General features: G+C 37.7%; 1 protein-coding gene, 1 non-coding gene and 1 pseudogene across 6 annotated transcripts; 2 read left to right on the plus strand and 1 right to left on the minus strand.

Annotated features, from left to right (window-relative positions):
* The first annotated feature begins 10542 nt into the window (after positions 1–10542).
* KCNT2 (potassium sodium-activated channel subfamily T member 2) lies at positions 10543–203989 on the plus strand. 5 transcript variants are annotated; one of them, XR_012764196.1, is made up of 31 exons: positions 10543–10723; positions 48255–48334; positions 55207–55306; positions 57371–57427; positions 58303–58351; positions 60176–60235; positions 64366–64440; positions 64946–65029; positions 65618–65712; positions 93302–93482; positions 95610–95774; positions 97322–97458; positions 101883–101946; positions 110526–110634; positions 118569–118677; positions 122790–122846; positions 123966–124115; positions 125302–125531; positions 126159–126375; positions 127671–127776; positions 128052–128224; positions 129629–129700; positions 132049–132183; positions 137333–137444; positions 143635–143736; positions 146726–146809; positions 148177–148305; positions 152103–152403; positions 153826–153910; positions 158361–158586; positions 203931–203989. XR_012764196.1 is itself a non-coding variant. In XM_075422338.1 (30 exons), the coding sequence occupies exons 1-30, from the start codon at positions 10629–10631 to the stop codon at positions 158470–158472; spliced, it is 3525 nt and encodes a 1174-aa protein (XP_075278453.1). In that variant the 5' UTR covers positions 10543–10628; the 3' UTR covers positions 158473–162432. The 5 variants fall into 5 exon arrangements, 4 of the variants coding, with proteins under 4 accessions (XP_075278453.1, XP_075278454.1, XP_075278457.1 ...); XM_075422338.1 differs by lacking the exon at positions 203931–203989 and having other exon boundaries at positions 158361–162432; XM_075422340.1 differs by lacking the exons at positions 10543–10723; positions 203931–203989 and adding an exon at positions 40911–40968 and having other exon boundaries at positions 158361–162432.
* Positions 171465–173192, minus strand: LOC142361699 (beta-1,3-galactosyltransferase 2-like; annotated as a pseudogene).
* Positions 203990–259454: 55465 nt separating the features above from the next.
* On the plus strand, positions 259455–259586 carry LOC142361827 (U11 spliceosomal RNA). Its single transcript, XR_012764445.1, has one exon. It is a non-coding gene; the product is annotated as a U11 spliceosomal RNA (small nuclear RNA).
* Positions 259587–288358: the final 28772 nt, after the last annotated feature.

Below are 288358 nucleotides of genomic sequence, written 5' to 3' on the forward strand. Positions count from 1 at the left end.
AGACAAGAAGTGCACTCCAGTGAAAATGTGGATCATACAAAGATAATTATCTGATACTGATTAGGGCAAAAAATGTAAGACTACAAACTGCTGCACACCAGAGCCCCCATAATGGTGATGTCTGACTGGCATGCAGTGTACACAGATTGATCTTGTATATGCTTCCAAAAGACCGCATAACATACCCTTTAAATCACTGGCTTAGTTTGCTGATGTAGGACAAAAAATAGTGTGTTTAGAGAACAGATCTCAAATCAAACCTTAATTCCAAAGCAGTTAAAACTTCTTTTCTTCTCAAAATGCAGCTGGAATTAGTGGGTTTTTTCTTTTTTTTTTTTTTTTTTTCTATTTTTTTTTAACCTGGGCTGTGTTTTCGGTTACCAATTCTAAGGAATGGTCTTGCCAAGCAACTCATATGTGGAGAAGAAACTCTCACTCTGCTCCATGATGCTGTGATGATCAGTCTGCATCCGTTTTGCAGTTAATGGTGCACACCTGATCAGTAGGAAGATTTTTTTTTTTTTTGCATCTGCCTAAGTTGAGCTCTAATAAACAGCTCCTCACAGAACTTCACTGTCCATATCCTTAACTCCTTTGGTTCTGTGGCAAAGAACCATGTGCTGCTACAGACCGCAGTGCTCTAACTGGACCAAGATAGTCCCACTTGCCTTCTCTGCACCAATCTTACTGCATTACCGTACGTGCACACATTTACATGCTTCTGTACCAGTGGACTGCGGGGTGCAAAAGCTAGTTTCCTTGCAGTGGTGAGGAACTCAGGCTGGTTTAACCTTCCCTGTCATAGCAGCAGTACTAACTGCTTTTTAGATGTAGCAGTGACACTGCTGCTTTCCAGTTCTTTGACCCCTGTGGGAAGCTCAGAGAGCGGGAAAAACATCAAGGCAGAGTGCTAGGAGGCACTCAGATCCCAACCAGAGACAGTGGCTCAAACCATTTAGCTGTAAAAATCCATGTTGCAGCCGTGGGTTCTATAATTTCTCCAATTTGAAGTGTTGTATCTTCTGATGTCATGAAGCTCAAAGTGGTCCAGGTTTTATCAAACTGCTTTTGGGTTATTAAACCATTTGCCAAATCATTACAGGCTTGAAACACAGTCAAAGATACTTTTGGCTACAGCTGAACCAAAACTGGAACTGAACTGAAAATTTACTGTAAATTTCCTGACTGCTCTCTATGAATACAGGCAATGTTAAAACTATTTAAACTAAAAGATAAGATCGGCACACAAAAGCAGACAGGTATAAACTTCCCATGACTAATTTTAAGCTGAAAATTAGAAGAGTCACCTAAGTAGTGAGGCTTTGAAGTAATCTTTGTATAGGCATAACGTAGGCCTACACACACACACACAAAAAAAAAATCTTTGATAACAAAACAAGGGACCAGACTCAGTCCTTTCCAGTCTTGTGTTCGCAGTCTTCTTAAGTCATTGATTAAAATTACCCCAACCAAATTGATACAAAATCAGGAACTTATCTTTCTTCCCTTCCTCGCCTCTTCCACGAGCTATCAATTGATTCAAAGATAATGTCTTTAATCAAGTTTACTTCCTTTGTCATCTCCAGCCCCTAACAAAACAGTGCATAGGCAAACCATGCCTCAGGACCTCTAAGGCAGGCAGAAGTCACCTCTAGAGTACCCTTACCTCCTATTGATAAGAAAGGCAGAATCATCTAAGTAGGTATGCAACCAAACGCAGCTGGATTTTACCTATGCAAGCAGAGTTATTACTTTGAGGACTGGTGTGACCACACTCAAATAGTGCTGTGGGCACAGCTAGACAGCCAAAATATCAACACATATTCCCTGTGCTAGCAAAACTGCATGTCAAGATACAGGACTGTAGGGAAGTTCAGATTGGAAGGGACCTCAGGAATTTATCTTGTCCAAAACTCTGGCACAAAGCAGAGTCAGTCATGAGGTTACTCAAGTTACTCAAGACTTTATTAATTCCCTACTCAACGTGGTGGCTTAACATCAACATTCAAAGTGTTTGTTCAAACCTGAGTAACTTTGGAAACAGCATTTAGAAGCTGTTTCGTGTTAGGAAGACAGATCTGAGGAAGTCAGTGTCTTCCAGTAAGGAACTAGTGCTGAGCAGTAACAGGAGCTTAGTCAGTCACTGCTGGAATAGCACCTCTGACCAGTATAATTTCAGCATGTTCTAACAGCATGCTTGTTGTCACACTTGAGTTTAATGATACCATTAGAGCCCACAGAGTTCTAGAACCAGTCACTGTTTTGCCCTAAAAACCTTCACAAAAGGGTCCTATCCCACTATATTAATAGTGAGATAATCTTTTCATTGTCAACAGTTGTCTCTCCTCCCACTGGCAGACAATTTCTCTAACTCACAATGACAATACACATCACGTAATATCTACAGTTACAACCTAATGGTATGACAGGGAAAAACTGCACAGTTCACTTAGTTTAAACCAAATCACAATCAAACTGGTTTATTGATTTATTAATAGCACATCATTAACTGGCAATCAGTGAACTACACATTCAGGTTCAGTATCAGCAATACAACAGACAAGACACTGTTAATGGACAAAACACTAATAAACACCTAACAAATTTCTGAACAACCTTTCTCCGCCAGTGTCCTGAAGTTCTAACCACGTACACAAAGTTGTGCACCCACTCACCCACGGTGATACACACAGCCGCCCTCTCACACATACCTTCTGCAGGAGATGTGGGTGCTTAACATGTGCCGCCGCTATGCCTTACAACCTGCTGACGCGCACGCTGGGAAGCCCACACCGCAGGAGGCACCCCCAGCCATGGGACCCTGCGTGTCACACCCTGCGCTGCTGTTGCCTGAGCTGGGTGCAGGCTGCTGGCAGTCGGAGAGGGAGGATGCCCTGCCTGGCCCTGACAGAGGTGCTGATGCCAGGGGTGAACACACCACAGTGCCAACCACCACTCAGGCCATTTTACCAAGGATGGGCCATGTAAGCACCCTTTCAAACAGAAAAACAATATTAGGAATTCTTCAAATATTCCTTCAGCTTTTTCTAATGCAAATTAGACAACAGCCTGTGTTCAGGCAGGGTTCTGTGGCAATGACAGGAGACATATCATGTCCAGTTCTAAAAGTATTTTGTACCACATTTCCGATTACTCTTGTTTAAGTACCATCTCATACTCCTGCCTTGCTGCTCTGTACTTAAAAGCTAAGTGAAAATTACTTGAACAGGTGTTCTTTGCAAAAAAAAAAAAAAAAATGCTCTCCCATATAAAAGCAGCTGTCAGTATCTCTGGTTTTACAGTCCTCCTACTTGGAGCCCAGTGGAGATTTACTGGAAGGCAGTTCAGAGGTTATCACCATTTCCCACCAGCTCTCTTCTCCCTGCTGCAGTGCTGCTATTCCTCTTGCTCCTACAGCAGCTTTCCAGGTCACCACAGACGTCAGAGGACTGTGGTGCACCAGGACCGTGGGTAGCCCTGAAGTGGATGCTGTTCCTTTTTGCATCTGTGCTATGATGGTTTAGCATATAAGAATACAAAGATCTGGTCGTACTGCACGCCCCGTGTCCGAAACAGCCTTTTAAGGATCATGTCTGCAGTAAAGTCACACTCACCAGGCCACGGCAAACATGCCCTCTACCTACCAAGACTTCAGTTTAATTACACACATGATGGAAAACCCAAAACCACCTACAATTTTTTTGAATCCTTTCAGAGGAATTATGAGATTGGAAATTCATGACATTTCTCCTCCTGCCCTAGCTTTGTAGCCTTACAGTGACCTTAACACTCTGTTCTCACTTTGGGCTATTTCAGTTTGTTACTATTTCTAACTCACCATCAAACCTTTTGCTGCTTCCAGAACAGTTTGCTACTGCACAGCCATTTGAAAACTAAGCACCAAGTGGAAAGATAGGAGGACTCTGAGAACATTTTTTTCCCTGAAGTTTAAATAATACGAAACATTGCAGCACTGTATTTTGGAGGGTGTATCAGACAGTAAAATGAAGAGATAGGCAAAATCAAAATGCATGATAAAAAGTAAATAGGATCATTAATGGTACGTAAGAATAGCAAGATGTGTTTAGAAATAAATACTTCTTTTGGAAAAAGCACATGGAGCTGTCTGGAGCTTGTGCTGCTGCTTGTAGAAAATTATGATTACCGTTTTTTTTAAAGTTTCATTATGTACTAGTAGTATTCCCCCAATGGCTGTGCTTCTTAAAGGACAGTTAAAGTTACCATCAACTATTCCTGTCACTACTTCAGCACACAAACCAGCTACTTAGCAAAGAGGTGACATAAGCATTTATTTCTGCAGAAACTTACCAAACAATATGGTAGATACTCAGACCCCACCACCCCCAGACTGTACTGTGAGATTCAGAATGAACTAAAAATGGTCCTCATCCCTAACAGCCCAATAACCTAGTAAGCTGTAACAAATGTACATTTAAACTAGCAAACGAAAAAAGGGACAAAACTGATGTGCTCGTGTTGACCTAACTCACCAGGAAGTTCTTCTTGAGAAAAGAATATGAAAGAGAAGAGTGGCATTGCAGTGGCCATTCCTTTACAACAAGGGAGAAGTAAAAAAATGATGACACTTTCAAACTACAATGTGTGGGAACAGAGAGTATTAGGGAGAGATGCAAGACAGAAGTAATCATTTGAATAAGAAATTATACAAAAGAATAAGGCAAAGTTCAGGCAGTCCTTGGAATTAAAATGGAGATAAGTAGCTGATCATTGATCTAACAGATATGGTGTTATGGTCACAAAAATGGGGAAGATAAAAAAGGCTGCTCTTACCCGAGCAGTAACTGACACATAAAATGATAGGTCTAAGAAGAAACGTGTGTCAGATTAGACAAAATGGATGTGCAGGAACTCGCTATTGTGGATGCAAGGATCTAAAATTACAGTCTCAAAGTACTGTGGGCCCTATAAAGGTTGCACTGCTCAGCAACATCCCTTTGCTTTCCATCAACCTCAAGAAGCACAAGTATTGAGTAAAAGTAAAGCGGAAGGCTATAACCAACACTTAAAGGTCATTTTGCCCTCTTGCAGCTCAGTAGGAACCCACTTAGGCATCCTGGCCTGAGCTATGTCCATTACTGAGTATTATTCATATACAGCAGTGATATATATGCTTTTTCAGACATCTATTTTAAGAAGTCAAAATTGCAGTCAACAAGCTTAAATGCTTAAATCCATCAATGCATCTTCTAGATAATCTTTTCACACTGGTATAGTTTTCCTCACAATACACCTCTCGCCGGCTTTTACTACTGGTTTGATTTAACCTCTTAGATCCACTCAAATTGCAGGATGCTGTGACTCTCCATCCAGCACCCCTAACTTTAGTCCTATAAGGCGTCTATGTTCTGCACTTTGGATTTGAGATTGCTTTTGGGGTTGATGGTCTGAAAGCCAGCCAAAAAAAACCCCAAAAAAAAACAACAACAAGATACTAACAGATTTCTTACAAAAAACTAAAAATGTTGTCTTCTAACTGAGGACTATACCTTTTTCAATGCTGAAACTCTACTTTCTGAGATCAACAGCAAGGACTCGTCATTTCAGAATTTCATCTAGGCACATTCTAACAGATAATGTCATTATGCTTTTTTTTTGTTTGTTTTTACAGGTGACTCCACCTTTGCAGACTATTTTGGAAGTGAAATTGCAGCTAAAGTTAATAAAATATTGTTTAAGAACAGTTTACTAATGTAAACCCCAAATGATTTTGTGAACTGTGAATGCTGAGTCCGTAAATATTCTATTCAGCTGGCAAACCTGCAGAACTTTTTTGTGTGCTTTCCAGTGCTGTCAGTACTCTACCCCCGAGTTCCAGTCTTAAACCCAAACCCACATAGACACACTCAATTGAGAACTGATCAACTTGGAGAAATGTGAGAGTTCCAAAAGTTCTCACTGGCAACATAAACATCCAGATACTTCTTTATTGGGGGGGGGGGGGGTGGGTGGGTTAAAAAGCGAGCACCTGGTAAAAAGCCTCAAAATGAGCTTGAGTTTTATTCATTTGTTTTTCAGTCAATCAGTTTTTCAGCCTGTCTAACCCTTTACTAGCACCGACAGACAAATAGCAGAAAGCATGTAAACTTCGCAAAGCAGGCATTTCCACTTACTGTTATTCACTGCAGCCTAGACTACTCCTTATGGTAAATGTCTTGTGTATGTCTGCTTAGTGAGTTAACCGAATCCCATTCAGCCAATACTAGACTCTCTTACTTGAAAGGACATTAAGTACAAGTTACTCACATTACAGAACTGTTTAAAAGGATTTAGTGTGCATTTGCTTCATAAATACCTCACCCTTCTTCACCTTCTGTTTTAACCATTTATCTTTACCAGTGTTCTTCCTTATCCCAGCCACAATCTCATAATATTATTTAGGAGAATAAAAATAACAGTTAGGATGCTAAGTTTATCAGCTGGGGAAGACAACTCTTCGAGTCATGGTATACAGTTGCAAAGCATTGGAGGGAACAGGAGTAAGAACTGTGTCTGGTAGGACCATTTCAACACCACAAGGCAGAGGGCCATCAACATGTCAAGAGGCTGAAATTCACCACTTCATCACGAGCGAGATTCTCCTCTAACTCCTTGCAGTCAGGTTTGGCTTTCATTTACCTGAATAATTTTATGTATCAATACCAACAGTAAAGAACGTCCCAGTGAGTGTCAAGAATTCAAATTATTAATAATAAAGGAAACCTTACAATCTTTTTGAGGAAAATACCAAAAACTAACCCCACAATCTGATTTACTTTATTAGAGTAGAATGCATAATTCAGATTTAGATAGAGGGGCAGAACATCTTGAATTAAGAATGGTATTAATAACCTATGTATACCTCCATATACACCGCAACTGTTCAAAAAGTCCAGAAGCCATCTACACTGTGCCAGCCTGTTTCACCTATATGCCATGAAAAACACAAGTAACCTAAAAAGGGAACCTAAGTACTTTTTTTTTGTTCTTTCTGTACCTCAGTGTAATCCAAGATTTATATCCAAACACCAGCAATAAACTCAGTAACACAGTTCTTAACCCTGCTCTCTCTCCCAACTGTCCGAGTTAAGTACTTGGAAAGAGTTACCCACCTGTACCTACCCAGTCTGAAAAATATAAAAAAAGAAAGAGAGATTCACCAAAATCTATTTTCAGTCCCCAGGTCAGGGTCACAGATGCTTCTGACACTTCTCAGGGCCAGAATCATCCTGAGAGTACAAACCCACATTTGTTCCTTGAAAGAATAGAGCGTAGCTCACAGCTTTTCTTTAACTCAGCAACACAGCAGAAGGGATGCCTAGCTTGAGCATAGTGACCCGGTATAATAGTTCATATATAACAGCATCTGTCTCCAAGCAGATGATTCACTGTCTCCTCAGCCTGAAGACACACATTTCCCAGGTGTTTGGAGCTGCTCATCAAAACATTAGATTTAGCTGACTAAAATCCAATCCCTGCCCAATTTTATATACTTAGAGCTTTCCAGAGTGACCAGGCCTCATACTGTCAGACATGTAAAAACACAGCTAATTTTATATTGCAAAGAGTTTATACTACTTAGGAGCACAAAATTAAGCTTCTGTATAAATCGCATGACTATAGTTTCAGTCATGAGTTTGCTTTCTATTACCTCTGCTCAACTATTTAGCAGGTTGCTAGTTTACCAGTCAGCTATTACCATTCTGAAACACATTTCCGTAGTAGAAAAAGTACAAAAGCTTCTACTGCTACTTAGCTCCTTAAGTATGAAAACAAACGTTAATCAATTAAGGTGGAAAAATTAATGAGGCTGCTAGAAGATATAGTAGAAACACCATTAATGTCCCAACCGATTTACGATTCATACACTTCAGAAACGGACTACAGTTAGCATAACTACTTTACTTTTATAACAAACCATTACAATATACATGCTCCACTCCACGTCAAGTTTTAGCAAGATGAAGATGCCCAAGCAGAGAGAGGAAACAATGTTTTCTTAGAAGAGACAGCCTGCTCAACTGAAGCAGCTGAGACAGAAAAAACTGGCTGCACATAACAAATAGTATAAAGCAGAAAGATGCTGGACTTTTTCTTTTTTTTTTTTTTTAATTAGACTTCTACCTTGCTGTGTCCTGAGGCCAGAGCTCTCTAAAACTGGCAAGAATGTGGCAGCAGGGTAATTCACTATTTTATTTATTTCCTGTGAGTTACCTTTGAACTCTTGCCACACACATGCATCTGTTTTGCTTCATCTAACAAGCCTTTCTGAGAAGCACATTGTAAATGCTGAATGCAGCAAGCTGTGATAAAGGGTAAGCATTGTACCCCAGTGATTCCAGCATTTTACAGGACCTGGGATACAACACTGCATTCTCAAAAGAAACAGCAACCAGAGAAAACTATGCTTAAGAATCCTGTACTAAAGAAGTAAGGAAAGATGCATTGTTTGTAACAACAACAGAGATAATCCAAGCCCTGAATTGGACTACCTGTTGGTGACCTGTAGAAGTCTTTCCATCACAGCATGAAGCTCAGAGCTGGATTCTCAGCAGGGCACATTATCATGTGGTACACTCCAGGCTGCCATACTTAAGCTGATACTGTATGTGCCATGCCAGCTTTTAACTAGCTTACCTTCTACACAGAAATCCAACTGAATGGAAAATGGAAGGTTTGCGCTTCAATACACAGTATGAATGCACAGAATTAAGTATGTGGTATTTAAACCATGTTTAGTAAGTAACTTCTCCTTTGTCACTTAGCCCCTGTTTCATCCAAACCTAAGAACGGCATCAGTGTTAAGACTGTGCATGACTTCATTCTAGGTAAGGAACGCTATGACTGCATAGTTTAGGTGAAGGCCTAATCCAGGAAGGCAAATCGTGACAGGCTGTGAAAACACAGTAATATCTGTGTTTGCCAGAACTGGGGCATTAGATGCTAAGTATGACAGTCACATAAGGGGGCCTACAGGAAGGATGGAGAGGGACTTTTCACAAGGGCGTGTAGTGATAGGACAAGCGGGAATGGCTCTAAGCAAAAAGAGGGCAGATTTAGATTACATATTAGGCAGAAATTCTTCACCATGAGGCTGGTGAAACACTGGCACAGGTTGTCCACAGAAGCTGTGGCTGCCCCCTCCCTTGCAGGGTCCAAGGCCAGGTTGGATGGAGCTCTGAGCAACCTGGGCTGGTGGAAGATGTCCCTGCTCATGGCAGGGGGGTTGGAACCAGATGGTCTTTAAGGTCCCTTCCAACCCAAACCATTCTGTGATTCTCCGAAATATTTTCTACAGTGTCTCCCATTTTCAGGCATTGCCTTCAAATTTAAATCATTGGAACAATCCCACTTCCCTGTATTTTTGCAGGGCCTCTGCCACCACCCCCGGTACGTGCAACAAACAAACCAACCCCCAGCTAACTAAAAGTGGAAATCGACAAATGCCTTACCCGGTTTGCACCGGAGATTTCAGAACTGTCCCACCCCGGGGCCAGCCGCACGTCACTAACCAGACACGCCCGACTGACTGCAGGTGGGCCGAAGGACGAAGTTACCGGAGACCCCGGTAAGCGCAGACGCGCCCCACCATCAACGCAGGGTCTGCGCGCAGGCTGCCTGCGGCGCGCCGAGGTAAAACACCTCATTCCTGCAGCTTCGGGGCCTCCCGAACGACACTTCCGAGGAAGCCCAAGGCGGTGCAGGGGGAGGCTGCAGGCTTGTGAGGGAGCCCCACGAACGCTCCCGAAGGAAGGGCTGGGCCCGAGCTGGTGCTCGGCGGCTCCGCCAGCCAAGCGTTGTCCTGCATGACCAAAACAGGTCGCTGCACAGCACCTCCTGCCCCGTCTCGGGCACCCGAGGCGAGGCGAGCCGCGCCGCGCCCCGGCAAGGCCCGCCGAGCCGCCACCCCACAGAGGGGACAGGCGCGCCGCCTCTGCCCGTCCTCCCGCCTCACTCAACCCGCCACTACGGCGGGCGCCGCGGAAGGAGCCGAGGTGCCCTCGGGTGGGGCGGGGCAGGGGCCCCGCTGCCGCAGGCCCCCGAGAAGCGAAAAGCCCCATGTCCTGCACGCTAATAAGGGGGCGTCCATTGGTCGGCGGGCGGAGGTTCCCGCGCCGTCACTGGAGTATGCTAATGACCGCCCATCCCATTGGTTCGCCCGTCGGCGGCGGCTCCAAACAGTATTTGCATGGCGGTGGACAGCTCTTTGTTGTCAACCGCGGCAGCCGGCGGGCGGTGCTCGCGCGGGGTGGGTGGGCGGTCGGGCGGTCGCGCGCCGCCGAGGCCGCCCGCCGGCACCTGCCACCCCCCCCCCCCCCCCCCCCCCCAGGGCGGGCCGCGCGGGGCCCCCCGCGGCGCGAGGCGGAACTTTCAACGTGGGGTCCGCGAGCCGCCACTCGCGGCCCGGGGGCGCGAGCTGGTCCCGCCACTCCCCTCAGCCGCCGGGCGACGGCCCTCCCGTCGCGCCCCTCGGCCGCCTCCGTGCGCGCAGCCCCCCCCGCCCCGCTCCGCGCCGCTGCCCGCCGCCGGCCCCCCCGCCGCGGGGGGCTTCTCCCCCCACCCGTCTCTGTGGGGGGGCGGGGGGGGCGCCTGCCCCTCCTCCGGGCAGGATGGTGGACCTGGACAGCGAGGTGCCCCCCCTCCCGCCGCGGTACCGGTTTCGGGACTTGCTGCTGGGCGACCAGGGCTGGCAGAGCGACGACAGGTGAGGGCGCGGTCCGCGGGGGCGGGGGGCCGCGGTGACAGCCCGAGGGGAGCCGGGGGGGGGGGGAGGCGGCGGAGCGCGGTGCCCGGGCACGGCTCGGCCCCGCTCCGCTGCTGGCAGGGCAGCGCGCACTAAGGCGCGCACCGCCCGCCGCAGGTAGGCCCCGGTGGGAAACTTTACCGCGAAAGGGATGCGGCGGCGGCCGCCGAGGGGCCGTGGTGCCCCGCCCCGCAGCCGGGGGCGAGTCGGGGCCGGCGCCCCTCACCGAGGCGCGGGGCTCCCCGCAGCCTTCGAGGCACCCCCGCCTCTGCGGAAGGGCAGCGCCTGCCTCTTCCCCGCGGCCGCGGCAGGAGGAGGAGCGGGACGGGTGCGGTATCTCCGTGCGCGGAGGGGAAACCCCGAGCAGAACACGCTTTTGCCGCCGGTCGACAGGGCAGCTGCCGGGTTCGCTGGGTGTTTTCATCGTCCGGTGTGCATGCTGCTTGACAGGCAGTCCCTTTCCACGCCGGGATCCTAGGCTGGGATGTACCTACCATTGATTTCTTCCTGTGTGAATTGTTTCAGGGACTGTCAGCATCTTTCATTACAAACCGAGAGAAAAAGGTATTTGCTTGTCTCAAGTCAAATAATGTCTTTAAAAGAAAAAAAAACACAAATCCGTATATTCAAACAAACAAACAAACCAGGAATGTGTGTTTTAAGTTCAAAATGCTGAATGAGCAGTGTTCATGAATACCAAACAGCATCATGCCACCCGGTTTGACCGTGCAGCCTGGTGTGCCGGTAGGCTATGACACGGTCCGGTCTTGCAAAATTATGTGTGAGATCCACTTTGTAGTAACAATTTACTGCGGTCAAATGACAGAAAAGCCAAATTGTCTGGTGATACATAATGGCATATTGGATTGATTTTAATTCAATATATTTACATTGTCAGAATAAGTCTTTTACTCCGCAGTCAGAAACTTTGATTTTAATGCTGGTCTACATTGTTTAGATTTTAGCTACTTTCCTAAAGAAAGATGGGTTCTCGTTGATTGGTAATCACGAGATCGTGCAGGTATGTAACTAATTATTACCTTTGTTTAGGAGAATATGCTATACATCTCAAGGTAGTGACAAAAAATGAATGCTGTTGGTTGGAAATGACAGCATTGTAACTACATAAGGGAGAGTTCAAGAGTATGTTTATCAATGCGTGGTTTTATGGTTCAAAAAATTAAACTGTAAATTCTGTATTCGTAACTTCTGATCGCAGTATTTTTTGAGATTTTAGAAAATGTAGATCTTAGCATCTTCTACCTATGTTTTATTTTCTACTGGAATAGAAAAAACCTGCAACCTTGCTTATTTTATGAACTTTATTTAGCTAGGGTTTTGATGGCTGAAATACACAAAATATTCTCTATACACCTTTTTGGACATGGCTATGGCTGAACGCTTTTGCCAGCTCTAGTTTAAACTTATGTCAAGTACTTCCCTGATACCAGTTGTTTGACTTGAACTTTATGAAAGTTACCTTCTATGGAAGAAGCATGATCTGGCCTCAAATAGGAAGGAGTGTATAAGCAACTGCACAAACCATAGCATCCATTTAGCTATAGAAATGTCTATTTCAAGTCTATGTGCACTTAACAAGATGAAAATAAATAATCCTTAAAAAAATATTGATAGCAGAATTGCAGCATAACAGTACTGTAAAGCATGATAGTTGTTGGAAAATTGTAACAAAGGACTAGTGGAAAATGAATAGTTACTTTTAATTATTTCTTAAATATTCATACAAGCATTACAAGAGTAAGATCTTTGGCACATCTGAAATATAAAATATGAATCCAGGACTGAAAATGGCTAGTGGAAATGGCTTTCTAGATATTCAGATATTGTGCTGTGCTGAGGCTGGGGACAGCTGCACTGTGGCAGGTAGGCTGTGTAGTTGTTTCCCCACAATGCAATCAGGATTGTGCTTTACAAGAGACTGTGATAGCAGCACTCTCTTCTCCAGCTCTGCAAGTTACCATAGCAGTCTGTTTTGATTCTAGCTTTCCATTAAATGAATAAAGTCCATTCTTAAAAAATCTTGAGTGTTGATGTTTGTCCACCTTACAACAGGGTCCTGTTCAGATTCTTGTTTTTCTGTACTGCAGGATATCACTTTTAATACTGAAATATTGGTCCAATCCCACGTTGCTGATATTTTGCTACTATCCATTACAGAAAAAGCATACATATTCTGCATAGAAATATTGTCAAATGGAATATTTAGAATATTAGACATACTTTCAGGAAATATTTAATGAGAAAGGCTGCAGACCTGTGAGGACCCTGAGATCAATTGCTTATTAGTTAGTAAAGATTAGTATTACACAAGTATCTCTTCTTTTTAATTGTTTGCTTTTTTGTCTTTTCTTTGCACCTTTACATAAGTGGTTCAAGTTTGTTTTTGGTGAAGCGCATCTTTTGTAGTCTGTTTTAATTAGTGTGCAATATAGATATTGCCAAAGATGTTGCTTGTACTCCCTTCAGTTAAATGGACATTGACTATGAATGGAATACCTAAACACTAAAATACAGTTGAAGTAGCCATGTAGTATGGCTAAATAATGGTAAATGATCAAGATAGTTCATTTTTGGAGGTTATTTGCCCTTGGCTGAGATGGTGGAAATAATTTTATGCGTATTTCCAGTTCACTGCAACTTCTTACTTCTGCTTGCTTTCAACTCTGGCAGTCTGATTTCTATCAAGGATTTTCCGTCTGTGTGGTCTGTGAACTTCAGGTCTGTTACCAGATGAACTATTTTTCTTCTGTCTTAGTCCCATTCCCTTTTTGATCCTCCTTGAGTTCATCCTTGAGTTTTCTCTTTTCTCCTTCCATTCTGCCCTTTCTGGAAAGATGCTCACTTTGTGCTGGCTGGGAGGCATATGTTCCATCTCTGTGTTTTCAGATGCTTGTTGATTCTTCAAAGAGGAGAGGAGATGGAAGTATTCCTCTCATCTGCTACAAACCACCCAGCATTCTGTGTCACCAAATCACAGTTTGATAGCATAGTTTGCCAGTAAGTCATATGATAGTATTTAATAGTAAATATGATTGAAATGATATAGACCTCTTCTCTTTTTTTTGCTGAAAGACATATTTTTGATACAAGCATAGTACCTAGTTTTGAAACCTTACTGGTTATGTTTCTTTAGGAGGAGAGTTTTATCAGCTATTTTGTTTAAATTATCCTGTTCATTTATAAAATGCACACATGCTGAAATGCTTAGCTGAATGTAATAGGACTCTGATTCTGAAATGTTGTTCTTAGATCTGTACCTGTTTGGAGACAGATTTCTAATCTTAATTTTTTCTTGAGGACATCTCCTATGGTGGAGCTTCGCTCAGGCTTCCTTTCTTTTTTTTTTGATGTCTAGCTCATGTTTCATTTCTTACCTATACTTCTCCAGTGCAGAAACATCCATCTCACTGCTTTTGCATTTCTCTCCTAGAAAAATAATTCTACTTGCATAGCTTAGGTTCCTAACCAACCTTGCAATTGACTTCAGTAACAGATGGGTTCTGGGCTGTCATATTCCACAGACCACCAAATTGGATTGTACATTGTTTTTCATAAAAGAAGTTGCTGTGTGCAGAAGAATATGGTGAATCTTTGGCAAATGCATTTGTTCAGTAAGTAAACGACTTAGAATAATTTATTAACGTTCCTGAATTTGCTGAATGTTTTTTCCTGAAGAAAATTGGATATTAAAATCAGATTTGGTTTTTGAGGGCTAGATTTTCAAAGGGTTCAGTTTGAAAACTGTGGAGATGAAGCTTGATGCTTATAGTGTACACATTTTATGTGGAATAGTTAAATATTCATTTACTCAGAGACATAACTGAGTAAAAACTCACCTGTTTTCCTGTCACTATATACAATATTTAAATATTGCCTGGGTCAATGTGAAAAGCTTCCACAGGAAACTGTAAAAGATCTGCCCAGTAGCTAGAGCATGCGTGTGAGTGTGTGAAGTGGGTGATTGTACCAGGTTTCTTCTGGCCATGTAAATATTCCAGTTGCTGAGGGTGAAGAGAAGATGGAGTCATGGACTTTTTCAAGAATTTTATAAATATCGCTAATATCCCTTTGTGAATGTCATATTTTACTTTCATTATTGAAAGTATCTGAAACTCAAATAAACTGTTTTGATTTGCTGCATATTCTGAGATGTTTCTTGACCATCGTAATGCAATTTGTCTTTCAGTTTGGCTGCTAGGGAAGGGAGCAGAAATAAAGGGGAACTCAGTGATCAACACAAGTTATTCACCTGGTAATTCAGCGAGGTTTTACTGAATTGTGATTGTAACAGTAAATGATGTAATAAAACATTTCATAAACCTACTGATCATCAGTCCTTAGTCTAACCAGCTGTGTTGAAAAGCAACATAAATAACAGCAGAAAATACCCTACCTAGTGAAGACTCGACATGCTTACAGCTGGTAAATAATTTGCTTCAGAGGAGGGGAGAAAGGAGGATATTTATTTTAGGTTCCTATGTAAACTTTGGAAAGATACAATGAAGAGGTTATTCACAAAAAAATGTTTTCTTGTGTACATATATAGTTACCATGTACTTCAAAATAGCCAAACCACAAGATACTAGAGAAGTAAAGAAAGAATTCTAAGTTAAAGAAGTATTTACATTCTGTCTATATCACTACTTTTTTAGTAAGGTCAGTCATATAAATCCAGTGCTTAAGTATCTTGCAGAGCACAATTTACCTCGCATTTCTTAAACCATTTATGTACAGGTGTCTAGTCGATTCTTTAGAAGCTTATAAAGATAAAAAAGCTGCGTTTGTTTTAGTAAATTCAAGCAAGGCAGGAAGATTTCCCACTATTGAAGCATGACTACTTATACTAGTGAACTGTTCAAGTTATCCTTTGCATGCTTCGGCTGTAGCCAGCTAGCCGAACCTGTCTTGAACACTGCAGTGCCCAGGAATGATTTGGCAGTTTGAGTGTCCAAGGAAACACTCTGAGCAGACAAGTTGCAGGGAGTCAGCCAATTTGGGAAGCTGAAATGGTTTTCTGTTTCGTATGTAGGCTGTTTTGTGCCATTTAATGCCAGTGCCTGGCAATATGCCTGGGCAAGTTTAACTTACATAAAGATGTACCTAGAGAGGGTCGAAGTCATTTTATGTTGCTTACATGTTGCTTCTCCCATTTGTGCTGCTACTTCCTGTCTTTCTGGTCTCCTGTATTTCCTGCAGTTACACATGCAGATCATGCATAGATGGTGGACTGTGTTGCAGAGACATCCATTTGTAAAGCACAGACCTGCTTATGGGTGGTGCCCTTCTTCCTGAAATATGCAGTGTAGCCCTTCTACACGGGCAGTAAGTGTGTTTTGTCCCAGAATCCTTAAAAAAGCAAAAAGAAATACTTGCTGTTAAAGATGATTTATTGGAATAAGTATTTTCCCACAACATTTTAGAGAAGGAAAAAGAGGCAGAAACATATGGATGTTTTTAAAATATGCAGAGCGAGATTCATTTTATTGACTCCATAAACACTTTAAGTTCCTTAGGGTTTAGGTAAGATTAAGCAGTATGCTGGGCTTTCTTTGGACTTTGCACACCAAGGTAAATTTTATCAATGCTGAATATTCCTAGCAATATTAATTAAGAGACCATGAAGTACACATTTCAGCGTTGAATTGCTGCATTAATACAGTCTGTCATATGAACAAGGCATTCGACAATCATAAATATCTATTTTATACTACTATTTCATTCTACTGCCTGTTGAAGTTTAGCGTTGTATACGGATAAAATCACTGTTATTATACCACTTCAAAATCACATACAACAAATAGAATGGAAAGAACAAAAAATGAACATAGAAACCCAATGTATTTTCCAACTCCCACCCTCAAAGCATCAGATTTCATAACTTTTCTATATGCTGTTCCAAAAAGTGTTTACAATTTCACAGTCATGGAACAAAAATAGACATTTTCCAATTCTGTATTTTTTTTATTTTCTGTATATATGTATACACATAACTGGTATTAAAACATACCAGTTCCAATGCCAATATAGACACATTAACTGCTACTGGAAGTACATTTCCAATCCCGCTTTTGTACTGAGATGAAAATTTGAGTCATTTTGCTGCAGTATATACTTGCATGATGAAACTACAGAGCTTAATTTTACCTTTGTGCAAGAACTGTTCTTACATTGGATACTTAAAGGATTAAATTAAAGTCAGCTTTCCCTTCTGATATGCCTACTGCGTAAAAGAACATTACCACCTATCTGGAAAGGAAAGAGATTCAGATAATACAGAACACCTCCACACATCAGTTGGACAATTGTATACTGCTGGCTGTCATGTTGACTAGTGACTTTCAAGGAACCACTCCCTACTGTAAATCTCAGAAGGCACTTTAACAGTCGTTTCTCACAGCGTGAATTAGTGAGTAAAGGCCCTCCCTTTGCCTTTCCTTTTAGAAATCACCTGAGACTGTTAAACTAAAATGGGATAAAAAGCCCACACATTTCTGAATCAAGTGATTTAAAATACCTGAGTCTAGATTCAACTTGCACAAAAATTCTATTATAATTTCCTCAAAAGAAAATTCTATTATTGTTTCTTCAAAATATTCATCTTCTTTTCTTCAAAGAATACTTTAGTTAGTTTGGCCTCCTCATCTTAGAAAATGTGTTAATTTTATGAGTTCTTTCCTTTTAACAGAGGCTACAAAAGAAAAGAACTTAAGCAAATATTGTCAAATTTATCGTGATTTGTCCTTGTAAGTAAACTTTCAAAATAAATAAAGTGATTTAGAAGCCTAAATTCTGTTTTAAAAGCTTGATGTTGATTGAAACTGCTCAAGATCTGAATGGTCTAATTCACTAAGAGAGTAAATGTTTTGACATCTGCAGGGAGACTGTGCACACTAGTAGCTGGAAAGTTTGAGTTGCCCTAAACCCTGAAAAAAATTGCTGCACGTACAGGACAAGCCCTTTCTTACTGTGCAAAACCATGTAAATTAAAAAAGCATTAAAGAAAAGTATTAACATTTTTAAAACTGTTATCTGAAATTGAAAATAACTCCCAAAACTAACAAGGTATGTTTAGAGAGGAGACATTGTTTTTATTCTGCACAGGGTGCAAGGTGGGAGATTTCCACAAATGAAGCACACCTACTGGGACTCATCATCGGATATTTATACACAAAAGTTGCAAAAAGCTCCAGTTGTTCCACCTATCTAATGCATATTCATTATGTTTGCACAAATAGGGTCATCTGTGCTTGCACAGGGATTGTACTGAGCCAGCAAAGTCACCTACGCCTGTGCAGGGGTCCCAGGAGGTCTCTGGTGGTTGTTTGGGAAGGAAGACCCCTACCCATTTTGTCCTTTCATGATCATGCATTGTCTGAGGACACCAGAATCCTTGTTTTTCTTGCCAACTCCTTGTTTCACAGTCTCACAGCAGATGTATGTCTTTGGTTGAGCAAGTCTGTAACCACGAGATGTTCCCTATCTGGAACACTAGCTGCTATTGAAATACTTTTTCAGGAATTAGTAGCTATCCTTGAATTATAACCGTATTCTTAACTGTTAGTAACTATCCTTGAACTATACCTTATTCTTAACTGTTAGTTTGCCTTATTAAAAAATATCTAAATGGTTGTCACCAAGGTAACAAAACCACTGCGTCAGCCACAGAGAGGTCTGAGTTTACACTTTTGTGGCAGGTTTAGGAGTACAGTCCCATGTAAGTAAACTGTTAATCTGTACTCACCTTCCTTCTAAATTTATCTTAGGATTGGGTCCCTATTATGGATAAAAGGAAATCAATTTACTTGTGTGGAAGGAAGAGGAAGTAATGCTTTGTAGAAGGCAGTTCTGTCAGCCTCGTGCTTATTTCTGGTTTAGCATCATTCTTGCAACAACAGTGGAAGCAAAAATGCATTGTTTTTATATTTCACTTAAACTAGGTCACACTGAAATTGGGGGAAGGATGTGAAAAGAGAAGACGAACACTTCAGGGCTGTTATAACTGTATCTGTCTGAGGAAGACTTTGGTGGTATGCTCCAGAAAAAGTTTTCTACTGCAGAAAAGGTTTAAGTATCTCACCTTAAAAACTCCCACAGATCAAGTAGTCTTCCTCCTCCGGGACAACATGACGCACAGTTTGTAAATGTGCTTGGTACTTCAATCATTACTTAATTATACACTTACTACTCTAAAGCTCTTATTTTTCCATCTGGAACTTGATACATGCTACTTTACATCTGGCAGACAGTATAATACTCCATGGGGAACCAAAGCAGTTCTTTCCCAAATGGTTTATCTCTTAATTTTATGATTATTATTATATCACAGCCAATTATTATGATTATTTGTTTTATAACGGTAAACTTCTGTGCTGCACTATGCACTCTCAGAATGACTCTTCTATGAGAAATCGTCACATTGATTCATATTGTCTCCCTTTTATCCTGTAACAAAGAAATAGACCACTTGGATCATCAGAAACGTCTGAAGCTTCCAAATACTTTCATTAACTTCACTTTAGTAGGCATGGTGGTGATGGGTTGATGATTGCACTTGATGATCTTAGGGGTCTTTTCCAACCTTAATGATTCTATGATTGTAAAAGAAATCTGCCAGCCACTTCAGTGCTACACATTCAGTTTCTAGACTTCACAATTAAGTATGCCCAGACTTGTACTAATCCACTAAATGCTTTAAAAGTGGGTTCTTCATATTTCTTCAAGTAAATGAGCAAGTTAAGTCCTTCCTGGATGCCTGCACACCATGGTCCCATAATCTGTGTGTCATTGGAGAGCATGCCATTCAAAAACTAAATGTTCTGCAGCACAGAAGATTTGGTACAGAATGCCTTAAAACAGCTGTTAAAGATTTCGGCCTCCCCCGTGCAATAATCTGCTAATTACGTTAGCAGTCAGCTTCCTGGTGGGAAGTAGCAGTAAAACAGAAACAGTCATTAAGAGACAAAGAACAGTGTTTATACTCACAGATAAAAACAGTGATATTATTATTTACTCAGAAGTATCTCTTGAGGGACAAATCCTGCCTCCACTTACAGCAGTATCTGTTAGGAGGTGCTGCAGTTTTGTGGTGGAAAGCACACTGACAGTCTGACATGGTCGTGCTTGACTTGCCGAATATTGAGCCATGGTAGGTGGGAAAGGAAGGCATTAGGTTAAGATCAGTGCAAATCATCGACTGAGTTAGCAAACAGAAGAAAACTTTGCTTACCCCTCTGCCTGGGTCTTACAAGTCTCCTGCTAGCTTTAGTCATTAATAACTGCGTATCTAACAGCTAGCACAAGGGTCATATGACTAGCAGGGGCAGTTACAAGGTTTGAGCAACAGGCCTCACTATGGATTAGCTCTGCCAGGCAAGTCCTGCCCTGCCTCCTAGATTCTGTGCCCTTCGTCAAACCACTCTGGATTTTTGCAGATAAAATAGTTTGCCCTTTAGCTTTTTATGATGTTTAATTTCATAGCATTTACTGTACTTGAAGTAGCTTTACGTTACAGAGCTCCTTCAAAGTATAGTGATTGTTAAAATATTTAGTAAGGAGTAAACACTGTAAAAAAGCCTCACTCTTATTGTTCTAAATACCCCAAAACCTTCTAGGGGTTTTATGTTTTTCCCACTTTGTTTTCTCTTCCCCTTGTGCCTAGAGAAAACTGCAGCACAGATAAAAGCAGTGTTACCCAACCAAATACAGATGGGAAAAACAAACCGAGTTGCAAATGGAAAACTGTGGTTATCTTTGTTCCTTTTGTGACAGCACCTGTTAGTACACAACTTTCCCTGACTCTGGAAGGGGATTTAGTTTCCCGTCTTCACACCAAATTCAAAAGAAGCTAAGGGCACTGGTCACTTATCACTATTGCCCTGTAATTCTCACCATCATGCACAGACACCTATAATGGAGATGGTCTAAAGACTAAGCTCTATATTTAGCTGAATGTACACTTTTCAAGAGTGAACAAGCTATGTTTTCACTGTGTGCAACAATCTAGTATTTGATCAGTTGTTCAGAGCGGTTAAATCAATTAAATAACTTTTTAAGAGGCATTTTTGTAGAATTGTCCAGTTCTTAATTACTGTTTTATTCTCTCAGTAGTCATTCAAAAAACATAATATAAACACAAAAAGTGGAACAAAATAAATCTGTAATGTGCAGATGTTGATTAGTCAACCAGATTTCATAAAGACTATAAAAATCTAAGTAGATTTTTCACCCACCTAAGAGTATCATAAAAGTGAAGCTTATCTCATAAGAGTAGTTCCAGATATCACGTAGCTCACTGATACTGAGGAACTGATTTAAAAACTGTATTCAAACAATGACCCACATGACCATTTTTTTTTTTTACTGAGACTGACCACAAATTGCAAGAAAATTACAATTTAGCTAAAATGATACAAACAACATTCAAAATGCACTGAATTAATTTTGAAGGCTTGATTAGTTTTTGCTTCCCATTTTTCGGCTTATTTGGCAGTTCACAGATCACAATCCAAGTCCAGGAAAAAACAACAAAGTTAGTTAGGCATTATGAATTCATTTAATACAATGAATTGTGGCAGTTACTGTTTATGGAAACTTAAGTGATGTTATTTTTATGTCTTTGTGACTAGCTCAACTGGTCATTCAGAATGTTGGGATTTTAGTGTGATATTGGCAGAGTATACTGCATGTGGTGGGAAGAACAAGGCTGGCTGCTAGAAATATTTCAGAGTATAAAGGAAGTACCTCTGACGGTGCAGGAGAGAGGGAAATTTGGTGAACCTCTGAAAGGCAGTCTTCTGACATATATCCTAGTCTGAGACTGTTGCGGAAGACCTCAGGTTTTGCTGTGAATTTCAGACAAAAATGGTCTTCTGATCACCATTATCAAAATTATAAGGTGAATGTCTTCCAAGGCAGAGATGAATGGGGATGTAGAGTTGTCTAGCAACCTGCTACTACTTGACTTTGGGCTAAGGTGAACTGAGTATTGAGAAATCCCTTTCCTTTCTAAGAAGTCAATGCTGCTTTGCAGTGATAGAAGTGGTCATAAGGAGAGAAGGAAGAGCTGGAAGTACTGCTGTGCCTTCTTATGTCGGCCCAGATATCTGACAATTGGTTATCAGACCTCCTAATATCAATACAGCTAGTCCAGTCCAGTTCACAAACACAGATCTCTCTTCATTGTGTCCATATATTCTACCTAAGTCTGATCAGTGTTAAGATCTATATCTAGAAGACTTCAGAACAAGATGACAGAACAATACCTGTCCTAACCTACCCACCAATACAGTTAACTAAAGAGATCTTAAATAATTTGACTCTTACCAAAGCCAGCAAACTCTGAAATTTCTGCACTCAGGAAGTCACATTTAAGGACGAAATGTAGTGTTTACATTAAACAAGCCAATTTTCTGAAGACACCCACGAAATGATTTTCTAAACACATTCAAGGCACATCACGAAAGTTTGAAGTTCTTATTTTGAAAAAATTAAATGCTGGGTGTACTATCCTGCCAGCCATGCTACTGATGAGCAGCATTTTAGTTCACAAAGTACAGAGATGTTAAGTGCTGTTTAACATGAATAAATAAAGATGACAGAATTAAACTTTTAAAATATTGTGCAAATTGATATTTTAAATTTTTAGTAATCTAATGCAAAGACAATTAAATCCATGCAATAGCTCACTCTGAGTAAGGAGACTGAGATTTATATGAAGTCCGTAATTATATGTACCCAGTTAGCTGTGGAGAGAACAGTATCAGACAGGTAACATTTCAGAGATAATAATGACTTTTAAAATAATTGTTCTGTTATGTGCTCAAAGTTCTTGAATCATTGCTGCTCCTTAATGAGACATTTGCAGTGTGTATTAAAATTGTGTAAATTTGTTTTTATGTAAAACAGTAATCATATACTATGGTTGTACTGTGCAGCAAGCTGAGTTTGAAAGGAAGAAAGCATTCCCACACCACTTTTAGATATATTACAGTATACACGTATTACAGTATACAGATGTTAAGCTGCAAATATTACTTCAGAAGTCCTATGTATTTTATTCTCCACCTGGATGACAACATCGGAGCCAAAGCACCTTTAAGTAGTAGAGAATGAAGATAGATATGTATCAATGCACAATTCTTTTGCATCAGCAGCCGGAAACCTCATCAGCACTCTTCTGTTGATTTCATAAATGGAGTCTCTGACACCATTCCTCTGTGGGAAACATCAGGTGAGACACTTACCATCAGTACTGAGCTTTTGTTTTATGCCTTCTTCTGAGTCTTTGGCTAAATACTCCTCCTCTTTGTATTTATCTGTTAAATATTCACCTTTGTGTAACTGTTAAACACGTGATCATGGGAGACTGAAAAAGTATACAGCTCCCATAATTTCAGGGAAGTTGTGATTATCTCAGATTCGGCTCTATATTTACTTTGCAGAGATGGCATGCTAATGGCAGCTTTGGGATATTGTATAAGTTTTTCCAGATTGCAAGTCTGGACTGTTTGAATATGTAACTTTAAAAAAAGAAAAAAAGACATGCTTTGTAAAGTTACCCTACTTATGGGCGTGTGTGAAAAGCATGTGCAGGATCACTTAATTCTGTTTTCTTTTTTACTATTTAGCACTTCAGCTATATATGAAATCTCAGAAAGGTTCTTTTCCAGGCTTATTAAAGTATCTTTTGGAAGTTCCTAACAAATTTAATTTGTCTTTTTACTATTTTTTGCCTTTGAGATCAGGCATGGTTCCTCTAATTTCTTACAGTGTAACAAAATCTAAGTAAAGCTGTAGACGAGTGGGGAAGTGAGCAGAGAAAAAATGAATGAAGCATTTAAGCTAACTTTATTGCTTTGGATGTCATATTCTTGCATCCTGTCTAATTTAATATCACTTCTATCAGTAGAAGGAAAAATGTAGCTTGCAGAAGAAATAAATGTTTGCACCAGAAAAATTGAAACAATCTGATGTAAATGTTATTCCATGCATCGGTGTGTTTTGTGACAATGCTAAGTACACATTTTTAGAATACAGTACAAAAGATAATGGCATGATATCTTTACTTACTAAAAATCTAAAAATAATAAATCTAGTATCATTATTCTTAAGAGTACTGTTGTAATATAGGGTGCATAATGTGATGTACGGGGGGGGTAACGTGATGTACGGGGGGGGGGGGGGGGGGTGGGTGGGGAAGGGGGTGTGTGTGACATGATGTACAGGGGGCGTATGTGATGCATGAGGATGATAGGGAATTCCACAAAGAAGAAGAAGAAAACAAAGGACTGACTATCAGAGGCCTCAGACAAGAATGTAACAAGCATATCCTAAAGAAGTGCAGATAAACCAGCAGACACCAAGATCCGGGGGAATCCACAAACTTCTCAGTGAGTCAACTCATGACCATATATGGGAGGAAAGACTCAGAAACAACACTAAGAAGTACCACTTCTGCAGCCAACAGGGACCACCAGAGACCATCCTGGAACCCGTGGAAGCCCCACAGAGACCCAGGCCGCATGCATAATGACTATGTAAATATGATCATTAGTTCCAGGAAATAGAATAAATATGTATGAACATTCCAGGAAATGTAATGCACATGCATGTAACAGAGTTATATAAGCTTGGGGTGAGGCAACATGCAGCATGCATGTTAGGATGAGCGATCCCCCGTGCATCCAGTGCTGTAATAAAGAATGCCTGCTTTTTGATGCTACATTGGCATTAAGAAGTTTCACTCCCGATTTCGGTGACAGTACTGTTATTAACTAGTGATATTTCTCCTTTGGGAATACTGCTGGCTATGACTAGAGTCAAGAAAGAGCTATAAAAACTAGACTTCATTGGTATTGTTGTGGGTGTTTTTTTTCCTCGTAAATAGAGTTCATATGAAGGTGAGGAGCAATCAGAATTAGCTAGATATTTATTTTAGATTAAAAGGAATATGCTTATTTAACACTCAGCTTGGTCAGTAAATTTGTGTAATGACTTTCAGCAACTCTGAAGAGGCTGCTTTAATTCTTCCCTCAATAAACTGAAGAAAGACTAAATTATTATGCTCAGTAGTGGTTTGATAAGAATAAGCGAAAAGCTTGATTTTCCCCTACATGTTACATTTGTTATATTCACAGGTGTCAGTAACTTGCAGAAAGATTTTCGTCTTTTTACTTTGAATACCACCTTCTACTGCAAGTAGTCCTGTATAGTTCAGTGGGAATACTTATGGGTCTTAGTCTGAGTAGAAGAGGTTATTTTCCGTTGCAGAGAAAGCATACCAGGCAATACAGTATTGAGCTTTATGAACAACTTTACTCATTGCACCTTGATCCAGTGTAACTTATTAAGGCACCAGATATAACTGCACAGATATTTGAATATATGGAAAACTGAAAGCTAGCTTCAATTCCCCTTGTCAATAGAATAAATATAGGCAAAGTAGGTAAAAAATGAACACAACTAATCTAAACAAATATCCTGTGAATTCACTTGCTGATTTTTCCATTATCAAATTTGAAAAAATAGTTTATTATTCTAAGTCTCAGTTTGAGAAATGACATGTATGTGTACATTTTCACCCTCCCCAAAGTTGGGATGCACGTTCAACTAATAATGACAGCCCTTCTGTGCTACTCTATATTGAGGTTTATGGAGCACTATGCCAGTGAAACCCTTTCTTTTGCATTACACAATACATTTTAAATGACGGTGCTGTCAAAACATACTATTAGGTCCTAAATAGAATATTTCAGGTGACATCTTAGTGACCAGTGTTTCACAATCTAAAAATATTCTAGAGGATTGAGAAGTTCACACATGAGTCATGTTTATCTGTCAAAATACTGAAAATAGTATGTTAATTTATTGTTATTCAGTATTTTAAGAATGGAAATGCTTTAGACACTTTTGAAAATTTAATTGCTCTACAAGTCCAATGCTGAACAACAAGGGGATGCGAAAACGATAATTGGATATTGTAGCACTTCATTTTCTTATAAACCTTAGCACCAGGTCCCATTTCAAGTATTCTTTCCACTTGTCTAAGAGAATATAAACTGGCTAATATGGAGTATCAGGAGTCTGGGAAATTTAGTTATATCATGAAACATTATAAAATTTAGTTATAAATTATATAATAAAATGAATTATGTAATAAAATTTAGTTATATCATGAAACAAAGCATGTCTCCCATAACATCCTCCTAGGGAAGCTCAGGAAGTGTGGGCTGGATGAGTGGTCAGTGAGATGGATTGAGAACTGTCTGAATGGCAGAGCTCAGAGGGTTATCATCAGCAGCGCTGAGTCTAGCTGGAGGCCTGTAACTAGTGGTGTCCCCCAGGGGTCAGTACTGGGCCCAGTCTTGTTCAACTTCTTCATCAGTGACCTGGATGAAGAGTTAGAATGTACCCTCAGCAAGTTTGCTGATGACACAAAACTGGGAGGAGTGGTGAATACACCAGAAGGCTGTGCTGCCCTTCAGCGAGACCTGGATAGGCTGCAAAGTTGGGCAGAGAGGAACCTGATGAGGTTCAACATGGGCAAGTGCAGGGTCCTGCACCTGGCGAGGAACAACCCCATGCATCAGTACAGGCTTGGGGCGGACCTGCTGGAGAGCAGCTCTGTGGAGTGGAATCTGGGAGTGCTGGTGGACGACAGTTTGACCATGAGCCAGCAGTGTGCCCTTGCTGCCAAGAAAGCCAATGGAATCCTGGGCTGCATTAGGAGGAGTGTGGCCAGCAGGTCGAGGGAGGTTCTCCTTCCCCTCTACACTGCCCTAGTGAGGCCCCATCTGGAGTACTGTGTCCAGTTCTGGGCTCCCCACTTCAAGAGAGATGAGGAGCTACTGGAGAGAGTCCAGCGGAGGGCTACGAGGATGGTGAGGGGACTGGAGCATCTCTCCTATGAGGAAAGGCTGAGGGAGCTGGGCTTGTTCAGCCTGAAGAAGAGAAGGCTGCAAGGGGACATAATAAATGTTTATAAATATCTGAAGGGTGGGTGTCAGGAGGATGAGGCCAAACTCTTTTCAGTGGTGGCCAGCGACAGGACAAGGGGCAACGGGAACAAATTGAAGCAAAGGAAGTTCCGTCTGAACAAGAGGAAGAACTTCTTCCCTCTGAGGGTGACAGAGCCCTGAAACAGACTGCCCAGGGAGGGTGTGGAGTCTCCTTCTCTGGAGATATTCAAGACCTGCCTGGACAAGGTCCTGTGCAGCCTGCTTTAGGTGACCCTGCTTTGGCAAGGGGGTTGGTCTAGATGACCCACAGAGGTCCCTTCCAACCCCGAACATTCTGCGATTCTGTGATTCTCTGTGATACGTCCAGTATTTCTTTTAATTTATATTAATTTGGAAAGTTCCACAGGCTGAAGATTAGTGTCAAATAACGAACTGAAACCCTTAACAATTATTTTGTGTGTAAAACTTTGTATCCTGATGGAAATATCTGGCATGAGAGATAAGCTAGCATCTAAAGTATGTGGCACTTAGCTAAGAGGAAGTTTTGGTCTCATTAACACTACAAGGAAAGCTCTCATAAATTGCTACATAGCTCTCTAAGCATATACAGAAGATCTAAATCTTACTCTGAAGTCTGAGATTCTGATAAGATGTTACATAGATAAGCATAAAAAAAATTGGAGGCTTAAGTTGATATTAAGAACAAAAAAAAAATTGTAGTCATATCTATTTAAAGTTAATTCAGTAAATTCTTTGATACTCTGATGATTTTCAAAGGCATCAAATACATGATACAGAGTGGTATAGAAAATTTCCCATTGGTATTTGATCATCTCCCCTAGAATCTGGTAGCATACGTAGGATCACAGAATCACAGAATTACAGAATAGTAGGGGTTGGAAGGGACCTCTGTGGGTCATCTAGTCCAACCCTCTTCCCGAAGCAGGGTCACCTACAGCAGGCTGCACAGGACCTTGTCCAGGCGGGTCTTGAATATCTCTAGAGAAGGAGACTCCACAACCTCCCTGGGCAGCCTGTTCCAGTGCTCCATCACCCTCAGAGGGAAGACGTTCTTCCTCTTGTTCAGACGGAACTTCCTGTGCCTCAGTTTGTGCCCATTGCCCCTTGTCCTGTCGCTGGCCACCACTGAAAAGAGTTTGGCCCCATCCTCCTGACACCCACCCTTCAGATATTTATAAGCATTTATTATGTCCCCTTGCAGCCTTCTCTTCTTCAGGCTGAACAGGCCCAGCTCCCTCAGCCTCTCCTCGTAGGGGAGATGTTCCAGTCCCCTCATCATCCTTGTAGCCCTCCGCTGGACTCCCTCCAGTAGCTCTTCATCTTTCTTGAACTGGGGAGCCCAGAACTGGACACAGTACTCCACATGAGGCCTCACCAGGGCAGTGTAGAGGGGAAGGAGAACCTCCCTCATCCTGCTGGCCACACTCTTCTTGATGCACCCCAGGATTCCATTGGCTTTTTTGGCAGCCAGGGCACACTGCTGGCTCATGGTTAACCTGTCGTCCACCAGGACACCCAGGTCCCTCTCCACAGAGCTGCTCTCCAGCAGGTCCACCCCAAGCCTGTACTGGTGCATGAGGTTGTTCCTCCCCAGGTGCAGGACCCTGCATTTGCCTTTGTTGAACCTCATCAGGTTCCTCTCTGCCCAGCTTTCCAGCCTATCCAGGTCACGCTGAATGGCAGCACAGCCTTCCGGTGTGTCTACCACAGACACACCAGACACACAGGATTGGTGGATAAATGCTAAAATACTGACAGAAATAGACTCTATGAATGTAGTAGGAACACTATTTAACAGTGTATTTGAATATATCTGAGATATACTTCTCCATTTTCAGTGGAGCAATAGTTTAACACAGTCAACTGGATAAAGTTATTCTGTTGATAAATTGTATTAGTTTTCTTTTCAGCTATGCAGAATTGCAAAAAAAAAAAAATTCTGAAAAAATCCAAACTGAAAAAGTCTGGGTAGACCAATGTGTTTAATCTCTGAGTCTAGACCAAATTCAGGCTACAGCTTTCTCAACAAATTTCATTATTTCACAGCTACACTAATGATAAGAATCTTTACCATTTCGAAGACAAGACAGTTTGCACTCGGTCATTTTAACGGAGATTGTTTCCTTCACATATTTCGCAACACTGAGGTATGAAAGCATGACTTTGTAACTTAGTAGTTTTTGTGGTAATATTTTAGAGTTGGAGTGCAGAGTGCTGAAATAACCAAGTGACCACAGACAATACAAGAAATCCAGGCTACAGAAGAGGTTTGAATCAGGACCTCAAAAACGTGCAACAGAAGGCCGTGTTTTCTCTTGCCTACCTGTCATTAGATGGGTAGATTAGATGATAGCATATTTAAAATGTAGGAAGTGAAATAATCATAGTCTTTCTGCTCTTCCAGTGCAGGTGGTAAACCAGAAGTCCTAAACTTTCAGTTGTCTTTCAGGTAATTTCTCAGACTTCCATCTGTAAAAATGCAGTTTCCAACCCTTCAATTCAGTCACAGAGGTACCAGGAGAGGAAGATGGATACATGCAGTTTGTCTGAGCTATTAGAAAAGGGGGAAAGAAAAGGCCTTGGAACTCTCTGGTTTTCTGAATCACACAAGCTTGGAAACTATTCATGTTTCTTTTCCCCTTCCTTATTAAAAAAATATACCTCCCTTTTTCATTACAAAAAAATCCTAGAAAAGAGCAAATGCAGTAGAATATTAGAAAACCAGAGAGTGAAATGTTACCAAAATAGACTAATATCCTTGTAATAAAAGGGTGAAGATAGAAAAGTAAGCACAAAGCAAAGTTGTTACATCTGCTCTTGCCTTATGAGATATGAAGATGGAATCTTAGCCCACAGTGAAATAAACAGCAAAAATCTCATTTAATGATGCAGGATGTATGTCTCCATATGGGGGAAATGTATATGGCTGTTTTATAGAGTAGTAATAATTGAATATTCATTTCCATTCATACCCTGCTTAATACTTACTATGCTAAGACTACTTTTTATTGTAACAGTTAAGGTCATGAAATTCTCTATTTACTTTTAGATACTTAGTCAGAAATTCTTAATAGAAAAGGCAGGTTTTTTTCTGTGTGTTTTGTATCAGTGCCTAGCAAAGCAATGTCCTATGTACTGCAATTCTTAATATTCTGATAAAAAAAAAGAAAGAAAAAAGAAAAAAAAGACAATATGCCAGTTTAGAAATATTTACAGGATCAGTGTCTTAAGAAGACTTTATTCAGATGAACTGAACAACTGATGTTTATAGCCTGTGCTTTTTTGTTTAACTGAAGTATTTATTTGGCAATCTGGTGATTGCTTTTACCTCCACCTATGAGCATATTGAGTACTTTGCTTGCCTTAGTGCTGATAAATAAATATAATTCATAAAGCAGACATGAGTATGTTTATATTATCACTTGCATGTCAGCTGTATATTATTTTACTAAAGCAATATAGATAGCAGAAAAAACAAGAGGTAATCATTAGCAATTTTATTCTGCAGCTACAGTATCTGAACACCTAATGTATGTACGTAGGAGTACGTAGTGTTCTGACAGCCTATTCCAACTGTTTTCCTTCCCCTTTGTCAAAGTAGCTTACTCTATGCCTGAAGCGTGTGTCCCATTTGACCACAAAGCATTTTTATCTCTCTGTGACCAGATGTACAGAAGTCAGAGTCTGGTTAATAAATGCTGAAGAACACGTTTTTACCTAAATGATCAATATATTCATACCGTAGGAAAAGAGTTAGAATCATAGAATGTTAAGGGTTGGAAGGGACCTTAAATCACAGAATCACAGAATAGTAGGGGTTGGAAGGGACCTCTGTGGGTCATCTAGTCCAACCCCCCTGCCACTAGACCACTCTTCCACTAGACCAGGTTGCTCAGAGCTCCATCCAGCCTGGCCTTGAACAATTCCAGGGAGGGGGCAGCCACAACTTCTCTGGGCAACCTGGGCCAGTGTTTCCCACCCTCATGGTGAAGAATTTCTTCCGAATATCTAATCTAAATCTGACCTCTTTTAGTTTAGAGCCGTTCCCCCTTGTCCTGTCACTACACACCCTTGTGAAAAGTACCTCTCCATCCTTCCTGTAGACCCCTTCAGGTACTGGAAGCTGCTCTAAGGTCACACCGGAGCCTTCTCTTCTTCAGGCTGAACAGCCCCAACTCCCTTAGCCTGTCCTCACAGGAGAGGTGCTCCAGGCCTTTGATCATTGTTGTGGCCCTCCTCTGGACCCACTCCAATACATACATGTCCTTCCTATGTTGGGGGCTCCAGAGCTGGACGCAGGACTCCAGGTGAGGTCTCATCAGAGCAGAGGGGCAGAATCACCTCCCTCGACCTGCTGGCCACGCTGCTCTTGATGCAGCCCGGGATACGGCTGGCTTTCTGGGCTGCAAACGCACATTGCTGGCTCATGTCGAGCTTCTCATCCACCAGTACCCCCAAGTCCTTCTCCTCAGGGCTCCTCTTGAGCCACTCTCTGCCCAGCCTGTACTTGTGTTTGGGATTGCCCCGGCTTTCAAGTTCGAGTGGTACGGTTGATAGACCAGAAGGACGGGATGCCATCCAGAGGGACCTGGACAAGCTGGAGAGATGGACCTGTGTGAACCTCATGAGGTTCAACAAGGCCAAGTGCAAGGTCCTACACCTGGGTCGGGGTAACCCCTGGTTTCAATACAGGCTGGGGGATGAAAGGATCGAGAGCAGCCCTGCTGAGAGGGACTTGGGGGTACTGATAGACGAAAGACTGGACATGAACCAGCAATGTGCGCTGGCAGCCCAGAGGGCCAACCGTGTCCTGGGCTGCATCAATAGAAGTGTGGCCAGCAGGTCGAGAGAAGTGATTCTGCCCGTCTACTCTCCTCAGGTGAGACCTCACCTGGAGTACTGCGTTCAGCTCTGGAGCACTCAGCACAAGAAGGACATGGAACTGTTGGAGCGGATTCAAAGGAGGGCTACAAAAATGATCCGAGGGCTGGAGCACCTCTCCTATGAGGACAGGCTGAGAGAGTTGGGCTTGTTCAGCCTGGAGAAGAGAAGGCTGTGGGGAGACCTTACTGCAGACTTTGAGTACTTAAAGGGAGCCTATAGGAAAGATGGGGACAATCTTTTTAGTAGAGACAGCAGTGACAGGACGAGGGGTAATGGTTTTAAACTAAAACAGGATAGGTTTAGGCTGGATATAAGGAAGAAATTCTTTAGAATGAGGGTGGTGAAACACTGGAACGGGTTGCCCAGAGAGGTAGTGGAGGCCCCATCCCTGGAAACATTCAAGACCAGGTTGGACAGGGCTCTGAGCAACCTGATCTAGTTAGCGGTGTCCCTGCTCGCTGCGGGGGGGTTGGACTAGATGACCTCTAGGGGTCCTTTCTGACCCAAAACTTTCTATGATTCTATGATTCTATATGGATTTATAGTTCCGTTGTGTTGCAGCTGAATATATGTATACATTGCAAAATATCTATTAATTGCTATTGGTTATTTTAGTGTTCCAGTTGTCTGGGTTCAAGGTCAATCAATAAAGATTAATTTTGTTTTGCTCAGTCTGCTTCTGCTTTATAGGTGCAACCAGCCTCTGCTTTAAAGTTACAAGATGTTACCTGGCTTATTCTATTAGAATTCTCTCTGTTCTATCTAAAGGAACATTGTACGTTCCTTTATGAAAAAGGATTTTGAACTATTTTATTTTTCAAGTTAAGTTACCTTCTTATTCAGTAGGTTCTTTTCCTCTTTGACTTTCAAGCTAATTTGTTTTATTAAAAATGTAAAAAAATATGATATGTTTCTGTAGCCATAATAGCATTTTTACTGTACATTTTTTCAAAAAGAAAATTTCTTCTGTGAGGATAGACACTCACTTTGTGTTATATCAACGCTGTTTATTTACTTCTTGCGTTGTTTACTTCCTATTGTAAGCATTTGATTTTTTTACCTTCGGTATCAATCTCCAGGGAACCTTTTCCAATGTCTTATAAAAATTTAAGTACATGATGTTCACTTCAGGCTTCCCCCTTATCTATCTCTTCCAATTATCTCATAATGGAGCAGAGTGCTACAGCTCATACTCTATTTGTATCTGTTATTTGCTACATTCTTAGTTTGTTCCCAGGCTATATCCAACTTGTAGGTCTTGGCATAGGTGCCATTTATTCTTTTTCATCTCTTTTCAACATTCTAACCAGTACTTACATTTTTATCATTCATAATGTACATTATAAGAATATTTTTGTTTGCCTTTTGCCATGATTTGATTTAGCTGCTATTTTTATCTCTTATCTCTAATACTGTGGTTACAAAATATGTCAATTCAGTATTTGGCATTGTAGACTTGTTTCTGTGCCTGGACACTCCTAACATTTTAGCAATGATCCGGATGTCATACTCCTAACATTAGGAGTTAGGAGTATGACATCCAGAATATATAAAACTAAGCAGAAATATGATATTCATTGAATGACATTAACCATATATCTCAGACTACTGTACCCATGCATGTTGTTCACATCCAGTTAGGAACTGTGTGAACATATTTGTGCTGAGAATGTGGTTTAAGCAACTTCACAGAAACTGAGATCACAGCACACTGAGCATGATCTCCTGTCCCTTTAAAATATTAAGGTGCTCTCCAACTTAAGTGGCTATAGAACTGGACCCTTTAGAATCTTATATATATTTTTTTTTTAAGACAAAGCATTCTGAGGAGTTCATAAAGAGAAAAATGTGGGGAACAAAAGAGCATTGGAAGGAAAGCATTATGATACACAAAAAAAAAATCTGGTTTTGAACTTCATACATTCTTGACTCGTTATTATTAATTGTATTTTGATATATTCCAGAGACCTTGAATCTAGGTCAGACCATTGTAGAAAAGGTAGGGAAACCAAGGGGCATATGATTCCCGTTTCAGAAAGAACGTGACAGAAGCCAAGCAATGTGCAGCAAGTAGATGGAGCACAGGACCATGATGTATACGTCAAATATAAATCAAAAAAATTAAGAATTTGGGGTACTGAACTACCGCTAGTCCTGAAGACATACAGAAGATTGATACTTGAGAGGCACTTTTAGAGAGAAGAACATCTGAATATAGTAGAGATGAAAACGGAAGAGTGACTGAAGGAAAAATAGACAAGGTTACAGCAGTAAATGGAACACAGCCTTCCTGTGGACAGAACAGTGGCTTGATGACCTTAGTGTGTAGATATGTATTTGTGCAACAGAGTAGGACAGGGGATTCAGCTCTTGACTGCAGGTAACTACCACTTGTCCAGAATCAGTTTAGCACCAAAAAGATAACCCATAAAGACCTCCTTTTGGGAAGCTTGTGTTTATGCATCTTCTTACTTGTACTTCTTTCAAACACAGTTCTGACTATGCCTGTAAAAGGATCAATTTTGACTTTGTGAACACTACAAATTGAAACAGGGAATTATATCATGCTTTATTTTAGTAAGCTAGTAGTGTATAATACTGTTTCAGTTGACTGTAAACTTACACAAATGAAAATTAAGATTGTAAGTGTTCTAACTCCTGTTGTTAAAAGAGTGAAAGCTCTTACAATATTAAATTTTGCCAGTCATATTTGTCTTTGCTCAGTTAGGTTTCTTTGAAAATGTAAGAGTGTCTGCACAGAGCAGACTATTCAGTCCCATCTGGAAATCACCGCTGTGTGAGGCTGGCATGAGCAGACACCCCGCTCGTGGTGATGGTGGGTTCTTACGCTGGTTGTAAAACAACATCTGATCTTGACTGTGTATCTGCTGCAGTCTGCCAGCAGTCAGCACCAGCCTGTTGTATATGGTTGGCAGATAAGTGATTTTGTGTTTACATATAATTCATACACATATCTGTACCACTGGTTTATCTGATAATAAGCAAATCAAGGGTTGGTTGGTCAGTACTGATAGATTTAATGATCGTTAGCAAGAAATTGCATTGTTGAGAGCAGTAGAGAGAGCAGTGAACCACGTGTGGATAAATAAACAACTATCTAGTTCCAAACATAAATCAAACAGCTACTTCATCTCTAAACTAAAAACTGCCTATATTACTTTCCTGAAAGCCAGTAGTAAGCCAATAAATACTAAATAGATGATGCAGTGAAGACATGCATCTGAATATTCCATAATGATTTTGCTGCTTCTGTTAAGAGATCCCAAATCTACACTATTAAAAGACTCCACACTGAACACATGTACGTATTTTCCATGTTGTGTATATACTTGACTGCAGATCTATCATTCGTACACCACAACATTGAAGAGTCCAGCTAGTTCAAACTGAAACTGGTAGACCTGGAAGTGCAGTCTAAGCATAGTCTCATGTCCGAAGCATCTCTGTACTGCCAGGCCTCTGGCAGCGACTCTTTCTCTGTAGTGCAAGTAATAGCAAGCTCAGATCAAAGCCCAGAGCGCAGGCCTCTCCTCCTTTCAGGGCTGCCGTTCCCTCCACTGCAGGCTGCAGAAGTAAGGGAACTAAAGACCCGCCTGTTCCATCGCTCTGAGGCCAACGACTTTGTAGGAAGTAGCCACTGCCCACATTATAATCCTGGACAGCTGCTTTTATTTGCCACGTTGTGTGCTTCTTTGTGAGGCTTTGCTACCGCTTCCTCCAGCCTGTGCTTAAGATTCATTGTGGCAGTTGCCATCTATGCCTCCTTTGTAACAGTTGTTTCTCGTGTTTTTCTGGGGCTTTTTTTTGGTTGTTGTTTGTTTGTTAAACACACAGCTGGAGAAACAATTTTTAACATTTTGCCTTCGTGGATTACTACTGCAGTAGTGATTTGGAGTGTTAGACTTTTATTTAAACTCTATCGCGCTATATGGCACCTGTCAAATAAAGGTTTCAGGTCATTTCTCTGAACATACAATATCTTAACTTACCATTTGTACCCAGATAATTATGTTTACGTTTCTAGGTAGATGTTTACATGGGTTTACCTTCCACATAGCATAAAACTCAGCCAGCCTTCTTTGTGCTGTGTAAACTGCTGTGAGCGAGTCTGCTGCACAGGGCCCTGGAGAGCAGTTTTGGCACACACTCCATGCTCATCATATCCTTCTCTGGAGGGGATTGGGAGGTGACAAAGCAAACTGTGGTGACAGCTGGGGGTGGCAAGAGGAAGTTGTGAGGATTAAGGATGGAAGGAAAGGAGTAAGTGGCAAGGGTGGTAACAGAAAGTGAAATTGAGTACTTTTCCTCCTTCACATCTTCCAGGCTGAAGAAACATTCTACAGTTTTGCTGAAGGAAACAGCCAAGACGTCAAATGAAGGGATCAAATATGTGTGTATCACAGATATATAGAGGAGTACAGACTACAGGTGATCTCACTGTTGACTAAAATTAGCAACAATTTCATTCTGGTGAAGTAAAGGTCTAACTATTTGAAGGTTATTGTCTCAAGGATTTTGCTGCTTGCTTTCCCATGACTTGGTAGTAAAGTCCCCTAGTTTCTGAAAATGTAGTTCATACCTGGATTGCCTTTGCAGAATAGGTACATGTGAATTGTAGACTGAGTGCCACACTTTTGTTGACTGGGCATGAATTTTACTTGCAAGTTTATTTCTGTAGCAGACAGAATATTTTTTGAGGGAATTGTGTGATTCAAGTTCCAAGGCATCATGTTGGTATCACATCACAGGAAATATAGAAGGTATTTTGCTGGTTTCATTTTGAAGCTGGATTTTTAGATCCAGCAACTGCAATATGTTCGATGTTATTTTCTCAAGGTTGATAGTTGTATACGCTTCAGGTTTATAATTGTTTTAGAGATATATGCTAAATTTCAGGCTTCGTTTCTCCTCTGGATATCCATAATGGGGAGATTTTGTTTGCCTTAAAGGAAGCAGCTTTAGGAGGTGGAAAAAAGAAAAAAAACAAAAACCAAAAAACGAAGCAGGTCAATCTGAATGGGGTCAGACAATTCAGGTTAATTAGGAGATCTCTGTTTGGTGGTCAATTAAACAAAACCCTGTAGGATCTTAAGTGTAAAATATACTCATTTTTAGCTGGACACTTGGGAAGAAAGTCTTCCATGTTTGAAGAACAAAGGCAATATTTTCTGAAACTGCAACGTATTCCAGTTCATCTGATGCTTCTTATAAAACTTTTCTCAGTATTTTCAGTGAAGATGGCCTTACTTTTGCCATTTTTACTGCTGGACTCTGTAGGAAGCTGTTAAACAACTAAGAATCATGTTATCATCCCCATATAGTTATTCAGAAAGCAATCATGACAGCTAAGTTAGGACAGAGCAATATGAGAATAATACCTCTCCCAAAAGGGAGGTCACAAAATATAGATCACATCCCACCAGGTCAATGTGATACAAAAGGCACTATAATGTCTCGCATAGTAACTGTAGACGTACAGGAAATAAATTTAAGGCTACAAAGACTTACAAAATTTGAGATGTTCCATTTTAATTGGGTTAGAAAACCCAAGCAATACCAAAATTCAAAGGAAAACAAATCTTCTTTGGCTTGATGAATGCATTTTTCTTGGGAAAATTAAATAGATTTTCTACTTAAAGAAAATTAAAAGAAATGTAAAATGTAGTTAGCTCCTTGAACAAAACAATTTTCAGAGAGAAAACAGGAATTTGTGATTTTGACATGACATGTTGACATTTCTATCTTAGAACTCAGAACATTCAATTTCTGAAACTTCTCTCCTTATGAAATGTTAATCAGTGAGTATGACTCCATACACAGATCATGTAAATTCATCTGTTTACACTTAATGCTGTAGTTTAAGACAATTTTTCATAGGCATCTATTTACCTTTGGGTAGGTGCAGCTAATACTTCCCTATAATTTACTATGCGTTTGGTAAAACTGTAGGTTGACTTACTGAATCCCAGAATATAATTTTGGGGAAAAAAGCCCCACCCTTCAAGATTTGTTTTTCTGACTTGATGTAATTATGCTGTGCATTTTTTTCCAGGAAACACTGAATAAATTGTTGGTTATAATTGAAGATTACCACATGTAACTAGCATAATACAGTAAAAGAACAAAAGCAGAAAAGCCAGCAAACAGAAGTAATAATACAGCAAGATAATAACAGTAAAAAGCTGTAGAATTGTATTAGGGAAGAATCAATATATATGCCCTTCTGAATCTCACAGTGACCTGACAGTTTTGTGTAAAATATATTGTGTAATTGAAATAGCAAGAAAATTTATTTGATTTTGGGAGAAAAATAATAATTAAATACCTAAAGGAATAGTGAAATATCTAGTTTGAATATTTTTACTATTTGATTATTTTACTCAACTCTAAGTGGATAGAATCTTTCCATTGATCTAAGTGGGCATTGGATCAGACCTACTAGGAAGCTGGCTCTGTGTTTCAAGTAACATATTAATAAGCCATATTTAAAATTATATTTTACACTTGGTCATGTGACACTTAAAAAATGACAGATTGGGATTCACCCACAAAGTTTTTTTGTTCCTTTTTAAGATATTTTTTCTATCCATCTGCTCTTTTTTTTCTTCTCCCTTCTGCTGCATTTTCAGAAAACTAAATCTTAATTTCTTATTTTTTAAAGTAAAAATAAAACTGAGATAAGTGATATAATCTGTGAGGATACCATGTACGAACAGCTCTCAGCTTTGTTCTGCTTGCTTTCAAATGATGCAATCTTGAAAAATAAGAAGGAAGAAAAAGATAACTTACAGAAGACCAGTAACAGAACAGTCAGATACATTTGTCTTACAGATGAGAAGTAGCGTTTAAGTGAACAGTGATTCGGATTTCTCTGGTAATCAGAGGCTAGCTCGAGTCACTTGCAAGGGATGAAAATTAAGAGTGTTTGCTCAGCGTTTACTTAAAGGCAGGACATGTTGGGCTTATCCTTTCTCTCATTAAACATGAGACCTATGCACATGCAGTGTTTTTTGCTGTTTTAAGCCTTGGACTACTACACCCACACAAAAAAAAAAAAAAAAAGGAAAAAAAATAAAACATGATAAGTAGCTTCTATGCCTAAACAAAGATGATGTGTTTCATTCACAGGTATTCGATTTTTTATATGTAAGAGAGATGTGTGTACCTGTAAACTACTATATCTAAAGTAAGCAATGAGTCTTTAAGATTTTTGTTTATTTAATATTCTAGAGATGACAAAATCTACCAGAACAGTTTAAGGCTCCTGTTTATTTGAACACCTGTTTCTGTCTTTATCTGGATAATCTCCATGACAATGTCCCTCACGGTGTTTAGCTGCTTTTTTTGTAAGAGAAAAGTGTTAAATGGAGAGCATGCAAACTGAATCCAAACTTAATAAAATAAAATCTGCAGAGAAATAACATTACATCTTAAGTGTTGGAGTAGGAGTGATACAACTCCATCACTGCCATCCATCTATTTTGAATATAGAGTGGATGTTTTCATAGATGGTCACCAAGAGGTTTCTGATGGGCCTGAGGAAGAAGTATCTTTTAAGGGCTGTATACCACCAACAGTAAGAGGGCCCATATGGCATTTATGCAGTGCTGCAGAGTTTATTTATTAAAGCCTTGATTATTTGTGGGCTATGCTAATGTGCAATAGTGGAAGTAGGCTGAAAATTGATGAAATAATTCAGAAGGAGAGGAAAGCCAAACATCTGAAAAGACTGAGATTTCTCAAGGTCATGACATGATAACTTTAAGAGTAGTGAAGTCCAGAGATACCTGTGGCACAGGCCAAGATTTTGAACACTAGGAATTCAGAAGGAAAGGAATGACATTTAGATTTACTATTAAGCTAAAAGATGAAGTGACTGGATGAGGTGGATTATGAAAAAGGAGAAGCTGTAAGAGGTAACACTAAATTAATGACACTTGGTGACAAAGAACTGTGAAATTGTTAACGGTGACTTGGGAGGCCTGGAGAGAAGGCTCTACAGGCTCTTTTGATTGTTGTTAGAGTTAGAGGAGGTGGTGTTATGGGAGGGAATGAGTTCTTCCCGCAAAATAAAAAGCAGAAGCAAAAATAAGAGAAGGAGACTTTGACCAGAAGGAGAGGAAGTTTCCAAAGGAGAACAGAAAAGGACTAATTACTAAGGAGAGGAAGAAAAACAGAGTCATGAGTTACAATTCCAGGCAGTGAGAGTGTAAAGAAGAATAGCTTATTGAAAGCAAAGGTCCACGTAGGAAATTCAAGTAAAGAAAAGAAATCATAGAGGGGATACTGTGCCATTTCCTCAATGCTTTGAAGTGAAATAGTGACATTCTGTAGTACATAGAGGAGGATGAAACACAGTGAATTCTGCAAGGAACTAGAGAAGAGGAACTGTTGAAGAAGAGATTGGAAATATTCTTAAAATTTGGATAGAAGAATAGAAAGAAGGAGGAGTTGGAGTGAGAGGATGGTGGAGAGTAGATTGTGAACTGAGCATGGAGTAGCACGAGAGAGGTCTCAGAGGACCAAAGAAAGAGGTTGGGAGCAAGAATGTAAATAGATGAAGGGCTACAAACAACTCCTAAAGCTATCCCTGACCCTGCAGACTGTCTTTAGTGTAGGCACAAGTGTGTCTGCTTGGGGAAATAGCTAAGGGTTTTTTTGAGAGAAAACAAGAGCCTTACTAAGGTAACAATTGGCATTGTTACAACAGACAGAAGTTTGGTAAGCATTCATAAAAAGCTTCAAACAGAAGGTTTGCAATGATTAACATTTAAATAGTAGAAAATACTGTTAAATTTTAAATCAACAATTTGAGACATGTTGTTATTCTAAGAACAGTAATTTGTAATTTGTGTGAGGCATGTTATTCTAAGAACAGTAATTTCTGATTCATTCATACAATGTATGCAGGGTACCCAGGCAAGCTGCTTGACCCTGCTTATGCCTCGCCTATCTCAGAGAGGGTCTTAGATTCAATCAGACTGCTGTAGCTGTAGAAAGATCTCTTATCTAACTTTTGTTTTAGAACATCGACAGGTGATAGGGACATGTAGTTGTGATACAGAGGAACAGAGCATGCATGTTAAGCACATGGATCGCTCTCCTCCTAAGGCAGTTTCATTACTCATGAATAACCAGCTGTCCTATTGCCTTTCACAGCAAAGCAACCTTCTCCTTGAAACAAGAATTAAATGTTTGTTGAATGGCAAAGAGAAAAGTTGGTACAGAAAAATAATTTCAGGAAAGCAACAAAGAAATTGTCCTGGTGAACAGAGAATAAAATTTGAGCAGAAAAAAATAAAGGTAATGGTAGCTTGTAATGGGTTACTGTGTCTTTTGCTCCTAACACTCTAATATATAGTTAATTCCAGACTGACAGTGACAGAAAGGTGTTATCACAGCATGCCTGATGTTCAACAGGTTTGTTTCAGGTCTCTTTTTGACAAGCAGTTGCCAACATTGTTTAAAAAAACCCAACGAACCTTCCTGCTATTCATGTATGTTTAACTGGCACAACTACATAAAACTGAACAGTGTCTGGAATCAAACTCATGCAGCATATCCCATTACTCAGAGTTCTCCGATATTCAGACTTGCGCAGTTAAAAATCCTTGCATAATGGATTTTCATTGCAGTGGCTCTGCACTGTATGTGTCCTACACGTGAAGTATTTTTGCCCAGAGGTTAAAAAGAGCTATTTCCACATGCAGTAAATTAACTTTAAAATACGCATGTTTTCCCCCCCTTGCATGCTTGGGAGGGGGAGCAGAAAAGTTTTACCAGACTTGTCCTTGTGTGCTTTTCTTGCAAAATTTAACTTAAAATGACATTATTTCTTAGTGCATCATTCACATTTGATTATTGAATTTCTAAATTTCGGCAACAGATTTGCAACAGGAAAGTATATTTGCAGTTAAAAGTCAAGTGTGTGGTATTTGCAGGGCCACTAAAATGGAGAGGGAGATTGCTCTCAGATTTCTTTTCCCCATAGTAAAACATCATAGTATTTTCTGGAGAAGTTTCTGATGACTAAGAATACAGATTTCAAATTCATTTTTTATTACTGCACTATAGCTAGAATGGTGAATTTGTCACTGGTTTTCATGGGTACAGGACTGAGATGATAATTTCCTTTTTGAATTTACAAGACTGATTGTGAATGGGGAATTTTTTAAAAAAAGTAGTATTATTTGATTGAAAACTATGCATACTGCCTGCCACTGAGTCTCAGTCACTTGCTATCAGTCTTCCCTTAAAAATATTTCCCTCAAATGAATGGAAAAAATGAAGGTATTTTGCACAGAAAAGTTTGAAAAATGAAGTCATTTGAAATCTCTATTGCTGTAATATTAAATTGCTGCCATGGACCTGTATAGGTTTCATGAAGATAGTTTTATGTAACTGAGGCCAGCTGTTTGTAAAAAGGAACATGAAGCTGGCTCACAATCAGATTTTAAAATATATTTGTATTTATATGCATAAAAATATAGATACAAGTATTTTGTTTAAATTGTAAGGAAGAAAATTTTAATTAGATTTTAAAGTGAAATTTTTAGCATTTTGGCTTTTGAACAATTAAGAAAAAGTTTGCTTTTACATAGAAAAATACTTTCTTGTGGTTGCAGGTGCAAATTTTTACTTTGTGCAACCTGAAAAATTTGGTTTGGCCTGTTTTCTGATGGTGTCCTGGATTTGTTTCAGTCGAAACAAGCAGCACTTATTGGAAAGATACAGTAAAAAGGGTTTGAGCACACATACAGTTCTAAGCTACAAAGTTTCTTCTGCATCGTTGATCCTTTATTCTGTAACTTGTGATTACGCTGAACTCGATGCTATTTCTGTCTTCATTAATATAGAGAATTTTTATGGTGACACTTGATAACACCTGATCTCTATAAATCCATTAGTTGTGGTGACATCCAATTATGTAATCAAGCAAATGTAGGTATGTCTGAAGAAACTTCACTAGGTAGATTAACTCTGATTCACTGAATTAACCTCTAAATAAATGTACCCGTAGAAGGAAAAAATAAACATAACACCCAGGTACAAATGTCATAGCATACACTGTAAGTATTAAGATGACTGAACATGTCTGTTACATGACAGGTCAAATTTAAAAAAGTTGTTCCAGAGGAGGACTGCGACAATTTAATTTGGAAAAATAAAGATAATAGGTAATAATGCATACCACAAGGAAATTTTTAGAAGGTGTAGAACCTGTGTTGTATCATGTACATTCACACTGTTAGATATTATAAAGAATCTACAAGGCAATATTACACGAACACAGTTCTGCAGAGATCTTGAAAATATTCATTGGTTTATTCATAATAAACAGATAAAATCCCCTATGAGAAAAAGACCTTATACCTGTCAGTTTTAATTATTCTACACTTGGTAGAAGTCATCTTTAAGAAAATGCAAGGCCATATTGCAAATGTTAGATTTCATCAGCATAGTGTATGGGAAACAGCTTCAGCAAGTATGTAGCTATGTCCTAAAGTACCCAGAGAAATACTGAGGACCTGATCTCCATGACTCTCTCACATCACGCTCACACTTGAAGAATGGACTACCAAATCAGGAGGCTGGAAAAGAAGTAGCATCTTTTCTATCTTTCCAGTAAGTGGGAGGAAACAAGCACCCTGCCTCCCCCAGTTACTACCATTTGTTTTGGGGTGCTGTTATTCAGCATGGAGAGGGAATGAAAAACTCAGAACGTTATCTGTTCAGTGTTCATCATGACCTATGCAACTGATGACCAATTTCGTACCAGAAACAAATAGAAAGCTTCCCCAAGTTAAGAAGCAGTAATGGAAAAGCAGTACTTTCACCAGCATTTATCAGTCTTACCACCATTTCCTTCAGCACAGGATGATGAGGTATCATTCAACAAGCAGTCGTGATCTGTCATATTGGTTCTTATGGAACAAGCAAGCCTGGAAAGTCAAGTGACCATTTCTCTGTGAAGCTCTAAACAAATCAAAATTCTGAGTATTTCAGAACTTGGAAAACTTCAAATAGAAGAGAGCTGCTACTGAAGATAGTCATCATTAAAATACCCTAATCTTTTATAGAAATCTATAAGAAAGAAATGCCCATTTTCTTTTTTTGCAGTACAATAAGCTCTGACAGTAGCAGTTCACTTTAGCACTTCAAATGCTTCATTTTTAAACATCTGTCTACACTCTACCTGAGAAACTTTCAGGTTTGATATCTGACAGGATTTCACAGATATTGGATTGGTAAATAAATCCCAATAAAAAACATATTGTGTCTATGTTTTTCCTACAAAAAGAGCCTTGTAATATGAAATGTCCCTTCCCGTAAAGATGGATTTAAACAAATTGATGTAGTTTTATTCAGAATGGCTCCATTTGTACAGTTAACACCTTTTCTTGATTACATAAACATTTACAGCTCTTAGCATGCGTGTGGTGATAAATCCAATTCATACTTTCATTTTTGAAGGGATGATTTGTGACAAACCTGCTATTTTCTAACACAAAAGAAAGAATTTGTAGATTTGAGGGTGCAAAGTAGTATTGTTACTGTAGTAAAGTGTGGCTATGGAGTCAGAAGGACACTGTAAAAAGCAGTGGCAAAATGCAGACAAAACAAGTTGAGTAACCGGCATGCAGACAGATTGGTTCCAGTGACTTACAGTCATGACAAGAAGTGCTTTGCATTAGTGTCCTTGACATGAATTAGCATTTTCCTGCTATACTTTGTATTACATTAAAACGTACTACTCAAATTACATCGTGACTGAATTATAAGAGTGCAATGTATACTTGTACTTTGGGTACTTCAAATGCTTGTTACAGTTTGAAAGATTCCACTGACATCACTGTTCTTTGGGTTCAAACTAGGGAAGACCACTATTAACAGTATTTAATTTAGACAAGAAGGTTAAAAAAACCCACACTGTTTTCAAGAGAATCACGTAACTTTGGTTCCTTTTGCCGCAGGTAGATCAGCCATGTATTTGTGCATTTTGAATAAAGGTGAAGCAAGAGTCAGTAAAGCAAACGACCTGTTCTTTAACTTCCAAAAGCAACTTTTCGTGGAATATTCAATGCCTAATGTACACACAGAAAAACTCAGAAGCGATTAACTGACTCCATACACAAAATACTTACGTTCAAACATTTCTGTCCCAGTAACCATCCTCAAGGAACAATGTTTTAATCCTGCAGCTTGAGTTCCTCTTAGTCAGGGTAGACCGAACTACAACTGTCTTTTACAGGAAGATAAAAAACATGAAGCACAAATTGTTTAAACTACTCTTTTAAATTACTTACACTAGAAATATAGAACAAAACCAAACCTGTTCTGTAGGCCAGATGATCTGTGTACACATATACTGTCACCCTGTACTGCACGTGTGCCATTTCATCAAGGCCATTTGCTTGGAATCAAATTCCAACTAGTATTTATTCTGCAACAGGATAATCAGGTTTTATGTAAGTATGTGGTAATGAATTTCACTCACTTGAAACATCTTTACTAAGCTGCACTTAATTAAGTCCAGAAAAAGTTGTTCAAGCCCTTCACTACTACTACTACTAAATGATCTTAATATTGCAGGCGAAGATCAAAATTTTTATGTCACGTTCCCAAAATACTCCTTTTCTAAGTTACGCTTCATGGTGGGAAAAAGACAGAAAAGAGCGAATACTTGAGGTAGAATTTTAATCATTAAAATATTACAACAAAGGTTCAAGTAGAATGAGTGTTCTCCCTAAAAATAAAGAGTATTGGGAAGGAACAGTATCTGGAGGTTTCTGTCATTATCCTTCCCAGTGGCACCTTCAGCCATTCATTCTTAGCTTTACTTTGTAAATAGTAACCTTTAAGAAAAAAAGTGAAATGTTCTTTGTCTGGTAGCCAGAGTATCATGAAAGTGTACATTGGTTATAGATGCATGATAATGTATTTCCTGTATTTCCTTCGGTAGAAGACCGATACAGTTTTTACTTAAGTTTAAAAAAAGTCAGGGGAAGAAAAAGGAGGAGTTGAGCCACAGAAGTGGTGTTAGCAGCATTCGTAATCCATTTTGCCATGGAAACTGTTGCACTGTGGAATCCCAGTCCGCTATGAGCACAGGTTGCTAAGGAAAGAGAAGTAGACAGCTGTTAGAAGGTTATCAGAGCAATTCATAATGGTAGTGATAGAAGGGTGATCAGCTCCCACATCCTCGTTCCTCATTATCATGAAATCATGGTTTACTGTTAACATGTTGTTCTTTCATGGTAAGTGACTACTGTAATTTTCTTATTGAAAAATCTGAGACATCAGTTTAAAATGTGTAAGAAAAATCACCGATACTGTGTGGCTTTTAAAGAACATCCCTTACTTCAGTAGTTTGTGCCACTTTGTTTACCTACTGAAATACGTCCTTGAAGATTAAGTATATGCACTTAGCATGTGGCAGCTGACAAATCATGGGAAATGTTTCCCACTAAAACTGTCACTGCATTAATGATAGTGAATACCTTGGGAAATGTGCAGCAAAGAACTGAAGTAGAGCTCAGGCCCCCACAAACCTGCTCACCTACTCATTAATCCCTGGACATGTTTCCCTAACTTGCGTTGAGGTTACCAACTATCTAAATTGTGCTTCTCTTAATGGCAGTGACTCTTGCAGTCTTGAACAGCACAACACTTAGTCTATATTGAAGCTCAATAAAAGGCCAGAAACAAGTTGCTCTTCGTCTGATGGGCTTTTCCTCTAGTTAGATGGCAGTTTCTAGGACATTCCTCTGGGACCAAGCTCTTTGAGATACGCAGCTGCAGCTGCTCTTCGTTTAAAAAGTAGAGGACAGGTGGGTTCTTCCTCTTTAATTCCAACTATTTAAAGATATTACCACAGAAGGGGTAGAGCCTGACAGGGCAAAAAGCTGGTCTAGGGTAGGGGTTGCTCTTACTGCTGTGTCAAACATGTCTTTGCACAGAAATAAATTCAAAATTCTGTAAGTTAATAGAGCTTAGTTCCAATATAGAGTCTTAAAAGTAAGGTTATGTTTTTGCTTCCTCTGAATAGGAAGCAGTGTAATTCTTCATTCTACAAGGAACACTACAATAAACCACACCAAAGCTAAGTGACTAGCTAAAATTAGCTGACCTCACTAAGTGAGTCATAGAAAGACTTCTGTTTATGATGTGCTGACCCTGTCCTACAAAGTGATATGCCTAAACTTCTGGTAAGAAGTAAGCAAGCATGAAAAATTCACATTACCTGAGATGCCATCCATTTGGACCCATAACTAAATAATCTTCCAATTCCATAAGTGTACAGAAGTATATGGTATTAGACAAGTATTTGAGGGGAAGAGCAAGACTATGGATAACATTAGATTATACCAAAATTGTTTCAGAAAAGGATTCACGTGCAAGGAGGGAAAAGCTGAAGTCAGGATCCTGCTTGAAAAACATGACAGTACATGGAAGAACAAGTAATTACAGTCATTTGATGAAAGAAAGACTGCTGAAAAGAAATGCTCAAATAAAGATAAGGTGTGCCTATGAACAGAAAAGGTACATGCAAATTTTCAACACATGGTGGTATGTAGAGAAAGTGAGAAGTAAGGAATTAACTCACTTTTGTGTTATCACTTTATTCTTTAGCAACAGTAGAACAGTTCTCAAACTGAGGACTGACTTCTCAAGAAGGCACAGAAATTGTGCTGGGTAAAGTGGTTCACTGGTGGAGGAGAACTGGAACAGGTGAGGGAGATCCTGTCAGTTGGGCAGAGCAGGGACTTCAGCAGAAGTAGAATTAATACTGCACTCATCCTACAGCAAGCAGCACAGTTCCACAACTCTGAAATGGCCTAAGTTTTTCTATACAGTTAATACACACCTTCTTTACTGCTTGCCATCCCCTGCAACAGTCTTCTCTCTTCAAGTCTGTAGAACTATTGCATGAGTTGTACTCAGACTGTATTGAGGGACAGAGGCATGAAATACATCCTGGCAAATGTGGGGGAAGGGAGGAAAAAAAGGTGTTACTGTTGCTTTAATATGATCAGGAAGGTCTGTACAATATTGTATGATTGCAATATTATTTTGCTTTCAGGTCTCAATGTTTCATTGTGAGAGGGTGGTTTGTTTGGTGCATGAGTATTTGATTAAAGGTGAACACTTAACAGAGATATGAACAAGATAGAAAAAAGAAGAATTCTTAATTTTTACAGGAAAGGGGTTAAACTGAAATGGAAGTTTTAACCTGAACATCAAGGAAACCATCCTTACAAAGTTGCAGATATGAGAATAGTCTTCCAATGAAAATACCAAAAACATAAATGCTTCTGATTTTGCATTGTAGAGTGTCCAAGTTGTATGAAAATAATTCTGCATGTGAAGGGGATAAACTAAGTTAAGTTTTTTTGTTTGTTTGTTGGGCTTTGTTTTGTATTTTAATCTTTTAACATTAGTCATTCAAATCCAAGTGAGCATTTGGCTGAAAATTATATGTTCCTCTAGTTACATATAAAGAACAGATGATTAGTGAAACAAAATATTTTGAAAAAATCATTTATTATCTTTCATAATTAATTCTAATACTTCCTTTTATATTTCAGGGTGCAAGTTGAATTCTATATGAATGAAAATACATTTAAAGAGAGACTAAAGCTCTTCTTCATCAAAAACCAAAGATCAAGTAAGCAGTTGGATTAATTTCTGTTAAGTGTAATTGTGATACTTTGAGTAGAATCCAATTCCATTGAAGGTAGCAGCAAAGTTCTCATTAATTTTCTTCTGAGCTAAATTTTTATCCCATAGAGTCAGTTTTACATAATATCCAAAATAAATTCAAAAAGTCTTATTGAAACTTAAAACTAACATACTTATTTTGTAGGATCAAATACTTAGCAATGTGGTTTTATTTCTGTATTATAATCAAGTTGAACTAATTTGTGTGGATCTGATATTTCAATGCTTATTGACAAGTCATGGCTTTATGTCTAGGAAAGCAAATAGTCTCCAAGATGGTAGGGGGAAAAAAGCTGCAGAAGTACCTAGATTTTTGAAGTATTCAATTTTATTAAGTATTCCTAAATAAATTTCAAACTTGATCTGTATAAAAAACCAACACAATTTGAAAGGATACTAGTGGGGAGGACCTCCTTCTCCTGTGTGTGGAACCTCAGAAATGTAGTCCTTATCTTTATTCCGATTTAACAATGTCTGCATTAACATATGTACTTGAATTCATAGGCCATCATAGAAGAGAATAATGTGGAGGAACAAAAATATTAATCTTTTTATATACATCCATGCAGCTGGTCCAAGGGGATGGAAGCATTTTATATTATCAAATCTTGATTAGACCAGCGGGATTCATAGCTGAGAAGAGCATAACTGACCTCAATTTTCCTCTATGTAGCAGGATGGAATTTACCTCCATTTGCCCTACACCTGTGAACAACTAAAATTATGATAACTTTGTACATAAAGCTTTTAGAATAGAAAGAATATATTTTGGCCTTTGTAATATAGTTAATATGGTTCCATGGCTTTTTGTCTGGGAAAGGACAGAAAGGAGAGAAGAATGAACTTTGCTTTTTTGGTGTCCCAATCTAAAAAAACCCAGACAAACAAAATTTCAGAGACTACATCGAGTTTTTAAATCTAAGACAGACCACAAGATCTTCTATCTGTAAGAGCTAGTATTAAACAAATGCTAGTGTTACTTCACAGAACATGATCGTTTTATTGGCTAAGCTTCTCTAACTTTCCAAGTGCGTGAAGCAAAATATTACCCTAAGCCAAAAAAGAAAAGAAAAAAGAGGCACTGGCACTGTACTGTGGGTAACTGATATTTTCAATTTGAGGTTTCAAATTATTTGCTAGTTTCCAGCTGGAGAATCAGGTTTAACAAAGCTGCTGGAGGTTCATCCATGGGGCAAGCTTTATCTATTACACTTACACAGACACACGGGGAAAAGCCATCTTAATTCAGGTGCCTAGATAGCATAGAAAGCAGAGGACTACCTCTTCTAGTAAATGATGTGGATAGCCTTCAGAGAATCTTCTCTTCCAAAATTCACATGGGACAAGTTTTTTCACATTATTATACATTTAACTAGATTTGGTTGGTAAGTTTATTTTCTAATGATTTTTATTTGAAATAAGTTTCTTATTCTGTATTAGCACACTTCAGAGCTCTTTTATTGCATTTTGGCCAATATGGAAAGAATGTGTAGAAAAACTCAGTATGCATAAAACAAGGAAGAGATATGTGAAGAACAACTTCATACTCCATTTTATGTTTACAGTTTAACTGTGTTGCAAAGAATGAATTTTTGCGCATACATTTTTGTATGTAGGTTGTGGAGTCTTTCTCCACAGAGATACTAAAAACCCATCTAGACACAGTCCTGGGCAACCAGCTCTAGGTGGCCCTACTTGAGCAGGGATGTTAGACAAAATGACATCCAGAGGTCTCTTCCAGCCTCAACTATTTTGTGATTTTCTTAGAGATAAATGAGTTGAACTAGGTTTACATTTTAAATGCAATTAATTTCACTACAGCTTTTCAAAAGGTTTTAGTTCTTTTCTCCCTGCAACTTTACATGTCTTTAAGCATTTTGTAGCTTTATAGCCTTTGACTTCTGACATTGTTGATATGGTGTGTGACGGAGTAAAAGACAAAACATAAAAAACCATCCTAAACTAGAAAAGAGCATTACTGCTGGCTAGAAAGGCAGTCTGGGAAGCTGCAAGCAATAAATAGCCTTTTTGTTCTATATCTATTCTACAAAACAGGGCTTTGATGCACTCTGCTTACTAGGAACATCTATAAAGTTATGACCTATTTCACTGTAAATCTCTTTTCACTGGTAAGATAGGAAGGTTCCGAATAGTACCTTTTTGCTTGACATAAGTGAAAGAGTTTTTTCCCTACCTAGAATGTAACAAGATTTAAAAAATACATACAGTTACATATTTTGATGGTAGAACTGCAGACTCTGTACATCGAAAAATAGATACGTTTATGATCATATGCACAAAATAAAACCAGAAGTTAATTAGTATGACTACTTGGCCATTCCTTTGTCAACTGCATACCCTGCTGGCTAAGCACATCGAGAGAATCATCACAAGTTACTATACTGGGACGTCTCTATTATGTGATAATTGAGTAAGTGTGATGTATGAGTCGAAAGGAAAGGAGTGACGTGGAAGTTTATTTGAAATAAACAAGAGAGTGGGAAGCAACTGTTAATTCATCCTATTGCAGATCAGTTCGTGATATGGACAAGTAACACAAGAATTTTTCTGCTTAGCTTTCTTGATGGTTGCTGGAAAAATCCAGATTCTTATGAATTCTCCTACACAGTGATGCCGTGCAAAGCTGAGGTACATTTTGTAGAAGCATACTGTGTTTTTGATTAACAAATGAAAACACAGTAATGAGTTCTTCCTGTAGACAGCTGGTAGAGACACAGTCATTATGGGCACCTTCTTTTCCTGACAGGTCCTCAGGAGAGGACTCCAAAGAAGACTCTTAAGAGATGAGGCATTATTTTATCTGTTGAATTATGCAGCCAGTGCGTGGAAAGTAAGTTGGAGAATGAGGGTGCTTATTGTATTTACAGCAGTAGATGGCATGGGCGTGCCATTTCCCACTAGAATCCCCAAGGTTACCCAAGCACTGCTACTGGTTCTTATAATACAAGAAGCTTAACCAACAATTAGACATTAAACAAGGCAATTTTCAGAAGAAACATACAGGAAATACAGCAAAATTATTACTATACTGAATGAAAGAAAATAGCCCCAACCAGTGTTCAGAATGAGTAAATTCAGTCAAATATTCCTTCTGCTTATGCAGATCTTGGTTCTTGTCCAAATACTCACAACCAGAATCCTATAAAACAGTCTCCAAAAACCTGCTGCTGAGATAGTACCTGCCACTAATTCAAGTGTACTGATTCAATCCTGCATTGAACTTGGAGGATTCCGTTGCCCAGAGATATCAGGGAGTTGATAAATAAAGATACTGCCCTTTAGATCTTAGTCGCTGTTCAGTGAGAGCACTGAAAACCTTCCTTAACATACTAAAAATACAGTGGCTGTCAGTGAGAAAGTAATTGTCAGTATCAGCAAATTTTCAGATACTATAACTAAATCAAACTACACAGGTTCACAAAATAGTTTTTGCTAATCCTTAAGACTTCACAAGTGAATTTAACATATCAGAGTGTACTATCATGTAGTTTTGTCAACTAGAGCAGTCAACTCTAGAATTTATATGAATTTTCTACAGAATACTATTCTGATCTAAATCACATACAGACCAGTAGCATGGAGTATCAACTATTTCATTCATTATTCTGGTTTTGGAAGTATTTCTATAAACTGATAAAACAAGCCTTTATCTGTGTCTAATGTCAACCTAGCTTCCCCTCAATCTTCTGCAAGCAGATATCTAATCAAGTTCAGCCAATGGATGAAAAGCATTTTACAAAGGTGTCAGCCAGCCCAGAGGGGGAGCAAAAAACCAAAAAAGAGAAAAAGATGACAAATTGATATGACTTTCTTCTACTTGCCAAGATCACACACTGCATTATCACAGCCTAAAATAAGCCTCAAAGGGAAAAAGTAAGTGAAGTTTCAATTCAGTGGAGAGGGAATAAAAGATAACCATCACCAGGATATAAATTATTAACAGTATATTTTGATCCAACTCCTAAAGCCAGCTGCTACTGAGAAGATTTTGCTAAAAAGCAAAAATATGTTAGAGACTTATGAGAAAGGAATAATGGAAGGTGATCGTAAAATCTTCAGGTGCTATCTCTGTCACTCACTTTGATTTAGATCACCTCTCTAAATTAGAGGATTAACGTCCAAAAATGCTTGTAAGGGAAGCATCAAGAATTTACAAAAAAAATTAAAGTCACAGTCCATATTAGTGAAATATAATATATCACTTTGTACTTAAAAATGCCTGCAAAAAATAGCAAATACTTGTTAAAACTGAGAAGGAATCATTAATGTTTGACATGGTTATATTTATTTCACAAAACAAACAGATTTTTGACTATTATTATCAATTTCTTCTTTTAAAGAAGACAAAGGATGTAACACCATGGTTACATGGACACAGTGTAATTACAATCTTATTAAACAATACATAACTGGGTAACAGTGTATGACTGATGTCACTGAATGCAAGTTTGAGGCACCAGTGTCAAAACATAGAAATATTATGTGCAAATGACCCTGCTACTTGATCAATCTGGCTGTGAGTGGAAAGAAATTAAGTGAAGGAGACGGTGTTGATCCACAGAGTGCATGTAAAATAGAGAACAAAAATAGCCAGAAAATACTAATCTGAAATGCTTTCTTAGTAACAGAGTAATAAATGAAAACCTATTTTAAATGCCTTCTCTAGCAACTGTCCCCTCCTTCCTGTGTTTGAAATCATAGATCTCCATGATAGTGGAATAAGTGCATTTCTTCCAACTCACAGGTGACATCCCCACCTATGAGGCTACAGAAGATTTCAACAAGAAGGAATACTTATTTGTTAGTCCTACATTAATTTTTTAAGCTTTAGCAGTGATGACTAAATATGCTCCTCCTGACAGCACATCCTATTTCTAAAGGCTAAGACTTACAGAACTAGGAGAGGTGACCTTCTGAAATAGGATACACTTGAAGTCTTTCTTCCGTATTTATATTGTAATAACTGACCCAATCACATAAGGTACAAGACCTATCCTGTTCTCTTACTTTATATATATAATCCAGTCTGTGATACACACTCTGTATCTATGCTAAATAGAATCCTTAGATGAAAGCATGTCTGGTGTGGAAATCCTGCCTTATATTCATTCTGGGGGAAACCCATTCCTCTGGAGATATCCAGAGCCTAAAGCACTTCTAGGCATAGCCTGGAATGGATCTGTGGAACTTAAGTATTTGAATACTGCAGTAGTTCCAGGACAAAGATTAGAGAGTTAAGAGTTGAAGGCAGCAGCTAGGAGCATGGATTCCTTGTATTGATGTAGTTTTTAATCAGAAAAGCACCATTTTCTTTTGACCCTTAAGCAAATATATAATTTCAATTGGTAATTAGAAATCAAGCCATTATCACACAGCAAAGAACCATTTCAGACCAAGATTAACATTTTCAGAGCTAAAAAACCAGAAGAAAACAACAGACTTCTGTACTTATATAAGAAAGTTAGACAGCATAAAACTGGTAAGGTTTTTTGGTGAGGTTTTTTGTTTGTTTGGGGTTAGATGCTTTTTTGGGTTTTTTGATTTGTTTGTTGTTGAGGGGTTTTTTTTAACATAATCTGCTCCTCTTGTTGTAATAGCCTAGTTGTTATGGCAACCATTCATACTCCAGCAGACTTCCACAAAAGGGTTATCACAGACAAACAACCCATGTTTTTTCAGCCACAGTTCAAAAAAGCTGCAAAAAAGCCATAGCATTGTCCAAGAAAAGTACTGGGGTTCTTCCTAGTCAAACAATAGCACAACAACATACTTACCTACCATCTGCAACCCCTCAATCCATTTACTACTTCAATCCCTTCCCTCATGTTGGGGAATAAATAGTCTGTGACTATTTACTCATGATAGGGTAGCAGGAATCACTAGGTTAATGTTCACAAACCTAATTGCCACTAACAGCTGTGGGACTTCTTGTGGTCAGGACCATGAGATTTTAACTCCTATTTTACAGATGACACGGTGCTGTAAAGGTTCATCCAGACATGTGATAGAAGCAAGTGTCCATATGGATCCCTTTGAAGGAATCCTCTCTTTGTGCAGTAGACCTATGTATGTGGGAAATACTGTAATATTTTGTGATAATATTTGTGATATATCCTTTCAGCTAGAACATTTCAATATTCATGTGATCTGTAGAACAAGCTGTTGATTCAGTTCAGTTTAGTTGTGCATTCAGCATGACTTTCAGTTGTCCTGAATCTTGGATGCATAATTACGCAACTTAACCATTAAATTACCACAATTTAATATTTTATAAGTTGGGATAGTATTCATATCTTCTGTATGAGAAGCTACTGCGTGAAGACTTTCAGATATTAATATTTAAATACTTACCATTGTATATCCTCTGCCTGTGGTTGAAACTATATCTTCTTCATGTCACTGTATCTTGTGTCTCAAAAACCATATGTAGTTCTAGTTCCCCTTTCAAGAAAGTGGACTTATAAAACTACACAAGATCCAAAGACTGGCATCAGGAGAGATGAATGGCATAGAATAGCTTTCAAATAAATGACTGAGTAGTTCTTTACATTTAAATAGATTTACTCTTAACCCAGAGATTGCTGGAAGCTGGAAAGGTGTATTATATCTGTATCTGACAGGCTTATTACATTCTGTATGATACGCCAGTTGCCCGTATCAGGGACAGGTTACTGGCTAGATTGACCTTTGCTCTGTTGCAGCAAGGCTATTCTAGTTCCTTTTAGTTTTACCTTAAAAGTGGATGAAACTGTAAAGAACCTGAATTTATTTCTGTATTTTCTTTTCTTTCTAAAATAGGTCTGAGAATACGATTATTCAATTTTTCTCTCAAGCTACTAAGCTGCTTCTTATACATAATTCGTGTGCTCCTGGATGATCCTACACAAGGACTTGGATGGTAGTGGCTTTTTTGTTGTTTTTATTTCTGCTCTCAAAGCATTATTTAGCTTACAAGAAATACATTAATTTAATGAATAAATATTTGATAACTTAATAAGGGTAATACCATAAAAAAGCTAGTGCACAGGAGAAATACTGTATTTTACAAGAACCAAATCCAAAGCAAAGTCAGTTAAAGAACATCGGCTTTACTCAGTAGTGCATGAGAGAACGATGTATGAATGGGAAGTACAGAAGATGCATCTGAGAATTTTTTTTTGACAAGATTTATTGTGAGAAATGAGACAATCTGAAAAAGTGCCAGAGAAAAATCTCACTGGAAAATCAAGAACTGCAAAGAACTATTTTTTGACTCCACATGTATCGTAGAATGTCTCTTCAAGGACAGGAAATGGGTATGGAGGAAACAAGCAGTAAAGATTTTGCAAAACCTTTAACAATGATGGAGAAGAGAAAATCCATCCACAGCAACTCAGGGACTTGAAATTTTACAGCTAATGATACTTTCTGGCATGAAGAAGCTGCTTATATGTTTTGTTACGAGAACTCCAGTGAGCCCAAATGAAGTGTATGATGCTGCAAGGTTATGTCTGGGTATGCAGAACAGATTAGAACATCAGCATTTCTGCTACAGGTGTACTTTGATATTTTTGTGTTCATATGCAAAGATTTTTCTGCATCTTGCCGAATGCTTAATTCCCCAGTTTGTTTGTTCATTCAATCTAAATGTTTTTAACAATTCACCAGCCAGAGAATGTATTTGTCTTTTCTGTATGTATTATTCCCTTATATCGTGTTGTGGCACATTTGAGAGACTAGTTAGTTGGTTCTGTCTCTATGTAACATTTTCCTGGCTGAGAAGTTTCAGATAAGTCTTTTCTGCGTGCTCACTGAGACCCCAGTCTTAGAAGCTGTGCCAGACAAACCAGGCCTGTGCCCAGATGGTCCCCCATTAATGTCAGTGGTTTTGCCCATAGAGATCCTGAGGGCTTGATACCTAAAATACTACCATAATGCATTCTTACAAATGCGGTATTAGGAAAAAAAATCCTTTCTGGATACTGTGTCACAGCCTGATGAAAGAAACTAAGTGTGCTGAGAACATAGCCATAGAAAACATTATCACCTGATTGTTTTTAAAGTGACAGTTCTGGGAGGAATGCTTTTCATCACAGACACCCCTTGCAGATTTATTTCCTGTTTTTCAGAAATGGCCGCACAAGTTAGCATCTTTCATTTGCTCCTTCAGGCACAGCAGGTGTACAGGGAATTCCTTAAGACGTAAAGCATCCTTATTAATGGATACCATTTAGCACCTGTCCCACTCATAGTAGATAAAAATACAGCTATTACTAATCTGTGGTCTGCATATCCGTTTCTCTTCCGCTGACCTTGCTTGCCAAGGATAAACAAGGTTATTTTTCATCATTTACACAAATATTCCTAGATCCATTCTAAACATTTGAAGGGAGGATTTGTGCCAGCAGTTCAAGGCAAGATATCATCACATGTGCATAGCAGCTATTTTTTTACATAGGCGTCACCAGTTTCTTATTTGAATTACTGCTGCATGAATCTCCAGCCCTCCTCACATCCTCACAAGAGGATATAAAGTGCAGTTTGATGCAGTCTTTACTGTTGAGAGTATGGCAGGCATATGTGCTCTTTCTATCCCAGCCTATCCATGTTACAGGATTCCTAGTATCTCTCAATCCTCAATATTTCTTGTTTACTTAGTTCAGCTTTTGAAAGTATAATTTCAGTTGTTTTGTTTTTAAATTGGGACATGTTTGAAAAGAAATCTTTATGAAATGTAATCTGAAATGCTTCATGGTTCTTTGTCTACAGATACAGAACACGTACAGAACTACTTTCTAAAAGTTATATTACTTTTTAAAATGTCTGTATCCATCCCCTAGGGTTTCAAACTATTGCATGCATTTTATAGAACACTTAATAATGTAATTAATATCCCTTTCCTCCTCTATGTTTTTATGATTGTGTTCCCATATACATTTGCTAATGACAATGGACTTTGCATGGATGGGATGACAACGATCAGTAAGGAATTAAACCGGAGTTGTTCCAATCACAACTACACACCTGGAACGATTGATTGGTGAGTTCCGAATTTAAAAAGGCAAACCAAAAGTCCATGCAATGGTGGGAAGGGGAGGGAAACAGGAAGACAAATCCATTTCTTTTGGGAATGATGACATTTTAACATGTAATAGTGATGTTTCCGTAACTCTCAAGCAATTACTTCCATGTTCCTGAATATTCAAAACTGCCTTTAATACTGTAATTGTTTCTCTGACTGCATAAGTGAACTGCTGGATTGAATGCGCCTGTAAGGTCTGAATTCCATTATACCTTGCCAAAAAAATATGGATGCCCGTATTTAAAAAACAATGATGACTGGTGCTGAATGACTAACAGTAGACTATGGTGTCACTGAGTGTGCCAGATTCCAGTAGTACTGTATCAAGTGCCTATTAACATTGAGTTTAGTAAATACTAAGGCAACATGAGATTCTTCCAAGATACAACAGCCCCTATGAGTTAGATACCATTTGTAGCAGAATGCAGATAGCAAAAAGTTCACACAAAAGAATTGTCAAGTTTCTTTTTCCTACCACAAATAATTATTCCTCAGCATCTCTAGAATCAAAAGCTCAAATTTATTTATTCTTTCTGGAATTATAGGGGATGAACTAGCAGCCACTGAAGCCAATAAATGATTGTGGTGTCACTGGGTGTTCGATTACTCCCGTGGGAACTCAGCGATTGGCTCTGGATTAGAAATGCAAGCAATGTCAGTGCTCAGTAGATAATTACTGATTTAAATTTTTCATTTCTGAAAATTTTTTTAAAAAATAAGGCCGCTTAAATTTTCATTTATATGTAGAAATATTTTTTCTCTGGTTGATTTTGTTTAAAACACTAACCAGATTTTTATTAATTTCATATTTATTTTCTTACTATAATGAACAGGTCTCCTATTATTTGGGTGAATCGAAGCTTGCCTTTGTGGGGATTACAGGTAATAAGTAAATGGCCAATTTAACTATTTCCATTTAATAACTAGACGATATTGTTTTATAGCATTTTAATGATGTTAAAGGATAGTTGGAAAAGTTGGTATGAACAAAGAAATTTACTTGATGACCAAGTGCTACAAAAACATGAAGTAATGTTAAGCTGATCTGAGCTAACTGATTTGAATTTTTAAGGCTTTATAATAGATTTATAAAGTATTAAATCTTATAACAAAACACTGTAGAATTAGATAGCTTTTTCTCTTAGAATTATCAAGTTCTGTGGAGTTGAGTAGTCACTCTGCTAATGATGAGTTTAACTTCATTGCTTATGATGAGCTTTTGACATGCTGTATGGGCTTTCTTGCTAAATATACTAGACAGCTAAAAGTTAATTTGTAATATAGAAGCCTACAAGTTTGGAGGAGTATGTCATAAAAGATGCACTACATCAGTGCTTTGTGGGTCTTGGAGATCTTTTGAAGTTTGTGGCTCAATCCTCAGTGTCCTGGAGGCTCCTCATTTTAGGAACAATTTTTCACTCATGGACAGTGCTGTGGGAGTTCTCGCTGTGAAATGTGTTTTTGTAGTAAGAATTCCTTAAGCTTCTGGAATTATTATACCATTATATTCTTGGACCATGCTTAGAGCAATGCCATTACAATGGTTTGTGCCTCTATGTAATACATAATTTTACTAAGGGAAGAAACCCTTGATGAAAATACTTTCTAATTCCTTGCTTGAACTATGCACAGTTTGAAAACATTTTGACCTCGACATTCAGAATACTGTATTCAATTTAATTAAAAAATACTGAGAGATTTATTTGCTAATGGTTGCAGTCTTATTCTAGTAAGTTATTTGATAAACATAGGAATTTATACATATGTGTATGCATGTGTATATACACATGCATTCACAGTAGGATAAATACAGTAGTTGTAAAGATACTTATTTGGAGAAACTGATACCGTATTTTGATTGCATATTTTAATAATTTTCCAATTCATAGCATCTTTTTTAATTCTAGATGATATAGCGAGTGCAAATAGTTTTCAGTAGTAGTGAGCATTAGTTTAAAATTGTTTGACTTCAGGTTCCAGCTGAATTTATACATATTCTTGATAGAATATTCCCACAATATACATTAAAATACAATTATTTGCTATGCAAAGGATTTAAGTAAGTTTAATACGTAGAAAGTTTGAAGTAATTTTTTTTACTATTTTGATATTTGACTGTTTAAATATTTTTGAATTACATAGTACGTACACTACATATAATCTAAGTGAAGGCTGATAAGCTGAGCTCAATTGCATTTAGATATTAAAATCAATAATGATTCATACGTATTTTTTTTTATGTTTTCAAATTTCTGAATTATACACAGTAAGAAAAGTGTTTGGTTTTCCACACATTTGTAACATCTTTACAGAAAAGACTAGCTTCCATTATTTACAGCTTCCTGCTTCTCTTTCCTTCTCTGTCTTGTGAAAAGATCTTGGTGCCTTTTAGGAACAGACAACTGTAACTTGAGAAACAATTTGGCAGACTGTGCATGGAGCTCTCTAAAAACCATGGAAAGGCCACCCTGCAGGCTCTCTGGAGTGTTATATTTGGAAAAGAGCAATGAGACTCAAGTCACAGCCTGTGCTTTAGTCAGAAGAATAACAATATTTAAGCTTCATGCTAAATGCTGTTAGCTGAGATGGTTTCAGAAGGTGCATAGAAAAGCTGGGTTTTGTTACCTTTTACTTTTCATTGTAATGCTTAATGCCATATGTTCTTTAGAAGCCAGTATTGATACAAATTTTATCACTTCACTGAAGGTTTCTGTGGCTGTAATAAGTCTCTTTGAAACTCTGCTGCTGAGTTATCTAAGCTACAAGGTAAGTACTTTTAGTTACTCTTAGGCATAATTCATCACAAAAAGTAACGGAATTAAATGTTTCAACATAAAATTCATGTGCCTGCATTTGTGCCCACACTGATGTATGGGCAGGAAGTTGAGAAAAACACACGTGTAGAGGACAGCATATTGTCACAGGCAGCCCTTTTCATGTTTCCCAAATGTATCAATAATGCAATGGACATTATTCTCATTGATGTCAAAGCTGTATCTACTCAGTATCTATAACTCAAGTTTCAGGCCTCTAAAACTTCACACCAAAAAAACAGGCCAAGACAATACATTTCTTTTTCTGTTTTTTAGTTACAGATACTGACATGCTTGTGTTGTCCATCTCTCTGATGCTATTGGAACAGCTTTGCAAAATGCCTTGAAATCACCTGATGTGAATACAGTATATTTTTGTCTTTGCATTCTCCTTCAAAAGTCGTATTTTCCTAGTATTTTTATTCCATTTGCTTCATTACGTTTTGTTATGTACTGTCCTAGTGAGTTTTAGGTACTCTTTGTTTTTAGTATCTTCAGGAGATAAATACTAAAATCATTTATCAAAGTAAGTATGGCAAGACTTTGTTTCTAAAACTGAATATATCTTGGAGCATAATCTTTTTTTTTTCTATTTTTGAGTTACTGACATTTAGTGACTGTCAGAGCCACCACTCAAGTTAGAGAGTTGTACTTTAGTGTTCTTTTCAAGTGATTATGACATAAACGTTTTCCTTAGTACCTGATAATGCTAAGAGGTTTAAAACTGTCGACCGCCTAAAAATTATTCTTCTTAATCCTTGTAGCATATACTATTTAGGTGTTAGGGGTTACAAATGCAAATCAAGTACAGGCAGAAAAAATCCAAAATTAACACATCTAGTGCTAAAACAGTAAAGAGCAATCACAATTTATACTGTTCCCAAGTTTATTGGGCAGCATTTTATCCCTATCCATTTTGCTTGTGGTCTGCATCAATTTCAGTGAGTACAGAAGATGAGAGAAACACTGGCATATCAGCTCCCATGAGAAGTGACTTATTAGCGTGCAATGGGTGTAAAACTGTACTACCCTGATTTGCTACCTATACCTGTCACAGAAGTTGAAGCAATTTTTTGATGGCTATACTTCCACTCCTGATAAGGGAAGAAGAGTAATGTAAGGAAGAATAGTAGCACTGAAATGCAATTTGGCAATCCACTTGATGCAAACACCTCCTTCCCTCTGGTCCTGTCCTCGTAGTTGCAGTCTGAAAATGTCATGATAGAGCCATTTAGCACAGTTTTACACCAGTCTCAGGAAACCAAGAACGCTGTTATTTCGCCCACTGTAAGGCCTTTCTGCACAGCCAGGATGACCAAAGGAGTATTGGGTCATGTAAATCTGTGACAGATTACTTATTTCATGCCAACATTTCCGAAGCTTCTACAATTTAGACACAAGTCAGAGGATGAGCCAGGAAGAAAACAACAAGAAAACAATTATTGTGTTTGCATTTGTGTGCACATTGCTAGGATTTCACAAATAACTGTAAATTAAACAAAGCTGTCATTTGAGAGAATAGTCCAAAGAATTTACCTTTCTGATACCTGGTTCATGACATATGGGAAATGATTCAACATGCAGCATAGTGTGGACATAGTAGTGTATCATGCTACTAGGATACAGTGAATTTGCATGTTTTATTGCTTTTTTATGGGGAGGAATGCAAAGAATGTAGCACTGTATTACACTGCTGATCACTTGAATCCAAGCATGAATGGTTTACAATTTGCATTCTCATAGCTTAACCCATTACATGAATATTTGCCCTTGACTAAAATTCTGACAGATGTCCATGTTAGTAATTTCCATTGCCAAAACTAGTCACAGATATCTGGAAATCCTACTATATCACTCGCACACAGGCAGTCTTAGCTGCTTTTATCAGTACCGTACGTTCTCACTGCAAAAGGCAGTTTTGCAGGAAACATGATGCATTTGTATGTGGAAGCCAGAATTTTACAGCTGCACGCATTGCTAAGTAGCTGGAGCACATCCACACAGGCATTTTACCTGCACAGGTAAATTATGTGACATTTCTTTTCTATAATGCCGAAAAGAAAGCTCTTAATGTTAAAAATTAGGAAATTAGTGAAAACACAGAGTGATTCAGTTGAGAAGATAAAATTTTCTTTTGATTTTATTATTCCTACAAATAAAACCACAACTTACAGTCTCATAATTTCGCTTTTGTTTATAGGGCTGCTTCTCACACGAAATATTTAAGATTATTCAAGTATGTCTAGCTCCCACCAATTACAATTACATGGAAGACCATAACTCCTGCCCCATAGGTACAATGGCTTCCAGATGTGAAAAGACAAAAATAGAAAAAGAATTTTATGTGCTGTGGAGCTTGTATTTAATTTTCAGTGGTTATTTCAGTGGTAACAGATAATTACTTTAACAGGAAAGATTAATATGTCATTGCAACTGAAAATATAATGCTGTACTGCAAATTCTTGTAATATTGGCATGACATACACTATGTTGTTATTGCATTACCTGTGATGGAGTCTTGATATGCAGATTTAGTAAAGCTGTAAGTCACTGAATTTTAAACACCTTCTTTTTTAACTGTATTTTACAACATTTAATCATTCACAGTCACTGCTCAGATGTAGAATAGAAATAGTATTATTCCCATCCTGTAGCTAGCAGTACGCTTTTATTGAAATATGTGGGAAGACCTCTAATTTTGTGTAAGCAAGATCAAATTCCAAAAAGCCCTGAAATGTATGGAAGTGTTTGTGGCAGAAATAGAGAACTTTGATCTTGTAGTCCTAATTCAAATATTAAACACTAGATTGTCTTCCTTACTTCTCTCTCCAAAACAGATGGGAGAGAGCAAAAAACAAAGTAAAGATAAAAGAAGATAAATGCAAAGGAAGGAAGGACTTACTACAGAATACCGCTATCTTTCCCTAACTTAACTTCATTCCTCTTTTTAACACTTATTTCTTAATAAATTAATAACTTAATAGCAGGATTAAAATTAATAAAGAAAAATATCTAGACCTCTGTGACTAACATGCAGAGGCTAATGAAGCAAGATTAAGAGAAAATGAGCTGGTATGTTTTCTTTGGAAAATACAACATATTTGCATTCCTCTTTTGCTTTATATTTTGCCGTGAAGTTCTATCCGAAAGATGTACAGAGAGTAGCTTATCATTCATAAAAATCATTAGTATGGACTATAGGGCAGTCACCTGTGCACAGGGGTAATCAAAACAGTTGATTCGATGGTAAAATCTTCTGAGTAGGGCATGTCCTTTGGCAACACTTATGCTGTGGTAGGGCTTTGTCTTTAGTTTTGATACAGTCTAAGACAATAAGCATTAAGGTAAGAAAAGCTTTGGCACAATCAAAAGCTAAAGCATTACAATGGAGGATTTTAAAGATTTAGAGGCTTCTAAGAAAAAGAAGTAGAAATAGTTGCAGATAAATTTTCCAGCAGGGTAGTCTATTACACTTATGAACAGTCACTGGAAAATGAGAACTATTAAAAAGATAAATTCCTTATGACAGGAACCTCACCTCTTTATCTGTGTGTAAGTGTGCATGTAAAAATAAAAGTAAACTAACCCTTGAAGAACAAAAAAGTAGAGACAAGATGTCTGTGTACAATTCCAAGGTACCTAAAAAATGCAATAGAAGAAAACAAGAGCATATTATGCTCTCAAAAAAGTGAAAACTAAATTTATTGAAGCTCTTCATTAGCTGAGAGAACGAGCTGACTAGTTACCGCAATTAGAATTCCTCATTTGAGCTGCCTTACTCGTAGCAAGGAAATGTAGGGTCATATGGAAACAGAGAACTGCTTTAGTAAAAATACAGATTCAAAAGCATTGACTTTTACCTGTGAGATGCATTGTGATAAACAGTAAGAAAAGTAGGCCAGAGCGGCCTACATTCTATATTCATTTTTGACATATGTGTTTAAATCTGAGATGAATGATCTTCCTGAAATTGAGCTAGTGGGAGAGACTCCATATGTGGCACTGAAATATCACATATATTTCTCATCAGATCTATATGTAAGCCTACTGTGACATGGTGTTTTTTTTTCCTTTTCTTTGAAGGGAAATATCTGGGAACAAATTCTGAGAATACCCTTTCTCCTGGAAGTAATTAATGCTGTCCCTTTCATCATCACGGTAAACGTATTTGAATTAATATATTTGCACACTGCACTTTTATAACTGCACAAATACTCTTAATTCTTATTGAAGCAAATTTGAATCTTATGTGGATGACAAATTTGTCCATGTGGGAACAGAAATTTGTCAACAACAAGAAGAATTTTTGCCACTTGAGTGAAGTAAGAATACAGATCACTTTCCCCTTCCTCCCCGATAGGGGACAAACATAACCAAAACCCTCTAACTCAAACTATAGCACAATCGATAAAATAAACAGCTAGACATAAAAATCTAAGAATCTCCGGTGTCTGCTTTGAAAACTGACTGTGCTTATTTTATCAAGTTATCTTACATGCAGTTAATCGCAAAGGAAGAAAAAAATGTTATTTTGAGCCATATCTCACACTAGAAACACATTAATAATAAGTGTTTTTCCCAAGGGTTTCATTTCTGCTTGAACAGAAAATCTCTTATTCTTGGACAGAAAAGTTTTTAATGAATTTGTTAATTTTTCTTTCAGATTTTCTGGCCAGTCCTAAGAAACCTGTTTATTCCTGTATTTTTAAATTGTTGGCTGGCAAAGCATGCTTTAGAGAATATGATTGTAAGTATAACAAAGGAAATTACTATTTTAGAATTTCAAATTTTTAGTATATTGTCTTTAGTGGAATTTTGGCAGTATAGTCCACTGTCCAACTTTAATAGGAAGCTAACCAGATCTGTATTTAGATTAGACAAATGGTCAAGCACTGCTAAACTGCTTTCTGCATCAAAATTAGAAAAAATTAAGACATCAAGTGAAATCTCAATTAGTATAAATTATTACTGTGCCAATATGTGAAAGTTGGAATGGCTGGTTCTTTTGCTGCTCTTCCATTCATACACAATTACAGGGCACTCAACTGCTATGCCTTAATTGGTCCTTGCAGCCTGTAATTTGTAAGCTAGACATGAGCAGACAGGCCTTAAGGCAGCTTGAAATAGTATCAGAATTGTGCCAGGATGGACAAAGAGCTAGTTAAATAATCACAGAATCACAGCTGGCTTTTTTGCATCCTTCTATATGATCAGAAAATTCTAAGTGTGTTTGAATGACTGCGTTTTATCAGGGCACTATATAATTCCTCTACAGAATCAGCTCATGCCTTATTAATTCAAAACCAAAAGTAACACCTATTTTCCATTAATATAGAATGATCTTCACAGAGCTATCCAACGCACACAGTCTGCAATGTTTAACCAAGTCCTCATTTTAATATCCACCTTACTATGTCTTATCTTCACTTGGTAAGTGGCCAAAACCCCTTTGTTATAATTATATATTGGCTTTTCTTCCTTTACTACATGGTGATAAAACAGGCATTGTGGAAATCATGCATTGAAATAAAGAGAGCAGTATATTGCAGTGAAAGTGTTAACTAGCACCTGGAATTACCAGGGTCCTGATACACTGAGCTTGGAAACAAAATGTACGTGCATCGGAAAGGGAATCATTCTCACTCTAAGGAAGGAAATACAGATGGTGCAAAAACACAGGAGAAAGGAATGGGGGAAAATTTATGTATGTACCAAGAGCACTGTCTCAGCAGAAAACTCACTCAAATTTGAAGACTACGAACAGAAGCACCCATACTAAGGTCACCTTCCTCTGACTGGTGGGACAGACAGAGAAAAATATGCAAGATCTCAGCCTTAACACTCTGATGACGAAGTCAGGTTTCTGTACAGAGTACATGGGACAACAGCTAATAGGTAACAGAAAGTGCAGATTTTATTGATGTAGATTACAGAAAGTAGTGGATGGTAGAGTCAAACAACCAAATGTGTTACTCGAAAGAATTTTTTGCTGCAAGGCTGTGAAAACTTAAATTTACAGGAGTTGGAGAAGCATGGGGAAAAAACTGTTGAGGACATTAAATACCAACATACTCGGTTAACAAAATTCATGAGCTGCAGATTATTGAAGGCTAGGAAAGGATCCACAGAAAACACCATTTGATTGCCCCATTTTTATACTCTGCCTTAGGGATCTGCTGTTGACCAGGGCTGGAGACAGATAAAGTAGACTACAGGAGTCTTTGGTCTTACCCAGAATGGTCATGCTTATGTTTTTATAAATGGATGGTGGTTATAATGTAGCTTGGTAGCTGACTTAACATACAGAATTTTCGCAGCAGTGGTGCCTGAGTAAGTGAGTATCGTATACAGGAAAAAAAAAAGTAGAGGAAGAATGTGTGTGTGTGTGTTACAAGATGGTGGACAAGGGGGCAGTGAACATGATTCTGTGTGGAAAGGCTAAATCACTTGTATTTATTTTGTCAGAGAGGGTACCTTTGGGTCAGCACACTGATAAAATTTGGTCTATCATTTTGGAGACAGTGATTTGATTTTCCCTTACTTAATTTCTCTAGCTTGTTTTTCTGATAGCCAATGTTATGTGCTGCCTAACACTTTTGGTAACAACAGTGTAAAATAACACATGGCCTTTTCCAGTCTTGTCCCTCTCTGTCCTTTTTTCAGGAAGATAAGTTTGTTCTAGATGGTGACTAAATGAATGGTCCAGTCTTACCCTTTGTCTTATGCCCACACAAATGCATAATGACAAATGCTGCCAGTTCTAAACAGTAACGAATTTTTGTGAGATTAAATTTCCTACTGAATATTATGGCCCCTTAGGAGGAAATTTTATATGAGTAAGGACTATGGTACTTGACCCACAATGCATAAAATTCTATCACTGTAGCACTTAGATATTTTTAGTTGGCTCTAATTTTGCTTTTTAATGTTTTCCAATACAAAGCGCTCTTGAGTAAATATGCCTTCATCTTTTTTACTAACCTACTTCAATATTTTACTGAACTGCAGAACATAATATCTATCCAGTTCTCACTGAAGTAAGCTAGTAACAAGAACGTTTCCTAAGAGCTCACTGTGATAATCCCTATAGACGCTGCAACTAAACAGAACATCATGCTCACCACCAGGCATTTGATAACTGACAGTAAAACATGCAGAAAACGGCAAGCTCACCTACAGTAATTATGTCTGGTCTCAACAGCTGCAGATACCAGCTCATTATAGATCTTTATATACTGACCTAGTATTGACCCTGCTAGACTGCAAAATAAGCTAAATAGGATGAAAATGGCCAGTAATGCAGTAACTAAGGAAATGAAGCACATTTGGAATGACTAAGAATAGTTGTTCAAACATCTACAGCTTGCCAGAGACTGGAGTTCTGTTTAGGCAATTGTCGCTTACATGAAAACACAGCATTCTTACACTGTTTTTTGCATCTGTGTATGATTTTGTATGACAGACTATATTTTAAAAATATTTTTAAAATTCTGTATAAAGAGTCTAAATTAACTAGCTTAATGTCTTTGATAAAGTTACATGTATGCTGCATTTGAGACTGTGTTTCATTTTAAGAGACATCATTTATAGCTTACATGAGTTTCTTCATAATGAAAGAGAAGCAAAGTCCATTTCTGGAATCTATCCACTTGAAGATGGCTTTCACCAGGCTGATCTTTCACATTTTCTGGAACAGCAAGCAGTAACCAAGTATATTTCCCCCAGACACATATGGGAGCCAGCACTAGACTTGTCCATACCTGTAATGGAGCACAACACAAAAAAATTTTGAGCTGCCACCAGTCTGTATTCCTGTTTTGCTTATATTGAGAGATACTGCCTTGGTCCGTGAAATACCATAGCTTCAGTAATGCAAAATTAATAAACCTAGATTAGTAGCTTGAATACAGCGCATACGGTTTCAGAGCACTTTCCCCTTAGAGTATTGTCATAGTTTAAAACAGCAGCCAGCAACTACACACTAAACAGCCACTTGCTCACCCCTCACCTTCCTCCCCAGGGGGATGGGAAGGAGAAATGACAAAAGGGAAAACTCATGGGTTGATATGAAGACAGTTTAATAGGACAACAAAGGAAATACTAACAATGATAATAATGATGATAATAATGAATATGCAAAACAAACCACATACAATTTTCTTACAGAATCACAGAATCACAGAATGTTCGGGGTTGGAAGGGACCTCTGTGGGTCATCTAGTCCAACCCCCCTGCTGAAGCAGGGTCACCTAGAGCAGGCTGCACAGGACCACGTCCAGGCGGGTCTTGAATATCTCCAGAGAAGGAGACTCCGCAACCTCACTGGGCAACCTGTTCCCGGGCTCCGTCACTCTCAGAGTGAAGTTCTTGCTCATGTTCAGCTGGAACTTCCTCTGCTTCAGTTTGCTCCCACTGCCTCTGTACTGTCGCTGGGCACCACTGAAAAGAGCCTGGCCCCATCCTCCTGACATCCACCCTTGAGATATTTATAAGCATTTATAAGGTCCCCTCTCATCCTTCTCTTCTTCAGGCTAAACAAGCGCAGCTCCCTCAGCCTTTCCTCATAGGAGAGATGCTCCTGTCCCCTCACCATCCTTGTAACCCTCTGCTGGACTCTCTCCAGTAGCTCCTCATCTCTCTTGAAGTGGGGAGCCCAGAACTGTATGCAGTACTCCAGATGGGGCCTCACTAGGGCAGTGTAGAGGGGAAGGAGAACCTCCCTCGACCTGCTGGCCACACTCTTCTTAATGCACCCCAGGACATCATTGGCCTTCTTGGCAACCAGAGCACACTGCTGGCTCATGGCTAACTTGTTGTCCATCAGGACATACAGGTCTCTCTCCACAGAGCTGTTCTGCAGCAGGTCCGCCCCAAGCCTATACTGGTGCATGGGGTTGTTCCTCCCCAGGTGCAGAACCCTTGCACTTGCCCTTGTTGAATTTCATCAGGTTCCTCTCTGCCCAACTCTCCAGCCTGTCCAGGTCTCGCTGAATGGCAGCACAGCCTTCTGGTGTATTCACCACTCCTCCCAGTTTTGTGTCATCAGCAAACTTGCTGAGGGTACACTCTAACTCTTCACCCAGGTCATTGATGAAGAAGTTGAACAAGACTGGGCCAAGTACTGACCCCTGGGGGACACCACTCGTTACCGGCCTCCAACTAGACTCAGTGCCACTGATGACAACCCTCTGAGTTCTGCCATTCAGCCATTTCTCAATCCACCTCACTGTCCACTCATCCAGCCCACACTTCCTGAGCTTTCCGAGGAGGATGTTATGGGAGACAGTGTCGAAAGCCTTACTGAAGTCGAGGTAGACAACATCCACGGCTCTCTCCTCATCTACGCAGCCAGTCATGCTATCGTAGAAAGCTATCAGATTGGTCAAGCATGATTTTTGACTACTCCTGATAACCTTCTTTTCCTCCACTTGCTTGATGATGACCTCTAGAATGAGCTGCTCCATCATCTTTCCCGGGATGGGGGTGAGGCTGACCGGCCTGTAGTTCCCTGGGTCCTCCTTCTTGCCCTTTTTGAAGATTGGAGTGACATTGGCCCTTCTCCAGTCCTCGGGTACCTCTCCTGTCCTCCAGGACCTCTCAGAGATGATGAAGAGTGGCGCAGCAACGACATCCGCCAGCTCCCTCAGCAGTCGTGGGTGCATTCCATCGGGGCCCATGGATTTGTGGGTATCCAGATTGCTTAAGTGATCCCTCACGCAGTCCTCCTCCACCAAGGGAAAGTCATCCTCTCTGTAGGCTTCCTCTCTTGCCTCCAGGGCCTGGGATTGCTGAGGGCCTGCCTTGGCACTGAAGACTGAAGACTTACCACTTGATGACTGATTTGTAGTCCGTCCCTGAGCAGTGATTGTGGAATGCCAAACTCAAGAATGTTTTAAATTTTGCGAAACTCCCAAAAAAGACTGATCTCCTGGAAAAATTTGAACTCCTGGACAGGAGAGAATTTAAACTCACAGAAGTGAAAGATTCCTGCCCTCTGGCCAATCCTGATCCCTAAACTGAGCATGATGTCTATGATATGGAATATATCCCTTGGCCAGCTTGGCTGGCTGCCTGGCTGTGCTCCCTCCCAGCTCCTGCACAGCTGCTCATTAGCTGAATATGAGAAACTGGAAAAAGTCCTTGATTTCACAGCAGCAACTGAAAACATCAGTGTTATCAACATTCTTCTCCTACTAAATCCAAAACACAGCAGCTACTGGGAGGAAAATTAACTCTACTCCAGCCAAAACCAGGACAAATATATTCAGTACCATGGAGCCATGCTCGTGGTGTGCTTTTGGTGATACTGATAACTGCCCTCACTGTGCCTCCCTACTGACCTTTAAGGTTAATGAGATAACGACTTTCATGCACTGTATGGATTAAATTGTAACACCACAGCCCTTCTTAGTTCCTGGTTGACAGGCTTGCTTTTACAGTACTCCTGAAGTCAATATAAATTTACAAGACAGGGTTCTGTTCAAGACCATGCATTTTTATCAGACAGACAGAAAGAGGCAGTATGGGGATTCTGCCATTTTATAAGAAGTACAAGATGGTGTGAAGCCCAGAAAGTCTTTTTCTACTTCTATTTTTTGCCAGTTAAGTTAGACTGGTGCTCTGAGAAAGCGCAGCAAAAGTGCTTTCTTACTGCTTCAAGTGAGACTGAAACCTTTTGTAAGTCTTTTGATGGTCATTTCATGTGCAAAAGTTTAAAACAAATAAATGCTGAAACATAACTGCTTTCCAGCCACTAGTTCATATCTAAACGATAAGCTCCTCAATCAATTTTTCAAAATTTTGGGTATATTTTTAATGTTTTTAAAAGTAGGTTTTTGCTGAGGTGCAGAAGAGATGCTTTCTTTACTTCCTTGTGTAATAACAGAAACCTGTAGTTATGTACAGAGTACAAAATAACTGAGTATGTACAAGCATATTGGAGCTGACCTGTCTCCACTGATAATTCTGAAAGTACAATTTTTCTGCAGAATGCATATTCTAGGATCTTGTCTGAAAGCTTGTGTATTGACAGAGTAAAAATATTTCTATCAGAAGAGACTTATGTCTGATCTTTGTATGGGTGCAAGTTCAGTGAGCAGGAACATGTTTCTGCCATCTATCTGTCTAGCCAGAACTGAAATTATGCTCTCTCAAAATATGAAGGAACTGTTCAGTCCCAGTCACTTCGAAGTAGGCATGGTGATTGTTGGGTAGATGGTTGAACTTGACGATCTTAGAGGTCTTTTCCAACCTATGATTCTATGATAAGTGTCTCAGCACACCCAGGATCCTGGGGAGGAACCTGGCTGGACCTCCTGGTCTCCTGATGGTTTACTATGGGGGGAGAAAATTTGGTATGTCTAAGCCCAGTACATTTTCACTTGTTCTTCTAGTACACAGACAACAGCATTGCATTTGTTACAGACTGGTCGTCTTTCTCAACAGAAATTTACTTTAGAGATCAGTTTGAGGGATCTATATTACATACAATAGCTGCAAGAAAATGGCGTATATATAGAAACATTTCAAAAAAATTATAAATGCATAAAAGGAGCTCTTCCTCATCAACTTTGCTCCTGTCTGCATATAATAAGTGTTTTCAAAATTACTTCTACCATAGCTAGCGGAAAACCCACAGAAAATTAATTAAATTCTGCCTCATGCATCATCAGCAAACCCATCAGTTACATCTCCACAATAGAATCTTGTAAGTGGTGGTTACACATGTAGACACATTCCAACTTATGTTTTATAACTCAGGTGTAACTTTTCAGATGAAAAGTTAAAAAAAATAAATAATCTAACATTTACAGCTAATTGGTTAATCTCGCAATTTTTATATATCATTATTCATGCTGTCATTTGCACTCAGAATATAGTGGGAAGAGGCTCCTTCTGTATTTTTGTATAGAGTTGACAATTTTCAGTGTTTCTGTTTTGCTTCAGTTTGCTTCAGTTCCACTCTTTGATTTTTGATGAGAAGTGTTTAGGGATCTGGGGATAGAACTCATCTGCAGATCAATAAATTCATAAGACCAACTCCATGTATCTGTAGTTTACAGATTACGTACAAGGAGTTTTTGTTCTCTTCTGATTTCAAAGACAGATTAGCTATCCAATAATTTTTCTTTCTTTAAATACCTCAGTGGCTTCCTAGCCAGAGCAACTATACATATACTAAAAGATGTGTACTGCTATATGTCAGACAGTTCAGCAGTTACTATTGATAGAGTTCTTCTGAAAGTTACAGACTTAGTCAAAGTATGTGTTGTGTCGTTTAGCTAATGGATGTTTGCACTTGTTTATCAAATGAAATACTAATTATTTCTGTAAACTGTACAAGAGGACAAGTAACAGTGAATGACTATTTCAGTCATCTTTCTGTGACACAGTGAATCATCTATTAATACTCATTTTACTTTTTAAATCAGTGTTAGTCATATATCACCATGGTAAAATTATTGGCTTGTGAAAAGGTGGTTACAAACCCTTTGAGATGGACATTTATTTTTTTCATACTGAAAACTAAGAATCCTGCACAAACTTTGCTTATGTCTTCACTGAAAGCTCGACAAGGTCAATCTTAACATTTTTTACACTTCAGTGTTTTCAAGATCAGAAAATTAGGATGTTTCCACACTAACTTACAGAATAAATGTAGTATGCCAATACCATAGGCTCAATGTCAATTACACAGTCAAAATTCTCATTTGGAGGAAACAACATGAATAAGTTGCTTCTAAGGACGAAAACAAATCCAGACAATGATGTGGTACAAACAAGACAAATCAAGACCTTCAGATTTGGAATACTATGCTACAGAAAAAAACCAACCAAACAAAAAAGGATTAATGCCTCGTAATGTTAGAGAATATAAGGCATCTCAATGCTCCAGTTCTCTTTATTAGCAACAAGTGAGACAGACACCTCAGAGGGCAATGCAGATCTGAAGGGAACTAAATCACCACATGGACATCTGTGCTTCTCTGCCCTTCTGTGTTGATTATAGCAGGAGCCTACAATGGCAGTTCTCCAAGAAAGATGCCTAGCATTAAGTAGGATGAACTAAAAGAGTGTCGCTGGGTTATGTAATGTAGAATAAAATGTGTTTTTTGGGGTCTACAGTTCTTTCTGTGATGTTATGTTTTGTTGTACAGCACTGTCAGTGCTCAGGCCCAATCTGAGGTTTATGATTCCGAGAGATTTTCTGTATTCAAAAACAGCACAAAATTAAACTGTAATTCTGTCATTTAGTTTGATCAAATCCAATGATTCTAAAGTGGTAAAGCACATGAAGTCTCAGGATCTAATGGACTAGACAGGAGTTGCAGAATTTAAATCCCAGAATATTATAGAACATTAATTGAAAGTTCTAAGTAACTGTAAATAATACAAAATAAATTATTCAACTATTACAAGAATCCCACAAAGTATTAAAATAATAGTGGTTGTGCTTTTCTTTCTCTGAAATAAAGCAGATCTGTTAGGAACTTGCTTGTTTCAAACAAAGGATTTCTGTTTTCTGTTTTGAAGTATTCCTATGCAGTGGTCTCCAAACATAAACAAATAGGTCTAGAAGTGGGCCAGGTAACACGTTGTATCTTCCAAATCCATTGTACCGGCTTCCACCCTACCCTTGTCCTGCTTCTCAATTGCTGGAATCAGGGCAATGTGTATGGGTAGTTTTCCTGTGAGTGTATACAATTAGAATTGAGGTCTACTTCAGACACTACCTTAACACTTCCTTAAGCGGTGGAACAATAGAAAGACAGCCTCTGGAAGGTCAATAACAAAACATTTCTTAAAATATCCACCTGTTATTTGCGAACAAATAACCTATAAATTGTTAGAGTTTATATCTATTTGAAAGATATTTCTTATATTTTTTAAATTTCTATATAGAAATTTATAAGGTGGGTTTGCTAAAATCTACTGTATAAGAAGCATGTGAAAACAGTGTTGCCACAAATAGTTGTCAATCTAGATTATTTAAATGGAACACAAATTCAGATAAAACTCTTACTGTTTCTAATGGAATATGAACTTAGGGGATGGGCCACACCTTTTTCACCTTTGCTAGCACTGGGGATTGTTTGCTTACATCCGTATTACTAGTACTTAACGGCCAAAGCCTTTGAGAAGGCTTGATGAGAAAATGTAATGAAAAATTACAATGACAAAATGTAATAAAAACTCGAACTTGTTTCTTGGATTAATGCCTTAGCTTATTTTTATACAACTATTCTATTGTGACAACGCAGAAGTATTACCATATATAAATTTATTCTGTCTTTTTTTATTTCTTTGGTTGATAGCATGGTATTTGTTGTAATATATTTTATAAAAATATTTTTACATGTTTAAGTTCAAGAGTTCGGATCTTAAAAAATCGTATGGGTGATCAGTACTGTTGAAGAGTGCAGCTTAAAGAGTGTAGGATAAGGACTTATGCTACTGAAAAACTCGTTAGTTGTTTGTGAAAGGCAGAAAAGAAATAATGTTTAATGGAGAGCAGAAGTATGGAAGCCCAATAAGAAGTCTTTTTGGCTACCCATCAAACATGGTTTCTATGGAAACCTAGATAATTATACTGTGATTTCTGTGCTATTTTAGTTATTAATTTGGTAGTGACATAATATTTCCTTTGTTAATCATTTTAGATGTTTCTACATAGTTATTTCCAAAATAATTAGGTCAGCATCTTTCCCATGCTACATGCAAGGAATCCTTTGTGCAACTGATGTAATGGACCATTTAAAACTAGGCACAGAGACCAGTAAAACTAATAATGACTTGAATAGCCTATTTACTGTGGTCTGTGGAACAAAATCATGAAGATTAGAGAGTTCAATCTAAATTATCTTCTGAGTGTGAGATATGCATCTCTAGTCATCTTGCCACCTTCTGAAAATAAAAAGTAGTTGGAAAGTTTAAATGGTAGCTCAGAAAACCGCCCTTCACAAAACCTCTGTAAAATGGAGTGACAACAACATTATTTATAAACAAATCCTCCTGTTTTTTTAATATGTAGAGAAAGATTAAAATAAGGAAATAAACAATATGATTGAGAGATTTCTGTTGTTTTATTGCACCCTGGAAGATGAGTCAGGGCTTCAGGTACTTGTGATTTTTTCAAGTTACAGTCAAAGCTTTGCTGATTTTCTGGCATAGGTTGCAGATCATTTATTAACCTGAAAATCAGTAGTTCCAAACTGAACTTAGATAAAGGTGGGCAATGTTAAATTTGAATACATTTGAAAGACAAATTTATCCACATTTTCTGTTCTCTATTGTATCACACAATATTTTAATTTTTTGTATGGTATGTAAGTCTACATTATAGGTCAGGTAAATCATCCTTTGACAATGCAATGGCGATTTCATAATCTAGTAGTATGTTGTTTAAATCAATATTTTTTTATTGACACTAGGAAGAATTTTCAGCATGGCTTGCAAGACTTTTACTCTTGGTGGGAGTTAGACATTAAATTACTTTCCATCCTGAAAGTTCCATCCTCTGTCCTGTGAATCATTTGTGATCATTCTCTTCACTAAGTTTTCTCTGCTATGTGAAGGTACTGAAAATTCAGTAATCAGAATATGCATATTCAAGTAAAGCGTACAAATAGATCCAAAACCAAACTCCTGCCCAAGAGGGAGATAAAATGACTCTCAGGTTCTTTTCCCATATTTCCCACAGTAAGTTTCACCTGATGTAAAAATGTTTCTCAGATAGTTATTGCTGCTAATATTTACAATAATCTTAACAACCTTTCATTAAAGATGCATTGAGAATATTTGGGAGGGATACACAGTATTCTGCAAAACATTATACACTCTGAATGTGCCATTGGGAGAACAATTTGTCAGCTTTTATTATCATCACATCTTGTAATATGGTAATAATATTACCGGATACCGTGATAAGCAAAGGTTGTTCTGGCAGCAAAGATTAATTACCGTTATGAAAGGAGGAAAAAAAGTAAATGATTTTGAGTCATATAACATTTGGACTGTTAAAAATACAATTCTAAAAGACTGCCTCTCCATAGTATCCTTTCTTTAGCAATCACATTTTGAATTTGTGGGAGATAAATAAAATCAAGCTGCTGCTAATATTAAACTTATTATGGTTTGCCAACACGTATAAAACAACACATAAAATTCCTCAAACTTAATCTAAATGCAAGCCTGTCCTTGTTTTTCTGCAGAAACATAGCGTAACATAGAATGACTGTAAGTAATATGTAAAGTCTTAGAAAAATTAAAAATTAAATTAGCAAAGCCTGCTTTAATTTTCTGTGTCACATTGATGTACATAAGGACAGAACTGGGGCCCCAACATATAATACAGTAATTGTCACGTGAACGCCGTGAAGTAATGAAGGGCGGTTTGGTGAAAATCTAGAAGTGATTATCCAAAAAACAAGGACAAACAAGGAACGTCAAAGAGAAGTAGAATGCCATATTCAGATACCAAAAATCAATTACCATATTTTAACGTGTGCAGTATACATTTGAGATATGTACATCTTCAAAGTATCAGCACTTGAAAAAGATTCACAGAAAAAATGCAGTCAGAGAAAAGGTTTTGGGGACTGAGGTACAGGGAGCTATGGAGGTACACTCAACAGTCATCCAAAAGTATGCAAATTGTTAGGATGAGGGTTCACTAGTAACCTTTCCATTGGTTTATAAACACACATGCACACATACACCTGCTGCTGGATCACAAGCTTGTAAGTAGATTCTTGTGCGAAAATGTAAATGCTGCATATGCAAAATATGCATGTTACCTTCAGAACAGGTGTGACAAATAACCTCGGTAAAACAAAATGCTAGAATAAAAATTGAAAATGCTAGAATAAAAATTGATCTGGAATACAACCGGTGTCTCTAGGTTGTGAAATACTGTATCATCATGTTGGTAAAATAAATCTTGGGTTTTGCTTTGGTTTTGGGAGAATGTCAACAAAACCAGGTAAAGTTCCCCTTAAAGGGGCAATTCGATACATAAAATAAGTGTTAAAAACCTCTGTCTGCCATCTCTTTTATTACATTTCACATGCTTCATTTTATCTTTGCGGCAAAAAGAAAAACCTGATACACATGCTGTCTTTGAGAATGTTACATCATTTCAGACAGTAGCAAATAGAATGCTAGGTGTACCAACGGATGACTAATTATGTTGAGGGTGTTACTTCACTATTTAAAATTCAACACCTGGCAGCAAACCATCATCTCTTACAATTCCTGGCACAAAAATGAACTTGTCATTAGCATGCAGACTTAAAAAAGATAATATATCTTTCATTGACTGATTCATTAGGCTGACAAACTATTTTATTTTACTAAAATTTAGTGTTTATGGTGGTTTACAGTAGTGCATTTAACTATTATTAGATGCCATCAGTTATTCTGGTTCTCTGATGAGCAGTAGCTTATTTGTGATCAGCATAACTCTTCAGTGATTTATTCACTGTTACTGTCTGTTTCATATTCCAACTGTATGTTATGAGTGTGAAGTTTAGCAAAGTTCATATTTCTCAAATCAGAAAGTGAAGAGTTAAAAAAGATGTTGATAACAACTTTGGCCATACTAACAGAAGTTGGCACCAGCCACCAGGAATTATTCACTCACACTTGTTTGTATTGGAAATCACTTTATGGAGTATTGAAAGGACATCTGAGAGTCTTTGGCAGAGCTAGGGATGTGATAGGAAATGATCTAAGAAGAAGATGAATTTTAGTGCATTTACAATGGATTTTAAAAGAAAAAGTTCTCATTTTTCTCTTCTGTATATTTGGTATTCCATTAGAAATTACTGTAGTGTTTAGACAGATGTTTTTTACACAGGTGAAGACTAGAGGCATAAACAGTCATCCAAACATAGTATCGCATTTGGGTGATAAATACATACATGTGAAAGATAAATGTCCATGGATTCCTCTGTCACCTGTGCGTGATATTTCCGTTAGCAACAGGGGCCTCATCCCCCATGCCAAAACTGTCACATGCCAAAATCACTTACTAAGCTTAAATAAAGGAAGTAGAGAACTAGAAGTATGATTCATTACAAAAATGTTACTTTTAAACTCAATCTCTGATAAGTGCTTGTGGACTTCCACAAAAGTCTTTAACAAAACATTCTGCCAGTCGTTTGACCCAGTCACAACAATTAAACGACAGCATGATGTCAGAGTGTTAAAGATTAATCTCTAAATGGTATCTTGGCTCCAATAAATTTGTATTTCTATCGCTGGTGGCAGATACTGCTTTCTATTCTCCCTCTCACCCACAAAATAGAAGTCTATAAATAAAGACCCTTTAGGGTGTAATCCAAATAAACAGCACTCTGATTAATGACTTCTGTACTTCTGTTGGAAATTAAAATCTTCTCCTAAAAAGGTTAAAAATAGTAAATTATATTGAGTTTCGTTATCTCTTGGATGGTTGGACTTGCTGATCTTAGAGGTCTTTTCCAACTTATGATTCTATGATTCTATTGGTTCTCTCAACCTCATTAAAATATATAAATATATATTTATAAAGGAACTCAAATGTAAGTGTAAAGTTGAATACATGCTCCCATTCTTTGCAAAAACACAGCTATATTTTTATGTTTATAGTTGTACATTTCTGCAATATAATATATGAAAAATTATATATACTGTATAATTATTAGAGTGGAAGTGCCTGAGTCACAGCAACAAGGAAGAAAAAATAATTGGTATTCATTTAGTAAACAAATACAAACCGTGGGTTGACTTTGCAGACTGAAAACTTAACAGGCATAAAATAAAATTGTCAATTCCTTTGGGCACAGAATACTATACGTAATTACATTCCACAGCAAAGCAGTATGTTTACTAATATATTACAAAAGGAGTAGAAGATCATATAAGGCGTGAGGCTTTTTAAAGGTATCCAATACATTATGGTCTCCTATAATCGCGTGCATTCTACTGCTTTACTTAACCCTAGCGTATAGGAACAAAATTCTTTATGGCATTTCAATAAACAGTATTGTCAGGACATCTATTGTGACTGGCTTACATTTATGACGAACCTTAGTCAACTGCTGAGAATGAGCACTTGTAGTTAATTTGCTTTTCAGTTTACAGTGTGTTGACATTAACAAATTAAATAGTCCTATACTGTGAAAATTTTGTATCATTAGTGCTGAGCAGTGAAAACAAAGTAAATGGAGATATTTTATGCAAAGAAGTTAAAAATAAAATTACTGATGAGAGGGCGCAGCTACATGGGGACATGTATGTACATTTACCAGAACTGGATAAATATGGCAAAAAGAATGATTGTGGGTCATGTTTTAACTGTACTCCTTCACTTGATCTCTTTTTGTTCACTTTGCTAACATGTGACAATTAAAAAAGAAAATAAATGCAGAAAATAAAGAGTCAGGTAACTTTAAGGCAAACATGAAATACTTCATGTTGAATATTCAGAGTGGAAGTCTAATTTTAGGGCTTTAGTGAGTATGTAGTAAGAATAAAATCTTACTGAATATTCTCCATGGGCTAAGCAATCAACGGGAAAATGTGCCAGACAGAACAGCAGAGACTAGCTATACAGCATGCTGTCAGTCCTGGTAGTTATGGTGATCTTCTTTCTTCTTCCTCCCCTGCCTTCATCTTTCCAGTATAATGATCATTAATCCCATATTATTTAACATTTGTCCCCTTTCTGTATTTTGGCAAACCTAAGCATTAATCCCAGTGCTTAATTATATCATGTTAATAGGCCAATGGTTTCCCTGGTCCTTGCCCAAACCAGTTCTCTCTGGTTAAGACAGTAGGTCAGCAAGGAGGCAACTTTGAAGTAAAAATACCTTTCCAGTAGGAAAACAAACAAAAAATTATTTGTGGCACACATTTTCACTTATGCTTTTGTTTTTTTAATAATAAATTATTATGAAATAAAGGAGCCGAAGCATGCCATATGAGTAGGGTTTGTTTTAAAAAAGGAAGGATATACGTGAAGTCACATTGTGATTTCCATACCACCACACTGGGTCTTGTCTCTGTCTCTTGCAGTGAACTTTCTACTCATCCTGAGCCTACAGATAATGTTCTAGATAGACAGAGACTTGACGTCAGTGCAATTGTCTTGAGACTGCCATACAGCCACCCGTTTAATCAGCTTGGTGGGCACTACCCTTGTAAAGCAGTACCATTGTATGCTTCCATTTTGCTCACTGCCTGTTGGAACAATCTTTCTCTGTCTTAAGAATGTCACAGAAAGTAGCAGCTAAATTGAGGACAAACTAATAGAAATGCACACGCACAGGATCTAATTCTGTTGCCCGGATCCAGCAAACCCCACTGGCAACCTGCAGAGGTATCTGTGAAATTATTGGTCGGATTTTTATCCACTGTTACTCAGACTGCAGTCATCCTCCCATTTAATAATCAGTCCATCCCTTGTCGTTATGCTGCACAATCTCAAGGGTTCTCCACAAAAATAAGGAAGATGATGACAGTACCCTAAGACTTGGAACGAGCTAGTAAGAGCTGAGAGGAATCAAAGAAATGATGCAAAACTTTCTGATGTTGGCAAGGAGCCTACAGCTTTGGCGGTAACTAGCGGCCTTTATTCTTTTCTATACAGATGACCTGAGTGACTGGGTTACCAACACTGACAACATCTATGCGTATGACAGAAATTTAAATGGTGCCATATTTGTGCACATAACAACAAAAAATATTGAAGGAAAACCCTTATAACAATAACAGGGAAAAGACCATCAATAAGTCAGTGATTTTGCAGTGCAGCTTGAAATGCGGGAAGCGTATACCACCATCCTGATGTGATCTGACTATAGCCATTTACCTTAAACACACTTCCTAAATTTAAGTTTTCCGGAAGAGAGGACAGTTGAAAGTTCCCCATTACCTAAACTCCTCCCCCATAAAGGTGTGTTTTATCCAACATCCAGACATGCAGAAAATAGATATGTCCCTCTACCTTGTGACTTGGAGAACAAACCTGTCTGCTTGCTTCGTTTTATAAACAGGGGGGTTGCTGCATTTTAAAACAGCACAACTTTATAATTTAAATAATATGCAGTGCTGTTATTTTCATTGATACTTTCAATTGCTATTAAAAATATTAGAGAATGTGCTTATATTCATTGTTCAGCATCTTGAACGATTATTTAAAATACCATCTTTAGTTCATAAAATACAGACGTACTTTAAAAGTCAATAATAGTTCAATAACAAAATCCAGAATGCAGCAGATTACATCGTCATTTAAGTTATCATAAAGCTTTGACATTCACTGATCTATAAATATTCATCTGCAGAATGAACTCCACGTTGTAAGTGTAAACATTGTGCAACAGAAGGAGCACAACAGATCTCTGTCTCTGTGTTCCTACAGAATTGTAGCATTTTGCAGTGGTCTTCATTGAGACTTCTCAAAATGTTTAAGTAAGTCCATCATGGTCCATCTGTCTCCATATCTACAAACCTCTCTACTTTGTTATGAGAAAGATTATATAAAGCACAGCAAGCAGCTGCCATGAGAAACAGATATTTCTCATCAGTTTCTAGGCTACATGTCTAGGTCTTCTATTTTTTCACCCTTAGTCTTCCAAATGCGTATCGTGTTGTTTTACTCAAGAAGTGCTTTTCTCCCTTTTGGGTGCCTAATAAAAATACGGTCCATAAACTCAGTAAACATGAAAAACTCTTTCTAGTAAATGATATTCCATTAGTTTTTCTTGCTTTGGTTATACATCACATACAAAAATACTGCTATATGGAATAATCACTCTACAAGCTAGACTTGCAGGACCTGGAATGAGAAGGGTAGAATTTGTGAGGTAGACTGTGCTTCAAGGGGGTCTCAGAGCCTACATTCTGGCTCAGGAGAAGTCAGCTTTGTAATATCACTCTTAGTTCTCCATGTCTTCTAATGATGAAGATTGTCATCATTAACATTATACTGTGCAGTCCTTTTAGATAATTGGTGGTGAAAACAAGTGTGAATGAAGATTACTGGGAAGAAGATGAGCTTAATGCAGACAGTGAGGATTGGCTGCAATAGCATATTAAAAGATATAAAGAAGGCAAGCAGACATCAGTTTCTTCCATGTCTACAAGTAAAATTCATTTCTGACACAGCTTGGGTATAACTCTGCAACAGAGTATATGTTTTATGGAAATTTACGCTGGAAAGGAAAATTTCACCTGTGACCTTTCCAAAGGGCTGCACCCCTCATGACTGTGGTTAAGGTGGATAAGACAAGTGGAATCTGCAGTGAATCACTTGCAAGTTTTAGACCACTCCAGCCTGTATTTACTATTGGTCTGAGTTTCACAGCAGGATAGCAGTTCAATATTCTTCCTGAATATTCCGTATCTGTGAATTTCTGATAAATTAATATTGTTTGTGGTATTATTAACAATAAAATTTTGCAACTGGAGGAACGTAATTTGGCTTGTCCTGAAGCAGTTGTTTCGTAGCAGCAACGAGAGCAGCAAAAAAGAGTTGCACTCAAAATGCAAATAAATGAGAGGCTGTCAAAAAGCTGTAAAAGTGGATAGAAGTGTAGGGAAGATCCATGAGAATCAAATGGAAAGGCAAAATCTGATAACGAGAGAATTTTAACCATCAGAACTGAAGGAAAACTTGGAGAAATATTCCAAAATCCTATTCCACAAAAAGCCTGTCCTAAAAGGAAGGAACTAAGAAAGGAGAAGCTGTCAGGTTTTGAGTCTAAGATAAATCAAAATGAATACTTAATAATAAAATTAAATCCATTTGTCATTAAAATATGCTATGACTTTAGTTAGGTTCAAAATGAACAAAATCATTTTATCAGTACAGACTATACCATAATGCTGTAACAGTTGTAAGGCTGTAAATCATCTAAGAAGGGTCCTGTCTCTAGTGTTTGTAAAATTATATTGAATCAACTCTTTTCCTAAACATTTATTTAATTCCATGGCTTAGCTTATATGGGAGTCAAAAATTTAGTAAACTAGATACATTGCAGACAAACTGTCTGAATAGACTGAAGCTAAGGTGTTGTACCACTACAGATGCACTCAAGGAGCTGCGTAAACCTAATAAGCTGCCATAATGGAATACTGGTATCTGGGATTTTCCAGGCATTGAAAGATACTACACGTTTCAAGGATGTCTGGAAATACTCTTGCCGTAGGCAGCTTTGGTACAGAATACATGTAGACATTAGAGAGGATACTTCAAGGTCAGGAACAGCAGGTTTCTTTACAACAAATAAATATTTGTAATGAGACTGAAATGTACCTAGGTTAGGATGGACACAGAGCTCATTCACCCTCCTTCGGAGAAAGTCTGCCCTTGGACCACAACTAAGGGATGCATACTGAATTATTAATACATGTTCTTTTAATGCAGGCAGAGTATTTCAAGGGAGAATATTTCCATACTGTTTTTGTTTATTCTTTCATTAAAAATCTGTTACTTCTCTCAGTAGAAGCAGGACACTGAATTAGAGGAGTCTTTTGCCTAATCCAGTATGGATGTTGGCCATTTTTTCCCGTGTCGGTCCTTTTGGAAACTTTACCCAACCAACTTGAGAATCTTTTTGCCTCTCTTTACCATCTCTCCCCCTCACTATAATAAAGGAAGGAAACAGGATGTGAGTTTGAATTCACAGTCATAGATGATGAATATAAAGCTGGATCTTCCATATCTCCAGTAGCAATCTAATCAATAATAATTACTTCCTTCAAAAAGGAGCAAATAATTAAAAAGATGAAAAATGGTGCTTCCACAGTAGATATAACATGACTCAGAGTTTTAAAAGATTGAGTTTCCATTTCTCAGTTACTGTTGGTTTCTCTTAGCCAACCTTCTATGAATCAAGAGCTTTTTTAAAACAATCTGATGATTAAAATCCAAGTTTAACATGTTTTAAATCTGTCAAGTACATAATTAAACAATTTCTATAGTGGCAGTGGTACAATAACAGCCTTTGGAAATTTAATAGCATTTTCCATGTGTTACCTCAAAACATACTTAGCTTCAGACAGGTATCCGAACACAGTCCTAGAGCTAGATTGCATTTTTTAGGTTTTCTTCATATTTATAAGGACTTTTATTACTTTTTAGTATTTATGGTAGAAGGATAATTGTGGGCTGTGTTCTGTCGCTAGGAAATGAAATGTAGGTATACCTGGTCATAATCGATACCTCTGTCTCCAATTCCTATCCTGATTCTACATGCTGGGTTAGCTGCTTCTCGCGCACATTTAACAAATATTTGAATAATGAATCTTTCAATTGTTAATTCAGTTTGATCGAGGGAGTGTGGGTGGTTTGCATAACAACTGTTACACCCTTAAAAGTGTTTCAAAACTATTGCAAGAAGCATGAAGAATGATGTTCCAAAGAATAGCATATTTGGTGTATTAAATTAGAAGTTTGCACTTGAATTTTCTAGCACAACACACATAATTTCTGAATATTATAAATAGATTACTTAATTATTCTTCCTGAGAAAGTATCGGTATGTAATATTAGCTAATTCTGTAACGCCCTGCAGGTGAAGAGTACCTGGCAGCTGAAGTACTCCCTGCACGATTCTGTTTCCTGACCAGTTGCTCACTCCTTGTGTGAGCAGTCCAAAACCTCAGACTCCAGCAGGCTCTTAGCTGCAACAGTATTGACGCACTGCAGCTGGCATGCCAAGGTTTACTTTGTTTACCATCAAAGCTCTGGGGCAGACGGAAGGCATACAAAAATACAGATAGTTCTTTAGACTTACAGACTGAAGGGTGCACAGAGCTTTTTATGGAAATGCACTGAGCTGAACGCTGCCCGCTGTGGGACTCTACTTGTGCAGTCTCAATGACCAGAGTTGTTTTACTGCAGCTCTACTTCTCATTTCACAAAATGCAGCAGCAGGAGTAGAAAGGCTCTCGGTTTCAACAAATATTTGTGTTGAGTTGGTCATTTCATAATATCCTTTTCTGCTTAACACAATGTTCTGCAGTTTCTGGAAGTCACATGGCTTACTAGTGGAAGTTTATTTTAATGAGTTGAGCTTTTGCAACCATTAGCTGCATATAATGTGCTGATATTTGGGGAAGGAAAATGCTTATATTAGACACTATGGGTAAGCAACAATGATATCATCAAACACCCTAATTTGGGATAAAGATACAATGGCAAAACAGAAAAAGGTGACCTTTCCAGCTGAAGACAATTTCAGAATTAATTTCTGACATGGTGGGATTGCTGTGTAGTGAAAGAAAAAGAGTTCTGCACCCCTACCTCAGCTTGTATTCAAAGTCCCACAGAACCAAAGAACTTGATTCAAGCCTATTGAAGTAATCTGAGTCTTTCCCTTCACTACTGTGATTCTGAGAAAATGGGAAAGTGTTGTCTGAAAACATATACTAGTCTCTGAAAAGAAAATATTTTGTAAAAATAGAAAGGCTTACATTGGACTGTCTGATGCAGTGGCACTAGAGCTGCAAAAATATCTGAGATACTTGTTGTAACATTAATTTTGTTCTTGAATATCAAAAAGCCATAATGTCCAGCAGTATCTTTTTTTTTTGGTCCAGTCGGTGAATACATTTCACCATGATCTACTGCATTCATAGGATCGTTTGCTAAAAATAATGATAGCAAGTATATTTCTCTACTGACTTACTTTAAAGACAGCATAACAACCTTCATCTTCTTTGCAATCAGCATTTGTCCCTCATTCCTTTCACTGACTTATATGCAATTAATCATTTCTGTGTCCTGGCATTCAGTTATTCCCACAGCTTTAAAGCATTCTATATGGAGCGAAAGGTGCAAATTGGAACTTCTTATAGTAATTCTTAAATTAGATATATTATACATGATATATTGTACCAGATTCTTTCATTTTAACATTGTGGAAATTGCACATCTACTTAAACTAGTCAATTTTTTTTCTATTTTAATGCTGTTTATGCAAAATTGCTTTTCAGAAAATTAATGTTTAGAACAAAACAGATTTTATAAAAGACCCTGAGAAAGCATCACAGGGCTTGGAAAAAAATGAAGCATTTTGTTTTAAGCAACTTAAAACCTCAGCTTCAAGGTGTTTGGACAGAACAGACATTCAGACTATTTTCTGATTTTCTCTTCACTCGTTTACTTGCTGTAGTTTCTGGTCATCCATTGCTCTTTTTCTTTGCCTCCTCTTCATTATTAACACAAGAATCAGAGGTTCTGTCAGAAAGCATTAGGTTTTTAGGTCATGGGGGAGGTGTTTAGCAACAACTTCACCTTTCATAGGACCAGAGTACACAGCTCATTAGTGTCACAGCAAAAAGATAATTAAAATGCAGACAACATGTATTATCATTCAGAAGTCAGCATATAATATTTCCATATGTATCTCATACAGTGAATGAAAAAATACCACTCCAGTTATATCAGTATTCAGCACAGAGTTTAATCAAGTGTAAATCAAACATTTAATGATTCTGTGTATATTGATTCTACAAGCACTGAGGACTGCCTTTCCAATAATGTCTAATTTTAAAATATATGACAAAACTTCATCTGGCTCTATATGAGTGCCCTAGAGAAGGCAGAACACCCCACAGAGACAACTTCCAGTGTGAAAAACTGCTTGCCTCTGTACAAAGCAGGCCATTCTCCAGATACAGCATTAGTCCTAACATCACTTTCATTTTGAGGACTTAAGACTGGCACCAGCTTAATGTTAACATCTTTGACAAGTAGTGAGGACCGTTTGCCAATTTCATTCAAAACTTCTATGCATTTATCAGACTTCTAAGAGATATTGCCTGCATCTCAGAGTGAGATTGAAGTATGAACTGTACTATAGCCACATTTTATTTTGGTGTAAAGATTGAGGAAGTTTCTTTAATCATCTTGGGTGAACTCTTCCAAATCTTCATTTCCTTAAGCAGATAGCTACAGCCACTATAGTGGTAAAATATGTCTCAAATGCCTGCTCGTTTATTTCCTGACGCGATCATCTCCTTCAGTATTTTGCTGTATTTGAATTTTACCCGTAGACATTTGCTACAGTTGATGGACTATCAACAATTTTGCTGACTGGTGGTTCATTCCAATTTTTCTCATAAAGAAAAAAACACTATCTTTGATAGTAGCATCAGAAAATTTTAAAATAATACAAGCAGCAGTAGGCAGTACAGAACAATCAAAGAATTGTAATTTAATTTGTAATTTGTTCTAACATTACCATTCTGCAGTAGGATATGTGGAAATTTTGAAGAGTTCTGGGTGTGAGAAACTACTGGGAAGAATTACTTAGTATGCAAAATTCCTATATTTCTGAGTTATTTCAGATTTAATTTCTGTAGTACATAAGCACTGAGCCTGTACCACAGAATCTCACTGAACCCAATAAAATTAATCCTGATTGATTTCAACATATTCATTTGCTAGGCCCTGTAGCTAGCTACTTAAAGCACAATGAAGTAATTATACAAATTTAAGCTTAAAGTTCAAAGAAAAGAGTGCTGTTAGTTTCTACCTAATCCTGAAGACACTTCAGCCTCTGGTGCATTATTTTGGACCTCAAGTGGCTGTACCTTTAAACAATAATTTTCTCTAAAAGTAAAAATAAAAATGTAGATATCAGACATATTTGGCAACACTGAGAAATGAAAATATAAACCAATATAAAATAGATTATAAACAATCATAAATAAGGATAGTTAGTGCACAGTACTTGTGAATTGCTATCCATATGGTTCTTGTTATGTCCATTTCTATTACATGCTACTGCAGCAGGACAAAAATCTGACAGTCTCAGGGGTTATTTTACTCTACAGTATTTATTTCTGTACTGCCTGTACAGACAGGTTATTTAAAAACAGTAGTTAGTTTTGGCACATAAAATACTGAAGCAAACAAAAATTCCTGGAATTAAAAAGAAAACTTCCAGTAAAAGAAGACTGAACTCTCAAAAGTTCAAATGACACCTAAACTAAACATGACTAATCTGCAGAGATTACATGTTACTGTTCTTACTTTTTGTTTTTCAAGTGCAGTGGTAGTAGAGTCTTCAAAACCACACTTCTGTTCTCCATAAGTTTGTAATAGTTTTTCTGATAGTTCTACTTTAGCAGACCCATGGTTTGGGTTTCTGTGGGATTTTTTAGTAATACTAAATCTCCTCTCCATAAAACCAATTTTGTTTTAAATGCTCACTTAGATCCATTACGAAAAGACAGTCTTGCTGAATTTACAGGAAACCTAAAATTGGTATACAAGGTGCTGACTCGGGCCATATGTTTTAATTATTACACTAGTTTTTTTTTCTCCACAAGAACAAGTTGGTGTGAGCATTGCCTTTGCTGAACATTCCTTTCCTGCTTGAATTAATTATACTTGTCCAGGGATGACCAAATAAATGACTGTTTCCTTATGGGATGAAAGGAGGAGGAAGCAAACAAGAACAAGGAGATAAAAATACCACCATAAAATATCGAAACAGCCAAAAGACGAAGCCCAAGTTACTGCATATTTCATTGTGTCAGGAAATATGAGAAAGCAGACAAGAACATATGCTGTATGTATTGGTACATGCAGTATTTATGCATATTTTAAAAATAAAGCTTAGCACTTAATTGACAAGAAAAAAAGAAGATGATACTACTATTCATATAAAGAACTACAGCCAGTAACTTTCCACTGCACTATTTATGCAGTGTCATCAGGTAGCCCAAGTAGATAGGAACATGCTATCGATGCTGAGTAGCATTTCTTTAGAGGCACTGGTGGTAGGGTTAATATATGATATTCTTGGGGAGGGAGTAAAAGAGGTAATATTTGGTTTGGTAATTAGACTTCCATAAAGTTTGCTGTTGAAAGTCAGGTTTTTCTGCAGTTTTGTGATTTCTGGCTCAAGTAGAAACAAAAGGCAGAGCAGCAAAACACCCAGAAAAATTAAGACTTGGTAACCTAATTTTGGATTTATCATTCCTTTGTTGTCAGAGTTAGGGCTTCAAATACAATTTTTAGAACCATGAGGTGTGTAATTTTGAGGAAAGAAATTAATTTGTTCAACAAGTTGTTAGAAAAGCTGAAATTCTGCTTCAGCAAAGAAGAAATAGCTCCCATGTCTTACTGACTTTAATATTCTTAACTAAATGTGAGAAGCTCTGGCTCATGCCCACTGAGTTCAACAAGAAGCAGCTTGAATCTGCAACATTTTGGATCAGGCACAAAATTATTTTGATGGCTTCAAGGAATAGGAGTATATAGGACTATAATGGAGTACAGCTGATAAAATGAGATCTTGGTCTCACTAAATTCAATGGGAATTTTACTGCTCACTTAGAAAAGGCTGGGTTAGTTCATGATATATTAACTTATTTCAGTTAAGCTACAGTATGATTGGGTGGGCTGGCTACAGAAAGTTCATGAAGAATAATAACAATAAAGAAAATTTCTGCAAGACTTGAGTTTTCCTACCAGCAAGCTATTAAAAATTGTTTTACAGTTTTACAAAAAGAACAAAAAGTGAAGAAACAATTCTCATTCTTTGATAATGTAAAAAACCCCTAGGGTACTAAATTTTTTTTACATTTTAATCCATCCTGTCAGATACAAAGCGTAAAATCGAACGTTTTGCATATGCAAACACCAAGCAGTTTCACAGGCACCAGTGGCAAAAATTACATTTCTACAAATGATAGGATCATGCATTATGCTTCAATATAAACCCATCTGCCAATATTTAACACCCTTAGTGGAGTGGTGTAATAGTCCTGTTATGTGGGAGCCATATCACTGGCTCAGTGTGATTGCTGCTTTCTGGGCTCTTGTGACCTTAATTCCTGAAGTCAAGGTTATGTGTTTTAGAGATGTACCCACAAAAGAGAACTAAAAGGAAGAAAATGCACCAAAATAATCAGGAATAATAACAGTGAAGAAATAAAAATCCATCACCATTCTGCTTTTAAAATTACATAGAACTTCTGTGAATAATGATATTAAAATAGCTTCTTTTCCATACTTGGATGCCTCTGCAGTATACTCCCTTATTTCAAATTAACACTGGAAAAGGATTTAGCTGAAACCCTTCTTTGTCTGTGGCCAAAAGAAAGCTTCATCAGTGTAATTCCTTACAGTCCTGTTAATATTTTCAGGGACAAAAATATTATTATCCTTTTTGTCAAAAAAAAGAAAAACAAAAGAAAAACTGGGAACATAGTAAAAATATGGGAGAACTAGATTACAACTCCAGTGAAAAATGTGGGACAAATTGGATAGGAATATAAAAGTATCAGTTCTGACTGAAGTATGAAACTTATGCAAACAACGGGGAAAAAAACCCCCACCCTTTTTAGAACATTTTGAGATGTGTGAAAACTACAAATGCTAGAACTGTGAAAAGGAAACTGGGAATTTGATCCATATGTTCTGGAAATGCCACTGCCCACAGCTAAATTATTTTTAGAGAACAGAACAGAGAACAGAAGAACAACTGCTAAAGCTGTTATAAACACAGGGTCTCCCTGGTGATGCGAAGATCTTACCATGGCAGATATTAATCAGTGACTATTACCATCTGGATACCATATATAAAGAAATCATCTTCAGTACGTTCTAGAATGTTTACTAAGGAATATGATATTGTTTATCAATTATCTCTCTGATTCTTTGAGGACAAATTATTCCACTAACTCCAAAGGGAAAAAAACACTATTCAGGGTGGTTCACACATTGATTTTCGTCATATAGGTGGATATAATTTAAAAGCCTGAACTGATCCAAGTAATTCTACTGCATTACGGTAGATCATACTCTAAGCTTGGGAAGCTCTTTATCATGCTATGTTTTTTCAAAGTGAAATATTTTTAAAGTCTGCAACATATGAAATAGCAGTAAGATCAGTGGGCAGATTCTGCTGCTGCTTCTCAAAATCAAAAGCACATCATGCTGATTACAAAAGAAATAATTACCAATTAACTTGTTATCAGGAGTAGTCAGCATGGATTCACCAAGGGGAAATCATGCCTGACCAATCTGATAGCTTTCTACGATGGCATGACTGGCTGGGTAGATGAGGGGGAGAGCCATGGATGTTGTCCACCTAGACTTCAGCAAGGCTTTTGACATGGTCTCCCATAACATCCTCCTAGGGAAGCTCAGGAAGTGTGGGCTGGATGAGTGGTCAGTGAGGTGGATTGAGAACTGGCTGAATGGCAGAACTCAGAGGGTTGTCATCAGTGGCACTGAGTCTAGTTGGAGGCCGGTGACAAGTGGTGTCCCCCAGGGGTCAGTACTGGGCCCAGTCTTGTTTAACTTCTTCATCAATGACCTGGATGAAGAGTTAGAGTGTATCCTCAGCAAGTTTGCTGATGACACAGAATCGGCAGGAGTGGTAGATACACCAGAAGACTGTGCTGCCATTCAGCGAGACCTGGACAGGCTGGAGAGTTGGGCAGAGAAGAACCTGATGAAATTCAACAAGGGCAAGTGCAGGATCCTGCACCTGGGGAGGAACAACCCCATGCACCAGTACAGGCTTGGCGCGAACCTGCTGAAGAGCAGCTCTGCAGAGAGGGACATGGGAGTGCTGGTGGACGACAGGTTAACCATGAGCCAGCAGTGTGCTGTGGCTGCCAAGAAAGCTAATGGGATCCTGGGATGCATCCAGGAGGAGTGTGGCCAGTAGGTCGAGGGAGGTTCTCCTTCCCCTCTACACTGCCCTAGTGAGGCCCCATCTGGAGTACTGTGTCCAGTTCTGGGCTCCCCACTTCAAGAGAGATGAGGAGCTACTGGAGGGAGTCCAGCGGAGGGCTACGAGGATGATGAGGGGACTGGAGCATCTCTCCTATGAGGAAAGGCTGAGGGAGCTGGGCTTGTTTAGCCTCAAGAAGAGAAGGCTGCAAGGGGACATAGTAAATGCTTATAAATATCTGAAGGGTGGGTGTCAGGAGGATTGGGCCAAGCTCTTTTCAGTGGTGCCCAGTGACAGGACAAGGGGCAATGGGCACAAACTGAAGCAGAGGAAGTTCCAGGTGAACATGAGGAAGAAATTCTTCCCTCTGAGGGTGACGGAGCCCTGGAACATGTTGTCCATGCAGGTTGTGGAGTCTCCTCTGGAGATATTCAAGACCCACCTGGACAAGGTCCTGTGCAGCCTGCTTTAGGTGACCCTGCTTTGGCAAGGGGGTTGGTCTAGATGACCCACAGAGGTCCCTTCCAACCCTGAACATTCTGTGATTCTGTGATTCTGCTACCATTTACTGTTTCACAGGAATGTGTGACTGAAAGGAATGAACTTCATTTTTTCTGCCATCAAAGACAATCAAGCTTTATATTTCTATTCTGTACTTTTAGCAAGCAGAATCTTCATACCAGTTGCATTCTTCCACTTTCTACCTGAAGGCTGACCCTGGACACTTACTCCTCTGACAATCTGATAGCCTGCAATTCTCACGTTCAATTTATTCTAGGTAGTCAGTACCCATTTGTATCAACATTATCTTTCTCGTATGCAACATGTACTCTCAGAACTAGTTCATGCTAGTAACTCTTGCCACAGAAAGAGATAGAGACCAGCATAAAGAGAGACAGATTTAAACAAAGCGGTAGCCAGCACACTCTCCCTAAGAAAGTTAAAAGATGTTTATAAAAAATTCTGAATGGTGGCAACCATATACCATCTCTTTTGTTCTGGTTTAGAAGGGAATTGCATCAATCCAGGATGTTCTATATACCACCTCTCCCTCACAACGGCCACTAAGCAAAACCTGGCAACAAAGTTGTGACTATCATATTGAAATAATAAAAAAATGAGTTTATTACAAATGACATTTGCAAATTATATTAATAACACAGTTCTGGTTTGATACTAATTTTTACCCTTGGATGAGAAAATGTCTTTGCTAAGCAGTTTATGAGTTCTGAAAATAAACAGTTCTCTGCACATATACTCATCAAATTTGAATTGACCCTAAGTACAGTTTTTATTTTTCGTGTCTCTATTCATTCTTTTCTGCATAGTATTTGTGGAATTCAGCATCTGGAACGAGCAGGAAACAGGTTGACTCTCTTTGACTCCCTTTATTTCTGCATAGTGACATTTTCCACTGTGGGCTTTGGGGATGTTACACCCAAGATATGGCCTTCAAAGCTGCTTGTTGTCATTATGATCTGTGTTGCTCTTGTGGTGTTGCCCATACAGGTAAATGTGGATTTTTCTTCTCTTTAGAACGGTTTTAAAATCAAAAGAATAATAACTGAAATAATTCATTGTTACTGTTATTATTGCATATACAATATCAGAAAACACCCATCATCTTCTACACCTCCTATTCTGTTTTGCTTTTCTTCCTTTTTCCTTTGTCTGTTCTCCTATAGTCTAGATTTTTTCTAAAAACCAGAGCACTAATAACAGTTTCCAAGTGCTGGTGAAAGCTTTCTGTTCCTGTCATGTATCAGAGAGCCCTTGCTTCATCCTGAGATGTTGGTTTGTTATTAATGGAGCAATTTAAAAAAAACAAACCAGTAGCCAGTACTTTCTTTATGAGTATTGCATTTCCTCTGCAGCCTGTGTCTCCTTCTAATCTTGGTTCTCTCCACTTCCTCTCTTACTCATACAGTTCAGTGCTAACTTGAAAAAAACCTCATTAAATCTGCAAGTCAAGCAAATTGGGTTCATAGCTGTGTGTTGGTACACACACACACACAGCCAACAGCACAGTTAGGAATTTTTGATGCCTACTTAAGTTTAGGACTTCTGAGAGCTTCAGCAAGAAAAGGCTGATTTATGAAAATCCAAGTATTTCAAGGACTCAGTCAGTTTCATTAAATTTGTACCAAACATTTCTCAGCTCATTAGGTGAGGCTTGATGACAGAAACCCTGAGATTACATGGGAAGCCCTGCCAAGATGTCAACTGTTCCACACTTGGTGATCACTCAGACCATGTGCCACAAAAAGGGGATGTGGGGAGATGATGTGCATGCTTGTCAACGCTTACAGTAGACCTGCTAGACCATGATGCTCCAGAATTTCTCACACAGCCATCGTTTCCAGACTCTGCTTCTTTGACAGTGAATTGAAGCTCACTGTGAGCAGACAACGCAGAAACCACAGGAGGCTGGAAGCTCAAGCTTTCAGCATTATTTTCCTTGAAATTATGTGAACATTTTAATTATACCTAAATATTTAATGTCTACATAGACAGACATATACACTAACACAATTATATTCCCACTCAGTGGAAATTTAGTAAAACACATATTCTATTGAAAACTAAAATATGCTTTGTTTAAGAAATTTGGAATTTCCTAGGAAGCAGGTAGTTCTGGTATACACTTCAGGCATAAGAGCTCTGCATTGCCAGTAAATAACCTTGAATCTACTGCCCTTTCACATAAATTTACCTATTATTAGCTACTTAATTTTGTATCTTTGTAGTGGTAACGGGGCTTCATATGGTTTTCCATACACAGAACATGGGAGGCTTTCTGTCCTGAGCTTTTGTGCCGCTAATGATATGATATTAATTATTCGTCATGATTCAGTCTCTCCATCAGTTGAATGTGAATGAGAAAAAGCAGCTGTCACACAGACACATAGTTAAATTGAGCTCAGCATTAAATGCATATTACTTACAAGAAGATTTGAAATCATGTTTGTATATTTTATTACAGATTGTTACAATATTCTGGTTAGTCTAAGGGATTCAGGCTAATAAAGCAATATTTAGTGTTAGCCTGCATATATTGTTCAGCTGGCAAAGGCAAATTTGCTGTATTAACAGCTGCTGTGTATTTAACTTGTAGCTAAATTTATAAGACAGATAAGAGAGCATACAGAAGGTTGCCTTCAGAACATTAGAAAATCTCTGAGAAGAGTTATTGCCCAAACCAAGTAAAATGGTGTTTCTATCCGAGTGTCTATATTCACAGTATACACTTAAGTGTGTGAAAATTTAACCTTTCATTTGAGGGAAGCATTTATGTCACATGGCACTGCAAAAAGAAAGCTCATAGGTATAAAATACATAAAGGAAATAAGGTACAGCCTTCATTCTTTTCTAAAATCTTGAGATTTACTGTAATCTCATGATATTTTAATGGATTTACCCTGCTATTTGTGTGTGATTGAGACTGGCTCTACTGCCATGTTTTTCAGTCACCCATCTCACTTATTTACTAGAGAACTTTTTGCAAACAAAAAGACAGTGTGGGCTAAGGGCATCTTTTCGTAGAGGCGTGATATGAACAATGCAATATTGTTAAGTCATGATACAGTTGTGCTGCATGTCTGCTTGCCTATATTTGACAACTGGCATCTCTTGCAGTTTGAACAACTGGCCTACTTGTGGATGGAGAGACAAAAGTCCGGTGGTAACTACAGTCGACACAGAGCTCAGACGGAAAAACATGTTGTGCTGTGTGTTAGCTCTCTGAAGATTGACTTACTTATGGATTTCTTAAATGAATTCTATGCTCACCCCAGACTGCAGGTACTTACAGTGAAAACAAAAAAAAATAATCAAAACACTGGTTTTTTGCAGACAGTCTTCTGAAATGGTCTTTAATTTGTAACACTGAATTTGGGAATAGCTGACTGAATTGGGAATCTGTAGCTGCAATAAGAAGCTGAGATACAGTATGGAGACATTCATTTTAAATAGAGGTACATAGACTAAATAGATAGAATTACTGTCTTGTAGAATTATGCAAGTCCTTTTAGAAACAGATATTTCCATGCAAATTCCTTATATTCTACCCTAAAATTGAAAATAAATGAAAAGTATTAAATTATTTTCTCCTGTTGTTCTGGGACTGGATCCAGAACTCACAAGTCAAAGCATCTTTTGGTTTTTGCATTTTGCTTTGTTTTTTGCCAGTGTTGGGAAAATTACATACTTTTGGAATTGTTGAATTAAGATATAAATACTTTAAAGGACAAAGACCTTGAAAGGTTACACACAGGAGATTTTCTTACTGTACACAAATTCCCTAGCTAATGCAAACAGATGTCATATGTCTTTTTTTGATCATATAAAAGCTTATTTATATGAGATAGCAATTTGGATTAATTATCATTAGCTTTGCTGCAGACCATTTCTTTTACTCAGTCTTCTCTCTGTCTTTTACTAAGCTACCTGTGATAACATGCTTCATTAACTAGTGCAAAAAATCATGAAAATACAATCCTCAAATTGCTGAGCAGCAATTTGACAAATCCCAAATTCAAAATATTCCCAAAATAATTAGCTAGTAAGAGGCATAAGGAAATGCACAAAGAAATCCAGTCCCTTACAGATACAAACACAAACTGAAATCCAAAATTTAGTGAACTAGCCTGAAGAATGAGTCAGAATGTGATACACTGGAGACAAAGAAGAAAAGTCATAATACTACTTAAGTAGCCTAAAAGAGTTTTTATATATTCCTGCCACAGTTGAAATGGGAAGCTGAAGGATACAGATAGTGCACTGGATCCAATGCACTAAGCTTTCTGCAAAAGTGCATGTGTGCTAAGGAAGACTTCTATGACAAGACTGTCCTAAACTCTCAGTCTGTCCTCTCATGTTCTGCATATCTCTCCTTCTCGTATGTACTCACATGTATACTTCAGAGCAGCCTTACTTTTCCTAACAAGGATTGTCTGTAGCACAGGAAACAGAGTTTAAATCTGCCTGTTAATGTAGAGGAAAAAATTTGGGGGAAGACAATTCTATTTCAATTGTTGAAAACTTCCTACATTTTCCAGCTGGAAAGACAGAAATGTAAATTGTCTCTAAAAAAAGTATGCTCATATGGAAACAAAAATGTTTCTAAAAGGACTTTACTTGCCACTTTGGAGTCTTTTGTGAGCAACTGACAACTGTCCAGCCATTTTTTTTAAAGAATTCAATATTTTAAACACGTGTATTAAATAACTTTTGTCAATTAAATTTGAGGATTATCAGACACGTTTTTGACATCCTGAGTCTCTGTTGACTCATTCTCTAGCAACAATAAATGGTGCCATAAATAATAACATGACTTATGTTTTTGACAGGACTATTATGTCGTTATTTTGTGTCCTACTGAGATGGATGCTCAGGTCCGAAGGGTGTTGCAAATCCCAATGTGGTCCCAAAGAGTTATCTATCTGCAAGGCTCGGCACTAAAAGATCAAGACCTGTTGAGAGCGAAGTAGGCAAATATTGACCAATATTGTTTTTTACTTTTGTTGCACTCATACTATTTGATATATGTTTGACAAACAGTAAGAGCTGTGCTGGAAAGAAAGCATGTATATTTAGAAAGCAAGGCTCTTTGATATAATTTGTTTTTCATAATATCTGAAATTTTTCAATGAACATATATTTGTAAGCTCTTTCATTTGACCAAATTTTTCTTCACTATCTTTTCTGTCTCAGTTTTTAAAGATATTGAAACAGAGTGCCTGTGATTTCTTTTGAAAAAGCAGCACAGAAAATTCCAAAACTGCCAGTAATGCTAGAATTTGTTTCTATTCCTTGAGCAATGATGGTAAATATGATGGTAGTTCTTCTGACCAACTGAAGGGGGGGAAAGTAAACAAAAATAATTATTACCCTTTGAACACATTGCAGAGTTTTGTTTTCTTCCTAAGTTCAGCCTGGTACTATAAGCAACTACTCTACCTCCATATACCCTTCTTTCAGGGCGTTCCTCTTACCATATACTTCCACCACTTCTAAAAAATCCTCTCTGCCAGTTAATAGTGAACGACATTAGTCAAAACACATCAGTCAAACACAGTTCCTCATCACCTCGCCCCCCCATTGCCCAATCATGTGAAGGTGCGAAGGAATTCACAGTGGAATTCATGTAGGAGGATCATGTCTTTAAACTCTTCAAAGAGAGAGAAAGGTGATTTTTAGCAAATAACTAATTTAACTTACATGCATTGCTCTTTTTAAGAACTTACTCAGCAATTAATATAGATATCTAAAATTAAGCGAATACCTGTCTGAGTATTTGTGTCATTCAACCTTCTTCGCCCCAGGGGAGTGATTTCCAGGAATCTAATCTGTGAGAAGTATAGTGAGCAGCATTATTTTCTCAGATTTCTGCCACTGAAAAAACAGCTACTTCTGTACCTGTTTGAAATGTGAAAATACAATAAATCTTTTTTCAGGATTAGGAATTTTCTTATAAAGACATGTTCCCTTTTTGACTTTCTTGCTGATTTCAAGAAGGAATTCATGTGGGGGTTTAGCTGGCGTTTGTTCTGCACATTAGGAGAAGAAAAATTAGGCTGTTCCCTGAAGATAGTCTTGAATTTCACTTATAATAACCTGGAGGTAGTCAACTGTGGAACTGTGCTTTTTCCTGCAGAACATGTAATTGAATGTACCTGTCATAGAATAATTTTCAACCTCTCCTGAGGGAAGAAGCATAGTGGGAATGTAATAGGACATTTAATATGAAATATAACCCAGTACCTAAGATGTTTACTGTATTTCTTTTTAATGAGAGCATAATGTACTGAGAAGATAACAAGGCACATGGTAAACTTCTTCTAATAAATGAAGTAATGGTTACCACCACTAGCAACAAAATAATCAAGAAGTGTCTCGTTATTAAAATTTATATATACATTATATGTGAAATGTAGTGTCAAAATAACATGATACAGGTCGCATCAAAAAGTAAAGGAATACCGAAAGTTGTCTGACTCCATAAGTAGTAAACAGTCAGTTAACTAAAGACTGTATTTTTCTTTATATGCCCTAGTACGCAATTCGACTTTACAAAAATTATATTCGTTCTTGCTCCCTACCTCTGAGAGCTTCACCTTGCAAATTTTTAGTGTTCTCTGAGCAGTGTTCATGTGCCCAGCTTTAACAAAAAACCAGAACTATTTCTGTCATGAGGTATCAAACTGATACTTAAATTGTTCATCAGCTTGACTGGAAACTTTATAGCTACTTCAGCATTTGAAACAACACAGTAACTACTCAAAACAGCTCTCCTTCTTCCTGCCGACTAGCACTAGAAAGTGAGTAGCACTGCCACCTTATACTTTTCCTTTCACGAATTTCTCTTCAGTACAGAAAGTCCCAATAATTTCTGCCATCTGCGAGCAGTGGAACTACTGGGCTTCTTTTGTCTCAGATTCATTTTTCTGGCACATAAAAATGGTATAATTGACAACCTTTTTCAGTTGTTAGGACATTAATAACACTTTTTTCATAACGACACCCTGGGTTCTAATAAATGTTTTTGACACAGATGCTATTAGTGTTTCTGTTCTCTAAACTCATGACATTCATAGATGTTAATATCAGGTTATTACCCTTGTCATCTGTGGCTGAAATGATTCAAGAAGTTACAAAAAACCTTGGGGAAAAATATGACTATGTTCACATGAGGTTTCATTTCCTTACAAAATCATCTATATATACACTTTCAATTTCAGTTACCTCATCAGGTCTCATCAAAATCTCATCTAATTTCACTGAATTTTCTTTCCTAAAACTGTGTTAAAGACCTTATCTTCGCAATTCATGCTTAGCTAAAACTACTTGTACAGGTCCCATGATCTATTCCTAATCAGTGCTCGGAAGTGGCCTCCTGTCCTCACTTCTCCACATCAACTGCAATTGACATTACTATTTTGAATATATCAATTTCCCTTTGTTACAAAGATTTTTCCATTTCAAATACTTTAATCTTTTGAGGCTTCCCCTGTTTTCCTACTGCTAGGTGCTTATGGGGAATCTACAATGACCTGACTTTCTCCTTCTTTTTTCTCTCTACTTTCTCTGAATGATTCATATGAAACACACAAATTTTATCGCTGTTCTGTAGTCAAAACCTAGAAGGCTGGCCAGGCTATCTGACATCTCATTATGGATAGCTATTAATCAACTTTAGTTTAGTTGCAGACAGTTGTAAATAGATCTTAATTTTCGCTACCAAAATGAAACCAGTATCCTACTGTGGATTGTAATCTTGGAATCATATTATAGAGCATCCTATGTAGACTGAGCCTGCATCTTGCAATCGTTTTCTCACACAAGCTTTCATTTTTGCCCCACTTAAAACTATATTTATGTTCTTGACATATATCATCTCAACTCCCTTAACCCTTATTTCAGAACACTCTGGAAATATTATTTACGTAGTACAACACTTTGCCTCATTACATTCCTTGCCTGGATTACCCTTTTTTATTGCATCAAGGAGTGACCCCTTATTCTCACTTAGCCTGTAACTCCCAGTTCTTACTGAGAGGTAACCTTCTGGTAAGTCTGTAATGCTATTCTCTTTCATGCATACAACTCCCATTGTGATTTCACTCATGCTGTCCCTTCAATCTAGGATGAATTTCTCAGAAACACCTGTAAATTAATCCCAGTATTCTCCATTGCATCCTTTCTTCAGGCGGTTCTCTGCTCTGATATCTAGCGAGACCAATTTCTACCATGATAATTTTTGTATTCAGGTATTGTCACACTTTTTCTTCCTGTTTCCCTTTGCACACACTTCTGTTGCCCTTTGTCATTTGACTCAGAGCTTACATGGCAAGGTCAGTCTTTTTATTCTGTGATGGTACAGTACCTAAAAGACTGGGCTCTCAGTCTAAGCCTAAGGTCCCAATGGCCTAAGCTGTTACTAAAACCCACCAATTCCATTTACTAGCAGCAGAGAAACCAAAGATTTAGGAATCTCAGGTCCTGTTCCAGACTCCAGAATGGAGTTGCTGTAACGAGCAGTGACTTGCATGTTCATTTTCGCCAGCTTCTGCCTCATTTTTCCCCTTCCCGGTTAACCCAAGCTAATCATCCTGTTTCTCTGCCCAGAAAGTCCTGTCTTCCCAAGGAGGTCGATCAAGTCCCTATTTCTTTACTTCCATGTACCAGTAAGTGAAGTAGGATTCACTGGAGAAGGATATCGAGATCTGAGGCAAGAGAGGAGAAGGAAACTTGGTTGAAACCTTCAGTCAGACAGTTTTTCTCCACACTTTCACCACCACTCCTTTTATCACATGACCAGTTGTGCCCACTAGAGAACAATTAGACATTAAAAGTTCTCAAAGAGACCATGAACTGAAAACAGTTAATTCATTTAATGCATACATACACAGAAATGTTTGTTATTTGCCCTAAACAGATTATTCTAGTAAATCTACCCATCTTTCTGCTATCACTAGGCAAGACAAATCTATATTGTCTGTCCCCTCTCTCTCATTCGTATCAATAATAACTTGTACATATCATCCCCTTACACACTATGCAGACTGGTGCTATTTGTTCGCTCTTTATACTCATGGCAGGTAAATACTTATTTTGCAAGTTAAGTGTGCTTAAGGCCAGTCTGCTTTTATTACTTTGGCACAGCTTATACTGGCACCAGGGAAAGAAAGTTTCCCAGAACCTGTTCGAGAAGTCAAGTACAGTCAAGTATACCATGAGTTAGTACACTCAGCAGGCGACTGCTGCTGACATTCAGATAATGCATGAGAACAGACAGACTAAACTTTCTCTGTAGTCTGTTTCCATAAGCATACAAGACTATAAACTGTGAAAGACAAGTCCACATAAGTATTTTGTTGGTATGTAACAGGCTTATCTCCCTTCTTCTAGAATGGATGATGCTGAAGCTTGTTTCATTCTGAGTAGCCGCTGTGAGGTAGACCGGACAGCAGCTGTAAGTGTTGAAATAACCAAGAATGAATGTACACGCTGTTTCTACTGTTACTGCCCTTATTCCAACTCAGGGACTGAGACTTCTTCTCTCAGCTGAAGATTAAAATTAGCTGATTTACATAGAGATTCTGCATGCGGTATGAAGTTTTTGTCTCAGTTAAGGTAATGAAAAGGTTTCTGTTGGATTCAATAAGGCCAGGATTTCACAAATTTATGAAATATGATCTAATGGCTCCTTTCACATAACATATCTACTTCTGCTTTTTCAGAAAATAACTTGCATGACCTATGTTCCAAAGAAGTTAGAATTTTACAGCACGTTTTAGTTGTACAATGAAATTAAAAAAAAAAAAAGTAAGAATTTATACATTCTTACAGGACTTAAAAAAAATTTAAAAGCTCCGTGTTGCGAATGAGCGGTTAGGTTGCTTAAATGATCACTCAGATTTTGCAAGAAAAGATTTTACTGAAAATTTAGAAAATGGAATCTTACAGAGTTTGTTGGCAAGGTTCACTCTGTTACTTATCAAATGAATGGAATAGAAAATCAAAAGTGGTTTGAGTGGAAAATGATTTATACAGAATAAAAGTGTGAGGGGTAAGGGAGACCCTCGCATTGAGTCACCAGGTTCGGACTAGACCGCCTTGCTTTCTAAACTCCTTCTCAGTGAGGAACTTAGGTGCAGCTGGATCCAGAACCGACCTTAGACCACAACGGTTTGTGTCTAAGGCATATGTTTGTGTGTTCGCAGTTTAGAGAGAGAGAAAGAGTTACAGGAAGTTATTAATCACTAGTTAACATTTACTAAATGATTAAGGAGAATTTGCTATTACAATCATAGTAATAGAATATTGTGTTGAATTGATTCACACACACACTCATACAAAAATTCCCCTCGAGTTCCGTGAAATACTTCACATCAAACGATTTCTCAACGGGTGAAGGTTGAGATCAGCCCAGGTACTGGGCACAGCCCACTGCGGACCAGAAGAGCTCAAAGGACCTTCCTTGTTACTGCTGTTTATAGGGTCTCAAGGTGATTGACTTTAGACATCAGTAATTTTCCATCCTGGTCACAATCCACGTGATGCAATATGGCTATTCTTGCAGTGCAAGCAAAAATACTGGTTCTGGGATTGCCAGGTGTGGGGAGAGGGTGCATCAGCACACTACTTTAAGAATACAGTACTTTCAAAAAACAATTTTCATGCTGAATAAAGTAAATTTTTATGAGTTCTCTCTTTTTTGTGGAACAGTGGCAGAATGCCATATAAGCACTATCATAGTAGCTTATAAATATATTGATGCTTGGTCATTGATCACTCCAAAGCACAGTACTCTGTCAAAAAAGTTTTATTCAAATTACCTGGACTAATATCAGTGTTTGCTCTAGATATCCAATTCAAAAAGTTGTATTTATTAAATCAAAAAAGAGATGTATATCATCTGACTGGTATTCCATTCCGAATATTGAAGTTTTTAAAGTTTACTACTAACAAAGTAAAGATTGAATTCAGCTTTGTAGATTAATTTGTGACTGGTACCAAATAACCAATGTATCCGGGAGTATTTGATCATTTTTCACATTGGCCAATTTAAAATGTGAAAAATGGCAAGATTCTTTAAATAAGTTACTATGGTTTTGCCCATGCTGTTTGATATTTACAGTCAGGTAAGTTACTGTCCACAAAGGAAAACTGCTAGTACAAGCCTCTTATTCAGTGTATCTGTGATAAAAGAATAAAACTAGTTTAATATGAACTAGAACTCTTCAAATTAATGAAATTACCTACAGATCACAAATATCTGGGAAAAAAGTCCACTGAGGAAGGATTTATGAACACCACTTTGAATTTTTCACCATGAGTTGCATGCTAAATTATTGCACACTTGCCTATATTCAGTTCGATCTTAAACTCCAAAGGAAGATCAACATAAGTCTGAATATTCACAAAGTTAAGTCAAAATGCTTACAAATTGCCTAACAAGATCAAACTAGTGTTTATAATTTGGTGATTATATTTTAAGCTAGCTCAATTAGAAAATACTGGTTTGCTGCTACATGATAAGAAATAGCAATTACTTTTCTGAATGTTAAAAAGAGACACAGTAAAACATGAGAAACAAGAGCTTTGCCTTATATATGTAGTATTTCTTAATATATTCTCTATCATTTGCTACAATTACTTCATCTGCCATCAGAACTTAGTTTTTTCCATACCTACATATATGGCTTATCAGAGAAGGAAGAACAAAAAAGCGACTGCAGCTAGCAAGAATAATGGAGTATTTCCTTGCTAGGCAAATGAGCCCTGGGAAGCAAATATTATCAAAATCAACTTAATTTTTTGTAGACTATCAGCATTCTGTAAAAAAATATTTTATTCAAAACTAAAGACCCTGTGCTGGACCCATCACTTGCAGAAAGCCACTGAACTCTCTGAGAAATAAATCTGTGCTTCTACTATAATACTCAAACTTACTGAACTGAGAGCTTTGAATTTGATTAATCAGCAATAGACACCTGAAAACATACTAGCGAAAGCCACTGAATTGGCAGCAAGTAATCCTGAAGTAGTCAAGGTGAGGCAAGCATAGTGTTTGGAAGTGACAGAGGTCCTAGGGTATTTAAGGATAAGAAAAAGCAACAGTTCTTGCAAATACCTGGGAAAATACCAGTAACTTCTGCGAGGCTGAAAAATATCAAAAAGACAAAACTGCCTTGCCTAAATTAGCCATGAAGTTCAGAATAAATCAGCTAGAACATCTCATTTCACAAAATATACTTGACAGTTGTGAAATGGTTAGAAATCAGAAATCCGGTACAAGCAGAGCAAGTGCTTTACATTGCACTTGTTAGGTTTACGCAGCTTTAAGGACAGCTGCACTAACACAGGATTCACTTAGAGGTAAGCTGTCCATCTCTGCTTATAACCTCTCCAGAATTTACACAAAGAAAGGACAGCTTTCAACTCTGCTGAACTCTCCTACAGGGCAGACAGTGGACTCTATGTGGAGCTCAGCTCTCTCCAGACAGCCTTTCTGCCCTCAGGGATGGTGTGCTCCAGGAAGTGCCAGAATGGTACCTGGCACATTTCAACTTCCAGTACAGACGACTATCAAATCTCATTCATCTGGAGATAAATCTGGAGCATAGAAACAGGCAAATCTTGCTGAAGACACAATAGTGTTACCTTCCTCTGGGACAGAATGTCCTGTTGGGTGACTGGCTGGCCAGTCAGAATGGTGCAGTGTCTCAACTTTAGCAGTGATACTCTGAGAGTCAATGTTATCAGAAGTTTTTAAACAAGATGTCACCTCTCTCTCTCTCTCTGTTTCTCTTGTAATTCAGATTTCCTTTTCACAGGGAATGCAATTATTTATACTGCAAGTAGAAAACAGGACAACTGTTTTTTCTTTTTTTTATTTTGTTTTTTTTTATGGCCCCCTAGAGCTTTGAAATGAAATAGATTTAATTTCCTACACTGTTCCAGCTCTAGTCACAACTAAGAACTTCAGTAGTGTAGTAACTAAGATAACAGGCTGTCACTGGGCTGAAGGAAGTTCAGTTGTCATCCCAGTATCAACCTTTATAACAACTGATTTTTCACTCTGCTTTGCTTCAGAAGCTGATAAACTGCTAGGAATGGCTTGGATCCTCTTCTACATCTGACGGGTGTCAAAAGTTAACAGATGCATTGAGGAGATTCCCAACCAGAACTGATGTTGTTACTCGTGTAGTTTTTCAAAGTCCATGAGGGTTTTTATCTCCTCAGCAGAGGATCTAATAATTTGCCATGGATACCACTGGCTGTTCATTGCTCACTATTTCATTACTTAAGTTTTAGTGCTGAAGTCTGTATTGCTTCTGATCCATGGATCTCAACTATAGCTCAGAAGAAAACTACAGTAACAGGTGACATGCAGTTACTTCACAAAAATTGTCGGTTGCTTCCTTTTCACTTGGAGGAGTAGGAATTTCAACAGTCAGACAAAGAATTTGTCAGCCTTCCAAAGTCTCCTGCCAGAAACTTTCTCTCCTCTGGCAAGACAAAGCTCTGTCTAATTTTATTCTATCAAATGCTATTTTGACATCTCAGACCAAGATGTAAGCTGCTCATCTGCTGCAGCAAGCAGGACAGACATCTGTTTTGCTTCTGGAGGATGTAACTCTGTAAGGAGTTCAAATTGTACTTAAGTCTGCATGAATTTGGTTTTTTTTTGAGTGGTGGGTCTAGAAGAGTAGCCCGTGCCACACCACGAAGTTAGCCAGTGATTTCAATGGGCTGCCTACATCAAAATGCTCCACAAAACTAAGGTGCCTGAAAACAGTGCAGCTGCTGTTTGAACTCAAGGATGGGTGAGAATAGATGTCTCTTTCGAATGATCCTATAGATAACTCATTAATAGGCTATATAAATATATAAAAGATCACTTCTACTGCTGACAGCTTTCTTCTGATGCTTTCTGAAAATTCAGAGATGGCCGAGTTCATACTTGCACCTTTTTTTTTTTCCCCTTCCATTAATCAAATTGCGTGACACTGCTATACTGATAATATAAGTTACACTGCCTTAACAGGGTCACAGGATGGATGCATTGCATAGGAAGACAGAACTAATTTATCAAGTTGTGTGTGCCACAAAAAAAATGAAATTAACAGAATTATTTTAAAATGTATTTTAAATCAAGGTCTTGCTCTGAGTTCTGATGATTTAAATTCCTGTTATGCCCACTTTAAAACTTACAGCTTTTGATACATGAACTTAAATATCACCTCTATATTAATCACCATCAGTATCAGTGGTAATTTTTGATCAATGACTGCAATTCATTGCATGGAAGAAGAGAATACATTTTTTCCCCTCATCTCCCAAAGAAGCATGTATTTTATAATGTGACTAGAAGCATAATTTTGTTTCAGTTATCTCGGTTTATAGTATGTACATTTATACATCTTTTTACTTGGAAGAAATATGAACATTTTTTAAAGTCACTGCAATATAGTATAGAAATTGCTACATATGTAAAACCAAGAGTCACCAATACTATGTGAAGATATTCAATCTACAAATCACTTAAAGTGCCTACCTGTATTTTCATTTTTCTCCCCTGGAGTGCTTCTCCAGAGTGGAATTTAGGAAAGTAACCGAGCAAAAAAAACCATGGGAAGCCAAATAAGCAGCTTTTGTGCACAAAGAGGAAACAAGCAAGGCTATTACATTAACCATACATACACACTGAGTTGATCTTAGGAAGCTATATAGAGCATTTAAGTAACCATTTTATATATGTTACATATTTGTAGACTGCTTCTTCAAAAAAGAGTTAGCAAATGGGAAGCAATACATATTTCACAGTGTTAAAACTGCAACTATACCAAAAAATCATCAAGAGATTTTAATTTTAAAGAGTCTTTCCCTTTCCTACGCAATTATCTATACAATATTTTACATTGAGATTTGTACTTCTAGTTTTACAACACTCACTTCTATGAGTCTAGGTTTGTTTGAATTTTTAATAAAATGGTGTCATTTGAATCATTTAATAAGCATTCTTCATTCTTATTTTTAACAATTCTTGCACCTTCTGACAAAACCAGGCTTTTTAGACAAAATAATAAAAAAAAAATGTTCAAAGAAAATATCTAACATTGAGAAGAGGGAGAGTAAACTTAGTCTGAAATGTACAACCAAAATTGTATTTACTGGTACAATTTTGGTTTATCACAGTAGATTTAATCTTAGCTCAAGTATGTAATAGTCAAGAAAGAAAAAATTAATTCACCTAAATTTCATTGAATATAAGCTATATTTCTATGCATGTGGCATACAGGAAACAGCCTTTTCTCACCACTTATACAAGCCAGTATGGTCTGTGAATAATTGTTATGGAAAGGAAGGGAGGAAACTGATAACGTCAAACACTGTGCAGTGAAGCCACACCATCACTGCAAGTGACTCTGAATGTGTTTCCCTGACACGCTTTGCATGAAAAGATTAGGTAACATCTTCAACAACATAGGTTTTTCAAATCTGTCCGAAATCCACTCCCAAACGTCTTAGTCCTTCTGCAGTGTATCTGTATGACCACCACCTATCCCATTACCCAGCCATTTCCTACTCCTAAGGTGTGTTGGCATTTCATTCCCTTAAGACCAAACAGCAAAAAAAACTTAAATAAAAAAAAAACCCTAAGGAGAGTAAGTTGCCATATGCTGAAGAAAAAGTGACTGCATACAAGGAAAGCTTACAGCAGGTACATCCAAGTTCTGAAATCTCCTAAAAGGGCATAGCAGCCCTACATCTATGAAACTGTTAATAAGAAAAAATGTGAAATGATGTATTTTACCATCCTCAAAAGGTCTTCCTCTTATGACTCCGTTCTAGTAGGAAAAGCACTTGCTAACATCTCAATTGACATTGAAATATTATGGTTTGAAAATGTCAATTACGCTCTGTTCCCGGCAGAGATTTTCCCTTGTGTTCATGAGTCTGAAAGCTTTTCGTATTGCTGATGCTGCAAACGTAATGCATCAATCTTTACATTTTATCTTTTAATACCACCAATTTCATGACTAGGCAAGCCATTTCAACCCAAGTATTGCTTCTTGCATGCAGCTCTCAAATACTCCTTTTTACTTCTGAAATAAATAAAAAATGATGGCTGTTATACTGAAATTAGCCATATTTCATGAAATTTAATATATGAATGTATTATCACATACTTTACTTTTATGGGACAGCAGTATTCATCCTGTGGTTAACTCACCCTTGACATGTGGTAACAAGTACAAAAACTAACATTCTGGGAAATCTATTGGAATCCTTTGGTCATTAGCTGGCTAAATTCTGATATCAGTTATGCAAATGTTTTAGCTGCACAAAAATGTAGATCTGTTTTTAATTGAGCTTATATTTTTTAGAATTATCCAGAATTTTAAACTCTTAATTTCTGATGTTCTCATTTAATGTTCTTTAAATTCTGAGTCTCTTTGGAAGGACACATCTTATACATTATTCTTGATTAATTAGACGTGACTCCTGACTGCCACCTAAGTTTGTACACAATTCTTCCACATCCAAATGCCACTCCTTCCAAATGATACCATCCCCAACACAACAACTCTCTTTTCAACTTGCATCCATTGTCTCTTGCCTTCCAAGTGTGCATCACTGTGCAGAGCCTGGCTCTGTCTGTTCAATAACCATCCTGTAGATCCTGGGGGCTGCAGTTAGGTCCCCCTGAAGCCATCTCTTCTGCAGGCTGAACAAGCTCGATCCCCTCAGCCCCTCTGCACAGGGCCTCTGCTTCTGCCCCTGGCCATCTTGGTAGCCCTCTCCTGAATTCAGTCCAGCTTATAAATGTCTTTGCTGTACTGAGGGCCTGCAGGCTGGATGCAATGTCTAGATTCAGTCTAACTTGTGCTGAGAAGAGGGGGATAATCATTGCCCTCTATCTACTCACTGTGCTTTTCTTAAAACAGCCCGGGATGCTGTCAGCCTCCTCTGCTGCCAGGGCATGCTGCCAGCCCACGCTCTGCCAGGACCCCCGGGTCTCTCCCAGCAGAGCCGGAGCTGCTGCCCAGCCCATCAGTCCCCAGGCTGTGCCAGTGCAGGTGGTTATTCAGTCCCAGAGCCAGGATTCTGCTTGTGCCCTTTGCTGGATTTCGTGAGGTTCTTGTCAGCCCATTCCTCCATCTTACCTTGTCCATCTGAACAGCAGTCCTGCCCTTAAGTGTTTTGACCGTTCCCTCCAGTTAGGTATTGGCTGCAAACCTGCTGAGCGTGCACTCTTTCACCTCCTCCAAGTCATGGATAAGTGCCTTCAACAGAACAGGTTCCAGGGCAGATCCCTGTGACAGTCCACTTGCCCCAGGTCTCCAAGTAGAGCGCCTGCCGTTTACCACTGCCCTAAGACTCCAGTCATCTAACCAACATTTTACCCGTGTAGTTTCCCACTCATACAGACGGTAATGTCTGAACATGGAAATGAGAATACTGCCTGAGACACAGCATTCAAGTGCCCAGAGGTATAGCTCTCCAGATCATCCTTTTGTCTGAAGATGGGTCAAACTATTAATTCTTCTGCTGTTGTTGGAGTCCTCCCCGAGTCTCCACAACCTTTCAAACATAAGAAAGAAACTGTACAAGGACATTGGCTGGCTCGCTCTGCACCCAGCTGATCGTGTGGGTCCGTATGGATTGAGTTCCCTGGAGCAATCCCTGTCTAAAGTCATCCACTGCTGGTGATTCTCTTCCTGGTTGAAGCCTGCCTCAAAGCAGAGGCCTGAGAGACCTTGTTGGTGAACACTGAGGGTACCTCGGCTGTGCCTATGTCTGCAGAATTACTGCACAGTCCATTTATGTGTGTATATATATATATGTATTTAAATATATGTGATATACAAAATATGTAATACTACTTATGTAACATATGTGTAAACATCCACACCAGCTGGTGTTATATAGTCTTCAAATGAGTGTTCTTCTATGGAGTCAGTCTGATAAGGGGTTCTTTTTCTAATGTAACATGGTTATTTGTATTGCACTGTCACCACCTCATACACTTTATTGTAGGATCATCAAACCATTTTAAGAGCCTGGGCAGTTAAAGACTTTGCTCCAAATTGTCCTTTGTATGTCCAGATACTGAAACCTGAGAACAAATTCCACATCAAGTTTGCAGGTAAGTGTAAGTTTTCAGCCATTTGAAACACTTGTATTTGGCAGTTTGTTTCATAAACACACAAGCAAAGTGAGATTCCCTAGGCATATTTACTGGTTAGAAGCAGATTAAAAGTGCAGTATAGTAAAATAATATAGGCTGTATATATCCTATCAATAGTAAAATGTAATGTTTAACATTAAAGTCTTATTTATAAGCACTTTTAAGGATTATCATTCTCATGTTACATAATATACAGAGGAGAATTATTTGGTATACAACATATTGTCACTCCTTAATTATAAATCCAGGTAGGTTTCCAACTTGTTATATCCGTGTCTTTAAATCATTTCTGTCTACTAAAACATACTGTTACTAAGGGGTGTATGAGAAAATCCACACAGAAAAGGCCAACTTTTATCCAACAAACAACTGGGGAGAAAAAAATCTTCCCACTGGACTGTGTTTTCCTAAGTGGTATGAAAAACACTATTTTATTTACTTTCAAATAATTTAGAAAGAGACATATAATTTAATTCTATATCCAGTAAAATGTGTGTCTTAAAAACTATGACATAAAATGCAAAATGATGTTAAGAAATCCAAACAAATCCTCTCTTACAAGAAGAGATTACCAGCTTTAATTTGACAAACTGTTTCTCTGCACTATGTAGGTATATACACACACATACATACATATATATGTACGTACAGGCATATATATGCTCATACGCAAAACTACCAAATACTTTTATAATGAACTGATTTTACCTATCTTTGGAAAAATATGTCTATGAAGTAGAAGCAAAGCTTTCCTTTTCAACTGTAATTTTGAAAATTCAGTCTTCCTGAAGGTTATTATAAGGAGGAAAAGATTGCTGATTCATGCAAAATTAAAAAAAACTCTATAGAAAAATATTAGGCTCCTCCATCATGCCAGGATGTCATGAAAAAGTAAATTTCAGTGAAGAACAATTCTAGAGCAACAGTTAAAGCTGTAATTTTAAAAGCTACTGAATTTACAACTAGGTTGGAAAGGAGGAAAAAAGCATCAATAGCAGTTCTGAAGTTATAAAAGTGTAATCTCAGACTATGAGATGGCACAGCAGGGAATAAGGCTCATGCTGTGACAAAAATGATGCTGCTTTTTCATCTCCCCCTTAAAACCACAGAGCACAAACATAATCTCTTCTCCCTAGCCATGGCCTCTTTTCTTTATCTGGAACTGTGTTAATTTGTTGGTCCTAATTGTATTTTTAGGAGAGTTCCATTATTCTTAATGGCTTGTCTCTGTAGGAGCTTATATATGACTAGGCTTGCAAAACAGAGGTAATTTTTTGTCTCTAAGTCTCAGCTTTTTTAAAAAGCCAACAACAAAAAAAAAAACCCAAAACCTCTTTTTGTAATATTTCCTTCAACTGAGCTTAACCAATCTGGTATCTTACGGCCTTCATTTATGGTCTGTAGTTCTTCAAGGGCTTGAGGAGACCTTATGTATTCTGTGCCTCATTAGTCCCCTTTAATATTGCTTAAAACTGTATTATAAGTCTGAATATTTATACAGCACCTTACATCACAAAAGAATTTCAGATGGATCATAGGGATCACTGCATCCATTTCCACACACTCTCTCTGCACAACAGTAAAAGCAGATAATTACAAGCCTTGCTTCAAGATTAACTTAATCTTACTCATATAAAGCACAGGAAATTTTCAATGCAGTTGTATGTTCATCAAGGTTGTGAACATGGTATAAACACCACTGGATGCTTACCTACTAAAAATGCTTAGACCACTGATAGAGTCATGAGAACATTTGTTTGCGTACTTTTCCTAAGAGGACTCTACTTTGGTTATTGATCTCATCCAACTCTTCATTCTGAAATACATACCCAGTGGGGGCTGCAGATTATAGCCCTGTCCAGAAGGCTTACGAATTGAATTTGTCATAACTATATGGAACATTTTTTTAAGTGCTTTTTCTGTTGTGATTCAGGACTGCTTTATTACTGCCAAAATGCAAAAGCCTCTTACAAATTTGATATTCCTTTAAAAGATGACTCCTTTCTTCTGGAGGTTTCCCACAACAATACTGTGCATTTTTATGAACCTGAAATATTCAGTAAAGGGGTGGTTTTTTTTTTTCTTTACACATAGGTTTAGTGACTATAACTGTCAAAAAAGAAGTTTCTGAATATAGAAAAAATACAACCAAAGAGTTCCAGAAAGTCCTCGTAACAAAAGTTTAACTTCTAACTACGTTGAAAATTTATAGAACACTAGAATTGCAGTTGATCAGCGGCTTATATTAGGTTGACCAGTTGTCCTAAATTGAATGAGACAGTCCTGAAATTTAGACCCTAACTGCGTTTTCCCGTAGCACAACATCCTGGAGATTTTCTGCCTCAGGCTTCAGAAACAGCATATAGGACAAGTAATTGTTATCATTTATTCTGGTAGACAAGACACTTACATTCTTCCTTTCTGTAATGAGAGTACGCAAACTTACTCTTGTCATCACAGCAAGAGAAGCGAGACATTTTGCACAGGGTAATACGGCCTGTCAGAAAGGCAGGTTTTCTGTCTTTCCACCCGATGCCAGATGCGCACCCTTGCATCCTGCATTTTCGCTGGTTTTTTTGCAGTGGAGTTTAAGTACTTTGCTTTAAATGATAACTTACGATTATATTAATACAGTGGAAATATTTCTCTGTGCTTGAATATGATTCTTCGGTGGAATCTGAAAAGCATAAGGCATAAGCATCCCAGCAAACTCCTTTGCAAGTTCAAGGTGCGAACACTTTATAAATATACAGTCACGCAAACATGACGCTTACCAGCTGGGCAAGAAAACACTGTATCGCCATTGTTAATTGTTAACCTTATGTCTTAAGCTGAAATGCTTTGATTACTCCTTAGTAACTTCTAATGTACAAATGCCTTGACATACCCAGTTTTTCTTTCAGTTATACTGTATTTTCCTTCACTGGCAGTTACATATGGTTTTCTCAATCTGCTTTTCCTTCAAACACATGGAGCTATAAGAGGCCATGTACCTGCAATGCATGCATCTGGCCTTGCATTTCAGCATAAACATGAAATAAAGTGAAGATTGTCCACAGCAAAGCAATATATTTGTGCAATTCAGAGACTGGAGCAAATTGCATATTTTCTGAGTTGAACTTACAACTTTTATATATTTGCTAGAAAATAAATTAATTGCCTTTACCTTGAATATTCAGAAATTATGTATAATCAGAATTCCGGGAACTGGGGATACATTCTGACATTATTTATTCAAAATGCACCAATGAATTAGCACAGATTGAGGAAGTCGGCTGTTAAACCTTCAGTAGTTTATTCAAAAGGAACATAGTCCAGATTCACCAAAATGGATGTTGAATGCATCTGATGGTTAATCTATCCAGTTATAGACAACAATAGTCTAAAGATAATGGGTGAGCATTCTTTTGCTGTCTGATCTGCTAGTGATCATGTTGACTCATCAAATTGACAAAAGTAAGGTTTCTCAGAATAATTGTGTCACGTCTAGGACATTATTACCACATGGCAGATGCTGCAGGCATAAATCAGTATTTTGAGTATCTTCAATTTTATCTTCAAGAACACTACAGAAGTCATAACTCACCGTGCTGCATTACTACATCTATTTGAGACAGACTTAGCAACAAATTTTCTGTCAAAATATATTTTCAACAGAAACTACAGCTTCTGGAAATTCTGAATGGAATATTTCTTTAGTATAAATGCAATCAAAATACTCCTGTTTGGTAAACTGATTTGACCTATTTAATATTCAATTAAACTGCAGTTTCCTCTGCAGCTTCACTGCCACATTGAATGAGTAATTTGCTGATTCTAGTATGCACTGTCACAGGACCTGACTGATGTCCATGACCTGAGGAGTGGGAGAGCTGTCACTCAGGTTCCTCCCTACTCGATTTAGAAAACATCAGATAAAGTTCTGTATAGCCCTCACAACAGCTCCACAAGAAGAGTGCTGAACCTAAATCATAAACATCGGAATTAAAGATCTTAGAAGTCTTTTTCAACCTGTCGTTCTAAATATAAAATGTTATAGGCAAGCTAGAATCTGACAAATAATTGGAGAAATGAGCAAATTATTTTTTACCTGATTTCTGTCTAATACAAGAACATAACTCCAGCCAAGAGGAGAAACCCATAGTACCTCTCTTCATGTTTCAAATGGCTACAGTATTTCTAATCGAATCTTTTAACTGTTGTTCTCAAAGTACGTTTGAGAATTCAAAAGCTTCAAAACACTTGTGAAGTAGGTAGGGTATTATTTTCATATACCCATTTTACAGATGCATAAAAAGTCATGAAGGACATAAATATCTCACACAAGGTCAAAGTCTACAACAGGAGTGGAAATAGTTCTGCGAGTCCTAGCTCTGTGGCTCCTGATGTAAAAAAACTTGACAACACCATGTGAATCTCTTACACATACAACATTAAGACGACTATTGTAGGACAGCAATCTCTGTTTGCTGAGTGCTATATTCTCTGTTAACATGATATTTTACATAAAATTCATCAAAAAGTCCACCATATATGTTAGAGAGTAGAGAACATTTAAGTCTGGATATAATGGATATAATCTGGAGGATTTAAGTCTCAGACATATTTTCATTTGCGTTGTGCCATCCACGATTTAGGTCAGCATGTACAATTTGGTTCAAGTACAAGATCTGAAATAACAGATAATGAAATAATTTTCCTTTATATTTTTTCTTGCTCTGATTTTCAAAAATATTAGCTATAACAGAACAACATTCTAAACAAAAAATGAGGGGAGGTTATTTGGCAAAACCCTATACAAATTCAGAAACATGGAGAATTCTCGTTCCTTCAAAGTCAGTAAGTCAATATTCACTTTCATAAATCTTTGCCATCTGACTAATGTTAATGGATTCACCAAGGGGAAATCATGCCTGACCAATCTGATAGCTTTCTACGATGACATGGCTGGCTGGGTAGATGAGGGGAGAGCCGTGGCTGTTGTCTACCTAGACTTCAGCAAGGCTTTCGACACAGTCTCCCATAATATCCTCCTAGCGAAGCTCAGGAAGTATGAACTGGATGAGTGGTCAGTGAAGTGGACTGAGAACTGGCTGAATGGCAGAGCTCAGAGGGTTGTCGTCAGCCGTGCTGAGTCTAATTGGAGGCCTGTAACTAGTGGTGTCCCTCAGAGGTCAGTACTGGGCCCAGCCTTGTTTAACTTCATCAGTGACCTGGATGAAGAGTTAGAATGTACCCTCAGCAAGTTTGCTGACGACACCAAACTGGGAGGTGTGGTAGATACACCAGAAGGCTGTGCTGCCATTCAGTGTGACCTGGATAGGCTGGAAAGTTGGGCAGATAGGAAGCTGATGAGGTTCAACAAAGGCAAATGCAGGGTCCTGCACCTGGGAATGAACAACCCCATGCATCAGTACAGGCTTGGGGTGGACTTGCTGGAGAGCAGCTCTGTGGAGAGGGACCTGGGTGTGCTGGTGGACGACAGGTTAACCATGAGCCAGCAGTGTGCCCTGGCTGCCAAGAAGGCCAATGGCATTCTGGGCTGCATTAGGAGGAGTGTGGCCAGTAGGTCGAGGGAGGTTCTCCTTCCCCTCTACACTGCCCTAGTGAGGCCCCATCTGGAGTACTGTGTCCAGTTCTGGGCTCCCCACTTCAAGAAAGATGAGGAGCTACTGGAGAGAGTCCAGCGGAGGGCTACAAGGATGGTGAGGGGACTGGAGCATCTCTCCTATGAGGAAAGGCTGAGGGAGCTGGGCTTGTTTAGCCTCAAGAAGAGAAGGCTGAGAGGGGACCTAATATATACTTACAAATATCTGAAGGGTGGGTGTCAGGAGGATGAGGCCAAGCTCTTTTCAGTGGTGGCCAGCGACAGGACAAGGGGCAATGGGCACAAACTGAAGCAGAGGAAGTTCCATCTGAACATGAGGAAGAACTTCTTCCCTCTGAGGGTGACGGAGCACTGGAACAGACTGCCCAGGGAGGTTGTGGAGTCTCCTTCTCTGGAGATATTCGAGACCCGCCTGGACAAGGTCCTCTACAGCGTACTGTGGGTGTCCCTGCTTCGGCAGGAGGGTTGGCCTAGATGACCCACAGAGGTCCCTTCCAACCCCTACCATTCTGTGATTCTGTGATTCTGTGAATGCAGATACTGCATCCGAGCAGTAGACTGTGCTTTACTCTCTCAAAAGCTCTAGTTTAAAATTCAAATAGAATTATTAATGGCACATGGTCAACTAAAATAACACATTTCCATCTGAAATATTTTCTGCAGGAAGTATTTAATTGCTACAACTGAAATATATTTAGTGGAGGGAAAATCTCCTTTTGTTCTGTATTTGACAGTGTCTTTATATAACTAAATTCATTCCTTCCCTGTGACATTTAAATAGGCCTTGATCTTCAGAAAATGAGAAAATTTCTTCTTTCAGTAGTCAATGATTCTGTTACTGAAAAGCTTCTAGAAATTTCAACAAAAGGAAGAGAGAAGGCATAGAAAGTATGCCCTTACTTTTGTTTTCAGTGATTGGCGTGCTTATAGCTGTACTCTAAATTCTGACTAGAAAGTAGCTTAGAGAGGCAAGGTAGTGCTAAGGATTTCAACGACATGTTAATGCAACTAGAAGTAGAGGTACATAGACAGCTCAGATCTAGGTGGGGAGATTATTTGCTTACTTCTACTCTGCAATTTTCAGATAGCTTATGTTTTGATCATCACCTGTACTACTTGTATTATTCTTTCTCACCAGAAGCAAATTCTGCTCTCACTGAAAGTGGTGTAGACTGAATCAAATAGTAAATGCAGAAGAAAAAAAATTTTCTTAGTTTGCAATAAATGCCTTCATGACCTTAGGGAACCTTTATGAGTTTAAGTTTCTACACTGACAAGAAGTTTAATTAGGTTGTAAGTTTTGTGCATATCCCTTCTTATATCTGTTTTAATACTGTCACAGGTATATATGAATGACATTAAAGAGTAATTTCTGTTTCCTTTTCATGCCATCACTAGCACTGGAGAGCATTTAACTGTGACTGGAATTTTAAGCACTAGCCATCCAAGTTGACTAGTAATTCATACAATACTGAAAGCACGTGCAGAAGATTTAGCAGTTTTAAGTATAAGTCAATATGGAGGACTAGATATAATACCTCTTGCTTTCTCTTCTCACTGCCCCTCCCCTGAATTCCATTAAAAGACAGAAAAAAATAGGTATGTCTACAGCACTTTCCATCACAGGAAGTACTGATGTGCAGACATACTTTCTTGTAAGGACTCTCAAAAACAAAGCACAATTTTGTGATTACAAAAGCCAGACAAGGACTGGGGTAAAAAGAATGCAAAGTTGTAAAAAACTGGAAAAGAAAAAACAACACCACCTCCCACCCCTCCTTGCTGTTAGCAGTTCCTGAGGGAGATATTAGTCAAAGCTACGTCACACACTGAAGTGCAGTGCAAAATCCTGGAGCTGCTGTCAAATAACTGGTCTGCAAGCCAGTACAGCTGATCTAACTGATCAGCACTCCTGCACTGCAGTATCCTAGGTATGCTGTTTCCTGAACACAGAATTTGATCTCTGTACAAAGCTTGATGTCTCTATACCAGTTTGTGCAAAAGATACAAACTAGACTATGCTACATGGCTTCCTCATACAAGAAGTGCAGGACCGAAAGTATGAACTGGATGCAAAATTAACTCTACTCATGCAACTTGAGAGATGGCATAGGTGGGGCAAATCATACACACCTGCTCTCCAGGTTCAAGTGGAAGATGAAGATCTGGAGGCAAATTTTGATTACCCTATCTTCACCATTTTCCTAGACAGGGAAATGAAGTGATAATTCTGTTCAATGGAAAGTATTTTTGTAAACAATTAATATATTCTTTTTTTCTGCAGATCATGTTGTGTGTGAAGAGGAATTCAAATATGCTATGCTAGCTCTAAATTGTATATGCCCAGCTACCTCTACATTAATCACACTGCTGGTTCATACATCTAGGGGACAGTAAGTATATGCTATCACAAAAAAAAACAAATGCAAAACAACCCAAACCTGCTAAAAATGATAGCTGATGTTCTTTGGAAAATATCTTAACCTGAACTCCCAGACAACTACAGTTTTTAAAAAGAAATTGGAGCTTTCTGCACAATAAAAGCACCAAGATGTTTTACTCAAGATATTATAATTTCAAAGAGAAACACCCCCCCCAATATTTGACAATTTGTTCCATGCTCTTGTGCCACTTCCACAATAGAAGATATGAAAAATTTGTATTTCCAATTTAGTAGATTGAATCGTGGATCTATCACACAGTTCTACTTAAGAACACAAACAAGACCCAAGAATACCTATTTTAATATGTTAATCTGAAGGCCTATTTTTGTACACATATAAAAATTCCTACTCATTGAGCTCAAAAAATGTTTTTCTGATAACATATAAAACATCAATTGCTATTCAGTGCCTGTATGTCAAGAAGCAAGCAAACATATGTGTCAAGAGGTAGTTTTTAACATATTAACCACAATGCTGGAAGGAATACAGAATTATGGTGTCTCTACAGACTGCATAGTCACAGTAGAACCTCTCTGTGTTTACCAAAATAATTTTATCACATCTAGTATATCTCTGTTATGCTATATTCTTAGAAAATAAGGTATTAATATTAACATGTTGTGGGCAGAGAGAAGCATTAAAGCGTAAATCTGCAAATATATCTGTAGAAATGGAATATGGTGCGCATAGACTGCACAAGAATACATTTGAGAGTCTAGTAAAAATGCATACGTTTTTTCAAGTAGTCATGGACCCAGTAATATCTTGATATTTACAAGCAGAGTTATTTAATCTTAGATATGGCATTTGTAGTATTACCCTGTGCCCAGGATGGGGAAAACTGAAATTATTGCTAGAACTTTTACTACCAATAGCAACAAATGTCAAGATTTTAATGGCACTGTCTGTACTAGAATCTGTTAATAAGAAGACAACAAAATACTGTTTCTGCACCTCCTGAAACTCATGGTGATATGCACTCTTCATCTGCCTAGCTTTCATTATCTGACATGCACAGAATACAGAGCCTTTTGTAGTTATTTCATATTCTATGTACATGAAAGAAGAGTAGTAATCTTAACAGCTAGCAGAGAATTTTCCATCAGCACAAAAACAGACATGTGAAATGGACTCTCTTTTCTGCTCTAGTTAAGAACTTTAGCATTTTGTTTTTAACACAGGCGTATAGATCATTTATATAGATTCCAAACTATGATGCAAAGTAACTATAGAAGAATGCAAAAGCACTTATTTGTTTTGCAGGTGGAATTAATTGATGTGATCAGGGTTGTCAAAGTAACTGATTTCTAATCTGGTCATTGTCTACTAGGAGCAAAAAGTAGTTTTTTGCACAAATAGTTGTCAGTGTTACTTTGAATCCTTCTTACAGAAATGTTCAAGCTTGATGTATAAATACAGAAAGATTGGAAAGTGAAAATGTCTAGTTGTCATTCTTCTACTTTAGTCAGCACTCACCAGAGTATTTAATCTCAGATGGGCTCCAAAATACTGAAAAATGGCAAACTTTGGACTTCTTAGATCATGTGTATTAATGCTGGACTAATTGGTTGAATAGATATGATTGTTCTTCAAAACCACACTGTAGCCGTGGAAGTCTGAGAGACATGTTAGAGTGAAGAAACTTCAAAAATATTTCAAATTTGAGTAGACTTGAATTCACAGTGCTAAAAATAACAAAATCAAAAAATCAAGTATTTCTCTTTCAAAATACCACGTGCTAAGCTTTCAAATATAATTATTTTTCTAATTCATTTCATTTTTTCTAAAAATTTACATAATTCCTGTATATAACAAGGTATATAATGGCCAAACTGGTGGGATTTTTCTTCGCCTTTTATTCTTTACAAGTTTTTTAATCCCTTGGAAATGCTGGAATATGTTCTCAAAAGTCTAATTTAACTGTGATTTTAATTTTTCATTAAGATTTGTACAAGTGCACAAATTGTTCAACGTATGAGAAAAGTCACCAAGTCAAAAGTTCAAAATTAGGAAATGACGACAAAGCTATTTTTTTGTTAAACTGCTCTGATTCTACTAAAGTACCCTACTGCATCGAAAACATTACGTAATTATGTACTTGAGCTTAGTTTTTACTTATAACTGAATGTTACATAGGCTGTGTTTCATTTGGAAGTATATTGTTGAACATTTAGTTAAGGTGATCTTTAACAACTAGAGATTTAACCATTGATTTTTAACAAGTATGTGCTTCTTGAATATAATATTCTAAATTTAAAGGACAAAAATCACACATAATTGAAAAAATAGTGTAAAATATTTAAAGATGCGAAAATAATTTCTCTTTGGTAAAACAAATGATTCTGCACTTCATCGTCTTCTGGGGGAAATCTGTTTTCAAAACAGTTGTCAGTTTTGAGCTTCATCTATAGGTTGTCATTGTATTGCAGATGTAAAACTGCTTTGGATTTGACTAATTCATTAATCAGAATAATTGGTCTGGCTTTTCTAGATGTTTTCTAATTTTGAACAATAGGTAACCGAACTGCTAATTGCTGAAATAGGCTAAAGTACCTTCATTCCGATGAAAGATGAAGTCCGATGAATATTTGAGTTTGGCTAAGTAAAAAGATTAAGTGAAAATAGATTATTTAAACAACAAAAACAAAAATTAATGCTACATGCATTTATATCCAAACTAAATAGGAACATAGATCTAAATAATGAAGAGTAGTTGTTAAGTAGAGTTCCAGTGTTAACAGTGAACTGCTTTCCTTTACATTGGTTCCTGTCTCATTATCCTTTCGTTATCTTGGTTACTACCAGCACCTGCATTAAAATTTATGTAGGACCTGAGTTTTAAATCCTTGTCAGCATTGACTTCCTTATATAAAAAGAACAGACTTGGATTATGGGGAGACTGCAATGAATCAACTGCTTCCAACCTTGGATAATAATTTTAAAGTCTATTCAAAATCATTGGGAGGATTTTCTTAATAATTAGTTCAGGTTTCCATTCACAGAAGCCCCATATCTGTTGACTTGCAAGTTTGGTAACTTAAGTACGGTGACTGAGAATGTTTGTTCAAGTTGTTATCACAGAGAACCAAGTTCAAATGAGGACCTATGCCTTTCCATTCCCCAAGGAATGGCTCGTCTTTTACACAGAATTTTAGGTGCATGTAACCAGAGGAGATTATCAAGGAACTGACCAGAACATTTCTTGCTTTTTTCTGTCATTTCCCTGGTGAAAAGTCATTCATTAGGGGAAAATATGACCACTTTCAATTTCTAGCTTCATAACATTTGTTAATTTAGTGAAGTTAGGATCTTAACCTCAGTGACTTACATTTTAATGGAATGAAAGAGGTCATAGATACAACATTGTCCCAGCTGCTTCTTGTGCTCTTACAAATGAAGTGCTACCTATTCCACAGGGAATCTATTACCTATATTTATTAAGAAATAGTGTGACGCTTGAATAATACAAGCTCATTTCTGATAATCATGAAGATAAGTACACTGGGAAATTACTGGAGATTGAAGGAACTATCTAGCAGAGCACAGGAAAAATTATTATTCTCTATTATCCTAATTAGAATGATAATACAATAAATCATAAACAAAAAGAAATACATGTTAAATGTGTTAATATTTAAATGTGTTAAATTAAAAACACCTTATCTTCTGGTATAATGTGTGAGGAGACTGGGGAGAATGTTCATTTTCTAAGCAAGTTTGGCCCGATCAACTTGCTATTAAAATTAAGGGGAAGTTTGCTGCTGTTTATGTGAACTGGTTTTAGTCTTTAATGCTACTTTTCAGATTAAACAAACGAGATGTAAATAATCCCATTGTCTTCATGGCTGTTTATGGAATTCAAAACCTCAGTCTGCATGATACCAATATTCCACCTTGAATCTTATTTATAATCTTATTATTGATCTTAAGTATTAATATTTTTCTTTGAATATTATCTAATTATTTAACCTAGTGATAGAACTTTATTAGGGTTTGTATAAAGATAAAAAATATTGCAGGAAAATAGCCTTTCTGACTTGAACTTAATGTCATCTTTACAGAACAGCACCATGGGAAGCTTTTAGACAACTAACTGGAACCAAGCAGACTTTAAACAGGTAAACAATTTATTTTAGGGGCAAAAGTGCAATATGGAAAAATTTTCTTCTGTAATTATATTTCTAGTTCTGCTATTCTACACCTAGTGCACTGTTTGTTAATACTGTTGCAATAAAAATGCTTTACTTATTTCCATCTTGAAACAAAATGTTTCTATGCTGAGGGTGGAGAAGAACAGTAAATTGAAGAAAAACAGAAACTGTGTTAAGATATTGAAAATGTATATATGAGCACAAAGGAACATATCCTAGTATCTTGACATCTTAGCTCCAAGTGGCAAAACACAGATCATATTTGTAATTTTTATGTCCTATCTGCATATATATATATATGCATCCATTATATCCAGTAAAACTCACGCAGACAGAACCTTGTTTCCACATGAAACTTCATAAAGTAAGAACTACACATAAGCCCCAAGTCTGCAAGTTTTGGTGTTAGCTGTTAACATTTCCACTAACAGTCCATTTAGATGAAGAATGCTAGCTGCATATAGTAAAGGATGATATGCTTAGTATGGTTAAAGTAATATTTGATTCTCTTGCACTAGAGAAAAAAAGATACATTTTTGTCATAGTGTACAAGGCACAATAACTAAAAATGTCCATATTGTAAATGCTGAGGATAACCGATAAGCAAATGCAGAAAAAAATCTTCCTTACCGACAAAGTGACTGAAGCCAAATGGGTCCTTCCTACAGAAGTTAGTTCTAATGATTCTTTATCTATTTCAAACAGGAACCAGACAATCTGTCATGAAGCAGCTGAAGAGACTTTCTTTACGAATAGAACAAGCATGCTGTTGGTTTCACCTGTCATCTTTAAATTGCAATGAATCTACTTATTATGGTGTGAATTTAAAGTAATTCAGCCATATCTCTCCTGATAATGAAGTACATCATCTTATACACCTATTACTTAGCAGAAAATGCTCTTTAATTCATTAAAATAATCTCTGTACTTACAGTATTACCAAACTTTGATTGCAAATATTTCTTTCAGATTAACCTATGGGACCTTTGTAAGAGATGTTTGTAGTTTCTATTGCCATGAAATACTGTTTTGATTAATAAGAATTTTACATTAAGTAATACATCTCTTTATCTGTACATGTTTCAGGGAGAGTCAGCAATCACCGGAACAATGGCAGAAAATGTATGGCAGATGCTCTGGTAATGAAGTGTATCATATTAACCTGGAAGAAAGTACTTTTTTTGCTGAGTATGAGGGGAAAAGCTTCACATATGCTTCTTTCCATGCACATAAAAAGTATGTTTATTTTCCTGTCAACAATTAGAAGTTTAAATAAATAATTACTTGTTTAGCCTGATACATAGCTCTGAATTCAAAGGTGCAGTATTACACATTACTCTGTTTCTGGGTTTAAGTATCTGGTCGCTAATGTATTTCATGGATATTTTCTGTAAGTTACAACTGGTCAGGTAAAACGCTCATGTTGGTTCCGTATAGGCCAGCTCAGTCTGACAGAACACAATATAAACAGAAATATATATATTTATTCTATAAACAGAATATATGATTCTATGGTAAAGGATATATAGGACAAGCTTGACAACCAGAAAATAATTGTACTTTAGAGAGGTTATATGAGAACACTAGTCCCTTTCTATGTCCAGACAATCTAGAAGAATGGAATTCAATGGTGGGAGTGTGCTAATGGAGTTTTTTTTTAATGATTTGTTTAGGAGACAGCTGGAAATCTGGCTTCCTTTTTGGTGTGTTCATTTTATGCAAAAAGTTCAATTTAAAGGTGGTACATGCTAAATTCTGGTGATTGTTTGAAATAAAACCATATTTTTTCCGTTAGATGCTAACATACCTTCTTTAGATTTCAGATCTTGCATCACTTATTCAGTGCTGCTGTGTGAGGTGAATGTACAAACTGAACACAAATCATGTATATTCATATATATGTCAACAAAATGACCATATATCAAACCCTGAACACTGAGTTTATTCTCATACTTAATAAGAGAAAGATTTTTTTTGCTTTAATTCCTTATTTTCTATCACAAATCAAGTACATTTCTAAGAGTGAATCGCAAAAATTAATTCTGAAAGTGGTTTCCATTACATGTGAATAATGGAACAATTTAACATGATGAATACATTTTCATATTATATATCCATTCTTCTACCAATATTTTCCCAGAAGGGATTATTCATCTGATAGAAAAAAATCAACTGGAGCAGCATTAGAAGAATATTATGGGGATTAATAAAAACACTGGATTCAAATGCCTAGGGATCCGTAAGCTCATAAAAAAAGCTTGATCAGAAGTATTCTATTTAGGAGACAACATTTTTCAAACATATTTGTTATCCAAAAATCTGCAAAATGTAAAAATATACTAGAGGTTCATTTTTGACAGTGGAAATTCTGGTATATACAGGACTATGCAAAATGAACCATGCCTTTCCTTTTCTAATTAAGGTTTGGAGTCTGTCTGATTGGTGTTAGAAAGGAAGATAACAAAAACATTTTGCTGAATCCAGGTCCTCGATATATCATGAGTTCTACAGATATATGCTTTTATATAAATATCACCAAAGAAGAGAATTCTGCTTTTAAGAAGCAAGAAAAGCATAAAAAACCCCATGAATCAAAATTATCTTATCATGGAGCTTCTAGGTTACCTGTACACAGTATAATAGCCAGCATGGGTAAGTAAAAAAAAAATTTTTAAAGCCTCACAACATATTCAATGAATAATGCATTTTAAAGCTTTTAACAGTGTAGTCCTAAAATTTTAAGAATTATAGTAGTGTGCAGAAAGAAAAAGTATTTGGTTACATTTTTCTTTGATTTGACGATATGGAATTAAACTGCGTAAGACTACTGTATAAAAAAGTAATAATAAAACGTATGCAAAGCAAAACAACTGGGAAAATCACATGGGCAATTTCTTTGTCATTTGTAACTGGTCATTTTTAATTAGTTTTCATAAGCTTCTTCAATTAAGAAAACACTCTTGCTCGATAAAAACCTACAGGTTTTTGATGCGTATAAATATGGAATAATTATATAACGTATGATTTTTGAAAGGTAGTTAACAAGAAAATATATATATTAATGGTCAGAAAATGTGCTACTTTGCTTGAAAAGGCTTCCTCAAATATTTGTTTAAATATTTGTTTAAATATTTGTTATATTTTCATGTAATAAACACAATCAATATAGTATTCCTTTCAGTCTTTGGATGTGTAGTCAGGTAATCCCCACTAAATATGGGAATCTCATTCAAATGTTTTGACATCCACACTGAGAAAATGCTTTCAACACTGCTTCAGGGACAGTGGCTATCGATTTGCAAGATACAGGATGCCGAACGTCCAGCGGACCTACGCTAGCTCTTCCTCCCGAGGGAGGTAAAGAGGGCAGGCGGCCCAGTATAGCACCTGTTCTGGAGGTTGCAGACTCATCCTCACTTCAGACATGTGACCTGCTAAGTGACCAGTCAGAAGATGAAACTACGCCATCAGATGATGAAGTCTCTGCAGGCTTAGAGTATGTATATTAAATATAAAATAAACAACATAATTTGAAAAGCTAATATTACGTAAACGGCATGGAAAATTTTTTGACGCGCAGAACAGTCCAAGCAGTTGTAGCAAGCAAGACCCATGAAGGCCAATTATGGAATTACTCCCTTTTACGAAATGCTGTTGTCTGTCAGCAGAATGCCATTATCTCTATTGTGAAATAAAAAACAGATTAACTCCTCCATTTGCTGGATGTTTTCTATACTCAGCTATAAAGATCTAGTTGTGTACTGCAGTTTTTTTACAGCATTTTTAACGACTGTTTTTCTTACATTCCATAGTTATAAAGACAGGATTCAAATAATCTGTAAACAGATAAATACTTCTGTCCTGAGAATGCAGTGATAATCACATCATTCAGTAGGCTTGTTGTGTGCTGGGGCTAGATGTCTTACTTCAAAATGTAGGAATGACAAAAGAAGCAGTATGAGACATCATTATTCCATCTAATTTCAAATGCTTGTTAGTGTGCTACTGAAAGTAATGATGCATTACTCGGATAACACCAACAGATTCAATCCTGTATCTGCCATGCAGATAAGCAATTATGTTTATTGGGATTACTGACAGGGATGTTAAAACTGAAATAAACAATTAAGCCAGTAGCTCACCTAGCACAGTTTCCCATCCCCAGCAGTGACAAGCATGCGAAGGCCCAGGGAAGATCATAAAGCTCCAATGAAAAAAATAATAGAACAAGTCATCTTAAATCTGTAGACTGACATACCAGAATTTAAAAAGCCTCTTACTAAAAACTAAGGCCAATTAGAAATTTCATCTCATCAGCAAGAGGATGTTGAAAGTATGTTATTAAAACAAAGAAGGTAATGACCTCACTCATTCTTGGTGTTCGAAAGAAAAATGGAGAAGGAAGAGCAGAAGTACCACAATTATTTGTTTGCTTTCCTTCCTTTTTTTCCTTCCTTAGAAGTTTCCAGTACATGCGTTCAAAGCACTAGGACAGCACACTCTGATAATCATCCCATTTCGAAAGATACCTACGCCAAAAAAACCCAAGCAATATTCCTTTAGTCCACAAAGGCATGATAGCTTTCACTAAATTGTATCGAGTTGGTCAAAGCTACAAAATACATTCCTTTGCTCCTTATTAAACATAGTTCATTTCATGTGCTTGACTCTGCTAGTCTACAGATAACTGCAAAACTTTGACATAAGTGTAAACATCCCATAAAATATATGCATAGTCTACTGTGTTTCTGTAATTTGCTATACTGAAAAATGTTTGTTCTATTCTCCTAGGTATGCCAAAGGCTATCCTCCTTACTCTCCGTATATCGGAAGCTCTCCCACATTTTGTCATCTGCTGCATGAAAAAGTACCCTTCTGTTGTCTAAGACTAGATAAGGTAAAGGGAGTTTTTGTTACTGGATAAAACTGTGTTCTCATTTGTCTCTTGCATCTCAACAGAGTTAAATTTTGGTTTCTGCTTAGAGAAGAGGTTTGTTCAGTGCTTACTAAGCTATAACATGTTTTGTCATCCTTTTCATCACCAAGCATTTGTTTATCTGATTTACAGCAGGTCGTCTGACAATTTTCTGTTTCTAATGGTAAAACCCTTTAATGTCACAGCTAAATCTCTTTATTCATACACACCGAACTTGTTTCTTGTTTTAATTTTAGGGATGCCAGCATAATTACTATGAAGACGCCAAAGCCTATGGATTCAAAAATAAATTGATTATAGTTGCAGCAGAAACTGCTGGAAATGGCTTATATAACTTTATTGTTCCACTCAGAGCTTATTACCGCCCAAAGAAAGAACTAAATCCCATAGTATTACTCCTGGATAACCCGTAAGTAGATTTTAATTTTTTTTTGTGATATGTTTTAAACTCATTTTCCCATTACTTCAATAGATGATCACTCTTCACGTGGTCAACTTAAAATCAAAAACATTATGGCACATTTATCTTTGAGAAAAGTTAGTGACAAAAATAATACCCTATGTTCACTATCATATACGAAATTGACTTTTTACTGACTGTAAATGTCCATAGTGAATTTAAATGCCCTTATTCTTCATGGCCAATGTTTCAGCTAAGTATTTCTTAAAAATACCTAAAATAATGTACATATTACTGCTGAAATTAAATAACTTCATAAACACTGTAAAACACAAGCTGTGCAATAGTTTCACAGGTACATGACAGCACTTCAGACAACACTAACCAACTTAACGCAGGGCACTTTCTCAAGATTGAAGATGTGAGCATACAGTGCCCTCTAGTGCTGCTTCTCTTTTCCAGCACAGTGCCCGAGTTCACATTAACGCTGCTGTGACATGTTATGGCTAACCCCACTTTTTATTAGCATAAAGCAAAAGCTATGGTTGCTAATTAAACTAATACCCTTAGCGTGGTATCTCCCTACACAGCATTTGCAGTGGCTCCTCTGACAGGCCAGCTTGCGCGGGACTACAGAAGTTGGCTGGAAAGCCAGCATGCTTTTCATACTAGCATGAGGTGGAATTCAGGCTGCCATTCAAGTCAGTTGGGATTCTGTAATTTGCTTCATTGGACTTGGGAATTCAGGTACCTTCGATGAAAATATCTATGCCTTGTTGTTATATTCATATCTTCTCTATTTATTGAGGCAATTTATTACAGTATGCTTGTTCTGATATCTACATGTCACATGTTTTAAGATTTCCAATGTTTCTTGGTATGTAAGAAGAAACACAGTAAAATTTATGATTAAAGAAAAAATGCAATGAAATACAGTATCTTAGTTTTTCACATTCCATTTGAAAAATAAGGTTTCTTTTAAGATTGTCGCATTGACTTGAATGGAGCTATTGGCACAAAAATGAATGATGGTTTCCACTTCACATTTTAATTAAAAATTCTCACTGCTAATTTTAAGTACTCCTAAGTCATGTGTTGGAGTATAACTTGGTAGTGCATCTTTGACATCAGTCATTTGTTGTTATATTTGGAATTGTACTGTGCCATAAAATTTCTGATTTAAGAGGTGCATTTATTAATACAGGCATGTTAATTCTGATCATTCTTTATGATTACAGAAAACTGTTGATTCACAGCTTTCTGCAAACCTATTTCATTTTTAAAGTGATATGATACTGCCAAAGTTTTAAAAAGTTATTTTTTTTTTTAAACTACCAGTTTATTGAAATATTTTAGAAGAGATGCTGCTGTTGTGATATTGTGTTTCATTTTGTAATCCCATCTGCTGCTTAGGCCAGATATGCATTTTCTGGATGCTATCTGTTGGTTTCCAATGGTTTACTACATGGTGGGCTCTATTGACAAGTAGGTGAAATAACTGTTAGAAAACTTTACATTGTAGTGTTCAGTGGTTTGTTGTGTGTATCGTCATTGCATGTTTAAGTGTGTGTTGTATTTGAAGATCTTTTTGCATGCATGGTTTGTGTCTGTGTGCTATAATTTGGGATTTCAAATTTCTGACTTACAAAGGATACCATTAGTGAAAAGTGTGGCAGGGAACACAGTTCAGAAGCATAAGACTTATTTAGTACATTAATATGTTTCTACAAATTGCCAGATTATAGCCCTGATTCTAGTGTCTTGCTATACTTAGTTATAATTAGTTTGGATTTACTGAGTGGGGTTTTGTAAGGGTATCTACAGAATGTAGACAGTCTTGAATGTGTCCAATAGTCTTCATCTTTCGCTACTTAAAATATCACCTATTCCCACATTTCTGTCTTCACCTCTACTAATATATATTTGCATATCTAGGTGTAGCAACGTAGATTTAATGTAAAAAAAGAGACAGAAACAAGGTAAGAGCAAGGGTTTATTAGCATTTTAGTAAACTCCTCTGTGTAGAGTGTCAATTTAAAGAAGAAAATGGTTTGCTTCACTACATAGCTAATATGGAGTTTGGGCTACAAGCCCATAATGCTCATTCCCGAGGTAGCAATCAAAAAAATTATTTCCTGCTCTGAATTAACAGAATCCAGTTTTTCAATGAGAATTCTGGAGATTCAGTGTTTCTGCATCTCAACTTGTTTTAACAAGGACTTTAAAACTACTTATAGTAGTGATACAGCTACAGGTTTACTTTGATGATGTCATCGTCGTGTGAGATTTGCAAAGAATCTATGGAAATTATTTTCACTTTCTACATTCTTCCTCTAAACCAAAAAAGTGTCACACATTGGTAATGTTTACTACTTTATTAACTCTTAATTCCACAACAATTATAAAATGAATTCATACCAGCAGATTAATTGAATTGACTCAAAATATCTAAAGTAATTAATAACCCAAGGTTGTTAACCTTTTTTTATTAACATGGAAAACTAAACTTCAATTAAATTTACTAAGTTTATTTAAAAAAGGAAATCACCAAATCTCTCTCTAAATGTGTTTTTAGAACTGAGTGGATAAAAGTGAAGTGTATAGTTTTTGAAATAAGTGATTATACAGAATTCTACAGTTTACAGCAATATTAGCTTCAAAAATAAAAACTAGTTTAAAAAATAATTATATTATGTATTTGTTTAGGAAGAATATGTAGAAGATGTAAAATAAATACCACAAATTTGTGGAGTTCTCCTTATCCAAAATTGTATAAAAATTTATTTTTGGTTACATAAACTTAGGAACATAAGAAGGTCATTAGTGAAAAGAAAAAATGCATCAGGACATTTAAGACTTAATTAATATTATAGATTGCCAAATGAGAAGCAATTATAATGACAAAACAGCATTTCATCTTGGAAGTAAACAGAATTATGCAAAAATTTAGTTTTCTAATTTCCCTTGGAAACCATGAAATTTACCCCTTCTTCGTATTTTCACTTACTTAAAAATCACTAGGTTCCTAGCAGTCTTTACCACTGCAGAAAAGTCCTTTCTAAACTTTTCAAAAAGTGCTTGGTTTCTGTGGAAAATATTTCTGTTAAAACTGAGATATGCTTCATTTTGGAAACAAAGCTATAAGGCATGATGAGAACTGTATTTCACTTGTCTGTGAGCGTTTTCTATCAGGCTTTACAGGAAACATTGTAAGTTTTACTGATGTATAGCTACTCCTAAAAGCATCATGAGAACACTCCAACTCATAAATTAACTTAAAAGAGGAATGTATTAGATGTCCTGATAGAATGTTTATTAGCATTTTGAAACTGAAATATAAGTGTGGGAAAGAGCAACCCAAAGCATTTTTTTGGGTCTGTTTCTTGCCAAAAGTAACTGCAATGAGGCAAGTTGTTGCAGAATGTAAGGACATACTGTCTTCCCAAGTAACTGTTACAGGCTTATTTTTAAAAGTTGAAATAAATTTGTCATTTTAGCAAAAGGAGAGGGACTCTAACAACTTACTGAAGTCCATATCCTGCTTTGGCAGGGGGGTTGGACTAGATGACCCACAGAGGTACCTTCCAACCCCTACCATTCTGTGATTCTGTGATTCTGCATGACTCCAAGGAAAATAATTATTCACATTCTATTCTATCAATTAATTGAGATTATATACTTGATATAGTTTATATTGGTAGTTATGATACGTACATGGAGATTAAGGGAACCAGCCACTCAGCCTGTGATCTGCAAATTTCAACCATCCCTAATCTTTAAGTGTTGCATATTTAAGTTCCTTGTTTCTTTCTCCCTCCCTCTCTTCACAAAAGCCTAGATGACCTACTAAGATGTGGGGTCACCTTTGCAGCTAATATGGTAGTGGTGGACAAAGAAAGTACAATGAGTGCCGAGGAAGACTACATGGCAGATGCTAAGACTATTGTAAATGTTCAAACACTCTTTAGGTAAGGCATTTTTGCAATCTATCTATACATCCTCATTAATTGCAAAATACTTAATGCCTTTTGTACTCAGATAAGAAACGATTTTTTTTTTTTTTCTTTCTTGTACATTAGTTTTCCCTTATATGAATTTGTGTCTTACATGGGCAACCTTTTTCCCACCTGGCTTAGCAACACACTCAGAATCCTGAGCTATTCTCCTGAAATCTCAGATGAAATTCTACGCATCCCAAAACTGGACGATCATTTAAAAAGTGAACGGTCAGGTTTGCAGGAAGGAAAAGAAAGCTACTCTTGAAGACTTAGGACCAAAGATAGTTGAGAAAAGAAATTTTTCCTCAGTGCAGCAGTCTTTCACAGTAATGTTAAAGCCAGTATGAAAAGCAGTTCCTTCTAACACTAAAAGGTAAGCAGTGCATCACTATGAAGTTAGCAGTAAGTGTTCACATTTTGAATATTTAGTCTTGAACAAAAATTAGGTTTTTAGGCACATACATGCAACATTACATATAACAACATATGAAGAGTCATGAAGCAATAACTGAATACAGGGTGAAAAAATGATCAGTCTAGTAAAGAGGCTGTGAAGGCAGTGCTGTGATGAAGAGCTAAACGCACTGAGATTTCCTGCTCATTTGAGAACTCTCCTGATTAAAGCTTCACTTCATGCTGAATACTTTGATTCAACAAGTGTCAAAAGATAAATGTCCCTTCAAACTGTGAATAAAGTTCCTATTTCCTTAAGAAAAACACCCAAGACTAAAAAACCACCAAAAAAGTGCCACACGAAACAAAACACACTACACAGTCAGGTATGAAATGCCTCCCTGATTTGGGGCTTAAGTCTAGTGCTTCCTGTTGTTAATTCTAATAAGACCTGGACAAAGTGAAGTCCTTCCCTAGAGGATTCAGTATCCTTCAATATTGCTGTCCTTTTCTGTGTCAAGCCTTCCACATAAGACTGGAGAGAAGTACACAGTAAAAGTCTTTTGAATCTGTCAGTGTTTTGGAAAACCAAGCTCATTAAAACACAAGTATTTCAGTTGAGAGGATTTTTTTTTAATGCAACCGTGTGTGCGAAGGCAGTTAAATGCCGTTAGCATTTTTGCATGTGCTCAAAAGAAGCGAAAGCTATGTTGCACGAGAAACTTTAGTACTGTCTTTTTCTAACTTTGACTTTCTGAATTTGTACCTGATACGAGCATAGGTGTGTGTCTTTCATAATCACACCTAAATTTAATTTAGAAAATATAACTGAATTTGATCTGTGCATCATTCAGCTCTACTCTTAACTATATTGTGCTAGGATATCTCACAGAGGTTTTGGCATACATCACTTAAATTTTTCAGAACTACCTTTTACCCCCAAATGTAAAATGGAAAAATGAGTTAAATAAAAAATAAAAATTACAGAGTACCAGCTTATTTTTTCCGTAGCTGTGTTCTACCTTGTCAAATACTTAAAAAAACCAAAGAAGATCATAGTAGTACACTACGTACCATAGTATCCAACTAGAGCTTACTATGTAATCATTCAGTTGTTTTGCACAGTGCTTACAACTAGATGGCAGCTTTACCTCATGGATGAGCTGTGTATCTAGTTCATTATAGTTTTAACACTGCCTGGTAATTTGTACAAATATCAAAAGAAATTGGAATAAATATTTTGGTTTAAGACATAATACTTTTTCAGCAAACTTAGTAAACAATTTTTTTTCCGAATTTTTTTCCCTAGAACACACACAATAATTTCACTGCATTTTCGTGTTATGTGAAAGTTGTAGAAATAAGTAAGCTTTGGGAAGAGGCCTAAGGCATTTACCTGTTCTACAGAATACACTATATTCACTGCACCAAGATAAACAGTTTTGTAAATGAACTTTAAAAATATGTTTAGAGGTTTTTCATTACTTAATAATAGCTAATAATATCAGAAATATATGAAGAAGAGCCTGGGCATGGCATAGAACAACAGCACTTAACACAAATGGTAGTGTTAAAGAAGGATTTTAAATTACTGAAGTGTTGCTAATATGTGCTGTTCTCAAAGATGTCACATCAACGAAGAAGATTCCACTGAAGTCTCACCAAGTGAGATCATTCAGAAGATACAGGCTAATCTAAACCTCACTGGTTTGACTGGGTCAGATCAGCTGGCTTCATTAAGGGCTGTGGACAGCCCTGCAAAGGTAATGTAAGTGTGCTGCAGTATTGTTTGGCCCAGGCTGCCAGTTCTCCTGTACCTGTTCTGACAGTATTCCCTGATTTACATAAATTAAGAATCTTGCTTTGCCAGAAGAGCGTCCCTCCCCACACCTTAGAAGGGGCTATTGACACCTTGAAGGCTAGAAATAAAAACTGTGACTCAACACTAGCTTATCTGACAATTGTAGTTAAAAGAAGTAGTGCGACTCAAATGATCACACTAAGAAAGGTAATCTTTATTCCTTTAAGAGGGAAGGAACGAGTTATTATAGTTTAAAAGTACAAGGAAAAATTACTAGTTGTGGACTGTGTCCTAGAGATGCTTTTCACTTTTTAACATGAAATATGAAGCCAACTGTTGAGTCTCTATTGACAGTTATAAGTCCACCTCAGAAAAACAGTGGGTTTCCTCAGGCAGTAGGTCTCTACTAGGAGGAGTGTTTGTATTTACTCTTGCTTTCTCTTAATTAACATATTTAAATGTTGGTGTTTGGGAGGCCCTGTTTTCAAGTTTTTGTTAGCTAACATCTTGGAGGCTGCATTTCAAATACTGCAGGAAGCCTATTGACAGCAGTACACCAAGTCAATAATCTGTCTGGTATCCAGCAGTCAGCACCAATATATAGATAGACTAACTGAGCTGTTATGATGGCATTACATTGTTTTCTTGGTTTACCTTTTGGGTTCAGTAAAGAACTGAATGTATCTCTTGTTTGTCCAATTCCCAAATACCAGTTCAACAGCAACCCATGTCTTCCATCAGGCTGATTAGGGCTTTCTCCACCCCATCTAGTCCTTTTTTTTACCAGAATGGGACAGAAAAGAGGGATCTTTACACAGAAGTAACCTGCTCCCAGTGCCAAAAGCTTGTGGGCAGTGGGCCTTATACCCAGCGCAAGAGGCAGTCTTGCCCTGACAACGCAGAAAGTCATTTTCCCTAATTCTGCTGAAAGGCACTCAGAAGTAAAACATGAATTTTACCAATACTAGGTTTGAAACCAATTCTCTAATATAAATCAGTTTTCATATCTTGGTGATAAAGTAAACCCATCTTTAATAGAAACTTCATAACCTGCATTTTTTTGTAAGTTGTGTATATTTTATCATTGGATCAACTTTTGATTTCCTGTTACTCTTAGGTCTGAATGTTATTTTGTTAGTTTTCAAATATGAGTGCCTGTCCTTTAATACAGTAATACAAGAAAATTTCCAGCCAGCAGAAGCTTAAGTAATTCTATGCTACATGATACAGAATTAACGCAGAGGAAATTTATTCTTCTTCCTCAGAACTTTAGCACGTTTGTTAAGCTACTTAGGAAGTACAAGTTAATACCTACAAATGTGATATTATCAGGATTTTTTTTTAATTTTCATGAGCACTTCACAGGTTTTTAGAACACGCAGCATACAAGTGAAGATACACCAAAGTTTCATCTCAAGGATGTGGTTATCACGTATCTAATCTATGTATGTAAAGTCTGTCCCTTAAATGCTTAATCTTTAGTAGGACATAAGTAAATTTTGTATAACAATAGTACACCACTCAGAGTTTGTATCTAAGTCTGATTGTAAGATAAAAAGGTACAGAAATTCCTGAGCATGCCCATGCCTTTCAAACTACAGGGCACAGAAATGGCCATTGTTAAGTGATTCACATTCTCACCCAGTTTGCCAACTCCATTTTTCCTTATATGACCACATTTAATATTTGGTTATTCACAGGGACATGGTAACTGCTAACATAAGAATGACCAGTATTTCTGCCGTCATACGATCATATGTTTGGGATCATGTGATCACTATCAGTCTACATTTTGACATCAACAAACCTAGGAAACTGTATTGCAGTAATACGGCATTAACACGTACTGACAGATAGTTTTGACATACGTTTCCCCACATTTAGGCTCTACTTGAAATGCCATTTCAGTGAAGTTCCTCCCCACAAAAATGAGGGAAAAAGACTAAAGACTTGCAAAAGGTACATCGGATTCCATTTGACACTAATTTACTAAATTCAGCTTTCAAGAAAATCACTGCAATTTTTATGTGAATGAAACAGAAGCCACATTAATGATATCATTAGTACTACAATTATCTATTATTACAAGTAGATAAGTACTTTCAGGATCAGCAGAACAGATTACAAATGCACATTTCATTTTCTGATGCTGATCTGTACAGGAAATAAAAAATAATCTGAGTTGTATTCCAAGTTGTTTAGTATTTGCATAGCATAAACTACAAATTTTTTTCTAGTTCTTAGAGCCCTGAGGGCTGGGGAGGGGCTCTTTAGTCTGCTTCATGAAAATCTGTGTAATTCAGCCAGATCAGAGTTAAAATTTCTTCACTGTTTTTTGTTACTGGAAGCCTGAATTAGTGTTAACTTGTAAATATTTCGCATATGTAAATATTTCAAAATGAGAACAGAAGTATACATAAGCATACATTTTCTCAGCAACTCCCAAGAAGTGTCAGGTTTCATCTATGTTGCTCATTCTGTGGACACAAAGCGTACAAACAGAACTCAACAAAAAAAATCAAGCAAAAAGAGTACATAAGCCAGTTCTAATAAAATGGTAGTTTACATGCAGCCAGGCATATATATAGTTTTGCTTTTTTTTTTTGTTTCCTATAGATTAGTGTCATTTTAGAAATTATTTAATAAAATCTGTGGTAACAAAATTAAGCAGTTCCTTTCCAGCATTAAAATACTTTCTAAGCTGAACTTTTGAATCTATGTTTGCTGCTTTGTGAGTTCTCCAGAGAATGTTTTGTAGTTTCCTCTGCTATTACACCAGCATTTCATTGTGCCAAAAAACACCACAGGTTTGAGACACTTGATTAAAAGCAGGGACATGAGCACAAGCTATAGCATTATGTAGACCCTTGCATTCATGAATTGTTGTCATTAGAGGTATAACTGTTACATTCTTTTAAAACACAGGTTGTTCTCAAGCCTAAGTATTATCACAGAACTAACTCACCCAGCCAACATGAGATTCATGCAGTTCAGAGCCAAAGACTGCTATTCTCTTGCTCTGTCCAAATTAGAAAAGGTAAGGAGATTTGCCTCCCCGCAGCCCCGCTCTCAATTTAAATGTTTTCATTTCAAACACTTTTTTTGATTTTATGACAATACTTTCAAAACAAGTGGAAACAGTGAAATAATGTTTTAGTTGCAGAGCAATGTGAAAGATTGTCTTTTTCCAAGTTCTACCCTCATTTAAGAAAGAAGTTGGATTTGAGTTCCGTCACTTCACAATATAGTGTAAATCCACCAAACCTCTGGACAGAGGTCAACACAAAATTTGCTCAAGGAAGATTGAATAGTTTTCAGTAACTGAATATTTACAGCTAGTATGGTTTCCCAAGAGGTTGCCACAGGCAATTAATGTGGAGAAATATTTGAATTGACTAAACACTTAAAACATAAACAACTTCTACTACAATGCATTTTTTTATTCTAATTCACATTAGAGGCACTATAATTATATGTTCTGTATACTTTTCTGTGTATCTGTATGCCCTATTTGTGTTACTGTGACAGTTTGAGAACAGCAGTTGTTCTCTGTCGAAGGGCAGTCCTAGTGACAATAAGGATAGTAACACTACTTAAATGCTAGATAAAACCTTCATATTCTCTTCATTCTAGTGCACATATTGACATTTTCAAGCTGTGGAACAGGAAGGCTTTATGGAGATTAAGTTTAATTTAATTAGCTTGTCCAAAATACTACTGCTAAAACATTAGAGGGAGCATACAAAGTAACACTGTGCATCTGTTTAACTTGATAAGTTCAAGGACAATCATCTTCACAGATCTTCACTGGTGAGCTGACCTACTTACCTCTGCAGTCCACAAAACGTACAGTATCACCTTCATGATCTTTCAGACCATTTTCTGAGTTTATGATATTAAGACAAATAATATCACTGTGCCAGTCTTCAAGAACAGAGATCTTTCACTCCACTCATCTCTTTTTCCTCTTGCTATCAATCTAGATATTATTGCTAGGTTCTCTCGTGCAGTCTTCCAATTGCTTCACATTAGATATCTTGCATTTCTTAGTAAATTTGAATTCTAAATGCTAAAATCATCATCATTATACAGAATTAGCATATAATTTCTATTTCCTAGCTGCACAGTAAATTTCCTAGATTTTGGGAATTTCAGATATTTCACTATTTACTGTATAATCTTCACATTGTTAATTTTAATAAGTATTTAACGGAAAACAGCCTCTTCATACAAACTTATCTTCACAGGCCAGCTCCCACTTTCTTACACAGGAGTCAATTTCTGCAAAAATTCAGCCTGTCTAGATGAGATAAAGAAGTATTAGAAATCAATCTTTTACTCAGGTGACTATCTTGCTTACATTTTGACCACAAGATATAAATATCTGGGTGATCTTTTGTGATTTGTTGACCTTTGCCTGAAATAGAACAAAGGCTCAATCTTAGTTATGTGGTATTCTGATAAGCACATAAAATGGAGATCTGTGAGGAAGCTACACAAAAGTTTATTGTGCAAACGTAAAGTTATGAATATAGGTTGGAAGCTGAACAGTTAATTAACTTCCTATCTAAACTATGCTATGCTGAAATAGAGGTAGATAAATTATCTTAGAGAAAGAACATTTTCTTCATTGCTTTTGAAGTTGCCTGCTGTTGATATTTCCCACTCATTTCATCTTAACATTTTCAGGGAACACTTCAAAGGTGGTGCTGTAGTTCATTTGATGTTTCAGAACTCCCTCATGTAAAATGAAAGGCAATTATAAACTCAAGTAAAAATTATCAAATGCAGTCAAATGTACAGTTGATTATTATTTCTGCATTAAGTACCTCATTTACAGAAAGACTTAAAAAGTCAGGCAACTTGCCTTCAGGTAGTGCTGAAACACGTGTGCGAAATTGACTTTCCATCCTGATGGGCTGCAGAAGGAACATATACAAATCAGATGTCCATCTGCTGTTGCAGCTGCAGCTTTCCTCTTTTTAGAGATAAATAAATCTGAATACCAAACTCAGCACTGACATAGGAGCAAGCAGTGACCCTTATACAACAGAGAAAATGAAAAACAAACCACCCATGGTCTACACTTAAAACTTACTTTCTCCATTTGCCTTAGATAAGAAAAAAATGAGGTAAACACTCCCTCTTTCTTGAGACAAGGGGTTTAGAATGTCTTGGATAAGAGTCACACTTTTCCAGGATTTTTTTTTAATTTTCCAATTAAATATTGCTCGTGTATAACTGCGAGCTAAAAATTCTAAATATTTAAGTGATTATTTTAAAATAAGTGCCAAATCCTGTCTCCTGTATCTTTTAGTCAAACCAATACTGTGATTTTGTATCAGCCCACAAGGATAAGCCCATGCATGTTAGGTGAGCAGAAATCTATCTGGGATGGCCCACAATATTTGCAGTGATATACAGAAAGCCAGGCTGCTTTCTTCACCTCCAGTTAAGGACGGGGCATGCCATCTCCATTTGCTTTTAATATTATTCAGGTTTTGAGCAGATCTGAAGTGACATTAAGTAAAAGAAGCAGCAATGATATACAGGTTATAAAAAATAGCTTGGTACCTCTTTAGTAGTGTAAGTCTTATTTTAGAAGTATCTCTAATGATTTACATCAGCTACAATTCTAAAACTGTATAAATAATTAGCACACACATTTGGCCATTGAACTGGCAGGTTTTTAGAAAGCTGTTCCAGATCAACAACAGAAGATGAATCTGTTCTTACCAAAAAGGTAAAAGTGATTAAGAACAGTCCAAAATACTGTAAACTGCTCTAGAGGTGAAGTGTTATTGTACTGATACCAGAGGCTGCCCTGACCCAGGTGCAGGACCTTGCACTTGGCCTTGTTGAACTTCATGAGGTTCAGACAGGCCCACCTCTCAAGCCTGTCCACGTCCCTCTGCATTGCATCTCTTCCCTCCAGCGTGCTGACTGCACCACACAGCTTAGTGTCATCAGCAAACTTGCTGAGGGTGCACTCAATCCCACTGTCCATGTCACTGGCAAAAAAGTTAAACAGCACCAGTCCCAGTACTGACACCTGAGGAACACCACTCATCACTGGTCTCCACTTGGACATCGAGCCATTGACTGCAACACTTTTGAGTGCGACCATCCAGCCAATTCCTTATCTGCCAAGTGGTCCATCCATCAAATCCATGTCTCTCCAATTTAGAGACAAAGATGTTGTGAGGGGCAGCGTCAAATGCTTTGCTCAAGTCCAGGTAGATGACGTCATTTGCTCTTGCCTTATCCACCAAGGCAGTAACTCCATTGTAGAAGGCCACCAAATTTGTCAGGCACGCTTTGTCCTTAGTGAAGCCATGTTGGCTGTCACCAATCACCTCCTTGTTTTCCATGTGCCTTATAATAGTTTCCAAGAGTATCTGTTCCATGATTTTGCTAGGCACAGAGGGGAGACTGACTGTCCTAGAATTCCCCATGTCTTCCTTTTTCCCTTTTTAAAAATGGGGGTTATGCTTTCCCTTTTCCAGTCACTGGGAACTTCACTGGACTGCCATGACTGCTCATATATGATGGATAGTGGCTTAGCAACTTCATCCACCAGTTCCCTCAAGACCCGTGGATGCACCTCATCAGGTCCCATGGACTTATGCAGCTTCAGATTCCTTAGATGGTCTCAAACCTCATCTTCTCCTACAGTGGGTGGTTCTTCATTCTCCCAGTCCCTGCTTGTGCCTCCTGCAACTTGGGTGGTGTGACTGGAGCACTTGCTCATGAAAACAGAGGCCAAAAAAAAAAAAAAAAAAAAATATATATGTATATATATATATAGATCATCGACCTCAGCCTTCTCCATATCCCAAGTAATCAGGTCTCCTGCTTCCTTCCAGGGAGGGCCCATGTTTTGCCTAGTCTTCCTTTTATCACCAACATACCTACAGAAGCTTTTCTTGTTGCCCTTGATGTCCCTGGCTAGATTTAATTCTATCAGGGCTTTAGCTTTCCGGACCTGGTCCCTGGCTGCTTGGACAGTTTCTCTGTATTCCTCCCAGGCTACCTGTCCTTGCTTCCACCCTCTGTAGGCTTCATGTTTGTCCAGGAACTCCTCATTCATCCATGCAGGCCTCCTGGGATTTTGGCATATATGGAGGAAGCACATGCTAGGAACTTCTCAAAACCACAAGCATACACCTGTTATTGCTTAGAAAGAAAGCAGTAAAAATTCTCAACTTCAGGACTTGAGCAAAGCCACAAACACAGGAAGACTGAGGATGAAGTAAAGATCTCCATATATTAATAGCTGTTTCTTAAAATGACACACTCATGCTGTGATCTTTTATTTATGTTCCTAGAAATGATCTATGATTTTCTTTAGTGATTTTCTTTTCTTTTTCTTCCTCATTAATTCCAAAAAGTGTCAGTGAAGGAGCTGCTGTATGTGTATGTATGCATTTCTCATGGAGAAGAAACTCTAATATAAGCCAGTAGCCTTTGGTCAGAACATAGAGTATATTTGGTATAAAAAAACCCTGAAATAATAATTACATTTTATTTCCATAAAAATTTTGAAGCCACTGTAATCTGAAGAGATTGACAGGTGACATTTTATAAAGGACAGATTAATGTCATATTTTTAAGAGTTATTTGGTGTACATTTTTATCTGCAGAGGAAATTCTTTTCGTGTGACATCTTTTTCAGCTTTGATCATATGAAGACACAGAAATCAATGGGTACAACCAAACTATCCAACAACAACAAACAAGGGTTAGAATGCTGCTGTTCAACAAAATGATTAGTTAGAGCAGGCTGCTCATTTGCATATCACAGAATTGGAGCATGTTTAGGGTTGGAAGGGACCTTTAGAGGTCATCATGCCTAATACCCCTGCTCAAACAGGGCCACATAAAGTCAGTTGCCCAGGATGATGTCCAGGGCACTTTTAATTATCTCCAAAGAGGGAGACTCCACCTGTGCCAAGGCTCAGTCACTCTCACAGTAAAAATGTGTTTCCTGATGTTCAGAAGAAACCGACTGTGTTTCAGCTGGTGCCCATTGCCTCTTGTTTTGCCACTGGGCACCACTGGAAAGAGCCTGGTTCTATCTTCTCCACACTCTCCCTTCAGGTATTTATACACGTTGAGGAGATCCTCCCTGAGCCTGCTGTCCTCCAGGCTAAACAGTCCCAGCTCTCTTAGCCTTTCCCTATAGTAGAGATGCTCCAGTCCTTTGATCATCTTGGCAGTGCTTTTCTGAACTACCTCCAGTAGCTCCATCTTTCCTTGCACTGGGGAGCCTGGAACTGGACACTACTCCCAGTGTGTCCTTACTAGTGCCGAGTAATGGAGAAGTCTCACTTTCCCTGACCTGCTGGCAGTACTCTTCCCAGTGCTGCCCAGGACTCTATTAGCCACAAAGGCACATTGCTGGCTCATGCTCCACCAGGACCCTCAGGGTCTTTTCTGCCAAGCTGCTTGCCAGCCAGGCAGTCCTCAGCATGAACTACTGCATAGTATGGTGGATGTAAGTGTCTCAATTCCAAGATATGTAACATTTCTGTACTTTAAAACACATCTTATTCTTCATGACATCTCTTAACTGAAAGCTTGATATTTCCACTCTTCTTAAAATAACAAAATCACTTCTAACCTGTAGTTTTGCTTTCTGATAACTGAAGGAATAGGAAGCGCATTGTGGTGAGATTCCTCTGCAAGTGAGATGTGATAAGAAAAACGCATAACTGTACTTATTTTTTCTGCATCCCTTCCCCAGAAGCATCAGAGCAAGAAGTTTCTACTGCGGTTCGTGTCTGATCTTGTCTCACATCCTCACAGTAACTGATATATCATTTCTTCCCTTTTGCATCAGATTCCGTTCATGTTTCACATTCCTGTTCCTAGTAGACTTTCTGGACCTGTATGAGAGTCCACTGTCAGCACCAAGGAATTGGAGCAGGAATAACAAGGGCTTTAATCACTGTTGAAATCCCTCAGTCTTTTTTAAAATGATCTGATAGAATATGCAATTTGAGATGTAATGATTGAAACAACATTTGCATTAAACAAAATCTTTCAACCTGAAAAACTTTAAGTACTGGACAAAAATGCTACATATATGTAGAAAGAAACTATATTCAGAGTAACATGATTTTACACTTTTGACCTCTTTCAAGGTAATATCAGTTTAATGTTTTTATTATAGTCCTTCCAAAACCAGCACTAAAAGTATTTTCTATTTTTTAATTCCTTAACAGAAAGAGCGGGAGAAGGGATCTAATCTGGCATTTATGTTTCGACTGCCCTTCGCTGCTGGCAGGGTTTTCAGCATCAGTATGTTGGATACGTTGCTTTATCAGGTACTATGAACAATACGGTGGCTTATTTTAACACAGACGTGCATTGTTACCACCTATTTTATTGTACTAAATTGTTACATGACCCTTTTTCCCCGATATGTAAGCCACTAATGTGCATGGCTGTACCAGGAACAATCAAGGGCAAAAGATAGAATCATAGATTGCTTTGGGTTGGAAGGGACCTTTAGAGGTCACCTAGTCCAACCCCCCTGCCATGAGCAGGGACATCTTCAACTGGATTAGGTTCCTCAGAGCCCCGCCCAACCTGACCTTGAATGTTTCCAGGGATAACGTATAATGATAAAAGATAATGGAGCATGTTCCACAAGACAGTACTAGGTCAGTTATCAGGCCCCCAAAAAATCACCGTGTCCTTTCGTGAATTCTGTTGTGAAACAATATAATGCTGTTTGTGAAACTCTCCACAGTCAAATAAGCAGGATAGTTTTGATAAGACCTACATAAAATACAGATTATACAGACTAATAAAGCTTGTACTCTGCAACAAAAAGGGAGTGCCTATTCCCTCAAAGTAGTGATTACTTTTATGAATAATTTATCAGTCATCTGCATTTTCTGATAGAGGCCTCAGTTACTTCTTTGTATCCTGTCCTCCAGATGACCAGTCATCAGATCTTAAAGTAACCCATTCTGGCCCTAATAAGAAATATACAAAGTGGTTACAAAGAGACAGTGGGGGAAGAAAAGGCAGCACTGAACTTCATTGCGCAAGAATGTAGGACAGAGCTCCTCATGCAAGAAGAAGTGATGACAGTCAGTGGGGATAAGCGAAGGGCAACAGCCTCAGGCAGTTGAAGAAACAGTATATCAGAAAATATGGGGTCAGGACAAATGAAGGTAGTAGTTCCTGGTTTCAGGGTGGAAAAAGAGGACAATATTGCCCACACTCCTCAGCAATGACCACCTCTCTGCACACTCCGATACACCCAAGAAGCAGTCCCCAGCACTAGCCTTTAAGTATCTAGCTAAGCAGAATAAGCAGCAACAGCACCATGGCCCAAGTGGTCTGCTCACCTAAGGAGCGACCTACTTTGCCTATATGTAAAAGTAGCCTGTGGATGCTTTTTTATTCAGGCGCTAAGTGTTCTTTCAGGGAAATTAGTTTCCTTGGTAATTTGGTGTATGAAAGGTGTTCTTTCATCTCAATTCTACTTCCAAATAAATTCCCTGAAAGCACATTCAACGTACATGGAAAAATTCCTGGAACTAAGCTTTTCTCAAAAAGTCATTAATATATAAACCAGTCATGTATATGGACAAGTACCAAAAGCTGAGAAGCCAACATATGTAAAGCCATTTATCAAATTCTACACATTTTAGAAATAAATGTATTTGCTTATAAGACATAGTTTTAACCATGTCCCAGAATATCAACACCACATATGGCAAAATTTTTTGAAAAGTAGATTAAGACACCTGTATAGAAACAGATCTGTCATTATCAACAACTCCTGACAGCATATAACTAAACTTCAATATTTTATATTTGCTCGTAGACATGATCAGTCATGCTATGACTTGACAGAGTAAAACCATTCACCAGAAAGGGCTTAAAACAAAAAAATCCCACACACTCAAATTCCACCCATTCTTTCTTTGAACTCCTGCTGCTCAGGTGAACTGTCATTTTTCTAGAATTATCTTTCTTATTCCAAGTTACAAATACTATGACAGCAAGTTCTTTACTCTTTTTCATGGCCCCATCCTTTTCTGTATGACATCTTTTTCTCCTGCATATGAGGAACAGAGTAAGTGACATGGAAAGCAGCGGGGTTCGTCTGGTGTTTCCTCTTTTAGGCCAAAAGAAAAGCCTTCGAATTATCTTTAGAACACTGACTGAAAAATGAAAACTTGGTCTAGCAAATCCTTGTGAATACACTTAGTAATCTAATGATTGCTCCATAGCATAAATGGTGCAGCCAAAGAAAACAAGTGAAGTTTAGAAAAAATTTTGTTTTTTTCAAGAAGATGCTCATTGGCATTTACCCCCTCACAACTGGAATATTACCAGGACCAAAATTAAAATAGTTTAATCACAGTGCATCAAATTAAATCTGTCTAACTTCCGAGTATAAATGCATTCAGATGCTATAACTCTAAAGAATACATATTACACCTTTGTAATGCATTTCTTTATTAAAAACAATTTTCTAGCTCTGTATTTGCATGAAGCCAAAAGAGCTAACTGCAAGTTGTGTTCCAACAAGGATTAATAGCCTGCCATGAATGCTGCCCTACTACACCTAAGAAGAGGTAGCAATGAACAGTCTTACCACAGTTAGCAGAACACCCACATGGCCCTCTGATTCCAGTAGCTCAGTTCATAAGGAGGAGACATATTTGTGATTTTAGCTCATCTAATGTCTGTTCCCAGTCTTAGCCTACACTTCTATATTTAGCTTAATTTCTACCTTTTAACCAATCAGCAAAACACTTCTGTTAGCAGAGCAACAAGCCTGACCTAATATGAGGCGATCAATCTTAAAAAATAGATGAATTAGCAAAGGCATACAACTCGTTTGAATTAAAATAATAGCAGTCTCACCTTAATATTACCCACTGCTCAGTACTGCAGACCAATCTAACATATGACAGCATTTCTTTAGGACAGAAGAGTTCATTATTATAATTTCACACCCAATAAAGCTAATATCTTGCTTCCATTGATCTTACATCTACATTTGTCTTTGCTTTCATGGTGCATTGTTGTGCCTTAATCTCTTTCAATCCTGTATGTATGTTGCATGCATATAGAGAACCAAATAGAAAAACTTATTTTATATAAGTGCAGTTAGCACAAAGAAGGGGATAGTTATTTCTACAGTGATTAAGATACTTAAAGAGAAAGATTGTGAACACGGATGTACAATTTCTTTGTAGTTCACACGTGGTTCTAATGGTTACCTGCTCATCTGTTCATTAAAGCTTTTTTCTTTCTTTTCTGTCTCTCCTGTTAAAAATCTTGCAGTCATTTGTGAAAGATTATATGATTTCTATCACAAGACTTCTGCTGGGACTTGATACCACACCAGGATCTGGGTTTCTTTGTTCTGTAAGTTATTTAAAAAAAAAAAGTTACAGAGTACTAGAGAAGTTTCTGTACTGTCTGCAAAATACCTCTACCTTCTTTGTACAGCACTTCCTTTTGTGAAAGTCCAAGAAAGGCCATCAGTTTCCCTTTTCACCAAGGGAGAAGAGAAGAAAATAAGATAGAAAACATACCTATTTTTAGTAACTTCCATAGTGCCCCCCCCAGAAAACACAATAATTCTATAAAGCAGAAAGGAAAATAGAAAAGACAGGAAAACACAGGAAAAGTGCATTCTATACGAAACAGCAATGGCAGTTTAGCAACCAATTTTAAAAATAAGGTATATAAAAGCCAGGAAGCACTCCCTATATTGTACAGCCTGGCTAGCACTTTCATACAGTGCTATTTCACAACACTCATTTTCATCACAGGCAATAAAGGGCTTAACTGGATTTTACATAAAGTTAAGATGTATTAAATGACTTTAGGTATCAAAGTTTAAAAGTCATCCTGTTATTGTGTATGTCAATATTCCTCAATGCAGTTTAATTTTAATGTCTATTTTTTATACGTATACACACAAAAACATGTAAACTTTTTTTTTTATTAAACATAAATCTCACCTTTCTGGTTTTTCCCCACACCCATCACACCCCAGGTGGCAAACAGATAAATGGAAGTTATTTACCAGTTGCTTTTGGGGAATTATAAAGAATTGGAGGATGTTATTCTCAAAAAGGAAGGTATCAATGATGGTTTAAGAAAGCTGTTTAAATAAAAATCAATTATGGATTTGTTGGTCAGTCATTAAGCTTTGTTGAATGCAAGACAGTTGAATCCCTGAAAAGGGGCTCAATTATCTTGAAATAAATCTAGTGTAAGAGGAATGAAATACTTGAGGTTAATTTAAGACTTAAGTCATTTATGCTTAGTGTATTAATTTCCCCCACACTCCGTTCTCCCCAGATATTCAGCCTGCAGTCTAGTGAACAATTATCAGGCTGCATTCAAAACACTCACACGTTCTTCAGTTTCCATCACCAGTTTCTTACCACTGCTAATATTTAGGTCATTCTTTTGTATTTTAGTCAGATATGAACACTGGATGAAGGATGCCATTTAAGTTTTTAAGTAATTTTAAAACAAAACCAGAAATAATTTCATAAGACTGACCTTTTGCACTGCAATGTCTCCAAACAGGGAGAGAACCAAAAACCTGTCTACACACTCAACAGAAGTTCCAGATTTGTTCTGGAGCAAAGGTGCAATACTACAATATGATTATTACAGCTACTGTTTAGTTTTAAATTTTTTTCAACAGTAGTATAGTGAACAAGTGATAAGCCCTCAAGAATTAAAAGTCATCCTTCCTATTATTATTTGTTCAGATGAAAATCACAGAAGAGGATCTATGGATTAGGACATATGCCAGACTATATCAGAAACTTTGTTCTTCTACAGGAGACATTCCAATTGGAGTCTATAGGACAGAATCCCAAAAGCTTACAACATCCGAGGTATGTCAGTTTAATATACTTTGATTTGACTACAGAGTATACAAAGTTCTTTGGTCATCATAAGAATGGGAATCACTTATTTAAAGAATACCGTGAATGTGGTATCTGCGAATGCACAGAATTCCAATAACCCACTGAAGGTCTCCTCCTGCTGACATGTATATGGTGACATTAACTCAGGGCTCACGTTCAGCCCCAGACTGAATACCCAGAGCAGTCTACACACTGCCTCTCATTCCTGTGCTCACCTGCAGAGAACTGACTGAAAACAAGGGGGAGCTCAGGTGGAGACAGGACAGGCAAGGATAGTTAGCCCTAGTCTGAACTTGCTGTGGTGACTAATGGCAGTATCCGTAATGAGCTGTGTGACCAGGTCCTCTATCAGGTGTGACAAGAATGTCAACACTATATTCTCAAAACAGGTTTCATTTCAGTATTCACATGAATTTCTAACTAGAAACGAGCAACAAGAGAATAAATTAATATTTATAAAAATATTGTGGGATTTCGTCAAATTTGGCTGCCAAACAGTGGTAATTTTTTGTATATATGTATTTATGTGTCTGCCATATAAATGTATACATTTCTCCCTATATATATAAAGAATGAAAAAAACCTTTTTCTTGACTACTTAGCACACATTTTTTTTGTTTCTGCAGCTTTTATTTCTGTCATGTGTAAGCCATTTGTTTATGTGACCATTAATACTGCCATCTCATTAAACCATGGCTCAAATACAGCTCTAAAATGCCCCAGTGAAGAAAAACTTTCTCCTTTCTTCTGAAACACTCATAGTTTACTGATTTCCAAGACAGACAATTTGTACTTTCTCTTCCATATTTCAGAAAAATGTTATAAAACATTTAGCCATGTAATGCTTAACTGCAAGATTTATCTTGTGAGGAAGTACAAACATTCAGTTAAAGTTAATGTAAAAATAAGGGTTACAGAAAGCTATGGAAGATTCCACCAAGTTCACTCGTGTCTCTTTGTGGACCACCAATACCTCTACAGGTGGCTTTTACAGCTTAGCCACTGTAATGTCAGCTGATTTTTTTAAAATATAGCAGCATTAACATAATCCATCCAAATCATTCCTTGGAGAAGAATATAGACAGCATCACTGCTGATATGAAAAAAAGTGTGTCATAGCTTTCAACACAACAGAGGACATGCCAGATTTTAAGAATTCATGAAGTAATACATAATTCATGGCAATGCTTTATACTGACGTTCACAGCTGGCTATTGAACTTCAGGTCCAAAGAAGTGAATGAAGAACAGTTGAACTGTGAGCATACAATATATTGTGAAAGTGCATTTTGGTGGCCTGTGTTTTTCTCCTTTCTGCATTTTCACATGCTTTCAAACATACAGGCGGACTGGCAAATGGCATCTGTACAGGGGAGGGGTAATTTTAAGAATAACACTCATCTTTTCTACCGGAACATTTTTTTTCGGCAGGGGAGTGGGGGGTAAGGATGCACATTCAAATAAGTCTTCCGAGTCAAACTTAACTGATAAAGCAAAGATCTTTCAAATGTTTTTTATGAAAACAAGGTTTGGGACCATCAGTCACTTAACTCTAAACTCACAGTTTTACAATAACATTGGGAACCTCTGAAGCCTGTACACATGCAGCTGCTCAAGTGCTTGACCAGGACCAGATTAAGTTTAAGATAGTAGTTGATTGTCTTTTACAATGAAGCAATTTCTTAAAACATTCAGACACTAAAAGCAGCCTGGAAGCCACTGTCCAATAGATAAGAGGAGTTCTACTACTGTTTCCTACCACCTTTCACAGGTACTCTCATGAAGAATTTGAGTTAAATCAGGTAGAGGAAGAAGGGTGTGGGGGAGTGGTGGCAGGGAAATCTCCTAGTTAAGTGTTCAAATTGGCGGGTACTGGACTAATATGGAGAAGGGGCACTGTCTTTGTTTATTAAGTGAAGTAAAAGCATTTGTTACGCTTTTTAAAAAGCTCAAGGCTCTGAACGCAGACCCCCCTGTGGTATTTTCACACTTAAATACTTCAGCAGTTTCTTGTTTAGTGGGTGACCATTTGTGAAACCCTTCCCCCTGTAGAGAGGGGCAGGGGAATCTTCCCTAACCTAGCTCTTCCTCAGAATACAAGAGAGCAGCATCTAGCTCTGCTTCCGTGATCTTTATGGGTAGATATCTACAAATGCAGAGAGGCTGAAAGCGGTAATCTTTCTGCAAAGTGTTTCTTTTGAAGTTAAAGGAATTTTTGTCTAATTTCACTAATAAAAATAATGTAAGCATGGGCTATCATTTTAGCTTTTCAATATATTAAGCCAGAAACAATTCTGCAATATTATGGGATGAGATCTTTAAAATGGAGGTTAGAGAAATGCAAATTACTGTTTTTCTCAGGAATTATGAGCTGCTAACCATAATTTGAGGGTTTCTAACACAGAGAACCTCCAATGTGTATATCAATTTGAGTTTAAAAATACATAAAATTTAATTTGTATTGCACACACCTGGAAGCTGTCAGTTAATGGTTAAATTTAGTCATAAGAACAAAATATGCCAATATTATTTCCACATGTACAATTTCTGGAAGGGCCATTCTGCACACCTTTCCTCAAAGACCCGTAAAAATTGAATAGCCACCCAAGTAAATATTTAACTTTGTCATCTTCATTTATGGTTTCAACTCACTTATCGCAGTGTTTTCAATCAAAACTTCAAGCTAAGAATTTATATTTTATTTTTTTATATTTTTGTAATAATTAGGATGATTGGTCTCTGCCTTTCCAATACTACTGCCAGCAAGTCTAGAAGGTTGTTTGATCAAGAGTAGGACAAGGAAAGCTACCAATTCAGACAGAAAGGCAAAACAAGACCATCTTTTATACTCAGTTTGTATCAGATTTGTTCACACCAAATAGACCCTTCCCATGCATAAGTAGCACTTTATCATATGAAATGTTTCCTCTTATATTCCCTGTGATCTTTTTGTATGTGTTAGAACTGCATATATAGCCCATCCACTTGAGTTATTTCATTACTACTGTATGTGTATACTATTGGTCATTCTTGGGTGACATGAAGAAAACACAGCAACAGAGGGCCAGATCTTGGCCCTTAAGTCTCTTTTTTTGTTACTATATGAGTGAAAAAGCAACATCACTGTGCTTTAAGGAAGGAATTAATTACCTCATTTGCAAGAGGTGCCTTGAATCACACTGAAGGCTACTGCATACATCCCTGTTTTCAGACACAGAGGCATTCCAGATATAAAGTGCTGGAAGGTCAAAAATGCCTGGGAATTTGAGAGACAGGTAACAGGCATGTTCCACCTGCGGTCTTAAAAGAGTACTGACAACAGTGCGGCAAAAATTGAACTATTACTCAATGAATCCACAACATACACCCAAAAAGCAATTACAGAACTTAAATTTCTAAATATGCAGACTTGGAAGAAAGTGGAGAAGTCATTCAGAACAGATTCCCAGATTCAGGAAAGGCGGGATCAGAAGGCTAGAGTTGCTCTTCTCAGAATCAAAATGGAATCAGGTGCTAAATAATGCTTAACTGCTTTTGCACTCAAGTAATGTATTTATATCATAAATGAGCTTTTTACATAAAAAGTCAAAGTCTAGTACAGGGTTCCCAATTCAGAAACACTTGCTAAGTATGAACAGCTGAATCCCCTCAACTCCAGTGCAACAAAAACACATGTTCAACTGCACTGTTGAAAAGCGGAGAGAACATCTTAATCTGCTTCCATTTTTTAAAGTCCTTAATCTCTCTTGTCATTTTCCTTTCAAGTCTCAAATCTCTATCAGTGTGGAAGAATGGGAAGACACCAAAGACACTAAAGAACAGTTCAATTATCGTAGTAATCATCGTAACTCAACATCTAGTGATCAGTCCGATCATCCCTTGTTACGACGAAAAAGCATGCAGTGGGCCCGACGGCTGAGCAGAAGAGTACCAAGACACTCTGGTAAAACAGCTGAGAAGATAAACCAGCAGCGAATGAACCTTTACAGGAGGTCAGAAAGACAGGAGCTTGCTGAACTTGTGAAAAACAGAATGAAGCATCTGGGCCTTTCTCCAGCAGGATATGGTACGATTAATATAATACTTTAGATTAATGAAAGCATTAGTATTATGCAAGATGAACTTATTTTTAAGACTTGAGAGTGCCATAAACAAAATATTAAGTTTATGATAATGGTTTTGGTTTGGTTTTGTTTGTTGGGGTTTTTTTGGGTGGGGGCTGGGGGGGTGGGTTTTTTTGTGATTTTTTTGTTTTGTTTTGTTTACTGAGAGAAACTTGCTAGGGTGTTTAATCAGTTCTGTCGTCAAGGATTCCAATATTCAGATGGAAAGCTCAGAAGGCAGCATGTCAGTCACATTTATATTTAGGATATGATATGTGTATGCAGGTGCTTCCATCACAACACTTTGCATCAGTCTCTCCTTATAGAAATAAGCTGTATGTAAATACCATTTTAGCAGTATAATTGCATCTATATTGAGTCTATGTGAGCTTTTCTAATTGTTTTCTGGACAGAAGTACTTATGTGGTGCAAATATGCGATACAAGTATTCAGAAAAATTACAAATACTAGATAATATCCAATACAGTAATTTTCAACATACAGAGAGTATATCAAGAATACTTCATTAAAAAAAAGATTTAGGAATTGCACTGAAACTAGAATGGGGCTGTTCTCTTTCAAATAATTTTCCCTAAAATGCTGAAGAAAGAAACACCTCATCTTTCTAGTCCTATCAAATTAAAACTAGTCTCACTGCAGCATCGCAGGAAGCATAACAAGAGAAAGCTATAAGAAGGATACCGCAATGACAGCTACAAAAGTGTATCGAGATCTGACTGTGCAAAAACCTTAAAGAAAAAGAAAAAGATTTTCTGTCAGCCTTCATTTACAACATACCATTAGAAGAACAGCTAAAAACTCAAGAAATAAATACCAATTTCCATTTATACAGCATTCACATTTCAACTCACTGGCACAAGTGATAAAAGGAAAATGCTTACTAGATAAAGAGGGAAAGGGGAAAATGTTTATATTGACCAAATCTGGAAAAGTGTGAGAATGCTGTACACCTGCATTTAACCTCGCTTATCGCTTGAACTCAATGCCAACTGAGGATGGAAGTCCCTACTTCCCACATACTAACATAAACGGCATGCCAGATTGGTAAATTAGACTAAATTGGGCTGTATTCAGGTTTGCTATGACGGGAAAAAATGGAAAAGAACATTTTTAGAATATTCAGAAAAAAAACAGGGTATTTTGAGAGCTGATAACTCAAAAGATGCTACGTCAGATAGTTCCAATTCAAGTACAGTTGAAAAGAAGTTGCTAAACTTATTTGAAATCACTTTGACACCTGACACTTTTTGACAGCTCTATGAACCAAAGATGATCTGTTATCAAATTAGTTTGTTAGAAATCATACTTTTCACAAATTGTTTGCAAATATAATTAATTTGTATGTGGGTTTTTTTGTCCTCTAGATGAAATGAATGATCATCAGAACACCCTTTCTTACATCCTGATCAATCCTTCTCCAGATACAAGATTAGAGCTGAATGATATAGTGTAAGTTTCTCATCCTCTTATTCTCTGTGTATTTAAAATATAATCTAACAAAGTCTGCTGGATAGCTTCACAGAATTAATATTCTTATTAAATTCTGACTTACAATTTAGCTACACAGTCTTAATAGAAAGATCAACCCTTCAAAATCAGTGTTTTCAAATGGGATTTTTTACATTAATTCAAATATCATGAAAGTAAACAGCAGTCTTCTCCAGAATATCATGTCAAAATTCAAATACAAATGGCAGGACCTTAACACAAGGAATTTTTTCACTTGCTTACCAGGAATTCTGCAGACTACATAAAAAAAAAGGAAAAAAGTGAACACAAATTTGAACAGTCAAAGTTTTGAAAGTGAGGAATTTTAGATAATTATCTGATGTTGTCTCATACTCAAGTCCAATGCAATTCTTGCGCTAAGGTCCTTAGCCATTTCTGGCTCCAGCCTTTCCTGCCTCTGCCTTGCTGTACTGACCTGCCCCATCTGCTCCACAGGAACAAACCACACAGCCCAGCTGGGCAAGGTCCTCCACATCAGTGCTGACCCACCTAACTGCTTGCTCACGAGGAGGAAAACTCTTTGAGCTATTAGCCCTCCTGATACTAAATCAAAATCATCATAGTGCTTTGTGGCACTGTAGAATATGAAAAGCATAGTACAATATTAACTGTATCAAACAGTAAAGGCAATTACTGTAAAATTTGTTGAAATTTTTTGGAATACTATGTTCATTGTTACCCAACTCTACAGTGTGATGAGTACTACTATTTAGCCTGTAAATTCACATACTGTTACCTAGTCTTTCTAGGTGGACTAGCTACGCTGCATTCCATTTTTCTTTCTTTGAAAAAACAAAGGTACTTAGAAGTCCAATATTGCTTAATTTTGCAGTGGTACTAATTTGTTTTCTACTACCTACATATATTGAGCCTGTAAATGCACATACTGTTACCTGGCTTGATGTATATTCATTTCCTGATGCTTAATGAGTGAGCCTGTGTCTCAGCTTAAGCTCAGAGTATTTTTTTTTTTTGTTTAAACCTGACACAAGGAAGATAATCCTTGTCTCTGGATAACAGCTGATGCTTCAACAACCTAGATCACTCCTCTGCCTGATTATAGTTCTTGTGACTAGGCGGCCAGCTGACCCTCGTGCAATGGGGGATTGTTAGTGGAGAGGCAAGGAAGAAGAGGTTGCTCTCTTTCTACAGTTCTCTTAGTCACAAATCCCAAAGCATGTAAAAAGTTTTTTCTATTCATCATTCCTGCTGGCAAGCTGGAAGGCTAGTCAGCCTGGGTTTTTTTTCTCCCCTTCTCATTATATTTTGCAGACTTCCTCCAGCTGGTTACTCTTTCATCACACCTGTTAGCTACACTTTTGTGCCAACATGGTTTATTCTTGCCAAAGCCACATATTTCTGTGCGTACCTAAGATAGAAGCCAAAACATGTATTCAAGTCCTGTAGATGCAACCTTCATTCTCTGATTTCCCATGCTTATACAACTTTAAGTCTTTTGCCTTCACTATGATCCTATTACATTTGTAATTTATTGTGGGTATATTAGGTAACATACAACCTTGAACCAGCATATGAGGAAATTTTCTCAGCTTTTAGGTATTTCTGCTTTGGGTGCAACCTTTCATAGCTGTTGGTTGCTCAGAAAGCTTTCTTCTCAGTCTTTGCATTTGTTAGCTTTGCAAGCTGATGTTTAGTATCTTGACCTGGTGGAGCTTAAAGGACAGTGATCTCACTGTCTTTACTGAACGGTTAAAGCAAAAGCACATTCCAAGTAATATGTTCAGACTTTGTCTTAATAACTCCATATTTCATTTAGTGTATCTGCCTTAAGCAGCAAGTACTGAATAGCAGCATTTTCATTTTATAGCCATGAGATTTTTCCACCAAAATGTTTAACATTTTGACTCGCAGCAGAGCATGTTCTTTTTCTATATTGGAGTTTAGTACTCGCAAATGGATCTTGCAGTAACACTCCTTGTTCTCTTTCATTCCAGAATTAGTATAACACATTCTGTTGCTAGCACTGGACCTCTCCTCATTTAAAAAACAAGAAAAATAAAAAACCACCAACCAACCACCACCAAATCCCCCAGAAAACCCCAACGAAACAAAAAACCTGCAAAAACCCCAAATCCCAGTACTGGTGATTTTGACAAGTTTTGGGGTTTTTTTCCTGGAGATTAACATTCTCCTTATTTGCTCTGGGGTTGGTGTTGATGATGCCCTATAAAAACATCAGATTCAGAGCTGCAGTTTCAGTTCCAAGAGTCACAATGGGGATTTCCAGATTTCATCACTCTCCGGTAACATCCAAAGATCACACGTAGGAATTGCTTACGCAGTACTGCTCCAGGCATGCTTAAGGGAGGAAGGTGACCTCCGAGATTTGGCAGCTGTGACATCAACCCAGTTATAAACCCTTGAGGCTCTAGTCATATATTTGGGCTTCTTACAATTATATCACGGTTTATCACTATAAAAGTCTACTTAGGGGACGCTGTGATTTACTTACTATGGAATTTGTGATGTAGAATTTGTGAATTACATATTTCAGGTAAAAGTCTTTTGTTTAGTTTACTTTAAAAAAGAAATACAGAAACACCTGAGTTTTCCCCCCAAAGCTAAGAAAATTTATTCCTTAAAAAAAAAATAAAAAAAAGTTTTTTTTTTTTATCTGTTTAAACATGCTTCATTTAGATTTGATGAACAGAACAGAGCAGACTCGTCCACTACTCCTCAGTTTCATTGGCTATATCGACAAAACAAATAGGTTGTTTCTGGAGTAAACAAATATCAGATGTTGTAAATAGAGGGTAATAAGTCTGACTTTAATCAAATAGATATCACGGGAGCATGATCTACATAGGAACAGTATGACTAGATTTTTTTAATCCCATATTTGAGTCAACTGTTTTCTTACACAAGTAAGTTCAGGCTATTCGTAGCAACAAACTATGATAGAGAGAGAGAGAAAACACCGCTATTCTATTTTAGCCCTGACATAAGGGGAAACATTTACAGAGTAACAGAGGCAGGTGGTGTTTCCAAATCATGGAGGTCAGGCGATTCTCTTGGGTATCCACCATAAAGCCAATGCCTCACAGACTCAGAAGCCCGTGCTTTGAGGAGCCAGGAATGGTCTGTTACTAGATGAGCTGAAAATAGAAATGGCAGTTCTGTGGGAAACATGACAGTGATTTCTCACGCACTTGCAGAACATGTTAGTTCAGTTAATCAGGATTTTCCACTTCACATTTTGTTGAAGAATTTTTCGGGGTGTTTTAATTAAGCGTAGGGCAAAACATACTCATACTGAATGGTAGAAGTTCATGGCCTCTAAAAACAGAAACTTTCTTCCAGGCCCCTGCAATGTAATAAAGCAAACCTTTATAAGCAACACACAGTGTGCACACGATCTTGATTTGGATATTTAAGCATTTTCATTTGGCTGATGAGGAGAAGATGAACAGACATACGTCACCAAGATTTCTGAGAATATGGGAAAGAATTTTTTCACGTTTTATTTTCCTGCATTTCATTTTTCTTTCTTTGGGGGGGAAAAAATAAACAAACAAACATCAAAACAGTCAAAACCAGGATTTGAAATAAAACTCTGAGTGGCTTCAACAGTACTACTCATCTCCAGACAAGTTTAAGCCACTGTGATTGAATCTAACTCTCTGTCTTCTCTTTAGGAGCACTGGAAAGCACTGATTGATAGCTCAGAACATGGAAATGTTAGTTCTGGAGCGGCACAAAGCTGCTACTGCATCAGTCCCAAAAGCTGTTTCAGATCCGACAGGTTTTCACTTGAGACAGCTGACAAAAACAGTGAAGAATTTACACTTACAAATTAACGGGAAGCTTTTCCATCCTTATCCTAAGAAAAGCAGTTATTTTAAACACCCCAAACTTAGATTCAAACTCCTGAGGAGTTTCCTCAAGTATTTGGATCTACTAGAAGTTCTTAGAATAAGGGTCTATCTCCATACTATCAGCCTACACCAAGATTACCAACATTAGGCTTTTTATTTATTGAGCACAGTGACAAGAATAGTCTTCTCAGAAAATTCTTTTAGAAAAGAATCGGGAGTGGACTGCTTGTCCCTTCTTTCAGGCATAATGAATAAAAGAGATGCATAAAGAAATACAAAGTTACTGGCAAAGGAGCTGTCCGTCAAAAATAAGGTTTAGCTGTGCCTAGTACACACAAATGACGTCTAGGCAGACAAAATGTGAAAAGCTTTCTTATTAGCATCTAAAGTGAGTGGTGTTACCCAAGAGTCCTAGTTACCCAACAGGAACTAGACTAAGCACCTTCAAAAGAAGTCTAAGTCTTACTCAGATCATTTCAACATTACAACTGTATGCACTTTTATCGTTGCTCGCGCCAAGTCTTATTAAAAAGAGTTGTAATTTCTTTTCATAGATACTTGATCCGACCTGATCCATTGGCTTATGTTCCAAATACTGCACCTAGCCGAAAAGAGAGCTTCTGCAATACAATGGGACAAGACACCAGGGAGGAAACACAACTTTGATGTGTAACTCGTCACAAAATTAAGAGACAATTTTATATACATGTTGTTTCCACTAACCATTTTGAAAACTGTGTGGTACGATTTATTCAGATTTTGGAAACAAAATGACCATGGGTAAGTGACCAAGTTTAGAAATGTGGTGTCTAGAAACTCTGATTTAAGGGTTGTCAGGCTTGTAGCCTGTTATATATGGTAGTTGAACTTTGTCAGCTCAACATAATTATGACACCTATTACTATTTAGCCAGTATGAACAAGTGATTTAAAAAGTGACAGATTGCATCACGTGTTTTGCTTAGATGCTTCTAAGCATATTTATCAAGGCGACAGCATGTCAGTGACTATGCTTCTTAGCTACATGAGTAAAAACTGTCTGATGCCTACAGAAAGACCATGCATAATTTGTAGTAGAAAATACATTAATACCTGAAGTTGCAAACAAGGACATCAAGAATCCAGATTTTGAGAAAATTTTCAGTCTCAGCCTGTCACCCATTTATGTTAGAACAGGCTTGTTTCAGTCCGATTTTAGCCTCCAGGACCTGAGTGTTAGTTCTCTGGGTTTACACAGATGGGGTTGTAATGACACAGCCTCATCACACCGTAAAGGTTGAGATCTCAGGCATATCCTTTAAAAAGACTAGGTCAGAGGAGCCCACCTGGAGGAAGGTCCCTATAATATCACACAGGCAGCCCCTCCCATTTGCAGAAACAGGGAAGGTACTGTGTGAAGCTGCAAGCAATGGTAGCTCAGGTGAAATAACTGTTTCAACCTTAGCAAGTTTGTCAATAGAAGTCCAAACAGATTAGGATACAAAAGTGAGGGCATCCCTCTAGGGAACGATTCATACCACAAGTCCTTCCCATATCCATGAATATGCCAGAACTGCAACAGCCCAAAGTATGTACATGCCCAGTCATTCAGATTACTCAACTTGTATCACATTAAAAATGAAGGCAAGTTATAACCCATTCCATAAAACGAGTGTAATACCACATTACGTGAAAAGGCACCGCAGGTTTGAAGACTCTATTTGGCATTAATTACACAAGAAAGCATGTGCTATTGTGTGAAACATCTGAAGCTGCTACAGATTCTCCTTCCCCTCTACACTGCCCTAGTGAGCCCTCATCTGGAGTACTCCGTCCAGTTCTGGGCTCCCCAGTTCAAGAAAGATGAAGAGCTACTGGAGAGAGTCCAGCGGAGGGCTACAAGGATGGTGAGGGGACTGGAACATCTCTCCTACGAGGAAAGGCTGAGGGAGCTGGGCTTGTTCAGTCTGAAGAAGAGAAGGCTGAGAGGGGACCTTATAAATGCTTACAAATATCTGAAGGGTGGGTGTCAGGAGGATGGGGCCAAGCGTTTCAGTGGTGTCCAGTGACAGGACAAGGGGCAACGGGCACAAACTGAAGCAGAGGAAGTTCCATCTGAACATGAGGAAGAACTTCTTCCCTCTGAGGGTGATGGAGCACTGGAGCAGGCTGCCCAGGGAGTTTGTGGAGTCTCCTTCTCTGGAGATATTCAAGACCCGCCTGGACAAGGTCCTCTACAACTTACTGTAGGTGACCCTGCTTTGGCAGGAGGGTTGGCCTAGATGACCCGCAGAAGTCCCTTCCAAGCCCTACCATTCTGTGATTCTGTGATTCTCTAGTCTATACATAGAAGAATGCCACAATTGGTCAAGCTTTCTAGAGAATTAAGTACGCACATACCTGATCTTCCAAAATCACGTTCTTGCTTTGCCATCTGTCACAAAGGGGGAAGAGCGTGCTTAAGGTAAAAACTCTGTTACAGTTATCCGTATAGAACTGGTACAAGAAATTTGGCAGGTAGTCTACAATGCAAAAACTGATTATTGTTTGAATTCTCTTGACGTCCTACATGTACAAAAATTCAGTCAAAATTGTTTATATTCTCTTCTATATTATTTGGCAGAATAACTACAACTTATTTCTGAAAAATAAAATACGAGGTTGCTCAGTGAACAACTTATGGATGTGAGTATGCTTATCAGCATTGTAAGGATATTGAAATCAAGTCACATTCATATTCATAATGACAGTAAATCTGCCATTATTCCCTTTATCTTCACCAAAACTTAACTAATCTGTTCCATATTAAGTCAGAAATCCTAAAGCCACAACTGTAAACAAAATAATCACAGGTGTCAGTGGACCGAAGCCATCAGAAGACCAAGACTAGCAGTTTTACAAGTAAAAAGGGAAAGTAGGGTTTCTCAGCAATTTTTTTATATTGACATATTAAACATTACATGATGGTTCAGAAGGGTTTCAGTGATTTTGCATAGATTCTATTATTGTTCAGTGTTTTTTCCACACACACTAATCATTTATCAAATTATTCACAGGTAAAGACAAAAGTATTTCCAGTGTTCCCTCTGGGCATTGTGGAAAAAAAGAAACAATTGAAACAGCTGCACAGACTGAAGTCCACAGTTTTTCAAAAAAATAGTGTATGGTATGGGATCTTACCCAAAAAATGTCATAGAATTTATCCCAGAAGACATTGCAAGTGCAGTGGCAATACCTTCCTATTTTTAGTGCCTTCACTGAGAACACTGTATTCCAGTTAAATATTTTCAAAAAAATACAAGTTTCTTCAAACTGTTCAGTCTAAAATATTAGGAGGATCCTTCATTTCATGCTGAAGGCCTTTCTAGGGGAGTCTCAAGTAGGCAGACAGGATTCCAGAAACATGCCAACCCTTCAGCTGTCAAGCTAGATGCTTGGCTTTCAGTGCAATTCACACACTGTTCACAGGCATTCCCTGTGCACTGCCTGTAGTACCCACCACAGATTTAAGGACTGTGTGCCACAAGGATCTATAGCTAGGACTTGATGTCTTGCATTTAAATAGCCTATAAGGCAGTAGAAACAAGCAGTCAGGTGCATCCATTTTCCCACCCAACTCAGTAGAATTGCTGCTCAGCTAGAGTTGAGTAGTAGCATGTAACTTGACCTGGTATTTCTCCAGGCTTAATGAATTTCTAATTGCTTATTAGCCCCAGAATATTTGCTAAAGCAAACAAAGACAGCTGGAGACACTTGCAGTGTCTAAAATGAATGAAAGACAATCTTTCTGAACAAAATACTCAATTCTCTTAAAAATCTGCTGAAAGTCAAGCAAGGTAATAAAAACTAACAACAGCTTCTTATGAAGCAGAAGTTCTAATAACCCGTGAATAATATAACACAAAGTTCTGATACTCAAAACATACTGCCTTTCTTGTTGAAAGAACAGCTTTGCTTCCTCTGGGTTATCTTCATGAACAGACCCCATTCTAGGGATTTTAGGCCTTTCAAGAACCATTCTAAACACCTCTACACTAATACTGAATGAGACAGTACACACACTCCTTTGGAGGGAAGCAGTTGGTGGTCATCCTACAGGCAATCTTATGTCCACGTGTTTTCTTCTCATCATGATTATCAGAAAATAATAGAAGTCTAGCTGGACTGGAGACGAGACTGAGGAACAGTAATCTCTATGCTCAGTGCTGGAGAAGGGATGATGAAGTTCTAGAATAAGCAGGTCCAAATGACTGTTGAACAGAGGAGTTTTGTCTTGTCATGTTTCACTCAGTAGACAGAAATTTAGAGCTACAATCACTGGCATAAGCAAGAGATGTAATTCTAAACCAGTTGTCAAAGGTCAGATGGACAGACAACCTGTATTTGTTTCTATCAAAAAAAAAAAAAAGGATTATTTCAGTCGGTGCTTAACTGTACGTATTTTTTCTTCCTGACTCACTTCTACCAAGAACTCAAAGATGTCTGTCTTCCCCAATGCCACCTTAACACATACCAAGCAATCTGGTACCTAAAGTCACAATCCCAGTGAAGAAAGTGATAGTAGAGAATAATTACTTCATTCTCATAGGGAAATTTTCTAGCAAAGCGAGACCTACCTATGAAAATGTGTTACCTAGTCTACAATAAAAAGTCACAAAAAGTGTTTTGGTGGAATGCAGTGTGTTTCCTTTACTACTTCACTCGAAGTCCAGAACATGCATTTATTCACATACAAAGTAGAAAGCATGCAGCTAGAGCTTTTAAAATCTGTGGTACAACGACTTAGTGATGTTTCCATGTCATTTTGACTTGGAAGAGAACAATTATTTCCCAGCACACCTATTTCCTCTCCTACAAACAGCTTCCAACTACAACTACTCTTTAACATCTTTAAAGTACACAAGTACATATTACCGAGTACTTGTACATCTTTGTTTACCAATGCACTAATAAAACGCTAGAGAACAAACAGAGTTCATGATTCAGCGGTGGAGGAAAACTGAAATGATATCAAGTGCACCAGAAGTAATATACCATTCTGTAGTTTCTAGGCAGCTAGGGCTGACAGCAACCATTCTGAAATTTTGGAGCACTGATGCACGAGGTTTTGCTGCATTGAATTCCACTTGATATCTAAGGAAACTCAGTCATTACAATCTGGCAATGAATTAATAAAAATAAGCAGCACCATGTAGTGATATCAAGTTATACAAGGTTATAAAAAATACTTTTTCAAGGCAGTGATATAAATGCAGAATTATAAAAGAAAGCAATCTGCATAAAATATAGCTGCATGTTCTTGATATTATATTAGAAAGAACCCACGCTGCTTTGAAACACATACATTGAATAAATGTCTAATGAGCTACACTTCAAATTTTCAGCCACTATTCCTTGTTCTTGATGCAGAACCCACATTGCAGGGAGACAGGAAAAGAGTTATTACTTCATATGAAGTCATGAGAGATGACCAAGACTTTGCTTATGGTCATCTTCTGAAGTTAATCCAAAATACTAGTGATGTTTGTTTTTTTTATATACTTCGTTATTTCCAACTCTACTAATGCAAGAATGCTGTCAGTAATGGTAATTCAACAAAATCATAAACGCCCATAGCCTTTCAAGAAGCTTAAAAGGGCAAGTATTTCTGGTTCGTAAAGTTACAAACAGCATTTGAAGTTTCTAAGAACTAAAGTTTTCTATTTTTTCTATAAAGTCTAGACTGTATACTGTTATGCAAAATATCACAACTGGCCCATGCCAACCAAGGAGAGAGGCTGGGAAGCAAAGTGTAGAATTAAAAGAGTATATACTTAGTCATGTACATGAGGTGTCCCAGCCAAATTGGGGCACCCCAAATGTGGCTCTGCATAGGGCTCTTAAACCTTCAAAGAATTCAGGTACAAAATGATTTGACTAATCACCAAAACCTACATTACCAATTACTAAGCATAGTAAATCTTCTGTAGATCATTTCCCATTTCTGCGTTTCTCCTTTTCCCTGTATGGACTGGCTGATGAATGATAGCTACTTTATTTGGCAATTGTATAGCTTTCAACAGTTTAGTATTTACTCCCACTAGAAGTTACGGCTTCCATCACTGTTCAGTGACATGGCAGACTCCAAACACAGAGAATCGGTATATTTATAGTCTTTGTTTGGACAGCTGGCAAGTCTTTGTTAATGCAATCAGTACTGCTGCCTGCGCACTAGGCTTCAGACTGAGTGGCGAGGCCTTCACTATCTTCTCTTCACTAGTTACTGAACAACTTGTAACTTGGTTACCGTTCAGATAATGAGGACCTGTCTACACCTAGTTCAAGATCAGAATCTGGAAATGGCACATCTAGTAGAATATTCTCAAGGTGCTTGTTTTTGGTTTGGTTTTTTCATCTTCACAGGTTATTGCTACACAATCACAATGTGGTGTTCCTTCCCCAGGTAAAGGGACTAGAGTTGCAGTGTTCAGCTTACTACATTGTTTAATGTAAGGTACAGGTGTCAGCTATGCAAGATTCCATGGCTACTAACAAATCAACGTATTGTGTCAAAAACAGATCCATTCTTTTCTTTCTAAACACAGCATCCTATAAAACTTTCACTAAAATTTTAGATCAATAGCGGAGGACCCAGCAAAGCCCCGAGGGACCTTTGTCCAACTTAGCTGTATCTTTGCCCAGGTAAATGCAAAAAAAGGTCTTGATTTAAGGTAGAAAAAGGATCCTCTGTACAAGACTATGGTCACCTACTAGACAAGGGTAATTATGTTCATTAATCAAAAGGTTTAAGAGCAAGTTCTCATAACAAGGGGAAAATATTTCATATTCAGAGGCTCCTATGGTGACTGCACAATAGATCCTGCTAACTGTCAGTCTTGGGTGAAATGTAGCTGCCCCTGTTGCTGAAGGCAGGGGAAGATTGCACCATAGGATTCAGAGGGCCTTTTGGGTGGCTCTTCCTCTCCCCCTCCCCCTGTCATACCAAGCACTCCCATTTCAAACAGGCTTGTTGTCCACAATAATTACAGCAGTCTGCAGTTCTTTAAGATCCATCGCTTCAAAAATTTTCTCCTCTGCTCTCCCTTGGGCATCTCCGCACCCTTGTTCCCTTAGTTTGGGATTGTTATTCAACACTGCTGCCAACAGATTGTCTTTCTGTTCTTTTCCTTTTGTGCAAAAGCAGCTATATTTCTGCAGCATTCTTGCTGCTTGTCTATTGATCCAGATGTCCCTGGAATCAGTCTTGCTATAGATACTTACCTATGACGCCAGACAATGCTGGGAAGGTTTCAAAGATATGTTAAAGGACCTAGGATGCTAGCATTATCTTGGTTGTCCAGGGGTATCTTTTATCCTTCATGGACAGCTCTAAGATTGTGAGAAGCAAAGTCCCTATTTCCAGAGCAAGGCTGTCCTTTAGTTTTACTTAAGCATGAGCAATATCAAAGTCTCCAGTAAAATTCCACTACCTCATTACATTGCAGTGTGTAACATGAGCTAATGTATAACACAGTTAATACTCTTTCATACTCAAAAGGCTGATTGATACAATGGTTAGGGAAGAGTATTTTTGTAACTTTTTTAGTACCTTAAAAAAAGGACAAGTTTCTCTAGAATTGTGTCTCAGATAAAGAAATAATGGCCAAGATAATTGTTCTTGCTCCCTTCCTCCCGGCTCCCCCAAACTGACTCAACGCTTGCTTTACATTTCTCCAACAAAAGCTTGAATATTGTCACTCTGTCTGTATTTGTCAAAAATGACTTGACTTTCTCCTGAGTGACTCTTCCTTACCTAGCTGAAATAAAGAAAATATCTTGAAAGGAATAAAGAAGTGCTTCAAGAAGATTCTTGTCTATCAGGAACTTTTATTATCACTTGGGTGGTTTCAACAAAAGGCAGACTAGCATAGCCCGAGACCTCCTACACCACAGGAATCCTATCTAGTTTAAAACATGGCATGGTTTAAACACATTTTCTCAACAACACTATACAAGAAATTGCAAGCATATGATATCTACATCAGCTTCTTCAAGCTTTCGATTTTCATATCTACAACATACTCAATGGCATGAACTCAGAGTCTATTTTGAACATCAGCTAAGAATGAAAACAGAATTGAAGTTGCAGCAAAACTCTCAGCAATTGGTAAAACGTGTGTGTGGAGGGGAGACTGGCCAGTCCTGAGAAAGCTGTAAAGGAGATTCAGCAATCTAAGAAACAACCACAATCACAAACCAGAATAATGGCTGAAGTGCAAAGAGATATCTTTGATTTTGACAGGTTTTCATATAAATACTACAGAAAGTAGAAGTTAATTCCAAAGCAAGAAACTTAATGGAGGAAATTACGCAGAACACATGATTGATTTTAGTCCTAGTTATTCCATTACTGAAAACTAGTACAACTGTAGGTTCTATACACATCTAGCACAATACTCTACAGGCACATACAATTCATCCAGACAAATCAGTTAGATGGAAGAATTTCAGTTCATTTTTGCAAGTGTTCTTACCTATGAGAGTGTTCCACAGCTGAGATTAAGCTGGTCTAATACAACTTTCAAGACTGTAGTTGCTACCCCTACATCAATTGGCACATTGCAAGCTCGCTCTCCTCTTTGGGGATAGAGACAGGAAACACATTTTTAGTGATTCATTTTTTTCCACTTCGGTGGAAAATTCAGTGTCAATGAAAATACTTTTTCCTAGAATATGATTGAACTGTCAAATGGTCTACTGCAACAGCTTTCCCCAATGCCAAGTTTAATTGCTCTGTTATTGGGCACACTGTTGATCTCTGTATAGATGCTTCAATCAAGAACACATATTGCTTATGCTTCGGTATTTATACTAGTCTGCCTGTATGAGGAATCCAAATATATTATTCATAGATGCTCCTTACACTTAGACCACTGACAATGACAGGATGGAATAAACTTTATAAGTCTTCTTATACTTAAAATGTACCCGTATATGCCACTGTGCTAGGCACGAAGTTAGTAAGTTTTCTAAGTTCATATCAGAGCCCTACTGCCTGACAAAGCCCCATTTCCATAAAACCAAACTTACTATGTACAATTATTTTAACGCATATAAAGTTCTGTTTGTGTCCACAGTTAAGCAGAAGGAACTTGAGATTTCTCACAGTGGCTGCATGCACGATCACTACAATTCTAACAATGCAAAGCTGCTAGAAAGCTACATTCCACTAGCATTTAGATGCGAGTCTCTTACCAGGTATTCCCTGCTCCTGCCCCGCTATTTATCTTACAGCCTGTTCTCCAACCACACATGCGGGATGAGTCTTCGTATAAGAAGGTCTGGAGATAGTCTTATTATGAGCAGAAGAACAAGGCATCACCATCTCTCTATAAGCTACAAACACCTCACAAAAATATATACACGTGTATAAATTACTGGGAGGGAGGTAGAAGGCAAGCAAAAAAGCTCAACATGGTTATAACAAAAAAATTAAATGGAGATCCAAAAAGGAAGATCTGACCTAGTGCAGAAGCTTTTCAGTAGAAGAACATTTGCAGCCTCAGGAACTGCAAGTCACCAGATGGATCTTCACATATCAGCAACTAGGTGGCAGCTGAACCAGGAAACTGTTGCAGGACAGTTTGAAGACAATCTTACACTATATGCCTGGGTGAGATGCCAATTCCAAGCCAAGAGAATGGTCACAGAAGCACTCTGAGCAATGCTTACAAATTACTTAAGCCTTGCCCCAGTCACAACCCCCTTCTAAGGAGAAGGAGCACTATTCTGAAACAAAACACATATGAAATCCAGAGCATTTGTAACTGCTTACAACCTGGTCCTCTACCAAGCTATGGACCCGTCCCTGAAATTCATCTCAGGTGCTAAGTATTCCCACTAATAGGCTACTTAAATTTCTCTGTGCAGTGCAGCTGCATCAAATTCAGAGAAACTTCACACCTCAGTAGACAAACACCAAATAGTTGTAGTTTCTTCTGTCTCTTTTTTTTAAGACATGATGATAATTTGACTGTAACAGGGCTTGTTTCTGCAGGAAAGTCCTTAGATCATTATATGGAACTTCCTCATTAGCAGCTTTAAAAAAAGTAAAGACTAGATCAAGGTACAAATCATGGCTAGAAACACACATGCCTTGTTTACCTTCCCTCTTGTTATGGATTGGACTTCTTTAAAACATTTATCAACAACAGTACTGCAGCTACATATGCATTTTAGATATAATACACAACTTCCACTCCTAGTATCATTTCATTATTGACATCTGAAGAGCTACTGTTAGCACAGCCACCATCACAATGTGGTAGAGGCAATAAACATTTTCTAAAAGCATTTAAGGAATTTTTGAATTAGCATAAAGTAAGAGTTCGGTACAGCTGAAGACCAATCAAATGTGATGAGCTAACTAAAAGCTTTTTTTTATTAAACAGAATCACTGACCAAAGAATTCCAATAATCCATGGGCCTTCAAGCTCTTCAGCATACTGGACAATTGCTACATTTTTGCTATGCCTGTGCAGTGTTTGTGGCATATAAAATACTACTCTGTATCAAACAACTCCAGTTTTCAGTCTGACTTCTTCAAATCATTCATATATCTAAAAGGAACAGGAAAATGTTGCAGCATAAGACCAGCTCTTTAGTCATCTGAAAGTGTTATGCAAATATTTGGAAAACAACACCAATTATGAGTGCCAGTCAATATAATATCTGAGGCAAGATATTACCTCTTAATCGGATTGCACTGGTATTTTTTTATTCTATACTTTGGATGAATCATCCATTAAACAAACAAACCAGAACTGAATAGGGGACAGCCAAAGGGAATATCTCTGTACAATGAACTACACGAATGGTTCTAAATCAAATAAAACTTAGCCTAAAGTTTTACTCCCTTCTCCAGCAGCTTCTAAAATACAGAAGTCCCTAAGATAAAGATCAAGACACCAAATTGAAAATACAGCTTCTTTTAGCTCTGTGTACTGACAGGCAGAACAGTAAACATGTCAGCAACCATAAAGGAAGTAACAAAATCCAATTATCAGTTAGCTTTTTCAGACATAACTTTAAATTATTTCTGAATGCAAAACATATTACATTTTTACCAGCCAACATCAGAACTGGAAGATGGTATTCTTCTTGGGCTTGTATTTCCTGAGAGTAGTTTTACCTGAATGTAGGATCCCAATGCAGAAAAGTTATTGCCCCCATATCCTCCCACCCACAGCACTAAGAGTACTTCTGACATAAATAAGACTTTCTTGAAAGAAAAGTGGCTCCCAAGGGAAGAGGACTACACAGCTTAAACCTCTCCCACAGGGACTGCAATCTCCACCATGACTGTTTGTAAATCACCCCAATCAGAAGATTCACCTATGTCTGCTGCCAGCCTTAAAGAGCCAGCATCATGTTTTACACAGGGCATATTGATTTCATTTGCAAAATAAAATTTAAAGATTTCCCCAAAGCACAACAATCTATATATGAATTTCAAGTGCTTTCATACCATGACTAATGTAGAATCAAATCTCATTCAGTTTTTTAAGAGTCTTTATTGTTCTGCGGGCAGATAAATTGTTTTGAAAGGGCTTAGGACACATTGCAGAAACAAAGCAGTATTTAATGGCTTGTTCCCTCTTTCTGGTGCCAGATACACATCCTCGTTTGTTAGAGCCCACATTATTCTAACTGCATAGTTATAATACGCTTATCAATTTGACACACTCAGTAAACTTCTCCAAGTAAACACTCTTCTTTGGACTTATTTAATTGGAAAATTTGCATCAGCAAGTGTTGTCTCCTCAAGTAGGCAGCATCCTGAAGCAAGTCTTTCTCAGTAAAAATCATTGTTACTGGAGTGTGTCTTGGTTCTCGTCCAAATGCCAAGTTCCTATAATCATATCATGTCATACGATCATAGGATCACAGTATAATGCTGTTTGAAAGGAAGATCAGGAGGTCTGCAGTCCCCATTTGCCTGAAAGCAGGGGTAGCTGTGAATTCAGACCATGATCCTCAGGGCTTTCTCTGCTTGTAGGGAAGAAAAGTACAGTCTAATCCTTAGTTCTATCCCAGGGCAGATTAGCGAAGCTATTGCTGGCATATTAGTGTAACATAACCTCGAATTAGAAGATGGCGTAGAGAAAAGAGTTCTAGCTGTTTCAAGTTTTCGGTGTTGGTCATTTTAATCAAGAATCCTGGTAATTTGTGTTTTTCTGCTTCGGACTCTTCCTAAACATTTCAAATATTTGGACTCGCTGGAAAACATATAGAAATAACCTGCTTACCAAGAGAAAAAAAAAGAAATTCAGTCAATAACCTTGATTTCTAGAGGTGAATTTCCTAAAGGAAGCACACTTTGGAATTTTCTGAGCAGCTGCAGAAAAGAGTTATTTTGTCCACAGGAAGACATACAATTCAGTTAGGTTTCTTTCTTAAACATCATAATGTACGCTTGTAAAATGACAGTGGGGAGGCATACATTGTATTCTCACTGTCTCAGTTCAGCTTCAGCTGAAATATTTGGTATTTATGTGACTGACATTTTGATTCCCCCATGCATCTGACAAGCTTCCTGCAAAGCTACAGATATTTTTTTTTCTAGCCAGTTGGCCTATTCAGTAATTACTGTAAAGGTCTCTTAATTCTTATTGGGAGTAGCAGATAATTTATATTCTTGGTTAGAGAGAAATCTGTAAAGTAATTTACTTACATAGGCATTTTTACTGAAATTTCTAGCTTGCGAGGTTATTAAGCATCATCTTATTTTTTTCTTTAGCTATGAGGATATTTTGTACATGGCTGAGTGCCCCAAAATGAAATTTAATACATTCGTGTCAAAGCACTCTATCAGCATTTAAATTCTCCTCTTGTTTATTATATCTCCATAATAATAAGTGGTATCTTGCGTGTGCATTGTTCTTTATATAACTACAGAGAGTAATAGCAGCTGCATGCACTAACAGAGATCTAGCAAATCCTAATATTAGTTTTTCTGGAAAAAAAAGTTTCCATCCATATTTCTGTCATCAGCATAGGATATCATGTATGCTTTCTTCTTCAGTCACATTGAGATGCCATCTGAGTAAATATAATGGTACGCAGACTAATTACATCTGAATAATATAAAATTAACACATTAACTTATTATTACTTGTTAATGAAAAATGAAGTTTCATTGCATCTTCATTGTTTTTTACTCGGTATAGTTGATATGATCTCTTGCCACATTTTTCAATAGTATAAGAATTAATTGGTGCCTCATTCAAAACAAAGTAAGGTACAGTGCAGCATTCAGTCAACAGAGAAAGCCTGCTTTATAGAATAAAAATCCTCTGAATGCAACCTAATACAAAAACTATACCCCTGATTCTGGATGCCCCTGAACCTTGAAAGTTATCACTACATAGATGATCTGTTTGTAAAAAAAAATCTGCTGCTTTGTCCATTGTAAAAGAAAGAAAGAACTCTCCGCTATGGGCCTTTCTGTTCTGTCTGACATTCGTGGTTATTCTTTTGCAGTGTTTCCCAATAGAATATGTGCTCATTTATCTGAATGTGATGAGATGTAGTTGTATTATTGCACAGAGAAGGAGAAAATGGGACCTTGTATACGTCAAACAATGAATGACTAGGTGGAGGTACCATCTGTACTCCCTTTGCATTGAGACAGAGCCCTCCCTAAACAGCTTCCAAATGTATATATTTTATCATTAAAGAAGCATTGATAATTTTTGAAGCCAGGTCTCCAGAAAAGACGTAGCCAGTTCTTGAACAAAAAAGGATGGTATTTGTCACCTGGGTATTCTTCTTCTGATATGTACCATTTACTTTTTTATTCCGGATAGGCTTATGCTCTTTTATAAGACAGCCTATGAAATAATTTTGTGGAGGAGGTGAAAGAGGCCTAAGAAACTTTTCTAGTAGGTATATGGTATTAACAAAAAAAATCACTGTCTGTCTTCATAACAAAGCTTGTGCCACTGTAATAAGAGGCAACCCACTTCATGCCATCAATGTTTCAAGAGTTGAGTTATAGTAAGTGTCCAGGAAGTCCAGTTGAATAACAGCGTAATGTTACTCGCTTTCTCTCGGTAGGACCCGATGTGTACCCTTGCTGTCAATGCTCAACATAAACAACCGAACAACCTCAACTCCTGGAGCCACAAATTAATTTCCCCAAGTTTTTCTGATGGAACGTCAGTGCTGAATTTCAGCAGCTGTAGTTGTTATTAGCAATAACAAGAAAGGCATTTTATCTTTACACTTTTCTTTTTTACTAATAATGAATTTAAATAATGGTGTTGAAGTGGATCTGCGTTTATTCCCAAATTTCTCATTTTCAGCTGGTAGTTCTCCATTTTCTTTCCATAAGAATTGGTTGAATTTTCAAATAATGTTTTTATGTAAAATATTTTCACTTTCCATCTGAGGTTTATTATGCCTTTTGGTAAAAAGTATGTGCTTTTCTTCTATGTCATCATTGTTTCGAACTTTACTTTCAGTTAGAACAGCAAGGTGATGAGAACTCAAAAAGTAGAAAATTAAATATATTGCCCTAGAAGAGATAGAGGCAATCAGGAAAACATTTCTCTTGGTGCAGTCCCAAGGATAGCAGAAGAATCCATTACAGTAGGTCATGTTGGCAGCTTTGAGAAGAGTCACAAAAAGCTATTTTTTAATTGGACAGATATTTTTTCAGAAAAGCAGTTAATTTGTAATTGTTTTCCACATTGACACAGGAAGATAAAAACAATCTGCAGGCTTCTGATTCTTCAAGTTTCTTTTTTTCTTTTAAATTACAAGTATCCCATTTTTTCATATTAGAATAAATTGTAAAAATATTCATAGAAGAAAAAGTATCTTTTAAAGAAATCTTTATTTAATTTTCTTCCTAAGAGAAATACAGTAAGAAATAAATAAAACTAAATAAATACTGTATTAAAAATAATAATTTTCACACATAGTCCAGAACTCATTCAGATATATATTTAGATATTTGGAATACATGTAAAATATAAAAGTGAATTTAATCCAATATTACAATCAGTGTTTCCGTATTTTTTATATAGCTATGCAAAATACCTGTCAGTCTTTCAATACTAGTAGCAGGGTACTGAACACTTCAGAGGTATGGTAGAATACAGAATATAACTTCTATTTCAAACGCATACATTTATTAAAACACGCTAAAAAGATACACATTTAAAGTAAAGATTGTAATTGCTATTCCAATTGCTACAACATTCCCTTCTAGGATGTAAAAATAGAAGAAAGATAGTTTATCTTCATGTAAGCTTTAAAAAATGTTACTGTATAAAGGAATAATCCAAAGCTAATGAAAGATGATGATTATGGATTCACAGCCTTGGAGACCACTGTAATAAAACACACGGTACCATTGGCCATTTGGAAGTTAGATACATGGTTGAAAGTGATTGTCTAGGCTATGTGAAGTGTTAATGCAGGCAGAAAGGTAGCATTTCCAGGGGCGAATTTAGCCATCAAAATATAGGTGTCTTATGTGAGATGAAGTGGTCCCTGCCAGCATCTACCTCTGTAAATAATACTTAAGACAATTGGCTTAGGATGCATCCATACATTTTAAATGGCTTCAGTTGAATGAGTTGAATCCCATCATTCCAGACTGCAGGGACAGGTCAAATATAAATACTGGAACAATGAAAATACTGTAGCTTTGAGTATTTCTTATAATGTCCATAATAGATAGTTTCAAATTCTGGCTTTCTGCAACTACGTGATAAAGAAATTTATCGAAGCCTTGGAGAGGCACCACATTTGCAAGGAGGGGGAGATAATCACCTGTATCCAACACACCACAAACTGGTAATGACCAAGAATGCTATCTGGAAAAAAGTGCAAGTTAATTGTATTAGACTGCTTTTTATAAACTGGTCTCTGAAGGGTTCTCTACATGTATTCCAAAGTGAACAGCAAAAGTATAGCAAGTCAGGATTTTTCGAATGTTTTGTGCCAAAACACTACTTGACAGATGCAACGTGTAGCTTACCATCAAACAGCAAAATTCAACATTTCTTACCATCATCTTTCAAAGTGCAGATTCATCCCAGTCATACAATCATGTTATTTTTGGAACAGATTCTTCAGTAGTTTCTTGCTGTTTCACAAAGCAATGACAGATTTAGGAGGACTGAAATAGAGTCAGGGATCCTATCTCTGTGCCCATGGAGAACCTAACAACAAGCTTACAGGCCCCTGAAGTTCTGTCCAAAGTCTTTTCCAGAGGAATTACGAATCAACACAAAAGAAACACACCAGGACATTCACCATTCTGTCTGAAATGGAAAAAACACTCTGTCACTTGTAGCAATGAAGAGACAGTCTTAGAATATGCAGTAGAAATGCAAACTAAGAAATTAATTTATGCTCAAATATAATTTAATCTGGATAAAATGAATTTTGATTAATCTGAATGCAAATGTGTGGTGGATTACCCCGGCCAGCATCCAAACACCCACTCAGCTGCTCACCAACTTCCACCCTCCTTTACAGGACAAGGGGAGAAAATGGGATGAAAAAGCTTGTCGGTCAAGATAAAGACAGAGAGATCATTTACCATTTACCATCAAGGGGAAAACAGACGTGGGTAAAATTAATTAAATTTATTGCTAATTAAAATATATTAGGATACTGAGAAACAAAGATAAGAATTGAAACAATACCTCCCCCCTGTCTTTTCCTGGGCTCGACTTCACTCCTTTACCTGCCCCACCCCAGCAGCAAAAGGGGGTTGGGGGTTAAGGCCTCTCCCTGCTCGTCCTGTTCAGAAAAATCTGCTCTCCAAGGGTCACAATTCCTTCAGGAAATATCCAAGTGCTCTAGGTTTGAGACAAAAAGGGCATAAGCATATTCTGTTGCTACCTGGTCAGTAGTTCCACTAATGAAGCTCACATATATCATAGACCCATAAAATACTAAAAAAACAGTTTAGTAATGGCTCAGCTCTAGCAATCTTCCTTCTCATGATTTTAGTTCTTTAGAAACTCTGTATTTTGACATATTACAATTTTCCATATCCAGGATCCAAAACCCAAAGTAAGTATAAAGCAATATAAGTAAGTGTGTAGGCAGTACCACTTCAGAAGGTGAGAGGCATTTCTGTATCCACTAATTCTTTGCTGCTATTTGAAATGTGAGAACTTCAGCACATGATAATATGAGAGCGAAAGGTAATGTTCATGTTATAAGTATACTTCTGCATGGCGATTTTCTTGATTAAGCTAAAAATGTTTTGTCAAAGTCTATTATGACATCTGTTGTTTTTAACAGTGCAGTTCTCTTAGATGAAATCCTGGTTTCCATTGTGGAAAGAACAGGAACTTCTAAGAAGACTTTTCTAACAGGCAGCTAGAATATTTATTGTTTCAAGTTTAATAGAGTTATTACAAGATTAGCAGACAAATCATGTTGCAGAAAATCAAACAGTACATGTGTCTGAAAAACTAATTGTACTTTGTCTTATGACTTTTAAAAATGCCAAGAAGCTCTGAAAAGACAATCCTCCTTTTCTATTAAAATTCTTCCCAGAAAAAAACAACATACTTTGAAAATAAATTCTTACCCACAATAATTACCCATACTATTAAACCAAAACAATTTGAATTCATGAAGATTATTTTTCTAAAACCAGCTGTGTAGCGAAGTTGGAATAATAGCTGCCATGTACATTAACTTGCCTCAGTGACGCACTGATTATTTATATACACATGCATTTAACCAGAATTTAACGTTACATCACATATGCTGAAAGTAGCCATAATCAGGCCTTATTAAAATAATAAAAATTAAGACAAAGAATAGTAAGGAGTAGAGAAAAACAAAGAAGGAATTAGAAAAAAAGAAAGGAGATGAATATGGCACATTTTGTTGCCACTCCTGTTTATGTTATCTTTTTCTTATTCATTTAAAAAACACAGGCTTGACGCCTCATAAGTGAAAATCTACCTCACCAGGTTCTGATTGTACCCTATCTCATTCCAGATTTTTGGAAGAAACAAAAGCACTGCTAGATTATCATATTTCTATTTCACATCTATCATAAAACATTACTTCCCCAGTAGTCTGATAAATGGCTGTATCAAGACACTAGTATTTATTGGGGAAAAAAAAAAAAAAGGTCTTCCTGGTATTCGGCTAAGCAGTGCTAACCTAAGCAGAGATGTTTCTGCTCTCAGATAAGACAGGAATATATGTGGAGCATAGACTGGCTTCTGAATATCCCTGCCGGACAAGTATGTCAAAGCTACCTCAAGTACATTGTGTGCTTTGAGGTGTAATGCTTCAATATAAGAGAAAATTTAATTGAGTCTTGCTAGAAAGTATCATTTTTAATACAGCAATATAAACCTAAACCACAACCTAATGAAGTATGTTTTATTGTATTTGCCTTTCTTTCTACTAAGGGACATTTACATAAGCACTTACCATTAACACCTTATGGTACTTTTGCTCACATAAGCATAAGCACCATGCTAATGAAATAAGCTATTTAGCTCTTCACTGATTAGGAGAGTAGGAAAAACAGGAATTGTCTCAAATATTTAAAATATTTTTATTTGTTTTGATACTGTATTTGTGCTTAAAATAGAACAGTGCCTTGTTAAAACCAAAACAAACAGAAATGCAAATCCACAGACAAAACCCAGTTCCTGACTTTTAAAGTCTCTACCACAAAGAACTCTCATAGTGAAGAGCTCAGAGAGAGATGAAGGTGTAACACAAGCATACCAAACAGTGTGCCACTGCAGCTACATGGTATCACTGAGAGGAAGGGAAAGGGGAGAAAGCAATGACATCAAACGCCAGCCAACAAACCCTCTGTGGGTAAGAGCAAAAATTTCCACAGCTATCAAACCTTCTTTTGTTCCTATATCACATCCAGCAGTCAGACCTGAGAACTACAAGGTAAATTCACATGTGATGTATATTCTTCTATTCCTTATTATGTCTATTGTTTTTTTAAGTAAAGGTATATTGTATTCTCAGAAATCATTAACAGTGTGCAGACAGCAGAAAATTGATTCATATCTATAGGGATCACACGGGAATTTATGAACGGTCCCGGTTTCCTAGTTTCCCTTAGAAAATGCCGTTCTACTGGAAAGGAAAATGACACTGCTGCTTACCAGCAAAGAGACTGAAGGCTGTGGAGCAGTAGCTCTGAAGGAAGACAGCCTCCATAGTTTTCGGGTTTTGGCAGATGCAAACACAGTATATTTATTCATCTAGGTAGAACAAAGGGAACCAGGTGAGCACAAAAAACCTTTCGATGAGAAATTATTTACTTGTGTAGTAGTGAGGCTGGGCAAGGCAGTTGTTTAATGAAATTATTTGTTTCCATGGACTTTGTGCCAGACTGTACTAGGGACACTGTGATGGAGCCACGCACCCCCCACTGCCCACTGCAAGGCTGTTGAGCACCCCACAGCACCATGTGACCAAAGACATAGGTCTGGAACTCAAAGTCACTGATTTTTTCATGTCAAGTTTTAAGGCCCATTTTGAATATAAGAGTGTGTTGATATCTACAGAAAACTGAACAAAGAGTGACCTTAACAGGACTTCTCGACCACAGGTTGCCCCAAAACAGTATACAGTTTTACCAAGTCCTTTCTGACGAATGTCTGCTTGTACCTTTCTAATCTGTACTTAAATAATTTAGACCCTCATTACTCTGCCTATTTTCCTAATCCAAACTGATATTCCCATGCTACACTTTAAATCCGTTACTTCTTGAAGCACTGAAAACAGATATTTTTATCTGTGAAGAGCATTTGATAGCTTTTACTTTGTCCCTTATTAGACTTCATTCATACCCCCAGTTCTGACGTGTTTTCTGAACTTCTAACCATTCTTATTCCTCTTCTTCAGTTCTCACCAATGGATTGACATCTCCCTGAAAGGACAAAGGGGACTCATTACTCCAGGTGAAACATAGCACTGGGGGAGCAGAATAGAAGGATCACTTCATCTGTCCTTCAGGCTTTCTCCCTGTTCATTCACTCTAGGAAAACTTTTGTCTTTTTTGGAACTCTTAGATTGTTGATCCACATGATCTGCTTTTGCAATAACATGTGTAGCTTGTGACCTGCTCCGTGTTGGGACCATCTTCCACATGGCTGGTCAGCTTAGCCACTGCGGTACCTTTGTTGCTCATCATCTCACATGATTTCCACTTTACCAATGATGATGTCATTATTTTAGTACATTATTCCAAGCCCCTTGGTGAAGCCCTGGTCAATGTAGAATTCCATTTTCATAAGAAATCACTGCAAGGTAGTCTCTGAGACTGCTTTTGTAGACATTTACATAATCCCCTCATGGTAGTTTCATCTGTACCATAGCTCCCTATCCAGCGATTCTGCCCCACTCACCAACAACAGTGACAAGCATCCTGTCATTAAATCCTTGGCTGCTTATCCAAAAATGCGAGGGTAGTTTCCTCTTATTTCTGACAAAGCAATAAATATCTTCACTAAGCCTGCAATGGTTTGACATAGATTACGCAGATGTTGCTGTTTCCATTATAGCCACTTAGGCCCTTTTCTGAGTTTGGCTTAAGAAACCCAGGTAATCATCATGTCAGCTGTTGTGGCTGTAGACAGAGTACTAACCACCCTATTAGGCCAGATTGATTATTTCTTATTTTTACACTACATCACGGAAGATCTTTGACACTTTAAAGATGTATATAAGTACATCATTTCATGACATAATTTAAAGGCAGAGTTGCTTGTATTAAAGCTATAAACAATCTGATATGTCTAAAGCAATGGCAAAAGAGATAAAACTTTTCTGCACACACAACTGTTTTCCAGTTTACTTGACATGGAGGGCTTTGTAATGATGCCATCTTGTGACCATGATGAAAATGACACTCTGTCTGGAACTACAGCAACATTTCATTTTTTCCACATATTTTAGGCTCAGGCAGCTAGTGAACAGACCGTGTTAGGATCAAATAGGCAGCAGGCACTAGTCTTTGTCCCATTTCTTTGATTGACCTAAAACTGTTCCCTCGTGGTTAGGTTTGCATCAGGTGGTTGGGTCTTCAATAGATATTCCAAACAGATGACAAACACAACTCCCAGTAGTTTCTTATTATTAAAAAACCCCATATATGGAAATTTCAGAAGAATTTTCTTTAAAATTTATACATCATATAGTGCCTTCTATCCAGATTTATTTATGAATTTAAAGACACAATTTTAACGTTAGGCAAACTAGGTCTCTGCAAGGATATTACTTCTTACAGAAAACCACTTCAAGTATTATCTGAATTTACTAATGTATATAACAAGAGATGAACATAGGGGAGTAGTAGTATGAGGTATTAAATTAAAAATCTGGAATCAGCAGAGAGAGATTATATTTTAAAATCGTTGCTGCTGTCAGCAGCCTAGTGGGAGCCATTTGCAGAACATACTTGCTCTGTTGCTCCTCCACCCAGAGGCGGCCCCATTATGAATGAGACTGCTCTTTTATGCTCTACATACTCACATATCCACGCAATTGTTTTCTTAAATGCATGAAGACTATGTGCAGAATAAAGTAGCTTAGACATAGGTTAGAAAGAACACATCAGGTGAAAATTTCTTTACATTGATCTTTCACTTCTTTGTTGCAACTGTGTCTGGATTCTTAAACTAAATTTATCATGGGCACAAGAACCAAAACTCCATCAGTTTTCTTTATTAATTTTAGTACATGGCTGGGTTTTTATAAGAATTAGGATAAATTAGAATGGCAATTTAATATCTTAAGAGATGTTTGGCTAATTTACATTTTATAAGTTCTGACAATAATGAGTTACTTAGATCAAATACAACAAAAATTAACATGGATTTAATTATGACTGTTTATGTGAGGATAGTTGATAAAAAATTAGTCTTCAGGACTAGTGTCTCTTAATACCCTATGAGGATTCCTGTAAGAGCTGCAAAATGTTCATGTCTCTCTTCTCTTAGTTAATCATTAACTCATATAATTTGATTCATCTAAAAATGGCATTTACAAAGCTTCATTATTTGCTAGAACATGAGCTCCTTCTTCTGATCCACATGGGGACATGCATATGGAAAGTCTTCAGTGGTTCTGTTCAGCAGTCACTGGCAGTAATTCAAAGGGCTTGTTCCCTGCAAGGGTCAGGAACGTGTCTTCTCCAGTCTGTGTGCGTCTCATGATATTTCCTGCATGTATTCACCACAGGGAGTCAAAATGCAGGAGAGGTAATCTGGAACCCCTTCCAGATGGGAAAGGCACTGAATCCACTCTCTCCTCTCCTGGATACAGTGCTACCTTCATCGCCTATGGCTGCTGCCACATTTTTGTAGTGTCACCCTTATGCATCAGGCATGAACAATGCACGCTCATCAGACGTTCAAAAGATGAAACCAAAATGTTACCTCCTCTGAACATTCTGACTTAGAGGTGAGATGGATAGAAGCTTCCAGCCTTTCCCAGACAGTGACTGCTGTGAGCATCTCCAGAGGCACTATGCAGAGCCCTTGAGGAACCACCCCAGTGAAAACACAGACACCAATGGATTTTTCAGGTCCTGTGGGGATAGACTGAAGATTAGTTGAGACTCGCAGTTTTCACTGTATGTCTCAATTTCACTGTAATATTCCTTTATACTGTCCATGTTCTGTTGCATTCAGTACAATACTTTCACTATCTAAAGCCACATTGTATTCCAAGGAGACCTAGGTCATGTTGATCACTGGGGCTCCCAGGACTGCTAAGCAGGAGCTATCTGATCCAGGCACAGGTTTTTTAACCTGGATTTTCAGGTTCGTGGTTCTTTTTTAAACCTTTACAGATAATGTAGGAGAAAGATCACCTTCATTTAGAGTTTAAGAAAAATTGGCCTGTATAAAGTATTATATCCTGCCTAGGAAATTTTCCCATGAATTTCACACAAATTAAATCCTCATTTTTAGACAATTCCATAGAAATACCAGCATAGTGATCAACTTACTGCTCATAATCAAACCAGGCCAAAGACATCTGCAAATCCAGATGCAAGTGTTTGTCCTCCCGCACAATTGTTTCAAAAACACCACGTCAAGTTTCAGTTCTAAAATAATAAGATACAAAAAGATGAACACAATGAAATGTAGGGTTAAATAAAATTAAAAAGGCATCTTTCATTTCCTGAGTGAGAATATCTATCTATGCCCTCCCTGTCAAATCCTTCACCTTTCTGCTAGTTCCCCAGGGCTTTACTCTCAGCCCTGAGAGTCAAGAAGTATTTCTTTAGAAGATATTCAGCATTTGTCATAGGGTACTCAGGCAGTTGTTTTCTCAGGCGTCAACAACTTTCCGTGAAATGTGCCTAAATGAGCAAATTTTGGTACTCAAAAGGTATTTCAGAACAGCAACTTCTTACAGTAATTCTTAAAAACAAATTACCCTCTGAGTTGATTTTTTAAAAAATTCTGGGAAGGAAGACTTTCTCTTATTTTAACTTTAATTTTCAAGGGGAAATACAATTTTGCATTGAGATTTCTTAAATTCTCCATTAGGTTAAAAAACTTCAAAAGTCCAAGCATGCACTGAAACCCAAGTAATCATGATGGACTGAATGATCATTATAAACAGGAATCGCTTCTCTAGCACCCATGCCAATGTTCAGGTTGTGTAGAATAGTGAACATTTTTCGGTTGTATGGAAAAGCTTTGTTAAAATGCTCTAGAAGTTGTACTGATGGTTATATGTAACTAGTTCAAAGCATAATATTTCTATAGGTCTAATAGATAGTCCCTTATAGTAGCTTAATCATAGCTAGGCCTCTAGATGGTAGTATAATACCACCAATAGTAACAGGAAGGCTTTCTGGAATTTGAGTATTTTCCCTTTTATCACTTGCCAATACCCAACTCATGTTACAAATTACTCATAAAATCCATGCTTTATCAGTCTCCATAAAACTAACTGGTAGTTCTAGTTCAGGTTTTGTTGGAAAACTGTCTGGTTTCCACCATCTGAATTTGCATTCTTATTGTCAGTGACAGGCAAATCATTATTCCCTAACACAGATCAGGGTTAAAACACTCCACTGTTATAAAATAATTTTTTATGTTCTTCTAGAAGACAAGACTAAAATTGTCGTTTTATTCTGGCACCTAAACAAACATCACTTTTATGTCAGCAATCTTTTAAAAAATAGCCTTGTGGGCAAATGAATTATGAGAGGATTTAGAATGTATCATGTAGCCTTTTCAGTACATATTTTTGTAGTACTTTAAAATTGCTTTCTTGTTCTACTCTTGATGTTTAACGTTATGACCAATAAAGTCAATCAGTTCATAATAAATTTATGCATAAATTGCACCAAGATATATTTATGTGTCTTCTATATTGAGCAATGGGTTATGATGACTGAACTGATCACATGCAAATGATGTAATGATTATTTTTGATTTATACTAAGTTTTACTTCCTATGGACAGTGTTGCTGAGTTGGGAAACTAAATTTTCAAAATCACTTCTACGAAGCTTAAAGAAAGAGTAGTTTTCTAGTCATTAAGGATATCACAGTACATAGACCGAGTATCAAGACACCATTCACAGTACAGTGTACCTAAAATAATGAGACATTTTTCATCTCTTTGATCACCTCTGAGACTGGATTTTAAAATGAAGGATAAGATACCCTTTTCTTTAGGCCATAGTCTTTGCAGTAGGAGTGTGTTCCTAGCACAATGTCTGCACCATGGGATCCTCTTGACTGGACTGGAATTCACATCACAGGAATTGCATCAACTTGTTTATGAAAGTGTAGTTAGTTCACATAATCTGTGAACAAATAAAGAGTGTTTAATCCACAGTTTTCTGAAACACAAGACATATAACTTCAAAAATCTCTCTAGTGTGTGGAAGTCAGATTCAATGCCTGTTGAACGATATGTGTTGTTCCTGTACTCTGAAACTGTTATGGGTTCTACACTTCCAAAATGAAACAAACATTAAGTAGTCACAATCCTGAAAAACAGATACACTTTAGTGCCACAGGAAATAGAAAGAACCTGTGAAATCAAGATAAATAGCAACACAGTCTCCCGAAACAAAATTGTTTGTCCTGAAGACAATAAATAGAAAAGCAAATGATCAGATGACTTCAGCCACTAAATAAATATTTGGCTTTCAAACACAAAGTTAAACAGATATTTCCTTGTCAAATATTCAAACTTTTTCATCACAGCACTAGATCACAATGTAATGTTTTATAGCTAAGATTGTGATGCCTACTAGGAAATTATGTAACTGGAATTTATGAAAAGAATTATTACAACATTTTTGATGTATATAGCTGAACTTGGAAAGCAATAATATCTGTAATGTTCTAAAATTAGTATACAAAGTGGGTGATAACCTATCATTTTTGGGATTATTTGCATTCTTCTTCAGTTATACTCTCCCTGTTTCTCTTACTGATTTTTGTTACAGCAAATAATGTGGCAGCTGAAAAAAATATACTTCAATTATTTAATGGGAATCACCTCCTCAAGGCAAGTACAGAAAGGAATATTTAGATATGCACAATTTTTTTCACTGAGATCTAACGTTCTTCCATTTGTTAACATACCTTAAGCTCTTACACCATTTTTGCTTGGGTTTATAATTCATTTTTGCACTTCAGCATACTAGTGCAAGTAAGTCTATCTCACATAAATAAAACAGTTTTGAACTGTCATAGTTATTTTTTCTAAACATAGAAGTAGCATATATGTCGCAGAAAAAGGGAAGCTACACTCAGTAGCAAATCAGTGGAAAGCAAAATTTATTAATACTGCATATAGATTTTACCAGTTTTTAGAACAGTACTTTACTACCCTCATGATCAAAAATTTCCAAGGGAGATAAGTGCCACCATTCTCTGCTAACTTCAAATGATGAAGTCATCTTAAATGGGAAGTATAAATGAAAGGCTCCAATACTAGAATTCTGTGACCAATTGCAAATCTATTCCTTAATTTGAAAGCAAAGAGATATTTTCAGACTTTGCATTGCTATCTGAAATACAACAAACTCTAGTAGAAGGAAAGTGGACAGAGAAATGAGATCTGAAACAATACCTGAAGGTGCTAAGACAAAGGATAAGAAGGTCATTTAAACAAAGGACCAAGATCTTTGGAAAACTGAAGACAACATTTTAACAGAAACATGTTTATTCTTTATGGTTAGGACTGATGTAAATAAAATCTTATGGAAGCAATAAACTGTTTTATTGTTTTATACATGGCAAAAATAAGAATTGATTGGAAGTTTTTGACTCTAAATTTTGATGAAAGAAGCAAATGCTTTTTACAAGCTGGCTATTCGCTTTGCCTGTGCATGTAGGAGACTCCCTTAATTTGTCTGTTATGGTGTTGTCTCCATGGTCTTAGAGAAGATCTTTTCTCTCCAAAACAAATTTAGCAGTGAAATGAACCTGGGTTTCACACATCCCAGGGGAGTGCCTCAGTTACTGAAACAATAAGCACACACACTCATGGTTTTTCGTCCTTTTTTTGTTCTATTGTAGGGCTCCAGAGGGGAAAAAATTAATTTTAAAATAAATGTAAAAGTTTTCTATCATATATTGGTGCAGTTGAAACACATTTTGAAAGTGGATAAGGTTTCCAGGAAACTGTCATCACTAAAACTAAATTGAGGCCTATTCATTAAATCCTTTAGAGTCAATTTCCCTCTAACGGCATGGTAGGAAAAAATGCAGGATTCGGCCCTCTTTTCATTTCTCTTTTCTGGAGTGTGCAACAAATTATTTAACCATTGCCCATCTTTTCTCAGATATCAAAGGCATTAATTAAAATGCAATTGCATGCACTTTCTTGATGTTGGCAATGCTTTCCTCCCAGCCTCTCATTAAGCAGAAATGTACGGTGAAGAAATCCCTCTTCAGGGTGAACCTCAGCAAGCAGGGGGAGAGCTAGTTTGACAAGCTCTTGAAGTAGCCCCGAAAAAAATGTCACACAAGCATTATTTAAGCATTAAGGTTGTGTCTGCATGTGTATGTCTGAAGATATTAGGTAGGATGTGGAACTAGTAACAATATTATTTGAGTCAACTACCATTTTATTTTCCTCACACTTCTGTTTACAGCTTTCCTGTTCTTCTTCCACTTTCAGCTTAACCTTTATGACTTGTGTATGAATATTTATTTGAAATTGAAATCCCAACCTCTGTTAATAGGATAGAGCCTGCTCCAGAAACAGTGGTCCTAGCTTTTTTTAATTTGATATGGAAAAAACAATCCAAAAAGATCTCTTTTGTGCACATATAATGAAATCTGCAAACCCCTCTATAACATAATACATTAACTTTATTTCCTACCTGTCTAACTGCATTGCGACCTAATATACTTTACATTAGCTATTACTTCTGCAAATTCTCATTTTCTCTGTCAAATGATGCATGAAAGCTAAAATCACTACAGCTTAATGGAATAAGCCGCTTATCAGTGCTATATATCAAAGGCATCCCTCTCTGAACATCTAAGGACAGAAGGATCACAAGTTCTAAAACAATTTCCACAGAATTCACAGTAGGTCACTGAGTTTGAAGTTTTGCCCCAGCAAAGCTGTTTACTTTTTGCTTGCTGTGGAGAGAGCAGTCAGTGTTATGTTCTTTACAGGCTTAAGTATGCAGGAGGTCAGCATGGGGTTACAGCTAGGAAATAATGTCAAGAGGGATTTCTCTGTCCCAAAGAAGCACTCTATTTGTCCCTATTAGAGATGTTTGGAAAAGGAAAAAAATAATCATGCATATTTGAAATAATTTTCATAATAACACCAATAATTGATATAATACTATCAATAATAACATGAATAATATAATAACAAATACTTGCTATAACAGGAAAGAAAGAGATTGATAACAGTTTTATAAATCCAAGGTTGTGGTCATGAAGCCTAGGCCCAAAGAACAGAAGCACAGGTTTTGGGTGAGCTACAAAGAATGATAAGGCAGGACCGTAAAGAAAGCAAATTCAAGTCCATGACAACCCTGACCTGGACTGACTGCCTATGCATCTCTTCCAAGTTTGTGGTAACAGTGCTTGGCAGACATAACGCAGACAGCATGATTCAAGTCCCACCCTGGAAAAAAAGAGGCAAACGGTCTATGAATGATTGTGTCCTTGCTTAATGAAAATCAACTAAAAAATAGTCCTAAGGTACTTCTGGGAAGTGGGAGGGACAAGTCCAGGACTGTGCAAAAGGTTCAGAACAAAACAGTAAGAATCAATTCAGAAAGAATATCATGCATGTCCTCTTTTTTTGTACAATGTCTAAAGCCAACTTCAGTTTTCCTTTTCTTAAATCATGTCATGCTTATGATGTTACGGGAGAAAGTGAGTCTGACTAAAATTGTTCGGATGGCTGCCAACTGTGACTTCCTTTTCCAAATTCTCATTTTCATTATAAAGCTGCATCTTAGCTAGGTCTTCTAACTATATGGAGATTTAGCTTATACAAACTCTATGCTGCATCTTCTTAGCTGCATCCTCTTTTGGATTCAGTCCAGTCGTATTTGATTTTTCTCTCATGAGAGAATCTGTGGGCACTTAAGTAACGCTATGGGAACAAGAAAAAGAACTACAAAGAAAACAAACAAAAGCCACAAGAATGAGAACATATCTTTGGTTTTTCTCATCTATTTCTATCGGAGAGTATAATAAAAAGGAGAAATGAACACATGAAGCATTAAACTAGATTTACACAGGAAGCTTTTGAAGCTTTCATCACTGAAGAGCTTTAACAACAAATCAAACAAACTTCAGCCAGGAGTGTTCCCCTGACAATCTCTGAAGATCCCTTTCTGCCCTATTTTCCTGTGTTTTGTAGAATATACCCGTTTACAAACAGGTTATTTTGGATCTCTTAAAAAATCAAAAAGCTTACAACTACACAAAATGCTCAGTAGACCTTTTTTTAAAAGATTCACACACAGGTTAATTTATTCCCTTCAGTCAAAAGATTCAGACTTCCCATTAATTTCTGAGATCTTTATACAAGTACATGACTTTGTGCCTCACATAACTGACCTAATTCACACAAAGGAATCTGCATTAAGTCTTCAGTTTTCTTTATATTGACTCTTCCTCAAGTTTTATAGGTCATGTTGCTTGTCTTGAGAAAATGAGTCTGCCCATAAAACAGCTTACGCTCCAGAACAGTTCATTCTTATCACCTCAATCTAACTTTGTTGTCATTTCCACATCTTTCTACAACATTGTGTTTATCTGGGATGCTTTTCTCTATTTTATCCAATTTCAGCAACTTTGAGGTGAATCAAAGAAGAGTGAATTATTTCACTGAAACCCGACAAAGTGTGGGAGCTGCTAATAATTATTTGCATTTTTTAAGAAGCTGGACAAATAGAATTCAAAAAGCTCCTGCTGTTGCAGCAGGGTATAGTCATGTAACACCAGAAGACTGTGTTCATGAGTATTCAGCTCACAAGTGAAGCAGCATGACCAAGAATGGAACATAGATGAAAAAGTGCTGACAGATGGCAGGTCTTTCCCACATAATGAAGGGGCTGTACAGCTGGAGGCACAGAACTGATATTAATTAATTTCTTTCTTTGTAAGGCCATGAAAGTTTTATTTTTCTAACCCTTTATTTCCAGTGGACTTCATAATGACATGCAATTTATTTAAATAGCCTTGATTACTGAAGGTAAAAAGAGCACTGCCGCTAGCATGCTATGAACTTGTCACATATACCCCATGGTAACAAGTATGTTTGCATGAAAACCATCTCAAGTACATCTCAACTATTTAATGACACTTTCAAATTCCTGTTCAACATTTCAACAGTTCAAGATCCCAATTCTGAGGCACCTTAGCTAAAGATTTAAATGTGTTGTTACAATCTACATTTCTTCTCATTTTGTTACTATTTTCCTTCTTTTTGTTCACCAGTTCTTTGTAAATAAATTTCTATAGCCATACTATTTGATAAAAATGTTTATCAAACATTTTGAATTAATAATACCTGTCTGCGTAGTTTTTGCAGCTACTCAAACGAATGCAGTCAAAATCCGAGCTTCATTTAAACAGAATAATGATGGAAGAATCTAATACAGCATTATTTGATTCTGAATCTTTCCCCTGGATCTTCATGGGAAACAGGAACTTGAAGGGTCAAGATAAATATCAGTTTAGGGATCCATATATTTGGTTGGGATGCGCAAAGGAGGTTGAAAGTGATGGGGTCCTCAGGTGAGTGTCCTCTCTGAACATCCTCTCCAGTGTAGCAAGAAGTTCCCCCGTAGTATTTCTCCTATGGTAGCTATATAGTTTTCATCAGGATCCCCTCAAATTCCCTGTGGGTAGTTCCTCCTTATAATGCTATTACCACTCATTGAAGAATGCTTCTTACAAGGGGCAGTTGCTGCACACTGGTTGTTGTTGAACTTTGAGCACACATATCTTTGGGTCCTGTAGTGTAAAACAAAACACTACAACCAAAAGGTAAAGAAAAAGGCTTTCACGCCAGCACTAATCACTTCCCATGAGAACTATGCCTGTTGGAATATTCAGGTGCAAGTCCATGAGAATAACAGCATGAGCACAACAACACGATGTGCTGCATTGGGAAGGAGGTAAAATTATAGGATTTGTCTGGATTTCTTCCACAGTGCTAGCCAAACAATTGAGAACCTGAGCCAGGTGTCCCACAGTCCAGGAAGAATACAGGTCCCTACAGATCCCAAGCACCTGCCTTTCTAGGCAGACTTTCTTTCAATTTCGGTGGGTTGTTTAAAGCTCATGCTAATGCCATTGTGCCACGGAAATCAGCAGAACCATTTCAAAGGACGTTTGACAAGGGCTGACTCAGTGAGCCAATCCTTTTAGTGTGATCTATGGAATCAAATTGAGAATCTTTGAACCTTGTGATATAAATGTAGTCTTTGTATTCAGGAAAAGGTCCATATTCCTGACATATCCAGGACACAAAGCATGCCTTTAACTTTTTTCTTCAAAGTGTCATGACTTGATGAATATTGTATTATTTTCCAGTTTTAAAAGTTCTGATGCAGAGAGCAGAAACAGCACTATATGATATATGCTATCAAATACACAACACGAAATCAGCACTTCATCCTATAGGGTCCAAAGTCACATATAACTATGTAAAGAGGATTTGTAAACTAAAAGTTCAAGAATAACATGACCTCTTTACTAATCAAAAGAGGCTGAGAGTGATCACTAGTAATAAATACTGAAATGTTTCCACCATATTTAATGATCACTTTTTCTGTTAAGAAAAATGTTTCTAAGCCTTGTTATTTTATTATATTGTACCTACTAATGTAAGGAAATGGCTGAAAATCAATGCTCTGTTCAAAAGTCAGGTTGCTCTTTACAGGACCTGCTTCCTTGGAAGGTGAAGTTGCCTTAGATCATGGATACAACGTGATAATGCGGTAACAAGTAAAAGAACGAGTGCATTTAGTGGTAACCATGGAAATCTGGTCAAATACACCAGTAGGTCCACTATGTTCAAACAGCAAAAAATGTGTATTTAGGCAAAGGTGCATAGTTGCACCATCCTTACCAGCATCAAAGTAAAATCCATACTTTTCTCAACATCTCATTACAACGACAATGTAGCAGAGACAGCGTAGGTAGATACTTGAACCAGTTCTTAATAGACAGTATTGACTGCTCATGTACCATTTCCTTATTAGTGCAACTCATTAACTGCAATGGGTTTTACAGTGGTAACAATGAAATCAGAATCCCACTTCCTAAAGCAGAAATCCGAAGTGACAAAAGCCATAAAATGCAATATAAGTTGTACCAAATTGCAGCCACAAATCTGTTCAGTTAACAAGGTGTTAAGAAAATTAAGACTGTGTTTCCTGGCGGATATTTAGGTGGCTTTCACTGTCAACACATACCGAGTCTATTTCATTGTGTTTCATGGGTCTTCATAGAAACAACACACCTGGATCTGCTACTCTGCAAGTTAACAACTACAGCTGGTTAATAGAAAAAGGGAAAATTTTTAAAAAGAAAAATATCATCCTAGTTTAGATATCAGTTTTAGAAAAAGGGTAAATCACTGCCCCTGTTTCTCTCCACCGACAAAAAAGGGAGTCAAGAGAAAAGTCCAAATGTAGACAAACATATGTCTTATTTCTGATGCTTTTTGAAATGGATCCCATCCCTTCCTAGCCCTGTCTTCACTGATTACTTACTCATGCTCATTTCTCTCTTGTTATGGTTAGCATTTTTTTCCCTTGTGATCACATAAATAACCCTTATTAGTTATGCTTATTATTTGTACTTTAACAGAAAGTCTCAATGATCAGCAGTTAGGTATAAATTGATAAATGCTCAAATATATATTTTACCTTTCATTTAATGTCAAATAACACTTTAATTACATATAACAGAGATACCAAAACTAAACAGACAAGAATGTCCACAGAGATGTTAATTTGCATCAATATAAATGAAGTATTAGTTACATTGTTGTGTGTAAAGCACGGGTTTAATTTTCACTGCAGATAGATACACTGTGTGGTGGGTTTTCTGTTTTGCATTGTTGTTTGGGGTTTTTTTTAACCAGAAAATTATCTCAATATGATAAATTAGTGGGGGCAGGAAGGAGGAACCTGCATGTATATTTTGCATATAACAATAAACGTATGTGATCATAAAAATTCTTTGGATATGAGTAACAAACCAGCCAGCAAAAACCTTACAGGAGGATAAGCCTATGGTCTGAATTGTTTCTAGTTTTTATTGTGAGGTTACTCGAATTTGATTCTAGGTGACAAAGAGAATACTGTGGGTTAAAGACTTGTTTGGAAATGTATCGCAAATCGTAGGCTTTTTCAGATATAACTGTTGCATTAACCCCTTGATTAATTGTCTCTTCTTTTGTGAGAGCTGGACCACTGTCACAACAGTGACCACAGGTCTCTGCCTGGTTCCTAACCAAAACCTTTTACCCTCCTGCCCCACCTGTGCAGTCAGTGAACGTATCTAGAATCTAAAAGTAAGGATTATGGATACAGTAACTGCTGTTCCTTTCCCAAAGTGACTCAAGGCAGTGACTAAACACTGATTTTAAAAATTAAAAGGAAAAATAGAGACTTTCTTTGCTCCTGCTGTATCCCTCTGATTTCAGTAGGTATTGATCAGAGGTCAGAGGACTCAGAATCCAGGATTAGTGTAAATTAACTGAGCCATAGCTGGAAAAACAGTTACAGGTTAGACATGTAAGCTGGTCCCAACCTTGCTATAAATTAAAATAAACAAATAAAATTGAAGACAGTGAGTTTACACACGTGAGTTTCGTCTCAAATGCCCAATGCCTCATTGGTACCACAGTGTGTTATCAGTTAATGTCTGTGCACAGATATTGGGAAACACTAGCATTATTTTTCACTTCACAGAAACATAAATTGTCACTTCAGACAGCGGGTGAATGGGCAGTCAAAGCCTGAAAGAGCAGCAGGGTGAGACAGCAACAAGAGAAATAGATGACAGCAGGCAGTAATAGAAGCAGCTTGTACCAGCCAGGGATGTTGCTTGCTTTTGCTCCTCTGTTGTCCCTTTTTTGTCATCTGACATACTACCTTCTGTTGTCTTGCTGTCATTACGACAATCCTTCTCTTTCCCCCAAATAATCTGTTGTTAATCTGAGTATGGGGAAGATCTACTTTATCTCTGAACTCTGGTACCAAAATGTGTTACCTGAGTGTGGATCACCCCAGGTTAGGATTAGGAAGAGGAAAATGAAGGAAAAAAATTTATTGTTAAGTTCTGAAAAGAAAGAGCTTTCTCTGGTCACTAAGTGTGGCACAATCACTCTAAACAAAGTATGATATGCCTGAAGTTTTATTTCTGAGTGTAATAACATGCACGTCTACCCAGGATGACAATTACTAATAACTGTGAACAATAGAGAATGCTGTATTATTTGTTGTGATTACATTTTTAACTCTGAACCACCACTGATGGAATTCCCCAAGTAATCGGGTTTTATTCTTCCTCAATGTTCATATAGGCCTGATTTCCTCAGATGCTCTCATTTTATAAATGTCATAATTTATGAGAAAATAATAAAACCCCAGATAGCACCACACAACACAATGACCTTTAGCTGAGGGATTGCTAGATGCTCTTAAGTAATCTCAGTAAAGAAATCCAGAGGTGAAAATTTATGTTCTAGTAAGTAATTGAGGACTTCAAAGGTCACGATTTTGCAAAAATTCTGTCTGTGAGTCAGTGAGCAATATTTTTTTTAACCTGTTGCTTGTGATTTGATTTTGCAAATGACCTGCTTTACCTACGTATTATAAAAAACTTTAATTGAAAACTTAGAATTTTCATTATTATTTGAAACTGAATTTGCGTACAGTGATCGGTCTAATCAAACCTAAAGACATCCCCAGTATTAACGCTCTTGCTTAGGAAGTAGGTTTTGTAGGTATATTTCCACAAGAGTATTCTCAACAGATATTCTCAACAGGTATATGTTTCCACTTAATGAGCCATTCCCAATATATATTTAGAGAAAAATGTGTTTTGCCCATATGTTGAAAAGCTTATTAGAACTGTTTTAAAGACATTTAAGTGCTATTATAACTTGAATAGGTGTCTTGAAAAAAGAGGGTGCTATCACAGCTTGGATAGGTGTCTTGAAATTTGAGGAAGAGTTCCCCACTACAAAGAAAATCTATTGCTCTTTCCACGAGAAAGCAACCAACAGTCAAGTTATGAGTCTCCAAAGGGGCCCACCCACTCCCCCTCTTCAAAATAGCGAGAGTAAAAACAAAAGCTTCCTCCATGCTCAGAGGTTTATTTAATTTTGGCAACTATAGCATTTGGAGATGGTATCTTTGCTGACAGTGCTCAAGTCCATCATGTCTACTAGGGGCCTATGAGTGTGTATCCCAGAAGAATTACATAGATGTTTATGCCCCAGACTTCGAGAACTGAGCAGAGCATAGCACTTCATTTTACACTGTTCACAGACTAGCAAGCCAGTTAGATTTTCTAATAAGACAGACAATAAACTATAACTTATTGCTCAGAGAATTACATCTGAAGCTGCAAGAAATGTAGAAGCTACAATAATCAGAAAAAGCAGAAGTAAAAACCGCCTAAACAATTACTACTTAAGCCAAAAATCAGTATGTGTAGAAAAACAATAACACGAAATAAAAATCAGTGTATTTAAGTATGTAGGTACAAGTGTATTTATCAAGTCAGTCTATGAAGTGCAGACTTATAATAAATGTAGTGATACTACTATAAAGGCAGAAATAATCACTGTTTTTCCATGTGCTGCATTTGAAATAAAAGCAGGAAGAACTAGCCATCCCCTGATGCAGTGGATATAGAAATTTTGCTACAGGTAGCACAAGAGACATCACAGAATCATAGAATCATTAAGGTTGGACAAGACTGCCAAGATCATCAAGTCCAACCATCATGATATATCTTCTTTCAAAATTAGGTATTACTAATCCGGGAAAAAACAGAGAAGATATCCAATGTAAATGAGATACATTTGTTGCAACAACATAAAATTTCACAGAGATTGCTGACATTGGAAAATGTGAATTACTGTTGCAAGAGAGTTCTAATTGCTTGTTCAAATGATCTTAAAACCACAATTTGTGGTTTAATAGTTCTTGGAAAAGAAAACTTAAGTTGTATATTTGCAATAGAATAATATTACAGAACAGGAAGTATAAAATACACTCAGAAGCCATCCTGGATAATCACTTCAGTGTGAGCTCATATGATAGTTGTAGATCTTCAAATGTTATTGAAATTCTGAATATAGCTATAAAAAGAGATATTTTCTTGCCTGTATACATGCTATCATTATACTCCTGTCAAGACTCCTAATAGATTCATTCCACACTTTCAGAATAAAAGTTGCAATACAGAATACAGTACAAAGCAATAATTCACATTCATCTTTGTCTAATGTTTGACTCAGCTCCTAAAGCATCTTGCTGAAATTGCTGTATTCTAAAAATCCCCACAATTGACAAATGGTGGAAAGAAATTATTTGATCAAACTCTGAAGCAAGCATTTTTTTGTTAAGTCTGCTATCTATTAAATTGTGCACTTACTATCTAAAAATATCAGCACCTGCTAGAATGGTATGAATAGTGATACTCCTGACACATACACTTACAAGTACTATTAAAATACTAATCATTCTGTAATAGCAAAGGAAGCTTTTGAGTAGTTTGGCACTCCTACTTCAATAAGTTATTAATGTTACTTTCAGTGTGAGCACTGTGAATCTCTGAACTCTCAAAGTAGCACTGCTTTTAGATAATAACAGGGAAATCGGATTTAAAATAAAAAAAATCAAAAATATTTCTAGCACACATAGAAACATCTCAGTAGTAGGCTGCTTGGTAGCTCCATATAGAATTTTCATTGTGTTGGTGAATTAACGCATTCTCTAAATATTGCAAAAAAACCCCAGTTGTTTTGCTATAACTCTGTGAATTACAGTAGTACCATTTTGTTATACCATTTTTTACAAAATACCACAAAACCATCAAAATTGCCATATTCTTGGGTCACAGACAATAATCTCCTAGTGCCTGACTGTAGAAAGAAATTTCTTTAAAACTTCTAACTCTGCCAGGAGTTCTGCTTCTAAGTCCTTCTCCATTCTAATTTTATGAATGTCAATTTGTTCCAGCTTATACTTTCAAGTTTATTAAATCTTGTGGGGTTTTTTTGATAAAAGCCCATTTTTGAGTTTAGAGGACTTTTACATGTCACTGCTGAGTGTATCCCAGGAAAACAGGCCTGTAACTAGTGGTGTCCCCCAGGGGTCAGTACTGGGCCCAGTCTTGTTCAACTTCTTCATCAATGACCTGGATGAAGTGTTAGAGTGTACCCTCAGCAAGCTTGCTGATGGCACAAAACGGGGAGGAGTGGCGGATACACTAGCAGGCTGTGCTGCCATTCAGCGTGACCTGGACAGGCTGGAGAGCTGGGCAGAGAAGAACCTGATGAAATTCAACAAGGGCAAGTGCAGGATCCTGCACCTGGGGAAGAACAACCCCATGCACCAGTACAGGCTTGGCGCGAACCTCCTGGAAAGCAGCTCTGCAGAGAGCGACCTGGGTGTCCTGGTGGACGACAGGTTAACCATGAGCCAGCAGTGTGCCCTGGCTGCCAAGAAGGCCAATGGCATTCTGGGGTGCATTAGGAGGAGTGTGGCCAGTAGGTCGAGGGAGGTTCTCCTTCCCCTCTACACTGTCCTAGTGAGGCCCCATCTGGAGTACTGTGTCCAGTTCTGGGCTCCCCAGTTCAAGAAAGACGAAGAAGAGCTACTGGAGAGAGTCCAGCGGAGGGCTACGAGGATGGTGAGGGGACTGGAGCATCTCTCCTATGAGGAAAGGCTGAGGTAGCTGGGCTTGTTCAGCCTGAAGAAGAGAAGGCTGAGAGGGGACTTAACATATACTTACAAATATCTAAAGGGTGGGTGTCAGGAGGATGGGACCAAACTCTTTTCAGTGGTGCCCAGAGACAGGACAAGGGGCAACGGGCACAAACTGAAGCGCAGGAAGTTCCGCCTGAACATGAGGAAGAACTTCTTCCCTCTGAGGGTGACGGAGCACTGGCACAGGCTGCCCAGGGAGGCTGTGGAGTCTCCTTCTCTGGAGATATTCAAGACCCGCCTGGACAAGGTCCTCTACAGCCTGCTGTAACTCTGCGTCAGCAGAAGGGTTGGACTAGATGACCCACAGAGGTCCTTTCCAACCCCAAACATTCTGTGATTCTTTGATTCTGTCGAAAATGACATATCATTATATCTCAGTTCTCAACTACCTACATATATAATGTATACTAGAATAAAAGATTCATTGGAAACAGCTAAAACTCAGAGTAGATGATATCATAGATTTTTTCCTGTTAATAAAGGGAATTCTTGCACTCACACAGAATAATTTTGGAGGAAAGGCTTATTTTGTATCCAGATAAAACTTTGCCTCTTCCTTATATCTTGAAAAAGAATTTTGCTGTTAGTTACCTGTTTTTAGATGTCAAATCCACACAAAGTTATAATGATGATTGAGCAATAAACAATATTGCTACCAATAAATTATAAATGCTTTGTCAATGAAAACATGCATTGTTTTTAAACTTCCCACGCATTGACAATGAAAGAGAGCGTGAGATTTATCTCTGCAGATTGTGCAGTGTGACTCATTCATAATAACCTTTAATACTCTTTAGCAAAGATCTTTTAAAAATTAATCTTACTGTCATAACAAAGAATATTTTGAGAACACCTTGCTCATCTAACAAAAATTTATGTCTTCATTTTTTCTACAATTGTATTTTGCACATAAGTGCAACACACAACTGCACCTCCTACAAAAATAAATTTTAGAAGACCTCACATACACTGCTGAGGTCAAGTTTGTAAAGCAACTGTGACTGAATACAGTAATTGCTGGATATTAGAAATAAGTAAGACATCAGATTTTATATGTAGATCATCATGTGGAAAATACTAATTAGAACTTAATAGGAACCTAATCTGAGGGTTGTTTAGGAAAAGTCAGTCAAAACTATTTCAAAAAAGGAAATGGAAAGAATATGTGTCTCCCCTTTCCTCTTCCATCATTAAGCACTCATTATGAGACATGATTAAGCAAAGTTTTTGAAATCCTGCAACTGTCTGATCACTTAGTCTGTGCAGCAGAAGGTTAAAGACTGTTCTGCATTGGACTGAGCCACCTAATGAGATACTCTGATGAAGATTTCATGCAATGGGAAACTTGTTCTTGAAAAATCCTTAGAGATTTAATATTCCTCTGTGTGTGGATTTTTTTTCTAAAGAGAGAAAATGATGAATCTCTGTACAAAACCATTCATCCCTAAATTAAATTAGCACTGTAAGGTGCTGGGATCAAGAAAGTAAAATGCTCTTTTCAAGAGTCTCTAGTAAGAGAATCTGTTCAAGGTATTTCATTGTTGCTTCATTAACAATGAGGGGGAAAAGTACCTTGTTCTCCTGTTTAAGGAAATCTTGCTTTGCAAAGTTGGGCTGCAAGAGCAGAGCAACGTTCTGAAGCAGGATTAGGGTGGTTCGAGTTTTGTGAGTGGGCCATTGAGAGGCCACTCCATGTGCAAGATGGAGGTCTGATAAAACAATTCCTATTAGGTCAGTTTGGACACCTTCCTCAAGAAATACTTTAAAACAGGAATGTCTTCTATAGCCTAGAACTTCAGTCTACTTTACTGATACCCACCACTGGATAAGTGCCTGGTTCACATTTGCCAAGTCTGTGGAAAAGCGATCACTACACAAACCATTTCACGTTCTTGATTTCTGCCAATCACAAGTCTTCTGCATTACAGCCACCTCAGATCTGATGCTGTCTTTTCCCCTCGGAATCTACCCTGTCCTTGACCCAAACTAGAGATTTAAACCACCTCTCCCAAAGTCATGGTGTATACATGATTATTTGTCTTGGAAGTTACTAATTTCCACACAAAAGATGTAAGCATTTAGAAAGAAAGAGTAATCCTAAAAAGGGAAATATGTGCTGCTGTCCTGTCCTACATCCAGGTGGAAGGGAATTTTTTCAATTGAATTATTTTTAATTTCTATTTTTGTTACAGTAAACAAATAAACAAATGAAAGCTGTTCAGATTGGCTTCCATTTGGTAATAGTTACCAGTTCAGATGTAAAATTCAAGAATACTAAAAATACCCCACTAAAACTATCTGCATAAACTGAAGTTTAATTTCCACAAAAAAGGTAAGCTTTTCAAAACAACTCCTCCATTACAAAAATGTCATAATTAACTCTCTAAGATTAAAAATGTTATTTTGAATGTTATTCTGAATAGACAGTCTATAAAGGTGAAGCTCCCCAATAGCAGCTTTTTAAGTTTTACCTTTTCTTCCAGAACAACCTAGAGATAGAGGATGCTACATTTCCATGTACAGGTACTTGACAGAAAGAGGAACATTTTAGCCATAGGGTCACATTCTCTACTTTCACTGTCCTTCCAAGGCAAAGTATTTTTCTTCATTCAAGTCTTTATTTCTGCCTAGTACACTTCCATCTTTCCATGTCATTTTCTTCATATGCTTGCCTAGATTTTCTCCAGATACAGGAGTTGCTCTTTCTTTTGGCTGCTGTGTTGCACTTTGGGAATGTTCTTCATTCTGCCTAAGCTGTCTTATGCAGCATCTATGAACATCAGGTCAGTCATCTGAAGTGGCCATATCTGAGTTTATCACACATGCTTTATGGCAAGTGTTAAAGTCTCTGTTGACACTTTTCTCCCCATCCAAGATTCAGAACATTTTGGTTCTTTTAAAAAGGTATATAACAAGGCTCAACTAATTAATTTAATGTACCACTATTACTAAATAATTAAACGTCCTAAGGACCCACAGATGAAAGCTGCTAATGAAACATTATAATTAAGAAACTGGTGCTAAGAAACATGCAATTCGTGGTAACAATATCACGTAGCTCTAATGAGGTCACAACATACCTCTTTCACTTTCTCATTGGGTATAATAATCCATTTGGATCGGAAAAATCATGGTAACATCCATTTCTTCTTTTACAATTATAAGCAAAAAGTGTGAAAAAATACTGTCTATCCTGTTGCTGCAAATTCTAATAGCGAATGGCTGAGTAAATGCTTTTAGCAATTGCATTTCTGTCTGAAAGAAGACATTAAAGGTTTAGAAAGATTAGAGAAGAAACTGATTTAGAGTTTAACATTATCCTCTGACCTACTACATATAATGACTAACGTGTTTTAAGATTAGAGGGCATGTCCAGACAGGATGTGGAAAGGTTATATCTGAATGATGCAGCATTTTTAATTGCTGACTACTAGAGGCAGATTCCACCAGAAAGACACTTCCTCTATCTTTTACACTGTCTCCCACAAATGCGTAGTTGTACAGAAAAAATGCATTTTCTACCACTTTGTTGAAGAGACACAGGACTTTCTTACCCATTTTATGAATTTTAAAAAACTTAGCTAGAACTAACTGCCATCATAGAATCAATTTTTTGCAAGTTTTAAATTCAAAACCGAACAATGAAGGTCCCCATTTTACTTGCAGTACTCCTCATTTACCAAAGAACTCACTCGTGCCCTGCAGACCAATCTGGTTTCAAGCAGGTTGTGCTCATGAGTCATCCGTGTAATCATGTCTGCGTATTATTTTACAAGTCCTCACAAAACTGAAAAATATCAAGGGTGAACCAAGACACTGAAAATGTGAACTTTATCAGAACTTCATCTCATACTGGAAAGCCTTTGAGGTACAGGCCAAAAGAGCTAACAGTTCACTTTTTTCCCATCTGAACTGTCTTTGCTGCACCAAGGCACCAGAAGAGCCATTCCTCAATTTTATTATCAAACAAAGAAACAAAATATTTTAGGCTTAGAAAACAAATGCAAAAGTTGCAGCAGCTACTTTTTAGGTTATATATATTGAATGCTCACCAGCACCTGATTTCCTAGGCCATTAAAAGCTAAACCCCGTCCACTTTTCCTATTATACAAGATAACTGTAGAAGCAGCACTTTAGACATCAAACCCTTTTGTGTGAACTCTGTTCCTTTTCACTTTTAAAAACAACCCAAAACTGTCTGTCAAAACAATTCATTTATGTAAAAAGATTCTCAACAGCTAAAAGCTTTGTGACATATTTAGCACATCATGAAAGCACAGTGTTAATTGTTTATAGCAGCTCAGATGACTTTTCTGTTTACTTTCCAGATCACCACTTCCACTGAAAATTCATGACTTCTGCCTTATGTAAAACTGTGTTCAATAAAGCTATTTTTTGCTTTTTTTCAAATATACATTAGATTTAGTTAATGTAAAATCTGTAAAATAATGTCACATCATTCATTATATTTCAATGTAATTAATTAAAATATCATATATAATTAGAAACTGTACAAGAGAAGCAGTATTATTTTCCCTGGCTGAGGTAGGTCAACTCTGTCCCAGCTCAGCCAAGCTTAAAACTTCTGAAATGCAAATAATATTTGAGGAACTTTTCTTGAGAAGTGCTATAGCCTGCAAGTGTTTTGTGGTCTGTTTTGTTTTGTTTTCTGCACAGGACTATGCAATATTTAGTTACAACTTCTGTTATGTACCATATTGTATAATGCAGAATTGGAAACCACACCAGACAGTAGAGGGAAAATATGACACTCTTTAATGATCCTTTATCTCACATGGTGACTGGATTCCCTGACAATTTTGCTAAGCGGCTTTATTTTAAAAGACGCTTGAATGGAAACACTACTCTGAAATAAACAGACAGGTTACCTGTAGAAAAAAAGCAGCTGAAAAGAGAAAAGTCACCATTAAGTAACAACAGTAGTCTAGTAAAGCGCTATGTCTGCAAGACAAAGGCATCACTAAGACTTCAGCATCGAAACAGGAGAGAGCTTAACAACCTGTTATCCTGTTCAAATTGCAACAAGTAAGAGAAATTGAAATACTTTTGTACATTACAACAATGATAGCTTTTCAAAATGAACATAGAAGTGTGTAATCCAGAGAAGTGTCTACCAGCCTTGTAAGCAGAGAGAGGATAAATTACATCAATATGATAACTTTAGTATTTCAGGTAATGTAATTTGGTACATAGTAGTATCTAAATTGTGCTATAGACCTTTCTTCCTATAAACTGAGGGTGACTGAGTTGCCATGTAACATCTCACTAGCAGAAACACTGGAAAATGTATTAACAGCTAATACCTATGCAGTTATGAGATAGGCTGTGAACAGACATAGATCAAAAGAAACCTTCTATCAACAGTTTATGATCTGAGCATACAAGGCACGAAGAACACCTTTTTTTCCTGTCATGGTCTTGTTATCCTGTCCTTTACATTACAAATATTCCTGAATACAAACCAGTAATGGTTTCAGTACTGCCTAGTTTACTCACATCTGATGGTTTGCACACGATAAACCAGTGTCACAAACACCGTACAAATTCCAGACAAGATAAAATGAGGAGATAGACTGAAAGCCCAGGAAGGTAAGGGTCACACAGGACGTAATTAACAGATCCTGGTGGAGATGGCCAGCTCCTTTACTCAGCAAGAGCTCCTGTTTCACAAGGCAGTACTATCTTTCATAATAAGCTCTTTATCTTCTAACCTAAGCCACAAAAATACAACAGAGTTGTCCATCCCCACTCCACCAGGCATGACATAGCTCTTCCATTGTGTGTGTCTGTATGTGAAAAATAAATCTCAAATCACCATTCTGGATGGAAGAGAGTTTAGAACAATGAACTCTTCTTTGATTAGGCGTTCAAACAGCTGTTCTGGTGTCCTTCTGACATCTCTTAAATAACAGGAAAGATGAAGGGGGGTGATATGATTGTATTTTGAAGTGTAACTTTCTAAAATCCACCTTATGCAGTTACTTTTATTGTTTGTTTTTTTTCATTTTGGGTTTTTCTCTGTAAGAAATATGTTATGAACAGAATGGATTTATTTAGAAATAGGCCAGTAGGCATTTTAGTTACATTTATAATATTAAACAAGGCTGTTTAAAGATGGTACAGAAATTGATGGAACACAGTCCTATCTTTATACAGCAATAGAAAAGTGCACTTTCATTAATATGTAATTTTAATTTACTACTGTAAATTTTATCACGTGCAGTTGACTAACAGGAAAGATGAATGGATTTTAATTTTTAGACATCAGTCGCAAGTTGGCAATAATTTTGTGAGGTGTGATTTCCGTAATAGTTACTACTGTTTACAATACACCTTTTATCACTGATAAAGTAAACTATATGCAGACTCACAAACTGTAAGACACTTCAATCTTTGCCTTTACAGACTTTCATTTTTCAAAACTTATATTGTAAATTTATTGCTAACAGGCAACGTATTTACTCTGTTGATAAACTACCATCACTGCAGGCTCCCCAAACAGTTCTAAAAAATAACTAGCACTTCTTTATAATCAGCTTGTGACTGTATGACCTCAGAATATCATAACATTTGACAGACAAGTACAAAACAGTTTTTTTCTGTAAGTTTCACATAGCTCTCTCCAATAATTAACGGTATGATTTTTCTTTTGTAGTGTTGACTTGAGTTTTAAGATATCTTATTCAGGAAACAGTTAGGTGAGATGAGCTCAGGTGAAGGAATTCTTAAAGGACACATTTGAGTTTGCATTTCATAGATAGCAGGATTTAATAATGACTCTATCTCCCAAAGGCTAATTGAACATAATTCTGTCATTTTATCAACAGGAGTGCAATGTTTTCATGTTCTAATTCCAAGGAATGTAACATTAACTTATTATTACCAAATAGTCTACATCAAGTTAATTAGACCTAATAGCTGTGTTAGGTGATATGCACTGCCGTTAGTATTTAAGGCATCCTACACTTACAATCTAATTCTGCAGGCTATTAATTTGTCTGTAAACTTTATTCAGGATAGTCTGTGATTCTCTACTTTGCTGCTTAGAGGTGGACCATGGTTTCCTCAGGCCACAACGAGTGCAGTCAGTTTTAAGCAAGCTTTTTGCCCTCCCACACATGGCCTAGCATTGTTTCAGAACAGAGTCCATAAAATGACAGCATTTGCCATTTCAGAGCTCTCTGACACCTCTCTAGTGCACTGTTATTCCATAACTTTCCAAGGTGTCCTATGAGGCTCCTCCAATCCAGACAGACATCCTCAATGGTACAGCAACAAGGGAAATTCCCCTGTAGGAAATGAGGATTTTCTGCATAGTACAAAGGAACTAGAAGGAGAGCAAGTGACTTTTGCTTCAGTGTTTATCACCTCTACTGACTTCAGCTCATTCTGCGGCTGTGCATGATTTTGAAAAATTGTCCTCAGACGCCAGGCATTTTCCATAAGTTAATATATAAAGCTTACAGAATTCAGAAAAAATGGAATGAAAAAAATGCAGATGCTAATGAGGTCTTGCATCTCCTGTTCTCACTAGCTACACAGAATTATAAGAAAATAAAAATAAATCTCAATATAATAAGAGGACACAGAATTAGAGAATGGTTGAGTTTGGAAGAGACCTCTGAAGGTCATCTTATGCAACCCCCTGCTCAAGTAGAGTCACCTGGAGAAGGTTTCATGTTGACTCTTACGTGCTTTACATATGGAAAAGTCTTTATCTTGCAAATCTCTACACTTGCAAGCCTGCTGAAGATTTTATGATCTCTGCAGCAGGCTTCACCTAAGCTCACCTAATCCAGCTGTTTCCTGAATTTTATAGCACAGGTCAACAGTAGAAGTTATTCTGAGCACAACACACTAAAAAGAGGAAGGAATTATTGTGCAAACCCACACATTGCTTTACTAGTTTAAGCAAGGTTGACTACACAGCTCCCAAGTGTCATCCTACTAATATCTTAGCTTCTTTTGTAAAAATCTTTGCTTTTGTTAACGGACTAGAGGTGATGAGTCAGGCTTCCTTGTGTATTAACAAGCTCCATGTGCTTATCACGGAACGAAATGCTAAAGCATAAAGACATTTCTGATCTTCACTGTGCACATACATGCTACAGAACATGTGCCTCAAGCATTACTGGCTACTTTAAAGTGGGAGTGAACAAGCGTTTCTCTCAGTAAAACCAGGAACTGTTGTAACCTGAAATAAAGCATTAGATCTCTTTACGTTTAATTGCAACCATGGATTGATGTAAAGACAATACTGTAGAGTTAAGCCTACAGAATTAGGCACTGTGGATGTCAGAGCCTCAGATAAGCAGTAGCCAAAGGCTCAGTTAGATGTTCTAGGATAGCTCCTCTTATGAAATTCTGGGCTTATTACTTCCAAAAAACCTCTGAAACTGAGTGGTTTCCTGTGAACTATGGAACCTTTTATCATCTATGTCAAAACATATAAAATAACCAGAATAATTAGTCTTCCTGAAAGATTAGATTTTCCACATACATCTCACAGCAATCCAAGCCTTGCCTCAAAACTGCCTTCAGTCATGAAAATTCTGATATTTATTTTCTAGCTTATCACAAGTGACTCTAGTTCACAATTGCTGTTCTCTTCTCTTCTCTGTTTTACAGATTCTTACAGATTAAAAGGAAAAGCTTCCACAGAGGTAAGCCTGATTTTCTGTTCTAAGGACATAGCAATGGTTAGTATTTATTCTGTAGTCATAGGGTTACCAAAAATAAGTGTCATCATTTACACGTGATCCATTACACTAGATACAGTGCATATGCCTATAGGTAATTCCTGTGGAGTATCTAATAAAAACCCCTTAGGATAATGAGATCATTCATAAATTCCAGTTCCGTGCAGGTATCCTCAACTTTCAAGTGAAGGTTCTTGCTACATGTTGTTTCAGAAATCATAATACACTTTAATTACCCAAGTCAGAGCCATATACAGCAATTAAGTAATATAAGGACAAACTTCAATATTTAAAGTCTCAATAAGTAAGTAGATGTTTTTAAAACATGTACTTAAGCTTTCTTGTCACAGAGTCTCCAAAAACTACAATGCTAAGAACAGAAACAAAATAAAGCCAAAAATTCCAATTTAATTTAATTTGGAAAAGTGAGGATTACTGCCTTTGAATTTTGATATGGTCTCTTGGTCTTATCTAATTTACAACTATTTTTTATAGAATAAAAAGTTAGCTGACTGTGATATGTCTACATAAATTTCGGACATAAAGAGCTTGTTTAAGATGGCAAACATTTCTAGAACCTGTCAAGTAACAGGAAAATGAGTAACTGATTAAAGCTTTAGATCAAAACTCAAAAATAACTTTTATTATACAAATTTCTAGGAAATTTGCTTATGAAATAAGTCAGGATTTAATGTTAAAAAAATCCATTATGTTTATATTAGAACACTTGTAGTATGGCTCTCTGAACTTTAACAGTGATGTGTATACATCAGCACAGAAACCCACATCTTTTCTTAACAGCTTGCCACTCCACCTTTTTGTGCTGCAGACTGTTTTCCTAAATATCTAAGCTTATTCAGGAGAGAAGAAACGGAACAGCCTTTCTCTTACAGGGATAAACCCCGCAGTTTCACTTTCAATTGTGATCTTCGGTATTTTCAACAACTAAGGAATGGGGAGAATCTGTGTTTCATGTCTGTGCTTTTTTATCTCCATTTTCCTTTTGAAGTACAAAGAAAAAGTCCCGACAGTGTTGTATGCTAACGGTTCATTACACCTCCAAAATAGGAAATGCTATAGCTCCAGCTGTGAGGCATTGTATGTGTCTGCTTATTCCCAAATTAACAGAAAGATTTTGTACGGGGAATCCTGCAGTGTTCACTTTCCTATTCAATTATGTGAAAGCCATGTTACTGGCTATAGTGTGATATTTAGTCAGACTACCATAGAATCACAGGATCATTTAGGTTGGAAAATACCTTTTAAATCATCAAGTCGGACTGTAAACCTAACACTGCCAAGCCCACCACTAAACAATATCCCTGAGTGCCGTGTCTACATGTCTTTTAAATATCTTCAGGGATGGTGACTCAGCCACTTCACTGGGTAGCCTGTTCCAGTGCTTGATAACTCGTTTCTTCAGTGAAGAAATTTTTCCTAACACCCGTTGTAAACCTCCCCTGAAACAATTAGAGGCCATTTTCTCTTGTCCTATCACTAGTTACTTGGGAGAAAAGATTGAAACCCTCCTTACTACAACCTCCTTTCAGGTAGCTATAGCAAGTGCTAAGGTCTCCTCTCAGCCTCCTCTTCTCCAGACTAAACAGCCCCCACTCCCTCAGCCGATCCTCATAAGACTTTTTCTCTAGGCCCTTCACTAGCTTTGTTGTCCTCCTCTGGACACACTCCAGCACCTCAATGTTCTTCTTGCAGTGAGGTGCCCAAAACTGAACATCGTATTTGAAGTGCGGCCTCACCAGTGCCGAGTACAGGGGGATGATCACCTCCCTGCTCCTGCTGGCCACACTACTCCTGATACAAGCCAGGATGCCCTTGGCCTTCTTGGCCACCTGGGCACACTGCTGGCTAATGTACAGCTGGTTGTCAACCAACACCCCAAGGTCCTTTTCCGCCAGGCAGCTCTCCATCCACTCCTCCCCAAGCCTGTAGCATTGTATGGGGTTGATGTGACTGAAGTGCAGGACCGGCACTAAGCCTTGCTGAACCTCATAGAAATGGCCTCGGCCCTTCGATCCAGTCTGTCCAGATCCCTCTGTAGATCTCTCGAGCAGATCGACACTCCCACGCAAATTGGTGTCATCTGCAAGCTTACTGAGGGAGCACTCAGTCCCCTCATCCACATCATAGATAAAGACCAGATCCAAAACTGAGTCTTGAGGGACACCACTTGTGAGTGGCCACCAGACGGATTTGACTCCATTCACCACCACTCTTTGGCTCAGCCATCTTGGCCAGTTTCATAAACATCAGTTTCATACACAAATTTTCAAAAAGCAGTAAGCACTAAATCCAGTTTATGACCCTAGCAATAACGAAAGGCATTCTTTGACATGTCTGCGTTGCAAGTGGGACTGATCTCCTGCAGAAGGAATTCAGATAGCTTTGATCTACTGAGTGAGTAGAATCTTCCTGTAACATCACAGATTTCAGCCACAAGTCTGAAAAACAACAACAGAAAAATTATTTTTTATCCATTTTCATGAAACTAAAAACAACTCTTTACTAAAAATTTCTGAAACTTCTGAAAATTCAGAGCCCCCACATTCATGGCCTCTGGGCACAGATGAATCCAAGAAAACTGAGAAGTGAGCAGCAAGCATTTCAAAGGGATCTAAAAATCACAGAAACCTTGTCTTCAGTATAACAAGATGTGAAACAGCCCTTCAGTATAAAATGGCTACTGTTTGACACCTGTTTGAATGCACTTGTAGAACATTTTATAACTTCAAAGAATTTTAGAAATCTTAGCATAATTTGTTACATGAGCCAACTGAATGTGAATGGGGGGGAAGGATTTTGCGATTATGTGCCAATATCTGAATAAGAAAGCCCTTTCAACATTTTCTGTTTCCATGTGAAGGATCAAAAACCACTGATCAGGATTAGAAGCTTGTCAGCTAACAATCTAAACGAGGCTTGTCTCAGTACAGGTATCAAACACTGGTAACAAGACATATAATGACACTAAAATTTATTTTGTATAAGGAAGCTCAAAGGCTCATGAGACTGGCAAAGAGATTTTGAATGTAAAGTCTCCAGCTTACTGGTTAAAATTCATAGGAAAAAACATTACTATCATGCAGGGGCTCTTTGATGGAAATGTGAAATAAATGGGTGTTGGCTATTAATTTATGGTGGAAAACAGACAGTTCTCATTACTAAATATTGCAGCCTAGTTACCATTAGTCCTGTTACCATTTTTAATAGAATTGACACAGGTTTCAATCTGAACTTGAAATCAAAAGGAAAAAACCCCAAGAATATGCAATATTTTGATTTATATGATTTGAAAGAAAGCATAATAGAAATTGTCAAATAATAAATCCTAGGTTCTATTTGCAGTAGTAGAACAAAATTTAGCACACAACCTTCTACACAAAAGAATGATCTTGAAGCTGTAACAGTTGTGATTATCAACCATTAAACTTAAGCTGTAGAAGAAGAATGCTCTTGTAATGGAAGCAAAAGAATGAAATCTGCTTAGCTTCCTGCTAAGTCATACTGATCCATTATAAGTAGAAATGCTGTGAAATAAATGAATCTCTGATCTAATGGCTGTTACATATGATATCTGCCATCTGTCTAAGAGAAATTAAAAACAAATACTGATATTACAGAAATGTTATTACCAAGTACTGACCTACAGTCTAGAACAGCACCTGCTATATTAGGCATCAAGAAAAACAATACCAGAGGGCATTAAACTTCACTCTAACTTTGTGCATATTTTAACCACGTGGTTATATATGCCAAAAATTACTGCAGCATGGCCACTCATCCATGACAGAAGATGTGGGCAAGTAACAACCAAGATCATAAGCAATTAGATAAGCTACACAATGAAAAAACCTTGATACTCAATGGGAAAATTATAAAAAGACAACAAGATCATTTGTCAATCAAGAAGGCTCATAGAGCCAGACACAAAAAAATACATGCCTTCTGGCAGAACAAAGTCACTCACATGTGAAGTTACAGTACTCAAAATATCTACACAGCTTCTGTTTAATACTAGGAGTCTAGATGGAATTATCTAAAATCAATCAAGTTACTTTCTTTCAACAGGCATCCAAAATTTTCCTTCTAGGCTGGAACAGATGTGCCACTATGTTGATATAGATGAGCAGGTTCAGGGAAAATCATTTAAGGGAAAACTTAGGCAAATTTAAGCAATTTGGTTTTGAAAATAGCTAAATTAGTCTCAGATATTCCAAGGATATGATATTAGGAAACTTTCTGAATTATAGAGGACAATGATGCAGCTAAAATAACATTTTGACACAAACTGCCGTAAGATGTATGCTTCCTCAAAAGATATTAGAAGAAAGATAAATTGCTTATGGCTTTAATTGCATGAAGTGTGTGAGGAAATAATTAAAGTATATACAGGTAATTATCTGGAGTATGGCTGAAAAGACATTTAAATGTCAGCAATTCCATTAATTTTATAACTGAAGATTGAGAACTGGCAGAGTAGAGGGTAACAAACCATGAATGGCTGTCATTATACGCTAAAAGACTATAAGGATGATTCTGATTTCATAAAACTAGTTGGGGTTGAGGTACACACAGAAACATAGACTTGTGTGTGTACAAGTTAGTCACATCCTCAACTCATCTCAGTCAGGCGCACTGTAGAAAATGATTCATGTTGCTGTGACTGCTGACTCTACTGCCTGGTCTACATGGTTTATAGATACGACAGAAAGATTTATCGTGATAATGCAAGTTGCCTAATGTGCTCTTAGCAAGGTTTTAATCCAAAATCTACTTTAGAAAATAGGAATGCTAAATTTATGCAAACCCTAAAAGGAGAGTATAGCGTGGATTTCCAGACATTAAAGAGATCAGGAAAATAATAACCATGGTACTGTGGTTAAGCAGAAATATGTTTCAGCATTCGAAAAGTGAAGTTCAACTTGGAAGACTATAAATGAAGAACTAATTCATTACCATTATAGGTGAGTAATTCAGATGCAAGGTCCACATCACTAGCCCAAACCTTCCACCCTTTCTGATCCCCACCTTCTCTATGTGAGGGAGTCAGCCAGCCTGTACAAAGTGGTCTCATAGAAACAGTGATCTGACATTTGCTTGATCATAGATTGCTTTCTTAAGATGGGTATTTCAGTCATGATTTTCAGAGACTACTGGATTCAAATTTCAGGTGGATGTTCAGGAAATCAGTCTTAAAGGAGGCAGCCAAAGTTGCAGTCATCCTTCCTACAAGGAAATCTTCCCTCCCCAGTGTGAAGGGGCAGCTTAAAGTAATCGCGGGACATTTCGTTGATCATTCTTGCTAGAGCAGAAATGGCAAGACTGGCAACCATATTTCTGTGACACAACTTGAAAAATCATATTCTTTTTATATCCAAAATGTAGTTGATGTTCTCTTATAGTAGCACTTATGTAACAGTTTGTTACTATGTATGTAATAAATGTAACTAATACCTTTTATAAGGATTAGCAGTTCTGGTTACTTTAAAAGCTTTCAGCAGTTGGTGCTTTGATTTATAAAAGCAAAATATGGAAACAATTAACGCCTCTTGCTACATTTCTTGAAAGGAAAGACATCACTTACACATCTAGATGAACGACAATAAAGTGTTTTAAAGGAAACCATACACATACTTAAAATCAAATAGATTTTGATCAATGTCTTGAAAAGATTTTCAAGAATAATGAAGAAAAATCAGTCTTCTACCCCAATGATAAACCCCAAGCATTTTATCCACTCTATGTATAAGAACAGACAATAAGAATTGGAAGCAAAAACTGAATAAAAAAAAAAAGGAAAAAAAAAATCCATTTCTATTCCTAGGAAAAGCAAAAGCACACTCTTTGGGACTGGGTTTTAGTAAAATCAGAACCTGGAAAGGTGTGCTTTGTTTTCTTTGTTTTTCAGGAAAAGATAATAAATAGTATCTTTTAATACAATTTATTTGTCCCTGTTATTCAGTTCCCTGATAATTAAAAGAGAGTTTTCATCCCTTGTCAGGCAAAATATTATGTGGAAGCCTAATGACGCCACCCCCAAAGCATCATTAGGTTACTTGATGGAGGATATGATTTCTGTATGTTATAGAAGCATTTACTCCAGGGAACCTTTTCAAATCAGCAAGAACAAAATTTTGTTCGCTGGGTAACAGAAACGTAATGACACACTATTAGTTTTGGGTGGCTGATGTTTGATTTCCTGGAGTTGTAAAGACAGTCTGTTTTTGTTCTAATGGCATTATATACTTCTGTGATGGAAATAATTAATGACTGTGCAACTTAGGTCATTACTGTGCTAGAAAACACTGTTCAGTTATACTCTTACAAATATATAAGTTCTAGAGGGTAAATCAAATACAACATATTTTCAGAAAGAAAAAAGTAAATGTATTTCAAATTCTTGCATATTTGTAGGCCTTATACCAGAGCAGAAAAGAAGTTTTACTTTCCAGTTTCACTAAAAAATTTTAGGTTCAGTTGTTCCAGTAGTCCCAAAGTGCAGTCAGAGAAATATTTAATTTCCAACAAAAGGTTAAGGTAGAGAACTGCAGTCACTCACAGCTACTGCTGTAGAACAGTGCCATCATCTACAGAGTGGAACAGCATCCCATGAAGTAGATTAACAGGATGAAGAAGTTCTTAAGTACCAGAAGAAAGAGAAAACACAACAATCAAAGAAAAGAAAGGTGAGTTTTTTGTTCCTCCCCCCCTGACAACTTGTAGTATCATCAGCTCCACTAAAGCCTTAAATCTAATGAAAGTAGAAATCCTCACGGAATCTCTTTCTTTGCAACATATGCTGCATAAGGAAAATATGCAGAAACTTTCCCTAAAGAAAGCTTTGTTTTGCTTAACATGGAGTTAGAGGTACTACAGAATGAGACAGCCGCCTACTGCTATTCTAGGCATATAGTTTTTCAAACAGTTTTACAACTGAAATATTTCAATTCATAGTCACAAATAAACACCCCATTTGTAGATAAACTAAGCTTGGGATACACTGAGTAAAGGACAAGTCAGTTCCAAGGCATGGTTTATCAAGTAATACAATCCATGAAAAGACAGTCTGTTCAAATTGGTTCAAGGTAGTCACTCAGTTAAGAGTTTGCTTGTTAATGGCAAATAAATGAACAAAAGAGACAGGAGACAAATTTAGGTGGAGACATGAGTTAATCAGATAGCTTTCTTTAAACTGCGGATCTTATGAACCCTCTAGTATTGTGTAAGTGCAAGAAAACACATCCGTTCACAGCATTACTGTGATACTGTGAAACACTTACTGTCTAACATATATATTGATATGCATAAAAACACTCCAGTATAATTCAGTGTGGCAAGCAAAGGCTGAGTAAAGATCTTAGAAATGTATGTCCTTCTCGCACTAGAGTTTTGTAGTTTGGAATTGTTGCACCACTGGTCATAAAATATTATGGGATTGAAATTCTCTGAAGTTGTAACGTTAGTGTTTCTTACTACTGAAGCTGATAGAGCCACGGGAAATTTTATTCTGAGATTTGTAGAAATACAGAGATTTGACTGGGCTATAGTACTTGTGTTATCCAACGGGTAACTTCAGTTCTGTGAGAGAAGTACCAGAAAGGCAAAAGATAGATCATTACTTTTTTTTTAGTGACGGCTTGAGGTTATTCCATTTTCAGGCCCTGAAGATGCAGAGAACATTCACAGTTCTTACCAATTATGAGTAGAATACAGATGTCCAAACAGGAACAGGTTAAAGACATTTGCTCCTTAACTCTCTATGGTGGAAGTTCTTCTGATATATGGAAGTGAAAGAGAACATATGCACAACTTTCACATGTCCTTTACTTCTACCAGGTCATGTAAGCAGAGCTATAACTACTTGCTTCATCATGTAAGCTATAAATCATCCTTTTCATTTTTTATGGCCCTAGAGATTTCTCCCTTCCCCTTGTCAGGCTACTCTACATTTGCCAGCCTAAGTGATGTAAGGAGTTTCTACTGCAGAAAGCGGCACTGCCAGCAGTTGAGACTACGTAGGCAGGACACGCATAGCAGTATTATCTACAGCAAAATATCCAAGATGTGTAAAGCTCAGGGTAAAAGGCTTAAGTCTTTAAAGCTACCTCATAGATTCCCCCTACCCTCTTTTGCTTTTGACTATAAAGCATCAAAATTCTTTGTCTTGCTTAAAAATCTTAGTGTAATGTGACTTTACAGATAATAACACTGAATGCTTGTATAAGACAAGACATCTGCAGAGATTTTATTTTGAAAAAAATATTAATAATGACACAATACTGGGCATAAACATTTTCTTTACAAAACTGCACTGAAGTTGTAGAAAAGAACTCAAGTATGTTTGCATTTGTTCATTTCACTCCTTCATCAAACTGATGTTAATAGAAGTAACCTCAAGGTAAGAAGGAAATCAAGCTGCTGAACGTATCCAAAAGCATTTTGCTAACCTCAGGCTACTTGGGAAATAAGGTGCAGCTATACAGAGATTTTACTGTGAAGTAATTATTATAATCTGCATTCTGGGTTGTTACAGGTGCAACCGGTAGCCAAATTCTTCTAATCTCTTGGGTCCAATTACCTCATGATAATCATGCCAGTTGGTGCCATATTTAGTTTTATTCAAAATATGATCCTCAGAGGTAAAATAGATACTTTCTGATTGCAGGGAAACTTGCAGACTATCTTTCTTTTTCTGGTGGGTTACCATGTGGGATATGGAGTCCTTAATAAACAGCCTGTCAGCTGTGGATTTCTTTCCAGCAGTCAAAAATTTTGAGTAGCTCAAACTACTCTTAAGAAAAATCCCAAAATTATTCCACGAAAAGAAAAATCATTCCAGAACTAGTAACTCCAAGTAGATGAGAGGACACCTGGAAAGGTGACAATGAACAGGGTAACATCGACGTTTATAAAAGATGAGGAATCTCTCTTGACCAAAGACAAAGGAAAGTTCATCACAAAATAGTTTTGGGCACCACTATTGGCATTTCAACTTACAAAACTTTTGGCATCATTCTGAATTTCAATACGACTTGGTATGGCCTACAATGGCAAGAGGTAAACTTCTGTAAACTGCAGGAAACTGACATTGTACAACTTCTACTTTGTTCCATAGTGAGATATGACAATATATTATAGAGAATAATTTCCACACTGTGGGAAAGTGAAATAAGTTTAGAGAACCAATTATACAAAATCCCAAATGTCTAAAGAAGTAGCAAAGTGTAAAGAATGCTAATATGTAACCTGAATAAAAAATATCATCACACACTGAGCTGAAATTCATGGGGGATATCTGTCTAAAACCTTCATGAACAATTGCAAAAAGCTACTTGCATATGCATTTCCCAACAAATAGCAGGTTACACTATAGTGACTTTTTATTTTAAATTTCAAAGACCTTTGTAGTGAGCTACATTGCTGAGTGTATTTCAGATGCATTTCCTTGGAGAGTAGATGTTTAGGTATCTATATTAACAAAAGAGGAATACAAAGATTTGAACCTGGAAATCTCATCTGTAACATAAATACTTTAAAACTCAAAAGAAAAAACCAAGATGACTATCCTCAGTCTACAAGAAACAATAATAATATTATTATAATAATACAATATTATCCCATTTTAGCCACAAAACCAAGAAGCATTTTTTCTTTTGAAGTTACTGAGTTTTAGATAACTTGATCTTTCATATGATAATATCATTTGCAAACTTCAGATATTCTAACAGTCAGTCATACTGTAACAGGTCTAAACGAGGAGATCTGGTGCCTGGCAAGTGGATATCAAGGATCACTCAAAACATACAGACTTCCAATAATCAAGTCATCATTATATATTCCAATGGTCTCACAGAATGGCTACATACAGTAAATACTCATCACTTCAGAAATATAAGCACTGACATACAAATCTTGGTCCATTGTATGCTGATAAGCGACAAGCTTTAAGAAACTATAATGTATATTCCGCAGCTAACATCTGACAAAACTCTGAATCAGAAATCTAATGGAGGCTAAACCAGAACATATTGAAGTAAATAAAGAGTAGTTATATGATTTTTTTCATATTTCTCTCATGGGAAAAAAAGAGCAGCACCTATAAAATTTGTCAAGTTTTATGAAAGTAATTCCATAAAATAAATTGAAATACTTTCATTTTTATTTAAATATTCATGTTTTACCTGGATTTATAGACCTTCAACTAAATAAAACACATGCCCAATTAAGACCCTTGATGAATACAGTAGAATAACAAAGAAGGATCAAATTGAATGGGAAGAAATGAAAACAGTGATATGGTCTGCAGGGGTGTTTTAAGGCATCCTGGCTGATCTTACCATCACGCTTTTTCAACATGTGAAAAGCCGCTTCTTCCCTTAAATGAGTCTGTAACAGAACCAGTCAATGTCCTATAAACGTATGTGTGTCTGCCAGAGTTGTGAGCTGCACGAAAGATAGTATAATTTTGAAAGGTCTGTGTTTTCTGAATTACTCAAAGCTGAACAAACTTTGAGTAGTTGTATGCTCCCTTCTCCTCCTTTTGCTTTTTAATGTCTAACAAAAATTAATTCAGGATAGACTTAGATATTACAGTGGGAAGAGGGTTTGATGTATCTGAACAGACACATACTTTCTTCATATGAGGTGAAAACGTATTTCTCTAAACACTGCCATATATCTAATGAGAAAAACTGTAATCTCTAGTTAGTGAACCACCTGCTTCAACCTCAGAGAGCATTCTTCCATCATAGCATTACACCTATTCAGATTGTGATGTTTGCCTCCTAGGTCTTTAATACCAACTCTTTTGTAGAGCAGCTTTTTTGGCCGAGATCAAAGAAGGAAGAAAATTACTAACTGTACCTCATTGTGTATTTCAGCAACAGCCTGTACCCAGAATTGAAGCAAATCTTGGAAATAAATATCTGGACACTTTTCACTTAATGCGAGAAAAACACAACTCCATGATACTCTGGCTGTAAGACGAGAGAGAGATGGAAACACTTTCTCCTTTCCTCTTGGATAAAAGCCAAAGCTACTTTTTACCACAAGCTCAGTCAGGTATTTGGGTTCACAGGGTAACTATTTCCTTAACAAGACACAGTAGGTTCAGCTAGTAAGATAGGTCCTTGGCAGAAGGTTAAAGACACATGGAATGATCATCTTTTGCATTCAAATAGTTATGTAGTGTTATCCACATATTAAAATAGTTTCTTCATTTTCTCTTACCATATAGACTTGGAATCTTTTAATTTTCATAGGTTTCATTCATAACCAGGTATCTGTCCTGGTTATCTCAAATTTTTTTCATATCATTACTGAATTTCATAACAACAAAAATTCCAGGAATTCTTCTGAGCTTCTCTCCAGTCATAAAGAAGAGGAATTCAAGATGGATTTTCTAGTCTCATCGTAAGACAAGAGATTGATTGTTTTCTACTAAATTATCATAGAGCAATGCACATGTTTGCGTCTGGTTCACCACCAGATGAGCAGTTAAGATCTTATACAAATCTTTTCAGCACAAAAAAGACTGTGATACGTACTCTACTCTGTTGTAACAGACTGCCTTCTCACAGCAGAAATCAGCCACTGTAGTAATTCACATTTCAGCAGAAATATGTAAGACAAGGTATCATTTTCTAGGAATGAGCAGATTCCTGTTGCCTTTCAAGGAAACAGACTGCATACTGAACAAGAAAGCTTCTGGTCAGTAGCTATAGTACCGTTTCTGACAATCAAGCATTAGTAGAGACGAAAAAAAGTAATAAAGATGTTCAGGTTTTCCCCAAAGCTTGACCCAAATCTCACAGAAACAAATGGAAATATGCCCAGGTGCTAGTATTTGCAAGAATATCCCATAAGTTCAAGAAATATCTAAAATTCACGCATTTAAGAAGCAACCTAACTGCTATGGTATTTCTAGGAGAGTTCCTGTAAACAATACAACAAATAAAATTTTCCATTGTCCATCTCGGAGCGTGTATTCGGTGACATGCAAACTCACTATATTACGGTGCTCCAGGCACATTATTAAACTACTGTTTAAGCGGAAGTTAATTGAGGCAGATGGTACACACATATTCTGTGGGCTTGGTGCACAAGACTAAATTTTAGCCTTAGCAAAGGTGAGTCTCTTCCATTTCTGGGAGAAAGATATTTAGTTTCTCATATGAGGTTCATATCTTATTTCCTTTAAAAGGGCAGAGGGGGAAATCCTCATACAGGTCACCTCCTCCACCCACCATCCCCTCAATATTATAATTTCTTAAAGACTCAAAGAAGCAGATCCCGTATTTCTTAAATGCTAACAATTGAATCACGATTTCATTTTTTAGAGGTCTGTCTTTAATGTTAAAACACAAGAATTGTTTTATGGGATTTAACTTTAACCCTTAATCATGTAATCTCAGGCCTTAACCAATACCTCATGTCTCAAAATAAGGAGTGTTCTTAGTGTCCTCAAGAGGATCATTCTTCTTGCACTTAGAAAATTATTGAACATATAATTATTACCCATATCAAACCTTATTACGTCAGATCTACATCTTCAGCTGGTATGAAATGTTAAAATTCTTCTACTGAATTCATATGATTATTGCTAATTCACTTCAACACTGTTTCAGAAACTACATGAGAACATCGTTATGAGGCTTTTTAGCATATCTCATCAATATCCCTCTGCCTCAACTAATGTAGTGGGATATGGTCTGGTAAGTAGCTTCTAAGTAAGACCATCCCTCACCTGCTGAAAGAGACTAGCAGTATCTTAGTGCAGACAAAGGACCCTTCTTACAACCTCTGAAGTTATTTATTGTGACCTAGAGATTATAATTAGAATAGCGACAGCAAGCAGAAGCATTCTGTTATTTAGGAATATGAGAACTCTTACAGTGCACATTTCTAATATACAAAAACTGTAAATTAAGAAATTAGCATTAAAATTTATTTATTTTTTCAAAAATCACTATTTGAGCTAGTAGTACTTCTTTGCAAATGCAAACTACACTTCAAAATCAATGAAGAAGTAATAGAATTCATATTTTTCCTCCTGCGTTCAAAGTATTTATGGTGGTTTATCATTGCATGAAAACACAGTATTTGTATTTTAGGACTATTTTAGAAATCTTTTTTGAAACATTATTATTACTGGACACTTTTGTGTCAAAATGTTATGCAAAGCATGTTAGTTGTTCATCTTCCACCACAAACTGTAAGTGACAGATCTGAGACAAAATACACCACCAAATTTTAAACATAACCTCAGTCACTTTGGGTAAAGCAAGAGTTTAGTGTTATGGAAAGAAAACCCAGGCTTCTTTTACTGAAGAGGCCTTGTGGTTTTCTGCTTTCTATTGATAAATAAAAGAACATCCGTTGTAAATAGTGTGGAGTGTAGAAAGAAGGCTGAACAAGGAAGTGCAAAGGTTTGAAATTCATTGAGGCATAAAGAAAACCCATATAAATAGAACATGATCCTGCTCTGGTCTATAGGGTATGATTCATGCTGTGCTATTCTGCCACACACTACTTCAGGAAAGAAACATATTTTTCTGTACCAGCAGTAGAATTTTCTAATACTTTACTGTTTTATGTGCTTCATAATAAGCATCAAATTGTTGAATTCTAGGCACAGGAAACAGAATAGACCAATTCAAGTCAGGACTTGCTAGAAGACTGATGCCTTGTGAAGAACTCCAAATACAAGTTAGTACAGTGAGGGTAAAACGCTTGGTCTTTTCCATCTTATGCTGTAGCAATGGAGAGATCCTTGTCCCTTTCCTACAGAAAAAAACTGCAACAGTTTTTATTTTGAAAGCTGGAAAACAAATTTCAAAAGGAAGAGGAAGGAAAGTTTCTCTTTTTTGCATGGTCACTGTGAAATCTCTTATCAAGAGCTTCTGGCATCATCTCAGTAAGGCAAGCTAATTTATATTGAAAACACAGTAAAAATCTAGTTTTTCTGACACAGAAATATTCTAATGTTGCTATTGGAAATAATTTCAAAAGCCTGGAATCAATCACTGTGAGCTTTTATGGCAATAGGTATGAAATTTATCATTACCTGAAACTATATAATTGGTTCCATTCATAGATTAAAAAAAAAATAAGCCGATTAAAATATTTTTCCTCCTTTCCTCCCTCGCTCTCGAGCATGTCAGCAATGAGAAACTGTCCACCAGCTTTCGGTCAGCTTTGGAGCAAAACCTGACTCTGTCAAGCCAAACACTGTAAAAATTTTAAAGAAAGATGGGAAATATTTTGAAATCCCTTTAAATCTGAATGATGTGCTTATACCTCTCCCCTGTGTCTAAAGCTACAGCAATATAGAATATATGACAATGTTTTATATTTTTGAGCTCAGAAAAATAGAGCTAAGCAACATTTAAAATTATTGAAGAAAATAATTTAAAATCTTTTTGGATAGGAAACAATTTTATTTTCGTTCACCTGATGAAAGACAGTAACGGTTACTCACTAGATAAGAGGAAGAATGGTTAACAGCCATCTGCGCATCTCCTCTGATGAGATCTAGCTAGTTTGAACCTCTTTTGAAATTATTTCTCTATGGCTACCTTGAAAAGTTATGATTGCTGAAAGAAATAAATAATAAATTATAAGAAATATTGAATCTTGTTAAAAACAAATAGCTTTTTTCTAAAGGGTAATGTAAAAGGTTTCAGGTTACTTTGAACATTTTTGGGAAAATATAAAAATACTGGATAAGAAAGTAGTGGAAGGGGAAGCAACAAAGTGTATGTGGTATTCCTTTCACTTTTATCCTTCTTGAGAATTAATCAAAAGCAATTTTCAACCGTTCAGTCTCCTGCTGTTCTGACTTCCTACAAGAAAAGTTAAGTCATAAGGAGAACGGATGGTGTTTATGTAGTCCAAAGCTAAGCCAATCCTTTTCATCGGGAATCTGTCTCCTTTTCTTTGCAGAGGTACTGGGTAAGTACCAGCAAGGGGATTATGTACTGCAAGAGAAGGACTGGAGGCATGCTGAGGATTTTGAACTGTGCACTTCTGACTGGATCATCGCCCTGCACAATGCCAAAGCAGAACATACACTGTTCAGCCCATAGGCTGAGCTATGAAGAGCTGCTAAATATATCGGTGTTTGAACCTGCTGCATTTGAAATTTAAAAAAGCGTGTCAACGTCAACCAGCAGGGCTATAGAGTCTGTACCTGTATCAGCCTATTATATAGCTCTTTCAATAGTTTAAGGATGATTTTTTTCCTTCTAGAAGCTAAATGTCCCCTTGGTCCCACCTACCAGAATAAGTTACTCTTTAGGTAGCACTTCTCCCAAGTAGCAAAGTTCCCACAGGTGTTACAAACGTACAAGGAAACTTTGTGCATTAGCAGAAGAATTACTTACGACGGCACTGTTACATGGCTGTTTAGGAAGGGTGAAAGGAACACCTTACATCATTTTGAAGAAGCTACCAGAGTCAAATACAAAAGACACACTATACAGGTAGAAAGCTACTAAGATAAAATTTCACTTTGTTGAAGTTGTTTCAGTAACAGGCATCCTAAGTTTCTTGGACAGATGAAAATAAAGGTAATGAAATCTAAAATCAGGAATCTTCCCTTCATAATTCCTGTTTAAAAATACCTACGTGCTGCTGAGCACTCCAGTAATTTACAAGAATTAATTTTTCAGCTCTTGTTCTCATTTCAACAAAAAAAAGTTGTATAAGGTGTAGTGCATAGCAGAAAAGCAAAGTCTCAACTGTTATGAATTTGTTTATTCCACTGATTGCAAGATTTTGATTTACATCAGCTGTACATAATATCTAAGCAAGTTTGGCTCAAGCAAGACATGCCAAAAATCCAGACAAGGTATCTACTACTTAGAAAAAAGATTCTCATTTTATTGCAGATCAAGATTTGTTTAAGAATATAGCTATCCATTAATATTATTGTTCTATCCTTCAAATAACTCACCAGTAACTAGAATATGCTAGTACCAGAGATGCAACAAGTATTTGACCATAATATAAGGCATACTGTATAACTATCTGAATGGCATGTATTTCTCTCTCAAATATGCACGTTTGGATACTATGCAAGATAATCTGGATGAAAAGGATGTATTTAATTCCCAGAAAAGCCAAGCAAATACCCAAATAGAGGACAAGAAGCACCTTTCTTCTAAGACACTTCTCCTTCCAACCATTAATCAAACAAGAATAAGCCAGGGCTTTTTGGGCATCAGAAGAATTCTTTGTTCCTATAATTAATCTCTTTTGATATTTTATTGTAATTCACCATAAGGTGAACATCCACCATTTGGAACACTGTGAATACTTTCACTACATGTCATTAACAAGCAGACTCATTTCCAGAAATTTGAAAGAAATCTTTAAAAAGTTGTATTTTAGTATGAATAGAGTGGGAAAAAAGTAAAGAAAAGAAAATAAGGTATATTTGAGAAGGATTCACCTGCTTGAGAAAAAGCGTAATGGACGTAGTAGGAGGAACAAGCAAGGAACCTTGGCCAACTGGTACACAACCGATAGTACTTCTCTCAAATTTAAAAGGCTAAGTGTTAGAAGGCCCTGCTTGAACACAGTCAAAATAAATATCAGGTGATATTCTCAGAGCAGAGAGAGAGAGAGAGATCACCTCCCTTTCTATATGTTTTTGTCAGTGGTGTTGGAGTTTGTTGTTGTTGGGTTCTTGTTTTATTTTTAAAAAGAAGTCACTAGCTGTGGCCTTTTACCATAAAATAATTTTTATATCCTTGGATTAATGAGCCATATCACTGACAAGCTGCCATATTCTCTTTGCTGAAATCTCCAGTTACAGTCTATTAATCAAAACATCTTGGGAAGATAAAAAGCTGCAACTTTATATGGCAATACTTTTATAAAAATCTGATTTAACATAGAAGTTTATGGACAAAATATAAACACTTCTAATTGTATAACAATGTGATACTTTTCCTTATTATGTGGAAAAAAATGTGAGGTAATCTTCATTTGAGCTGCCTTCCCTCCGTACAACATGACCTCATGACAGACACTTTTTGGTAATTACTTCATAAACACAGAGCAACATGAAGAAAGTACTGAAAGCCATAGGAAGGATTTAGGTAACAATCTATTCTAAGTGCCTTTCTGACAGTGAAATAAATGTATCTCAGCACAGTTTGATCAAGTTCTCTTCCTCAGCTGTACTTTAAGCTCACCACTGTGTAGAGAAGGTAATACAAGAGGGTCTGTGATGAAAAGCAAGACAGTAATTGTCATTCCAGAGTCTTAATTTTATTCTGCTTTATTAATCATTTTTTTCTCTTCTAAGAGCTTTTAGGCTTTTTTTTTAAAAAAAACAAACACGCATTTTTAGCATATCTGTTTGTAGACAGTAAAAAACCCTACAGCTGAAGAAGAGACAATGCAAATTTAGTGAATGTATTTCTCATGTTTCCTCTAGATCCATTAACTGCATTAACATTGATTCACATGCATTAACACATGCACAAATAGGTCCATAGTGACTTTTGTTTTACAAAAGTCATACAGATAAAGAAAATGTACAGGTAGGGCAGAAAAGAATAGAGTTTGTTCCTCAGACTATCAACAGTAGTTTCCACATATTATGATAACAGAAAAGGAGGAAAATCACGTAAGAAACAATCTTCACTGCAAGATTTTGGAGAGTTACTTAACTCCAGAGATATCATTGTTTCCTAAGTAAAAAAAATCAGTTAAAATTAAAATATGTTCACAATTACAATGATGTTTTTTTAAATTTAATGATATTTGCACAAATTGAATTTGGGTCAATGTAAAGGCTTTGAGAACAGGTAGAAGCTTTCATTTCATAGCAATTAACTTGATGTAATTCTACCAATACAGCCTGTATCTTGCAATACATTAAAAAGTGAATTTGTCTAAACATGATCTAAAAGTACTTTGCATACTTTTTATTCCAAATTTTAAAGGAAAAAAAAAGAGTCAATTTTTGTAGACAATAAGGTTTATTAACCTTCAAAGCCAATGTTTCTCTACTGGTTATTTTAATTATTCATAATCACATATAATCTTAATGTGGTAGAAATTAAATATGGCACATGACACACATTCCAATTAGTGCATATAATTAGTTTTCAATAACATTTTAGCCCAAATAGGAATTTAAAGTAATTTGTCATACTACATGAGAGCACAAATTTTGATAAAAAAAATATCTTGTAAGTTCCGAATAATAGTTTCATTGTTTCTGAGGATAGCTATGTTTCCATGACTCTCTCTCACCTCTAACACACACATAAAAATGTCATCTTCTTATGGCAGATTACACATTCTATACACATTCACAAAAATTCACTGACTGCCCTCTAACACAAATCCTCAAGATTTTTTTTTCCGAGCTTCCTGATTTTATTACACTGCCTCAATACTATCTTCTCAGGAAAGTATTTTTAAAATTATTTTTTGTTTAAGATATGCTGTTACATGTCCAAAAGCCTTAAATAGATCATTTTGTCATTTTAATTTATTTTGAAATGGCTACACTTTCAGAAATTACTCACATGCAGAGAATCATAAAGGAAACATTTCTCCCACATACGCAATTCAGACGTTTTATTTTAATTAGTAATCTAATGTGTCTTTAAAAGCTGCAGAAATAAAATCTCTTCTACTCTTCCATGCTATCTATTCCAATGTTTTAATTATTAACAAAAAGTTTTTCATAATTTTAACCTAGATCTTTCTTCCCTTATCCAATGAAGTCTATCATTTCCTGTCCTGTATGAACACAAGAGCACAGATTACTGTCCAGTACAGATAACTCTTGAAGAAATAGATACAAAATTGAAGATTTCCTCTTGCTATCATCTTCTTTGGGATAAACAAACTCAGATCCCTCAATTTTGCAAGCAAAATAGATAAAAACCCCCTGAGCTTTAATCAATATATTTTCATTTACCTACTTAAATTTTCACCAACTGAATACAAAAATTGTGAAGGAAAAAGCTTCTCATACCATTCAAGGAATATTTAAATACTAATCCCACTGTTTACCATATCTAGGACCAAATCTTCACCGCTGCAAATCTGGGGCCATTTCAAAAGCAGAGTCTTTGTTATAATGGAATATTTCCTCTATCACCAATTCCCTCTCTCATCCATGACTACAAAATTTATATGGTTTTACAGTTTGCAAAGAGTAGAAAGCAAAAAAAAAAAACCCACCACACCACATATGAAAGGTTTTCTGCATTCCCTGGGCAGCATGAACCTAAGTTCTAAAAGTGTTTCTGCAAAGAGTGCAAAAGGGTATTTCCTGATGAAGCGCCGTGATACTTCATGGCTCTGTACAGGAGCCATACTGAAGAGAAGGTAAAACTTGGATCTAAGGCTGTTAATGGTGGTGTCAAATAGCCAGGACAAAAACTTGAGGTGGAAGGAAGAAATTCAGCACAGACTAGAAAAGGAAGGTGCTTCTGTTAGAAGAGAAAAATAAGAAATCTGTGCACAACAATTTGGGGTCAATAAGAAATAGACTAAAGTGCAACTGAAATCTGCCCGTGATTAAAGAAAGCATTTAATGAATGTAAAGCTAACACTCCAAACCTACATGGATCTTATCACATATGTCGGGTCTGACTACAGCCACAGTTACAGCTGCTTTGAAGCTATGATTATTTCTGCACAGAAGATCGATCCCTTTTATTTAAAGTTCTTCCTCTTACTGTGCTAGTGGTTATGCACCAAAAGATCCTCTTTACTTTACTTGAACCAGCTGATCAGATAGACAAATAAAACATTTCCTCTTTTGTCCAGGTCAAAGGCAGCTTCTTACAGCTTATAAATTTGTGCCAGGCAGTTTAGAATTTTGTGCTACTAATCACTCATGCCATTGCCTTTAACCACTCTCTCTCTTAAACTGTCTTACAAACCACAACTAAACTTGTCAGTGTTTTCTGTTGTAAAATACTCAGACTTGAACAGTTTGTACACCTATAATTATGCAGGAAGCCATCGGGATGTACAGGGATGTTGAATGCAAGACAAAAGACAAACAGACTGAGGTTGTCAATAGCCGAAGAGCTAACAAAGGAAGTAAATAACTGGTGCTTATCTTATCAGACAAAAGTAAGGGGGGATAGCCCATCATTGTAAACTCAGTGATCTGTGGGGCGCCGCGGAGGCTGCGCAGCCAGAGATTGCTTCAGAGATTGCTTTGGACAAAGCACAGATGGCCCCCGAATACACATACCAAGATACCCGCTCCGAAGGCGTGTCACACTGCTGAGTCCCGCTTCTGACGACACGACATTCCATGCCAAGAGCCAATCGATACACAATAATTGACTTAGTCCCACCTCGCAAAAAGATTTCCAAACATATAAAAATTGGCACTTGAAAACTCTCTTTGGGAGGAGGAGCCAAGCGAGAACTTCACCTGACGGACGAGTCGACAGGCCTGAACCTCTCTTCCCTCCCCAAGAAGGGACGCCCTTTTGGTAAGAGTCGCGCCTCTGACTTTGTCAGACGTACCCCCGGGAACACATTGTTAACTAAAAAGCGCTAAACTATTACTTTGAGCTCAACTTTTGTAGACAGTGAATTTATCAACGGCAATTCCGAATCTGTGATAACTGTCGCTTGAATAAATTACCTATTGTTTCAACTTTGCGAAACTGTTTCAGTGAAAGTCCTTGGAAGGGCTCTGGCAGGCTAGTTGAATATCAGACTCCCCTTACCCCCCCCTTTAACGCGACAGTAAAAAAAATTGACGTAGTTGGCAGGATTGCCATGGATAAACTGCTGCAAAAATATAAGTGTGCACCTTCACAAGCAGGAATTGAATGGGCCCAGAAATTCTGGAACGATGAGGATAAAGTGGTAGAATGTATAAAACAGTGTTTAAGTGAGCAAAAGATCAAAGGCACTAAAGGCAAAAAATTTATTTGTGCTGTATTAGGGGCTTGCCTATCATGTGCGCAGAAAGAAATTAAAGAGTCCCTACCACCTGAAAAAATTGCAGATGTAGAATATGCTGCACTAAAATCAGAAAATGAAGTGTTAAAAACTTCACTGACTTTTGAAAAGGAAAGTCAAAAGAAATTTGAGACACAAATCGACACCCTAAAAGGTGAAATCGGTTACCTTAAATCGCAATTGTTTTGGGCCAATAGGCGAGAAAAACATTTAGAAGAAAAATTAAATCTCTCATTAAACCCGATATCATCCTCGGTCTCAGCTAAACAAGTCCGCAAATTAACACAATATGCGGATCCCGAGACATGGGATGGAGACATCTGGGACAGGGATGATAATGATGAACTGGAGGAAAATTCTGATTATGATTTGGCCCCAGAACCTATACCTATTCGACCATTGGTTAAAACAGAAACCACCAATGAGGGTGGAGAACAGGCTCGTACTACTGTACGAACCATTCCATGGTCTCCTGCTGAATTGGCAAAATTGCAGGAAAAATATTCCAAGCGTCCGGAGGAATCCGAGACGGAATATGTATGTCGAGTCTCCCTTACTGGGGGAGATCGAATCCTCTTAAATGAGGAAGAAGCAGGAGGCTACTGGGGTCCTGGAGTATTTCTAACTACCACTCCAGCTAATAATAATTATTCATTAACTATGCGAGCTGCTTATTACAGAACCACAGAATCACAGAATAGTAGGGGTTGGAAGGGACCTCTGTGAGTCATCTAGTCCAACCCTCCTCCCGAAGCAGGGTCACCTACAGCAAGCTGCACAGGACCTTGTCCAGGAGGGTCTCGAATATCTCCAGAGAAGGAGACTCCACAACCTCCCTGGGCAGCCTGTTCCAGTGCTCCATCACCCTCAGAGGGAAGAAGTTCTTCCTCATGTTCAGACGGAACTTCCTGTGCCTCAGTTTGTGTCCATTGCCCCTTGTCCTGTCACTGGGCACCACTGAAAAGAGCTTGGCCCCATCCTCCTGACACCCACCCTTCAGATATTTGTAGGCATTTATAAGGTCCCCTCGCAGCCTTCTCTTCTTCAGGCTGAACAAGCCCAGTTCCCTCAACCTCTCCTCATAGGGGAGATGTTCCAGTCCCCTCATCATCCTTGTAGCCCTCCGCTGGACTCTCTCCAGTAGCTCTTCATCTTTCTTGAAGTGGGGAGCTCAGAACTGGACACAGTACTCTAGATGAGGCCTCACCAGGCCAGTGTAGAGGGGAAGGAGAACCTCCCTCGTCCTGCTGGCCACACTCTTCTTGATGCACCCCAGGATTCCATTGGCTTTCTTGACAGCCAGGGCACACTGCTGGTCCACCAGGACACCCAGGTCCTTCTCCGCAGAGCTGCTCTCCAGCAGGTCCGTCCGAAGCCTGTACTGGTGCATGAGGTTGTTCCTCCCCAGGTGCAGGACCCTTGCATTTGCCTTTGTTGAACCTCATCAGGTTCCTCTCTGTCCAGCTTTCCAGCCTATCCAGGTCACGCTGAATGGCAGCACAGCCTTCTGGTGTATCTACCACACCTCCCAGTTTGGTGTCGTCAGCAAACTTGCTGAGGGTACATTCTAACTCTTCATCCAGGTCGTTGATGAAGAAGTTAAACAAGACTGGGCCCAGTACTGACCCCTGGGGGACACCACTTGTTACCAGCCTCCAACTAGACTCAGCGCCGCTGATGACAACCCTCTGAGTTCTGCCATTCAGCCAGTTCTCTATCCACTTCACTGACCACTCATCCAGCCCACACTTCCTCAGCTTCCCTAGGAGGATATCATGGGAGACTGTGTCGAAAGCCTTGCTGAAGTCAAGGTAGACAACATCCACGGCTCTCCCTTCATCTACCCAGCCAGTCATGTCATCATAGAAAGCTATCAGATTGGTCAGGCATGATTTCCCCTTGGTGAATCCATGCTGACTACTCCTGATAACCTTCTTTTCTTCCACTTGCTTCATGATGACCTCCAAGATGAGCTGCTCCATCACCTTTCCCGGGATGGAGGTGAGGCTGACCGGCCTGTAGTTCCCTGGGTCCTCCTTCTTGCCCTTTTTGAAGATTGGAGTGACATTGGCCTTTCTCCAGTCCTCGGGCACCTCTCCTGTCCTCCAGGACCTCTCAAAGATGATGGAGAGTGGCTCAGCAATGACATCCGCCAGCTCTCTCAGCACTCGTGGGTGCATTCCATCGGGGCCCATGGATTTGTGGACATCCAGATCGCTTAAGCGATCCCTCACACAGTCCTCCTCGACCAAGGGAAAGTCGTCCTCTTTGTAGGCTTCTTCTCTTACCTCCGGGGCCTGGGATTCCTGAGGGCCAGTCTTAGCACTGAAGACTGAAGCAAAGAAGGCATTCAGTAGCTCTGCCTTCTCCACATCCTCCATCACCAGGACACCCGCCTCATTCAGCAGCGGCCCCACGTTGTCCCTAGCCTTTCTTTTGCTGCTGATGTAGTTGAAGAAGCCCTTCTTGTTGTTTTTGACATCCCTTGCCAGCTTCAATTCCAAGTGGGCCTTGACCTTCCTCGTCGCATCCCTGCATGCTCTCACCACGTTTCTGTACTTTTCCCAAGTGGCCTGCCCCTCTTTCCACATTCCATGGACCTTTCTCTTCTGCCTGATCTCTGCTAGAAGCTCCTTGTTTAACCATGCAGGTCTCCTGCCTCCTTTGCTAGATTTCTTTCTCAGGGGGATGCATTGCTCCTGTGCATGGAAGAAGTGTTGTTTAAAGAGCGACCAGCACTCATGGACCCCCCTGCCTTCGAGAACCCTGGCCCACGGGATTCCTCCCAGTAGCTCCTTGAAGAGGGCAAAGTCAGCCCTCCTGAGGTCCAGGGTTTTGATCCTGCTTATCGCCCTGCTTCCTCCACGCAGGATCCTGAACTCAACCATTTCATGGTCACTGCAGCCGAGTCTACCTCCAACCTTCACATCCTCCACCAGTCCCTCCTTGTTTGTTAACACAAGGTCCAGCGGCGCGCCTTTCCTTGTTGGTTCTTCCACCACTTGCATCAGAATGTTATCATCGATGCTCTGTAGGAACCTCCTGGATTGCGCCTGCCTAGCTGTATGGTCTTCCCAGCTGATATCAGAGTGGTTGAAGTCCCCCATGAGAACCAGGGCCTGTGACTGTGAGGCTGCTTGCAGCTGCCTGTAGAAGGCCTCATCAACCTCCTCCTCCTGGTCAGGTGGCCTGTAGTACACACCCACCGTAATGTCACCCTTATGAGCCTGTCCCTTAATTCTAACCCACAAGATTTCAACTCAAGCTTTTTTTGTTGGGCTGGTGGCATAGACCCACATGACAGAGGAGAAACTTCTGTTATAAAAACCTCAGGGTTCTCTGATTTGGTGACATCTGTGCAAAAGGCTGCCTGCATACAAGCAATGCATGAGTGGGATGTGTTAATAAGATCCCCAATGTTAGCCTCTATAGATCCAGCAAGATTAACTCCACTGATCCGAGGCCTCCCAGACAGTTTAAAAACATATGTGGCCAATATGCAAGATCGACTTCAAGTCGCTTGCCCCAGACAAGGCCGACGCCCACGTCGAGGACAAGATCAGGATCAGGACCAAGCTCAAAATCAAGTAATCACTTGGAGTGAATTTGTACAAGATATAGTAAACTATGGGCGCAGGATGGGATGGATCAGATCCTCACAGTTATCTGATCCGCCACCTGGGCGACTTCGCCAGATTCACAGCCCTAAGGCTAAGCCCGAATGCAAATTAAAATTTGATACGGAGCGTAACGAGCTCTGGCGTAAAGCTCGAGCTACTGGGGTGCCACGGCATCTACTGATTGGTATATCCACGATTGATCTAAAAATTCTCGTACAGTCATTAAGCCATAAGCTTAATTCAGCAAAGACAGGTCAGCCGGCAGAAAACAAAGCAAATTTTAACACCGCACCCTCCGCCCCACAGCAGGAGCTAATTGATCTGACGGACCCTCAGGCAAAAAACGCCTATCCGCGGGGAGGGCAGTGAGCCTCCTTCCTCGGCGGGTACTAGCTATACAGTGGCTCTCCGATACACCTCCCGAGCCTGCCATTGCCATCCCGGTGGGACCAAAGAAAGTTTTTGTAAATTTTCTCATTGATACTGGTGCTCAAATTTCGGTAATCACCAAGGAGACTGCAACATGCTTATATGTAAAACCTGGTCGCCATAAAGTAAAATTTACAGGCATTGATGGAGTCATAAGGAAATGCCCTACAGCAAAAATTACCCTGTGGCTCCCAGGCGAACAAAGATTAACCCGCACTGAAGTATTGGTCGGTGCTGCTAACAATAATATTTTGGGATTTGATTTGTTGTATGGCAGAGTGTGGAAACTCCCTGATGGTTCAGTTTGGAGTTTTGCTGGGTGAGAAATTAAACACAACGAGCCTAAAAAAATTAATTTATTAGAAATGTCCATATCTCTACCACCATCAAAAATTACAAACACAAAACAGTACACCTTACCAGCAGCTGCGCAATCGGGTATTGACGGGGTGGTAAAAGACTTAGAAAACCGAGGCATCATCACTTGTACATACTCACCTTATAATTCCCCTGTCTGGCCAGTAAAAAAACCAAACGGGCAGTGGAGACTCACGATTGATTACAGGTGATTAAATGCCAACACTGCACCTTTAACTGCAGCTGTACCGAGCATTGCAGAATTAGTAACTCAGATACAGGGAGCATCTCACACATGGATGGTAACTTTAGATGTAAAAGATATGTTTTTTATGGTTCCACTCCAGGAACATGATAAAGCCCAATTTGCTTTTACCTGGAAAGGGATACAATACACCTTTAACAGGCTGCCTCAGGGATATAAACATTCCCCCACCATTGCTCACAATGCTTTAGCTAAAACACTGAGTGGAATTCCTATTCCATCAGACATTACTATATATCAATATATAGATGATCTTTTGATTGGAGGGGAGCAATTTGACACTGTTAAACGGGCTATGGATGATGTGACATTGCAATTAACAACCTTGGGTCTGGAAATTCCCCCATCCAAGTGTCAGGGACCAGCACAGGAAGTTAAATTCCTAGGGGTCTGGTGGATCAAAGGAGCCTTATCTATCCCTCCTGACACACTGGAGAAAATAGAACAAGGACAGGATCCCTCTAATGTTAAGGAATTGCAACAAGTTTTAGGAACTTTAGTATACTAGCGTAAACATGTCCCTGGATTTTCTATCATTGCTCGACCCCTTTACAATTTACTGCGAAAAAAGAAGTCATGGGAGTGGACAAATCAACATTCTAATGCCCTGGAGACACTGGTAAAAGAACTGAGACTATTTCAGCAGCTAGGTCCTGTACATCTCTCTGATCCAATTCGTGTGGAATGGGGATTTAGTGAACACGGTTCTCACTGTAATATTTGGCAAAGAGGACCTGAAGGGCCTGAGCGTGCACTTGAGTTCAGTTCAAAGTCCTTTAATGATACTAAATCGCGATACTCAGATCTGGAAAAGGGACTATTGTCTTTGGTACAAGCTGTAAAGTGAGTGGAACAAATAAGAAAAAAAACAGAATGTAATCATTCGGGGGCCTCCTAGACACAATTTGTAAAGGGATGGTGCCTCCTGCTGGCATTGCCCAAAAGCTCACGGTCTGTAAGTGGTATGCCTATCTGGAAAGCATCCATGACGTTATGCCTATTACAGAGGGCAGCACTGAAGTGTCTAAACTGCAAAAAGATATAGATAATACATCGCTGCTCCAAACTCCTCCAAGCAAACCATCTCCAATTCGGGAGGCGCTTCCTCTAACAGAAAGCAGCAACCTCGAAGGGGTATAGTTCACTGATGCATCATCCTACAGGCAAAATAATGAGTGGAATTATAATGCAGTGGCGCTGGAAGTAGCCATGGGAGAACGGGTCAGCGAAACAGGTAAAGGAAGTGCACAAGTGGGGGAGCTTAGGGCAGTTTTATTAGCTGCACAACACGGTGCTGACTATATTTACACTGACTCGTATGCTGTTTTTAAAGGAGCTACCGAGTGGGTTAGCCACTGGGCAGCCAATGACTGGCAGGTAAATAGAGTCCCAGTCTGGCAAAGTGACAGCTGGAAACAATTGCTAAAAATAGGAGAACAAAGTATACTGCACATTGGTTGGGTGAAAGGGCATGATCGATCAGCCTCTATTGCTGCCCAGTTCGATCAACAAGTTGATAGCCTCACACGGCTACACAAAATTGATATTGTAAGTGATGAATTAGAATGGGAACGTTTACTTGAATGGTTACATGTAAAACGAGGGCACACTGGCCGAGCTGATTTGTATCGGGAAGGCATAGCCCGAGGATGGCCTGTGTCAACAAAACTGTGTGAACAAGTGGTCACTGCCTGTTCACAGTGTCGCCTGTGACTTAATAAAGATCATCCAAATAAGGTGCCTCCCATGCACATCCAAAATAAAAACAAACACAGGGGCACACCTGGCAAATTGATTACATAGGTCCATTGCGACCCTCAGGGGGTAAAAAACCCATATATTAGTAGGGCTGGAAGTTGTTTCAGGAATTACCATGGCAACAGCTGTCCCGGCTGCAACTGGAGATAACACAGTTCACAGCCTGAAGGAATGGTTCAGCACCCTCCCCCTTCCTGAGGAGATTCAAAGTGACAACGGATCACACTTTACAGCTACAGTGGTACAAGACTGGGCAAAAGAAGAAGGAATTCGGTATTTTCCAAATTCTGGGAAACTACGCCTGAAAACACGGACTGTCACGTGTCAAAACAGACTGCCATCAAGGACTGCTGATTTATACTTCTAGTCCTAATCTGTGGAATCATCTGTGAACCAAAGTTTCCAGAAGGTCAAAACAATCTGACAAAAAGGACAATAGTGATTTAATTTTGATAGGAATACTGATTTCTAATTTTACTTGTATATTATGTGACCTTTTTACCTTTTTGCTTTATTGTTTAGGTTACTGTTTTTATAATGCAAAATAGCTTTATTTTGTTGTGGTTTTGATAGTTATAATTTACTACAGAATTGTCAATATGAATCTTCTATCATGCATTGGCAGTGGTAGATAAATATGTGTAAGTTTAACACGTGTTTACATATTAGGTGTAATAATTGTGCATATGTTCCATAGAGATTATAATCAAAAAACGAAGAAATCTTTGAGTATGATAGAGGAAAACGCAGCCTTTAAGTTGTTACAAGGATTTCTTAGAATGATGAATTGGACTCAGGGAAACACTTGTCTTATGCTGCCAACGACCCCTGCAGAAGGACTCCCTTTTCTTGTATTACAAAAGTGGATCCCAAACAGGTTAACACATGGGCATATCATATAGTTTCTAGCAACAATGCTGAGCCACAGGCCAAAAGATGCCGAGTTCCTTTCCAACATTATCTAAATGGACATAATAGCCTCGATGAACTCGAAAATAGTATGTGTAGCACTTTAATGCTGCCTGCACCACTTGAAACTGTATGGGTGTGTTCTAATGGACAAATATCAGACTACATTCAACCCTACTGGGATGGATTAGAATGTACTCTAGGTATTCCAAGCTTGTGTCCTACTGTAGCTTTTTAATTTCATTCAAACCTTAACAAAATCACGAGGACATAGAGCTAAAAGACAGTCACAAATGTGGAACTCTATGCAAGAAAATGGTAATTTTTTTGCCTGGCTGAACTATTATACATCAGCAATCAGAATAAACTTGGGAATGAAAGCTTTTTGGGGTTATTGGACAGTAATAACCAATAATCGATTATATATAGAAAATTTGACATGGCAAGTAGAATCCCTAGCAAACTGGACAAAAACAGCAATTAATGCAGTTGACTTGCAGCTGCAAGCTACATCCAAAATGACGCTACAGAATAGGTTAGCCTTAGATATGACTTTGTTAAAAGAAAGTGGTGTTTGTGGATGGCTAAATGCCTCCTATCCTGATGAAACTTGTTGTGTTTCTATCCCAAATGTATCCGTCACTTTACATCAAGCCATGGATGAAATGCGTAAGATTGTGGAACAGTCTCGAGAACTCCGTGAAAATATGAAGCAGAAGCCCTGGGAATGGACGGGGTGGATCTCAAAAGTTTTTAATGGACTTGGACTAAACATTAGTGGATGGATACAAAGTTTGATTCAATATGTACTGATGTTTATTGTACTCCTTATTGTTATTTGTGTGGGTTTATCATGTGTACAATCTTCATTAGCTAAAACTTATAGTATGCATATTAGAATGCTTAAAGTTCATAACCCTGATTATGTTCCTTTAATTCCTTCTCCTATTAGGGAGGAAGATGAGCCCCTCAACCCGTCTGAACCTAAATTCACCTGATATTCCTTTTTGACGAAATGTGACTAAAGTCACGGGGTGGATAATGTAATCGATGGCCTTGCTGGACTTGTCGAATGCAAGACAAAAGACAAACAGACTGAGGTTGTCAATAGCCGAAGAGCTAAAAAAGGAAGTAAATAACTGGTGCTTAACTTATCAGACAAAAGTAAGGGGGGATAGCCCATCATTGTAAACTCAGTGATCTGTGGGGCGCCGCGGAGGCTGCGCAGCCAGAGACTGCTTCAGAGACTGCTTTGGACAAAGCACAGATGGCCCCCGAATACACATACCAAGATACCCGCTCCGAAGGCGTGTCACACTGCTGAGTCCCGCTTCTGACGACACGACATTCCATGCCAAGAGCCAATCGATACACAATAATTGACTTAGTCCCACCTCGCAAAAAGATTTCCAAACATATAAAAATTGGCACTTGAAAACTCTCTTTGGGAGGAGGAGCCAAGCGAGAACTTCACCTGACGGACGAGTCGACAGGCCTGAACCTCTCTTCCCTCCCCAAGAAGGGACGCCCTTTTGGTAAGAGTCGCGCCTCTGACTTTGTCAGACGTACCCCCGGGAACACATTGTTAACTAAAAAGCGCTAAACTATTACTTTGAGCTCAACTTTTGTAGACAGTGAATTTATCAACGGCAATTCCGAATCTGTGATAACTGTCGCTTGAATAAATTACCTATTGTTTCAACTTTGCGAAACTGTTTCAGTGAAAGTCCTTGGAAGGGCTCTGGCAGGCTAGTTGAATATCAGACTCCCCTTACCCCCCCCTTTAACGCGACAAGGGAATGGTGACCTTCCTTACAGCAACATGACAGACCCTCCCTAGCTAAGTTGTCCACCCTATTCCAGGAAACAGCGAAGCCACTAAAGACTTTCCTTTTATTTTCTCTGTCCTAATCCCAAATCTTACTTCGCAACCTTCCTCCCACACCTGTTCATCACTTCTTACATTCTTTCCCTATTTCCTAAAAAATTTGCTTAAAAAGCTGAGAGTTTTAAGCCAGTTTTACACTGAATGCCAACCCTGTGGAAACACCCATAGTGGCAGCAATTCAGTCTTCACAGTGAAGTAAACCATGGCTTAGGCAACAGCAGTCAGCCAAGGACATTTGTGTCAGAAATCTATTAGCAGAATCAAGCTTTATTTTATGGAACAAACTACCATACAGATTTCTAGCATCAGTCTGAAAATAAAGTTATCTCAGTCAGAATCTCAACATATTATTCATAGAAACAGCTAGGCAGAGCCATTTTTCAACACCTCTTTTTGAGATATCAAATATGATTTAACAGCAAGTGAACAGAGAGGGACATTATTCTTAAAACATAAAATATTCTGCAAACCCTTCATCAAAAGTTGAGTTGCTGGTACTCACCCTTTAGCAGTTGGCTATCCATCTCTGAAAGCAAGACAGGAGAGAAATTGTGAACGTGATTCAAAATAGCACTGTATTTCTCTTACAACACATCAATTCACATGTTAATTACAATAAGATAGGACATTCAAAGGAAAAGAGTCCTGTCTCCACAAAGGTCCTTGGAGAGGAAAAAGGACTAATTAGTATGGGAAAAACTAAATCACCTGTCATTCCTATAAGTAGCTTGTATGTGGATGATACTGCTTGTGATCTCACTTGTTCATGGGGGCCCATTAAAAAAAAAAAACACATCATGGTTTCATTTACAGTTACATTTTTTAATACAACTGGTTAATGAAATTAGCCTTTTTTGAATAGAAATCTTATTATGAACTGAGCATTTCAACCCCCAAACCAAAACAGTCCATTCTCACAACGCTAATAGTTCTGGCTTGCAGAGACACAGCATTTTGTTCCAGCTGTGAAACTGCACTCTAGAATGCCCAGTACTTGGCCTGAGATGGTGATTGCATCCAGGTGCAGACCATCAAACTCTAATGTATTTTGCTCTCTGCAATGGGTTTGGTGGTTTTGTTCCCCCCACTCCCCCGGCAGCTTCCTAGATTATGCAAACTCTTTCCCCTCCCCCTTGTGTATATGGGCTTGTTTGCTTCATGCACTCCAGTGTCTGAAAAGACATACAAAGAGAGCTACCACCCTCTTAATGATGGCATCTTTGACAGGCACGATACTAAACTACCATCCTCATTCCTGGCATAGAGAGAGAGACATATTACTGATGCCATCCTCTAAGTAAAGACAGACAACCATTTAAAAAAAGCAAGCAGCTGCATTTTAAGTGAGATTTGTGCATTACTAAGCAACATATTGTAATAAAGAAAAATATATTTTGCTACAGCAAGGATTATGAAATACCTAAGAGACCCATAAAGCACAATTAACAGGATATTTTGGATTATAAACCTGTAATCACATAAATTTTCTATTCATAATGTAAACTGAACTGAACAGTTGTATTTTTCCAAAACTTCTCCAGATGCACTGTAATGACAGGCAAGTTGTTTCAACATTGTTGTGAAAGTTTTCTGAATGCAGTTTTGGGCTACATTAACATGAGGGTGACTCAGAAGAAATCTTCCATATTTGTGTTTTATGGAAGCAGTGTAACTGTACATAGGTGAACAGTAAAAATTAATAAATCAGGTTGGTAAAGAATACTGCTTATTGCAAAAAGCTTAGCAACAAAGATTAGCAGTTTGACTTCACTTCTTCAGCTCCAGAAACTGAAGAGAGTTTAGAAAAAGAGAACAAGTCAGGACTTGTCCATAGCAAGATAGCACATGACAAGCCAGGATATGAATTAATAATGCACTGACTAATTTCACTCATGTAGAGAGCTGCAGCGCAAGAACGCGCTCCTGGTAAAAACTAAAAATATTTGCTAGGGAGTAGTGAGGAGCATACAGTGAATACTAAATTCTCTGTTGGTTCTATGGAGTTTATGCACAGACAAGCCTTCTATTCATCTAAAGTTCCAAAGTTATTCTAATTACTCAAAATGTCTGTCTCTGAATTTGTGCATCAGGACAGAAACCTTTCACAGGTATTACCACACAATCTGCAGCCTGTTTTAGCAAGAATATGTTATACTTTGAAAAACATAAGCAAAAGTAGATTCAAAATTAAGATGCTTTTTTCATTGCAACTGAGTATATCCATCCCCCATAGGTAGGTATTTTCTTGCATATATCACCAAATCGCTGTGTTTCAAACTCCTGTCTTTCCACAAGCTCAGATAATGACACTACAATCAAACTCTTTGACTATAAATGGATCTGTGTCAGTTCACATGGGAAAAGAATTAACCTTGTCATCTCTTTTATGTTTTGTATTATATCTCAGCTATATCAAGACCTTTTATTACTTTTCATTTAGTAAACACTTTATGTGTTTTGAAATGAGTTTTATGTATGCTAAACACGTTTAGGATGAACTATTCAGTTGGAACTATCCAATTGATTAGATGCAGCATGAAAGGTTTTTAATTAAAATATATGTTTTTTCAGAATCTGAGAAGAACAGATTACACACCAAGAGAGAGCTTTCCATGCCTCTGAAATTACAAATCATTTAATTTATAAATGCCACAAAAGGAAAGGAAGTGCTAGAACTAACTTTAATCTTCCTTGTATGGTGCAAAAGATTACTAAGAGATGATAGGTCATTAATAATTTTTTGCTATTTTTATCTTACAAATTTTAGAAGGGTAATTAGAACTTATGCAAGTAGCTTCATTTCCCAGCAGAATGGAAGACTTCTCTTCTTTACAGCACCGATTTCTTTCTTAGCAGTTAGTCTGGGCCTTCTGCACATTCCACTGTGAGCTTCTCCAGAAGTTGAGAAAACCAGTAAATGTTCTTGACAGGTCTTCCATTGTAATTTACAATTTATAATTTTTAGTAGCTGAAGTGGTTTTGCTTCACTAGTACATATTGAACTTAAGACTCAATAACGACTAAATATTTGTCATATAAAATATTGGTTTAGCTGTGTAGTTTTGAAGAACTTCTCAACCCAGCCATACAGTAGCTACTCCTGAGTTTGTGTCCACTTTTATTAGGACACCAGGCTTTTTTTTCAGTGTAATCAGGCTGACGGATGAGGAAAGACTGTCAGACAGACATTTCCAGAAGATCAAAGAGGAAAAGGCTAGGTGGCCAAATTCTGAAGCAACAGAACAGGAAAATCAATGATCTCTAAGACACAGCCCTAGCAATCCAGAAAACTGACATTGATTCAGCTAGTAATTATGTTAGTTTTCAGAGTTAGTGAAAATTGAAACCAGTATTTCACACTCATGTGGAACTACAAAAATGGAATAAGTCAAAGTGATAGTTACCACTTCGGAATCAGCTTGGATGAGAGAAGAACAACCAGCACTACACTTACCATGTCAGAAAAAGAGCTTGGAGGGAAAAAAAACCACAACAACATATATCAGTTTCCGAGAAGAAAAGCAAATAACCTCAAAACTCTCATTCTGGAATTACCAGGAATGCCAAACGATAGGATAGAAATGAACGCCAGCTACTCTAAATTTACAGTGAATCATTAGAATTTCCTCGCTGAAATTATGCCAGTTATGTATATATTGTAAGTGTCAAGGTAGGCATTAGTTAACATAAGAAAAACAACTTTAAACAAAATTTAAAAGAAGTTTAATAAAATAGACTAAATGGAATTATTTGGTCATAGAACAAATCTGAGGGTATATGACTACCAATATTAAACAGATTATCACTTCAGGATCTGTCAATTTTCAAAACATTGTTCAACTCAACTTCAAAACCATTTTGGATCTTGTGTGGTACAAATCAGAGATACTGCTGTATGGGATTTACATATTAGGGCCTAGATTAAATAAAATAATTTGTGTGCTTCTTTGGAATTACAAGGCTGTGAAATTGATGTTTCTGAAACATATCTCTCATGACGACTTCTGCTGTGATCCAAATACAAGAAAACTTATTGGTAGAGGAAATTAAATAGTGTTAGATGGGCAGTTTCCAAGTTAAACTGCAGCAGAATATGCTTTTTCTAAAAAAAAAATAACAAAGAAGAAAATTTATGAACGCTACCAAGAAAAAAACCCAAGCACATAAACAATAAGGTGGAGCCTAGGTCCAGTGCTGGGCTGACATATGAGGACACGTGGGCACACAAACAGTATGATTGGGAAAGTATTTTTCCACCTAAGTAGGAGGGTGGTCTGGCCTTTCTGTACCAGAAATTCCTAGCCCCTGTAGCTGAACAAATAGGGACAAGCCTCAGTTAAAAGGTTCATGAGTTTTATGGAAACATGAAACAACAGCTGCATGTAAAATTAAAGCAAAGAATGTACCATGTTACAATCTAAACTCTTTGGAAAGTGCTGAAAATCTGTCAACTGTGAATCAGAATGTAATGTATAAACAATCAGGTTGTAAAGCAATTTAGAAATTCAAGAAGTGATGTAATTCTCATTATCATTCATGTAACACAGGCAAGTAATAATGGTAGCATGAGTCATGACTTTTTAATTAGCATAATTTTCTTCTTGATGCTACCATTATGGTTCTCTTATGTTGACAAATGACTGCTGCCCGTTCCTACACCTCCTGCCCCCTCCCTTCGACAAACTATTTTGTGCTTCTGTTGTACTTCTAAAAAAAGAAACCCAACACAATCAAAGAAGCCAAACAATGCTTTTCATTTTATTTCTGTTTAATTAATTTTTTTTCTGTATTCATTTATGCCATGGTTATATGTGGTTACAGATAGTTGAATTACTCTGTTATATTTTGATAATCAGGCAAAATTTTATAAATGTAAACTTTGAAAAATATTAATTCTGCTTTTTCCTAATCATTCTGGATATATACTCTGCTATAATTGTATTCTGGATGTATTCTGAATTACAATTTCTGTAGGGGAAAATAACCTGGAAACAATTTTCTGATCAAGCAATTAACGATGAAATGTTGCCTAGCTCAAAGATTCATGCAATTGTTAAATTAATGCAATTTATCTACTCTACAGCGGTTACCATTTCCAGAGACTGCGAAGATGATGTTTAAAACATCGAGCTGTCATTATAGATCTACAGCGATTGTGTGTCGATCCTACAAACTGGATTTTAGTACAGAAGATCCTGTAGCAATCTGAGCCAACAGTTTGAACTAAAAATTTCCTCCAACCTTTGAAGTGCTTGCTCACTCTTCAGTAATGCTACCTACTGAGGTATCTTCCATGGGAATCACAGACACTTGGAGTTAGATACCTGTCAAGTCTACCTTTGTAAGTCTGCCTGACTTCTGCTTCAGCAGATCCAAGGATCTTCAGTAAGGCATCAGCTATAACCAGCACCCACACTGGAACAAAACCACTTTTACTGTAGTTACCTTACAGATAGTTGTCCATGAACAAACATACTGTGACGCCAACTACTTCTGTGACAATCTTGTATTTTAGTCAAATAAAGTTCCTGTCCAGGCATTACAACGGCAAGTATGGGAGTGCATCGCTCCTTAGTTTTAAACATGGATTTATTTACTAGTCCCTTCCTAGTCAACACAGCCATACAATAAACAAAGATGAAAACCTATCAACACATATACCCTTTCATGATTCTTTAAGCATAGGAATTTAGGAGCTTCTTTACAAGCTACAAACTGCTTCCTGTTTATAGACAAACAACATGATCTGAAGTACTGCAGATGCTAGTAACAGCTGGCAAACTCATTTTTCAAAGCAGGGCAACTACACTTAGGGAAAATTGCAAACCAGCTAAATCCCCACCTTGCACAGATGCAGAACTTGACTCATCACAACATGTTTTTCACAGAAAAATTTTGAGAAAGAAGTGCTGACCAGAATATTTCACACAAAAATATGCCTGATGAAAAATAAAGCATTTTTATTTAATGAGAGCATGATGCAGACAATGGACTAGAGTGGAGATTTTAAATTAAAGAATGAAAAATATTTTAGACAGCATTTTTAAGCTTTGATTCTGAAAAGCAAAGTTTTCTCTTGTAAGGAATTAAAATGGAAAGTGTTGGCATTTCCATTTTGGATACTGAAATCGTGTGACAAAAAATTCTGTTTTCAAAAGATTAAAAAAAATATATATATCTTCATATAAAAATAAGACAACAGTTCTTTTCATCAGAGATTTTCCATTAGCATGTTAAAAACACCCCTAAGCCTGTAACACTTTACTCTTTCTGAGGAGGGAAAAATCTGTATTTTTTGGCAATAGCTCATTAAATATATATGACATAGTATAAACACTTATTTCTCAGTATTTATGAAAAACATTTCTAGTTAATTCATTAGCGGGTTTTTTTAAGGATTCACTAATTTATTATTACCTAATGATTTATTTTTTAAATAACTACTGTTGCTAATGAGCAAAAAAACATTCAACTGTTAATAGGTACTGAAGAAATTACACTGGAAAACTCTATTTCTTTTATTCGCAAAGAGAAAGTAAGCTCATGTAAAAAGACAATAAAAACAAAAATAGTTTACCCTTTATCCTCCCAAATCAACTCTGCTGCTGCAATAAGAATTTTGTTATGTGTTTACACATGAAGTTAGTTGCTGATGTTCATGTTTACAAACCAGTTTCTGGTTTCCCGTCCTCTTTTATAAACCTGAAATCAGTTTGATTATTGTGCAGGTGATGTGGAAAGGTATTTTTTCTCTTTGCAGTATAAATTTCTCTTGATCCACTTGGAAAGAAGATGGAAAAGTGGAAAATGCATCTCATCAAAGATATTCTTTATTGCATTCTTGTAACTAGGCCAAAATCCCACTTACTTCTTACAGTGACTAAACAGTTCTTTGGCAAAGATCAAAATATAAACCAAAATAAAAACCTTAATGTATCATTTAGAGCATTAGAAAGCATTATAGCACATTAGAAAGAAGCAGATTCCATTCTATCAAATTAAAGCACAAGAAGAGAGAGTTTGCAGAAGTGTTCTCAAAACGAGCAAGTTCTCAAACTGAGTGAATGCCCCCCAAAATTTCACAGTCTTCACATTAGTAGAGATACCAAAAGAAGGAAAGGCCAGAAGAAAGTTTGTTTGGCAGTCTGATATTGTTATAGATTAAGACTGTATAGGTTTAGTAAATCAGAACCATGCTAGTCGACAGACTAGGTCTTGCAGCTGTGACTTCTACCTTAAAGTTTTCTCGTTTCTAGAGCATATTAAGCAGAATATTTTCTTCATGGCTGCTTCTTTCTTTATTGCATTCAGAATGCGGCCTGTCAAGGAAAGCTCTATCTTGATGACTGTGCAAATATGATTGCTTCCTATCAGACAGATGAGCTGCCCCTGCAGATCTTTATGACAAATTCTCAGTGATCTCAGATGGTGAGCATTTCAAACTACAAGTGTAAGATTTTCTGAACTCCTGATAAAGCTATAGCAGGTGGAGAAATGGGCTTCATTTTCATATGCAAGAAGAGGTTACTGGATCTCCAGTTCAGATAAATTTCTAACTCATAAATTGGGTTCATTTGTTTTAGAATCAGTAGACCACCGTAAGAAATATCAAAAAGCAAATTCTAACTCTTTTAAAGTCACTTACTAAGTAAATTTACAAGCGTGTTAAAGAAGACTTTCAAATCCTCCATTACAACAGACATAAAAAACTGTAAACTTCCAAAGTTAATAGATAATTTAAATATCAAATATTCTAGGCTACTATCTAAAGTACAAAAATATTGTAAAAACACAATGCCAAATGAAATTGAGTGTGACAATATTCTGAAATAATTGGGTAGTGTCTAAAATTATTGGCAATTCTCACCATTCAGAAAATGTACAAAATATTCACAGAGATCACAGTTGCATGAAAAGAAGGGAAAATTACATCAAAATTATTTTGCCTGTGTGAAACAGAGGATGTATAAGGGAATGATTACATCTTATAAAAGTGACCTTAGAAGTCCAAGCAAATTCAGAAGTCTAGCACTTTTGCAGAAGCATTTTTCTGCCTCCCTCCTCCCTACGGTAGACTAAGAACAACACCAATACTAGGTTTTAGATGACAATACTAGCTTTAGATGAGGTTCATGTTGCTCCAACTTTTTGAAACCTGTGATAAATTGAGTGTATTTAAAGAGAAAAATTCTAGGCAAAGGTTTCCTGCATTAAATAGCCATCTTGGATATACTTTGACTGTATCCTGAATATTGCATATTTCATACAATATTGTTTATGGAAATAATGACCTGGAAAATCATCTGTGATTTCTGTGGACAAGTCTTGTGACTATTCATGCCTTTATGGCAATTTGTGACATTAACTTATTAATTTATCTTCCTGAAATAAGTCTGATAGAGGAGGATAGAAAGTTGAAGGAAATCTTAATACAGGTAGGTTCTTTTTCCCTGTTCATATTGTTCAAGACAAATACTAGAACAGCCAGCTATCCCTGCTGATTATTCCATTTTTCTCTTTTTATTCTATGTTTCTATTTTTAAATTGCTAACATAAATTCCATTAGCTTAAGCTTTTTAAGTCACTACCACTGGCAGTACTGGACATGACTGAATGAGCACAAAAATTTGACTCCAGTTTCAAAAAGCCACTCTTCATAAACTGGCAGAATAAACCCTTCTGGGAATTAGTTCAGCCTAAAGAGAAATTTTGCTGATAGGTCAAGGTTAAAGGCATGGCTTTTGCTGCATTTTATGGAATCCCAGGTTATAATTTTAATTGTAGTTGTAGTGTAATGTAATTTTGAACAACTTCTAAAACTGAATTCCAGTCCTGAAGTTCGCACTATCATTTCCATCTCCAACAAATGCAAACAGAAAGCATGAAAGGCCAAAACCATAAGCTGCTTGTATGAAATGGCACTGACAATATAAACTTAAAAAAAATACAGGTCTGGCAGTATCTTGAACAGAAATTAATCAGCTGCTTCTACACAGATGATGAAACTACTCTTATTGTATTTGCTCCAGTAAATCATTACATTTGCTTCAACTAGACTGGGACAATGAATGTTATCCAACAGAGCCTTCTTATTAGTTCATTGTTGCTACTGATTTCAGTGAGAACAAAGTTGCACTTAATCACAAAAATCCAGTTACATGTACTTTCAAAGGAATCCACATCATGGTTTCTTAGTGTTGTATTCCCCACATTTTTTTTATTTTGGTGGTGGTAGTGACGTGCAGAAAGCAGACTCCACAATCTGTAAGATTGTAAAGTAGGTATGTTTATTCGGCTCTGGGCAGCACGGGGGGGTAGTCCCACAAAAGTTGTGCGCGCCGAGCAGCAACGTGTCTCTTCAATTTATACAATCAAATATTACATATACATTAGATTTCCCAATACACCTATACATATGCATCTATCCTCATTGCATATCAAAATCAGTTCCAAGAAATAATTTCCATAGACTCCTCCCAGTTGCACTTACGCAGTGCCTCCTAGTGGTGGTCGTTGGGTGTCCCAAGATGAAGGCCCACCCTCTTCATCACGGTGTCTGCTGATTGACTTTTGTTTCTGCGCAAACTCAGTTCTCTCCTGGCTCCCATCCATACAGCAGGGTCGGTCTTGACAGGTTCTAGGCGACTCCCAGCCCCTGTCAGGAACTGACCCCTTTGTATGGAGATGCAAGACTCTCTGCTTCAGTTAATTTAGACAATAGATAAGCACTATCAGTTTTTTAAATGCACAGCAACTATTAGGTAATGCCACTTCTATAAAAATCCCTTTTAATCCCTTCCTTCAGTCCCCCTTTTCAAAAAAGTTAGTAAATTCTTTTACTATTCTTAATTCTGTTATAGTGCATCATTATTCAGCATCTTTTCAAAATACTTATTGAACTCCAGCTTTCGTCGTAATTGGTTCCTTTTCCATTTGCCATAAGAATCTCCCATACTCTTGCAACGCCAAAGGCTACACTTCTCGAGCTTTAGCTGTCCTGGTCAGGAATGCTTCCAACCAACCTGAAAAGGTATCGGTTAATACCAATAGATATCGGTACCCCCTTTTCCTGGGAGTTCAGTGAAATCAATTTGCCATTGCTGCCCAGGCCCATTACCTTTTCCAATCTGACCCATTTCTGGTTTAGGGTTATTTTTCAGATTAGTCTGGAGGCAAAGATCACACTGCTGAGTCACCTGTCTCACCGTGGTGTATAAGTTTCTGGCCACAATCTCTCTAATTAAATGTTTGTACAGAGCCTTTGTCCCCCAATGCCTTTTTATGTTCTTACTTTATGAAATGTCGTATCAGACAGAAGGGAATGATTAGTTTTCTCTGTGGGGTTTGAGCCCACCCTTCCTCATTATATGACACTTCTAGATCTGTGAGAAGTTTCTGGTGTTCCTCAGTACATTCTGGCTTACCTTCTAGGGAGATTCGTCCATCAGGGATTAAAGCCCTTTCAGTTCTTACCTCTGTTTTAGCCACCTGTTTTGCCTCTCTGTCCACCAGCTCATTTCCTTTTTCCAATTTTAAGCTCACTTTCTGGTGTGCCTTAATATGCATGTTTGCCACTTTCTTGGGGAGTTGAACTGCCTCCAGTAGTTTCAAAATTTCTTCTGCATGTTTGATGTTTTTCCCTTGAGAGTTCAATAGTCCTTTTTCCTTCTAGATCGCTCCATGCGCATACACAACTCCAAAGGCATACTTCGAGTCTGTGCATATATTCACAACTTTGTCTTGGACCAATTCCAAGGCACGGGTTAAAGCAATTATCTCTGCCTTTTGTGCAGAGGTGTTTATGGGCAAAGGTCTTTACTCTATGATTTCTTGACTGGCGGTAATAGCGTACCCCACGTGTCTCTTACCACTCAGAACATAGCTGCTTCCTTCTATGAACCAATTTTCTCCATTTTCCATAAGGCTGTCTCTCAAATCCGGGAGAGTTGCATAGGTTGCTTCAATGGTCTCCAAGCAGTCACGATGCACTGGTTCTCCTGTGTTTCCGCTGAGAAAGGAAGCTGAATTGACAATGTTAGTAACTATAATCTCCACATCATCCTGCTCTACCAGTATAGCCTGATATCTCAGCAATCTTTGTGGAGAAAGCCAGTGTCCTCCTTTTCCTTCCAATACTGTGGATACCGTGTGGGACACCAAGACAATCATTTTCTGGCCCAAGGTAAATTTTCGGGCTTCCTGTATATTTAATATTACAGTTGCAACTGCTCGCAGGCATCCAGGCCAACCCTTCGCAGTTGCATCCAGTTGTTTGGAGAGATAGGTAACTGCTCATCGATATGGACCCAGATTGTGTGCTAGTTTCCCGAGAGCAATCCCCTGCTTTTCATAAGAGAAAAGGAAAAGTGGTTTACTCACATCTGGGAGCCTTAAGGCTGGGGCTGACATCAGAGCCTTTTTCGTTAGTTCAAAGGCTTGCATGGTCTCCTTGTTCCATTTAAGGTGATTTTGTTCAGTAGCTGTTAGTGCATATAGTGGTTTAACAAATAGTCCACAATTATAAATCCACAGCCGGCACCACCCGGTAATTCCCAAGAAAGTCCATAACTCTTTCACTGTCTGAGGTCTCGGAGTTTGGCATATTGCCTCCTTACGGGCCTGTCCCAAAGTTCTTTGTCCAGCACTAATCTCATAGCCCAAACAAATCACCTCATGCTGCATTATCTGGGCCTTCTTTTTAGATACCCAGTACCCCTGGAGCCCCAAGAAATTTAGTAGACTCACCGTCCAAGTGATACAACCGTCTTCTGTTCTGGTGGCAATCAAGATGTCATCCACATACTGTAGTAATTTCCCTTCTTCAGACGGGATTCCCCAGGACTCCAAGTCTTTTGCAAGTTGATTACCGAAGATGGTAAGACTGTTCTTAAATCCTTGTGGCAGCACCATCCAAGTGAGCTGAGTCTTTCGACCACTTTTTTGGGTTCTTGCATTCAAATGAGAATAATTTCTGACTGGCTTCATGGAGAGGGAGGCAAAAGAAGGCATCTTTCAAATCTAAACAGTAAACCAGGTTAATTCGGGAGCCAATACAGTCAACAAAGTATATGGGTTTGCTACTACTGGGTAGAGGTCTTGTTATTTTGTTTATGGCTCGCAAATCCTGGACCACCTGATACGACCCGTCAGATTTACGGAGAGGTAGTATAGGGGTGTTAAAATCCGACTCGCACTCTTTCAATAATCCTAATTATAAAAATCTTTCTATCTCTGGCTGGATTGCTTCCTTATCTTCCTGTTTTAGGGGATATTGCGTAACTCTTACCAGTTGCCGGCCTTCTTTGAGTCTAACTTCAATGGGTGAAGCATTCTTCGCTCTTCCAGGGACATCAGTGGCCCATACCCCAGGGTATACCTGGTATAGGATCTCTTCGGGAATTCTCCTTCTGTGGGAGGACTGGTTAGAAATAGACTTAGTACCTGAATATATTGCCGATCCTTTACCTCCAGAGTAATTTCTCCTTTTTCAAATGTAATTTTTGCACCCAATTGTTCCAACAAATCCCTTCCCAGAAGTGCCTTTGGGGAACTGGGCATATACAAGAATTAGTGGATGCCCCATTGTTTTCCTAATTTATACTTCAAAGGTTTACAAAAGTATGCCTTTTCACTTTGGCCAGTTGCCCCTTTTACCATGACAGAGTCACATCCCAGGGGCATCAAGGCTTGATTTAAAACAGAGTATGTTGCCCCCATGTCAACCAAAAATTCTACTTCTTGTTGTTCCTTCCTCTCTATTGCTAAACACTCTCCATGCTTCATCCAGCAAGACTTTCAAGTTCCTACCTTTTGTAGCACGCAACTTCTGGAGTTTGCACCTAATGTCTCCCGTAGACTGGTCCAAAAACAGGGAGACTAGTTGTTGTATTCCTACCTCTGACCCAGGGTCCAGCGGTGTGTTATGGCACATTACATCCCTCAGTCGATCCAGGAATTCAGATGGAGACTCGACAGGACCCTGTTTAACTGCATATAAAGCTGGCCAATTTATGGTTCTGGGAATGGCCCTTTCCATTCCTTTAGAAATCCACTTTTGGTATGCCTGCAATCTCTCCATGTGAGCAGACCTGTTAGCGTCCCACTTCGGGTCTTGGAGGGGGAAATCCTAGTCCGGGAAGATGCAGAGCTGTCTGAAGGAGTGGGGATTTCATCCGAGTTCGCATCCTGTTCCTGTGGTTGAGGGGGAGGCTTAAACAAGTCAGTTAGATTAGTACATCTTTGCCCAATACTACATGCCAAACAACACTGCCTCAGTTTACCTCTGAATTCTTCATTATTTTCTCGCTCAAGTGCGAGTACCATGGGGTCCTGTGGTGGTGTCATTCCACAGTCCCTTTGTCACTCCGGATGGTTTCGGAGGGTGAAAAATATATTTGCATACGAGACCTCATCCCATTTTTCTTCTCTCCTCAAAAACAGCATTAATTGCAAGAGAGTATTATAATCTATTGACCCATTTGATGGCCACTTGGCTCCATCTTCCAATTTATATAGAGGCCACTATTAATTGCAATATTTGATAAGGGTCCTTTTAGTTTCTATGCCTCCGGTCCCAACAATGTCTTTCCAGTGAGCGAGCACACAGCCTAAAGGACTCTTTTTCAAAATTCCTCCCTGATTGTTACCCATTTCGTGACTTCTTGCCCCTTTAACTTGCCTTTTGCTATTCTTTTAATAAGTTTCCACGTGAATCGCTTCTTACAATTTGTTATAGTTTCCTCCCAGTCTTTCTCCCACACATCCCAAATTTCCGGAATCAATTTTTTCCTTCCAGACACCAGCTTCACTACCTCAATTTCTTGGTGAGTTCTTTTCCAACTATAAAACCGTGGGGTCCGGGGAAGGCACTTAGGACACTGCGCTCCTTGCCTCCTGGATACACAGTACCACTTTCTATCACAAGATTTACACTTCAACAGGACCCAAGCTTGGTGCCAATTCTTATATAATCTAGGAGCTAGCCCACATGCAAAGCAGGGAGTTATTCCTGCTTGCCCACCAACCCCAGGACTTATAATGATTTCTGGAGGTTGTTCCCAATCTAAGGCTACTTTCCACCCTGCGGGAGTCACATATGCCCCTTTAAAACAAAATCTCTCTTCTTCCCTTTGTATCCAGTTACCCCCCTCATCCAAATGCTCCCAAGGTTCGAGCCCAAACCACCTAAGGAGTGATTTCTTTTGCTCTGCCACTTTAATAATTAACCAGTTCCCATTCCCCGTCACTTAGGAGAGTGATTAGGTACTACCACAGCCCAAGTTGCACATTAAAAGATTTACAAGCTTTGTAATTATTCCAGGCGCTTTGTTCATCTCTGGCTGTGCTCCTCGTGGAGTTACAGAACCGCAGATCGGGACTCCCACTCACTTCACCGCAATGCTGCGTCTCAACCACACATACACATGTACAAAGACAAAACTTTTAACATAAAATCCCCACGTATTCAAATTATAACATTATCACTTCAGTTAACATTCATACAAAAACCACCCAAACACAGTTACAGTTAGCATTTATACAAAAACCACTCGAATGCAGTTACAGTTAGCATTCATACAAAAACCACCCGAACACAATTGTGCGGAGGTCCGCTTACCCTTCCAAACGTTAGCAGGTCCGTCCTGCTCCCGACACTGGGATGCAGCGGTAACCTCAGGTTTGCTCGATCTACCCTCAAGATCGCTAGCGGCCACTCTATCGGTCAGCAAACCCCCCTTCCTTACCAGGGTACCCTTTCCGCATGGGGACTATGCTGCGTGCCAGACGTCTCAGTGCGATTTACCAGCAGCCCCGGACACGCGTACAACTTACAGCCCCTTCCCTACAAAACACACGGTTTATATCCGCGGCTTCAGGAGGTTGTTGTCTGCTCTCCAAGTGAGCGGCTGGCAGCGGAGGCTCCTCGGAGGAAAGTGCCCGGGGCGCACCTAGGAGCGTTCACTCCGCAGTCGCTCCCACGGTCGAGCAGAGATCTCCTGGCTGGCTTGCCAAAACTGACGTGCGGAAAGCAGACTTCACAATCTGTAAGACTGTAGTAGGTATGTTTATTCGGCTCTGGGCAGCATGGGGGATAGTCCCACAAAAGTTGTGCGTGCCGAGCAGCAATGTGTCTCTTCAATTTATACAATCAAATATTACATATACATTAGATTTCCCAATACACCTATACATATGCATCTATCCTCATTGCATATCAAAATCAGTTCCAAGAAATAATTTCCATAGACTCCTCCCAGTTGCACTTGCGCAGTGCCTCCTAGTGGTGGTCGTTGGGTGTCCCAAGATGAAGGCCCACCCTCTTCATCACGGTGTCCGCTGATTGACTTTTGTTTCTGCGCAAACTCAGTTCTCTCCTGGCTCCCATCCATACAGCAGGGTCGGTCTTGACAGGTTCTAGGCGACTCCCAGCCCCTATCAGGAACTGACCCCTTTGTATGGAGATGCAAGACTCTCTGCTTCAGTTAATTTAGACAATAGATAAGCACTATCAGTTTTTTAAATGCACAGCAACTATTAGGTAATGCCACTTCTATAAAAATCCCTTTTAACCCCTTCCTTCAGTAGTACTTTTTAAAACATACAACTCTATGTACCCAGTCAATCCACACAGATGAACCAACAGAAGCTTTTCCAATTGAAAAAATAATTAACTGAGCAGAATTTTCAAATGCCCTTCACTGCCATAAACAAAATATTTTTAGTTCCAAGACTTCAAAAGGGTTATAGACCTGTAAATACAGTGAGAGCCCAAAATCACTTAGCATAATTCCAATTGGAATTTGTTGTATACTACCACAGAGTCACGGTATACACAGCAACCAGCACAAGTCAGAAATATCTGTCAAGATTAGAAATACTGACAATGGCCAGGGTGAAAAAGGTGAGAAAAAACACTGTTTCGTATGGTTTTAGGTGCAGGAGCTACAGACTAAAAAACAGTAATTATAAAAAACCCACAAACTTTGGCTTTATTGAGTTCTATATTTAGGTAGAAACTAAGTAAAGACCGAAGCCCAACTATGTCCGTTTTCCTCTAATATCCACAGTCTTCTAAGCTATTGATAACATTGAAGATATACACAAACATTTTTTTTGTGTGCATTTGTTACTTTTATGCTTTATTCCTCCCATGTAGGTGATGCTACTAAGTCTGTTATAATATTTAAATCATTGTCCCCTTACAATTTCCTGTGCTTGACCCTGATTGTAAGCCCTTAAAGCTTAAAAGCCTGTAAGCTCTAAATAGCTGCCATTTCAAACAGATGGCTTGACACCTTAATATTTATTCCTTCATAACTAATGTAGTGTTCTTTCGAAATTATACTTTTCTGGTATCTTCAATTTTACATCTTTATTTTTCTGGTATACTTTGTTAATAACTAAAATTTGGAAGCACTTTAATTCTCACCTTCAGCACTGTGATGCATTTGTAGAAACAGCAGTAGTGGCAGCCAGCCATCAGTGCTGCTGAATAAATGCCATAAGCCCCAGCTGTGGAGAAGAATCCTGTTTTTCTTGGTGCAACTCACGCTTTTGTTTGACTAATGGTAGAACTGGGAATAATCCAAAGCATGTGCACAAGCTACATTTGTTTTACACTCTTGTGATGCCACTGACTCTGACATCACAGTTACTCCTGATATACACTGCTATAAATCAAACTGCAATTGCAGTCTGGGAGTACCTTTTTGAGCCAAAAGCTGGCATTTCCACATAATTACTCTTCCAAATGGAACTGCAGCTAATGTCCTTCTTATTTTTCAGAATTCTTTGTGCTGTAGTTTTCATTTCTGCTGATTTAGCTGTGTAATTACTTTTCATTGGTGGCAAAAGTAAACATGCTTTCTCCTTGTTATCAAGGCAGCATTTGTTTTGTCAGTTACAGTAACTGCATGTGTCACCGAGACCATGAACAGCCACGAGGGGCCAAAAAAAGAGGGGAAAAAAAAAAGAGAAAAGAGGAAAAGAAACAGAAAAAAAACCCCTAAAAATATTCAGTTCAAGAACTGAAGTTTGTCACGTTTTTGTCCCCTAAAAAATAGCATATGAAGACTATCACATATCAAGTATCACATATCAAGTGAAACAACAAATACTAACAAGAATAAAAATAAATGTTTCATAATCATAATGATTAAAGCAGTTCATTTTGAGAGTGGAGAAAGCAGAAAAGGAAGAAAGCATACTTTATTGGCAACTTATTTCCATAGCCATTTTTGTGGTAACTAGTGAAAATGCCACCGCTGAGCCACAAGACAGAGGCGTCACAGAGGTGGCACAGAACTGAACACCGCGCACACACACACACACAAGAGCTGGGGCTGTATTTTAGAGAAATTCTAGTAAGTTTATGCTAGATACTATCAATGAGACTGAACCATACTGTAGAGAAACTTTAATTGCAAGCACATTTTCAATTATTTACTTCAGGTACTGACAATAAACTGGTCAGGGCAACAGAAACTCATTATGAGCTAATTTATATTGCTACGCTCTGTGCTGCTGCAGTTAGACTGATACAGTCACCTCAGCCGAGAATTTGTACATTGTACTGTATTCCTCAACAGGCACTTTTTGTTTTAAGATTACCAGTGAAATCCTATTAAATTCAATGCTGTCAATGTGTAATCCTGATTAATTTTGGTGTTTTCTAAGAGTTGCACCAGATCAAAATTAATCAGCAGAAGGCAAAAGAAAAAGACTCTTCTCTGGATTTTAAGTCATACATACATACAGAATATAGCTTTTTATATTATCAGGAATTCTGCTTCCACAAACTGAATACAATTAGGTGAAAAAAATAAAAGGACCATAAAAATGAAGCAAATTATTTTCCCTAGTACAGCAAGAAACTAAATGTTTTTATCTCAGGGACAAATCATCCAAACAGTAGAATGGGATGCAGTCATTGTTGCTTTACTGCTTTTACGGTTAACAGATAAATATAGGAGCTAGGCATTATAGGAGCCTTTATCTTGATACTATGCTATCTTGATACTATACTATAAATGCAAATATGGGATTTCAGCACTTAGAAAAGGATTAAAAAGGGAATCTAAACTCTTAAATCCAAATCACTGTTGCAAGCCCTTGTTCAGTTGCCACTTAAGCCTTAGAAGTACCTAAACGACTTCCTTTAGATATGTGCCTTAAATATCTTCCGGCACCTAAAATTCTACTTCTAGGTATTCTTAGCAACCTTTAAATCGTCACATGGCCAAATAACTCAGTGCCTAAGATCGGTCAGGTTCTATCAACCTGTCACACTGAATTGCTCTAGAATTCTTTAATACTCAAAAAATTGCTTAAATTGCTTAAATCTTTCTCGGAAATACATGGTATGGGGATAGGAAGGCAAGATAACACGAAAAGGTAAAAGCTGTTCTACGCATCTGTTCTATAAAATAAATAATACCCAGAGTACCTTGGTTTAATTCATGCATATGCAGAAGCACAGAAAAACACAGATCTCCAAGGAGAAGAGTCGACAGTATCACAAAATCTTTAGGCTATTCTGCAAATGTGACAATCTCCATTTTTCTGTAAGAAGATTCAACAGTAGGAGTGACAGTAGGCAAGTAAGAACATTTACTCTTTTGAATTAGTAGGTTGAACACACATCTATGCATGAGGACATTGTGGTTTGGTTCCCCTGCTAATAATTTTTAAAATGTATTTTACATTAAACTATCACTAAATAAAACACACAGTAAGGTGGGGTAGGGATAGAGTCCTGCAACTTCCCTCTCGGGATGGTTTTAAGTATTAGGGTCTAAACTTAAACAGGTGATTGTAGATTTCTTTTCTCTCCACTTGAAGAAATCTTCTTTTTTTTTTCTTTTCCATCTTCAAAGTTGTACAGCTATAAGAAAGAATAACTGCAGTTCAATTGATCTCTCCTACTTCATAGAGAACTTCCAAACATACTGCTTAAAAGAGTAACTTTTCTACAGTCCCTTCAAAGAACAAACATGCTTTTAGGTATCTACTACAGGAGACAGTTCAAGACTGAAAATTTGGCTGGCAAGAGATGCCATCCTGTTGGGGCATGGTTCAGAACACATTTCAGTCTTCACAATGTTATATCTTTATTCTTTCTCAGTGGTTTTCTGATCATTACAAAGTCTGTTTTTTTCCAATTTCATTTTAAGGGGATAAACTTTTGAAGCATTGCTTAAAATGCAAATACCTAACACCAAAACTAAAGACTCTACAAGAATCTAGCCAAAGTTTTTAGGCAATAACTCCACTTCTAGTGAAGAAATAAAGACTTTCAGAATTAGGCCTCTTATTTGGAAAACTCGTAATTTCAGGTCTTTGAAACCAAGCTCAGAGGTATTTTTTTTCATTAAAATATTTCACCTACTTTTAATCATACACCTATGTGTGGTGGACTGACTCTGGCTGGATGCTAGGTGCCCACCAAAACTGCTCTATCACTCCCCCTCCTCAGCTGGACAGCAGAGAAGGAAATGTGATGAAAGGCTCGTGGGTCAAGATAAGGACAAGGAGAGATCACTCACCAATTATTGTCATGGGCAAAACACACTAGGCTTGGGGAAATTAGTTTAATTTATCACCAATCAAATTAGAGAAGGATCATGAAAAATAAAACCAAATCTTAAAAACACCTTCCCCCCACCCCTCCCATCTTCACAGGCTTATCTTCACTCCTGACTTTTCTCTCTCTCCTCCCCCCGAGTAGCACAGGGGCACAGGGAATGAAGGTTATGGTCAGTCCATCACACGCTCTCTCTGCCGCTCCTTCCTTCTCAGGGGAGGACTCCTCACACTCTGACCCTGCTTCAGCATGGGGACCCTCCCATGGAAGACAGTCCTCCATGAACTTCTCCACTGTGGGTCCTTCCCACGGGCTGCAGTTCTTCGTTAACTGCTCCACCATGTGTTCCTTCATGGGGTGCAGTCCTACAGGAACAGGCTGCTCCAGCCCGAGTCCCCTGCAGGGTCACAAATCCTGCCAGCAAACCTGCTCCAGCATGGGCTCCTCTCTCCATGGGTCTAGAGGTTCTGGCAGGAGCTTGCTGCAGCATGGGCTCCCCATGGGGTCACAGCCTCCTTTGGGCATCCACCTGCTCTGGTGTGGGGTCCTCCCTGGGCTGCAGGTGTAGATCTGCTCCACCGGAAACTCCACAGGCTGCAGGAGCACAGTCTGCCTCACCATGGTTTTCTCCATGGGCTGCAGAGGAATCTCTGCTCTGATGCCTGGAGGACCTCCTCCCCCTCCTTTTTCGCTGACCTTGGTGTCTGCAGAGTTGTTTCTCTCACATCGTCTCACTCCTCTCTCTCGATTGTTGTTCCACAGCAGGTTTTTTCCCTTTCTTAAATAGGTTATCACAGAAGCACTACCACAGTTGCCAATGGACTTGGCCTTGGTCAGCATTGGATCCCTCTTGGAGCTGGCTGGCATTGGCTCTATTGGACATGGGGGAAGCTTGTAGCATCTTCTCACAGAAGCCCCCTCTGTAGGCCCCCCTGCTACCAAAACCTTGCCACGTAAACCCAGTACATCATGTTAAAAGCCTCACTGATTTTAATAAAAGATATTTAAGTTATGCATCATTTCAGTCTCTGAAGTAGGCAAACCGAAGAGCAATTAAATCTGGATTGATAGACAATAACAGTAATAATCAAAAAGACTTCACAGGCAAATTTGAGATGGTCTTTAAAAACAGCAAACTATTTTTGCTTGTAAAGTACATCTGTCACGAACTATTACTGAGATACTTCTGAAAACACACACGCGAATGCAAAATAAAATTATGCACAAACAGCATACACATCCAGTAACTATTTGTGAACACTATACTGATTCACATTATTTTAGGCCAAAATAAACATCAGAACATATAAACATACAGACACACTTTCAGATGAAACTGGTGTAGTTCCAGCCAGGCACCTACTAAAGGGAGCCAGGGCACTGAAAATGTCCTAGACCTTGCTTATTCTTCCTAGCTATGTCCTTCGACTCTCTCTCTATCTCACCTTTTCGTCTCTTACTATAGCTGGTCTATGTACTGCTGTTCTCTGGAGCTGAGTGGACTAGGTACCAGTTGCCTGTGGCCAGAGGGTGGTAATTAATTATCTAGCAGTGGCAGAGACCATCATGCTAAAAAATTTCAAGTGTGCACTGCTAATTTATATGTAGGCTTATTTAAGTAGAAAGAAGCATATGCAGAAAACCTTTTAAATTATCGCGCCTGTGCTTTTTTCCTCCATCAATATGTTAAAGGCAGTAAACAAGTGATCATGTAAATAGCTTCTGGAGCATTTTAATATTGGTGTATGTGGAGTGAGGACTGAATCTATAGTTAATTTCATTGCACAGACAGACATACTTTTAAAAGATACCTTTCATCTATGCTGTGAAAACAAGAATCCTAAAGTTTTGTACACTATGCAATTAGTCATTCTTCAGTTCTGAAAATACAAAGCTGCTGCCATTTAAAAGATCAAACTTAAAATTATTCCAGTGGCATAGAAAAACCCAAATGGAAATGAAAAATAGAAAAAAAATCTAGCTAAAACATAAACCAAGTACAATCATATGCATCTGAGCTTCTATGAACTGATAACGGACCCACTGTCTTTATTAAACAAAGTCTTCTTGCTGAGGCTATTGTTATGGCTTATTAAGCACTGTCATTGCTATTTACAGACTGCAGACACATGTCCACTGAGAACTGGACTGAGACCAGCTGGAAGAGTTATCATCATGCAAATACAGCTCCATATGTTCAAAGAGCTACATGAATGAACCCTGGCTAATAATTCCTTACAGTACAATCCTCCCTCTAGAACATCATTGTCATGGGGTCACTGTAGAGCAGAGGGATGGGAGGGAGATATCATGACACTACCCACAGTGAGAAAAAGTACCAAGGATAAGGAGTTGATAACCTTGCAACTGTTCCCTTGAAGTTTGATGACTTCTGGTCAGGCAGGAAGATCTATGCATTACCTATCTCCACAGCATTTGTTGTGATTTCTGGAAATGAGTATTACTTCACTATTCTGAAGAAACTTTCCAATTTGCGTAGCTGCTAATTCAGTTTTAAGTAGTTTTCTTTTTGTTCTAAAAATAAATGCCGGTAGCTTTACCTTTTTCTATTTTCAATTATATTAATAGAGATAAATACACAATCTACTCAGTATAGAAGTGATTGATAATATTTTCTTTATTTATTTTTAAGTCCTAAGCAAGTATTATAGTATCAGGTGTTTTAATCAGCCTAAATCCTTCCTGTCTCATGGGAACAACCCACAGATACTGATAAGGACCAGCAAAAAAAGAGGTTGATCAGTATAGAATACACACCTGCTTATTACAAACAAGTATATCACATTTTAAAATCTCAAGGACTTGATCAGCATGAAGAGAGTTTCTGAGGGAAAATATATGGAAAATTGATACTGATTTTTCCCCTCTATAAAAAATATAATAAGGTTTATTGGTATAAGCAAATGGACAAAAATATTGTGATTTGTGAATGTATGTGTTTACAAGAATTCACTACAGGGGACTGCATCTTAATGAGTATATTACACACAATGTGCTAAAAAATAAATATGATGAACACTAACCTACCAAGACAGATTTCTATGCTCGAAGAAATATGCACTGCATATAAAGATCAAGATTTCAAAATCAGCCTTAGGGTAGGAAAGACAATAATATGACTCTATAATAATTGGCAATTAACAATTAACTCTAATTATTTTCAGTTAGAAATACTATGCTTATTTTTTCTAACAAAGATGGCACATGCATAACATTAACACATGTATGATGACAAAGGGCAGTTTGAATTTCCACCACCTTGTAACTGAAGAAGTAGGAACAAGCAACCAAACATTCCTCTAAAGGTCTGCAGTATTTTCATTCCTACAATACATGATGGATTCTCCTCTGTTGTGCTAATTTTCATCACCTTGAAGATTTAGGTTGCAGAAAAATCAGAGAGCAAAGCACAGTATTGACTACAGCATGATGATTACAAAAGGGAATTTTTTCACTGAATTCTCAATTCATCAGTATTGGGCAAAAAGAAATTATCTGGCCATCATGAATACCAAACCACAGTCTGTAACAAATACAGAAAATACATTCTGGGAAAATACCAGAGTGCTGAAGAAAAGTCAGCATCTCAAAGGAACCTACAACTGCAACAGGTTCAATATTCAATATTGTGAATAGCCACGGAGTTCAGCACAAGGAGGAAGACACTGTTGATGCAGAATTATGTGGAATAACAAAAACAAAGCAATCAAAAGCAGTTGAGTAGACAATAAGAACCAGAGCCACCAGGAAACCAAAAAGAGGGGAAAACAGAGATAAACATCATATGAACATTATTACAGAAAAAAGATGAGTAACACTAAAGTTAGTAAAAAAGAAGACAAATGAAAGAATGAGCGAAGGTATTTTTAAAAGAAACTAGAATGAAATGTCCAAGAGAAAACAAGACATTCGCTAAATGAGGATGAGATGTAACACCCGTATCAGATAAGTAAAAAATGAAACTAGTAAGCTCTCAATAAACATAACAATAATACAGAGAAAATAACAGAGAAATCAAAAATTTAAAAAATGAAGAAAGGAAATCATGAGTCAAGATACACTGGTTACTTCCAAGGCTGTTTTCCTTTCCAGATAAAATTTAATTTTCCACTTCTCTTATAATGATACTACCTACTCATTTCATGTCCATTTCAAACAGAAACTAAAAACACCCCAACATATGCTGTATGTTCAAACTCACTACTTTAAAGGACCACTATTAAGACTCAAAAGGGAAGACTTCATAAATCAGCAAATGGTAAAGTGGTTTGTAAATAATCTTTTCTTCCTACCTTACCCAGTCCATTATGAGACTTTAGTACCAGGTAAACAAAATACTTAAAAACATACTCTCTATTAATCATACAAGGTAGCCACCATGGTTTTCAATCCCCCTTGAAAGTACAAGCATCTGAATGAAGAGAAAGAGCTGATCTGTGGACTCCAGGTTTTACACTCCTAGTTATTTTAAAGGCTATCATTACCTAGATTATAAACCCTTTAGTGCAGTGAACTTCCCTCACACGTACTTATCATGAGCTACCCAAGCAGCTCTAACAAGAGAGGTGTTTTCAGGACACTGCTACAACACATATTAAACAGGGTTGCTGTGAACATATCAGTAAGAACCGAAGACACAAAGCAGAAGAGGGATTAAGTGGAGAGAATAGGCTTTGAGTCCCTTCTGGCTGTGGGAGCTGATTTTAGGACTGTGAATACTGCATTGTGAACACAGGGATGAGCTGAGTTTTATTACACTTTAATTAGCTGTTTGTTATGTAATTAGATTAACACCTATGCAGTGGTTGTTTTGGGCTTAGAGCAAATCTCAGAGCTAGCAGAAAGGCAACCACTGAGACGATGGCTTGGAGCTGACACGGTCATCAGGTTTTATGTGTTCAGTTGACTTTATTTGTCTTAAATATCATAATTAGGATATTCAGTCTTAGGTGATAATATGACATACAAATTCAAACTAATGGTTTTCTAATAGTCACCTAATAATTGTGTATGCTTCTTGGCCTAAAGTAAAAAGATGTAACAGCATAGTACATATATACCTTTAACTATCCACATACATAAATCTGTATATATATATATGCACTATGTCGGTAAAAATATATAATATTTATCAATATTTAAATAGTTGTAGCAATGACAGTGAAAGATAATTTCATAGGAGAGAGACAGCTTTCAGTGCTAAGAGACAGAAACAGCAAACAGGGCAGGACTTAAAAATACTGAAGAATCATGTTCTATGATATTTTTTCTGTAGGCTCTCAGAAATTCTCCCAGTCTTATTCACCACTGGTGGAGTTAAATACAGAAGTGATCAAAGTTTACTTTTCAGAAAATATTGGTAATGTAGTCCCAGTTTTAGGCAGAAATAAAGGCTGGTTTGAATGTCCTGTACTTCCTCAAAATCAGTTAGATTGATTTGTACTTTCATGAAATTGCCTATTTGTTAATTCAGAAACAGCAGGTTTTCTTTCATTGCAAAGGGTTCAGAGTACAAACCCACTTTAATTTTTCTCCTCTTTCTTTATTCGGTACTTAGATCTTAATTAAAAACTATATAAAGTATGAGATGTAAGGAAATTAATTTCTAATCAATAATGTGACTTATGCATAGTAGACAATGCAAAAAGGGCTTCTGCCATGTGTGGCACGGGGCGAGGCCGTGCGGTTGCCCCCACGGAATCGACATCAAGAGATTTTGGAAACACAATTTTTGTAGGTAGGGGTCACTGGTAACCGCCTGTTCTAGCGTTTAAAACAAAAAATAAAAAAATTGGTAATGCAGATTGACGGGGACGAGGTAGCAGAGAGAAGTCCCAAGGTCATCAAAAGGGACTTCATGGCACTGGGGCGACTGGTTGAGGGATTGGGAGCGCAGGTGGTGTTTTCCTCCATCCCATCAGTGGCAGGGAACAGCACTGAAAGGGGCAGGAAAACTCACCGGATTAACAGATGGCTCAGGGACTGGTGCCATGGGTCGAATTTTGGTTTCTTTGATCACGGGGAGGGGTGTACGGCACTGGGCCTGCTGGTGACAGACAGGGAGGTTGTGGAGTCTCCTTCTCTGGAGATATTCAAGACCCGCCTGGACAAGGTCCTGTGCAGCCTGCTGTAGGTGACCCTGCTTCGGCAGGGGGCTTGGCCTAGATGACCCACAGAAGTCCCTTCCAACCCCGAACATTCTGTGATTCTGTGCGTGTATTCATAAAAATATAAACTTGACTGTTAACTGGAAAATGCCATTATATAGAATACAATTTAATAGAAACAAATGCCTGTTCCATTTAGAGTAGCTACATGCCTTTTTGTTTTTAAAGGCTCATTTATACCTAGAAACACTGCATATAAAGGTTTGCAAGAAGATGATGGAGACTTTCTGTCCCTCATGCTTTAGGTATTTTAATTTTAAAGAACTACAACAATCACTTCCTCTGGACTTCCATACGCCTTTTAAAAGTAAGGGTCCTGAGTGAACTAACCTTGTAGAAATTTTACTCCTGACAACAGTTCCTCGAGAAGTGAGATTTTATGACACAAGCAGAGAAGCTGAACAGACTGGTAGAAGTATTCTGATACCAAGCACTCAGGTACTATTTGATTTAATTACCTAAAGTAAATATTGTTTGATTATTTATAAGTAACTGTGAGACATAATGTTCCTATTGGACTAACAAGCAACCCCCATAGTTAAATAACACAAAACACTTCAGCAATTCATCCCTATCTACACTTTTATTTGTTTAACAGAGAGTGTCCAAAGAAGCAGAGGAATATGAAGAATTTGTGTCTTCTGGTAAGGATTCAGGAATACCATAAAGCATACGACTGGCAGATCCAGAAAAAGAATAGTACATGGGAATCACAGAATTACAGAATAGTAGGGGTTGGAAGGGACCTCTGTGGGTCATCTAGTCCAATCCTCCTCCCGAAGCAGGGTCACCTACAGCAGGCTGCACAGGACCTTGTCCAGGTGGGTCTTGAATATCTCCAGAGAAGGAGACTCCACAACCTCCCTGGGCAGCCTGTTCCAGTTCTCCGTCACCCTCAGAGGGAAGAAGTTCTTCCTCATGTTCAGATGGAACTTCCTGTGCCTCAGTTTGTGTCCATTGCCCCTTGTCCTGTCACTGGGCACCACTGAAAAGAGCTTGGCCCCATCCTCCTGACACCCACCCTTCAGATATTTGTAGGCATTTATAAGGTCCCCTCTCAGCCTTCTCTTCTTCAGGCTGAACAAGCCCAGCTCCCTCAGCCTCTCCTCATAGGGGAGATGTTCCAGTCCCCTCATCATCCTTGTAGCCCTCCGCTGGACTCTCTCCAGTAGCTCTTCATCTTTCTTGAAGTGGGGAGCTCAGAACTGGACACAGTACTCTAGATGAGGCCTCACCAGGCCAGTGTAGAGGGGAAGGAGAACCTCCCTCGTCCTGCTGGCCACACTCCTCCTAATGCACCCCAGGATTCCATTGGCTTTCTTGACAGCCAGGGCACACTGCTGGCTCATGGTTAACCTGTCGTCCACCAGGACACGCAGGTCCTTCTCCGCAGAGCTGCTCTCCAGCAGGTCCGTCCGAAGCCTGTACTGGTGCATGAGGTTGTTCCTCCCCAGGTGCAGGACCCTTGCATTTGCCTTTGTTGAACCTCATCAGGTTCCTCTCTGTCCAGCTTTCCAGCCTATCCAGGTCACGCTGAATGGCAGCACAGCCTTCTGGTGTATCTACCACACCTCCCAGTTTGGTGTCGTCAGCAAACTTGCTGAGGGTACATTCTAACTCTTCATCCAGGTCGTTGATGAAGAAGTTAAACAAGACTGGGCCCAGTACTGACCCCTGGGGGACACCACTTGTTACCAGCCTCCAACTAGACTCAGCGCCGCTGATGACAACCCTCTGAGTTCTGCCATTCAGCCAGTTCTCTATCCACTTCACTGACCACTCATCCAGCCCACACTTCCTCAGCTTCCCTAGGAGGATATCATGGGAGACTGTGTCGAAAGCCTTGCTGAAGTCAAGGTAGACAACATCCACGGCTCTCCCTTCATCTACCCAGCCAGTCATGTCATCGTAGAAAGCTATCAGATTGGTCAGGCATGATTTCCCCTTGGTGAATCCATGCTGACTACTCCTGATAACCTTCTTTTCTTCCACTTGCTTCATGATGACCTCCAAGATGAGCTGCTCCATCACCTTTCCCGGGATGGAGGTGAGGCTGACCGGCCTGTAGTTCCCTGGGTCCTCCTTCTTGCCCTTTTTGAAGATTGGAGTGACATTGGCCTTTCTCCAGTCCTCGGGCACCTCTCCTGTCCTCCAGGACCTCTCAAAGATGATGGAGAGTGGCTCAGCAATGACATCCGCCAGCTCTCTCAGCACTCGTGGGTGCATTCCATCGGGGCCCATGGATTTGTGGACATCCAGATCGCTTAAGCGATCCCTCACACAGTCCTCCTCGACCAAGGGAAAGTCGTCCTCTTTGTAGGCTTCTTCTCTTACCTCCGGGGCCTGGGATTCCTGAGGGCCAGTCTTAGCACTGAAGACTGAAGCAAAGAAGGCATTCAGTAGCTCTGCCTTCTCCACATCCTCCATCACCAGGACACCCGCCTCATTCAGCAGCGGCCCCACGTTGTCCCTAGCCTTTCTTTTGCTGCTGATGTAGTTGAAGAAGCCCTTCTTGTTGTTTTTGACATCCCTTGCCAGCTTCAATTCCAAGTGGGCCTTGGCCTTCCTCGTCGCATCCCTGCATGCTCTCACCACGTTTCTGTACTCTTCCCAAGTGGCCTGCCCCTCTTTCCACATTCCATGGACCTTTCTCTTCTGCCTGATCTCTGCTAGAAGCTCCTTGTTTAACCATGCAGGTCTCCTGCCTCCTTTGCTAGATTTCTTTCTCAGGGGGATGCATTGCTCCTGTGCATGGAAGAAGCTTACCAGTAACTTAGAAAAGCAGTATCTTCCCACCACAGGGACAAGGTTACATTTAAACTTACAGGATGGTGATCTGAAGATACATGGGATGATAAGCAATTGTGCCCAGAGTAATGACAGCTTCACCAAAGCTGCACACACCAACAAATGACAACAACGTGGCAGAATTAATAGTGACACAGTTGACAAATGACCAAGGAGCATGTGTTCAGGTGAAATGTACGTTGCAGCACTGCAACAGAGCATTAGCAACAGCTACCGTGAAAAACCTGCCCAATGAAAGAAAAAGCTTGCAAGTTCGTCCCGAATAAGAGCTGACTCTACCCTGTATTCTTTATTATCACTAGGGCTGGTTTAGCACTTGAACAACAGTTCCACATAAGGCTGCTCCTTTTTGTTTGAGAAGCCAGTTTTAAAACATTTTGCCTTTACTCAGTGCTGTTGTCCTTCAAGGATGGACAATTCATGGACCAGACCTTTCAAAATGCCATAGTCTAACACAAGCCCTCAGTCTCACTGAGGAGTGTGACAGCAATCCAGTGCGTAATAACAAAGAAAAAAAACGCTATCAGATCCTACCAAACACTCCGGCTTCATCACTAGGTGCTGTAACAGAACAGTGATCCACAGCAGACAAAGCAAGGTTGCTCTGTGCTCAGAGTTCCCCACAGCATCACTTGACTCTACTAAAGTTCTTGAAAATTCATACATTGGAAACTTCATGTATCTACAGACACTTCAGTGAAGGTACTTAGTTTTCAGATATGAGGAGAATCAAAACTTCTATTCATATAAGCAACAGAAAATCATGCTCCTTTTATTTAGGTGTTCATGTTGACATTAAATGCCACTTAATGGTTAAAAAATTTAGTCCAACAGTCTTACTCAAAGCTAACTTTCTGTCTAAGAAAAGGAAATACCTAAAAATTGCAATATGAAATACCTGTAACTGTAAAATTTTAAAGCCCCAGTTCAAAGCATCCCAGATCTTAAAAGCTTTCCTGGACTGTCACTCAAGATTATTACTTTCTTCCTGGAAGTATTGTTAGGTTTTTGTAGCCTACTTCATGAATATTATAGGAAAACACTATATTATGAGCTTCTGAATAATCCTTAAGCCATCTACTTTAATTTTAACATTTCTTACTTGATTTGCCAGTTTATCTTCTCAGTAGGACCATTCATTTACCTTTCCTGTATTTTTTTAACAGTAGAATTTAATTATTTTTGTCACAATAATAGATTAAACACTGCACATAATGGCTTAAAACATTCTCTAGATGCCTGGTATGGTGTCATAGAAAGTACTAGATATGGTCTCTGATGTAAAAAATCTACAGGACTAAATTTAAATGTATGAATTGATATTTCTGTGCATTATTCAAAATGGGGTTTTATGACAGATGCAACAAATATAATTTGTTTTCAAGCAATGAAAATTGTGAGAATTTGTCTCGCAAACTCTAAAGATTGTTTGAATTTTCCTGTGTTGTAAAGATCATGTTCCAGGAACTGTGAAATTCCATTGTACAAGATGCAACTACATCTGCCGTCTCAGACCATTTGCTTGCTCTAACAAGTACCTGAGGTTCATCCTAAAGTTCCATCTTCAGGTTGGAAAAGGTAATTGAATTTAGGCAGGTAGTCTTATTGTGATTTAACAAAAACTCTCTTCTAAGCAGAAGAACCACTACACAAACAAAAGAGGTACCTTCAGATGTTAATGCAGATTTAAAATTCATATTTAAATTCACTATTCATTTTATCTTTTAATATTACACTGTTTACTAGGGGACATACAAAATCACATAAAGCTATAATGGGATTTCAGTCTCTAAAACTGTGATCTCAATACTTTATAGAAATATATCTTGAGAAATTAGTTTAAAAAGCTGAGTTAACATCAGAGTTTTCAACCGCCATTTGTATGATTGAGAAATGTCAGACGGCAATTTTAGAACATTTCTTCCAAACCAAACCCACTATTTTTTTCTATTTTTAAATAAAAACTGCAAACCTTCCAGCCTCACAGTTTAAAAACAAGCAATAACTCCTGCTTCAGATAATAGTTTTTTTATTTCAAATTTCATTTTTTATTATTGATCAAAACATCGGTCAATGCATGGTACTTCATAATAAAAACTGAAAAATGGAAGAAAACTATGACAACTTCTGTTTATTTGAAAAGCTCTTTTAGGTGAACAATAGGTCTACCAAGGAAATTCTAACAGGGTCGAGAATTTATTGACCTCATAGAACTAGCTCACTTGGAAATTTCTGCTATTACTGTTTTTACATTAAAAAAACATTCATTCACATTGAGCACTTGCACATAATTTAAGGTAACTTTAAATGTATTATTACCAAGCTTAGAGTAAACTTGTACTACTAAATAAAATTAACACTCCTAAACAAACCTCCCGCTTGCCAATCCATGAGGAGAATGCTTGCCTTACAGGTTAGCAGAGAACATTTAGAGATATTCAGGTATAAAGACATCATGAATTCCATTCTAAATTATAAGGAAATAAGCAAGTCTGCTATAGCAAGTGTGAAGAAAGTGATTCTTGGACACAGCATAGTCCAAAAAATGCCTTCTCCTCCTCTGTCTTTCACAGTTCTGTACACAGGGATGAGGAAAGGCACTGATCATCCTTCATCTGAGGTGAGGTTGTCCTCATTCCCTACCTTTCCTCCTTTTATTCCCAAAGAAGGCACTGAGTGAAGCCACCAGAACACAAGCAAGAAAAGCAGTGTAATAAGCCCTTGTTCATAACTACCAAAATTGGAAGGTCCAAATGCTCAAACCACTTTTAGGCCATTTACAGCTTGTGTCAATATTCCATTTTCCTAATCATGTTCAGGTTAAAGAGATCAAGATGACCAGCAGTTCATTTTTGCATTTCAGGATATCTAGCGGACAGGCATAGCAACTTCCTTCCCACTCTGCCATACTACACATTTCATACAGCAGTGAGTGTGTACAACAAAATCCACCTGTCTATGAGAACATGTAAAAACGGAAAATTCCGTAAATTCTGTTTTTCCAAGTAGAATATTATTTCACAGAATATTAAACCTATTTTAAAATAGTGATGATGTGAGATCACTGAGTTCATACTACACTAAACCTGCTGATTATTGTTGTTGCGTTATAAATAAAGAACATGTAATACTGCTAAGCAGATTTTTTAAATACTCCTAGGCTGAGAGTATGTAGAAAGAGTTTCATATTACAACATTTCCATGGCTGAATAAAATTCTGAAAAAGGTTTTGCAATGGAAACATCAGGACAAAATTTAGCTCTCAGTCTATTAGTGAAAATTATCTTCCTTTTCATTGTCTCCCAAAATTATAATTAGAACTCTATGGATTCTGAATTTTCCAAATGCTAACACAAAGTATGGCAATAAAAAAGTGTGATACATGCTGCAGTATTTAAGGTTTTTCTTACTAAAAGAAGAGGAAAAAAACCCCACAGAGCTAAAAACTATGCTGAAAAGCTACCTAGGTTCTTCTTCCCCATCCTGTATCTGTGAAGCTAATTACTCCTATGCAAGTGTGTTGCCTTTCTTTTGTCACTACTGAATTTCTCATCAGTTTTCCAGACTTTTTTTTTTTTTTTTTTAAGATCATCCAAATATCTTTCAGGAGACAAAGCATCTTCTAATAAAAGGAAGAAGGCTTATGAGGCTTATTATGACAGTGTGTTAGCCTGGTTTTAGGGTAGGTACTGTCAAAAAATACTTCTTAATTTAGCCATAATGAACAATATAAGCCATTGTAAGAAAGTGTCACATCTAGAAGAAAAAAACCAGAAAGCTAGTTTAAAAGGAAGAGAGTAGTATACATCAAATATTCATTGTGCCTTTAATTAGTATTCATTTCTAGTTTCTCCTAAGTAACAAAGGAACACGGCAAATTGAAAAAAATCATAGCAACAGCAATATTTAGAATATAGATGTCACTTAGCTCACCAAACTCATTATTTTCTTTTTTCTCAGGCTATAAACAGCATGCCACATAAAATAGCTTCTGTGTGTGGTCATTTCTATGCATTAATATATTTTATAATTTTCTGAGGACCCATTTCAATCCAGTGCAACAAATGCTAGAGGCAACTGTAGGCTCTTTATGTTTTTTTTTTCCAACTGAATAACTTTGCTATATGATTCCAATAACTGTCAGTTCTATCTAATAGCAGAACTTTTCCATTTATTAAATTCTGCTTATTTCATTAATCTAGTACGTGCTCTAGACTACCTCTCAGTGTTACACTTTGTCTTTCCCCCATAGATCATTCCGAGACATCTAATAAGGAGCAGCAAATCAAACTTACTCCACTATTCACCCTGAGTCTGTAACCGATTCCATTAGTTACTTCATGGAGTCACTTCAAATGGTTAGCATTTCATCTAAACCACCCTACTCCGATCACTTTTACAAAGGTTCATGGAGTAATTTTACTAACGTTTATTCAGAAGTGAAGTCCTGTTTCATGTCATGTTGTATTCTTTGCGTTCTACGTGGCCTCTTCTCCTCAGCACTGCAGCAGTTTTCTCAGTGGTCAAGAGAACACCAAAAATGAGAAAGCTGCTCAGAAATATGACAGAAATCACTGGTAAAACGTACTGCTGGTCTGCATACAAATAGAATACAGGGTTCATGAACCCTGATCTACATATTCTGGCATCACAGGTTTACCTTAAGTTTTCCGTTTGGCACATCGCTTCATCTAGTCGCAAGTTTCTGCTGCCCCAAACACAGCTGGTTGGAGCTGTCCAATGAAGAGCCAACACAAATTTCAGGATAATGTATTTATCCCGTGAACACAATCCTGATACTTCTGCAGTCTGCCTTGCCTACATTCTTGGTCTCAAGCCATGTTTACATTACAAGCTTTTATTTGCACACCTCGATGAACAGTGACATGAGGAACTGAGAGTCTCTAATGAGCATGTAAGAACAACTAAGTCGCCACTGTTCTTTCAAGAAAACTCATATTGCTGACACAAAATATACCAATGATGGGTTCAGAAAATGCTTATTAGTGAAAGGACAGTTTTGACTACAGTAGTTGTGTCCTTGCTAGGAATACTTCTTAAAACTAGTGTACCTGCACTTGCCAAGTTGCTTGCTTTCTTTTGCCTTTATTTGGATATCTGTTTCTGCAGAAACATGAGCACAGAAAATTTAAGCCTGCAAATTTTGCACGATACAAATAAAGAAACTGTAGGTGTCTTAATAGGTAAGAAAGATCTACAGATCTGCTTCACAGGAAAGCTATATAAAAATGTTGGTGAGAAAAAGGAAAGCAAAAGCAAAGACCATATGTCTGTTAATTTAATATATTTAACTACTAGTTAGAATTGTTATTAGTCATTAAGTGCAAGGTTAAGTGGAGATAAAGATATAATCAAAACATCACTGACAAATTTGATTTGTTAATCAAGCTAGACTCAAGAATTAGATACATTAATAGTCCAGTATAGATCTGGCAAAAGAAACATATATACAACTAAAACAATATATACAACTTTTAAATGTGATTAGGTGGGTGGAGCCGTCCCTGGGTTGATACCAGCTACTCTGAGTATAGCGGAGAACTATATGTGATGGAAGGTTTCCTTTCCTCTCACCTACTCATGTGTCATTCTCCCCAAGCATGTACTGTTCCCCTTATCTGTTCTGTAGCTGCCCAGGAGGAACTGGCTGGGGTAGTTTTGAATCCGGAACGTACGTAAGGACACCTGGCCAGGAAGGCAGATTCCTAAGAGGGAAAGAAGGAACACTAGAGCGTGTAAACAAAAAATGGGGATCCTGTAGACTTTCATACATACAGATAACAGCAAACCATATCCCCCAGTTCTCTGCCACACTAGCGAACTATTGCTGCCTCTGGTGACAGCCTTCATCCCTGCTTCTGATGCTTGTTTTCATTAATACACGGCAACTTGCTATTTCCTCACTTAAGCCTGTATAGCGCATGTCATTAGGCAGAGGAAAGTCTGTATCAGTAATTCTAAGAGGATCTAATATTTTGAAATATTTTGACAGGTCTTTTCACGTTAAAGGCAAAGGGGTTATCTCTGGAACTGGTAAAATCATTTAAAGCAGTGTAAGTCTCAGGCTAGCTGTCAAATGGTTTGGAGCAAACACAAAGACAGGCAGTTTTAATTGGAAAATCTAGATTCCCCAAGCAAGTTTGAACAATGCCTCTCTCTCCAGGGAAAAAAAACCCATCTTATTTGTAAAGCTATCTATTCTATGTCTGGGATGGTAGAAATACAAGAGCACTTCCAGAGACTTCATTCGGTTTGGCTTTGATTTAGCTAATCTCTACAGAGATCTGTGAAGCCAAGTATACAAGCTACAAAAATCACTAAATACTTGAAATCTCACATAGGGCTGACACTCTCAATCAACGTCTATTTTGTCCAACTAGCCAAGCACCTTCATAATTTTTTCAGTCAAAACTGAGGTGATCATATCTGATGATATTTATTTCTACTTCTACCTGTACACTGCTTCAGGCTTTCATGAATTAATTTTAAACTGCCACTGTGGTGTGGCATACTTCAGAATATGTGTACATATATATAAAATCTAGCACATAATAAGAGGAGCTCATGCAACAACACTCTCACCTCTTCATGTTTTCACATACTTTTTTATTGAAGTTCATTGACTCAGAAGAGGAAAAAAATGTTTACCAAATTCAGGCATTAGTTACTTCAGAAAACGAAAGATTCTTCTTGAAAACTACTGTCTTGAACATTATTATGGTAGCTGAAAGCACTAGGTATGCTCTGCTGTTTCAAATTCAGGGTAATCATTTATTAAAAGAACTAGTGCATGTTTACTACTGCAGGAAATGGTAAATACCCTTAAAAAAAAGAAAAAAACAAAATATTTTAAATACCTGCATATGCTTTAGTAAAAACAGAAACAGTTATGAAATTTCTCTCCTTCAGACTGAAAACATATTAGCAAGATCAGACACAGGCCATGGACATACAGGTTTAATCTCTCATGTCAAAATTATATGTTAGAGGCAAATACACTTTTTCTGCTTCTGCAGGTAGCACTAAAATACCAGTGAGCTTGAAAAATTCCCCATTTTAATTACATTTTTAAATTGTGATATAATTGGTCCTGTCATGCCATCATTAGTTATGTGTGACCTTTCCACACAATAAAAAGTTAGCTCAAACATTTCAAAAATTTTACTTCATTGAAACTAAGAAAATTACATTTGGTAGGCAGAAAGAGTCCTTTCTTTTCTTACTCTCATAATCTTTCAGAGCCAAACAACAATCTAAGTGCCTAGGAGCTAGCATCCAAAATAATTAACGGGTCTGAAATGACAGAGCAAGCTCTTTTCCTAACAACTAAAACTACACAAATTGTCAGACCCTTCTCTCAATTTATTTCTCGTTAATCCTCAGGCACATAACTGCTGGAATTATTAGACTGATACAATATACTAGTAAAAAAGTATTGACAACTGTATATAGAGAATGAAGGAAATTTCCATTTGCAACACACAGAAGCAACCAGCAGAGATCAACAGACTCCCAAGTGTGCAGGTAATGTACAATACATAGTTTGTATGTAAGTAACAGTCTTAATGTCAGCATAGCAGCCAAAATGCATCGCAAATGGATCACAAATAGTTCAGAAAGAAAGATCAGGGAAAGTTAAATGAGATGGATGAGTTAAATTCAGCAGTATGAAGAAGCTATCCTTTCCTCCTGAAAAATCAGAGACATCACTGCAATTGAATTAATTGAACACAACACAATGGGTCATGAACAGGGACCAGAATCATCATAGCTCATTTCTAGAGCTTTCAACAAGAGATTCATGCAAAGCCCAATTTTTTCTCAGATTTTCAATAGTTTGGAAGATCTTGAAAAAACTTCAGTGGCACATACTAAAATGTTAACCATGCAATGAAGAGACACTGCCTTACAAATTTTCTGAAAGCAATCAACATCATCTATAATTTTCCCCACTAAAATGCACTCCTAAATGACCACATGACTGGTCAACTTTAACAGTGATTGACAAAGGGACATATATGAGAAAAATAAATTCTGGGACGCATGGTAACAGAACGCAAAAAAGTTTATATTCATTAACTATCCAGATGGTGCACTTACTGTTGCTTAGTTTTGGATCATGAGTTAAGCACTAAAATCGTAAAATTCTTCACAATCTGTATATTTAATGGGAGTTTGTCATTTCCAGTTAATCCTAATATTAGCCACAAAAAGTGGATGAAGCTGTATTCTTTTAATTACGTTTCTTTTTTTTCTAGTGAACCTCTATTTCTTCAAACTCAGACTTTAGCACTGAATTTCAGTTTGGCCTACTTCTAGAAATGAAGATCTGTTTATACAGCTGGTGTGCTGGTGGCAATCTGTAGGAACAAGAAAAGCTGCTGAATTTCACTATATAGCTCTCCAAAATGTAAACGCTTTTCAGCACACAGCTGCATGATAGATGGCCACAGACACTACAAGCAAGCATGACAGGTGAACATAAATGAAACATCTGTGATCAGACAGGCTGCATATATCTTATACCTATACCAGTGTAAACAACTTAGCCAAAGCTATAGGATTTTAAGGTTTTAAACTAGAATATATTTTGAGAGAACTTGCAGAACATAAGTGTTCAGTCCTGGATTGTAGTAGAAAGCTTCTACCAGAAAACAGAGAGTGATTCACCTTTGTCAAAATCAGTCTCGTGGAAAAAAAAAGAAGGAAAGAACCTATTTTTAAGCTGTTAACGTACTAGATACAAATCTCACTTAAAAATCTCTAAAGGATTCCAGAGATAACAGCACAAGAAAGCAGCTCAGTCCCCTGCAGAAACCCCAGTAGCCACATCTGGTTTTATGCCTGTTTTATTCATCTTTTCTAGCATTATGTACAACTAAACCTCATACTTATTTTAATGTTCCATCTGTTTAGGCAAATTCTGTAACTGTTCTGTCTGATTATGCTGACACACAGATACTGTAGCCAGCAAAAACTTAAGACTCATCATAAAACTCTATTTTTTTTTGTAAATAAAATAGCAGTAAATTGAATGATGATGAACACAGGCATCAGAATGAAAACAAATCTTGAGCTGTGATGGGTATCCAAGACATTTTGTCATTATTTCCTGGTCAGATGTTTGTCATTATACTAATGACTTTAACCCTAAATACATAAAGATTTATTCAAAATTCAGCTCTAAAAATTTCCTTTTTCTTTAGGGGAAACCCACTGGAAACCTCTCTTCCATTCCCAGCTTCATGCAAAGTACTCCTTTGCTTTGTTGAGTGTATTTGTTACAATGTACTAAAATCCCATCAGCAAGACATCCTTCTTTCCAAGTCCCATCTCCCTCCTGCATCTGTCTTGAAAACTTGAAAGAAAACTGGACTATCTACTATTATCTGCTGTAAAAGGAATAATATCTGAATGATTGTGAAACAGCACTCAGAAAATTTCACAAATATCTTGGCAACAAAAAACAGTGAAAATCTTTTTATCTCTAGTCAATTGATAAGAGATTGTTCAGAGGATATTTTAAAAAGTTTAGATTTTTTTAGTGAAAATTCATCAGAAAATTTTAACTGTATCTTCAGTAGATTTATCTGCATAATATACTTCCTTGTGGGATCAGTTTACCTCTACGCAATAAACTGTCAATATGCTTGTGAATACTGCTACCTGTTGTTTAGCATCTGAAAATATTTGCCTACCTTAAAAATTTTCAGTTCTCCGAATGAATAATACAATCTGAAAATTCTCTGATAAACTTAATGCCTGCAGTTTTTTTGCCTAAGTATGTACTTGGCCTTTCACTTAGCTTACAGCAAGAACACCACCTGACTTAGCTGCCCAGTTTTGCATCACAGGTAACTGATGGCTGAGGAAAATTATAACAGGTAATTTTTATACTGATGCTTGTCCAAATTACCTAGTGAATTAATGAGTATATGTACAGAAATCAGGACTAACGTGCTGAAAACTCACAGATTAAGAAAATGTTTGTAAGGTATTTACTATACAACAAACAATTAAAAAAAATACTATCATTGTGGTTTATTCCACCTTTATGTTGACATAGTAATCATTACTGTAATTTTCTACAGTAGCTGAGGTGTAACCTAGAAATTCAATTCATTCTGCAGTCACATATGTCCCTATGGCTGCAGCATCCTGAAGGCTATACAGACACTTCTCTGTGTTTTCCCAAAACCTTTCTGCCAACTTCCTGGGTTTTGCCAAGGGCAATTTCTATCTCTGTTCTCTGCTACTCCCTAAATTCATGGACAAACTTCTCCAAAGAGCAACAGTTACTCAGGAACAGCATGCCGCTTCTGTTACTTCCAGGGCTGTAGCACTCTAGATGCTACTGAAATTTGATACTGTGAAGTCCTGAATACAAAGTTTCCTGTAAGATTTTGTGCTTCAGCAAGGCAGAACCATTCGTATTGCAGGTCCACCAGCAAAGCATCTTGTCAGATCTTGTTAAAGATTCCTTGATATCCTCATTTCTGAGTCACAGATGCTTTTTATTTATTTGCCATTTGCTTCTCTGGAATATCCTGGAATTTTAAAATGACAAGGAAAATAAAGAATTTACAATATAAGAAAATCAGATAAAATGATTTCCAGTACCGCATCAGAACTACACAAAAACATATTCAAGAAATTAGTAATTTTCAGTATTAGTTATTTATTATTATTTTCAAAGAAAAAAAGTAACTAAATTCCCACTCCTTTGTTCCTAATGATTTGAAAAACATTTCCTTCTACCAGAGGTGTATAAACCAAAACCAAGTACAGCATTTCATTCTTTCAAAATCTAAGTCTGAAAGTAGCCTTACAGAAATCCTGCAACACTAAATAAGGCTCAAAGAGCCCCAAGAATTACAAAGCAGTTAATTACTATACTTGTTTTTCAGCTGTTAAAAGCAAACATACACTTCCCATTCTTTTCCTTTGCAGTTAAACTCTCTCTTTCACGCCAATAGCTAAATATCTTTTCATTTGGCTCGTTTACTTCCTCATTAGGCATTCAGTTGAAATAACCTGTGGCACATCAACTGACTAACAGATTAGCCTAGCTGTGAGATGCTACAAAATAGGCATATCTGTGCCACGAATATATTTAGTTTGAATGTTACAAGATCTTAAACTATCAAAAAAATGAAATTCTAGCAGTCTCTCATTAGGAATAGGATGACTCCAAGACAGTTTAGAAAGGGATGACATGATGGGGTTGCCTAACACAGAAGGACGTTAGGCTGAGCAATCCAGGAACTTTCTTCCGGTTTTAAATTTCAAAGCAAATCAACTAAAATCACTTCTCCATGTAGTTATCCAAAAACCTCAAATCATCATTTTCCTTCTGTCCTGACTAGGCTCCAAAAATACTATTTTTTTCTCCTTTTTCATGAAAGAAGTTCTCTCTCATCACGTTATACTTCTCTTTCATCATAACCTTAAGTAATCTATAGCTGCTTTATTTTTGACTGTATGTTCAACTGTAACTTATTCATTCTCTGTTTAATCCTTTACTCCTCACATCTCAATTCTCTTTTATTGCTTTTTAGCCTTCCTATAAATTTTTCTCATTCCTCTCTGTTTACTGACCCATCCTTTGAAGGTTTCCAGAGTCAAATGATTCTCTAAAGTTTCCCTTCATACAGCATAGCTGTAGTGACCTTGTTCTATAGAAAATCTTTATGACTCCATGGTTCTTCTTTAAGAACTGTACTGAGAGTGCTTCATAAATAATTAAGCCTTTGTCTTTCACAATTCACATAAAATATTTCCTACAACAGCAATTGCTGTAGATCACCAATGCATTACAAGGATTAGCTCATGGAACTAAGATACAAGAAGAGAAAGTCACCTTTTCTCCCTTAATTTCTATTAAGGTTTATTTCTTTTAAGAAAAAAATACTAAAACTGCACCTACAATCAAAATATCAAAACTGATTAGGTATAACCTCACTGAGTTTTACGCTGTGCTACAGATGCAGGTTCTAAGCTGCTTCCTTCCGATGTGAGTCTGAGTTACCAGCTTTCAAATTGCTGTAGCCAGTCCTGTTCAGTTTTAAGCACAAGATAAAGCAAACACAATTTTCCTCTACCCTACTTTTCAGAAAAGAGGAACAAGAAAATGCTGAAGAATGTAATTCAACCAGGTTTCACAGGAAAGGTAGAAAAATCTATGAGAACAGTGTTTAAAGCACAGAAATGAAGAAGAATCACATTTAGCTAAAGTCACATTTGTCAGGAGTCAGTAATCCATATCTGAATTTGCTCTCATTTCTGCAAGGATATGATTATTCTATTCAGATGCTCACACAGTAAAGCTGGCACTCTAAGATCCGAAGCAAAGTAAGGAAGAACATGTCTTGCCTGGAAGACTCTTCTCTTTTGACTGTTGTCCCAGTTGCATTATTTCACTATTTTATAAGAATGTGAAAGGACCCTTTACTACAGCTTAATATCAAGTCACCTTAAAAAACTCCAACACTACAAAATTAGATGTATAACATGATTGTGTTCCAATAAGAACAATCAGCCAATAGTAATCGAATCAACTTCATGAAATTCGGACTCATTTAAAACTAGAGACACATAAAACTAATGAAACAGTATTTTCTCCTTGAGTATCACCTATAATCCTCTCAAAACTAATAGTGAAAGCCATGCTATAGGTTATTTGATAATTATATATCACCAATAGATTATGGACTTTTTTATCAGTTAATGGTATCACTATATAGAATTAACTGTAAATGTTCTTCTCTATACTTTTAACAGTAAAATGAAATCCCTCTATCACTTAAGAGCATTAGTACCAAATGAAAACAATTAAAGGAAAATTCTTCATAGAGAAAGTCAGAAAGTTTCCACTTCTTTACTCTTCTGAGATATTTTTCTAGGTCATTTCAAACAGTGTAGATGGATTTTTTTTTTTCTTTATCTAGGTAAGTGATAAAATCTCCACTGAATACAGGAAGTTTCCTCATTTCTGTATGTCTAGACACAGGCCATGGCTAAATGAAGAAAAAAAAAGGTTATTTGGGCTGGAAGGAATTGGATAGCTGATACCCATAAGCGACCAACAGCGAGACCAATCACGGATTTACCCCTAATTTTGCAATCCAGCAATTAAGCACAGAGGAGTTCTAATACAAGTCACTTATCACAATGGCATTAAAGCTGTGTGTAATTTAGCAGTGATCTATTCCACATTTTGAGGCTGCTGCTGTTTCATGAAGATACTGAGGGGGATTCTTTTGTCCTTCCCTCTTTTTTTAAAAAAAACCCAAAACCCTCCAAACAGAAGTAGCCATGGGAATACAGGAGTTTTGGGGTGAAAAGTTATTCCACATCCTGTTTTTAGATTTTATTTATATTTATATTTTAAACCGAGAGCTACACATACTTGAAAGTACAGCATTATGTGTCTATTAAACTCCTATGAATACCACAAGAATGAGCAAACTCCAAAACTACTAATTTCCTGGTTTTGCCTTTCACACAGTGTTTAAAAGACAGATATTTAGGATCTTTGACAATTTTGCCACATAGGAAACATGAGCAGGCAATCTGATACACCCCAGTTTACAAGGGTTTTGGTTAGCACTGCAATAAATAATTGTGAATTTGGGAGAAAAAAATAAAACCAAACTTTTTATCAGTGGGCAAACCTATATGTGTTCATTTCAGAAAAGTTACTCTTCGTATTATTTATGCTATCATAAATATTGTGGGGTTTTCCTAATATTAAATCATCAAAACCCAAGCCATCAATCAATACTGCAGTGTGCTAAACAGCAAGAAATGTAGAAGAAAATTATGATATATATGACAAATATAATTAAACGTAAATTTGCAGATAGAAAATTAATAAGAAATCAGATCTTTAAACCTTTAATACAGGTTTTTCAAGTGTTGTTTGACAGTTCTAATGTTTTTAATCACATTGCTAAAAATTGTTCGCTATTCTTTTGTAAAAATTGCCTCTAGTTTTGTCATGCTTCAGCTAAGTTCTTAGTCACTTGTCAGCAAAGTCTTCAGCTTACTTCACTTGCTACTCTTGTAGCACACCCCCAGTTGTCACTACTTTATCACTCTTGGTTAGAATTAATACCACTCCCACAATCAGTCATCAATTTACAAGTGATTTTCTGCTTCTTGTAGTCCTGGAGACCAACAGAAAGTACAAATGGTAAGTCTCAGAAATCAGAATGGAAATTGTTCAACTGCCAGGATTTGAAGATTAGAATCATTGATGCATTTTTCTCGTAACTTACATTGACAAAATTGAATCAAGGAAAAATGGAGAGTAACATGACAGAGAGGGAGGACCAAAGAAGAACTTGTCTCTACTGTATCAGAGGATGAACACTCAACTAACTGCTCGGCTCTTTCACTTCACAGATTTCATCATTCTAAGAAAATGTTGATCATAAGAGATATGCTTGTCAAAAAAATGGAAAAAAGCCACTGTGTAGTCTTTGTCAGATCTGGAAACAAGGCTTTCCAGGTGATGAGAGGACAGAGAGATGTGCCACTGCTTTCTAGCATTACACACTATTTTTTTCTTAGGTGGTTCATACATCTCTCTGAAGGCCCAGGGAGAAAATCTGAAAATCATCTCCCTCTTTGTAAGGAGCTTAATAAAGATAATATCAGCTTTCTTCATGACAATCCACCATTACTGTAGTCGCTGTAATCCTTTAGTCCCTTGCTAGCAACCCTGGACAAGGATCAGAAGCAAAGACAAAGCACCCAATCATCCAGTAAGTGCTGTTAAGACATGTTTGCTAAGACATGTTCATGTCTAAGCAGTTGGTAGAGGTCTCTAGCTTCTGCACTAGCGGGCATATACTATGGCAACCTCTTAAATACCACTTCACTGAAGGTAGTGCATCTTCAGAGACTGCTTTAGGGAAATCGGCTGCATACCAGTCCAAACTAGAGTTAAGCCACTAGGACTCAGCCTTAAGTACAAGGGGAAACGCTACTCCAAAAGCCAAGATAAACTTTATTCCTTATTTTCTTTACCCATATATTTCGGCTGTATTCTGTACAAAGACAATAAAACTAAGCAAAACTACACCGACCAAATAATTTTTTTTGACTTTTCCATTTTCCCAGTAAACAGAGCTTTGAAGGACATGGCTATTGATTTTGATTTCAGATTTATTAAATCAATCAATAACAACAACATTCAGAAAGCAAAGCTGAATAAACAGAGAAGAAGCTATAATTTAAAATGCACAGCAAATTTGTTTGTTCTTTCAATATTCAGTAATTTTCCACCTAACTCTGGAGTAAAACTCTAGAATGATGTTCCACTCCCCACACCTAACAGGAAACCAGCAGCAGGGAAAACATCTCGGAATCAGATTCCTTGAATGCATCGGAAGGAAACTGGATTACGTACCCACGATACTTGCAGAATTAAACTAGAACCACACAATGAAGTAGCCAGAGCAAAACTGCTATCCAGTCTATACTAGGTAAAAAGACACAATTTGCACCAGATTTTGTCCAATGCTCTGCAGTCCTCCTGCACCCCGTCTTGTCATCTTAACCCATCACGATATTTATTCTAACACATATCCCTTTTAGATTTCCATATAGCACACTGGGCAAAACCTTGCATGGACTCTGCTTCCAGACTTCTCATGCACAGGGGTGTTTGATTAGCACTCCATTTTAAACCATTAATTCCTCTGCAGGAGGCCAGAGCCTTTTGACTGAAGCATGTGAAAAATGTTTTCTATCTAGAAACAGTTACTTTGAGTCTACATTCCTTTACTCACTGTATCTTTGGAAATTCAGCTACTACCTTGACTGAAGAACTGTTTTTTTCTGCTTATTCTTTCATTTGATCTTAGAGCTTTGAATCTCCCTCTAGCAAGAAACCTTTCCAAAGACTCAAACCTTTCATCACATAGGTTAGGCTCGTTTTCTTTACTCGTTTGGCTACACAAATGAGCCCTTTCATGAATACTTAACATTTTAAACATGTGAGATCATCTCACAGTTCCTTTAAAATAAAAAGTTTTTGTTTTTATAGCCAAATATCTTCAATACACCAAAACTATTTTGAAAGTAAAAACTAATATGAATTTTGAACAAAATCCAAAAGTACAGAATTTTTAAGCTGAAAATGATATTTTATTAAATACTAAGAGAAAACGCATAGAAACGGGACATTTTTCTCAGACGAAACAAAAGATGAATTTCTGAGGCATTTTGCGAGCTATTAACTTTTCTCCACATCAGAAGTTACCTTGTTTGGAACTTGACTTTCTACATTTAAAAATCAAAATTAATGATCTGCAGAAAACATGCAACTTGATATATCAGAACAATACACTTCAGAATTTTCAAACTAGTTGCATGCTGCATGAGCATAAAATCATCACGTTCATGATACTAATTGAAGTAAAAAGGACAAAGGTCACAAAAGAAAATTTTAGGAAGGGAGCTGAAAAAATCTAACTCCACGTGATCATAAGTGAGAAGAAAAAGTCCCAGATAGCAACTTCAGCTGAATTGTATTATCAGGAATACAGACAGAAGAGAAAGGTATACAAACAAAGAAAATTTCAGTTCGAAAAAAAAATCATTGAAAGTATTTCAGCTAACTGTAGCGGTCAATTAATCAGTACTAACATCTTTTTTTTGCTTCATGAAGTAATTCAACAACTGGGATCTGTGGTTTAAATTCCTGTTTCACCTTCTTACAGCAGGGTAAATTTGAATGTGCATTCAATAGGGTGTGTTAATACCTACGGCATCTGAACGACAAGGAATCAACAAGAAGACTTTCATACTCTAGTGCACTCTACAAGAAATGATCTGAAAGCAGCAACACCAAATAGCTAGAAGCTATGTGAAGTTCAGTGCTTTTCACTGGGGTCCTTCAACATCCTCACACACAAGAAGCCATTTCCCTTCAAAATGCGTGCTCCATAGGCTGCTGCAGGTACCTCTTTAGGAATGACATTTCCTATTACCAAATTGGTATGTTCTGTTTCAAAGGTATCATTATTTCTCTTCTGTTTTCTTCATTTTGTTCTCATTATGCTTAAGCTATATCTATGGTATGTGGGTCACAAAGATAACTTTAGAAAATCTGTTCTTGAAAAGTATTAACAATCCCCAAGTTTTGGGTCTTGGAGTCACAGTTCACCTTCCAAAGAAAAGTAACTATTTAAAGACTTAAAGATAGAGCCCCTAAGTTGAACAGTAGACACAGCAACCAGACGTTAATCTAATTAGCTACATAAAGCAGGCAGGATTGGGAAGGATCAGGTGGATTAACTATCTAGTTTCTGGTTGTGCGTAAATTGATTTGAGGCATATTAATTTTAACATACAGATGTGTTGGAAGTCCTTTTTCTGGCAGTGACCACAAAGTTCCATCAAACCGAGTACTGCAGCTAACAGAGAGAAGATATTATATTCTGTGCAGCATTAAGGATTCTTCTTATCAGAATGAGGACCTTCTGATTAAAATGAGGATTTTTTTGGTCATTATTTCAAGAATCCCTGTTTTTGCCAATACTAATAGGTCTCATTTTCACTTGCAAGAGAAAAATGCATTTTGCTCGGTGAATAAAAAAATAATTATAAATCCAGTGGCACGATGAGGTATTTATCTCCAGATGTCCAAGATTCTGAACATACCCTGGAGTCCTATTTTTACATGTTTCCTCACACTCCGTTACGTTAACGGCAGCAATATTTTTCATTAACTTCACGGCACCGCTGATACCCTTGCCCTTACTATAAGAACACCACTGAGCACTTTTGTCCCTTAGTTTTGATCTGTTGATTCCTCTTCACTTTCTTGCCATTCCACCATTGAAAAACATTAATCAATGTAAGCTAGAGAAAAATGCATCTTTACCTTGCTTTCTGTATTGTTTTCTTGTACTTCACTAAGTCATAGTGTAAAATATGCTATATATTGCAAGTAGGGAAAATAACTCACCTTTAGTGTTTATTCTTTAGGTGTCATTTAGGCAATGAGCTCTAAGTGGACAAAGTCTCTTAAAAGGATTTCTCACAAGGTAGAAAAATGTCAGTACCCTAACCATGACACATGGCAGCAACCAGTTGCACACTGAAGTATCAATCAGAAAGAGCATCATTTGCCTGCCAAAGTTAGCTTCCTATGCTGAAGCTTATCTGGAAACTGTTACAGATTCATTTTCCTTTCTTTTCTTTTTCTTTTTTTGATTACCTACCCAGCATCTCCCATTTGTAAAGCACAGTTCTGAAGTTCTGACTGCTTTGAAGATTTTTCTTAATTCTAGCCTGACTCAGAGCTTCCTGGGGTAAGGATCGCAACTTTTAATCAGCAGTCAGCTGTCAAGCTTTGTCAGGAGAAAAGGCACAGCACTTTTAACTAACTGCAGCTTTGTAAGTCTGCTTCAGCTTTTCAACTGCTGCTTTCAGACTGGCCGCTGTTTAACACAGGCATTATAATAGCTATCCTCTCTTGAATCTTTTGAATTAGGCTGAAACCAGCTACAGCATAAAAAGGAAGAGAGCAGGCTAGCATATTTGGTGACGTTAACGAATTGTCCCAGAGGTGGTAAAGGCCCAAAGGAGAAGTCGAGCCATTAAGAACATTAGGAGCAGCCAACTTCAAGGTGATTGGACAATTTCAACAGATGTGAAAAAGTGAAAATGACCATTCTGGTTGCATCCATACTCCTCTTTACTAGGGAAACGTGTCCTACCCTGACAACAGGCATCATAAGAAAACTACTTTCTAACTTCATAAAATTACTTGTTTTCTTGGATTTTACTGTATTCATGTAATGATAGGATATTTCAGCTCCCTCACTAATTCTAGTGCTTCAGAGGGTTTATTTCTCAATAACAAGTCAGTTCATCTGCCACCCCGATTTTGCAACAGCCTTGTTGAGTACACACAGTGTTCTCAGCAGTAGGTTCCCTGTACATTTTTCATTATTCTCTAGAATCTAGCTCTTAGAGTTATGATTAAAATTGGAAGACCCAGCTGATCTTTTTTGACCAGTGCTCCTATTTTTCTTCATATTTCTGCCTTTTTAATAGTCCTATTTTCCCATATCTATTGTAAATATCTATCCTGGTCACTACTTCAGGGTGAGGAAAGTATCAATTTGACTACAATTACAATAAAAGGACCATTAGTTACTGTGAAAACATTTTTCCCCTCCTGGGTACAGTTAAGAAAAATTCACATACTGAATATAGGTAAATATTAAATAAAAAAGCCTCAGCAATGTGGGAAATAATTTCATGTTAAAATTGTCACTCCCATTAAAATAGCTGCTTATAGTGCATCATCAGTTTCAAAGAAAATACTGAAGTGACTTTGTCTGCCACAAAAGAATTCTTGAGAGGTGAATATATTTCATCACTTTTAAAGCACATGAACAACAATGGCAATGTTATACTGAATTTTTACTTGATAGGGAGCTCATCTGAATTTGCCTCAGGAAACAAGTAAATCACATTTTATCTCCTCTCTATGTCAAGTACACAGTAATACAAAGAACAACACTACCATACAATTTACAAAATTGGTACTCTGTTATGGGCATAGCTAACCATTGAATATCTGCTTATATTTTATTCCTCCTTCAGGGTTCATTACCTGTGGATTTGAGGAAAATATGCATTGTGCAGTACTGTATTCTCTCTGAACTCTGAGAAAGTGAGGACTCTGTTCGCCACAACAATCACTTCTTAATTCATCCAGTTCAGCCTAAGGCTGAATGGACAACAGCTTGTGCATGGTCTATTTTGTGAAATAACTGTGCCTCTCAAGAGACAGATAAGAAGATATTTTATAGAAGGGCAGTGTTTATTTAGACACTTGATGCACCTGTGAGATTGTGTTTTCATCTGTACAATCTATGAAGTACACAGTTCCATGTTAATACTAACATGACATTAAAAAAAAAGATGAGGACATAGCTCACATCCTGCCAAAAAACTAATTCCTAATATGAGTCTCAAATATCTTCTGTTATAAGACCATGGGGGCTGAGTTCACTGAGCCAAAGTGGTCTCACTGAATCACGTGGACCAAAAACTTGTTTTGGGCAAAGGCCAGCACCATATGCTTCAAAAAGTGGGACCTATACACACACCATGGACCTGATTCTGCCCTAGTTTACACCAACATAAAATCAGGAGTTATAACTCCAAAATCTACTGTATTACATCAATTAACACACTACTACAATTTTATCTTCTAGTACAGTTATGATGTGAAGGAATTAAGTTATTTTCCTCCTCCCAAGTTAACTTTAGAGGCTCCAAATGAGAAGTAATTATACATTTATGGAATTTCAGAATGTTCTGCATATTGTTTGAGAGTGAAAAGGAACCTGAAAGCCCACGGAAGTCAACGAAGAGTCGTCATCTTTGATTTCTACAAGGTTTGTTTCAAACTTTAAATGCAGGGCTGTTGGGGTCGATGTAGCTTGAGAGTTAGCATGACTAGGCCGCTTAAGCAAAACAGTTAGCATAACTGAACAGGCCGCTGGAAAGGACAGCTAAGAATAACAATTGAGAAAGTTTTGATAGTGCACATGATGTGGGTTAGCAAAAACAAGATGTGTTCAAGGACATGGAGGCGGCCTGTTGCTATTAGCGTTAGTGCATAGTTACCAATCATAAGGGAATATGGGGTGCATGAACAGCGCGTGATTTATGTCTGTAGCCTATCCGAATAAGCGTGATCACGTGTGCAGATATGAAAAATGTATATAACCACACAAGCAGAGCAATAAATTGAATCGACTGTGCATTGCATCAATGTGTGAGAGTCGTTTCTGTCCCTGCATGGATGCTGAAACTCGGCACAGGGCTAATTGGCTCTTTCTGCACCATGGTCAATTATTCAATCACAGAGGCAATTAATATTTACCAATCCTAAAATCAATAGATAAATAAATTAAATTTGCTATACTGTCTCCTCTAGTCCTAATACAACCTATCATGTAAATCTACAACTTTATTTAGGTACTTAATAATAAACAGATATTTGTGCAGACTGTATCAGATCTAATAAGTATTCAGGGGCTCTTTAAGATCTGCCTGACTGGAACAATTCACTGTAACAGTCCAAGTTTATTGTGGTCTGTTTGGTGAATCAGGCTGTAGTATATTAAAATATATAAGAGAATTTGGTGCTTGACTCCATGTATTTCTGTGAGATTTTAATTCATTATCTTTGACAAATTCTAGCCTTAGTGTGTTGTTCCTTATTTATACAATTGAAAACATAACAGTATAACTGTTGGAAATAGGTATATATCTTCTCGATCTCAATAAAGTGTCAAAGTATTTGTATGGACTTCATGACAATTTTGCAGTGTTTGAAAAACCAGCATACAACTAAACTATCACTGATAACTGCAGAATTTGAGATGAAATACACAAATATGAATATCTTGAAATAAAATATGTTGTCATCTTATCTGCTTTTCTCTTTTTTTAATCCTTTTATCTAGCAATACAGTTACAAGAACAAGTCTTAGGGACTTCTTGAGAAGTGCTCAAATCACTTAAGAAGCTGAAACTTAAAGATGACTTTAGCAAGCTTTTGTTCTCTCTATATTCTTTCTTGTTTTCCTGATTCAGTGGCTATTTTGTATCAGACCGGTGCCTGGTGGTCCTCGACTGTAGACTAGAAAAATGAAGTCAAAGATACATCCCTCTCTTCTAGATATCTCTTGTGTCTCAATACACTAGATTCACATATATGATAGGGAAACACTTAGAGTGACTTCTACCTGAGGCACAGCAGAAGAAAGAATAGAAGCCATTATTCTTTCCCCCTCACTTTGTGTCCTAATTCTTAGGGAATTACCATAATTCATTTCTTAGAAGCCATATCAAGGACAGAGAAGGTAATGGAATAGAGAAGACTTTTGGTACCTGGGACTGCATTTTTTTTATGGGGTATGTGAAAAAAATTCTTTAACAGCACTTCAGTATACAATCATGCTATCGCACATTTTTCCTCAAAACGCATGTTTCTGTGAGTATTTTCTGTCTGTTCGTCTTCAGAAAAGCTTTTACAAGTAAGAAGTACAAAGATTCTCTTAAAATCATATCTCATTTTACTTTCCATGGAGCTCAACAAACATTGAAAATGAAAAACAATTCCAAAACAGTTTCCTCCTTTCCACCGAAAATATATGTATAAATAATCTATTTATTATTGTCTTTTGTTTCGTATGTTACTGGCATTGAAGCATCCAAGTTAATGCAACTTAGTTATATCTGTAGATGCACTTCCTAACCAAATAGGACTCCTTTCTTCTCAGCTACCAATCCCTTCCATTAAAATACAATGATGTTCCAGCCTCAAGCAATTTAAAACATCAAGACCATCTGTTATGTATTACTTGCAAATTATGCACTGGCATCTTTACATGTTGATGTAAAAAAAATCGCATTATTAACGTATTTAGGATTGGGAATAACACAGATTAGCCTTCCCTAGCTACAAAGCTACACCTGCAGTTTTTAATTCTGATCCAACAAATCCTTGCTCGTGAGAATAGTTACTATGCATGTGAATACAGAAGCACTGTTTCAGGCCCCTGATTTCATGCCAGGCCACACTATACTTTACACTGACTCGTACCCTATCAGTGTCCTTCACTAGGGCTCCCCGGCAGGTGGGTAGTAGCTCAGATTACTCAGTAGACTTGCACAGCTTTTACCTCCTGACCAAGTGGCAAGCTTTGCTGCTGTGTGCCGTACTACACTAAGATAACAACACTGCCTCCTCTGTGCCTCTAGGTGATCTGGAATAATTGGTATCTGCTACACACAGAAGCAAGTACAGGAACAGTAACTGTACTGCTCCTGTGCGACCAACACAATCATCAACACTTCTCTCGGTCATATCTTTGTATGGAAACTCGATCTGTCCTTGAAGCACATAACATTGTGGTGCTTATGGGACAATTACTGGAGCTGTCTTAGCTCTTTTTCCTTCACCTGAAGTCTGAACTACCTCGAAAGCCAAACCCCAGCAGACTGGACATGAGGATGTGCATGCTGTATGTGCAACTTCAGTCCTGATGTGAGTGTAGATCAGTCATTTTTCGCCTTTCCTTTTGCATAGGAGGGGTCTAGAAGCATAGTACATAGCCTGTACAGAGACGCAAGTACATAGACACTTGGAGATGCTTTGAAAGTTTAGAGAAACCTGCATTTTTTCATAAGCAGTGCATACCAGCTTATATTACTGAACAAGATTTTTTTAATAGAGTGAAACAAAAATTAATGAATTTACCGAAACTATTGTTCCATAGTTCAAACAGTTTAAAAGTTTCACCAGTGAGTGCTATTCAGTATTTTTTTCTAGTCAAATCACAAAACAATTTTTAAATGAATAAAAAGCAAAATAGTTGTTGAAGGAAATGCAAAATATTTTGCTTATTAAGCTGACCATTTGTACTGCAGAAGTCATGTTTCAGATGAAAGAAGTTTTCAGCTGGCTATCATGGGAAAAGAACAGAGAGCAGTGCCTTATTATGCGGTACTCTAAGATGACAAGGTGACACATAGGGGAATCATAATGTGTCCCAGCAAGACTTCTTGCCAACTGAAGTATTACAGATAAAATTGTCACAAGTTCACAAAATGGCTCCCTGAGCTGACACCAAGTGACAGACCAGTGCACTGCCAAGAGAGGAAATATTCGAATTTCTTAGAGCATTTTGTAAATGCAAATAGCCTGCGTGCACTACAAATAAAATGTACAGGATTCCTGTTATCAATGAACGAGATGGCAGAAATTAAATTTGGTGAAACAATCCATTGCATTTTAGCACCTTACATATATCACTGTGCATTTCAGAACATGACAAACAGCTTCTTCAGCAGTGTTCAAATATATGGTCATGCCAAAAACACAGCAAAACCCAAAAAGGCTTTATTCTTACTACTCAACAACTGAACTATGTTTCTCTGACACAGGGTTTTTCTTAAGTCTCTGAGGCTGTCATGCTTTATATTTCCTCAACCATTAAAGAAGATGATCATTGACTCTTTTGTCTTATGCAAAATCAAATGCATGGATGATTCTTGGCAAATAATTACTTCCCAAAGGGAGGGCAGGAATGCCAGACTTCAAGAAATGCCTTCAAAGTTTTTAACTGTTTAAAACAGTAGAAAGGAACTGAATGTTATCATAAATGACCTAATAAGTGCTTTGTGCTGAGAAACAACACCTAAAGAAAACTGGGGTGTCACCATTGTTCATTAGAACTAAGTGCTGGGGGAATGACAAGCTTGCAGCTTGATTCAGGGCCTGTTTCAGACTTGGTGACAGGACCACACTGTCACATCAGGATTTGGATGCTATGGCCACAGCAAGACCTGGCAAAGGCCCAAGTCATAAACCTTGTGCAAAGTGAGAAAGAACAACCTTAAGAAAGGAAGTCCAAAGCAAGGCTCTGGATACAAAGGACTAAATGCACAATGGGGTACAAAGTCAATGGCTTGGAAAGAAAGATGCAATTGCAGAGAATGTCCAAAGAGAAAGCACAGAGACTGGGCTGTGAACCTTCATTTAAAAGAGATGCTGATGCCACAGCACAGGTTGTGGATCGGGATAAAGAAACCAGTGAGAATGCTGTGGGCAGCAGGTCAGGCTTCGGAAAAAACCCACAGTACCTGACCCAACATACGTCCACCGGCTCAGAGCTGGGTGGCTGGGGGAGAGGGTGTATATATATATTTTTTTTTCCCCTCCTTTTCTTTCCTCCAACTGTTATCAAACTAATTCACACAATGTTTTTGGACTGTATTAGCCATCATATTCCCTAATATCAGCTTTAACATATCAACAAAGCAATTGATTAAGAAATCAATCTCCCTACTAGGATTTTTGTTATATTAATTTTGTTTATTAAAGTCTCGTAAGATTTATAAGCTTCTGACTCAGACTTTTCACTAATCACTATACCACACTATATCAATTATTCTTAATTGTGTGTTTTAAATAACTATATGTTACCATCAAGTATAAAAAAGTACTTACACAGTTAAAATTAAGCAAGTGCATAAATATACTTTTGGACTGAGGTCACAGTTTAGCACTCTAAGACTGATTCTACAAATATACACATAGAAAGCAGGACTAAATAACACCTTTCTTCAAGGGAAGGCAGTTGTTATAAGCTGAAGCTCTTAACCCTTATAAAAAAAGCAACATTTATGAGCACTTCTGAAAAATTATTAATTAATTTATAAAATTTATACAATATATAAATAATATAAATAATAAAATTTATAAAATTTATAAAATGGATTAATAATTTTTCAAAAGTACTCATAATTGAAGCTCTTAACCCTTATAAAAAAGCAAAAATTTTTTTAAATTATTAATCCATTTATAAAATAATAATTAAATTTATCAGCAAGTAGATGGTTAACTAAAATGATGCATGATGTCTCATGAGTATTCCAGGAAAACAGTTAAAAGTTCTTCATAGAAGTAGGGGTAAAAATGGTGATTTACGTATGCCCCTTGC

Source organism: Opisthocomus hoazin, chromosome 6 (genome assembly GCF_030867145.1).
Source record: "Opisthocomus hoazin isolate bOpiHoa1 chromosome 6, bOpiHoa1.hap1, whole genome shotgun sequence".
Taxonomy (NCBI): domain Eukaryota; kingdom Metazoa; phylum Chordata; class Aves; order Opisthocomiformes; family Opisthocomidae; genus Opisthocomus; species Opisthocomus hoazin.

Bases quoted from the DNA above. Each gene is read 5' to 3' on its own strand.
- KCNT2 (XM_075422338.1), top strand. From the start codon at position 10,629: ATGGTGGACCTGGACAGCGAGGTGCCCCCCCTCCCGCCGCGGTACCGG. The intron at 129,701-132,048 runs GTAGGTGAAATA...TCTTCACAAAAG, and splicing joins ATGGTGGGCTCTATTGACAA to CCTAGATGACCTACTAAGAT. The intron at 143,737-146,725 runs GTACTATGAACA...AAAATCTTGCAG, and splicing joins TGGATACGTTGCTTTATCAG to TCATTTGTGAAAGATTATAT.